This window comes from Phyllobates terribilis, unplaced genomic scaffold (genome assembly GCF_046119375.1).
Source record: "Phyllobates terribilis strain yellow unplaced genomic scaffold, ASM4611937v1 Scaffold_13__5_contigs__length_258822181, whole genome shotgun sequence".
Classification (NCBI taxonomy): domain Eukaryota; kingdom Metazoa; phylum Chordata; class Amphibia; order Anura; family Dendrobatidae; genus Phyllobates; species Phyllobates terribilis.
In genome coordinates this window covers 154,975,383-155,263,740 of record NW_027362773.1, presented here as the reverse complement: position 1 = coordinate 155,263,740, position 288,358 = coordinate 154,975,383, and the positions used below count along the sequence as shown (strand labels likewise).

General features: G+C 46.6%; 2 protein-coding genes across 5 annotated transcripts; one reads left to right on the top strand and one right to left on the bottom strand.

Annotated features, from left to right (window-relative positions):
* Positions 1-82,653: 82,653 nt before the first annotated feature.
* On the bottom strand, positions 82,654-195,761 carry LOC141174121 (uncharacterized). 4 transcript variants are annotated; one of them, XM_073658793.1, is made up of 29 exons: positions 195,547-195,761; positions 190,016-190,076; positions 189,786-189,929; positions 188,615-188,761; positions 186,878-187,000; positions 186,172-186,336; positions 185,333-185,509; positions 184,663-184,785; positions 181,820-181,933; positions 178,870-179,179; positions 177,883-177,908; positions 177,481-177,598; positions 176,265-176,356; positions 175,358-175,508; positions 157,388-157,497; positions 156,461-156,575; positions 154,627-154,757; positions 153,258-153,367; positions 152,356-152,524; positions 150,481-150,585; positions 139,269-149,597; positions 137,885-138,036; positions 137,351-137,495; positions 135,849-136,001; positions 135,482-135,625; positions 87,526-87,623; positions 86,926-87,060; positions 85,452-85,563; positions 82,654-85,108 (listed from the first exon to the last, which is right to left on the bottom strand). In XM_073658793.1, the coding sequence occupies exons 2-29, from the start codon at positions 190,058-190,060 to the stop codon at positions 84,950-84,952; spliced, it is 13,902 nt and encodes a 4,633-aa protein (XP_073514894.1). In that variant the 5' UTR covers positions 190,061-190,076; positions 195,547-195,761; the 3' UTR covers positions 82,654-84,949. The 4 variants fall into 4 exon arrangements, with proteins under 4 accessions (XP_073514894.1, XP_073514891.1, XP_073514895.1 ...); XM_073658790.1 differs by having other exon boundaries at positions 177,799-177,908; positions 195,547-195,760; XM_073658794.1 differs by having other exon boundaries at positions 156,494-156,575; positions 195,547-195,760.
* Positions 195,762-225,455: 29,694 nt separating this feature from the next.
* Positions 225,456-246,957, top strand: LOC141174120 (PIH1 domain-containing protein 1-like). The gene is made up of 11 exons (XM_073658789.1): positions 225,456-225,599; positions 226,483-226,613; positions 226,824-226,890; positions 227,109-227,294; positions 227,629-227,690; positions 227,772-227,853; positions 230,429-230,528; positions 231,082-231,129; positions 231,531-231,621; positions 232,896-233,039; positions 246,774-246,957. Exons 2-11 carry the CDS (start codon positions 226,533-226,535, stop codon positions 246,807-246,809), a joined length of 897 nt encoding a protein of 298 aa, XP_073514890.1. The 5' UTR covers positions 225,456-225,599; positions 226,483-226,532; the 3' UTR covers positions 246,810-246,957.
* Positions 246,958-288,358: the final 41,401 nt, after the last annotated feature.

Genomic DNA, 288,358 nt, shown 5'->3' with positions numbered 1-288,358 from the left:
GCTGCCTGCAACATCCTTCAGCATGACCGGTTTGGCAGTGGGTCAGTAATGGTGTGGGGTGGCATTTCTTTGGCGGGCTGCACAGCCCTCCATGTGCTCGCCAGAGGTAGCCTGACTGCCATTAGGTACCGAGATGAGATCTTCAGACCCCTTGTGAGACCATATTATGGTGCGGTTGGCCCTCAGTTCCTCCTAATGCAGGACAATGCCAGACCTCATGTGGCTGGAGTGTGTCAGCAGTTCATGCAAGATGAAGGCATTGAAGCTATGGACTGGCCGCCCGTTCCCCAGACCTGAATCCGATTGAGCACATCTGGAACATCATGTCTCGCTCCATCCACCAACGTCACGTTGCACCACAGACTGTCCAGGAGTTGGCGGATGCTTTAGTCCAGGTCTGGGAGGAGATCCCACAGGAGACCATCCGCAACCTCATCAGGAGCATGCCCGGGCGTTGTAGGGAGGTCATACAGGCACGTGGAGGCCACAAACAATACTGAGCCTCATCAGGAGAATGCCCAGGCGTTGTAGGGAGGTCATACAGGCACGTGGAGGCCACAAACAATACTGAGCCTCATCAGGAGAATGCCCAGGCGTTGTAGGGAGGTCATACAGGCACGTGGAGGCCACAAACAATACTGAGCCTCATCAGGAGCATGCCCAGGCGTTGTAGGGAGGTCATACAGGCACGTGGAGGCCACACACAATACTGAGCCTCATCAGGAGAATGCCCAGGCGTTGTAGGGAGGTCATACAGGCACGTGGAGGCCACACACAATACTGAGCCTCATCAGGAGCATGCCCAGGAGTTGTAGGGAGGTCATACAGGCACGTGGAGGCCACACACAATACTGAGCCTCATTAGGAGCATGCCCAGGAGTTGTAGGGAGGTCATACAGGCACGTGGAGGCCACACACAATACTGAGCCTCATTTTGACTTGTTTTAAGGACATTACATCAAAGTTGGATCAGCCTGTAGTGTGTTTTTCCACTTTAATTTTGGGGGTGACTCCAAATCCAGGCCTCCATTGGTTAATAAATGTGATTTCCATTGATGATTTTTGTGTGATTTTGTTGTCCGCACATTCAGCTTTGTACAGAACAAAGTTTTCAATGAGAATATTTCATTCCTTCAGATCTAGGATGTGTTATTTGAGTGTTCCCTTTATTTTTTTTGAGCAGTGTATATATATATATATATATATATATATATATATATATATATATATATACTTACATACACACCTTTTATATATATTTATGGATTTCCAAGAACAGTTTTATGCTTTCTTGGACACAGCTACTGTATGTGAGCGCTTTTCTTTTTATGAAAAGTCTGATTTTATTGCTGCCATTTTGGAGTACTTAACTACTTTGTATTCGTTTTTTTTTAGCAATGGTTATTATGAGCAATATCAATTATCTGTCAGCGTACAAAGATGGCAGATCTGGGGGCTTTCATTAGGCTCCATAGAAATCATCTGTACCCAATTATTACGTTGCATGAGGCCCCAAGTGGGTGACGCAACATCTGAAAGATTATATTTCCAGAATCATTGTTATCTCCAAATCTGGCCATTGAGGATGTATGTCATCTTAAATATAACATATCCCTGTGCTATAAATGTACTCTGGTTTGTATACAAGCAGTGTCGATAATGTGCAGCAGATGAGATACAAGACATATTGGCTATCTGCAATTGTGCCGCCCCTGAGGGTTCGGTCGCCACAGAGTTATTGCATCTCATCCAGAGGTGTGGTATCTTACCCTCAGGTAAGGAAGGACCCTAACACTACATCACACCCTAACACCATAACACTACATCACACCCTAACACCATATTTCCGGGGGACAGGGCGAGATTGCTCCTACGGGAGAGCACAGTCCCTGATCCCTGGTTGGAATGGGGAAGAACCACTTAGAGAGGGGGAACTATGTAGTGGATGGGTGGAGGACGTAGATCCTGGGAGCACTGGAGTAGGAGTATAAGTACGGGAGCCATCTTAGATCAAGGGAGTCCCGACAGAGAGTTCCAGTCCAGACGGACTGAGGTGAAGACAGGGAGCAGGGGCTCTGTATGGGCTCTGCTCCACAGGCGGGCCTAGTCAGGAGGCCTGAACCCGAGAGGAGTGGGAGCAGGAAGGCTCCAGGAACAGAAGGGACCCCAGGGGTACGGGCCATGCAGCAAGCCACCCGTACGCCAGCCGCTACTAGAAAGTAGGGGGGTCAGGCCAGAAAAAGAGAACCGGTCCCTCAACTAGCACGGAGCTACAAGGCCCAACTACGAAACCGGAGGCTGCAGCACTTCAAGTACCGCAGGCCACAAGTCCACACCAGTACACTAAGAAGGTAGCCGCATAGGACCCAGGGGACAGAACACACGTCGCCCGCCAAGGCCCGAGGATACTGGATAGAAGTGCCACTGGGTGTGAGGTGCAGGGAGAAGGCCAGAGAAAGGACACACCGAAGGGGGTCCTGTAAAATGCTCCGGAGTTACCTGAGGGTCGTCTGAACCCCTCACTGCGTGAACACAGGACGCCGTGGGCCTTGCACTGGCGCCTGTAACTGGAACTGCTATAATCGTGAGTAAAGACTCTGGGACTGCACAATCTGACTCCGTGTCATTACTGACTACCTGCACCATAACCACCATCATCTATACACGCTGCCCTGAAGCTACACTCTTCCTGTGGGGAGTTACACTACCTTAGCTGCTATACCACCAGATTCAGAGGACTGTTCCGCAGTGGGGGTTCCTATTGACCGCATTCCACAGGTGGCGTAGTCGGACATTAAACACCTTTACACATATACTACCCTTGGTTTGACCGCCCTGGGTCACGGACCGAGTCGCCGCCACGGTGACTACAACCCCCAGCGTCTACAGGTCCGGATCCGGGTACCCCACGGCCCAGGGGGCGCGTCACAATCACCACTAGGGGGAGCTAACAAGGTAGTATGCAGCAAGTTCCTAAGCTCCCCCTACTGGTGACCACAGGCAGTCAGAATTTTATTATGTAACTCTGTGCATATACAGTGGGCTTGGAGCTCTGTATCAGAAGTACAGCTCTGATTGTGATTTCTATAAACATATATTAAATAGAACAACATTTTTTTATTTTTCTTGTTTTTTAAATGATGTGATGATAAAAAAAGGAGATTCGCATTCAATGTTTTCTAGCCCCAATGTAAGACACGGCAGTGTGTGCATTGCACCAGGTATCTTCTCAGCGACTCGCAAACAGCAAACCTGCTATTTATATCTCCATTATAATGAACCCAGCATGCAGAGCGCAATCCTCCTTCCCGAATGTTACTCTCACATATTCCTTCCTGACCGACTTGTCCTCTTTTGTTTAAATATAGCACAACACCTGTTGTCATTACCGTGATACCTAATTATGCTTCAATAGAACTGAAAAATCCAATGATTGTTTCAGATCTTTACTTGGGTAAATATGTTTACCATAGATCAGAAGGATGCACTTTCCGGCAAGGCAATGATAACGACAGGGCAGAGTGAGATTTCCTTGTACATGGGTATAAAAGTCTTCTGTGATGGGTTTTTTTTACCTTGAAAAATGTGCCGAAACGCGTTGGTGTAATAAAACTTTAATTTTATACCATCGAGGATTCTTCATCTCTGCAAATGAAGTCCAGGTACTGTGATCGCTCCACTAAAGTGATTGGATTCGTGGCTCATTTCGCGCAGGTTTGCAACAGGGTTTTTAAAATCATCCAATGCAAATTGAACAAACCATGAATCGTGCGGGTGATTCAGGTCCATCGCTTTGGCGGGACAAAGGGATTAAGATTCTTCTGGGTGACAACTGCAGGTGCGGTAGGAAAGACTGGTTACACCCAGGAAGAGTCTGGTGCTGGCTGTAGACAGTGTGGTGATGCCGATGGGCAGTGCCACAGATGGAAGCAGAGGTAAGCAAATTTAACAAGCAAGTTTGGAGCCAATCAGGGGGAGTGTGGATCTGTCCTATAAGGTTGTACATGAGCGCTGAGTTTCTGTGTAGAGATTAGTCCAGAACCTTATAACTAATAGAAGCAGGCTTGTCCAACTTCTGTAGGGCAGGCGAGAATGAAGACTATAGTGGTGGTATATTGATGTTGGGAGTTATTACAATGGCCTATACAAAACAGGGAAGAGGGTCACTTGCCAGGCAGTGGGTGAGCCTTGAAGAGGAAAGCAATTTGGCTACCTTGCCAAGTGAGGTCTGTGTTACGATACTGGCGTAGTACTGCTGGAATCCAGTGGCCGAAGGAGCACAAGCAGGAACAGCAAGCGGTAGTAGAAGTTCTTGGAGTTAGCAAGGGAGTTGTAGGAAACAATCCGTAGATAGGTGAGAACAGTCTGGGTAAGACAGTCCAGGAGCTGGAGACTGGAACTAGACTAAACAGCTAGACACAATACTCAATCAATGAGTGAGAGATTCATGTGGCTTTAAGTAGGCCCAAACAGGAAACAACATGCATTCCACATGTTCAGAATCAGCCATCTTAGTACAGTGCAATTGCAGAACACAGCAGCAGTCTCCAGCGGTAAGGAGTGGAATTGCATCACAATTATTAAGGTGAACAATAGCAGCCACTAGTGGTCAAACTGTAGAAGGACAACAGGAATCCTGACAGTCGGATGGTGAGCTAATTAAGCAACCACTGGTGGTCTGGGAGCTGATAAAGTCGCCGGTGGAACGGGTTGTCCTACAGCTGTGCGGCACGGTCTACCCTCCAGTGCTTTGTCAGCCTGAGTGGATCGCTCTGGAGAGTCTGCTGGTGCTGTGGAAAATAGTCAGCCCCACGAGGAAACCAGTTTTGAGTTACAGTTTTATGCTTAAACCAGAGGAGCGTGTAGTTTTGTCCTTTTGGGGATTGAGGAACATCTCTGTAAGCCAAGGGTTTGGTAGCAATACAATCCTGGACTGGGTGAAATGGCCAGTGTCAGGGCATGTGCACACCACAGATAAGACTCGTGCCCATGTTATTCTATAAGGCTGTACACATCAGTGACATGTCTGAACGTTGGATCAAAATCGGCAATGCAAGTCTCTGGGTCCGTGGAAAACATCAGACTGCATTCGGGAGACATCAGAGTGTGGTCCAATTTTCACGGACTGCCTGGATGGAGAAGGTGGAGAAACTTTTAGTTTCTTTTCCGTCACCGAGAAAAATTGATCCATCTCTGATCAGCATGATCGGACCGTTTTTCTCGGATGAAGAGAAAATTAGTCGTGTGCACCTAGCCTTAGTGAGAGTCCTTTGCCAAGAAGTACTCTCAGGGATGCCCATTCTAGGAGAAACTTGTCCTCTATTGGGCAGACAGAGTTTTATAGAACTACCTCTTCTGTTATTTTTTTCCCTTTTTTTGCACTATAAGTAAGAATGCGGTGAAAGTTAGTGAAGGATATTTCCATTCATATAGTTTAATATTTTTCAGATTTTTTTTCCTACCATACTGCTCGCTCAAGCATCACTTATGCATCTAATTAATTCATTGAGCTAAGTGGCAATGAGAAATGCTCGGACACAAACAGTTTATTTAATTTGATTATTATCATGGAATTACATATTTTTTGTGTTCCTAGAAGACGTCTTGCTGAAACTCCAGGCCAAGACTCGCTTTTGGGCATCTCTTTGGAAGTGTAAATGAAGTCTATTTTGCAGATTGGGTTAGTAAAAGGTAAATTCTCTCCACTCTGTATCTACATGGATTACAACAGGATCATTTTGTCAAAATGGATTGAATTAAATGCACAAGGCAAAAAAAATAAAAATACCTGAATTTCTTCTAGAAACAGCACCACTCGTTCGGATAGGCTGTGTCTGGTATTGCAGGACATCCCTATTGATTGGCTGCGTACAAAGCTCATGGACAGCACCGACTTTTTTTTCTACTCTAATTTAACCCCTTAAATGTTAGTTGCCTCAATTTCAATTGATGTTGAATGAAAAATTTGAAAAATTTGAAAAATTCCAAACTGTCCAACAGATGGTTTTGAAGCCCCCAAAGTTATGAGGGTCGTGCAGGGACCCTACATGACCCCATAGCAAACTGCAAAATTAACTTCACCTCCACTGAGTTCTTCCAATCATTTTACTGAAAAAAGTTAAAGTCAACTATCCTCATAGTGTATTTTGGGGGCTTAATTCTGCATTTTTCAGACTGACGACCCCAATCCACTGCTCCCTTTGTAGCACCCCGAGGGCTCGGCTGCTACAGGGGTATTGCACCTCGAACCAGAGGTGTGATATTCCACTCCCGGGTAAGGATGGAGTGTGGACCAGGACTCAGTAAGCTGCATGCATCACACACACCCCATTTCCGAGGGACAGCTCAACGGTGCTCCCACTAGACAGAAGTGCAGGCACGACAGCATCTGTTCCTGGCTGGAGTGGGGAGGGGGAGGAAAACCCAGTGGTGTAGGAGCAGATAGGGGTGGGTCTCTGGGCATAGGTAGGAGCCCATTGGTTGCTAGTCACCTGGACTCGGGTGTTAGAAGGAGGTATATAAGGTGGGCACCATCTTAGGACAGAGTTCAGTGCAGTGCAGAGAAGAAGTCAAGAGTGAGAGGAGAAGACAGGAAGCAGAGCCCCTGCATGGGCTCTGCTCCGCAGGCAGGCCTTATCAGGAGGCTGGAGCCTGAGAGAGAGAGAAAGGAGAATGAACAGAAAGGACAGTAAGAAAAGAAGCAAGGAACAGGAACACAGAGAAAGGCCCAGAGACACGAGTGAAGAAGGAACCCTAAGAACCCACGAGATAACGGGTGAAGGGTTGGCAGAGCAGGGTACCAAATTGGTGGAGGCGACTAATCCTCAGCCAAAACCGGAGGTTGTGACCACATCTTGGTGCGACCCCTCACTACATCCACCAGGAAAGCATACCACATAGGGTCAGGGAAACCGGAGAGAGGTTTCACCGACAGAAGGCCCGAGGAAGCTGGACAAAGGTGGGTCACTGGTGGGGACGGCCAGAGAAAGGAAAGGAAGGGAGTCCTGTGCCACGCTCTGGAATTGCCTGGTAGTTGGTCGAGCCCCTTGCCTGGTGGACGCAGCACGGCTTAGGCAGTCACCGCCGGTACCGAGGTGACTAGGACCAGTAAAGAACTGTGAGTAAAGCATTGGAAACTGCAACCACACGTCTCTGTGTTTCATCGCCGCACCAGCACCATTAGTACTGGGACGCTCACACCATCACTACCATCATCTACGCTAGCTGCCCTGAGGCAATACTTCTCCCGTGGGGAGTTATCCCATTCTTGGCTGCGCATATAACATCAGCCTCAGCGGTCTGCAGCGCAGCGGCGGTCCCCACTGACCGCAATCCACGGGTGGCGTAGTCGGACACTTATTACAACACAAATAGACTGCCACTGGTTTGACCACCCTGGGCACGGACCGGGTCAGCGCCACGGAGACTACAACCCCCAGCATCTTACAGAAGGCCCGGCTCCGGGTATCCCCTGCACAGCACAGGCCCAGGGGGCGAGTCAACTTTGGCGTAGTCGGCAGGATTTCGTGCCCGCAACCACCGGGTACTGCGTGCCTGAAAAAGACTTTTGTACATGTACCTTGAAAAGGAGTCTCCCGCCATTTCCCGAAGTTTCCCGCCGTCTGGAGTCGTTTCCCGCCATCCGGAGCCGATTCCCGCCATCAGACGCCATCTTGGACCGTTTCCCGCCATCGGACGCCATCTTGGGTCGTTTCCCGCCGTCTTCCCGCCATCCGCAGTCGTTTTCCCGCCATCGGGCGCCATCTTCGGGACACCGCGCGGGAAGAAGAGGGGCGTGGACGCCGAAAGCGCGCGAGATCCGAAGCTCCGCCCCACGCACCGACGCTGCGTAAGGTCCTGGAAGGGAGAGGGAGCGACGCTGACGTCACAGGAGCGCGACGCAAGGTCCTCAACCCCGACAATCGACTGCGGAGCCGCAGCCTACGGAGAAAGATCATCGCAAGGTAGGCCACGGTCCACCAGGGGGGAGGAGGACACCAGGAACGGAGAGCAAGATGGCGGACCGGCAGCGGACTAAGCTGCCCAGCATCGGTAGTGCCCCAGCCGTCGCGGGCTCCGACCAGCACCAGGAGAAGACGCGTGATGCAGGAGCGGTCGCGGGAGCAGGTAAGAGGAGTCTCCCTGTCCCGGACGCTGCCAGCGTCAGCCTGCTCCCGGGCCCCCTGGTGGAGCCGCCGATTCCGGGCGCTGCAAACACCGACCTGCTCCAGACCCCGCAACAACCCCTGCTGCCGAGCCCTCCAGCCCTGGTCACTGCCGCCACCAGCCCGCGCCCAGGCCCAAAGTCGCACCCTCTGACCCCGGGCGTCATCAACAGCGACCTTCTCCAGGCCCGGTCGCAAGGCCTGCTACACAAGGGCACAAAGGGACTGTATGCCCTCCATGTCCACCGTCTAACAGAGGAGGAACTGCGTAACCGCCCAGACATGGACTACCCTGAGGGCCCGGACAGGTCTGAAGAGTACAAGGAGGAAGCATCAGGAGGACACCGTTACCAGTGAATGGTAAAGTGGAACTGTATATAGTTACCCGTCAGGGTATGAGAACTTGCTGAAACTGTTAAATGATTGAAGTGTGGTCCCCGTTGGGACTAGTGTGGAACTGTTAAAGGACTGTTACCTGTGTGCCCCTAATCCCTAACCAGGCTGAGGACTGTGAGCAGCCATTCCCTTATCCCCACTGGCCGAGGACTGAGAGCGGCCAACCCCTTGTAAATAGTTGCGCTTCTTAAAGCGCCCCCTACTGGTTTTATACAAGAACCGCAACGTCTACCTCAAGGCGGATTAAATGGACTGTTGCACTTAAAAAGAAGATCGAACACCTGGTCACAAGTTGCACAGCGGCCAGAACTCAAGAATATGTTTTGAAAATGTTTTACTTGAAAATGCCTTAATGTGAAAAGTTTATGTGCTGCTAAAATAGTAATGCCAACGTTTTATATAGTGTTTTATAAAAGAGTTCCGGTGGCATTAGCAAAGTGTTTTATAATGTTTATACCAGTAACGTTAAAAAGAAAAGAGTACCTCCCATAAAGGGATGAGTGAAAAGTTAATGTCTTATATACGAATGCATTCTAAAAATTTGTATGTTTTAAATTGTTTTATTCTTTTCCAGCCCGAGGACGTGCTGTGATTTACCAGGGGGGGATGTAGCACACCGAGGGCTCGGCTGCTACAGTGGTATTGCACCTCGAACCAGAGGTGTGATATTCCACTCCCGGGTAAGGATGGTGTGTGGACCGGGACTCGTTTAGCTGCATGCACCACACACACCCCATTTCCGAGGGACAGCTCAACGGTGCTCCCACTAGACAGAAGTGCAGGCACGACAGCATCTGTTCCTGGCTGGAGTGGGGAGGGGGAGGAAAACCCAGTGGTGTAGGAGCAGATAGGGGTGGGTCTCTGGGCATAGGTAGGAGCCCATTGGTTGCTAGTCACCTGGGCTCGGGTGTTAGAAGGAGGTATATAAGGTGGGCACCATCTTAGGACAGAGTTCAGTGCAGTGCAGAGAAGAAGTCAAGAGTGAGAGGAGAAGACAGGAAGGAAGCAGAGCCCCTGCATGGGCTCTGCTCCGCAGGCAGGCCTTGTCAGGAGGCCGGAGCCTGAGAGAGAGAAGAAGGAGAAGGAACAGAAAGGACAGTAAGAAAAGAAGCAAGGAACAGGAACACAGAGAAAGGCCCAGAGACACGAGTGAAGAAGGAACCCTAAGAACCCACGAGATAACGGGTGAAGGGTTGGCAGAGCAGGGTACCGGAACCCAAATTGGTGGAGGCGACTAATCCTCAGCCAAAACCGGAGGTTGTGACCACATCTTGGTGCGACCCCTCACTACATCCACCAGGAAAGCATACCACATAGGGTCAGGGAAACCGGAGAGAGGTTTCACCGACAGAAGGCCCGAGGAAGCTGGACAAAGGTGGGTCACTGGTGGGGACGGCCAGAGAAAGGAAAGGAAGGGAGTCCTGTGCCACGCTCTGGAATTGCCTGGGAGTTGGTCGAGCCCCTTGCCTGGTGGACGCAGCACGGCTTGGGCAGTCACCGCCGGTACCGAGGTGACTAGGACCAGTAAAGAACTGTGAGTAAAGCATTGGAAACTGCAACCACACGTCTCTGTGTTTCATCGCCGCACCAGCACCATTAGTACTGGGACGCTCACACCATCACTACCATCATCTACTCTAGCTGCCCTGAGGCAATACTTCTCCCGTGGGGAGTTATCCCATTCTTGGCTGCGCATATAACATCAGCCTCAGCGGTCTGCAGCGCAGCGGCGGTCCCCACTGACCGCAATCCACGGGTGGCGTAGTCGGACACTTATTACAACACAAATAGACTGCCACTGGTTTGACCACCCTGGGCACGGACCGGGTCAGCGCCACGGAGACTACAACCCCCAGCATCTTACAGAAGGCCCGGCTCCGGGTATCCCTTGCACAGCACAGGCCCAGGGGGCGAGTCACCTTCACACAGTCATGGCTGTGATTTATCAAAATTAGTGCAAAGGAGCAGTGAAGTTCAAGACCTATCACCTCTCCAGACATGTCTACTTTAGTAATTGCTTGCAATGACCATTTGATAGCATCTTTTCTCATAACTCTACGTTGTGCCGTTCCTTTGTTACTCCTAGAAATTTAGGAATAAATTGAAAATTGGGTATTACCATTTGGGTTACACAATTTGTTACTGTCAGCTCTGATTGGATGATGTTAGACTTGGTAGGGAAACCTCCAAAAGTTAGTACACTCTTGCCAATTTATTCATTAATTTCAAGGAGGAATAACAGAGGAACGACACAACAGATGATGGTAAGAAAATATGTTATTTAATGAGCTATGCAAGTATATACTAAAACAGCCATGTTGCAGGAGCTGACAGGTCCTGGCTGAAAACCATTACCAAGTGGAGCTACTATAGAACTCAGTGGGAGTAGTAAACATCTGTCTGCAGAGAGCTCCCTCTAGTGGCTGCATACAATGACAGCGTGACCGGAAGCAGCTCAATGATGGGCTTCCTCCCATACTCCATTTGTATCTGTACTAGGTCTTACTTGACAATTACTCCAGGTAAAGGTGAGACCTCTCAGACTCTTTTAAGAGTTGGTAAAACTACTGGGTGCCACCAAAACCACGCGGAAAGCGACTCTTTCAAAAGTTTTTTTTGTAAGGGCCTGGCATTGATATGTATATTCAGAGAGTGGAATGATGGCTCCCATAATAATTGGGAGCATATATTAAGTAAAATATTATGTCTATGGCCACGTTTGCTCCTTGGAGATAGTGTGCCTTGGATAGTGCCTCAGACTTTCCAGAGTCAGCTATGCCCAGGGTTGAGCATGAGTTTTGCATGGGGAAGATATGGACCCCCTATTCCTCTTCTTCCCCCTCCCCTCCTAATGGCATCACCTGTAATATTACTTATTATTATTATATACAGTGATGTATTGGGCTACTAATGGATTCTATACTGTATATCCTTGCAAGAGAATGAACAGTGCTAATTAATAAGTACTCAACATAAGGAAGCCAATAATGGACAATTAGTATGGTAGTTAATGATAGCAAAAATCTTTTGCACATCTGGGTTCATCAATAGTATATTCTCCTTCTTGATTAATTGGCTGCAGTTCGTTAGTGACCCTCCACACAAGACATCATTTACGAAAATTGCAAAAACAGCAGTGAAAGATAGAGTACCTGAATAAAGCTCATCGGCAGCATCGGGCTGTTATTTGTTCACTAAAAGGGTTTCCAAGGTTTTGAAAACTAAAATATATGTTCTAATCGGTACTCACCTGTTCAACCACCTACTGCTCCATTGCTGAGGCTTTGGTGATCCCTCCCAGTCTTTGTATACTTCCCTCAAAACAATATTCAAAAAGCATGTATTATACTATACATGATGTATAGCACATATTGACTAGAGATATACGTACAGTACAGACCAAAAGTTTGGACACACCTTCTCATTTAAAGATTTTTCTGTATTTTCATGACTTTGAATATTGTACATTCACACTGAAGGCATCAAAACTATGAATTACCACATGTGGAATTATATACTTAACAAAAAAGTGTGAAACAACTGAAAATATGTCTTATATTCTAGGTTCTTCACAGTAGCCACCTTTTGCTTTGATAACTGCTTTGCACACTCTTGGCATTCTCTTGATGAGCTTCAAGAGGTAGTCACCGGAAATGTTCTTCCAACAATCTTGAAGGAGTTCCCAGAGATGCTTAGCACTTGTTGGCCCTTTTTCCTTCACTCTGCGGTCCAGCTCACCCCAAACCATCTCGATTGGGTTCAGGTCTGGTGACTTTGGAGGCCAGGTCATCTGGCGTAGCACCCCATCACTCTCCTTCTTGATCAAATAGCCCTTACACAGCCTGGAGGTGTGTTTGGGGTCATTGTCCTGTTGAAAAATAAATGATGGTCCAACTAAACGCAAACCGGATGGAATAGCATGCCCCTGCAAGATGCTGTGGTAGCGATGCTGGTTCAGTATGCCTTCAATTTTGAATACATCCCCAACAGTGTCACCAGCAAAGCCCCCCACACCATCACACCTCCTCCTCCATGCTTCACGGTGGGAACCAGGCATGTAGAGTCCATCCGTTCACCTTTTCTACGTCGCACAAAGACACGGTGGTTGGAACCAAAGATCTCAAATTTGGACTCATCAGACCAAAGCACAGATTTCCACTGGTCTAATGTCCATTCCTTGTGATCTTTAGCCCAAACAAGTCTCTTCTGCTTGTTGCCTGTCCTTAGCAGTGGTTTCCTAGCAGCTATTTCACCATGAAGGCCTGCTGCACAAAGTCTCCTCTTAACAGTTGTTGTAGAGATGTGTCTGCTGCTAGATCTCTGTGTGGCATTGACCTGGTCTCTAATCTGAGCTGCTGTTAACCTGCGATTTCTGAGGCTGGTGACTCGGATAAACTTATCCTCAGAAGCAGAGGTGACTCTTGGTCTTCCTTTCCTGGGGCGGTCCTCATGTGAGCCAGTTTCTTTGTAGCGCTTGATGGTATTTGCAACTGCACTTGGGGACACTTTCAAAGTTTTCCCAATTTTTCGGACTGACTGACCTTCATTTCTTAAAGTAATGATGACCACTCGTTTTTCTTTACTTAGCTGCTTTTTTCTTGCCATAATACAAATTCTAACAGTCTATTCAGTAGTACTATCAGCTGTGTATCCACCAGACTTCTGCACAACACAACTGATGGTCCCAACCCCATTTATAAGGCAAGAAATCCCACTTATTAAACCTGACAGGGCACACCTGTGAAGTGAAGACCATTTCCGGTGACTACCTCTTGAAGCTCATCAAGAGAATGCCAAGAGTGTGCAAAGCAGTCATCAAAGCAAAAGGTGGCTACTTTGAAGAACCTAGAATATAAGACATATTTTCAGTGGTTTCACACTTTTTTGTTAAGTATGTAATTCCACATGTGTTAATTCATAGTTTTGATGCCTTCAGTGTGAATGTACAATTTTTATAGTCATGAAAATACAGAAAAATCTTTAAATGAGAAGGTGTGTCCAAACTTTTGGTCTGTACTGTATGTCAATCAAAATCTCCCCATTTGTAATAAAGTAACCTATGAAACCTACACTACCGCTGAAAAGTTTGGGGTCATTTAGAAATGTCATTATTTTTGAAAGAAAAGCACATTTTTTTTCAATGAAGCTAACATTAAATGAATCAGAAATACACTCTATACATTGTTAATGTGGTAAATGACTATTCTAGCTGCAAACGTCTTGTTTTTATTGCAATATCTACATAGGTGTATAGAGGCCCATTTCCAACAACCACCACTCCAGTGTTTTAATGGTACATTGTGTTGGCTAACTGTGTAAGAAGGCTAATGGATGTTTAGAAAACCCTAGAAAGCCCTTGCACAAGTATGTTAGCCCAGCTGAAAACGGTTTGGCTGATTTGAGAAGCTATATAATTGATTTTCCTTTGAGCTAGTTGAGAATCTGGAGCATTACATTTGTTTGTTCTATGAAACTCTCAAAATGGCCAGAAAAAGAGAACTTTGATGTGAAACTCGACAATCTATTCTTGGTCTTAGAAATGAAGGCTATTCCATGCGAGAAATTGCCAAGAAACTGAAGATTTCCTACAACGGTGTGTACTACTCCCTTCAGAGGAGAGCACAAACAGGCTCTAACCAGAGGAGAAAGAGAAGTGGGAGGCCTCGCTGCACAACTGAGCAACAAGACAAGTACATTAGAGTCTCTAGTGTGAGAAATCGACGCCTCACAGCTCCTCAACTGGCAGCTTCATTAAATAGTACACGCAAAACGCCAGTGTCAACGTCTACAGTGAAGAGGCGACTCCGGGATGCTGGCCTTCAGGGCAAAGTGGCAAAGAAAAAGCCATATCTGAGACTGGCTAATAAAAGGAAAAGATTAATATGGGCAAAAGAACACAGACATTGGACAGAGGAAGATTGGAAAAAAGTTTTATGGACAGACGAATCAAAGTTTGAGGTGTTTGGATAACACAGAAGAACATTTGTGAGATGCAGAACAACTGAAAAGATGCTGGAAGAGTGCCTGACGCCATCTGTCAAGCATGGTGGAGGTAATGTGATGGTCTGGGGTTGCTTTGGTGCTGGTAAAGTCGGAGATTTGTACAAGGTAAATGGGATTTTGAATAAGGAAGGCTATCACTCCATTTTGCAATGCCATTCCAAACCCTGTGGACAGCGCTTGATTGGAGCCAATTTCATTGTACAACAGGACAGTGACCCAAAGCACACCTCCAAATTATGCATGAACTATTTAGGGAAGAAGCAGGCAGCTGGTATTCTATCTGTAATGGAGTGGCCAGCGCAGTCACCAGATCTCAACCCCATTGAGCTGTTGTGGGAGCAACTTGACAGTATGGTACGCAAAAAGTGCCCATCAAGCCAATCCAACTTGTGGAGGGGCTTCAGGAAGCATGGGGGGAAATTTCTCAAGATTACCTCAGCAAATTAACAGCTAGAATGCCAAAGGTCTACAATGCTGTAATTGCTGCAAAGGAAGCATTCTTTGACGAAAGCAAAGTTTGAAGGAGAAAATTATTCTTTCAAATAAAAATCATTATTTCTAACCTTGTCAATGTCTGGACTATATTTTCTATTCATTTTGCAACACATTTGATAAATAACAGTATGAGTTTTCATGGAAAACACAAAATTATCTGGGTGACCACAAACTTTTGAATGGTAGTGTATATTTGGATGCAAGGCAACACTCCCCTTGAGAAAGCCAGAAGTGCGAAACGCGCGTTGGGGCGTATGGTGGTGGCCAGCACTAGAGTGCAAGAACATGGGTAGGTTTATCCTTATATTACTCTCATATTTGTGGCCATGTGGTAGTATTATGCACCACATGGCGGTATCTACTAGTCTCTGATAGTACCAGCACTAGACTATAAGATTACATTTTTTTCCTACTTGGTCAAATGATGATGGAAATTTCTATTTTACCCTCCCCCATGCACAGTATGATCTCCCCACAGTACATTCCTCTATACACAGTATGATGTCCCCACAGTACATTCCCCCATGCACAGTATGATGTCCTCACAATACATTCCCCCATACACAGTATGATGTCCTCACAGTACATTCCCCCATACACAGTATGATGTCCCCACAGTACATTCCCCCCACACACAGTATGATGTCCCCACAGTACATTCCCCACCACACAGTATGATGTCCCCACAGTACATTCCCCTACACAGTATGATGTCCTCACAGTACATTCCCCCCACACACAGTATGATGTCCCCACAGTACATTCCCCCCACACACAGTATGATGTCTCCACAGTACATTCCCCACCACACAGTATGATGTCCCCACAGTACATTCCCCTACACAGTATGATGTCCTCACAGTACATTCCCACCTCACACAATATGATGTCCCCACAGTTCATTCCCCCACACACAGTATAATGTCCCCACAGTACATTCCCCCACACACAGTATGATGTCCCCACAGTACATTCCCCCACACACAGTATGATGTCCCCACAGTACATTCCCCTACACACAGTATGATGTCCCCATAGTACATTCCCCTACACAGTATGATGTCCCCACAGTACATTCCCCCCCACACACAATATGATGTCCCCACAGTACATTCCCCTACACAGCATGATGTCCCCACAGTACATTCCCACCACACACAGTATGATGTCCCCACAGTACATTCCCATCACACACAGTATGATGTCCCCACAGTACATTCCCTCACACACAGTATGATGTCCCCACAGTACATTCCCCCACACACAGTATGATGTCATTACAGTACGTTCCCCACACACAGTATGATGACCCCACAGTACATTCCCCCACACACAGTATGATGCCCCCACACTACATTCCCCCATACACAGTATGATGTCCCCACAGTACATCCCCCCACACAAAGTATGATGTCCCCACAGTACATTCCCATCACACATTATGATGTCCCCACAGTACATTCCCATCTCACACAGTATGATGTCCCCACAGTACATTCCCATCACACACAGTATGAAGTCCCCACAGTACATTCCCATCACACACAGTATGATGTCCCCACAGTACATTTCCCCATACAAAGTATGATGTCATCACAGTACATTGCCCACACACAGTATGATGTCCCCACAGTACATTCCCCACACAGTATGATGTCCCCACAATACATACCCCTGTAACACGGGTACTTTAGATGCAGTGACACAGAAACACAGAGCAGCCAATACAGGGTTAATAAACAAGGGAAGTTTATGATAACAGGGTCAATCTCGACGCAGGGAGTAACAGGGGAAAATATGGGGGAAAACAAGGGAAGTAGGAGGTAAAAGTCTATAACTGACAGTTCACAGTTTAACTAGATGTAGCAGAGTCGAACCGGTTGTAATCGACAGTTTTTACACTTAGCTGACTCTTTTTTTCCACAAGGCAGTTGCCAGCTGATGCCGGTGTTGATTTCTTCAGGCTTCCCCGCCCAAACAATGCTCCGTCTTCTGGCGGCAGCGGGCGGTTTCCAGTTTTACCCGTTGAGCCCCTAGTCCATAACACGGCACCTCACGTGCTCGGCTCCACAGACCCTGTGTCTCTTCCCCCTCTAGTCGACTTGACTCCTCTGGTCCACTGCACTCGGATCTTGCTCCCAGTACTGGAGCCAGGAGCCTGGACCCTCTCACACTGCTCTCCTGAGCGGGACTCTGCTCTCGCTTTCCCGCGCAAAAGTCCTCGTCTCTCCCTCTCTTTAGCCATGCCATCAGTTTTCCGGTCACCTGACCTCCCAGCTCTCACTCTGGACATGCCCCCAGCTTCCCAGTCACCTGACTCCTGTGCTGGAAGTCTGTCTTCCCCCTGCAACCAGAGGCACGGCCCTGGCAGATCCGGATCCCTTGTTCTGAAAGTACTTACACCCCGGTCTTCCCTCTTGCACCCCCATACACAGTATAATGTCTCTGCAGTACATTCCCATCACACACAGTATGATGTTCTCAAAATACATCCCCCCACACACCATATGATGTCCCCACAGTACATTCCCATTGCACACAATATGATGTCATCACAGTACATTCCCCACACACAGTATGATGTCCTCACAGTACATTCCCCACACACAGTATGATGTCCCCACAATACATTCCCCACACACAGTATGATGTCCGCACAGAACATTCCCATTACACACAGTATGATGTCCCCACAGTACATCCCCCCCACAGTATGATGTCCACACAGTACATTCCCCCACACACAGTATGATGTCCCCACAGTACATTCCCCACACACAGTATGATGTTCCCACAGTACATTCCCATTACACACAGTATCATGTCCCCACAGTACATCACCCCCACAGTATGATGTCCACACAGTATATTTGACGCGCCCCCTGGGCCATGTTGTTAGGGATACCCGGAGCCGGATCAGATGGGGGTTGTAGTCTCCGAGTGGCTGTGACCCGGTCCGTGCCCAGGGTGTCAAACTCAGTGTGCGGCAGTCCTTGCAGATGATCTTAGTGTCGACTACGCCACCCGTTGATTTGCGGTCAAAAGGCCGCCGCTGCAGGATGGTCCGCTGAGGCTGGTGGTGTGTGTGCAGCTGTGGTAGTATAACCCCCAACGGGAGGGGTATAGCCTCAGGGGGTCAGACGTGGAGGATGGTGGTTGTGAAGGTGCAGCAAGGAGACTCAGAGTCAGGAGGTGCAGTTCAGGGTTTTTACTTACTGATGTTCTTTTGGTCACTCTGGCCTTGAGTGACCACCCGAGCCGTGCTGCGTCCACCAGGTCCTGGACTCGGCCAACCCCCAGGCAATTCTGGAGCGTGGTCCTGAGCTCCTTTCTGACTCTCCCTTCCTCTGGCCGTTCCCACCAGGGATCCACTTATGTCCGGCTCCCTCGGGTCTCTTGTTGGTCAAGCCTCCTCTGGGCTCCCTGACCCTATGCTCGGTGTGCCTTTCTAGTGGATTTGGTGAGGGTCGTGGCAGATCCTGCCCACAACCTCCGGTTCCTGGCTAAGGTGTGCTTTGGCCTCCGCCAGCTTGGGTTCCGGTACCCTTGTTCGCCAACCCTTCACCCTTTGTCCTTATTCTGGGATCTTGGGGTTCTTTCTTCTTTCCTCTCTGGGTCCTTCTCACTCCTCTCTCTCTCTCTCAGCAGGCTCTGTTCTGGAGCTGGGCCCAGCCGGAGCCACAGCTCCCTGTCAGCCCTCCTGGCTGAACTCCTCTGCTCTGCTCCTCAGGTTAAACTCTCACTGACTGACCCTGTTCTAAGATGGTGCCCACCTTATATACTCCCTCTATGTGTGAGCTCAGGTGACCAGCACCCAATGAGCTCCTACATTTACCCAGACTACTCCCCCTATCTGCCCCTACACTACTGGGATGTTCCACCCCCCTCCCACTCCAGCCAGGGACAGACGCTGTCGTACCTGCACATATACTGGTGGGAGTACCGTAGATCTGTCCCCCGGAAATGGGATGTATGTAGTGCATGCAGCCTACTGAGCTCAGTTCCACACTCCATCCTTACCCGGGAGTGGAATACCACACCTCTGGCTTGAGGTGTAATACCCCTGTAGCAGCCGAGTCCTCAGGGTGCTACATTCCCCCCTGGTAAATCACAGCACGTCCTCGGGCTGTAAAAGAATAAAAACATCACAAACATACAAATTTTTTTTTTAAAACATCATAAACATATAAAACATTATATATATCATCAGCATAAAACTTTTCATATAAAACTTTTCATAGTAAACATTCTTGTTCCTCCGGCCACGGTGCAACTTGTGACCGGGTAAAGTGCAACAGTCTCTTGTAGTAATAACATCAGTTTCCTATAAAACCGGTAGGGGGCACTTTAAGAAGCGCAACTATATACAAGGGAAGGTATGGCCGCTCTCAGTCCTCGGCCAGAGGGGAAAAGGGATGGCTGTTCACAGTCCTCAGCCTGTTAAGGGATATGGGACACACTAGAACAGTTCACTGGTCCCAACGGGGACTACACTTTTGTAGCAACAGTCTCTGTACCCACACGGGTAATTATTTACATGTTCTATTTACAGTTCATCAGTGGCGGTGTGCTCTTGGCTGAGGGTAATCTTTAGACCCGTCCGGGTCCTCTTGATCCTCCTCACCCCGTAGCTCCTTCTCAGTAAGTCTATGCACGTGCAGGGCATACGGACCCTTGGCGCACTGATGCCGGGTGAAGGTGACCTCATCACCCAGGTATAGGTCCCGACCTCTGTGTCCCTCCGGCAGATGGCTTTCAACGTCTCTGCGGGTGACAAAGACGTCGCCGGGGGTCTTGTGGTCCCGGATGAAACCCCACCCGTGCTCCAACTGGAATTTTATTACAGTCCCGGTGGCACGGGGACCGTGGGCTGCACGGGGGTTCCTCCTGGTCCGGCTCTTCTGCTCTGCGCTCTGTATCTGCAGCCGCTGCTCACGGACCCGCCTCTCTCTCCGTTCCCGGTCAAAGACCTCTAACTGCTGCCGGCAGCACTCCGCACGCTCAGCTGCGGCCGCCCGAGTTTCTTGGGTGAACCCCATGAGATCTCCTCCAGTGGGGTCCCACTCAAACTGTGTCTCCTCCAACGAGAGCGGGGTCCTCTTGACGGGCTTCGGAGCCGGAATCAGGGGCTCGCACAGGGGCCTTTCCTTTTGGAGCTCAAGTTGGTAATACTCCGGTGGCCATATAAAGGGCTGCCCATCCGGGCATGTGTGCTGGGCAAATAGATCTTCACCCAGGTGTGGCGCTGTGGACGTTGAGGGCGCTGTTTTGGTGGCGGCGCCCGGGTTCACCAGGCCTTGCGACCAGGCCTGGGGCGCCCTGAATGTAAAGGGCACCGTGAAGACGGCGGCGCCCAGGGTTACTTGGCCCAGTGACCAGGCCGGTGGCTCAGTGGAGGTAGAGGGCGCTGTTGGCACTGCGGCGCCCGGGGGCACTCGGCCTTGCGACCAGGCCGGTGGCGTCTCCTGCTTGGCCGCGCTCTGGATCGAGGCGCGTGACGTCACAGGGGGCGTGGTCGCGGCTCCGGCCGCTTGAGGCCTAGCTTGGAGCGATGACGCAGCGGCTACGGGAACGGTGAGTGGGGCTTCGGGCTCTGCGACGGGGAGCTGGGGCAGGTTTACGGCTTCTGGGCACGGGATATTGTCGTCCCCATTACCTGCCTTCATCTCTTCGGCTCCCTCCGCGGCGTCGTCTCCGGCCGTCGTCCCTCCTTCGCCGTCCTCAGAGGTGGACTTGCTCCTCGCTGCGGGTGGCATGCTTCGCTGGCAGGCTCCAGCCTGCAGGGCCATCTCTCGGGTCCACTCCGCCAGCGTTTCCTGCTGCACCCGGGCCATCCTTCGTGCGAGGCCCTCCAGCGCGGTCTGTGCACGCTCCCGGTCTCGGGGGAGCTGTGCCAGGATCTCCAGCAGGCCTTCTGGAGTGGCGGCCTGCAACAGGCTCCTGACCACAGGGTCGGTGCTGCCTGACTCTCCCTCCATCTCCGGGTGTGTTCTCTCTGGACTCCTCTCCAGACTCCTCATCTCCGGGTGCGCTCTCTCCAGACTCCTCCAGGCTGCACCCATCTTCGCTCTTTTGTTCCGTCTCCGCCCACATTGGGGGTGGTCCTGGGGCAACTTTGTGATTGCCAGTTCCAGGGGCAGTTCCTTCACGCTGATGGACATATCAATCATCACAGTCTCTGCTGGTGGGGGCGGTTTCTACTTTTGGCGCCATTTCCGATCCTGGCCCACGATGGGAGGTGGCCTCTTGCCATCCTCTGGCACGCCCATAATGGCGTCCGCTCTGCCAAGGCGGGAAATCTGAAATGGCGGGAATCTTCTCCCAGTGGCGGGAAACTCTGTGGATGGCGGGAAAAGACTGCAGATGACGGGCAAATGGCGGGAACTGATCCGAGATGGCGTCCGATGGCGGGGACCCTCTGGAATTGGCGGGAGACTTCTTTTTGAGGTAAATGTGAACTTTTCTTCAGGCACGCAGTACCCGATGGTTGCGGGCACGTTATCCTGCCGACTACGCCAAAGTTCACGCGCCCCCTGGGCCATGTTGTTAGGGATACCCGGAGCCGGATCAGATGGGGGTTGTAGTCTCCGAGTGGCTGTGACCCGGTCCGTGCCCAGGGTGTCAAACTCAGTGTGCGGCAGTCCTTGCAGATGTTCTTAGTGTCGACTACGCCACCCGTTGATTTGCGGTCAAAAGGCCGCCGCTGCAGGATGGTCCGCTGAGGCTGGTGGTGTGTGTGCAGCTGTGGTAGTATAACCCCCAACGGGAGGGGTATAGCCTCAGGGGGTCAGACGTGGAGGATGGTGGTTGTGAAGGTGCAGCAAGGAGACTCAGAGTCAGGAGGTGCAGTTCAGGGTTTTTACTTACTGATGTTCTTTTGGTCACTCTGGCCTTGAGTGACCACCCGAGCCGTGCTGCGTCCACCAGGTCCTGGACTCGGCCAACCCCCAGGCAATTCTGGAGCGTGGTCCTGAGCTCCTTTCTGACTCTCCCTTCCTCTGGCCGTTCCCACCAGGGATCCACTTATGTCCAGCTCCCTCGGGTCTCTTGTTGGTCAAGCCTCCTCTGGGCTCCCTGACCCTATGCTCGGTGTGCCTTTCTAGTGGATTTGGTGAGGGTCGTGGCAGATCCTGCCCACAGCCTCCGGTTCCTGGCTAAGGTGTGCTTTGGCCTCCGCCAGCTTGGGTTCCGGTACCCTTGTTCGCCAACCCTTCACCCTTTGTCCTTATTCTGGGATCTTGGGGTTCTTTCTTCTTTCCTCTCTGGGTCCTTCTCACTCCTCTCTCTCTCTCTCAGCAGGCTCTGTTCTGGAGCTGGGCCCAGCCGGAGCCACAGCTCCCTGTCAGCCCTCCTGGCTGAACTCCTCTGCTCTGCTCCTCAGGTTAAACTCTCACTGACTGACCCTGTTCTAAGATGGTGCCCACCTTATATACTCCCTCTATGTGTGAGCTCAGGTGACCAGCACCCAATGAGCTCCTACATTTACCCAGACTACTCCCCCTATCTGCCCCTACACTACTGGGATGTTCCACCCCCCTCCCACTCCAGCCAGGGACAGACGCTGTCGTACCTGCACATATACTGGTGGGAGTACCGTAGATCTGTCCCCCGGAAATGGGATGTATGTAGTGCATGCAGCCTACTGAGCTCAGTTCCACACTCCATCCTTACCCGGGAGTGGAATACCACACCTCTGGCTTGAGGTGTAATACCCCTGTAGCAGCCGAGTCCTCAGGGTGCTACATATTCGCCCCACACAGTATGATGTCATCACAGTACATTCCCCACACACAGTATGATGTCCCCACAGTACATTCCCCACACACAGTATGATGTTCCCACAGTACATTCCCATTACACACAGTATCATGTCCCCACAGTACATCACCCCCACAGTATGATGTCCACACAGTATATTCCCCCCACAGTACATCCCTCCCCCACAAAGTATGATGTTTCCACAGTACATTTGTGGTGCCCCTGAGGGTTCAGTCGCCACAGGGGTACTGCACCTCAGACCGAGGTGTGGTATCTCCTCTCCGAGGTAAGGAAGGAGCACCTCTCGGGACCCCACCACATCACCCAACACTACACCTCTCCCACCTTAGGGGGGCTTATATGCACCAGGGTGCTGCCCCAGCCGGGATAAGAGGAGATGGGGGGGAACCAAAAGATAGAGGGAACCATGTAGTGGGTGAGGGTGGAGGACGCACTTTAGGTTACACCGCCAAATTCATATTTAATAAACAGTCATCTTGGGCTTAAGGTCTTTGATTGTGATCTTCATCACTGAACGTGGCTTTCTGTGTAAACCTGCAGCTGATAGAGGATACAGGGTCCTCGTGCTCCGGCCTTGAGGCGAGGAGCGGGCTAGAGTTAACGGCTGTCTCTACCCGGTCAAGGTCCCTACCCAAGAAGGCCTGGAGGGGAGCAGAGGAGACAAGCTCCACAGGCTAAAGGATCCCAGGGGGATGCAGATGGAGCGGCATACGCCACCTGTCCTCACTATTCTGGCCTAGCCAGAGGAACTCCTGCTGCAAAAGGGGTACCGGCCCCCGATATCTGACTCTGTCACTTCAAGTCTTAGTCAGAGAAGCCCGGAGGCTCAGTGGATCCCACCGGGTAACGGACGGAGCGGAGTCGCCACCCGTACCCTTGTTCTGTGCATAGACCAGAGGGAGGCCCAGCCTTAGTACACGTACCACCTGCGGACAGGAGAGGACCTAGTGGGAAAGTCTAGGAACACTCTGGTGCGGGGGTCCTGATTGTTGCACCCGAACTACCCGGAGTTGCTGAACCCCTTCCTGGTGGCCGCAGCCCGCCGTGAGGAGCAAGGAGAAGCCTTGCAGCTGACACCTAACAACGTGAGTAAAGCTTGGAAGACTGCATCCATTGCCTCCGGTCCCTTATTTCAGCGCGACACCGCACCGCACCACCCACTACGACCTGCCTGATCCGTCTCCTCTGCCCTGAGGCCCTGCTCCGCCTGTGGGGAGTAGTACCATCTTCTGCTGACACCACATCCCGCCTCAGAGGACTGCTGCAGCGCTGGTGGCGAATCACCAGACTCCACAGGTGGCGTAGTCAATACATCCACTCGATTACTACCGTCCCTCCTAGCCCTCCTAGCCCTTATTTTGATGTGACGACCCTGGGCACGGAATGGGTCCAGGCCACGACTGCAACCCCCAACATCTGACCCGGCTCCGAGTACCCTCATCTCTCAGGGCGGGCTAGCGAGTAGCGAAGTAGGTGTCACACATTCCCCCACACACCGTATGATGTCCCCACAGTACATATTCCCCACACAGTATCTTCCACAGTACATTCCCCCCCACCACACACACACACAGTATGGTGTCCCCAAACACATTTTCCCCACACACAGTGTGATTCTTCCACCTTTAGGAATATTTTTTTTAATGCATGTATTTGGGGCTAAAATTATTTTGTAAGTGGTTTTCATTAAAAATGTTGCTGTGTGCCTTCTATAGCCTCTGTGTTGCATTGTCTATTGCTGACTGCAGAATGAGTAAACTGAGCACCTGTCAGTCAGCCTGCTATGGGAGCTTGTAACTCCCTTTTTTTTTCTCAGCTCATTTATGGCCCACAGACAACATTAAAGTTGAATATGCAAATAAATAAAGTGCCTGTAAAAGCTAAGTGGTGCAACGTTTTTTTTTTTTTAAATTCAATTGCAAAAACCATTTTAGCTCCAATTGCATGCATTTAAGAAATAAAAACCTAAAAGAAAAATTGTCCCTAAAGGTGGACAACCTCTTTAAGAAAGGGAAGGCAAATTGTGGGACTTTTGCAATAATCTTGGAACTAGTCAAAAATTGTGTTGACCTTGTTGATAATTATTTTTTCATATTACAGTGGGAAGATTTGGATTTTTATCCTGTGGCGCGTACATGGCCTTATCTTATTGTATTTTTTTTTTTTTTCCATTTCCATCAGTAACAAGTTTCTCTTTAGCGCCGGGATCGATTATCTTAATTTCAAGCTTCATTAAATCTCCAATTTTGCCGAGTGAAAGAGAACAGGTTCGTACGTGGCGAGAATCTCCAGTGTATTCACCTGTTACCGATCAAACCGTTACCTGAATGACATATTTTAGCTGCAGAGTCTCGCGTCACTCACAAGTGAAAATCTAGGATTTGGATTAAAAATGTTACTTATAAAAAAAAAAATATCAACAGTTTAAAGGGGTTGTCTAGCATTTGGAAAACATGTCTGGATACAGCACCACATGTGTCCATAGGTTGTGTCTGGATATTAGGGGTACTGTAGATATGTTTTAATTTTCATAAATCAATAGTTCAGGTGAAAATTAGCTACTTTGCAATATATATTATCAGAAAAATCGGCTTCTTTCTCCTCCTGGACTGATCATTTATTCTCAATTCATGAGTAAAATCTGAATTGAGTCAGATTTTCCCATTACTGATATGGGGATGACAGTTGGTCCTTTTAATATTCTATGGAGAGGGAGGAGCTAGAGGCCGACACAGACATTCTGCGGCAAATTGTTCTAAAACAACAGTTACACGTCTCCATAGAACTCTATGAGCACCAATAGTCATCTCCAGTGAATAGAGACTTTCCCATTACTGAGATAGGAGATGACAGTTAGTGCTCATAATGTCCTATGGAGGAACTGTAACTGTCGCTTCAGGAAAACTTGCAGCAGAATGTTTGTGTCTTTATTGCCATAGTCGTACTGACTTGTTCTCAGGTCATCTTATTTATTTGCAATTTCACTGCAGTTAATATATTTTTTCCCATTTTCCAGTACATTTTGTGGTAAGATGAATGCCATTTAAAACTACAATTCGCCCCACCAAAAAAACCAAAAACAAACAAGCCCTCATATAATTATGTGGATGGAAAAATTAAAAAGTTATGGCTCTGGGAAGAAGAGAAGGAAACTACAAAAGTGAAAAAAAAAAGTGGAAAATCACTCGATTGGGAAGGGGTTAACCATAGGCTTAATTATTTTTCAAAAATGTAAATAACAGTATTAAAAAAGAGGAAAAAATAGAAAATAAAATGACTTTAGGGGTCTCGTTACATGTATACTTTATGGTGCCCAGGCTCAGGGTAGGCATATTTACTCAAAAAAGGAAATTAAAATGTAAATAAAAGTGTCTTCCTAATGGAATATTAATCCTGACGGCGCCCCCTGATGTGTAAACAGAGGAGATACACGACCATCTTGTCACATCTTCTTCATCACGCGCTTTATGTCTGGGTTTCCTCTAAGACGCCCACTTGCTATGAAATGCATGAGAGTCCCAAAAAGCAAACGTTAAGGGTCACTCGGTATCTCCCTCCCGGGGCCCATTAGAGAAGAAGACAGGAATATGTTGTTACACCACAGATTATTCTGTGGATATAGATGACGGGTTGTGTGCAACGGATCAGCGGCAATTTGTGACCCAGTAAAAATAATGCACAGCAGCTGTATACACGAGATAACGCCAGATGCAGAAATTATTGCCGCTAGACAAGGTTGGATTTTAATGCTTGGTGTAATTTCTCATGACATTTTCATTAATAATTTACATATTATTAATTGGTAACTCTTATCCGTATACCCAGTTAAAGGGGTATATAGATATCAAAGAATAATTGCACCCTACTTGAGACACCCTCTGTGGGCCGTTATCGAGAGACACTTAAGAATCTGCTCTTCCATTTATTTGAACATGTGCCGTGTAATACCACATTCTGCCTGTAGTGGTCACTGTAGGTAAATCGTGCGGCTGCTGATCACCATACGGTTTGTCTCATCCCGTTATGCATGGCCCCCTCATCCTGGTGTGTATGGCCCACTTCATCCCTGTATGTACAGTGGTGGCCAAAAGTATTGGCACCCTGCAATTCTGTCAGATAATACTCAGTTTCTTCCTGAAAATGATTGCAATCACAAATTCTTTGGTCTTATTCTCTTCATTTAATTTGCTTGCAAGGAAAAAAAACCAAAGAGAATGAAGCAAAAATCAAATCATTGATCATTTCACACAAAACTCCAAAAATGGGCCAGACAAAAGTATTGGCACCCTCAGCCTAATACTTGGTTGCGCAACCTTTAGCCTAAAATAACTGCGAACAACCGCTTCCGGTAACCATCAATGAGTTTCTTACAATGCTCTGCTGGAATTGTAGACCATTCTTCTTTGGCAAACTGCTCCAGGTCCCTGATATTTGAAGGGTGCCTTCTCCAAACTGCCATTTTGAGATCTCTCCACAGGTGTTCTATGGGATTCAGGTCTGGACTCATTGCTGGCCACCTTAGAAGTCTCCAGTGCTTTCTCTCAAACCATTTTATAGTGCTTTTGGAAGTGTGTTTTGGGTCATTGTCCTGCTGGAAGACCCATGACCTCTGAGGGAGACCCAGCTTTCTCACACTGGGCCCTACATTATGCTGCAAAATTTGTTGGTAGTCTTCAGACTTCATAATGCCATGCACACGGTCAAGCAGTCCAGTGCCAGAGGCAGCAAAGCAACCCCAAAACATCAGGGAACCTCCGCCATGTTTGACTGTAGGGACCGTGTTCTTTTCTTTGAATGCCTCTTTTTTTTCATGTACACTCTATGTTGATGCTTTTTCCCAAAAAGCTCTACTTTTGTCTCATCTGACCAGAGAACATTCTTCCAAAACGTTTTAGGCTTTCTCAGGTAAGTTGTGGCAAACTCCAGCCTGGCTTTTTTATGTCTCGGGGTAAGAAGTGAGGTCTTCCTGGGTATCCTACCATACAGTCCCTTTTCATTCAGACGCCGACGGATAGTACGGGTTGACACTGTTGTACCCTTGGACTGCATGGCAGCTTGAACTTGTTTGGATGTTAGTCGAGGTTCTTTATCCACCATCCACACAATCTTGCGTTGAAATCTCTCATTAATTTTTCTTTTCCGTCCACATCTAGGGAGGTTAGCCACAGTGCCATGGGCTTTACACTTCTTGATGACACTGCGCACGGAAGACACAGGAACATTCAGGTCTTTGGAGATGGACTTGTAGCCTTGAGATTGCTCATGCTTCCTCACAATTTGGTTTCTCAAGTCCTCAGACAGTTCTTTGGTCTTCTTTCTTTTCTCCATGCTCAATGTGGTCACACAAGGACACAGGACAGAGGTTGAGTCAACTTTAATCCATGTTAACTGGCTGCAAGTGTGATTTCGTTATTGCCAACACCTGTTAGGTGCCACAGGTAAGTTACAGGTGCTGTTAATTACACGAATTAGAGAAGCATCACATGATTTTTCAAACAGTGCCAATTGTCCACCCCCTTTTTTAGGTTTGATGTGGAATTATATCCAATTTGGCTTTAGGACAATTCTTTTTGTTTTTTTTCATTGAAGACAAATTAAATGAAGATAATAATACCAAAGAATTTGTGATTACAATCATTTTCAGGAAGAAACTGAGTATTATCTGACAGAATTGCAGGGGTGCCAATACTTTTGGCCACCACTGTATGATCCCCTTCATTTCTGTATGTATGGCCCCCTTCATCCTTGTATGTATGCCCCCCTCCATGCCTCATCCCTGTATGTATGGCCCCCCTCATGGCTCATCCCTGTATGTATGGCCCCCTCATCCTGGTATTCTTGGCATCCATGATCCCCGTCACGCTGCACAGAAAAAAAAGAAACAATCATACTCACCTCCTCTCTCCTACAGCGCTGTCTTCTGCTCTGTGCCGGAATAGTCACTGCTCTCCATGCCGGGACTGCGTGCGTGGGGAGCAATGACCATTCATTCTCCCTAATAGTGCACATGCTGTAGCCTCAGCGCAGCTCCTGCTGCGCTCGCGGTCAGCGTTCCCGCTACTAAAGGCCATGAATATTCACCAATCCCATGGGCGTGGTATGCATGGCACCCCTCATCCCCAATCCTGGCATGCATGGCGCCCCTCATCCCAATCCTGGCATGCATGGCGCCCCTCATACCCAATCCTGGTATGCATGGCCGCCTTAGCCTTATCCTGGTATGCATGGGCTCCTCACCCCCATCCTGGTATACAGTACAGACCAAAAGTTTGGACACACCTTCTCATTTAAAGATTTTTCTGTATTTTCAAGACTATGAAAATTGTACATTCACACTGGAGGCATCAAAACTATGAATTAACACATGTGGAATTATATACTTAACAAAAAAGTGCGAAACAACTGAAAATATGTCTTATATTCTAGGTTCTTCAAAGTAGCCACCTTTTGCTTTGATGACTGCTTTGCACACTCTTGGCATTCTCTTCATGAGCTTCAAGAGGTAGTCACCGGAAACGGTCTTCCAACAAGCTTGAAGGAGTTCCCAGAGATGCTTAGCACTTGTTGGCCCTTTTGCCTTCACTCTGCGGTCCAGCTCACCCCAAACCATCTCGATTGGGTTCAGGTCTGGTGACTGTGGAGGTCAGGTCATCTGGCGTAGCACCCCATCACTCTCGCTCTTGGTCAAATAGCCCTTACACAGCCTTGAGGTGTGTTTGGGGTCATTGTCCTGCTGAAAAATAAATGATGGTCCAACTAAACGCAAACCGAATGGAAAAGCATGCCGCTGCAAGATGCTGTGGTAGCCATGCTGGTTCAGTATGTCTTCAATTTTGAATAAATCCCCAACAGTGTCACCAGCAAAGCACCCCCACACCATCACACCTCCTCCTCCATGCTTCACGGTGGGAACCAGGCATGTAGAGTCCATCCGTTCACCTTTTCTGCGTCGCACAAAGACACGGTGGTTGAAACCAAAGATCTCAAATTTGGACTCATCAGACCAAAGCACAGATTTCCACTGGTCTAATGTCCATTCCTTGTGTTCTTTAGCCCAAACAAGTCTCTTCTGCTTGTTGCCTGTCCTTAGCAGTGGTTTCCTAGCAGCTATTTTACCATGAAGGCCTGCTGCACAAAGTCTCCTCTTAACAGTTGTTATAGAGATGTGTCTGCTGCTAGAACTCTGTGTGGCATTGACCTGGTCTCTAATCTGAGCTGCTGTTAACCTGCGATTTCTGAGGCTGGTTACTCAGATAAACTTATCCTCAGAAGCAGAGGTGACTCTTAGTCTTCCTTTCCTGCGGCAGTCCTCATGTGAGCCAGTTTCTTTGTAGCGCTTGATGGTTTTTGCAACTGCACTTGGGGACACTTTCAAAGTTTGCCCAATTTTTCGGACTGACTGACCTTCATTTCTTAAAGTAATGATGGCCACTCGTTTTTCTTTACTTATCTGCTTTTTTCTTGCCATAATAGAAATTCTAACAGTCTATTCAGTGAGATTATCAGCTGTGTATCCACCTGACTTCTGCACAACACAACTGATGGTTCCAACCTCATTTATAAGGCAAGAAATCCCACTTATTAAATCTGACAGGGCACACCTGTGAAGTGAAAACCATTTCCGGTGACTACCTCTTGAAGCTCATCAAGAGAATGCCAAGAGTGTGCAAAGCAGTCATCAAAGCAAAAGGTGGCTACTTTGAAGAACCTAGAATATAAGACATATTTTCAGTTGTTTCACACTTTTTTGTTAAGTATATAATTCCACATGTGTTAATTCATAGTTTGATGCCTTCAGTGTGAATGTACAATTTTCAAAGTCATGAAAATACAGAAAAATCTTTAAATGAGAAGGTGTGTCCAAACTTTTGGTCTGTACTGTACATGGCACTCTTCATCCCTATCCTGGTATGCATGGTACCCCATCCCTCATCCCTTTCCTGATATGAATGGTACCCCTCATCCTGGTATGGATCGCACCACTCATCCCTATCCTGGTATGCATGGCACCCCATCCCTCATCCTGGTATGCATGGCCCCCCCACACCAGTATCCTGGTATGCATGGTACCCCTCATCCCTATCCTGGTATGCATGGCCCCCTCATCCCCAATCCTGGTATGCATGGCACCCCTCATCTCCAATCCTGGTATGCATGCCTCCTCTCATCCCCAATCCTGGTATGCATGGCCCCTCATCCGAATCCTGGTATGCATGCCCCCCCCACACACACCCCTATCCTGGTATGCATGGTACCCCTCATCCCTATCCTGGTATGCTGGTATGCATGGCACTCCTCATCCCTATCCTGGTATGCATGGCCCCCTCATCCCCAATCCTATGATGCATGGCATCCCTCATCCCCAATCCTGGTATTCATGGCACCCCTTATCCCCAATCCTGGTATGCATGGCACCCCTCATCCCCAATCCTTGTATGCATGGCACCCCTCATCCCCAATCCTGGTATGCATGGCTTCCGTCATCCCCAATCCTGGTATGCATGGCACCCCTCATCCTTATACTGGTATGTAATGGTACCCCTCATCCTGGTATACATGGCACCCCTCATCCCAATTCTGGTATGTATGGCACCCCTCATCCCCCAATCCTGGTATATATGGCCCCCTCATCCCCACTCCTGGTATGCATGGCATCCCTCATCCCCAATCCTGGTATGCATGGCACCCCTCATCCCCAATCCTGGCATGCATGGTACCCCTCATCCCCCAATCCTGGTATGTATGGTACCCCTCATCCCCCAATCCTGGTATGTGTGGCACCCCTCATCCCCCAATCCTGGTATGAATGGCATCCCTCATCCCCCAATCCTGGTATGAATGGCATCCCTCATCCCCCAATCCTGGTATATATGGCCCCCTCATCCCCCAATCCTGGTATGCATGGCACCTATCCTCCCCCAATCCTGGTATGCATGGCACCCCTCACCCCCCAATCCTGGAATGTATGTTACCCCTCATCCCCCAATCCTGGTATGTATGGTACCCCCCTCACCCCCCAATCCTGGTAAGCATGGTACCCCTCATCCCTCAATCCTGGTATGTATGGTACCCCTCATCCCCCAATCCTGGTATGCATGGCATCCCTCATCCCCCAATCCTGGTATGCATGGCACCCCTCACCAAACAATCCTGGTATGTATGTTACCCCTCATCCCCCAATCCTGGTATGTATGGTACCCCCCCTCCCTATCTTGGTATGCATGGCCCCCTCATCCCCAATCCTATGATGCATGGCATCCCTCATCCCCAATCCTGGTATTCATGGCACCGCTCATCCCCAATCCTGGTATGCATGGCACCCCTCATCCCCAATCCTTGTATGCATGGCACCCCTTATCCCCAATCCTGGTATGCATGGCTTCCGTCATCCCCAATCCTGGTATGCATGGCACCCCTCATCCCTATACTGGTATGTAATGGTACCCCTCATCCTGGTATATATGGCACCCCTCATCCCAATTCTGGTATGTATGGCACCCCTCATCCCCCAATCCTGGTATATATGGCCCCCTCATCCCCACTCCTGGTATGCATGGCATCCCTCATCCCCAATCCTGGTATGCATGGCACCTATCCTCCCCCAATCCTGGTATGCATGGCACCCCTCACCCCCCAATCCTGGAATGTATGTTACCCCTCATCCCCCAATCCTGGTATGTATGGTACCCCCCTCACCCCCCAATCCTGGTAAGCATGGTACCCCTCATCCCTCAATCCTGGTATGTATGGTACCCCTCATCCCCCAATCCTGGTATGCATGGCACCCCTCATCCCCCAATCCTGGTATTCATGGCACCCCTCACCAAACAATCCTGGTATGTATGGTACCCCTCATCCCCCAATCCTGGTATGTATGGTACCCCTCACCCCCCAATCCTGGTATGTATGGCCCCCCTCATGCCTTTCACGCTGCACACATACAAAAAAATAAACACTTATACTCACCTTTCTTCCCTGTGCTTCAGCACTGCTGTGTCCTGTCCTGTTGGAGTATGCGAGAGCCCATACCGTGCTGTCCAGCGCCATTTTGCTGAAGACACACTGCAAATGTGTCTTCAGTAAAATGCACCGATTCCGACGCCTCACTCCTCCCCCGGCTTCCGGACCGAACAGAGGCGCCTCGACAACGCTCCTCCCGGACAGGTAATTAAGTAAGTATGGCGCCGGAGATCGCGGTATGCATTCAGTGTCTACGCATACCGCGATCACCGGCGCCATACACACTCCTCTTACCTGTAACGGCTCCATGCGTTCTTCTGTCTGGAGCCAGACAGCGCAGGCATGTCGTACTTGCGCAGTCTATAAAGGCTTCAGACAGAGGTATGCATCTCTGGCTATAATATATATATATATATATATATATATATATATACAGTACAGACCAAAAGTTTGGACACACCTTCTCATTTAAAGATTTTTCTGTATTTTCATGCCTATGAAAATTGTACATTCACACTGAAGGCATCAAAACTATGAATTAACACATGAGGAATTATATACATAACAAAAAAGTGTGAAACAACTGAAAATATGTCTTATATTCTAGGTTCTTCAAAGTAGCCACCTTTTGCTTTGATGACTGCTTTGCACACTCTTGGCATTCTCTTGATGAGCTTCAAGAGGTAGTCACCGGAAATGGTTTTCACTTCACAGGTGTGCCCTGTCAGGTTTAATAAGTGGGATTTCTTGCCTTATAAATGGGGTTGGGACCATCAGTTGTGTTGTGCAGAAGTCAGGTGGATACACAGCTGATAGTACTACTGAATAGACTGTTAGAATTTGTATTATGGCAAGAAAAACGCAGCTAAGTAAAGAAAAATGAGTGGCCATCATTACTTTAAGAAATGAAGGTCAGTCAGTCCGAAAAATTGGGCAAACTTTGAATGTGTCCCCAAGTACAGTTGCAAAAACCATCAAGCGCTACAAAGAAACTGGCTCACATGAGGACCGCCCCAGGAAAGGAAGACCAAGAGTCACCTCTGCTTCTGAGGATAAGTTTATCCGAGTCACCAGCCTCAGAAATCGCAGGTTAACAGCAGCTCAGATTAGAGACCAGGTCAATGCCACACAGAGTTCTAGCAACAGACACATCTCTTCAACAACTGTTAAGAGGAGACTTTGTGCAGCAGGCCTTCATGGTAACATAGCTGCTAGGAAACCACTGCTAAGGACAGGCAACAAGCAGAAGAGACTTGTTTGGGCTAAAGAACACAAGGAATGGACATTAGACCAGTGGAAATCTGTGCTTTGGTCTGATGAGTCCAAATTTGATATCTTTGGTTACAGCCACCGTGTCTTTGTGCGACGCAGAAAAGGTGAACGGATGGATTCTACATGCCTGGTTCCCACCGTGAAGCATGGAGGAGGAGGTGTGATGGTGTGGGGGTGCTTTGCTGGTGACACTGTTGGGAATTTATTCAAAATTGAAGGCATACTGAACCAGCATGGCTACCACAGCATCTTACAGCAGCATGCTATTCCATCCGGTTTGCGTTTAGTTGGACCATCATTTATTTTTCAACAGGACAATGACCCCAAACACACCTCCAGGCTGTGTAAGGGCTATTTGACCAAGAAGGAGATGACCTGGCCTCCACAGTCACCAGACCTGAACCCAATCGAGATGGTTTGGGGTGAGCTGGACCTCAGAGTGAAGGCAAAAGGGCCAACAAGTGCTAAGCATCTCTGGGAACTCCTTCAAGATTGTTGGAAGATCATTTCCAGTGACTATCACTTGAAGCTCATCAAGAGAATGCCAAGAGTGTGCAAAGCAGTCATCAAAGCAAAAGGTGGCTACTTTGAAGAACCTAGAATATAAGACATATTTTCAGTTGTTTCACACTTTTTTGTTAAGTATATAATTCCTCATGTGTTAATTCATAGTTTTGATGCCTTCAGTGTGAATGTACAATTTTCATAGTCTTGAAAATACAGAAAAATCTTTAAATGAGAAGGTGTGTCCAAACTTTTGGTCTGTACTGTATATATACACTGCTCAAAAAAATAAAGGGAACACTGAAATAACACATCCTAGATCTGAATGAATGAAATATTCTCATTGAATACTTTGTTCTGTGCAAAGTTGAATGTGCGGACAACAAAATCACACAAAAATCATCAATGGAAATCACATTTATTAACCAATGGAGGCCTGGATTTGGAGTCAACCCCAAAATTAAAGTGGAAAAACACACTACAGGCTGATCCAACTTTGATGTAATGTCCTTAAAACAAGTCAAAATGAGGCTCAGTCTTGTCTGTGGCCTCCACGTGCCTGTATGACCTCCCTACAACGCCTGGGCATGCTCCTGATGAGGCTGAGTATTGTGTGTGGCCTCCACGTGCCTGTATGACCTCCCTACAATGCCTGGGCATGCTCCTGATGAGGCTGAGTATTGTGTGTGGCCTCCACGTGCCTGTATGACCTCCCTACAACGCCTGGGCATGCTCCTGATGAGGCTCAGTATTGTGTGTGGCCTCCACGTGCCTGTATGACCTCCCTACAACGCCTGGGCATGCTCCTGATGAGGCTCAGTATTGTGTGTGGCCTCCACGTGCCTGTATGACCTCCCTACAACGCCTGGGCATGCTTCTGATGAGGCTGAGTATTGTGTGTGGCCTCCACGTGCCTGTATGACCTCCCTACAACGTCTGGGCATGCTCCTGATGAGGTTGCGGATGGTCTCCTGTGGGATCTCCTCCCAGACCTGGACTAAAGCATCCGCCAACTCCTGGACAGTCTGTGGTGCAACGTGACGTTGGTGGATGGAGCGAGACATGATGTCTGAGATCATGGGCGTACCCAGGATCAAAACTAGGAGGAGACAAGCCATGGTCGTTCAGGTTGTAAAATTTTAAAACCAAAAAGGTGAATGAAATGAAAATTATATGTAATTATAGAAGTGCTTTATTAGTTATTACAATTATTTGCTTGCAAAAAATTTTGATTTTTATTCTAATTACATGTCTTATACTAATATAATTTTTCTTGGGTTTGAAGAAAACTTGTTCAAAACTTTAGTTTCAATCCAGACCTGATTTTCCTTGAAGAATTTCCGATGGACGCTCATCAAACACAATCCAGTCAGTCTGTCCTCTCCCATTGTACTTCTGAGCCAGGTCTTTACCCTTCGAAGGGTACTGAAAGATCGTTCAACAGTAGCTGTGGTGGACAGGAAAGCACTTAAAATGAAGAGTGCGAATGTGGCACCCCAGGGGTCTGGTTTCCACAGTAATGTAATGTTATGTCTGAGAGCAGGTGGGAGGTCCTTTGGTCAGGGATCCTGTGCATGCCACACCTCCTGCCCAGTCTGGGGAGGGGAAGAACTTCCCCTATATAAACCCGGGGCTGAGGCAGGGTTAGGAGTCAAGGAGAGTAGAGACGAGAAACAGTCATAGGAAGAAACAGCAGAAGCTCAGTGGGAGCAATACTACTACGAGTCAGGGGCTGGCAGCTGCAGAGCTCGCCCTGACTGAGAAGCTTTCTTACCGGACCCGGCGTTCGAGGCTGTGGGGACTAACTCTTACCCAGCAGCAGAAGCCGACCGGCAGGGGATTTCAGGTCCTCAGGCCCAGAAACCCGAAGGCAAGGTCACATGCGTGGGACCAGCACCGCCATCGTGGAGCGGAAGCCATTAGAAGGCCCCGAGTCACCGGCCATACGGGTGAGCACCACACGGCACACTCAGGGACGTGGGCTACTTATATCCGCTTCTAGCAAGGTAGCCAGAAGAGTACAGTCAGTTTGGGAGGCCTACAACTCCGCCTGGCCAGGGGAGATCCCATCTGCTCAAGGACTGACCAGGCCCCGTTCGCTAGCAAGTACTCCGGGAGGGTCTATCGTTGTTATCAGTAAAGACCCTGAATTACACCGCACCGTCTCTGAGTGGTTCCTGCTACCCCCATCTTCCACGTCGGCTGCCCTGAGGCCATACCCCTCCCGTTGGGGGTTATACTATCACGCTGCACAATTCTACACCGGCCTCAGCGGTCTGCCCTGCAGCGGCAGCTCCATAGCTGCAAATCAACGGGTGGCGTAGTCGACACTCAAATAACACCTATCAAGACTGCCACACACTGAGTTTGACACCCTGGGCACGGACCGGGTCACCGCCACAAGGACTACTACCCCTATCCAGATCCGGCTCCGGGTTTCCCCTCAACACGGCCCAGGGGGCGCGTCAACTTTTGGCGTAGTCGGCAGGATTTCGTGCCCGCAACCACCGGGTACTGCGTGCCTGAAAAAGAGACTTTCAAACTCACCTGTGGTGAAGATTCCCGCCATCCGGCGCCATTTTCAGCCTTCTTCCCGCCATCTGTGAAGATTCCCGCCATCCGGCGCCATTTTCAGCCTTCTTCCCGCCATCCGTGGAGTTTTCCCGCCGTTGGACGCCATCTTGAGGACGCCGCGCGGGAAGAAGAGGGGCGTGGACTCCGAAAAGCCCGCGAGAACTGAAGCCCCGCCTCACGTCCGGACGTTGCGTAAGGTCCTGGAAGGAGCCCAGCAGACGCCGACGTCACAGGAGCGCGACGGAAGGTCCTCAACCCTGACGATCCACTGCGGAGCCGCGGCCTACGGAAGAGGATCATCGCAAGGTAGGCCACGGTCCACTAGGGGGGAGAAGGATGTCGGATACGGAGGAGAGCTTCACCGCTTCAACCCCCGCCAGCGCCACCGCTGTCGCGGTCATGCCTTTCACCATGCCCTATATCCCGGGGGCAGCCTGGCTACCCCAGTACTCAGGGGAGTCACATACCCTGCAGGACTTTAGAGAAAGGCTGGATAGCCTCTTCCAGGTGTACCCCCTCACAGAAGAGCAAAAAGTGAGCATCCTGGTGGCCCAATTAACCGGAGCAGCCCGAAGGGAGGTAAAGTCCTGGCCACCTGGGGGGAGGACTGTCGCAGGGATACTAACCCGGCTGAGGGACACCTTTGATACCCGCACCTCAGCCGAGATCAAGCTTAGATTCTACGGGTGCAAACAGCGGGCCCATGAGAGTATAAGGGACTATGCCCTGAACCTACAAGAGGCCCTGAGAGCCGTTAAGCAGACCGACCCTGACGGCGTGGGAGACGAGGACAGGCTGTTGACTGAACAATTTATAGAGGGTTTATATTGCAATGCCCACCGAACCCAGTTGCGGGCAATGGCCCTACAGGACCCTCATCTGGGATTTGCACAGTTCAAGGACAGAGCCATCCGGGTGCTCCGAGAACCGGCACCGGATGGCGTTGTGACCCACAGGCGCCCAGCTATCCCTTACCACCAGGAGGCGGCGCCCTTGTCGGCAGGGCCTGTAAGGGCTGATGCGCAGGCTTTGAACAATGACCCGGCTCCAGACCTGCACCATCAGGTCCAAGAGCTAGCTAAAAGCGTTGCTGCGTTAACCCGAACTGTGCAGTCTTTACAGGCTTCCACTCCAGGGAAGATCCAGCTGGCATCCGGACCGGAGAACATCCCGTGGCGTCGACCAAGGAGGACCCCACCGGCCAGAGGAAGACCCAGTGACCGGTACAACGAGGACGGACGACCCATCTGCCGCCGCTGCAATCAACCCGGACATATGGCAAGGTACTGTCCTTTAAACTGGCACAACCTGGGGGTAGAGGGCCAACCCCCAGGAAAAAGATCACCAGGCCCATCGAACTGGCGCGACAAATATGTCGGAGGACGTCCAGTCTTGCCTGTGGTACTGGATGGCATCCCTATGAGTGCCCTACTGGACACCGGGTCACAGGTCACCACCATCCCGTACGTGCTCTTCAAGCAGTACTGGAATGACTCGGATATAACCCGCTACCCTGACGACGACTTGAGTATCATCGCCAGCAATGGTCAGCCCGTGCCACAGATCGGATTTAAAGAGGCGACCATTAAAATTGGTAGAGTCGAACTAGCAGCACAGGGACTGATTATTGTAGACATTGACAAACACGAGAGTCACCCAAAGATAACGCTAGGAACTAATGTAATTGAAAATTGTCTTGCAGAGGTGATTTTCCTTTTACAACAGGTTGCCAAGAACGCCAGCTCCGGCGAGCAGCGGGTGCTCCAGAAAGAGATCCGGGCACTGATGCGACGGCAACAGGTGGAACTCTCCGGCGGTGAGATTGGTAGCGTAAGAATGTGTGACCCTTTTCCTATTGCCATGCCCCCAGAAAGTGAAATGATGATTTGGTGCCTGGCAGCTATTGGTCTGAGAGGTAGGGATTACCAGGCAATGGTAGAACCAGTTTACTCGGACAGTAGGCCCACCATTTTGACAGCACGGGGGGTGGTTGATGTACGCCATGGGAGGGTGCCCGTTCGCATAATAAATATCGGGGAGAGGGAAGTGTACCTGCCCCGGTATGCCACGCTAGCCAAATTATATACCATTAACCAAAATTCTATACAATCTGTGGAACCCTTGCCTCCATCTCACCCGGAGGAAGGTAACGGCTCTAAGAAAAACATGAAGGACTGGTGTCAGCAACTACATCTGGGTACTGACTCCACTCCCGCACACCAGAAACAAGGAGTCTATCGGGTGGTTCAAGAGTACGAGAGAGTGTTCAGTAAACACCCGTTAGACTTCGGGCGAGTCAAGGGGGTAGAACACCACATCCCCACGGGAGACCATCCTCCTATAAAAGAGAGGTATCGACCCGTACCCCCTGCCCACTACCAACACGCCAAGGGGATGCTTAGAGACATGAAGGAGGCTGGGGTGATCAGGGATAGCTGTAGCCCCTGGGCAGCTCCACTAGTCTTAGTCAGAAAAAAAGACAACACCATGAGGATGTGTGTAGATTACCGGAAAATCAACCGTATCACACACAAGGATGCGTACCCCTTACCAAGGATAGAGGAGTCATTGGCTGCTTTAAGATCTGCTAACTTCTTCTCTACCTTGGATCTCACTAGCGGGTACTGGCAGGTTCCTGTAGCAGAGGCGGACCGGGAGAAGACCGCATTCACCACCCCGATGGGACTTAGCGAGTTCCCCTGCATGCCGTTCGGACTCTGCAACGCACCAGGAACCTTCCAACGACTAATGGAGTGTTGTCTGGGCCACAGAAACTTCGAGACGGTCCTGTTGTACCTGGACGATGTCATCGTATATTCCAAGACGTATGAGGACCACCTGAAACACCTGGCGGAAGTGTTCGAAGCTCTGGCGAGTTACGGCCTAAAGGTGAAACCCTCCAAGTGTCACCTCCTGAAACCAAAGGTGCAGTACCTGGGACACGTGGTGAGCGCTGACGGAGTGGCTCCCGACCCTGATAAGATCACCGCAATTAAGGAATGGCCAAGCCCCTCCAGCGTAAAAGAAGTGCGGCAGTTCCTCGGGTTGGTAGGCTACTACCGAAGGTTTATTCCCGGTTTCACCAAAAAGGCAGCACCTATGCAGGACCTCCTGATAGGCCAGTCCCGGAAGGCCAAGAACCAGAAGCCGCCCTTCAAATGGGAGGAGCTGGAAGAAGAGTCCTTCCGCCAGCTGAAGATGGCCCTCACGGGGGACGAAATCCTGGCGTACCCGGATTATAGCCAGCCCTTTATCCTCTACACCGACGCCAGTAACATCGGGCTAGGAGCCGTACTGTCCCAGATCCAGCAGGGGAAGGAACGAGTAATCGCCTACGCCAGCCGAAAGCTGCGACCCACCGAAAGGAACCCCGAGAATTACAGCTCATTTAAGCTGAAGTTCCTGGCCGTAGTATGGGCAGTCACCGAGCGCTTTAAGCATTACCTCGCTTCTTCCCGGTTCACCGTGTACACGGATAACAACCCGTTGACACACCTGGACACGGCAAGACTCGGTGCCCTGGAACAGAGGTGGATGGCCCGTCTGTCCAACTACGAGTTCACAATCAAATACTGGGCCGGACGCTCCAATACCAACGCGGACGCCCTGTCCAGGATGCCCAACCTGCCGGACGAAGGAGAAGATCCGGAGGGACTGGAAGAAGTTGAACTCCCTGCGTTCCACCGTCATGGGACTATCCAGTATTCCCACCGGGTAAGGAGTAAGCAGGCTGCTACGTTGAACCCCTTACCTCACTACAACTGGGCGGAAACGCAAGACAGCGACCCTGCCGTCCGACTGGTGAAGGAGATGCTGACTCGCCCGGAGGCTTGCCTTGAACCAGACGCTCCGGAGGAAGCCAAACAACTATGGGCAGAGAAGAGTCGACTGTTCCTTTACAAGGGGAAGTTGTGCCGCAGAATGGTTAACTCCCGGACGCATGAACTACTCTGGCAAGTAGTGGTGCCACGAAGAGACGCAGCCATGGTGATGGAGGCATACCACGACGGAGCTGGACACTTCGGGTGGAAGAAGCTGGAGTTCCTGCTGCGCGAGCGATTCCACTGGGTAGGCATGAGGGGAACCATTGAGAAGTGGTGCAGAGACTGTGGCCCGTGCAACCTGAGAAGGAAGGACCGTGCCAGCCAGAAGACTCCCCTGCAGTCCATCGTCACCCGGCAACCGTTGGAACTGGTAGCCTTGGATCATGTAAAACTGACCCCAAGCAGAAATAGCTACGTCTACGCGTTAACCATCGTGGATCATTACTCCCGGTTCTTGGTTGTCGTCCCCGTCAAGGACTTAACGGCTCAAACAGCAGCTAGAGCCTTCCAGCAGCACTTCTGCCGTCCACACGGGTACCCGGACCAAGTGCTGACGGACCAGGGACCTGCCTTTGAAGCGGAGGTCTTCCAGGAATTCTGCAATCTGTATGGCTGCCGGAAGATAAGGACGACACCCTACCATCCGCAAACTAATGGACTTTGTGAGAAAATGAACCAGGTGGTAATGGATCTTCTAAAAACGTTGCCCCTGGAAGAACGCAGTCTGTGGCCTGAGAAGTTGCCCGATCTGGTGGACCTATACAACCACATCCCGGTAGGTTCCACCAACTGTACCCCGGCTTACCTAATGAGGGCAAGACCTGGTAAGTTACCTGTTGACCTGGAAATGGGAGTCCTGACACCCGAGGACACTTCACCAGAAGCAGACTGGGACACAGAGAGGCAGCAGCAGTACCGGAGAGTACAGGAGAGCGTGGAGCGAAGTCTCTGTCAGGCTAGGGAAAGACAAAAGAAAACTTACAACCAGTATGCTCCCACTGTTCCCCTGGTACCCGGAGAGCAGGTCTTGAAGAGGAAGAGACGGCTCCACAAGTTGGACGACCAGTGGGAGAAGGACCCGTACACCGTACTGCCCTCAAGCCACGAGAACCCGAAGGTTTGTACCATCAGTAAAGACGGAGGGGAAACCACAGCCATTGTATCCCGGGACCACCTGAAGAAGTGTCCCGAACAACTGAGGAACCCTGAAGAGGAACAAGAAGACCATCGACCCGTAGAGGAAAGGGAAGATATGGTTAGTACTGTGCTCGGGGACTTCCCTCGGTCTTGGACTCAAGTCAATGGTGCAGTTGTGGTACCCGTACTCACCTTCCTCCAACCAGCATCCCAAGCACCTACGGAGCAACAGGTAGAGCTGGAAGAACAGCCGGTCCAGGAGGCAGAAGACCCCACACCAGCAGACCAGGAGGATCAACCCTCTGCTTGCAGTGAGCCTGCCATATCCCTAGTGAGCCAAAGAGCCGGTAGACAGCTGCCCAGTTTACCCTTGACAGCTCCTACACCCTGTAGTTCAGGGCTAGACAGTCAGCTCCGTAGGTCCACTAGGGCCACTAGAGGCCAGTTACCCGCACGTTGGAGGATTTGAAGTGTATAAATTGTTTTATTTATGTTTACCTGTGTATTGTTGCTTGTGTATAATTTTGTGTTTCTAGTTATTTGTAGGAGTCCTTGGTGGATTTACCGGGAATCCCTTGTACATAGTTGGAGCGTAACCCAGGATGGACTAAAGACTGTTAAGGACTCGGGGCAGGACAAACCCCTACCTGGTTACGTCTCCCTGTTTTGGTGAAATGGACACCTTGCTTTTCTTCAAAGACTGCACCCAGTTACGGACATGCCGTGACCACCTTTATGTGTTTCTTCTTATTGTACTGTTATTGTTGTTATATCTTGTTATGTTTTTCTAAAATATGTTTAGTCCCGGAGTACTAAATTTCACTAGGGGGGAATGTGGCACCCCAGGGGTCTGGTTTCCACAGTAATGTAATGTTATGTCTGAGAGCAGGTGGGAGGTCCTTTGGTCAGGGATCCTGTGCATGCCACACCTCCTGCCCAGTCTGGGGAGGGGAAGAACTTCCCCTATATAAACCCGGGGCTGAGGCAGGGTTAGGAGTCAAGGAGAGTAGAGACGAGAAACAGTCATAGGAAGAAACAGCAGAAGCTCAGTGGGAGCAATACTACTACGAGTCAGGGGCTGGCAGCTGCAGAGCTCGCCCTGACTGAGAAGCTTTCTTACCGGACCCGGCGTCCGAGGCTGTGGGGACTAACTCTTACCCAGCAGCAGAAGCCGACCGGCAGGGGATTTCAGGTCCTCAGGCCCAGAAACCCGAAGGCAAGGTCACACGCGTGAGACCAGCACCGCCATCGTGGAGCGGAAGCCATTAGAAGGCCCCGAGTCACCGGCCATACGGGTGAGCACCACACGGCACACTCAGGGACGTGGGCTACTTATATCCGCTTCTAGCAAGGTAGCCAGAAGAGTACAGTCAGTTTGGGAGGCCTACAACTCCGCCTGGCCAGGGGAGATCCCATCTGCTCAAGGACTGACCAGGCCCCGTTCGCTAGCAAGTACTCCGGGAGGGTCTATCGTTGTTATGAGTAAAGACCCTGAATTACACCGCACCGTCTCTGAGTGGTTCCTGCTACCCCCATCTTCCACGTCGGCTGCCCTGAGGCCATACCCCTCCCGTTGGGGGTTATACTATCACGCTGCACAATTCTACACCGGCCTCAGCGGTCTGCCCTGCAGCGGCAGCTCCATAGCTGCAAATCAACGGGTGGCGTAGTCGACACTCAAATAACACCTATCAAGACTGCCACACACTGAGTTTGACACCCTGGGCACGGACCGGGTCACCGCCACAAGGACTACTACCCCTATCCAGATCCGGCTCCGGGTTTCCCCTCAACACGGCCCAGGGGGCGCGTCACGTGCCTTGTTGCAGGGGAAAAAATATTAGTCTCCTCAAAAAGTGCAGCCACTTCAATGTCTTTAACCACCTGTCCATTCTCCAGGTCCGGACCTGTTCCTACTCCCAAGGCCCAGGCCCTTCCAAATTTCAATAATTACACAGTGAGTGAGTGTATTGTGTAATTTACACTGGCTGGCTGCCACAGTCACTGGCAGCCGGCCCACAGTAATAGGACAAGCCCTCCGCTCCGGCGGGATTCTCAGAGACAGGAAACAGTGGAGGCAGGCAGCGTGCTACGTCAGCACGCCTCAGGAGTCAGGACCCTGATCAGGTGACATGCGGCGTGCTGTGTCACTCAGCATGCGTTGAAGGTATTCCCTGCTGGACCCCATGCAGTGACACTGCGCAGTTCCGGCCGCCGGGTGCAGAGCAGAGCAGTCACCTGCGGCCGGCCGCAGAGGGAACTTTCGCTGGCCGCGACCGCCAGTGATCTAAGTGTGTGTGCGGCAGGGCCGGCTCCAGGTTTTTGTGGGGCCCGGGCGAAAGAGTCTCAGTGGGCCCCTTTAACACATACCACGATTCATGATGCACAGATACCGAAGAGAAATATACAGTATATATAGTACAATGCAAAGATTTCACTTCTTACATTACATGAGCGATATCTATTGTAAATTCCACAATAGCTCAGAAACCAGCGAATCGCTCCACACAGTATACTGGTCCCCATAAAATTCACCATACAGGAGACTGGCTCCCATAAAATGCTCCATATAGGATACTGGTCCCCATATAACGCTCCATACAGGATACTGGCTCCCATATAACGCTCCATACAGAATACTGGCTCCCATATAACGCTCCATTCAGGATACTGGCCCCCATATAATGCTCCATACAGAATACTGGCCCCCATGTAACGCTCCATACAGAATACTGGCCCCCATATAACGCTCCATACAGGATACTGGCCCCCATATAATGCTCCATACAGAATACTGGCCCCCATAAAATGCTCCTATGAGAATACTGGCCCCCATATAACGCTCCATACGGAATACTGGCTCCCATATAACACTCTATACAGGATACTGGCCCCCATATAACGCTCCATACGGGATACTGGCCCCCATATAACGCTCCATACAGAATACTGGCCCCCATATAACGCTCCATGCAGGATACTGGCCCCCATATAACGCTCCATGCAGGATACTGGCCCCCATATAACGCTCCATACAGAATACTGGCCCCCATATAACGCTCCATGCAGGCTGTTCCCCCCACATAATGCCCCACGCAGGCTGTTCCCCCCACATAATGCCCCACGCAGGCTGTTCCCCCCACATAATGCCCCATGCAGGCTGTTCCCCCCCATATAGGATGTCGCCCCCCCTTATAATGCCCCATGCAGGATGAAACCCTGCTTCCTTATAATGCCCCATGAGGGATGTCACAAACCCCCTCCCTTATAATGCCCCATGTAGGATGTCACACCCCCCCTCCCTTATAATGCCCCATGCAGGATGTCACACACACCCCCCTCCCTTATAATGCCCCATGCAGGATGTCACACACACCCCCTCCCTTATAATGTCCCATGCAGGATGTCACACACACCCCCTCCCTTATAATGCCCCATGCAGGATGTCACACCCCCCTCCCTTATAATGCCCCATGCAGGATGTCACACCCCCCCTCCCTTATAATGTCCCATGCGGGATGTCACACCACCCCCCCTTATAATGCCCCATGCAGGATGTCACACCCCCCTCCCTTATAATGCCCAATTCAGGATGTCACACCCCCTCACTTATAATGCCCCATGCAGGATGTCACACACACACACACCCCTTATAATGCCCCATGCAGGATGTCACACCCCCCTCCCTTATAATGCCCCATGCAGGATGTCACCCCCCCCTCCCTTATAATGCCCCATGCAGGATGTCACACACACCCCCTCCCTTATAATGCCCCATGCAGGATGTCACCCCCCCTCCCTTATAATGTCCCATGCAGGATGTCACCCCCCCTTATAATGCCCCATGAAGGATGTCACACACACCCCCCTCCCTTATAATGCCCCATGCAGGATGTCACACACCCCCTCCCTTATAATGCCCCATGCAGGATGTCACACACCCCCTCCCTTATACTGCCCCATGCAGGATGCCACACCCCCCTCCCTTATAATGCCCCATGCCTCCATACAATAAAAAAAAAATCAACTACTCACCTCACGTCTCACCTGCTGCCGCTGCACCGGACTCCAGCGTCGCTGGCCTCATCCCGCTCTGCGCTGTGACTGCTCAGGAGAGAGCGCGGTGTAAAGACGTCACCACGCCCTCTGACCTGAGACGGCACAGTGCAGCAGCCACGGAGGATGCAGGAGCTGCTGTGGAGGCACGGGGAGGGGTAAGTATTGTGCCGGGTGCTGGGGCCCTGAGCAAGCGGGGGGAGCAGGCGCTGACACCGCTCTCCTCCGCTCACGGGTCCCATAGCGTGCGGGGTGCCCAGCGGTGAGGCCCCCCCCGCCTGCTCAGGGCCCTGGCATTTGCCCGGGTACGCCGGGTGCTGACGCCGGTCCTGGCGTGCGGCATGCAGCCCTGCATCTAAGGGGGGGGGGCAGCTGCCCCCCCCCCCCCTGCCCCACAGTGGGTACGCCCATGTCTCAGATGTGCTCAATAGGATTCAGGTCTGGGGAACGGGCGGCCAGTCCATAGCTTCAATGCCTTCATCTTGCAGGAACTGCTGACACACTCCAGCCACATGAGGTCTGGCATTGTCCTGCATTAGGAGGAACCCAGGGCCAACCGCACCAGCATATGGTCTCACAAGGGGTCTGAGGATCTCATCTCGGTATCTAATGGCAGTCAGGCTACCTCTGGCGAGCACATGGAGGGCTGTGCGGCCCCCCAAAGAAATGCCACCCCACACCATTACTGACCCACAGCCAAACCGGTCATGATGAAGGATGTTGCAGGCAGCAGATCGCTCTCCACGGCGTCTCCAGACTCTGTCACATGTGCTCAGTGTGAACCTGCTTTCATCTGTGAAGAGCACAGGGCGCCAGTGGCGACTTCGCCAATCCTGGTGTTCTGTGGCAAATGCCAAGCGTCCTGCATGGTGTTGGGCTGTGAACACAACCCCCATCTATGGACGTCGGGCCCTCATACCACCCTCATGGAGTCAGTTTCTAACCATTTGTGCAGACACATGCACATTTGTGGCCTGCTGGAGGTCATTTTGCAGAAACAATTAAACATCAAATAAAAAGTTTATGTGACCTGATCACCCTAAACTATTTTGTTGCCATTAATTTTCTGACCCCTTATTGGCTCAGGAAAAGTTGGCAACAATGTCAAATAAGTTCTAAGAATGAGTTACCTTGTAAGGATATATTCTTCAGCATTACTTATGGGCATAGAGCGGGGGAAGCTCTGGTTGGCAGTAAAGCTGTCTTCTCACTGGCCAGTGTGTACCTGCACGGAGCTCCCTATGAGGCACCATATTGTTAGCAAACAAGGGATGGTCGCATTAGTCTAATCTTCGGCACAGTAAGGGGCACCTGACTCGTGCCAGAGAAGGCATGTTCGGTCATATGAGCTAGCATCGTGAGACTGCGATGGATCCCTCACCCCTTAAGGAACGGTCATTGAATTATAATCTAAATTTAATGATTAAATCTTAATTATGAAGCCCCTGGAACATAAATTTATTATAAGAGTTGAATTAAATATAATGAGGCCGTATTGATCAGCACAACAATCCGGGACAGATCTGCGAGATTATTATATAATGTTATTATGACCAAGTATTAAATAATTAATTGGGTCGTGGATATCCTAAGGAATAGAAGGGTGGATTGTTCATTCCAATAAGCATTGATGACCCTGTAAGTCGGTGTTTGTGTATCTGTACTATACTATACAAAGCGCTAACAGTAAAGCTGCCATGCTACCCTTCACGTCTGTTTCCTCCCAAGCACAACTGCACTTCTGTTCTTGGCATCTTGTTTGATGCCGCTGTTTTCCTGCTGGGATCTCCAATGCTGCTTTATGACTATGGCCCTTTAACTGCTTGAAATTGTTCCAGAAAATGAAATATTTTTCAAAGAAAATTATTGCAGTCACACATGTTTTGTGATACACACGTTTATTTCCTTTCTGTGTATTATTACAATACAAAAAAAAGTAGAGAAAAAAAGGCAAATTGGACATAATGTCACACAAAACTCCAAAAATGGGCCGGACAAAATTGTTAGCATCTTCAACTTAATATTTGGTTGCACGCCCTTTGGAATAAATAACTGCAGTCAATCGCTTCCTATATCCATCAGCTTCTTACTTCTCTCCGCTGGATTCTTGGACTCTTCTTTCAAACTGCTCCAGGTCTCTCATATCTGAAGACGTCTTCTCCCAACAGCAGTTTTAAGATCTCTCCACAGGTGTTCAGTGGGATTTCCATCCAGATTCATTGCTGCCACTTCAGAACTCTCCAGTGCTTTGTTTCTATCCATTTCTGGGGGCTTCTTGAAGTATGTTTGGGGACATTGTCCTGCTGGAAGACCCATGACCTAGGACGCAAGCCCAGCTTTCTGACACTGGGCACTACATTGTCACCCAAAATACTTTGGTAATCTTCAGTTTTCATGATGCCTTGCACACAGTCAAGGCACCCAGTACCAGAGGCAGAAAAACAACCTGAAAACATCTGTGAATCTCCACCATATTTGCCAGTAGGTACCGTGTTCTTTTCTTTGTAGCCCTCATTCTGTTTTTGGTAAACAGTAGAATGATGGGCTTTACCAAAAAGCTCTATTGAGGTCTCATCTGTCCACAAGGTGCTTTCCCAGAAGGATTTTGGCTTACTAACGTACATTTTGGCCAACGGTAGTCTATCTTTTTTATGTTCGTTACAGGCTCCTAGAGGCCTCAAGTCATGTAAAGCTAGAAAAAAGCCTTTCATCAATGAGAAGCAAAGGAGCGCCAGGCTGAAGTTTGCCAAAGACCATAGGGATTGGACCATAGAGGACTGGAGTAAGGTAATCTTCTCTGATGAGTCTAATTTTCAGCTTTGCCCAACACCTGGTCGTCTAATGGTTAGATGGAGACCTGGAGAGGCGTACAAGCCACAGTGTCTGGCACCAACTGTGAAATTTGGTGGAGGATCGGTGATGATCTGGGGATGCTTCAGCAAGGCTGGAATTGGGCAGGTTAATCTTTGCAAGGGATGTATGAATCAGGCCACATACAAGGTTATCCTTGAAAAACACTGGCTTCCTTCTGCTCAGGCAATGTTCCCCAACTCTGAGGACAATACCCCATGCCACACAGCTAGGTCAATCAATGTGTGGATGAAGGAGCACCACATCAAGACCCTGTCATGGCCAGCCCAATCTCCAGACCTGAACCCCATTGAAAACCTCTGGAATGTAATCAAGAGGAAGATGGATAGTCACAAGCCATCAGACAAAGAAGAACTGCTTACATTTTTGTGCCAGGAGTGGCATAAGGTCACCCAAAAGCAGCGTGAAAAACAGGTGGAAAGCAGCCAAGACGCATGAAAGCCGGGATTAACAATCATGGTTATTCCACCAAATATTGATTTCTGAATTCTTCCTGAGTTAAAACATGAGTATTGTTGTTTCTAAATGAATAAGAACTTGTTTTCTTTGCATTATTTGAGGTCTGAAAGCACGGTTTATTTTTTTTATTATTTTGACGATTTCTCATTTGCTGCAAATAAATGCAAAATTTTTGGCTTTGAATTTCGGAGACATGTTGTCAGTAGTTTATAGAATAAAACAACAATGTACATTTTACTCAAAAATATACATACATAAAAAAGAGAAAAATCAGAGAAAATGAAAATTTTGCAGTGGTCTCTTAATTTTTGCCAGAGCTGTATATATTTAGCGGCTAAAAAAAATGCAGAAATTTGTAACAAAAAAATTGGTTTCTGTCACTATTTTCTGAGACCTTTTTTTTACTCTTCTGTCCATAAAGCTGGGTGAGAGCTTGTTTTTTTGCATGGGGCGAGCTGTAGTTTTTATTTTTTTATTGCTATCACTTTGGAGTATCATTGACTTCAGTGTCTTTTTAAAGCTTTTCGGTAACTTTTTCATCTATGGATCTGTGTGTAGACTTGTTTTTTGTTTGTTGAGTAATAGTATTTATTGGTACAGTTTTGGGATGCATGTTTGCTTTTTACTATCATTTTTGGGGGGTAAGTGAGGCAATAAATAGCATTTCTCGACTGTTTTTTTTATAATTTTTGTCATTTACCATGTGGGTTATATCATTTTATATTCGATAGGCTGGACTTTTGGATACACGGCAACATCGAATATGCTTTCTATAAATTTCTTTCTTATTGTATTGAGAAAGGAGTGCTGATTAAATTTTCTATATTTGTATTATTTTTTTTAATGGTTTTTAAGAATTATTTTTTTTTATTCCCCCTAGTGAACTTAAACCTGAAGCTGTTTGATCGCGTATTTGTGGCTCTTCTTCCTCCTCTCTCCAGTAGACAGCTGGGATCTGTTCCCTCCATGGTAGCTTGACTTGAACGAGTTGGATATTAGCAATTTTTCAGATTGAATGATGAGTTTAGGAGGATAAAGTGGCTCATAAGTGGAGAAAGAAGCATATTTCCCTGATAAGATAAATTACAAAATTTCTTATAATTGCTTTGACTATTGATTTTTGTAAAAAATTTTTGAAATTACATTTAAGAGCGATGTATTAGGGACAGATTCACCTTTTAAAGGAACTCCTGTGCATGGATTGCCAAAATACCTGCTAAATTGATTGCATTTTGTTGTTTCTTTAATACCATTTACCCACTTCTAGTATTTTCTGACTCCTAGCTTCTATTGCCTTGAGCTATTTGGACAGAGGTAAAGAATAGCCTTAGGTCTACTCCAAGTTAAGTACAATTTGTTCAGAAATTCCCCATAGGAATGAAACAGAAAAAGGTCAAGATGTATAAGTGAAAAATTCTTATAAGCGATTTATAATTGAAGCTTATTAACAAAAACTGTCACCTCCGTTCTGGACATCATTTATTACATACAGTGCCTTGTGAAAGTATTTGGCCCCCTTGAACTTTTCTACCTTTTGCCACATTTCTGGCTTCAAACATAAAGATATAAAATTCTAATCTTTTTGGGAAGAATCAACAACAAGTGGGACACAATCGTGAAGTGGAACGAAATTTATTGGATATTTTAAACTTTTTCTACCTTTTGAAATGTGGCAAAAGGTACAAAAGTTCAAAGGGGACAAATACTTTCACAAGGCACTGTACAAGGATACTGCTGTATAGTCCCAATTATGGAAGCACTCGGGCATTGCTTTGTAAGAGCTACGTCCAGATCTATAGATTTATGTAAGGCTCAGCATGGAGGAAGATCTTACTATTTGGTCGCTCGGCTTATCTTCTGAAAAATGAAAAATTACATTTTCTGTTTTCAGACCTATATTCATTTGAGCATTAATTTAATGGAAGCCAGTTAAGTTGGCCAACAAAAGGACATAGACCTTAACATAATCTACTGTTGCATTACCCATGATGACACCATTGAATAGGACACGTGTAGTTGGATGGTTACGTTGAGGTCAACGTAGCCCAATGCATAGGAAGAAATCTAGTCAATGCAAGCAGATTGTGGATTAATCCACAGTTGTGTACCCTATGGGGGTAATGTAGAAAGGTTTTACAGACCCCAATGTAGGGTCGGGACAAGAGAGTGTCTATCGCGAGTTCTCTTCACATTTGATGAAAGTCAGCATGTGGCACTATTCTTGACGGAAACCTCAATGGACCTCATTAAAGGTCAATGGGGTCTGTCTGTCACTGTATGGTATGATGGATCCATCACAGGGTTGGGGCTTCTGTTACAAATAGAGGCCATGATGCTAGTGTGACTATAGCCTTGAGTGACAGTATATGACGATTGTATCAGTGATGGATGAACAGAATTTCGGCCATGACCAGTTTAGCGTCATTATTATCCTGTGACAGGATAGGTCTACTAAAAATAATCATTGTGTGGGTATTTGGCCCATAAAAAGATAACTGATACTAGTTCATGATGCCAAACTGCACCACGATGGAGACGGGCTCTGCTTCACATCCATTATAAGTAGAAAAGAGAAGCTTAACTCGATTGCCAGCTTCCCTACTGAGGTCTCTGACTCCCATCAAAGAGGGGTATAAGTCCAACCTTAGTAGGCAGTTTTACACGTCCAGACAGGTAGTTTTCTGACCTAAACTCAAAAGCCTCAGACTACTGCGTTCGGGTCAGAAGACCTGCGGCCGGTCCGGACATGGCGGTTTGTACTCGGACTGTCAAAGTTGTATATGTGAAACCGGCCTTATTCTCAGGCTTCTGCTCGAAAGACTTATCACATCCTTTAGCAGGGTAGTATTTGTGACTATATCCAGGGCCGGCCTTGGGGATGTATGACATGCGCAGTCACTGAATACCTGCCACACGAGGCTTGTGGTCACTACACAACTACATTTTAACGGTATAGCGGTATTATTTATACAGTATGTAGCACTGGTACAAGATTTCTTTATGTATGGGGCTGTTCTCTGGTCACTATATATTGCTGTCATTTGAGAACCACAAAGGTAGTATTTAGTTTTTAGTTGGATTGGCTAAGTAGACGCTGTGCTGTATATTATTTTTGCTGCGCATTATTATTTTGCACATTATAGCATTTTTATTTATTTAACTTTTTATTTTTTACTTGTATAGCGCCGTTCACAGCGTTTTACAAACATCATCATCATCACTGTCCACATCGGGACTCACAATATAAATTCCCTATCAGTATATCTTTGGAGTGTGGGAGGAAATCAGAGAACCCGGAGAAAACCCAAAAAAACACTGGTGGTACCTGAAGGAAATCTACACAAACACTGGTGGTACCTGGAGGAAATCTACACAAACACTGGGAGGTGCCTGGAGGAAATCTACACAAACGCTGGGATGTACCTGGAGGAAATCTACACAAACACTGGGAGATACCTGGAGGAAATCTACCCAAACACTGGGAGATACCTGGAGGAAATCTACCCAAACACTGGAAGGTACCTGGAGGAAATCTACACAAACACTAGGAGGTACCTGGAGGAAACTACACAAACACTGGGAGATATCTGGAGGAAATCTACACAAACACTGGGAGGTACCTGGAGGAAATCTACACAAACACTGGGAGGTACCTGGAGGAAATCTACACAAACACTGGGAGGTGCCTGGAGGAAACCTACACAAACACTGGGAGGTACCTGGAGGAAACCTACACAAACACTGGGAGGTGCCTGGAAGAAACCTACACAAACACTGGGAGGTACCTGGAGGAAATCTACACAAATGCTGGGCGGTACCTGGGGAAACTACTCAAACACTGGGTGGTACCTGGAGGAAACTACACAAACACTGGGAGGTACCTGGAGGAAATCTACACAAACACTGGGCGGTACCTGGAGGAAACTACACAAACACTGGGAGGTACCTGGAGGAAACTACACAAACACTGGGAGGTACCTGGAGGAAACCTACACAAACATTGGGAGGTACCTGGAGGAAACCTACACAAACACTGGAAGACACCTGGAGGAAACCTACACAAACACTGGGAGGTACCTGGAGGAAACCTACACAAACACTGCGAGGTACCTGGAGGAAACCTACACAAACACTGCGAGGTACCTGGAGGAAATCTACACAAACACTGGGAGACACCTGGAGGAAATCTACACAAACACTGGGAGGTACCTGGAGGAAATGTACACAAACACTGGGAGACACCTGGAGGAAACCTACACACACACTGGGAGGTACCTGGAGAAAATCTGCACGAACAGTAGGAGACGCCTGGAGGAAATCTACACCAACACTGGGAGGTGCCTGGAGGAAACCTACACAAACACTGGGAGGTGCCTGGAGGAAACCTACACAAACACTGGGAGGTGCCTGGAGGAAATCTACACAAACACTGGGAGGTACCTGGAGGAAATCTACACAAACACTGGGAGACAACTGGAGGAAACCTACACAAACACTGGGAGGTACCTGGAGAAAATCTGCACGAACAGTAGGAGACGCCTGGAGGAAATCTACACCAACACTGGGAGGTGCCTGGAGGAAACCTACACAAACACTGGGAGGTGCCTGGAGGAAACCTACACAAACACTGGGAGGTACCTGGAGGAAATCTACACAAACACTGGGCGGTACCTGGAGGAAACTACACAAACACTGGGAGGTACCTGGAGGAAACTACACAAACACTGGGAGGTACCTGGAGGAAACCTACACAAACATTGGGAGGTACCTGGAGGAAACCTACACAAACACTGGAAGACACCTGGAGGAAACCTACACAAACACTGGGAGGTACCTGGAGGAAACCTACACAAACACTGCGAGGTACCTGGAGGAAACCTACACAAACACTGGGAGGTACCTGGGGGAAACCCATACCAATACTGGGAGGTAAATGGAGGAAACCCACACAAACACAGGGAGGTGCCTGGATGAAACCCACACCAACAGTGGGAGGTACCTGGAGGAAATCTACACAAACACTAGGAGGTACCTGGAGGAAATCTACACAAACACTGGGCGGTACCTGGAGGAAACTACACAAACACTGGGAGGTACCTGGAGGAAACTACACAAACATTGGGAGGTACCTGGAGGAAACCTACACAAACACTGGGAGATACCTGGAGGAAATCTACACAAACACTGGAAGACACCTGGAGGAAACCTACACAAACACTGGGAGGTGCCTGGAGGAAACCTACACAAACACTGGGAAGTGCCTGGAGGAAACCTACACAAACACTGGGAGGTGCCTGGAGGAAATCTACACAAACACTGGGAGGTACCTGGAGGAAATCTACTCAAACACTGGGCAGTACCTGGAGGTAACTACACAAACACTGGGAGGTACTTGGAGGAAACTACACAAACATTGGGAGGTACCTGGAGGAAACCTACACAAACACTGGGAGATACCTGGAGGAAATCTACACAAACACTGGAAGACACCTGGAGGAAACCTACACAAACACTGGGAGGTGCCTGGAGGAAACCTACACAAACACTGGGAGACACCTGGAGGAAACCCTCACAAACACTGGGAGGTGCCTGGAGGAAATCTACACAAACACTGGGAGGTACCTGGAGGAAATCTACTCAAACACTGGGTGGTACCTGGAGGAAACCCACACCAACAGTGGGAGGTACCTGGAGGAAATCTACACAAACACTAGGAGGTACCTGGAGGAAATCTACACAAACACTGGGCGGTACCTGGAGGAAACTACACAAACACTGGGAGGTACCTGGAGGAAACTACACAAACATTGGGAGATACCTGGAGGAAACCTACACAAACACTGGGAGATACCTGGAGGAAATCTACACAAACACTGGAAGACACCTGGAGGAAACCTACACAAACACTGGGAGGTGCCTGGAGGAAACCTACACAAACACTGGGAAGTGCCTGGAGGAAACCTACACAAACACTGGGAGGTACCTGGGGGAAACCCACACCAATACTGGGAGGTAAATGGAGGAAACCCACACAAACACTGGGAGGTACCTGGAGGAAACCCACACCAACAGTGGGAGGTAAATGGAGGAAATCTACACAAACACTTGGAGGTACCTGGAAAAAACCTACACCAACATTGCTGTTGTTGTGCTTGGTGGGGTTTAAACCCACGACCCCAGTGCTGCAAATGGTCTATTGGTTACTATGGCCAATGAAGATCACTATTATTTGGCCACCGTATTGTATGATACTCATAACTTGTCACCATATGTAATGGTTATTTGTGCACTACAACAGGGGAGCGCAGACGTGGCTGATCCTGAAAGAGTGTACAGTGGGGGAAATAAGTATTTGATCCAAAAAAATAAGTATTTGACAAAAAACGTCTGACTGCTGGGCTTGCCAACAAGGGTTTTGCCACCAAGTATTAAGTGTTGTTTGCCAGAGGGATCAAATACTTATTTCTTCCTGCAAAATGCCAAAAAATGTATCTAATTTATACAATGTGATTTTCTTGATTTTTGGGGGGGATATTCTATCTCTCAATGTTAAAATTAACCAAACCTTAAAATTATAGACTGTGCATGTCTTTGTCAGTGGGCAAACTTACAAAAACAGCAAGGGATCAAATACTTCCTTCCCCCACTGTATATGCAATATACAGTGTAAGCCGAGCATTCTGCCTCTGTTACTCTAGGAGGCTTTTTCCCCTACTGTTAGATCAGATCTCACCAAGCATCTATAAATTCTCCATATTCAGATAAACACCCTATAAAAACCGCGCCAAATAATAAAAAAAAAAGAAGCTTGACAGCTCCCAATGAAAGTGATTGACGGGACGCGAGGTTCCTTCTATCAACTCAGTGGGCGGATAGAGAGCAGGAAGAGAGCGATAACAAGCGGCGTCCCTCCTCCTTTAATCACAGGTAATTTCAGGGTCTCTGTTTGAAGGAGACCTGCCAGCCCTACAGTGATTGAGATAGGAATCTGCGCGCCGGGCTCTCAGAATAGCGGATGAACAATAACGTCTGAACTGAAGGAATAAAACATGAGATTTCACTGTCAGGGATCTCAGCAGCAGAACACAAATCCCTTTCATCATTCCTGTCCACACCGCTGCTCCACATGTATCTTCCACATACATTCACGTCTGAATAAGAATAATGCGAGGTTCATCCGCCTCGCAGCTCAGACACCATTAATTTTATGCAAAGGATGTTATAGTGCACAGTGGTAGAATAAGACTTAATATAATATGAAGTACCGCGGCACAGACAATTGTTTTCTTTTCTTATTTTTCTTTTTTTTCTTTTTCCTTCCTTTTCCTTTCTGCTGATTTATTTATTTTTTCTCTTTTTTCCTTTCTTTTTTTCCTCTTTTATACCCATCTCACATATTGCTGTTTTTTAATTTTATTTTTTAATTTTTCTTCAATTTTTGTATTGTTCCTTGGTAACATATTATGTCTACAGCATAAGGAGAAAGGGTTACCAGCTTCATGAAGAGTTCAAAAATTAGGTTTCTTTATTGTGAAAAAAAGCTCTTTAAAAACAGATTCCATAGTCACATAGTGTAGCCAGGGCAACGCGTTTCGAACGCTAAAGATGCGGTATGGGTATGCCATTTGCAAGCCAGTCTTGACAAAGAACGCATCTTTAGCATTCGAAACGCGTTGCCCTGGCTACACTATGTGACTATGGAATCTGTTTTTAAAGAGCTTTTTTTCACAATAAAGAAACCTAATTTTTGAACTCTTCATGAAGCTGGTAATCCTTTCTCCTTATGCTGTGGAACTACTGCGAATGGTTCATCGCACCTATGCTTCAGGACGTCATTGCTCAGGTGAGCTGGTGTTACCTTATTACTACTCAACATATTATGTCTACCCTTATTCATTTGACTCGCCCCCTGGGCCGTGGGGCACTCGGATCCGGGCAATAGGGGACTGATGGGGGTAGTAGTGGCAACCCGGTTCCGTGGCTCAGGGTGGTCAGGCCAGTGGTAGTCTGCTATGTGCTGTTGATAACGTCCGACTACGCCACCCGTGGATTTGCGGTCATTAGGAACCGCCGCTGCTGGGCAGACCGCTGGGGCTGATGGTGTATGCAGCTGAGGTGGTGTGACTCCCCACGGAAGAGTGCAACCCCAGGGCAGTGTAGTGGATGGTGGGAGTGATGGTGGTGAGAGTCCCAGTGCTGATAGTGCTGGAGGAGCAAGGAGCACACAGACAACAGATTGCAGTCCAGGGTCTTTACTAGAGCAGGTAAACTGACCCACAAACAGTCCCGTCTAGGAGGGGACCTGGATGTCTGAGAGCAATTGGGAAATTGGCCCTGGTCAGGGTGAGGGTGTAGGCCTACCGTGCTTTCTGCGCTCCTTCTGGCTATCTCCTCCTGGTAGGGTAACAGCCCACGGTCCGAGCTCACCGTGTATTCACGCCTGTATGGCCTGCGACATGGGTTCCTTTCTGCTCCCAGCCTTGTACGGCTTTACTGGTCCCTTCGGTTGTGGCAGAGCCTCCAGGCTTCTTAGACCAAGGAACATACAGTCCCCTGCGGACTGGTTCTCTGCTGCAGGACGTGGAATCCTCACAGCCTCAGACACCAAAGTCTGGTAAAATGGAGTTCTTTGTCTGCCAAGACAGGCTCACTTCGCCTCTTGTCTCTGGCTTGTGGCTCTTCTACTGCCACACTTCCTCTTAGGTGCAATACAGCTGTCCCTCTCTGCTCTGGAACAACTCTCTATCCAGAGACAGGTCGTCCAGTTCTCCCTAACCCTGCCCCCAGTTCCAGCTTTTATAGGGGCAGCCTGCTCCCCCTACTGGCCTGAGACAGGAGGCATTGCATGCTAATGTTCCCCTGACTAGAGAACCTCCCCCTTGCTCTCAGCCACAGCTTTATTATATTTGTGGCATCCAGGCCAGGGTGACACACATTTATGTCTCACCCTTAGTTCATTGCTATCACTATTTCTCATATGTGTTCCTATGACCACTTTCATATTATTTTTTGGGCTAATGTGGATACATTTATGAATTAGTTTATGTCTGCTTGTATTCATGTCCTAATTATTTATATATTTGTGAACGCCCCTTCTTGTATATTGCATGCAATTTTATTTTCAATTCTGATTACATTGTATGCTACATGTATCAAACCACGTTTGTTGACATTTATTTTTCTACGTATATCATTTTTTGCAGGCTGTGATCAAAGTCTGAAGACCGAAATGTTGGCCTGAATTCTGTACAGACACATTTGCTGCATTAAAAATACATTTTTTTCACTTGTAAAAAAAATTGTCTGTGGTGTGACCTTCATATTATATTAGTTTTATGCAGTGATGACGTGTAAAAGGAGGAGATGTGCGGAAAATGTTCTGTTAGTATCCAACCTGAAGAAAGAATGGACAACGTGATGTCAGAGATAAGCCTAGTTATCAACCTATGTAGGTTTGAGTGGGAACAAAATCTGTATCCTAATTCATCCTAAATTTGTTAGATGGGGCTGAGGTCCGGGATCTGTCATGTTCTCCTCCCATGTCTGTATGGAGCTTGTGCGCTGGGCTCAGTCATGGGGGACAGATAAGGGTCTTCCCCAAACTGTTCCCACAAAGCTGAAGCTACAATTGTCCACAATGTCTTGTGGTGAAGATGAAGATTTCCCATCACTGGAGCTGAGGGTCCGCGGCCGCCCCCTGATAACAGCCCATAGCATTATCCTCCTCCACCATCTGTACAGGGGGCACAATGCAATCAGGGGGTAACGTCCTCCTGAAATCACCAAACCCAGACTCCTCCATCAGACGCAGATAGAGAAGTGCGATCCATCACTGCACAGGACACGTCTCCTCCACAGTCCAGTGCTGGCGGCTTTACACCGCTCCATCCGACGCTCCGCATTGTGCTTGGTGATGTACGGCTGCAGGCAGCTGCTCAGCCATGAATCTCCTGGTGGGGGCGCAGTGTTTGTGCTGATACCAGAGGACAATTATCGATCATCTTTAGCTTAGATTTATCTGTATTCCAAAGAAGAAAACGGGATGAAAAATCATATGTCTTATCTCTGTAATCAAAGTAATTGCTCATTAGATAGAATAAGGGTACGTGCACATCACATCTTTTTCAGTTTGATTCCACCTGAAATCCAATAAGTGTAAAAAAAAAAAAAAGAATGAATATATACACTTCTATGTCGAAAACTTGCTATTCATGTGTTCAGTCTTTTTGAGTTTCTTTTACCAAAGTGACCTGACCATTATATATACAGTAAAAAAGGAAAAGACGCCAGCAGAATACCGGCCTCAGAAAAAGAACAAAAAGACGCCAAAGAAGACTCTTCAGGAAAAACATCGCCGGCATTTCATTTTTCCTGAAGTGTCTAAAAGTCGCCAAGTGCACGTACCCCAATGCAAAGCACCGAGTGCAAACACACATCCTATGTAAGCAATTAAATACGGGATCGATGGCCAAAAAGTATGAAAACTATAAATGATTTTATTTATTTACATATATGCAAACAGATTACAAACATAGGAATCGCAAAAAAAGAAACCGTGGAAGACGATATACCGGTATGTAATTTGGTAAGAAGCAACTGAACATGTATATTAGATGCTATAAAAATTATATGAGTAACTTGTAGAAACTATCGACCCACAAAAGGTAGAATGAAGTGATAATAAAAAATGTACAAAATGTATCAAATTGTAACAATCACACATTAACTATGATGAAACAGGAAATAAAAGATGCAAGTGGAATAAGGAGGAATCACAAAGTCAGCAAGGCAGTAAATATAGAAAAATATTGTCTCTATCTATCTGTCTATTGAGCCACTCCATTGATTTTTATCTCTTATCGATCTTTATTGCACAAAGAGAACATGAGTATAGCTTGCGATTGGACTGAGTTTTGGTTATGGGAATGATTTCTCACATACATTTTATGTCTATTGAGAATATTCTCTGTCAATCCATAAATGCTGTAATTTAGTCTTTACAGTTTACTGAATATCAAATGTTGGGTTTTATTGACTTTTTATTCTCATCATTTGTTTAGATTTTATGCGAAGAGTGTAATAAAAAGGTAATAAAAAGTTATTGCAGAAGTACAAAAAAACACAACTTTAGAAAAAGTCATAAAGTTAGAAAAAAAATTAAAACTGTATGTTCAGCTGAGCAGAAGCATTCAACAATCCATTCATAATGTCCCTTAGAAAGTATTAAATAGTTTGCCCCTTTGGACCTCATGTATCAAAGCTGTTAATAGAGAACAAAATCTCTATTTTCCATATTATGTTGGAAAAAATTAGACCGGGATGTGACTGGTTGCGCTGAGCGGTTTCACAACCTGAGGCACAAAACTTTTGTCCTTTTGGAGACTACAAATGTGAATCAATTTAAAGTATTTTTCACTAACATCCGTGGAATATATGAATATAAATCTTCCGGCCGTGTAAGGTCTCTTGTACTGTGCAGCAGAATATATCATCTACGCATTTTTTACTTTGCTCCAGGAGAGATTTTGTTTCTTATTTGTTAGTTTTTGCTGCATAGAAGAAAATTCTGCCCCCGAAACGTGGCCGCTATGAAAACCTCTGGCATTTAAAAAGGGATTGTCCAAGTAGTAGACCATCCCTTTAAATATTTCAAGAATGGCTAAAAATTTGTAATAAGGAGTAAATTGAAAAATTTCACAATTTTTTCAATAACCATTTATGAAGATTGGAACAACCCTTTATTGTCTACGGTGGCTATGCCAAAGCTCTTGGGCATCAATGCAAAATCCTTATCCAATCTCTGCCTCCAACCATCACTTTCCAATAATTGTGCTGCAAAAAAGGTTCATTGACCCCTGCAGGCACCAGGAAAGCACTGCTCATATTGGCTGGTTCTACGGCCACTAAATATTTGTACTTTCAGACATAAAAAAAAAAAAATGAAACCTCTTCCAAATGCAATATTTATACTTCTTGTAAGTACCATGTGCAGGGACGTCGCGCTTTAACAACCTGTAAATTATAAATGAGGACACGCGCTATTTGTGAGCAGTGAATAAATAATAATGGGAAGTAAAAGCGCCCAAATCTCCTCATGTTGTGATCTCACTGACTACTGAACGATCGCGTCCTCTCCATCATATGTCACCGTCACGTTGGTGTCACTGAGCCTAAAAACCACGAACCGCGATTCTGTATCTCTTCTATCATTAAAAGATGAACGTTGCCGATTATAGTTCTAATTCATTTTTCGGGGGTCTGTTGGTAGCCTAGACCCTGTAAAACTACTGACAGGGTTGAATAAGAGGGCTGTGAGCGATGCCAGTGCCAACTGCTGAGGGTAACCCATTAAATGTCACTGTCAATCACCATCGTGCCCATCGCAGTCACCTACCCAGCAATGTGATCGCAGAGTGCCGGTGGGCCACCATGCTAATATTGTGGCTTCTAAAAAGTTTTAGATCTCATTGGAACTGTGGACATTTTCTATATTGTTATATTTTTTTTTTCGAATTCAATATATTTTTGGATTTGCAAAATGTATAATAATCAATAATTAATGTTTAATTAATGTTTAATAAAACAGATTGAATATAAAAAGTTTTAATGTAGAAAAGGCAGGGGAAGGGGGAGGGAGAGTCAGCTCACCAAGTTCTGATGTACCTTGCTTCAATAGGAGTCACAGCACGGAGCCCCCCTGGTCCGGGTCGTGTTCATACAGGAAAAGGAAGGAGGATTTCTCCAGCAATGCAGGTAAGTATAAAAGATATTCTTTATTAGTCCATATTTAAAAACCAATAAACACTAGCAAACCAGGCAGTGGCCACTATCAGGATCGACGCGTTTCGGCTATGGAAGTCATGATTAGATTATGACTAAGGCTTCTATAGCCGAAACGCGTCGATGCTGATAGTGGCCACTGCCTGGTTTGCTAGTGTTTATTGGTTTTTAAATATGGACTAATAAAGAATATCTTTTATACTTAGCTGCATCGCTAGAGAAATCCTCCTTCCTTTTCCTGTATAAAAAGTTTTCTCCACCCAAAGAATAGCCCGTAAAATTATTATATAGAACCAAAAGGAGTTTCTTGAAAACCACCTCTGAGGATATATAGCAAAGATTAATGCGTAAATTTCATTAGAGGGGTAGATGAAAGAACAGCAACATAGGGCCAAAAGTATAATAATAATAAAGTTTATTACATCAATTATAATAACAACAATTAGTACCGTACAGATAAGGTAGGAAAGAAGTGCGGCTAAAAATATACATAGGAAGGGTAGATTATATTCTCCCTAGGATAAAAGGCATGAAAAGTCCCCTATAACTATGCTCCTAATTGCTAATGATCACCCTATATAACCTAGGAGGATATCTTGACATTAGACATATGCATGGCTCACCGTAGTATATAAAGATAAAGGCAGCAGGGCATGCAACAGCAATGTCAAGATACATATAATGAATGACCTAAGGAATTTCATTGATATAAATTGCATGCATAATATTCTGCAATATAATTAAATAGTATATTGAGTTCAAATCAGTGCAGCAGAATATGCAGGAACAACATCAAAGCACATATCTAGAATATGCAGAAAATCATCGAGGCTCATACTTACCACAATAAACACTATATAAAGATGGTGCTAGAGGTAACACTAAAAATAAAGATCAAAAATAAAGAGCACAGTTAAGAGGAGCACAGAAGGGGCGCATAGGCGCCTCGACGCGCGTTTCACCACACTGGACTTTGTCAGGAGAAGTGGTTAAGAATTAGGCTGTGTGCCCATGATGTGGATTTAATGCGTTTCAAGGGCGCCATTTCCACCGCGAAAATGCATTAAAAACGCTTGTTAAGTTGTCTGCCATGTTTTCCAATGATAATCCGCATGTGTTGAGCACATGCTGCGGAAATTTACGCTGCGGATTATCATTGCGGAAAAATCTGCAGCACAACCATTAATTTTGCAGAATCGCGGCGAAATGGCCACCATTGACTTGCTTTGGACCGCATAACATCCGCATGACTACACGTACACATGCGGATATTATGCGATTCAATGCGCGGATGGTACCCAGTCTGGAGAAGAGGAGAGTCTCCTCCAGACCCGGGTATCATAGTACCTGTAGTTAAAAAACAATTAAAATAAAAAAAAACAAAACATATACTCACCTTCTGATGGCCCCCTGTCTGCTTCCGGCAGCGCTGCTGGCTCTTTGGCTGCTCGCGGTGGTGTAAAAGGACCTTCCATGATGTCATTTAGTCATGTGACAGGTCACGCAACCGCTGATGTCGGCTGACGCGTGACCTGTCACATGACTAAATGATGTCATGGAAGGTCCTTTTTAGAGCACCGCGAGCCACCGAAGACACCGGACGCATCGGAGAAGGAGACCGGGGGCCATCGGAAGGTGAGTATAATGTTTTTTTTTCAGCATTTTTATTCTTTTTTTTTTTTTTTTTTTTTTTTTTTTTACTATAGATGCTGCATTTGCTGCATCGTAACTTGGTCACACAACATAAATCCATGCCGGTTCCATGGATTTATATAATGTGACCAAGTTGTCAAGAGCACTTTTCCAAGTGATGCTAAAATCGCTTGGAAAAGCGCTTGATAACCCGCATGCGAAATCGCATGTTCAAAACGCTTCACAAACGCTTCTACGAGTTTTTTCTGCCAGGGAGATGCATAAATGCTGAGTTAGAGTAATTGGGAGTCTGGGCAAATCGGCGCGCTCCCTGTCATGATGCTCCCCAGTTAGGATGCTGGTCGGCTGTGCATGATGGGAGAGAGGACAACCCTTTATTGTCTATGGTGGCTATTTCAAGTGGTAAAACAAGTATGAAAAATTTCAGAAGTTTTCTTGAAAAGAAAAAATTCCTCTGAGACTTGTAGTATTTTAGTTTTTTTCATAAATTGAGCTTTGTGCAGATTAGCTTTTTTGTGTGGCGAGCTGATGGTTATATTGATACCAATTTGGGGTATACATGATATTTTGTTCACTTTTTATTACAAATATTACTATTTTTCTATTTTGGATTTTTTCTCATTGCAGCTTTTACCTTATAGGTTAAAGGGTTGTCCACTACTCGGACAATCTCTTTTCAATCCTCATGTTTCCCCCTTGTAAAATAATAACATTTATACTCACCTCAGGTGCTGGCGCCGTTCCAGCGGTGTCATCACTCGCTCTCCCAGGGATCTTGTAGCATTGTTATGTCACGCAATCCCTGCTGCCAATCAGCGCTGGCTTCACTCACCCCTCCATCGGACAAATCACATACATCCAAAGGAAGTCAAAACTGCTGCTCTATTGTCCAAGCAGTGCACAACCCCTTTAATTGATTTTATATTTCGGTGGATCGGACTTTTATAGACTCAGCGATGCCAAATTTATTTATTTTTTTTATATTTTAATTTCTTTATTTTTAATGGGATGGGGAGAGGAGATGATTCAACTTTGTAATTTTTTTCTATATTCTTTTAACTTTTTTTTTAAATTATTATTTTTACTTAGTCCCCTTAGGGGACCTGAATCTGCTTAAATCATATACTGCAATACAACAGTCTGAGTTGATTACTTTTTGCTCAGATAACATCAATTCTTTTGGTCAATTGCTTGCCTAGTCTAAGCTTTATTTTTCTTATTTTTCATTTTTCATAATTTGTGGTGGCACTGTTGGAGAAAGAGTATGGTGCTCAGCTATTTCCAGCAGTTCCATGGAGAATGAGCGGAGTGGCGCATGAGTATGTTCTCTGCAGTCTCAGCCACCCTAAGGGTCCGTGTTCTAGAACCCCCAAGTGTGAATGTGTCATTGTGTTTCAAGACCCTTAATCGATTCCATGTTGGAATTCTGGGACCCCGCTTGTATCCAGGACCCCACGGTTTATGCACCTTTGTCCCATCTAATGATAATCATCCAACATTTGCTCATTGGAAGACAAATATCCGCATTTGGTAAAACTTGAACATCCAACTTCTCTTTGCAAGTTCCAAGAAATGTTTCTAAATGTTAAGTTTCACTGAGAAAAACAAGTGTGACTGGTAAGTGGTAGATTTGATCGGTGATTTGTCCGCGGTGCAGGAACAGCGTCCAGAGCTCGTATCCCGCTGCTTATGGGATTGTACCGGGCAGGAGCCATTGATTCCTCCTCTGCGGCTGCTTTGTAGAATGTCATGAGTTCAATATCCATTACTCGGAGAGGGGAAGGGAGTGCAGGGCAGTGACTTCAGAAACCTTCCCTAAAACTCCTTGCAGTAGCAAGCAACAAACTTATGTAGCCCAAATTTTTTAACCCTTTCCTTATTGCATCCATTTATCGCGCTTTTCTTTTTTCCTCTCCTCCTTCAAAGCTTTTTTATTCCCATCCACATTGCCATACGAGGGCTTGCTTTATGCAGAATGAGCCGTAGGGTGGAAGGAACCTATTCATTTTACCATGTAACGTATTGAAAAAGAGTGAAAAAAAACTCCCAGTGGGTGAAATGGTAAAAAAAAATTAAATTCTGTCACTGTTTCTTGCGTTTCGTTTTTACGGCATTCATTCACTTGACCTGTCAAATGGATTCTACAAATCAGTAGATTTAATGGAACACCAAATAGATTTTTTGCATATATTTTTCTTAAATTGAAAAGATAAAACAATTTCGGTTTGTGCCGTCATTTTATGAGACCCGTGACTTTGTTTTGTTTTTTTTATCTATGTGATGGGTTGTTGTCCTTTTTAACGTTACCAATTTGGATGCAAAGCACATGCTGATCGCTTTTTATTGCATTTCTTGGGGGAAGTGCTGTGACTGAAAAAAACAGCAATTCTGGAATTCAGATTTTTTTTTTTTTGCTTTTCTTAAAGGGATTGTCCACTTTCAGGAAAATGGGCCCCAAACTGTTTAAAATACATAAAATAGCATACTCAGCAGGTATTCGCTCTCCCTGGGCCATTGCCCGCTCCAGTCCTGGTGTTTTGGCTGCAGCTGTGACGTCATGTCACCAGTGGGCTTCACCCTTCTAGCCCGTCACTGAGCTCAGCAGTGCGGGCCGTCATCCTCAGTGCTCAGTGACTGGGGATGGGATAATTAATTTTATCTTTGTATAGATCAGACTTTTACAGTACAGTAAATACCAAATATGTGATTTTTTATTTATTTATTTTTGGTTAAGGATAAGGGGGATGATTTAATTTTTTTGTTTTTCATACATTTTTTTTTTTCATTTTTTACTTATTTCTTTAGTCTTTGAAGGGGACTTGAGCCTGCGATCGTTTGATCGATTGTATTATACACTGCATCACTTTAGCATTGCATTATATAGTGCAAATAGTGATTTCCTATGAGATCGATCTCCTGCGTCGCAGGTCGTTAAGGGATTAAAAAGCTTCTTTCCCATTTACCTGGAGGATGATTGCAGCACCAATGATATCAATAACAGTTGCAATTAGAGACCCTTTTACAGTAACTGTCCGCTTTTTATCATATTTCGGTCCAACTCTCTATGCCGATTAGTTACATAGAATATTTTCATAGGGAGTCGGACTTTGGTTTTCTTGTACACAGCTACAAATTCTCTGCGTCTCCTAACACAGCCGTATAGAAAAGTAATATATGTAGTCTCCACTAGAGGGAGCCATGGAGCTTCCTGAATACTGTATTGTATATTGGGAAAAAAAATCAATTTTTTTCATTGTCACATTTCAGAAACCACAAAGTTTTATTTTGCTTTTATGTACTATTTTTGGGTAGATATAAGTTTTTGATTTAGTTTTATTTTTCTTTTGCAAGGGGATGCAAACCTCCACCCACCAACATTTTGGTTTATAATTAGGCACGAAACATGCAAGTTCGGCTCGAAAGTTGGCCGGATCACTTGTTCTGGCCATCTTCTGTGTCCCTGCCAAATACCTTAGATACTGCGATCACTATTGACTGCAGCATGTTAGGGGTTAAAGCATCGGAGCAATAACCTGGGCATCAGGACTAAGCAGTGCACAACTCTGCAATCTTCAGATGCCACAACTTTTTACCGCTCTGCTTCAGAAGAAGAAATACAACGTGTTTTGCAGCCACATTAATCCATATCGCGGTTATTAAATCGTACGGAGTCGGCTCCCCCTAGTGGCGACTGCTGACAGCCGGGATTTGGAACTTCATAAAAGCCTCTGGCTGCCGTCTGGCTGCTATCGCTTTACACACCGTTTACTTAACTTTATTCTCAAAAATGAATTTCAGGCTTCTATGGTGGATAGATGCTGCCGTATCCATCCAGAGTATCGGAAGTGTAAGTCATGAGCGTTTACGCCTGACGATGGCCCAAAACGCAGCGTGCACTTAGTTTTACTCCTCCTGAGTTTAGAAATCGGGTCCCAGAGTTATGATTTCCCCCGTGAGTTTATAGCAGTTAGTGAGGATTTTCTTTTTATGGACCTTTTATCTGATCGTCCAGGGGTCTACATTTACAATAAGTGCCACATAAAGATGACAGCCTGTCCTTAGGATCAGGACGATGGGGGTGATGACTCTCGACTGGGTCTGGTATCACAGCTCAGTCCTATGTGAATGCTGCTGAACTGTAATACCTGGCACAACTATGAGAAAGCACAGAGCTCTGCCTGGTAGACAATAAAGGGGATGTGATGCTGGCCGGAGCACAAATTGCCATGTACACAAATTGGAGACGTGACCTCTACTGTGCAGCTCTGTGCCCTTGTTCACATCATGGACGGGTGCATCATCTATGACTAGAGATGGGCGAACCCGAAGGTGCAAGTTCGGAGTTTGTACCGGACAGTTACTGTCCGGTGCTAAACGCCGAACACAGTCTTTCATCGGAAGTCCGTTGCAATGTTCGGCGTTCCGGGGTAAGTCCGTTGCAAAGAGAGATTTTTTTTTTTTAGCTCCAGAGTTCTCGTCCCCATTGTATTCAAAGGGGTTGTGGTTGAAATTCGGGTACTGTTCTGATACCCGAACCGAATTTTGGAATAAAGTTCGGGTCAGGTACCAGAACCCAAACTTCCACCTGTCTGTTTATCTCTATCTATGACCTACATGGCACAAATGAAATGGAGAACACTTAGTGCAAGCTGCAATTTTTCTTTTTTCACACCAAGCAGCCATTTGTGTAAATTTGCTCATGTGCACTAGCACATTGACTTATATTGGACACAATCACAGCAGACTGACCATATATAAGGATCATATACTGACACATATGGCCATTGTCATAGAAGACAAAGAAAGGCTTAGGTGTAATGTATAGACGTTCTATACTGGGATCTCGGGGAGCAGATCATGCAGGGCCGAGCGTTGCTGCCATATTTACGTGCTCAGTCTTGTAGGTGGTGTAGAGAGTAGGATTTTTGTAAAAACTCACATCACAAAAGCTTCTGGTGACCCGGGAATAATTTATATTTTTGATACGTCTGAACACTTTTAAGGACTTTACTTAATTTTAGGGATCGGGAGATGCCGACCAAGAAAACGCTTCTGCAAACCGAGGCAAAATTCTGGTGCTGCGGAAACGAGTGGAGGAATTGGAGTCACAGTTAGCACTTAAGAATGGAGAACTCAAGAAAAAGGTACCATGAAATAATGCGAGGTCGTAGGGGTCAGCTGAGGTTAACGAAGGAACATAAGCCGAGTACTTTGTAGTAATCAGCAAAGGATTTTGGACCCATTAGAACAGCAAGAAATGTCCTTTTAGGTCAGGTATAAAAAGAATGGCATCAAACAAAGGAAAAGTCACCAGAAACTACAGAAAGATCTACTGCATTGTGCTTTCTTCTACGTCTTCCAGCAGCTGCTGGGGAAATGTCTGCACTTATTAAAGGGTTAAAGATGGAAAAGCGGTGCTCTGCTGCTTTCTAATGAAAAAGCCTTACACTTCCCAAGGACTTGCTTAATAATTCAGGCGCTGGGGGGTGAGAAGGACGAGCAACATATGCCGGTAATTGTAGTAAGAAATTGTTTAATCTTTCATGATCGATACTTGGGCTTCCCCTGTGGTGTTAAAAGGAGAACGCAGCGCAGGAAGATGTAGCAGAGCTAATGGTGTAACATCGTTCCCATCTGAGATATTCCATACTGACATCATCATAAACTCATTGTGCCTCCTATTCTGTGTGATTACAGATGTGTCTGCAGCACTAGTCTGCACTGATGAGACAAAGGCAGAATATAACTGACCAGTCACACAGAAGGGAAAGTACATGATGAGTGAAGAGATACATTGTGACATTTACTCCATAAGCAACAATTTATTATTATCTATTATATACACAACGCTGAGCCATCCAACTATGCTCCAGAGCTGCACTCACTATTCTGCTGGTGCAGTCACTGTGTACATACATTACATTACTGATCCTGAGTTACATCCTGTATTATACTCCAGAGCTGCACTCACTATTCTGCTGGTGCAGTCACTGTGTACATACATTACATTACTGATCCTGAGTTACCTCCTGTATTATTCTCCAGAGCTGCACTCACTATTCTGCTGGTGCAGTCACTGTGTACATACATTACATTACTGATCCTGAGTTACATCCTGTATTATACTCCAGAGCTGCACTCACTATTCTGCTGGTGCAGTCACTGTGTACATACATTACATTACTGATCCTGAGTTACCTCCTGTATTATTCTCCAGAGCTGCACTCACTATTCTGCTGGTGCAGTCACTGTGTACATACATTACATTACATTACTGATCCTGAGTTACATCCTGTATTATACTCCAGAGCTGCACTCACTATTCTGCTGGTGTAGTCACTGTGTACATACATTACATTACTGATCCTGAGTTACATCCTGTATTATACTCCAGAACAGCACTCACTATTCTGCTGGTGCAGTCACTGTGTGCATACATTACATTACTGATCCTGAGTTACATCCTGTATTATACTCCAGAACAGCACTCACTATTCTGCTGGTGCAGTCACTGTGCACATACATTATATTACTGATCCTGAGTTACATCCTGTATTATACTCCAGAGCAGCACTCACTATTCTGCTGGTGCAGTCACTATCTACATACATTACATTACTGATCCTGAGTTACATCCTGTATTCTACTCCAGAGCTGCACTCACTATTCTGCTAGTACAGTCACTGTGTACATACATTACATTACTGATCCTGAGTTACATCCTGTATTATACTCCAGAGCTGCTCTCACCTTCTGCTGGTGCAGTCACTGTGTACATACATGACATTACTGATCCTGAGTTACCTCCTGTATTATACTCCAGAGCAGCACTCACTATTCTGCTGGTGCAGTCACTGTGTACATACATTACATTACTGATCCTGAGTTACATCCTGTATTATACTCCAGAGCTGCACTCACTATTCTGCTGGTGCAGTCACTGTGTACATACATTACATCACTGATCCTGAGTTACATCCCGTATTATCCTCCAGAGCTGCACCCACTATTCTGCTGGTGCAGTCACTGTGTACATACATTACATTACTGATCCTGAGTTACATCCTGTATTATACTGCAGAGCTGCACTCACTATTCTGCTGGTGCAGTCACTGTGTACATACATTACATTACTGATCCTGAGTTACATCCTGTATTCTACTCCAGAGCTGCACTCACTATTCTGCTGGTGCAGTCACTGTGCACATACATTACATTACTGATCCTGAGTTACATCCTGTATTATACTCCAGAGCTGCACTCACTATTCTACTGGTGCAGTCACTGTGTACATACATTACATTACTGATCCTGTACTGATCCTGAGTTACATCCTGTATTCTACTCCAGAGCTGCACTCACTATTCTGCTGGTGCAGTCACTGTGTACATACATTACATTACTGATCCTGAGTTACATCCGGTATTATACTCCAGAGCTGCACTCACTATTCTGCTGGTGCAGTCACTATCTACATACATTACCTTACTGATCCTGAGTTACATCCTGTATTCTACTCCAGAGCTGCACTCACTATTCTGCTGGTGCAGTCACTGTGTACATACATTACATTACTGATCCTGAGTTACATCCTGTATTATACCCCAGAGCTGTACTCACTATTCTGCTGGTGCAGTCACTGTGTACATACATTACATTACTGATCCTGAGTTACCTCCTGTATTATACTCCAGAGCAGCACTCACTATTCTGCTGGTGCAGTCACTGTGTACATACATTACATTACTGATCCTGAGTTACATCCTGTATTATACTCCAGAGCTGCACTCACTATTCTGCTGGTGCAGTCACTGTGTACATACATTACATCACTGATCCTGAGTTACATCCCGTATTATCCTCCAGAGCTGCACCCACTATTCTGCTATTGCAGTCACTGTGTACATACATTACATTACTGATCCTGAGTTACATCCTGTATTATACTGCAGAGCTGCACTCACTATTCTGCTGGTGCAGTCACTGTGTACATACATTACATTACTGATCCTGAGTTACCTCCTGTATTATTCTCCAGAGCTGCACTCACTATTCTGCTGGTGCAGTCACTGTGTACATACATTACATTACATTACTGATCCTGAGTTACATCCTGTATTATACTCCAGAGCTGCACTCACTATTCTGCTGGTGTAGTCACTGTGTACATACATTACATTACTGATCCTGAGTTACATCCTGTATTCTACTCCAGAGCTGCACTCACTATTCTGCTAGTACAGTCACTGTGTACATACATTACATTACTGATCCTGAGTTACCTCCTGTATTATACTCCAGAGCTGCACTCACTATTCTGCTGGTGCAGTCACTGTGTACATACATTACATTACTGATCCTGAGTTACATCCGGTATTATACTCCAGAGCTGCACTCACTATTCTGCTGGTGCAGTCACTATCTACATACATTACATTACTGATCCTGAGTTACATCCTGTATTATACTCCAGAGCTGCACTCACTATTCTGCTGGTGCAGTCACTGTGTACATACATGACATTACTGATCCTGAGTTACCTCCTGTATTATACTCCAGAGCAGCACTCACTATTCTGCTGGTGCAGTCACTGTGTACATACATTACATTACTGATCCTGAGTTACATCCTGTATTATACTCCAGAGCTGCACTCACTATTCTGCTGGTGCAGTCACTGTGTACATGCATTACATCACTGATCCTGAGTTACATCCCGTATTATCCTCCAGAGCTGCACCCACTATTCTGCTGGTGCAGTCACTGTGTACATACATTACTGATCCTGAGTTACATCCTGTATTATACTGCAGAGCTGCACTCACTATTCTGCTGGTGCAGTCACTGTGTACATACATTACATTACTGATCCTGAGTTACGTCCTGTATTCTACTCCAGAGCTGCACTCACTATTCTGCTGGTGCAGTCACTGTGCACATACATTACATTACTGATCCTGAGTTACATCCTGTATTATACTCCAGAGCTGCACTCACTATTCTGCTGGTGCAGTCACTGTGTACATACATTACATTACTGATCCTGTACTGATCCTGAGTTACATCCTGTATTCTACTCCAGAGCTGCACTCACTATTCTGCTAGTACAGTCACTGTGTACATACATTACATTACTGATCCTGAGTTACCTCCTGTATTATACTCCAGAGCTGCACTCACTATTCTGCTGGTGCAGTCACTGTGTACATACATTACATTACTGATCCTGAGTTACATCCTGTATTATACCCCAGAGCTGTACTCACTATTCTGCTGGTGCAGTCACTGTGTACATACATTACATTACTGATCCTGAGTTACATCCTGTATTATACTCCAGAGCAGCACTCACTGTGTACATACATGACATTACTGATCCTGAGTTACCTCCTGTATTATACTCCAGAGCAGCACTCACTATTCTGCTGGTGCAGTCACTGTGTACATACATTACATTACTGATCCTGAGTTACATCCTGTATTATACTCCAGAGCTGCACCCACTATTCTGCTGGTGCAGTCACTGTGTACATACATTACATTACTGATCCGGAGTTACATCCTGTATTATACTGCAGAGCTGCACTCACTATTCTGCTGGTGCAGTCACTGTGTACATACATTACATCACTGATCCTGAGTTACCTCCTGTATTATTCTCCAGAGCTGCACTCACTATTCTGCTGGTGCAGTCACTGTGTACATACATTACATTACATTACTGATCCTGAGTTACATCCTGTATTATACTCCAGAGCTGCACTCACTATTCTGCTGGTGTAGTCACTGTGTACATACATTACATTACTGATCCTGAGTTACATCCTGTATTATACTCCAGAGCAGCACTCACTATTCTGCTGGTGCAGTCACTGTGTACATACATTACATTACTGATCCTGAGTTACATCCGGTATTATACTCCAGAGCTGCACTCACTATTCTGCTGGTGCAGTCACTATCTACATACATTACATTACTGATCCTGAGTTACATCCTGTATTATACTCCAGAGCTGCTCTCACCTTCTGCTGGTGCAGTCACTGTGTACATACATGACATTACTGACCCTGAGTTACCTCCTGTATTATACTCCAGAGCAGCACTCACTATTCTGCTGGTGCAGTCACTGTGTACATACATTACATTACTGATCCTGAGTTACATCCTGTATTATACTCCAGAGCTGCACTCACTATTCTGCTGGTGCAGTCACTGTGTACATACATTACATCACTGATCCTGAGTTACATCCCGTATTATCCTCCAGAGCTGCACCCACTATTCTGCTGGTGCAGTCACTGTGTACATACATTACTGATCCTGAGTTACATCCTGTATTATACTGCAGAGCTGCACTCACTATTCTGCTGGTGCAGTCACTGTGTACATACATTACATTACTGATCCTGAGTTACGTCCTGTATTCTACTCCAGAGCTGCACTCACTATTCTGCTGGTGCAGTCACTGTGCACATACATTACATTACTGATCCTGAGTTACATCCTGTATTATACTCCAGAGCTGCACTCACTATTCTGCTGGTGCAGTCACTGTGTACATACATTACATTACTGATCCTGTACTGATCCTGAGTTACATCCTGTATTCTACTCCAGAGCTGCACTCACTATTCTGCTAGTACAGTCACTGTGTACATACATTACATTACTGATCCTGAGTTACCTCCTGTATTATACTCCAGAGCTGCACTCACTATTCTGCTGGTGCAGTCACTGTGTACATACATTACATTACTGATCCTGAGTTACATCCTGTATTATACCCCAGAGCTGTACTCACTATTCTGCTGGTGCAGTCACTGTGTACATACATTACATTACTGATCCTGAGTTACATCCTGTATTATACTCCAGAGCAGCACTCACTATTCTGCTGGTGCAGTCACTGTGTACATACATGACATTACTGATCCTGAGTTACCTCCTGTATTATACTCCAGAGCAGCACTCACTATTCTGCTGGTGCAGTCACTGTGTACATACATTACATTACTGATCCTGAGTTACATCCTGTATTATACTCCAGAGCTGCACTCACTATTCTGCTGGTGCAGTCACTGTGTACATACATTACATCACTGATCCTGAGTTACATCCCGTATTATCCTCCAGAGCTACACCCACTATTCTGCTGGTGCAGTCACTGTGTACATACATTACATTACTGATCCGGAGTTACATCCTGTATTATACTGCAGAGCTGCACTCACTATTCTGCTGGTGCAGTCACTGTGTACATACATTACATCACTGATCCTGAGTTACCTCCTGTATTATTCTCCAGAGCTGCACTCACTATTCTGCTGGTGCAGTCACTGTGTACATACATTACATTACATTACTGATCCTGAGTTACATCCTGTATTATACTCCAGAGCTGCACTCACTATTCTGCTGGTGTAGTCACTGTGTACATACATTACATTACTGATCCTGAGTTACATCCTGTATTATACTGCAGAGCTGCACTCACTATTCTGCTGGTGCAGTCACTGTGTACATACATTACATTACTGATCCTGAGTTACCTCCTGTATTATTCTCCAGAGCTGCACTCACTATTCTGCTGGTGCAGTCACTGTGTACATACATTACATTACATTACTGATCCTGAGTTACATCCTGTATTATACTCCAGAGCTGCACTCACTATTCTGCTGGTGTAGTCACTGCGTACATACATTACATTACTGATCCTGAGTTACATCCTGTATTCTACTCCAGAGCTGCACTCACTATTCTGCTAGTACAGTCACTGTGTACATACATTACATTACTGATCCTGAGTTACCTCCTGTATTATTCTCCAGAGCTGCACTCACTATTCTGCTGGTGCAGTCACTGTGTACATACATTACATTACATTACTGATCCTGAGTTACATCCTGTATTCTACTCCAGAGCTGCACTCACTATTCTGCTGGTGCAGTCACTGTGTACATACATTACATTACTGATCCTGAGTTACATCCGGTATTATACTCCAGAGCTGCACTCACTATTCTGCTGGTGCAGTCACTATCTACATACATTACCTTACTGATCCTGAGTTACATCCTGTATTCTACTCCAGAGCTGCACTCACTATTCTGCTGGTGCAGTCACTGTGTACATACATTACATTACTGATCCTGAGTTACATCCTGTATTATACCCCAGAGCTGTACTCACTATTCTGCTGGTGCAGTCACTGTGTAGATACATTACATTACTGATCCTGAGTTACCTCCTGTATTATACTCCAGAGCTGCACTCACTATTCTGCTGGTGCAGTCACTGTGTACATACATGACATTACTGATCCTGAGTTACCTCCTGTATTATACTCCAGAGCTGCACTCACTATTCTGCTGGTGCAGTCACTGTGTACATACATTACATTACTGATCCTGAGTTACATCCTGTATTATACCCCAGAGCTGCACTCACTATTCTGCTGGTGCAGTCACTGTGTACATACATTACATTACTGATCCTGAGTTACATCCTGTATTATACTCCAGAGCTGCACTCACTATTCTGCTGGTGCAGTCACTGTGTACATACATTACATTACTAATCCTGAGTTACATCCTGCATTACACTCCAGAGCTGCACTCACTATTCTGCCGAGTCGACAGTAGACAGCCCATAAATATAATGTGACTTTAACCAGAGTGACCGCCTGCACATAGGATTTCAGCAATGCTGTAGAGGACACATCTGCACCAACTTTCATGGAAGTGTGCAGTGGAGGAGAATACTCGGCCTTCGCCGTCTGGACATCGGATGGATGCCGGCTACCCAGCAGCGCGGTACAATGTCATTGAGCTGTAAACATTAGGGGAGAATTAAGAATTCACGGCATTGAGAAACTGACTCCCCTCATTACACTCAGCATATTGGGTAGGACCGGCTGTCACTTTTGCAGATGGCGGCGACACTTGCTGCCAGTATTCACACAAGGCAGTAATTTGCAAATGTTTTCGAGGAGTCTGTCCAGGTGGAAGCTCCAACCTGATGCACTGTGCGACCCTTTGTGAGACAATGGAAAAAGTCTGCTTTATTCCAGAGACTATTGGTTGCGATTGGTATTGCAGCACAGGTAAATTAAATTTGAATATGCTGCAATACCAACAACAGCCTGTGGACATAAGTGGCGCTCTTTCCAGACTTGGTGAAGCACCCAATGCTCTTACATGGTGCAATATATGGCAGATTTTGTATTCTTCCATGGCTACTTTTTTTGCAGCAAAGTGCGATTCCTGCTTCATCGTGCACAGCCGCTGTCTCTGTTATCAGCTGAACGGTTAATGCCCGTAGAGGAGAGACATTTTCAGTCTCTAATTGGCGCCTGTGAACCCTGTGACCAGGCGCAGACTGTTTCTCGTTGATCGTGTCATCATTTGACATTTTCCAATTGGAGAAATCTGATAATTCTGCGTTTAGACAATTGGTTTCATGTCAGTGGAAATTTCAAAGGCCGAGAAATGAATAGGTCGCAGCGCGGCGCCACCTTGTGCATATTAATGGCGTGTGATTCTATCATGGGATGTGATAAAAAATGCACCGGAGAATTTACAGCCCAGCCATTAAAATGGTAAAAAGGAATGATAGGTGACAAAATGTACGATCGCTGAGGGTCCGGCCGCTGGGACCCCCACTAATCACAATAACAATGGTCCCAAAGTTCCCTGTGTGAATGAAGCCGCACTGAGCATGTGCAACCACTGCTCCATTCACTGTACATAGTACTGGTTGCACATGCTCACTACAAATTCACACAGGGATCAGGGGTGGTCTAAGCACCCAGACCACCGGTGATCATTTAGCATTTATCCTGTGGTAGGTGATACATGTTTTTTTAAGGGACAATCCCTTTAAGGATCTTGAGCAGTGTGGCCCCTTCAAACCATTTTGGCTTCAAAAGGTGATTTAGACCATTTTCTGCCCCACACTACAGGCAGCTCGGGATTTGGAATCTGGTGTGGAGATCATGGATCCTCACTAATTATTAATTGACAGATCTAGATCTACTTACGGTCAGTGAATGGAAATTATTTTGCCTACGTTGTGAGCACAGGAATAAGTTACAGGATAGAAGCCCCAGCGGAAAATCTGTAAAGGGTCCACCAACCTACCATGTGCCATTTATAACATTGGTGCTTTTCCCCTTAAATGGAGTGTTGCTTTAACAAAAAAAAAAGCTTTGCATAATAGGAGAAATTGATTTCTTTCTCCATTTATGAGCCACTTCTTCTGCTCCCCCTGAATTCATCACTGGAGAGAGGAACAGGAAAAAAAAAAAAAGCATACTGCTGCTTTGTAGTAAGTGTTTTGTCTCACCCAAGTACAGGATTCACAGCTACACAGCTGATGCCTGTGCAGACTTTATCCTGAGAGTTTGTAACAATGTATCAGTGCAAGGATACTGCTGCTTTCTAGTAAGTGTTTTGTCTCACCCAAGTACTGGATTCACAGCTACACAGCTGATGCCTGTGCAGACTTTATCCTGAGAGTTTGTAACAATGTATCAGTGCAAGGATACTGCTGCTTTCTAGTAAGTGTTTTGTCTCACTCAAGTACAGGATTCACAGCTACACAGCTGATGCCTGTGCAGACTTTATCCTGAGAGTTTGTAACAATGTATCAGTGCAAGGAATCGTCTGTACACTAAACTCCACAGCACAAATTTGTCTCCCGTGCTGGGCTTCAGGATGACAGCGCTTACCTACACTGATACTTTGTTTCCAGTAGTGATAATTTGATGTATTGTATCTGCAGCTTATTTTCAGGTTGAAAAATCTGCTGAGAATTACAGCGAGGTCTGCAGTGGTGAAATTTACACTGAATTGTGCAGAAATGCTGCAGGTTTTAGCGCATATCTCATTGCAAAGGGTGAAATCTGCAACATATATTGACATACCGCAGATGTCAAATCCACAGCTCTCTGCTATTGTATTATACAGTCCAGAAAATCCCGTGCACATACAACTCATGTGAACATACCCTTAAAATGCAAAATAAATAATTAGATGGTAATTGGATAAATTGTGGCAAATCCTTAGCAGTTAGAAGTGCCTGGTCAGGACAGGTTTTCTGTACATCAATGCAAATATTAATTTTAAAAGGCCACAAAGGGTGAGACCAGTGCATACAGCTCCCATTAAATAAAACTTGTCTGCAGTGAGCTCCCCCTAGTGGTGGCTGTAGGCCGACATAACTTCATCACTAATCATAGAATCATAGAATCATAGAATGGTAGAGTTGGAAGGGACCTCCTGGGTCATCTGGTCCAACCCCCTGCTCAAAGCAGGATTCACTAGATCATCTCAGACAGATGTCTGTCCAGCCTCTGTTTGAAGACGTCCATTGAAGGGGAACTCACCACCTCTCGTGGCAGCCTGTTCCACTCATTAATCACCCTGTCAAAAAGTTTTTTCTAATATCTAATCTGTGTCTCCTCCCATTTAGTTTCATCCCATTGCTTCTAGTCTTTCCTTGTGCAAATGAGAATAAAGATGATCCTTCTACAATGTGACAGCCCTTGACATATTTGTAGACAGCTATTAAGTCTCCTCTCAGTCTTCTTTTTTGCAAGCTAAACATTCCCAAATCCTGCAACCGTTCCTCATAGGACATGGTTTGCAGACCAGTCACCATTCTGGTCGCTCTTCTCTGAACTTGCTCCAGTTTGTCTATGTCTTTTTTAAAATGTGGTGCCCAAAACTGTACACAGTATTCCAGATGAGGTCTGACCAAAGAGGAGTAAAGACCGATAATGACTTCACGTGATCTAGACTGTATGCTTCTGTTAATACATCCCAGAATTGTATTTGCCTTTTTTGCTGCTGCATCACACTGTTGACTCATGTTCAGTCTATGATCTATTAGTATACCTAAGTCTTTTTCACATGTACTGTTGCTTAGCTCTATTCCTCCCATTCTGTATATGCTTTTTTCATTTTTATTGCCCAGATGTAGTACTTTGCATTTTTCCCTGTTAAAAACCATTCTGTTGGTTGCTGCCCACTGCTCCAGTTTATTTAGGTCTTTTTGAATCACAGCGCAGCTTTCTTTTTACCATAGCAGTTTTAAGAAATGAAAGCTGAACTCTGGTTACTTTGAGGGAGAAGTGCAGATTTTCCTCCAGTTTTGGTAAATGGGCCTGACTTTACTTCTGGGTTAGATTTCAGCTGTCGCACATTTTACTTGTATATACAGATCATACATATTAATACCGGGATGGAAAAATGATTCCGAAACCAGAATAAATGAATGAAAATATCCTTCTGCAGCAAAGCCGATGCTTTATGGAGCTGGAGACATTGCTCGTGAATATGGCAGAGCCACATAATGCATCACATTGGACAACATGGTCGCGGCTATAGGGACCCGCGCTGCGATGCCGCTCCACAAGGCTCCTTGGTTTTGCTGTTGCATATATGTATTTGCTTTGTTCCAGCCCTCCGGATCCACACCTGCCTTTTTCAGGTTTGCAGTCTTGGATCTGATTGGTTCTCATTGTGAATAAGAGCTTCTCTAAGCCCGAAACGCGTTGTCCATTTTTGCATGTTATGATTTTGCCAATATAGACGGGAAGAAAGTTGCAAGTGCTGCATTATTTGTTCTTGGATTATCTTTTGCTGTGGACACGCAATGACCGTGCACCGAGCAATATCGTCTGGACCATGTGAGAAGTTATTCCTTCTGATTGTTATTTTTCCATGTGAATAGGACACCTTTCTATAGGATGTCCCCCCATTCACCCCCTTAGCTTCTGAGCTGGGACTGTCATGTGTTAAGGTCAAGTTTAGGGTAACCTTCAGACCCCCTATTTATGCTTCTATACCCCCCATTTTTACAAAATAGGTGTACTTCACATTATTGGTCAGAATAAGACCCACTCTAGGGTGTAGATGGGCCACCGAAATACCAGAAGGTGCAGTAACTTAGGTCCAATCCTATCATCAGCCATTGATATTAGTGGTTTCTCCTCGTGTGGCACAGGGGCTTTTCCAGTTGTGACGGTCACTAACCTGCTGCACCTTAGGGTGGGGGGGCTAGGCTTTAAGTGGTCCAGCTCCTTTAAAACATATTCAGAACCAGTCATTTGCCCTGGTGGGCTCACTGCATTCCAGTTCAAAACCAGCTTTGGGGAAGTTAAAGGGGGCCTATCACTTGCCATGAATATGTAATTTTTTCACATGCTGTAAATGTCGCTGTTCTCCTGAATCCAGCGATGTTTCTCTTTTTTTCCTGCGCCGCTCAGTTCCTGAGATATGGCCACCTCTTTCCTGTATGTAAATCTAGTCTTCTCAGTGAAGGGGGTGTGGCCTCAGCTCTTTGTGGGAGTTATTTTTATAACCACGCCCACTTTTTTTTAAAAAAAGACTAGATTTATATACTAGGAAGAAGGGGTCATATCTCTGGAACAGAAAGGCACAGAGACAAAAGAAAAACACTGCCGGATTCAGGAGAACAGCGGCATTTATACACACACATGCAAAACTCATAGGACAAGTCCTATTTAAAAAAGGTTTTCCCAAGACTGAGAGTTATTGCCTATTCATAGAGGAGGCGATAACTTACTGACCACTAGGATACCCAGTCATCCCATGATTGGCTCTGCAAAGTCCCTAGTAAAAGGAGGTTGAGCCTGCACATTTAGACTTCATTTCCCACCTGGAATCCAGGGAGTTCTTTACTCCCACCAGAGATCAGTAAATTATCCCCCCATCTTGTCAATAGGGGTTAACTTTCAATTCAGGGAATATCCCTTTAAAGACAAAGTCCAACCGAAACTAAGAAGTATGGGCTGTTGGGAACAGAAAAAAAAATGTGATCAGTGAGCTCAGGGATCAGATACCTCCTATGGTTTTTGCACATAGACCCCTCTAAAGCCTAAATGGAGACCGGCTGCCCGCCCCCCAAAGGGTTAAAACACATCAGCTGTCGGTGAGATCCAGATTTTAGTCTGCACCTGTCACAGCCCTCCAGGCCCCGTTCATTACACATCATGACAATATGCCTTATGTGCTTTCCAAAATACACCCCATTGGAGACAATAAATGGAGGCATCAGGGGATCCACAGGACAAAGTGTACATTCTTAAAGGGGTTGTCCAGATTCTGATCCTGTGACAGCCTTATGTAACCCGTGTATGGAACTGGAGATCAACAGCGCCGTACAGGGTAGTGGCCGTTCTCGGTACTGCAGCTCAGCTCCTATTGAAGTGAATATGATCTGAGCTGCAGTACTGAGACTGGCCACAACACAATGAACGGCGCTGTAGTTTTCTGGCTCAGATGGATATGCTCAGAATGGATTTTTAAAGGGATTGTCTCCATTTCCTGAATGTGTTACAATTGCCAAGGGCTTGTAAAAATAAGTAATGTTGTAATTTAACTTTTTTTATTAAAAGTCTCCATACTTAAGATCGGTGGGGTTTTTAATCCTAGGTTACCGGCCACCGCTGCAGTCTATCATAGACAATGAGTGTAAACTTGCAAGCTCTTTGTCATGCAGCTTGTAAGCGCTGCTCTCGTCAGGAGGGCGACAGGGGAACGGTGCGTTCCTGAAGAAGGACAGCTCCCTTTAGACATGCATACACTGACAGCTAGCAGAGATGCTGACAAAGGTGATGATCGGACATGCCTTTGATTTCCCACGTGGCGCGCCGTATGCAGACGTCCCCCGGCCCGGCACAAGCAGACGCCCCAGTCCTGTATTGCATTCATTTATTGCACTTCATAGCTTCCACACACCAAGAAGCGGAGAACAAATCCAAAAAAACCCAATAACATCTCCCTAGAAAAGAAATCCCCGATTTACAGCAATTCAAGTCTTCAGTGTGAATAGATCATCTGGGAGCAGCGCGTTATATACAGTGAGGACTTTATCTTCTTGTAGCAAATATATCTTATATACTTATTTTACAGGAGGAACCAAAATATACAGTAAAGGCTGCAGCCAGCAGTGAGGGGTCTATGGATATGTACACAACAGTGGCCAGTGCAGGTTCAGCAGCAATATAATAAGGGGGAGCACAGGAGAATATGGGGTCACGGCCGCGGTGCCCCCTCTTACCCTGTACAGAGACGTCCGTAGTGTGTGCTCCTCCGCAGGGACCTCCCGTGCCGGAAGCCTCCTATAGGAACACCGCAGGCAAAACAGAGACGCCGCGTCCTGACCGAAGCAGCGGTGCATAGATCCCAGTGGGGCTCGTTTAGGCGGAGTGCTCCTTTAAAGGGTTATTCCCATCTCTGCCTTTTATATCCAAGAAAAGAAAAACTGCATCTAAGTCCCGGCCACCAGACGAGGGTCAACGATAACGGATGAGAGCGGCTGCGCCGTTTACATGGCCCCCATTCATTTCTATGGGATTTTTGCAAACAGCGCGGCTGTTTTACAAGCCCCTCCACTGGTGACCGGGACCTAATAGCAGTTTTTCCAACCTTGCCATAAAAGGCATAACTTTTAAACAAGTTATCCACTTTTAGGGACTTTTGTCACTTAAATGCATGTATCTGGGGGCCTAAAAAAAAAAAAAAAAAAAAAAAAATACAATTGGGTTTTATTAAAAATTTCACACCGTTTGCCTTCTATAACCTCTGCGCTGCACTGTATCCATGGCTGCGGAATGAGTAAACTGAGATTAGTTATTGAGCTCACTCACTGATTGATTCTCCGTTAACTCATTCTGCAGCCAGCGATACAGTGCAGCGCAGAAGTTATAGAAGGCAAATTTCTTACAAAACCCGATTGCAAAAGTGATTTTCAGCTCCAAATACATGTGGATAAAAATTGTCACCAAAAGGTGAACAACCCGTTAATTGTATAATATTATTAAAGAAAAAGGGGTCTTTTTTTATCTCTAAAAAAAAACAGCACCAACCTGAGCATGGTTGAATTTGGTATTGAAGATAAGCCCAATTCAAGTGAGAGCTGCTGGGGTGCAATACCAAACGCAGCCATTTGACAGGAGTGGCGCTATATCTAGGATAGAAAAAAAGAAAGAAAAGGAAGCAGATCCCATACAGCTCCATAAACCGTTCGTAGTTAGGTTTCCTGGATCTGTGTCCAACTCATCGTAGTGTCAGATTATTATTTTTGGTATATATATATTACATATATCGGCTCACATATGTTCACGCTGGTAAAAAAAGAGAGTGCGAAGTGTCTGCAGGTAACATGGCGGTGTCAACTGCCACCCTCAGCTCATCCTATGGGAAACTCCTAACGGACAGAGGATGCTAGGACCAATCCAGTGTAGTTCCATGTTTGCTTTCAGCTTTACCAGTGTTGCATATCTGGGTACCCTGCGTGTTTCGGGTTACTTTACCGGGTGTCAGTAGTGAGAGGCGATACATAGATTTATGTGCTATATGCACGGGATGGGAAACTCCTAACGGATAGAGGATGCTAGGACCCATCCAGTGTAGTTCCATGTTTGCTTTCAGCTTTACCAGTGTTGCATATCTGGGTACCCTGCGTGTTTCGGGTTACTTTACCGGGTGTCAGTAGTGAGAGGCGATACATAGATTTATGTGCTATATGCACGGGATGGGAAACTCCTAACGGATAGAGGATGCTAGGACCCATCCAGTGTAGTTCCATGTTTGCTTTCAGCTTTACCAGTGTCGCATATCTGCGTACCCTGCGCGTTTCGGGTTACTTTACCGGGCGTCAGTAGTGAGAGGCAATACATAGATGTGCTATATGCACGGGAGGCATTGGACATTCTTCAATCCCGATGAACTGGTCTGGGCAAGTGTATTTCTATGGTTTGGTTTGCAAGGATCGTTTGGACCTCACTTTACGACTTGCTGAACAACGATCGGGCAGATCTAGCGGTCTCCACCGCCCACTTGCTCCTCGCTGCTTTCAGCTAGTTCCAGGAGAGAATATGCAAAACTCTCCTGGTGATATCGACCTGCTTCTTTTCTAATGCCCCAAAGGGAGAAAAGTATAACAACGGTTAACTGAAAAAGAACATTGCTAAGAGTCGCCCCCTGCGCTATAGTGCCCCGCTCAGGCACATTAGGACCAGGACATGCAGTCCGATCAGGTAAGTGAGGAACACGTAGCGGGATTTCGATCTGGAGGTCAGCAGCTTCGAGCAATAAAGACTTCGGCCGTGCAGCCATCTCCGTACCGACACGTTGCAGCTCTTCATCTGCAAGAAAAGTTAGAAAAAAAGTTTTGTTTTTATGCTGTGATGGTTTAAAGGGGATCTCTGAGGACGTTGCATCGGCAGATGCCGGCCAGGATGTAAGCATGATCGGCAGGTATCATGCACGCGTGCTGGCAGGGATCCGCTACCGCAATGTCATTGGCACCGCAGGCCGCGCTCCATACTGCAAAACAAGCGCAGCTCCACATCCTCTGGAGGGACTAAAAGTTATGTAAAGTAATAAAAAGGAGAAAAATAAAAAACAAAAACAGGCTCCGAGTGGCAAAACCCAGCCCCATAAGGTGGACCCCATCCTGAGGATGTTTGCCCCTGGGCAGACACTTACTGTTCGCAGAGCCACGTTCTGAGTGGGATCGATGATTAAGGCTTCCCGTTCGTCGTCTGACTCCATCTGGAGAGAGAACTCGTAGTCTCTGGAAGACGAATTTGTTTCGAGTCTAAAACAGACAGACAAAACACATTTGTAATGAGGACGGCTCTGCCAGGTTTGGGTAATTAGGTGACATTTGCAAACATATTACACAAGCAGCGATGAGACGGAGCAGAATGTAAGAACAGAGAGAAAAGGAGATGAGACCAGTGAAGGTCATTTTGCTGGACTATATAGTGAAAGTGACCATCGTGGGGAGCAAATTAAATCCTCAGGGGTTTTCTTGCCATCGGCCTCATCTTCAGCTTCATACAGACTGCCGGAATGTTGAAGGATTTATAGGGCAAACAGGAATATTCTGCCATAAGGAAAAGCATTTCAATTTGTGAGGAGAGTTCCAAGTAATGCTCCATTTGTTTTTGATGCTCCATTTGGATCTTAAAAACAAACGCAAAATCAAACTGCTTTGCAAAGAGTCCTGATTAATAATGGACTGAATGTAGCCAGACTCTATGTGTCTTGGGGCCGGGGAAAGCGCGGCGTCACGGGGCCGGGGAAAGCGCGGCGTCACGGGGCCGGGGAAAGAGCGGCGTCACGGGGCCGGGGAAAGAGCGGCGTCACGGGGCCGGGGAAAGCGTGGCGCCTTCGGACACAACAGCTGTGGCAAGGCTAGTTTGCTCGATGTAGCTGCTACATTGCAATAAAAGTGAATGGCGTCGACTTGCAACCCAGAAGGTACTGCGATCACAACAAGAAAGTCGCAAGAAGTCCAACCACGTCAGACTTGTTTGTCACAGTACCATTCACAAGTATTGAGCTGCAATGTACCAGCTCCTCTGCTGATCAGTAGGCCCCCGCAGTGTCATGTGTGCATTGTACCGACAACGTTGCACTAATCAGAATAAGCAGCGGTGATGCCAACAGACAGATGGACCTTTGCAGGGTTCACCGGCACAGGAGCTGTACACACACATCAGTAGTAGATATTTAAACAATACTATGGAGGAACATTGATCCATTTCATACAAATTGGAGTAAGATGCGCCAAATTTATTAAGGAGAACACACTTCTTAAAAACGTTAGTGCATTGCTCAGCTACCTGTGGAACATGAAATCCACGCAAGCTGCGATCTGGACTATACTTCAGCTGCACTCCGGTTACTTGGTGCACATTATAGTTGATGTGACAGGTGATGAATCTTGTTAAGCAAAGCACATTTTGTAGAAAACTTCCATGCCCAACGCAAAAGGGCAAAAAGTTGCAGAATTTCTGCGCAGATACCCATTATGACAAAAATTTTGCACGCTTTCTGAAAACTGATGTAGAGGAATAAAAAATTTCTCATGTGCAAGAGTTGCACTAGAGCAAAAGTATATATACATGCATGAGTATCAACTACCAGAAATGTATTAATAAAGAACCCGGACCTCTTATTCTGCTTTTCGGTGAGATGCAGCGCCTCCTCCGCAGCTTCCCTCTGCGCCTTTTCCTCCGTCAGCCGGTCGGACAGCGCGGACAGCTCTTGTTGTGTAGCATCATGGCGGAGTTCAGCCTCTGCAAGCCTAAGTATAAAGAAAAGGACAAGTAAGAGCTGTAGGTCCCGGTAAGATTCCCAGTGTATTGGTCACCTGTAGTGACTGTATGGGACAGCAGCGCACGTCGGCCATTGTTACCCGAGATTCAGTACTATCTGGTTTGGAAATCCTATCGGTGTCTCTGGCACTTGTCAGAGCAAGACGACCGCCTGCAAATGTCACCGTGCATCACCCAGCAGGACACGGCCATTATGTGCTGCCTTCGCTGCTCTATCAAACCCCCGATTCCCCCTCTACAGCACATGGAGAGTGAAGATCTATCTCCCGAGGGAAGAAGGATCTCACCCGGCTCCTCCGTTTCGTCTGAATGGTGCTACAGGAACCAGGAGGCTTCTGACAGGACATCACTTTTCTCAAGGACAGGCAGAGAGATTGCTATGTCTTTATATAATAGAAAGTGTCTCCGGAGAGCAGGCGAGAACATTAACAAACCTTCTCCTCAGGTCGGCCAGTTCAGCATTGTCTATTTCCACCCGAACGTTGGCCCGCTCCTGGGGCGCTCCGGGGGGGACCTCCGTCAGGATGTCATTCTGCGGGAAACAGCTGATAGTTAGTGATTCTGGAGAGAAAGGGGCCAAGGCGGCTGGAAATCAATAGACCGTTCTTGTGCATTTATCTATAACGCAGCAGAAAAAGTAATTCAATATAGCAGGGGACACTACAAGTCCTAGCATGGCTGGACAGCCACAGGGGCATGCGGAGAGTTGTAGTTCCACAACAGATTAAGTGCAGAGGGTTACTGACTCCTGAAATACACCAATTCCTATATCACGTTAAAGAAGCCACCCAAAAATATAACAGCTTTGGGTTGGTTCACATCTGCATCCTGCGTCATAAATTCCAAATTTTGAAAGCAAAAAGGTGCCATTTTGCCAGTGAAAAAGATGGCTGCCTTGGCAGAAGCAAGCAGGGTCCTCCGCGCTCTCGGGGTGCCCATCAAGCAATGGATGCAGCACTGAGTTGTGGCTTATGTTAGGTTATATGCACGTTGTGGCTGTGCCCTACAGAAGTCACAGTCTGGATGGAGCCCTGGGCACATTGTGGGCTGTATGGTTTTTTTGCAATATGATTTACTGCTTTTTTTAATGTAGTGGATCCAAATGAATCAAAACAAAATTAAATTAAAGTCCAACACTTTATGATCAAAGAACGTTCCACGGCAAGAAAGTTCCTGGATTCATGAGGGATCACAAGGTGCATAGATGATGACGGCGATTATAGATTGTCACGGGTATGTCAGAAGTGGCAGACAGTCACCCTGCAGTTGGTTGCAGGAGATCTCTTTGTTTGGCATTACATACACCTTCTTAGAAGATGTCTCTCTAGGACCCAGCGACTACCTTCCTCTTTGATAATTAACACCCTGGCCTGGGTGTATAAATACCTGCTGTTTGCTAGAGGGAGGTGCCGGCGATATTCACATGACCCCTTTTGAAGGCTTGAGCAAGAGCAGTACTTCTTCCTCTCTGGAGCTAAGAGGACGTGTATTCATCTCTCTGAAGTCGACTAAAGCTAAGCTATCTTCCCTTGTTTGCTCCCCTTGTTGTCTTTAGTTGTCAGCGGGGATCGACCAGCACTTATCCCCTCCCTTCCTTAGCCAGGGCAAAACGCCAGAGAAAGACAGGGCGGGGTTCCTGTGCGGCGATTGGTGCGGAACCAATATAGGGACGTTAGGGGAGAAAGGGTGATATACGGTCAGCCTAAGAGGTCTCCACTACCCCCTTTCCCTAGAGTCTGGGCCCCCTTTTCCCCCCTTCCCTTCATGTTGCACTTAGTCTTTCCTACACCTTGAGTGACATTATCGCCGGCCGTGCACATTTTGAAAAGAAAAACAAAACAAAAAAAACCTGACACTTTGGTTGTTTTTTTGTGTGTGTTTTGTGGGCGTGGACTTTTTTTTTTTTTTTCCTTTCTCCCTTGGTGTGGATTCAGTTGCAGAGCGGCTGCGCAGTCTGTCTCTGGAGGTGAATGACCTCCGCTGTGAGGTTCAGCAACAGCATCAGCGGCTACAGGTCGCTAATGTGGGGGTCTCTGCAGGTAGACCTGCCCAGCCTCAACATAAGGTTGCCCTCCCAGACAGGTTTTCAGGAGGTAGGGACAAGTTTTTTGTATTCAAGGAGGCCTGCAAACTGTATTTTAAACTTCGTCCTTACTCCTCCGGAAATGAGGAGCAATGGGTTGGAATTGTGATCTCCCTACTGCAGGGAGATCCTCAATCGTGGGGGTTTTCTTTACTGCAGGATCCTGTTTGTCTTCAGTCTGTGGAGGGGTTTTTCGGGGCTCTGGCCCTCATCTATGATGACCCTGACCGAGTCGCCTTGGCTGAGTCTAGCCTACGTCGCCTTCAGCAGGGGAATCGGTCAGTGGAGACGTACAGTTCGGAATTCCGTAGATGGGCAACGGTTTCTAAATGTAATGACTCAGCCCTTAGAAACCAATTTTGTGAGAGTCTTTCTGAAAGATGCCTTGGCAGTATATGAAACCCCTCAGTCCTTGGAGGCTGCCATGTCGTTGGCCATACGTCTTGATAGACGCCTTCGGGATAGACGGGTGAGACCACCTTCTCCGGGGTCTTCTTGTTGGGGTTATGTACCTCTGCCGGGGGAGCGGTCTGGTGGTGAACCAGTACGGGGGGAGGTGGAGGAACCTATGCAGTTAGGGGATCATACATTTCCCCGGAGATTCGCAAGAAAAAAGGTGTATGTTTTTTTTGTGGGAAAAAGGGACATTTTGTTGGGACCTGTCCTTCAATTCCTAAACAAAAGGAGACTAGATTAACTCTTGGTAGTCTGGAGTTGGCTAAACAAGGGATGCGTTTGTTGCCAACCTGCAGTCCCCAGTTTGTCCTGAAAGCAGATGTGGTGCTAGAGAGCAAAACTGAGAAAATTTCTGTGTTTGTTGACAGTGGAGTTGGAGTCAACATGGTTGATGCTGAGTTTGTGAAAACTTATGGTCTTGCTTGCTGTACTTTAGCTAAACATATTTCCATCTTCGCCATTGACTCGGCGCCACTTGCACAGAAAGCATTTACTCAGATTGTACATAATGTAAAACTGAGGGTGGGGTCGGTTCATTGTGAAATAATCCCTTGCTATGTCCTGGACAATCTTCCCACACCTATTGTTTTGGGTATTCCTTGGCTTGTTAACCGGTTCCCGACCGCCCACTGTAGATAAACGTCGGCGCTTGCCGGGCTCTGTGCAGCGCCGACGTTTAAAAACGGTGGGTGGTCTCGCAGTGCTCAGGACCCCCAGGGTCCAGCAAGCGCTGCGATTCCGGTGCAGAGCGTTAGCTCTGACAGGGAACATCATCGGGACCTGATTAGATCAGGTCCCAGTGATGTTAACCCTTAGCTGTCTTCTATATGCTGTGATCTATAGTGATCGCGGCATATAGGAGACAGCAGGAGGAGAGGGGGTCGTCAACTTACCTCTCCGAAGACCTCCGAGTCCTTCCAGGACCTGGGGTTGCTATGGCAGCTGGAGGTCACATGACCGCCTCCAGCTCTGCCATATATGGTGTCCTGCCTGGCTCAGCTGCAGCTGTAGCCAGACAGGAGACTCTGACTGAAACAGTCAGGGAAGATCTCATGTAATGTAATATATGTCTATTACATTACATGAGATCAGAGATCAGAAAAATAAAAATTAATGTCCCATACAGGGACTAAGAAAAAATGTGAAAAAAAGTTAAAAAAAAGTTTTTAAACTATTAATAAAAAAAATCACAAAATAAATAAAAATAAATAAATAAAATATTAAACCAATAAATCCGTATATTTTTACAAAACCAAAAAAAGTACCCATATTTGGTATCGCCGCGTCCGAAACAACCCGAGCTATAAAACTGTCACACTAATTAACTCCTTCTGTGCACACCGTAATAAAAATAAATAAAAAACGGAGCAAAAAAATATGCTTTTTCATCATATTGCCAAACAAAAAGTGGAAAAAAATGCGATCAAAAAACAAAATAGAAATAAAAATGGTACCACTGAAAACGTCATCTTGTTACGCAAAAAAAAAGCCGCCATACAGCTCCATCAGCCGAAAAATAAAAAAGTTATAGCGCTCAGAATAAAGCAATGCAAAAAATATATTTTTTTCTATAAAATAGTTTTATTGTGTAAAAGCGCCAAAACATAAAAAAAATACAGTAAGTGTAGTATCGCTGTAAACGCACTGACCCGAAGAATAACGCTGCCTGATCACTTTTACCACACGCAGAACGGCATAAAAAAAAAAACTCAAAAAACAATTCCTGAATTGTTTGTTTTTGTTAATTTTACCTCCCAAAAAACGGAATAGAAAGCGATCAAAAAATGTCACGTCCCCAAAAATGGTACCAATAAAAATGTCAACTCGTCCCGCAAAAAACAAGCCGTCACATGACTCTGTCGGCCGAAATATGGAAAAATTATAGCTCTCAAAATATGGTGATGCAAAAACTAGATTTTGCAAAAAAAGCGTCTTTTAGTGTGTGACAGCTGTCAGTCATAAAAACCCGATATCAATCTGGTATCTCTGTAATCGCACCGACCCGAAGAATAAAGTAATCTAATCAGTTATATCACACTAGGAACGGCGTAAAAAATAAATAAAACCAATTCTTCACCTGCCACTGATTTGTTTATTATGTCCCCAAAGATCGCAGTAAGGCTCTGCTCACATTTATCCTGTGCTCTGCGCTGAGCACTTACACCAGAGTTTCCGTGTAAATCTCTGAAATACATGATTCAGCCGGAACCCATGATGGAAGATTCCCTGTAATGAGACAGATATAGGCCACTGTGGATGCCGTCTAGCCTGGGATCCCACGGTGTCATTTGTTTTAGGCGTGCATAAAAGTGCGGTTGGCCACAGTTTTGTGCACTTCTGAAAAAAATGACACCGCTAAACAGAGGCCAGACGGAGTCCAGAGTAACTCTGCTGCCTCATTACAGTGAATGGATCCCGCAGGGGTTTCATCTGAATTACATCACTTGGAAATTTAGATGGAAACCCCGATGTAAGTGCTCAGCCTAGAGCGCCGGATAAATGTTACGTAAAATGTTCCCAATAAAAGCGTCAACTCAGTCCTCAAAAAAAGCTAGTCCCCACTCAGGTCCGTCATCTGTTAAAAATATAAGGGACTTCCAAGTTACTGGTAGCAGAAAGGCTCTGCAAAAGCAAAATGACCTTTGCCCCCCAAAAGAAATTCAGAAAATGTTGTGCTCCCAAATCCAAATGCCTATTCTACAATAATTTGTTCTCCAATTGTCAAATAGCACTCCGTCCCACCCAGATCTCACCGTATGGCTAAGCGGTACGATACAGCCACATATGGGGTATTGACACTTTTAGAAGAAATTGTGTGACACATTTCGGCACCATTTTTACCCATTGCCCTGTGTGAAAATGTAAAATCTGAGGGTAAAACATTTTTTTGTGGTAAAAATATAATTATGCTTTTTTCACTGCCCAATGGTATAAATTTAAAAATTAAAAAATACTCACTACTTCCCTAGATGAATTCCTTGAGAGGTGTAGTTTACAAAATGGGGTCACTTGTGGGGGTTTCTGCTGTTTTGGCATGTCAGCGACTCTTCAAATGTGACATGGTGTCTGCTGCCTATCCCAGCCAACATAGCGCTCCTTTCTCTTCCGAACCCTGCCGTACACCAAAGCAGTGGTTTTCCCCCACATATGGGGTATCGGCGTACTCAGGAGAAATTGTACAACAAATTTCATGGTGCAATTTCTCCGGTTATCCTTATGATAATGCAAAATTAGGGGATGAAAAACATTTTTTATGGGAAAAATGTGAAAATTTTATTTTCACGGCTCAATATTATAAACTTCTGTGAAGCAGCTGGGGGTGCGAGGTGCTCACCACACATCTAGATAAGTTCCCTAAGGGGTCTAGTTTCCAAAATGGTGGCACTTGTGGGGGGTTTCCGCTGTTTAGACACATTAGGGGCTCCACAAATGTGACATGGCGTCCGCTAATTATTCAAACAAATTTTACATTGAAAAAGTCAAATGGCGCTCCTTCCCTTTCAAACCCTGCCGTGCGCCCAAACAGTGGTTTTCCCTCACATATGGGGTATCGGCGTGTTCAGGAGAAATTGCACAACAAACTTCATGGTGCAATTTATCCTATTACCCTTATGATAATACAAAATTAGAGAATGAAAAAGATTTTTTGTGGGAAAAATGTGAAAATTTTATTTTCACGGCTCAATATTATAAACTTCTGTGAAGCAGCTGGGGGTGCGAGGTGCTCACCACACATCTAGATAAGTTCCCTAAGGGGTCTAGTTTCCAAAATGGTGGCACTTGTGGGGGGTTTCCACTGTTTAGTCACATTAGGGGCTCCCCAAATGCGACATGGCGTCTGCTAATTATTCAAACAAATTTTACATTCAAAAAGTCAAATGGCGCTCCTTCCCTTTCAAACCCTGCCATGCGCCCAAACAGTAATTTGCCTCCACATATGGGGTATCAGCATGTTCAGGAGAAATTGCACAACAAATTTCATGGTGCAATTTATCCTATTACCCTTATGATAATGCAAAATTAAGGGATGAAAAACGGTTTTGTGGGAAAAATGTGAAAATTTTATTTTTACAGCTCAATATTATAAACTTCTGTGAAGCACCTTGGGGTTCAAGGTGCTCACCACATATCTAGATAAGTTCCCTAAGGGGTCTAGTTTCCAAAATGGTGTCACTTGTGGGGGGTTTCCACTGTTTAGGCACATCAGGAGCTCTCCAAACGCAACATGGCGTCTGCTAATTATTCAGACAAATTTTACATTCAAAAAGTCTAATGGCGCTCCTTCCCTTCCGAACCCTGCCGTGCGCCCAAACAGTGGTTTTCCCTCACATATGGGGTATCAGCACACTCAAGAGAAATTGCACAAAAAAATTTGGGGTCCATTTTTTCCTGTTACCCCTGTGAAAATAAAAAAAATTGGGTCTAAAGTAACATTTTTGTGAAAAAAGTTAAATGTTAATTTTTTTTTTCCACATTCCAAAAATTCCTGTGAAGCACCTGAAGGGTTAATAAAGTTCTTGAATGTGGTTTTGAGCACCTTGAGGGGTGCAGTTTTTAGAATGGTGTCACTTTTGGGTATTTTCTGTCATAAAGACCCCTCAAAGTGACTTCAAATATGATGTGGTCCCTAAAAAAATGTTTTTGTAAATTTTGTTGGAAAAATGAGAAAGCGCTGGTCAACTTTTAACCCTTATAGCTCCCTAACAAAAAAAAATTTTGGTTCCAAAATTGTGCTGATGTAAAGTAGACATGTGGGAAATGTTATTTATTAACTATTTTGTGTGACATATCTCTCTGATTTAAGGGCATGAAAATTCAAAGTTTGAAAATTGCAAAATTTTCTAAATTTTCACCAAATTTCCGATTTTTTCACAAATAAACGCAAGTTATATGGAAGAAATTTTACCACTATCATGAAGTACAATATGTCATGAAAAAACAGTCTCAGAATCAGGGGAATACGTTGAAGCGTTCCAGAGTAATTACTTCATAAAGTGACAGTGGTCAGAATTGAAAAAATTGGCCTGGTCACGAAGGCAAAAACAGGCTCTGGCGCGAAGTGGTTAAACATAATCCATTGGTGGATTGGCAAACCAGGGAGATTATTGAATGGGGAGATTACTGCCATGAGAACTGTTTGGATATTTCCCTTGCTACTGTCTCTACGGAAATATTACCTGCTTCTCTGTCTGGTTTTGAGGACGTTTTTTCTGAGGGGGTGTCAGGAATTGCCTCCTCACTGTGCTTATGACTGTCCTATTAACCTGACCCCCGGAGCTAAACTACCGAAGTCCAGACTGTATAATCTTTCTGGCCCTGAGAGACAAGCCATGAAGGATTTCATTGTGGAAAGTCTGGAGAAGGGACATATCAGACCCTCATCTTCACCTGTGGCAGCAGGGTTCTTCTTTGTGAAGAAAAAAGATGGCGGTCTACGTCCATGTTTAGATTTCCGGGAATTAAATCAAATTACTATCCGAGATCCATACCCTCTTCCTCTGATTCCTGATTTGTTCAGCCAGGTTGTGGGAGCTAAGGTATTCTCCAAGTTCGATGTAGGGGGGCCTACAACCGGATTAGAATCAGAGAAGGGGACGAATAGAAAACAGTGTTCAATACCCCGGAAGGACATTTCGAGAGTCTGGTTATGCCTTTTGGTTTGACCAACGAACCTGCGGTATTCCAGCATTTCATAAATTATATTTTCCATCATTTGGTGGGGAGGTTTGTGGTGGTCTATCTGTACGATATTTTGGTTTACTCACCTGATTTTGAGACACATCGGGGGCATGTTAAGCAGGTGCTCCAGATATTATGGGATAACAAACTGTATGACAAACTGGAAAAATGTGTTTTTGCCGTTCAGGAAGTGCAGCTTTTGGGGTACTTGTTGTCATCTTCGGGTTTTCGGATGGATCCGGAGAAGATCCGTGCAGTCCTTGATTGGGACCGTCCCGAGAACCTGAAGGCTCAACAACGTTTTCTGGGCTTTACTAATTTTTAACGGAAATTCATCTAAAATTACTCAGTAATTGTGAAACCCCTCACTGACATGACTAAGAGGGGGTCTGATTTTTCCAAATGGTCGGAGCCCTGCCTCCAGGCTTTTTTTTCCTCCAGGCTTTTTCTTCCTTAAAGAATTATTTTGCCACTGCACCTATACTCAGTCAACCCGATGTTTCCCAGCCCTTTATTGTGGAAGTTGATGTGTCGATGTGGGGGTTGGGGCTGTGTTGTCTCAGGGTCCATCCCCTGGTAAATGGTGTCCATGCGCCTTCTTTTCTAAAAAATTATCTTCGGCCAAGAGAAATTATGACGTGGGTAATAGGGAACTCTTGGCGATCAAATTGGCGTTCGAAGAATGGCGACATTGGTTGGAGGGGGCTGGCCATCCTATTACTGTCATTTCTCCAGTCAGTTAAACGTCTCAACCCTAGGCAAGCCAGATGGTCCCTGTTTTTTACTAGGTTCAATTTTGTTGTCACTTTTCGTCCAGGGGTCAAAAATGTCAAGGCTGATGCTTTGTCCCGGAGCTTCCCAGGTGGCGGTGACCATGAGAACCCTGCCCTGATATTACAGAAAGGGGTAGTCATTTTGGCATTATATCCTGAACTGGAGGGTGAGGTGTTGGGAGGCCCCAGCCTCCTGCCCTCCAGGAAGGTTATTTGTACCATCCAATCTGCACCGCAAGGTTATTAAAGAACATCATAACTGTGTGCTTGCTGGTCATCCAGGTGGTAAGGCAACCGCGGACCTCCTCTCTCGTCGTTTTTGGTGGCTTTGGTTGCATCGGGATGTGATTGAACATGTAGCTGCTTGTAGTATTTGCGCGCATTCTAAGGTTTCGCATACCTGTCCATCTGGTACTCTTCTTTCGCTACCTTTCCTGAGTAGGCCATGGAAACTTGTCCATGGATTTTATTACTGACCTACCGGTTTCTGAAGGCAAAAGCGTGGTTTTGGTGGTTGTAGATAGGGTCAGTAAAATGGTTCACTTCGTCGCATTGCCTGCGCTTCCAAATGCCAAGACACTTGCTCGGGTGTTTATAAATGAGATTGTGAAGCTTCATAGGGTTCCCTCCGATGTGGTGTCAGATCGGGGGACCCAGTTTGTTTCCAAGTTCTGGAAAGCGTTCTGTTCTCAACTGGGGGTGCCGCTGTCCTTTTCCTCTGCCTTCCACCCTCAGTCGAATGGTCAGACCGAGTGCGTCAATCAGAATTTGGAGACCTATGTCAGGTGTTTCGTCTCCGAAAATCAGGAGGATTGGGCATCCTACTTACCGCTGGCAGAATTTGCCATTAATAATCATCGTCAGGAATCCACTGGCAGGTCACCGTTCTTCGGTGCATACGGTTATCGCCCACAGTTTGGTACCTTTAGTGAGGGAGGAGCTTCAGGAGTTCCTGAGGAGGAACGGTTTGCTTCGTCGCTCTCCTCGGTGTGGTGGGGGGTTCTGAGTAATTTAAAGATCATGAGAGACAGGTATAAACGTATGACTGACAGAAAACGCTTGCCAGGTCAGGACCTGAATGTGAGTGACTTTGTGTGGTTGTCTACCAAGAATATAAGATTGAAAGTTCCTTCTTGGAAGCTGGGACCTAGGTTTATTGGACCCTATAAAATAACCGCCGTCATTAACCCAGCAGCATTCCGTCTTGAACTTCCTCAGGCCCTTAAGGTCCACAACGTGTTCCACAGGTCCTTACTCAAGAAGTATGTGAAACCTCTTGAGCCCTCACCTCTACTGCTGCCCCCAGTAATGGTTGATGGTAATCTGGAGTTCCATATTTCGAGGATTGTAGATTCTCGTCTCCAACGTCGTTCTCTACAATACTTGGTGCACTGGAAGGGTTATGGTCCAAAGGAGAGGATGTGGGTTTCAGCGTCAGAGGTGAACGCTCCCAGGTTGGTTCGTTCATTCCACACCTCTTATCCTGAGAAACCCGGTCCTGAGTGTCCAGAGGTTATATGCACGTTGTGGCTGTGCCCTACAGAAGTCACAGTCTGGATGGAGCCCTGGGCACATTGTGGGCTGTATGTTTTTTTTGCAATATGATTTACTGCTTTTTTTAATGTAGTGGATCCAAATGAATCAAAACAAAATTAAATTAAAGTCCAACACTTTATGATCAAAGAACGTTCCACGGCAAGAAAGTTCCTGGATTCATGAGGGATCACAAGGTGCATAGATGATGACGGCGATTATAGATTGTCACGGGTATGTCAGAAGTGGCAGACAGTCACCCTGCAGTTGGTTGCAGGAGATCTCTTTGTTTGGCATTACATACACCTTCTTAGAAGATGTCTCTCTAGGACCCAGCGACTACCTTCCTCTTTGATAATTAACACCCTGGCCTGGGTGTATAAATACCTGCTGTTTGCTAGAGGGAGGTGCCGGCGATATTCACATGACCCCTTTTGAAGGCTTGAGCAAGAGCAGTACTTCTTCCTCTCTGGAGCTAAGAGGACGTGTATTCATCTCTCTGAAGTCGACTAAAGCTAAGCTATCTTCCCTTGTTTGCTCCCCTTGTTGTCTTTAGTTGTCAGCGGGGATCGACCAGCACTTATCCCCTCCCTTCCTTAGCCAGGGCAAAACGCCAGAGAAAGACAGGGCGGGGTTCCTGTGCGGCGATTGGTGCGGAACCAATATAGGGACGTTAGGGGAGAAAGGGTGATATACGGTCAGCCTAAGAGGTCTCCACTACCCCCTTTCCCTAGAGTCTGGGCCCCCTTTTCCCCCCTTCCCTTCATGTTGCACTTAGTCTTTCCTACACCTTGAGTGACATTATCGCCGGCCGTGCACATTTTGAAAAGAAAAACAAAACAAAAAAAAACCTGACACTTTGGTTGTTTTTTTGTGTGTGTTTTGTGGGCGTGGACTTTTTTTTTTTTTTTTTTCCTTTCTCCCTTGGTGTGGATTCAGTTGCAGAGCGGCTGCGCAGTCTGTCTCTGGAGGTGAATGACCTCCGCTGTGAGGTTCAGCAACAGCATCAGCGGCTACAGGTCGCTAATGTGGGGGTCTCTGCAGGTAGACCTGCCCAGCCTGAACATAAGGTTGCCCTCCCAGACAGGTTTTCAGGAGGTAGGGACAAGTTTTTTGTATTCAAGGAGGCCTGCAAACTGTATTTTAAACTTCGTCCTTACTCCTCCGGAAATGAGGAGCAATGGGTTGGAATTGGGATCTCCCTACTGCAGGGAGATCCTCAATCGTGGGGGTTTTCTTTACTGCAGGATCCTGTTTGTCTTCAGTCTGTGGAGGGGTTTTTCGGGGCTCTGGCCCTCATCTATGATGACCCTGACCGAGTCGCCTTGGCTGAGTCTAGCCTACGTCGCCTTCAGCAGGGGAATCGGTCAGTGGAGACGTACAGTTCGGAATTCCGTAGATGGGCAACGGTTTCTAAATGTAATGACTCAGCCCTTAGAAACCAATTTTGTGAGAGTCTTTCTGAAAGATGCCTTGGCAGTATATGAAACCCCTCAGTCCTTGGAGGCTGCCATGTCGTTGGCCATACGTCTTGATAGACGCCTTCGGGATAGACGGGTGAGACCACCTTCTCCGGGGTCTTCTTGTTGGGGTTATGTACCTCTGCCGGGGGAGCGGTCTGGTGGTGAACCAGTACGGGGGGAGGTGGAGGAACCTATGCAGTTAGGGGATCATACATTTCCCCGGAGATTCGCAAGAAAAAAGGTGTATGTTTTTTTTGTGGGAAAAAGGGACATTTTGTTGGGACCTGTCCTTCAATTCCTAAACAAAAGGAGACTAGATTAACTCTTGGTAGTCTGGAGTTGGCTAAACAAGGGATGCGTTTGTTGCCAACCTGCAGTCCCCAGTTTGTCCTGAAAGCAGATGTGGTGCTAGAGAGCAAAACTGAGAAAATTTCTGTGTTTGTTGACAGTGGAGTTGGAGTCAACATGGTTGATGCTGAGTTTGTGAAAACTTATGGTCTTGCTTGCTGTACTTTAGCTAAACATATTTCCATCTTCGCCATTGACTCGGCGCCACTTGCACAGAAAGCATTTACTCAGATTGTACATAATGTAAAACTGAGGGTGGGGTCGGTTCATTGTGAAATAATCCCTTGCTATGTCCTGGACAATCTTCCCACACCTATTGTTTTGGGTATTCCTTGGCTTGTTAACCGGTTCCCGACCGCCCACTGTAGATAAACGTCGGCGCTTGCCGGGCTCTGTGCAGCGCCGACGTTTAAAAACGGTGGGTGGTCTTGCAGTGCTCAGGACCCCCAGGGTCCAGCAAGCGCTGCGATTCCGGTGCAGAGCGTTAGCTCTGACAGGGAACATCATCGGGACCTGATTAGATCAGGTCCCAGTGATGTTAACCCTTAGCTGTCTTCTATATGCTGTGATCTATAGTGATCGCGGCATATAGGAGACAGCAGGAGGAGAGGGGGTCGTCAACTTACCTCTCCGAAGACCTCCGAGTCCTTCCAGGACCTGGGGTTGCTATGGCAGCTGGAGGTCACATGACCGCCTCCAGCTCTGCCATATATGGTGTCCTGCCTGGCTCAGCTGCAGCTGTAGCCAGACAGGAGACTCTGACTGAAACAGTCAGGGAAGATCTCATGTAATGTAATATATGTCTATTACATTACATGAGATCAGAGATCAGAAAAATAAAAATTAATGTCCCATACAGGGACTAAGAAAAAATGTGAAAAAAAGTAAAAAAAAAGTTTTTAAACTATTAATAAAAAAAATCACAAAATAAATAAAAATAAATAAATAAAATATTAAACCAATAAATCCGTATATTTTTACAAAACCAAAAAAAGTACCCATATTTGGTATCGCCGCGTCCGAAACAACCCGAGCTATAAAACTGTCACACTAATTAACTCCTTCTGTGCACACCGTAATAAAAATAAATAAAAAACGGAGCAAAAAAATATGCTTTTTCATCATATTGCCAAACAAAAAGTGGAAAAAAATGCGATCAAAAAACAAAATAGAAATAAAAATGGTACCACTGAAAACGTCATCTTGTTACGCAAAAAAAAAGCCGCCATACAGCTCCATCAGCCGAAAAATAAAAAAGTTATAGCGCTCAGAATAAAGCAATGCAAAAAAAATATTTTTTTCTATAAAATAGTTTTATTGTGTAAAAGCGCCAAAACATAAAAAAAATACAGTAAGTGTAGTATCGCTGTAAACGTACTGACCCGAAGAATAACGCTGCCTGATCACTTTTACCACACGCAGAACGGCATAAAAAAAAAAACTCAAAAAACAATTCCTGAATTGTTTGTTTTTGTTAATTTTACCTCCCAAAAAACGGAATAGAAAGCGATCAAAAAATGTCACGTCCCCAAAAATGGTACCAATAAAAATGTCAACTCGTCCCGCAAAAAACAAGCCGTCACATGACTCTGTCGGCCGAAATATGGAAAAATTATAGCTCTCAAAATATGGTGATGCAAAAACTAGATTTTGCAAAAAAAGCGTCTTTTAGTGTGTGACAGCTGTCAGTCATAAAAACCCGATATCAATCTGGTATCTCTGTAATCGCACCGACCCGAAGAATAAAGTAATCTAATCAGTTATATCACACTAGGAACGGCGTAAAAAATAAATAAAACCAATTCTTCACCTGCCACTGATTTGTTTATTATGTCCCCAAAGATCGCAGTAAGGCTCTGCTCACATTTATCCTGTGCTCTGCGCTGAGCACTTACACCAGAGTTTCCGTGTAAATCTCTGAAATACATGATTCAGCCGGAACCCATGATGGAAGATTCCCTGTAATGAGACAGATATAGGCCACTGTGGATGCCGTCTAGCCTGGGATCCCACGGTGTCATTTGTTTTAGGCGTGCATAAAAGTGCGGTTGGCCACAGTTTTGTGCACTTCTGAAAAAAATGACACCGCTAAACAGAGGACAGACGGAGTCCAGAGTAACTCTGCTGCCTCATTACAGTGAATGGATCCCGCAGGGGTTTCATCTGAATTACATCACTTGGAAATTTAGATGGAAACCCCGATGTAAGTGCTCAGCCTAGAGCGCCGGATAAATGTTACGTAAAATGTTCCCAATAAAAGCGTCAACTCAGTCCTCAAATAAAGCTAGTCCCCTCTCAGGTCCGTCATCTGTTAAAAATATAAGGGACTTCCAAGTTACTGGTAGCAGAAAGGCTCTGGAAAAGCAAAATGACCTTTGCCCCCCAAAAGAAATTCAGAAAATGTTGTGCTCCCAAATCCAAATGCCTATTCTACAATAATTTGTTCTCCAATTGTCAAATAGCGCTCCGTCCCCCCCAGATCTCACCGTATGGCTAAGCGGTACGATACAGCCACATATGGGGTATTGACACTTTTAGAAGAAATTGTGTGACACATTTCGGCACCATTTTTACCCATTGCCCTGTGTGAAAATGTAAAATCTGAGGGTAAAACATTTTTTTGTGGTAAAAATATAATTATGTTTTCTTCACTGCCCAATGGTATAAATTTAAAAATTAAAAAATACTCACTACTTCCCTAGATGAATTCCTTGAGAGGTGTAGTTTACAAAATGGGGTCACTTGTGGGGGTTTCTGCTGTTCTGGCATGTCAGCGACTCTTCAAATGTGACATGGCGTCTGTGCCTATCCCAGCCAACATAGCGCTCCTTTCTCTTCCGAACCCTGCCGTACACCAAAGCAGTGGTTTTCCCCCACATATGGGGTATCGGCGTACTCAGGAGAAATTGTACAACAAATTTCATGGTGCAATTTCTCCGGTTATCCTTATGATAATGCAAAATTAGGGGATGAAAAACATTTTTTATGGGAAAAATGTGAAAATTTTATTTTCACGGCTCAATATTATAAACTTCTGTGAAGCAGCTGGGGGTGCGAGGTGCTCACCACACATCTAGATAAGTTCCCTAAGGGGTCTAGTTTCCAAAATGGTGGCACTTGTGGGGGGTTTCCACTGTTTAGTCACATTAGGGGCTCCCCAAATGCGACATGGCGTCTGCTAATTATTCAAACAAATTTTACATTCAAAAAGTCAAATAGCGCTCCTTCCCTTTCAAACCCTGCCATGCGCCCAAACAGTAATTTGCCTCCACATATGGGGTATCAGCATGTTCAGGAGAAATTGCACAACAAATTTCATGGTGCAATTTATCCTATTACCCTTATGATAATGCAAAATTAAGGGATGAAAAACGGTTTTGTGGGAAAAATGTGAAAATTTTATTTTTACAGCTCAATATTATAAACTTCTGTGAAGCACCTGGGGGTTCAAGGTGCTCACCACACATCTAGATAAGTTCCCTAAGGGGTCTAGTTTCCAAAATGGTGTCACTTGTGGGGGGTTTCCACTGTTTAGGCACATCAGGAGCTCTCCAAACGCAACATGGCGTCTGCTAATTATTCAGACAAATTTTACATTCAAAAAGTCTAATGGCGCTCCTTCCCTTCCGAACCCTGCCGTGCGCCCAAACAGTGGTTTTCCCTCACATATGGGGTATCAGCACACTCAAGAGAAATTGCACAAAAAAATTTGGGGTCCATTTTTTCCTGTTACCCCTGTGAAAATAAAAAAAATTGGGTCTAAAGTAACATTTTTGTGAAAAAAGTTAAATGTTAATTTTTTTTTTCCACATTCCAAAAATTCCTGTGAAGCACCTGAAGGGTTAATAAAGTTCTTGAATGTGGTTTTGAGCACCTTGAGGGGTGCAGTTTTTAGAATGGTGTCACTTTTGGGTATTTTCTGTCATAAAGACCCCTCAAAGTGACTTCAAATATGATGTGGTCCCTAAAAAAATGTTTTTGTAAATTTTGTTGGAAAAATGAGAAAGCGCTGGTCAACTTTTAACCCTTATAGCTCCCTAACAAAAAAAAATTTTGGTTCCAAAATTGTGCTGATGTAAAGTAGACATGTGGGAAATGTTATTTATTAACTATTTTGTGTGACATATCTCTCTGATTTAAGGGCATGAAAATTCAAAGTTTGAAAATTGCAAAATTTTCTAAATTTTCACCAAATTTCCGATTTTTTCACAAATAAACGCAAGTTATATGGAAGAAATTTTACCACTATCATGAAGTACAATATGTCATGAAAAAACAGTCTCAGAATCAGGGGAATACGTTGAAGCGTTCCAGAGTAATTACTTCATAAAGTGACAGTGGTCAGAATTGAAAAAATTGGCCCGGTCACGAAGGCAAAAACAGGCTCTGGCGCGAAGTGGTTAAACATAATCCGTTGGTGGATTGGCAAACCAGGGAGATTATTGAATGGGGAGATTACTGCCATGAGAACTGTTTGGATATTTCCCTTGCTACTGTCTCTACGGAAATATTACCTGCTTCTCTGTCTGGTTTTGAGGACGTTTTTTCTGAGGGGGTGTCAGGAATTGCCTCCTCACTGTGCTTATGACTGTCCTATTAACCTGACCCCCGGAGCTAAACTACCGAAGTCCAGACTGTATAATCTTTCTGGCCCTGAGAGACAAGCCATGAAGGATTTCATTGTGGAAAGTCTGGAGAAGGGACATATCAGACCCTCATCTTCACCTGTGGCAGCAGGGTTCTTCTTTGTGAAGAAAAAAGATGGCGGTCTACGTCCATGTTTAGATTTCCGGGAATTAAATCAAATTACTATCCGAGATCCATACCCTCTTCCTCTGATTCCTGATTTGTTCAGCCAGGTTGTGGGAGCTAAGGTATTCTCCAAGTTCGATGTAGGGGGGCCTACAACCGGATTAGAATCAGAGAAGGGGACGAATAGAAAACAGTGTTCAATACCCCGGAAGGACATTTCGAGAGTCTGGTTATGCCTTTTGGTTTGACCAACGAACCTGAGGTATTCCAGCATTTCATAAATTATATTTTCCATCATTTGGTGGGGAGGTTTGTGGTGGTCTATCTGTACGATATTTTGGTTTACTCACCTGATTTTGAGACACATCGGGGGCATGTTAAGCAGGTGCTCCAGATATTATGGGATAACAAACTGTATGACAAACTGGAAAAATGTGTTTTTGCCGTTCAGGAAGTGCAGCTTTTGGGGTACTTGTTGTCATCTTCGGGTTTTCGGATGGATCCGGAGAAGATCCGTGCAGTCCTTGATTGGGACCGTCCCGAGAACCTGAAGGCTCAACAACGTTTTCTGGGCTTTACTAATTTTTAACGGAAATTCATCTAAAATTACTCAGTAATTGTGAAACCCCTCACTGACATGACTAAGAGGGGGTCTGATTTTTCCAAATGGTCGGAGCCCTGCCTCCAGGCTTTTTTTTCCTCCAGGCTTTTTCTTCCTTAAAGAATTATTTTGCCACTGCACCTATACTCAGTCAACCCGATGTTTCCCAGCCCTTTATTGTGGAAGTTGATGTGTCGATGTGGGGGTTGGGGCTGTGTTGTCTCAGGGTCCATCCCCTGGTAAATGGTGTCCATGCGCCTTCTTTTCTAAAAAATTATCTTCGGCCAAGAGAAATTATGACGTGGGTAATAGGGAACTCTTGGCGATCAAATTGGCGTTCGAAGAATGGCGACATTGGTTGGAGGGGGCTGGCCATCCTATTACTGTCATTTCTCCAGTCAGTTAAACGTCTCAACCCTAGGCAAGCCAGATGGTCCCTGTTTTTTACTAGGTTCAATTTTGTTGTCACTTTTCGTCCAGGGGTCAAAAATGTCAAGGCTGATGCTTTGTCCCGGAGCTTCCCAGGTGGCGGTGACCATGAGAACCCTGCCCTGATATTACAGAAAGGGGTAGTCATTTTGGCATTATATCCTGAACTGGAGGGTGAGGTGTTGGGAGGCCCCAGCCTCCTGCCCTCCAGGAAGGTTATTTGTACCATCCAATCTGCACCGCAAGGTTATTAAAGAACATCATAACTGTGTGCTTGCTGGTCATCCAGGTGGTAAGGCAACCGCGGACCTCCTCTCTCGTCGTTTTTGGTGGCTTTGGTTGCATCGGGATGTGATTGAACATGTAGCTGCTTGTAGTATTTGCGCGCATTCTAAGGTTTCGCATACCTGTCCATCTGGTACTCTTCTTTCGCTACCTTTCCTGAGTAGGCCATGGAAACTTGTCCATGGATTTTATTACTGACCTACCGGTTTCTGAAGGCAAAAGCGTGGTTTTGGTGGTTGTAGATAGGGTCAGTAAAATGGTTCACTTCGTCGCATTGCCTGCGCTTCCAAATGCCAAGACACTTGCTCGGGTGTTTATAAATGAGATTGTGAAGCTTCATAGGGTTCCCTCCGATGTGGTGTCAGATCGGGGGACCCAGTTTGTTTCCAAGTTCTGGAAAGCGTTCTGTTCTCAACTGGGGGTGCCGCTGTCCTTTTCCTCTGCCTTCCACCCTCAGTCGAATGGTCAGACCGAGTGCGTCAATCAGAATTTGGAGACCTATGTCAGGTGTTTCGTCTCCGAAAATCAGGAGGATTGGGCATCCTACTTACCGCTGGCAGAATTTGCCATTAATAATCATCGTCAGGAATCCACTGGCAGGTCACCGTTCTTCGGTGCATACGGTTATCGCCCACAGTTTGGTACCTTTAGTGAGGGAGGAGCTTCAGGAGTTCCTGAGGAGGAACGGTTTGCTTCGTCGCTCTCCTCGGTGTGGTGGGGGGTTCTGAGTAATTTAAAGATCATGAGAGACAGGTATAAACGTATGACTGACAGAAAACGCTTGCCAGGTCAGGACCTGAATGTGAGTGACTTTGTGTGGTTGTCTACCAAGAATATAAGATTGAAAGTTCCTTCTTGGAAGCTGGGACCTAGGTTTATTGGACCCTATAAAATAACCGCCGTCATTAACCCAGCAGCATTCCGTCTTGAACTTCCTCAGGCCCTTAAGGTCCACAACGTGTTCCACAGGTCCTTACTCAAGAAGTATGTGAAACCTCTTGAGCCCTCACCTCTACTGCTGCCCCCAGTAATGGTTGATGGTAATCTGGAGTTCCATATTTCGAGGATTGTAGATTCTCGTCTCCAACGTCGTTCTCTACAATACTTGGTGCACTGGAAGGGTTATGGTCCAAAGGAGAGGATGTGGGTTTCAGCGTCAGAGGTGAACGCTCCCAGGTTGGTTCGTTCATTCCACACCTCTTATCCTGAGAAACCCGGTCCTGAGTGTCCAGAGGTTATATGCACGTTGTGGCTGTGCCCTACAGAAGTCACAGTCTGGATGGAGCCCTGGGCACATTGTGGGCTGTATGTTTTTTTTGCAATATGATTTACTGCTTTTTTTAATGTAGTGGATCCAAATGAATCAAAACAAAATTAAATTAAAGTCCAACACTTTATGATCAAAGAACGTTCCACGGCAAGAAAGTTCCTGGATTCATGAGGGATCACAAGGTGCATAGATGATGACGGCGATTATAGATTGTCACGGGTATGTCAGAAGTGGCAGACAGTCACCCTGCAGTTGGTTGCAGGAGATCTCTTTGTTTGGCATTACATACACCTTCTTAGAAGATGTCTCTCTAGGACCCAGCGACTACCTTCCTCTTTGATAATTAACACCCTGGCCTGGGTGTATAAATACCTGCTGTTTGCTAGAGGGAGGTGCCGGCGATATTCACATGACCCCTTTTGAAGGCTTGAGCAAGAGCAGTACTTCTTCCTCTCTGGAGCTAAGAGGACGTGTATTCATCTCTCTGAAGTCGACTAAAGCTAAGCTATCTTCCCTTGTTTGCTCCCCTTGTTGTCTTTAGTTGTCAGCGGGGATCGACCAGCACTTATCCCCTCCCTTCCTTAGCCAGGGCAAAACGCCAGAGAAAGACAGGGCGGGGTTCCTGTGCGGCGATTGGTGCGGAACCAATATAGGGACGTTAGGGGAGAAAGGGTGATATACGGTCAGCCTAAGAGGTCTCCACTACCCCCTTTCCCTAGAGTCTGGGCCCCCTTTTCCCCCCTTCCCTTCATGTTGCACTTAGTCTTTCCTACACCTTGAGTGACATTATCGCCGGCCGTGCACATTTTGAAAAGAAAAACAAAACAAAAAAAAACCTGACACTTTGGTTGTTTTTTTGTGTGTGTTTTGTGGGCGTGGACTTTTTTTTTTTTTTTTTTTCCTTTCTCCCTTGGTGTGGATTCAGTTGCAGAGCGGCTGCGCAGTCTGTCTCTGGAGGTGAATGACCTCCGCTGTGAGGTTCAGCAACAGCATCAGCGGCTACAGGTCGCTAATGTGGGGGTCTCTGCAGGTAGACCTGCCCAGCCTGAACATAAGGTTGCCCTCCCAGACAGGTTTTCAGGAGGTAGGGACAAGTTTTTTGTATTCAAGGAGGCCTGCAAACTGTATTTTAAACTTCGTCCTTACTCCTCCGGAAATGAGGAGCAATGGGTTGGAATTGGGATCTCCCTACTGCAGGGAGATCCTCAATCGTGGGGGTTTTCTTTACTGCAGGATCCTGTTTGTCTTCAGTCTGTGGAGGGGTTTTTCGGGGCTCTGGCCCTCATCTATGATGACCCTGACCGAGTCGCCTTGGCTGAGTCTAGCCTACGTCGCCTTCAGCAGGGGAATCGGTCAGTGGAGACGTACAGTTCGGAATTCCGTAGATGGGCAACGGTTTCTAAATGTAATGACTCAGCCCTTAGAAACCAATTTTGTGAGAGTCTTTCTGAAAGATGCCTTGGCAGTATATGAAACCCCTCAGTCCTTGGAGGCTGCCATGTCGTTGGCCATACGTCTTGATAGACGCCTTCGGGATAGACGGGTGAGACCACCTTCTCCGGGGTCTTCTTGTTGGGGTTATGTACCTCTGCCGGGGGAGCGGTCTGGTGGTGAACCAGTACGGGGGGAGGTGGAGGAACCTATGCAGTTAGGGGATCATACATTTCCCCGGAGATTCGCAAGAAAAAAGGTGTATGTTTTTTTTGTGGGAAAAAGGGACATTTTGTTGGGACCTGTCCTTCAATTCCTAAACAAAAGGAGACTAGATTAACTCTTGGTAGTCTGGAGTTGGCTAAACAAGGGATGCGTTTGTTGCCAACCTGCAGTCCCCAGTTTGTCCTGAAAGCAGATGTGGTGCTAGAGAGCAAAACTGAGAAAATTTCTGTGTTTGTTGACAGTGGAGTTGGAGTCAACATGGTTGATGCTGAGTTTGTGAAAACTTATGGTCTTGCTTGCTGTACTTTAGCTAAACATATTTCCATCTTCGCCATTGACTCGGCGCCACTTGCACAGAAAGCATTTACTCAGATTGTACATAATGTAAAACTGAGGGTGGGGTCGGTTCATTGTGAAATAATCCCTTGCTATGTCCTGGACAATCTTCCCACACCTATTGTTTTGGGTATTCCTTGGCTTGTTAACCGGTTCCCGACCGCCCACTGTAGATAAACGTCGGCGCTTGCCGGGCTCTGTGCAGCGCCGACGTTTAAAAACGGTGGGTGGTCTTGCAGTGCTCAGGACCCCCAGGGTCCAGCAAGCGCTGCGATTCCGGTGCAGAGCGTTAGCTCTGACAGGGAACATCATCGGGACCTGATTAGATCAGGTCCCAGTGATGTTAACCCTTAGCTGTCTTCTATATGCTGTGATCTATAGTGATCGCGGCATATAGGAGACAGCAGGAGGAGAGGGGGTCGTCAACTTACCTCTCCGAAGACCTCCGAGTCCTTCCAGGACCTGGGGTTGCTATGGCAGCTGGAGGTCACATGACCGCCTCCAGCTCTGCCATATATGGTGTCCTGCCTGGCTCAGCTGCAGCTGTAGCCAGACAGGAGACTCTGACTGAAACAGTCAGGGAAGATCTCATGTAATGTAATATATGTCTATTACATTACATGAGATCAGAGATCAGAAAAATAAAAATTAATGTCCCATACAGGGACTAAGAAAAAATGTGAAAAAAAGTAAAAAAAAAGTTTTTAAACTATTAATAAAAAAAATCACAAAATAAATAAAAATAAATAAATAAAATATTAAACCAATAAATCCGTATATTTTTACAAAACCAAAAAAAGTACCCATATTTGGTATCGCCGCGTCCGAAACAACCCGAGCTATAAAACTGTCACACTAATTAACTCCTTCTGTGCACACCGTAATAAAAATAAATAAAAAACGGAGCAAAAAAATATGCTTTTTCATCATATTGCCAAACAAAAAGTGGAAAAAAATGCGATCAAAAAACAAAATAGAAATAAAAATGGTACCACTGAAAACGTCATCTTGTTACGCAAAAAAAAAGCCGCCATACAGCTCCATCAGCCGAAAAATAAAAAAGTTATAGCGCTCAGAATAAAGCAATGCAAAAAAAATATTTTTTTCTATAAAATAGTTTTATTGTGTAAAAGCGCCAAAACATAAAAAAAATACAGTAAGTGTAGTATCGCTGTAAACGTACTGACCCGAAGAATAACGCTGCCTGATCACTTTTACCACACGCAGAACGGCATAAAAAAAAAAACTCAAAAAACAATTCCTGAATTGTTTGTTTTTGTTAATTTTACCTCCCAAAAAACGGAATAGAAAGCGATCAAAAAATGTCACGTCCCCAAAAATGGTACCAATAAAAATGTCAACTCGTCCCGCAAAAAACAAGCCGTCACATGACTCTGTCGGCCGAAATATGGAAAAATTATAGCTCTCAAAATATGGTGATGCAAAAACTAGATTTTGCAAAAAAAGCGTCTTTTAGTGTGTGACAGCTGTCAGTCATAAAAACCCGATATCAATCTGGTATCTCTGTAATCGCACCGACCCGAAGAATAAAGTAATCTAATCAGTTATATCACACTAGGAACGGCGTAAAAAATAAATAAAACCAATTCTTCACCTGCCACTGATTTGTTTATTATGTCCCCAAAGATCGCAGTAAGGCTCTGCTCACATTTATCCTGTGCTCTGCGCTGAGCACTTACACCAGAGTTTCCGTGTAAATCTCTGAAATACATGATTCAGCCGGAACCCATGATGGAAGATTCCCTGTAATGAGACAGATATAGGCCACTGTGGATGCCGTCTAGCCTGGGATCCCACGGTGTCATTTGTTTTAGGCGTGCATAAAAGTGCGGTTGGCCACAGTTTTGTGCACTTCTGAAAAAAATGACACCGCTAAACAGAGGACAGACGGAGTCCAGAGTAACTCTGCTGCCTCATTACAGTGAATGGATCCCGCAGGGGTTTCATCTGAATTACATCACTTGGAAATTTAGATGGAAACCCCGATGTAAGTGCTCAGCCTAGAGCGCCGGATAAATGTTACGTAAAATGTTCCCAATAAAAGCGTCAACTCAGTCCTCAAAAAAAGCTAGTCCCCACTCAGGTCCGTCATCTGTTAAAAATATAAGGGACTTCCAAGTTACTGGTAGCAGAAAGGCTCTGGAAAAGCAAAATGACCTTTGCCCCCCAAAAGAAATTCAGAAAATGTTGTGCTCCCAAATCCAAATGCCTATTCTACAATAATTTGTTCTCCAATTGTCAAATAGCGCTCCGTCCCCCCCAGATCTCACCGTATGGCTAAGCGGTACGATACAGCCACATATGGGGTATTGACACTTTTAGAAGAAATTGTGTGACACATTTCGGCACCATTTTTACCCATTGCCCTGTGTGAAAATGTAAAATCTGAGGGTAAAACATTTTTTTGTGGTAAAAATATAATTATGCTTTTTTCACTGCCCAATGGTATAAATTTAAAAATTAAAAAATACTCACTACTTCCCTAGATGAATTCCTTGAGAGGTGTAGTTTACAAAATGGGGTCACTTGTGGGGGTTTCTGCTGTTCTGGCATGTCAGCGACTCTTCAAATGTGACATGGCGTCTGTGCCTATCCCAGCCAACATAGCGCTCCTTTCTCTTCTGAACCCTGCCGTACACCAAAGCAGTGGTTTTCCCCCACATATGGGGTATCGGCGTACTCAGGAGAAATTGTACAACAAATTTCATGGTGCAATTTCTCCGGTTATCCTTATGATAATGCAAAATTAGGGGATGAAAAACATTTTTTATGGGAAAAATGTGAAAATTTTATTTTCACGGCTCAATATTATAAACTTCTGTGAAGCAGCTGGGGGTGCGAGGTGCTCACCACACATCTAGATAAGTTCCCTAAGGGGTCTAGTTTCCAAAATGGTGGCACTTGTGGGGGGTTTCCACTGTTTAGTCACATTAGGGGCTCCCCAAATGCGACATGGCGTCTGCTAATTATTCAAACAAATTTTACATTCAAAAAGTCAAATAGCGCTCCTTCCCTTTCAAACCCTGCCATGCGCCCAAACAGTAATTTGCCTCCACATATGGGGTATCAGCATGTTCAGGAGAAATTGCACAACAAATTTCATGGTGCAATTTATCCTATTACCCTTATGATAATGCAAAATTAAGGGATGAAAAACGGTTTTGTGGGAAAAATGTGAAAATTTTATTTTTACAGCTCAATATTATAAACTTCTGTGAAGCACCTTGGGGTTCAAGGTGCTCACCACACATCTAGATAAGTTCCCTAAGGGGTCTAGTTTCCAAAATGGTGTCACTTGTGGGGGGTTTCCACTGTTTAGGCACATCAGGAGCTCTCCAAACGCAACATGGCGTCTGCTAATTATTCAGACAAATTTTACATTCAAAAAGTCTAATGGCGCTCCTTCCCTTCCGAACCCTGCCGTGCGCCCAAACAGTGGTTTTCCCTCACATATGGGGTATCAGCACACTCAAGAGAAATTGCACAAAAAAATTTGGGGTCCATTTTTTCCTGTTACCCCTGTGAAAATAAAAAAAATTGGGTCTAAAGTAACATTTTTGTGAAAAAAGTTAAATGTTAATTTTTTTTTTCCACATTCCAAAAATTCCTGTGAAGCACCTGAAGGGTTAATAAAGTTCTTGAATGTGGTTTTGAGCACCTTGAGGGGTGCAGTTTTTAGAATGGTGTCACTTTTGGGTATTTTCTGTCATAAAGACCCCTCAAAGTGACTTCAAATATGATGTGGTCCCTAAAAAAATGTTTTTGTAAATTTTGTTGGAAAAATGAGAAAGCGCTGGTCAACTTTTAACCCTTATAGCTCCCTAACAAAAAAAAATTTTGGTTCCAAAATTGTGCTGATGTAAAGTAGACATGTGGGAAATGTTATTTATTAACTATTTTGTGTGACATATCTCTCTGATTTAAGGGCATGAAAATTCAAAGTTTGAAAATTGCAAAATTTTCTAAATTTTCACCAAATTTCCGATTTTTTCACAAATAAACGCAAGTTATATGGAAGAAATTTTACCACTATCATGAAGTACAATATGTCATGAAAAAACAGTCTCAGAATCAGGGGAATACGTTGAAGCGTTCCAGAGTAATTACTTCATAAAGTGACAGTGGTCAGAATTGAAAAAATTGGCCCGGTCACGAAGGCAAAAACAGGCTCTGGCGCGAAGTGGTTAAACATAATCCGTTGGTGGATTGGCAAACCAGGGAGATTATTGAATGGGGAGATTACTGCCATGAGAACTGTTTGGATATTTCCCTTGCTACTGTCTCTACGGAAATATTACCTGCTTCTCTGTCTGGTTTTGAGGACGTTTTTTCTGAGGGGGTGTCAGGAATTGCCTCCTCACTGTGCTTATGACTGTCCTATTAACCTGACCCCCGGAGCTAAACTACCGAAGTCCAGACTGTATAATCTTTCTGGCCCTGAGAGACAAGCCATGAAGGATTTCATTGTGGAAAGTCTGGAGAAGGGACATATCAGACCCTCATCTTCACCTGTGGCAGCAGGGTTCTTCTTTGTGAAGAAAAAAGATGGCGGTCTACGTCCATGTTTAGATTTCCGGGAATTAAATCAAATTACTATCCGAGATCCATACCCTCTTCCTCTGATTCCTGATTTGTTCAGCCAGGTTGTGGGAGCTAAGGTATTCTCCAAGTTCGATGTAGGGGGGCCTACAACCGGATTAGAATCAGAGAAGGGGACGAATAGAAAACAGTGTTCAATACCCCGGAAGGACATTTCGAGAGTCTGGTTATGCCTTTTGGTTTGACCAACGAACCTGAGGTATTCCAGCATTTCATAAATTATATTTTCCATCATTTGGTGGGGAGGTTTGTGGTGGTCTATCTGTACGATATTTTGGTTTACTCACCTGATTTTGAGACACATCGGGGGCATGTTAAGCAGGTGCTCCAGATATTATGGGATAACAAACTGTATGACAAACTGGAAAAATGTGTTTTTGCCGTTCAGGAAGTGCAGCTTTTGGGGTACTTGTTGTCATCTTCGGGTTTTCGGATGGATCCGGAGAAGATCCGTGCAGTCCTTGATTGGGACCGTCCCGAGAACCTGAAGGCTCAACAACGTTTTCTGGGCTTTACTAATTTTTAACGGAAATTCATCTAAAATTACTCAGTAATTGTGAAACCCCTCACTGACATGACTAAGAGGGGGTCTGATTTTTCCAAATGGTCGGAGCCCTGCCTCCAGGCTTTTTTTTCCTCCAGGCTTTTTCTTCCTTAAAGAATTATTTTGCCACTGCACCTATACTCAGTCAACCCGATGTTTCCCAGCCCTTTATTGTGGAAGTTGATGTGTCGATGTGGGGGTTGGGGCTGTGTTGTCTCAGGGTCCATCCCCTGGTAAATGGTGTCCATGCGCCTTCTTTTCTAAAAAATTATCTTCGGCCAAGAGAAATTATGACGTGGGTAATAGGGAACTCTTGGCGATCAAATTGGCGTTCGAAGAATGGCGACATTGGTTGGAGGGGGCTGGCCATCCTATTACTGTCATTTCTCCAGTCAGTTAAACGTCTCAACCCTAGGCAAGCCAGATGGTCCCTGTTTTTTACTAGGTTCAATTTTGTTGTCACTTTTCGTCCAGGGGTCAAAAATGTCAAGGCTGATGCTTTGTCCCGGAGCTTCCCAGGTGGCGGTGACCATGAGAACCCTGCCCTGATATTACAGAAAGGGGTAGTCATTTTGGCATTATATCCTGAACTGGAGGGTGAGGTGTTGGGAGGCCCCAGCCTCCTGCCCTCCAGGAAGGTTATTTGTACCATCCAATCTGCACCGCAAGGTTATTAAAGAACATCATAACTGTGTGCTTGCTGGTCATCCAGGTGGTAAGGCAACCGCGGACCTCCTCTCTCGTCGTTTTTGGTGGCTTTGGTTGCATCGGGATGTGATTGAACATGTAGCTGCTTGTAGTATTTGCGCGCATTCTAAGGTTTCGCATACCTGTCCATCTGGTACTCTTCTTTCGCTACCTTTCCTGAGTAGGCCATGGAAACTTGTCCATGGATTTTATTACTGACCTACCGGTTTCTGAAGGCAAAAGCGTGGTTTTGGTGGTTGTAGATAGGGTCAGTAAAATGGTTCACTTCGTCGCATTGCCTGCGCTTCCAAATGCCAAGACACTTGCTCGGGTGTTTATAAATGAGATTGTGAAGCTTCATAGGGTTCCCTCCGATGTGGTGTCAGATCGGGGGACCCAGTTTGTTTCCAAGTTCTGGAAAGCGTTCTGTTCTCAACTGGGGGTGCCGCTGTCCTTTTCCTCTGCCTTCCACCCTCAGTCGAATGGTCAGACCGAGTGCGTCAATCAGAATTTGGAGACCTATGTCAGGTGTTTCGTCTCCGAAAATCAGGAGGATTGGGCATCCTACTTACCGCTGGCAGAATTTGCCATTAATAATCATCGTCAGGAATCCACTGGCAGGTCACCGTTCTTCGGTGCATACGGTTATCGCCCACAGTTTGGTACCTTTAGTGAGGGAGGAGCTTCAGGAGTTCCTGAGGAGGAACGGTTTGCTTCGTCGCTCTCCTCGGTGTGGTGGGGGGTTCTGAGTAATTTAAAGATCATGAGAGACAGGTATAAACGTATGACTGACAGAAAACGCTTGCCAGGTCAGGACCTGAATGTGAGTGACTTTGTGTGGTTGTCTACCAAGAATATAAGATTGAAAGTTCCTTCTTGGAAGCTGGGACCTAGGTTTATTGGACCCTATAAAATAACCGCCGTCATTAACCCAGCAGCATTCCGTCTTGAACTTCCTCAGGCCCTTAAGGTCCACAACGTGTTCCACAGGTCCTTACTCAAGAAGTATGTGAAACCTCTTGAGCCCTCACCTCTACTGCTGCCCCCAGTAATGGTTGATGGTAATCTGGAGTTCCATATTTCGAGGATTGTAGATTCTCGTCTCCAACGTCGTTCTCTACAATACTTGGTGCACTGGAAGGGTTATGGTCCAAAGGAGAGGATGTGGGTTTCAGCGTCAGAGGTGAACGCTCCCAGGTTGGTTCGTTCATTCCACACCTCTTATCCTGAGAAACCCGGTCCTGAGTGTCCAGAGGTTATATGCACGTTGTGGCTGTGCCCTACAGAAGTCACAGTCTGGATGGAGCCCTGGGCACATTGTGGGCTGTATGTTTTTTTTGCAATATGATTTACTGCTTTTTTTAATGTAGTGGATCCAAATGAATCAAAACAAAATTAAATTAAAGTCCAACACTTTATGATCAAAGAACGTTCCACGGCAAGAAAGTTCCTGGATTCATGAGGGATCACAAGGTGCATAGATGATGACGGCGATTATAGATTGTCACGGGTATGTCAGAAGTGGCAGACAGTCACCCTGCAGTTGGTTGCAGGAGATCTCTTTGTTTGGCATTACATACACCTTCTTAGAAGATGTCTCTCTAGGACCCAGCGACTACCTTCCTCTTTGATAATTAACACCCTGGCCTGGGTGTATAAATACCTGCTGTTTGCTAGAGGGAGGTGCCGGCGATATTCACATGACCCCTTTTGAAGGCTTGAGCAAGAGCAGTACTTCTTCCTCTCTGGAGCTAAGAGGACGTGTATTCATCTCTCTGAAGTTGACTAAAGCTAAGCTATCTTCCCTTGTTTGCTCCCCTTGTTGTCTTTAGTTGTCAGCGGGGATCGACCAGCACTTATCCCCTCCCTTCCTTAGCCAGGGCAAAACGCCAGAGAAAGACAGGGCGGGGTTCCTGTGCGGCGATTGGTGCGGAACCAATATAGGGACGTTAGGGGAGAAAGGGTGATATACGGTCAGCCTAAGAGGTCTCCACTACCCCCTTTCCCTAGAGTCTGGGCCCCCTTTTCCCCCCTTCCCTTCATGTTGCACTTAGTCTTTCCTACACCTTGAGTGACATTATCGCCGGCCGTGCACATTTTGAAAAGAAAAACAAAACAAAAAAAAACCTGACACTTTGGTTGTTTTTTTGTGTGTGTTTTGTGGGCGTGGACTTTTTTTTTTTTTTTTTTTCCTTTCTCCCTTGGTGTGGATTCAGTTGCAGAGCGGCTGCGCAGTCTGTCTCTGGAGGTGAATGACCTCCGCTGTGAGGTTCAGCAACAGCATCAGCGGCTACAGGTCGCTAATGTGGGGGTCTCTGCAGGTAGACCTGCCCAGCCTGAACATAAGGTTGCCCTCCCAGACAGGTTTTCAGGAGGTAGGGACAAGTTTTTTGTATTCAAGGAGGCCTGCAAACTGTATTTTAAACTTCGTCCTTACTCCTCCGGAAATGAGGAGCAATGGGTTGGAATTGGGATCTCCCTACTGCAGGGAGATCCTCAATCGTGGGGGTTTTCTTTACTGCAGGATCCTGTTTGTCTTCAGTCTGTGGAGGGGTTTTTCGGGGCTCTGGCCCTCATCTATGATGACCCTGACCGAGTCGCCTTGGCTGAGTCTAGCCTACGTCGCCTTCAGCAGGGGAATCGGTCAGTGGAGACGTACAGTTCGGAATTCCGTAGATGGGCAACGGTTTCTAAATGTAATGACTCAGCCCTTAGAAACCAATTTTGTGAGAGTCTTTCTGAAAGATGCCTTGGCAGTATATGAAACCCCTCAGTCCTTGGAGGCTGCCATGTCGTTGGCCATACGTCTTGATAGACGCCTTCGGGATAGACGGGTGAGACCACCTTCTCCGGGGTCTTCTTGTTGGGGTTATGTACCTCTGCCGGGGGAGCGGTCTGGTGGTGAACCAGTACGGGGGGAGGTGGAGGAACCTATGCAGTTAGGGGATCATACATTTCCCCGGAGATTCGCAAGAAAAAAGGTGTATGTTTTTTTTGTGGGAAAAAGGGACATTTTGTTGGGACCTGTCCTTCAATTCCTAAACAAAAGGAGACTAGATTAACTCTTGGTAGTCTGGAGTTGGCTAAACAAGGGATGCGTTTGTTGCCAACCTGCAGTCCCCAGTTTGTCCTGAAAGCAGATGTGGTGCTAGAGAGCAAAACTGAGAAAATTTCTGTGTTTGTTGACAGTGGAGTTGGAGTCAACATGGTTGATGCTGAGTTTGTGAAAACTTATGGTCTTGCTTGCTGTACTTTAGCTAAACATATTTCCATCTTCGCCATTGACTCGGCGCCACTTGCACAGAAAGCATTTACTCAGATTGTACATAATGTAAAACTGAGGGTGGGGTCGGTTCATTGTGAAATAATCCCTTGCTATGTCCTGGACAATCTTCCCACACCTATTGTTTTGGGTATTCCTTGGCTTGTTAACCGGTTCCCGACCGCCCACTGTAGATAAACGTCGGCGCTTGCCGGGCTCTGTGCAGCGCCGACGTTTAAAAACGGTGGGTGGTCTTGCAGTGCTCAGGACCCCCAGGGTCCAGCAAGCGCTGCGATTCCGGTGCAGAGCGTTAGCTCTGACAGGGAACATCATCGGGACCTGATTAGATCAGGTCCCAGTGATGTTAACCCTTAGCTGTCTTCTATATGCTGTGATCTATAGTGATCGCGGCATATAGGAGACAGCAGGAGGAGAGGGGGTCGTCAACTTACCTCTCCGAAGACCTCCGAGTCCTTCCAGGACCTGGGGTTGCTATGGCAGCTGGAGGTCACATGACCGCCTCCAGCTCTGCCATATATGGTGTCCTGCCTGGCTCAGCTGCAGCTGTAGCCAGACAGGAGACTCTGACTGAAACAGTCAGGGAAGATCTCATGTAATGTAATATATGTCTATTACATTACATGAGATCAGAGATCAGAAAAATAAAAATTAATGTCCCATACAGGGACTAAGAAAAAATGTGAAAAAAAGTAAAAAAAAAGTTTTTAAACTATTAATAAAAAAAATCACAAAATAAATAAAAATAAATAAATAAAATATTAAACCAATAAATCCGTATATTTTTACAAAACCAAAAAAAGTACCCATATTTGGTATCGCCGCGTCCGAAACAACCCGAGCTATAAAACTGTCACACTAATTAACTCCTTCTGTGCACACCGTAATAAAAATAAATAAAAAACGGAGCAAAAAAATATGCTTTTTCATCATATTGCCAAACAAAAAGTGGAAAAAAATGCGATCAAAAAACAAAATAGAAATAAAAATGGTACCACTGAAAACGTCATCTTGTTACGCAAAAAAAAAGCCGCCATACAGCTCCATCAGCCGAAAAATAAAAAAGTTATAGCGCTCAGAATAAAGCAATGCAAAAAAAATATTTTTTTCTATAAAATAGTTTTATTGTGTAAAAGCGCCAAAACATAAAAAAAATACAGTAAGTGTAGTATCGCTGTAAACGTACTGACCCGAAGAATAACGCTGCCTGATCACTTTTACCACACGCAGAACGGCATAAAAAAAAAAACTCAAAAAACAATTCCTGAATTGTTTGTTTTTGTTAATTTTACCTCCCAAAAAACGGAATAGAAAGCGATCAAAAAATGTCACGTCCCCAAAAATGGTACCAATAAAAATGTCAACTCGTCCCGCAAAAAACAAGCCGTCACATGACTCTGTCGGCCGAAATATGGAAAAATTATAGCTCTCAAAATATGGTGATGCAAAAACTAGATTTTGCAAAAAAAGCGTCTTTTAGTGTGTGACAGCTGTCAGTCATAAAAACCCGATATCAATCTGGTATCTCTGTAATCGCACCGACCCGAAGAATAAAGTAATCTAATCAGTTATATCACACTAGGAACGGCGTAAAAAATAAATAAAACCAATTCTTCACCTGCCACTGATTTGTTTATTATGTCCCCAAAGATCGCAGTAAGGCTCTGCTCACATTTATCCTGTGCTCTGCGCTGAGCACTTACACCAGAGTTTCCGTGTAAATCTCTGAAATACATGATTCAGCCGGAACCCATGATGGAAGATTCCCTGTAATGAGACAGATATAGGCCACTGTGGATGCCGTCTAGCCTGGGATCCCACGGTGTCATTTGTTTTAGGCGTGCATAAAAGTGCGGTTGGCCACAGTTTTGTGCACTTCTGAAAAAAATGACACCGCTAAACAGAGGACAGACGGAGTCCAGAGTAACTCTGCTGCCTCATTACAGTGAATGGATCCCGCAGGGGTTTCATCTGAATTACATCACTTGGAAATTTAGATGGAAACCCCGATGTAAGTGCTCAGCCTAGAGCGCCGGATAAATGTTACGTAAAATGTTCCCAATAAAAGCGTCAACTCAGTCCTCAAATAAAGCTAGTCCCCTCTCAGGTCCGTCATCTGTTAAAAATATAAGGGACTTCCAAGTTACTGGTAGCAGAAAGGCTCTGGAAAAGCAAAATGACCTTTGCCCCCCAAAAGAAATTCAGAAAATGTTGTGCTCCCAAATCCAAATGCCTATTCTACAATAATTTGTTCTCCAATTGTCAAATAGCGCTCCGTCCCCCCCAGATCTCACCGTATGGCTAAGCGGTACGATACAGCCACATATGGGGTATTGACACTTTTAGAAGAAATTGTGTGACACATTTCGGCACCATTTTTACCCATTGCCCTGTGTGAAAATGTAAAATCTGAGGGTAAAACATTTTTTTGTGGTAAAAATATAATTATGCTTTTTTCACTGCCCAATGGTATAAATTTAAAAATTAAAAAATACTCACTACTTCCCTAGATGAATTCCTTGAGAGGTGTAGTTTACAAAATGGGGTCACTTGTGGGGGTTTCTGCTGTTCTGGCATGTCAGCGACTCTTCAAATGTGACATGGCGTCTGTGCCTATCCCAGCCAACATAGCGCTCCTTTCTCTTCCGAACCCTGCCGTACACCAAAGCAGTGGTTTTCCCCCACATATGGGGTATCGGCGTACTCAGGAGAAATTGTACAACAAATTTCATGGTGCAATTTCTCCGGTTATCCTTATGATAATGCAAAATTAGGGGATGAAAAACATTTTTTATGGGAAAAATGTGAAAATTTTATTTTCACGGCTCAATATTATAAACTTCTGTGAAGCAGCTGGGGGTGCGAGGTGCTCACCACACATCTAGATAAGTTCCCTAAGGGGTCTAGTTTCCAAAATGGTGGCACTTGTGGGGGGTTTCCACTGTTTAGTCACATTAGGGGCTCCCCAAATGCGACATGGCGTCTGCTAATTATTCAAACAAATTTTACATTCAAAAAGTCAAATAGCGCTCCTTCCCTTTCAAACCCTGCCATGCGCCCAAACAGTAATTTGCCTCCACATATGGGGTATCAGCATGTTCAGGAGAAATTGCACAACAAATTTCATGGTGCAATTTATCCTATTACCCTTATGATAATGCAAAATTAAGGGATGAAAAACGGTTTTGTGGGAAAAATGTGAAAATTTTATTTTTACAGCTCAATATTATAAACTTCTGTGAAGCACCTTGGGGTTCAAGGTGCTCACCACACATCTAGATAAGTTCCCTAAGGGGTCTAGTTTCCAAAATGGTGTCACTTGTGGGGGGTTTCCACTGTTTAGGCACATCAGGAGCTCTCCAAACGCAACATGGCGTCTGCTAATTATTCAGACAAATTTTACATTCAAAAAGTCTAATGGCGCTCCTTCCCTTCCGAACCCTGCCGTGCGCCCAAACAGTGGTTTTCCCTCACATATGGGGTATCAGCACACTCAAGAGAAATTGCACAAAAAAATTTGGGGTCCATTTTTTCCTGTTACCCCTGTGAAAATAAAAAAAATTGGGTCTAAAGTAACATTTTTGTGAAAAAAGTTAAATGTTAATTTTTTTTTTCCACATTCCAAAAATTCCTGTGAAGCACCTGAAGGGTTAATAAAGTTCTTGAATGTGGTTTTGAGCACCTTGAGGGGTGCAGTTTTTAGAATGGTGTCACTTTTGGGTATTTTCTGTCATAAAGACCCCTCAAAGTGACTTCAAATATGATGTGGTCCCTAAAAAAATGTTTTTGTAAATTTTGTTGGAAAAATGAGAAAGCGCTGGTCAACTTTTAACCCTTATAGCTCCCTAACAAAAAAAAATTTTGGTTCCAAAATTGTGCTGATGTAAAGTAGACATGTGGGAAATGTTATTTATTAACTATTTTGTGTGACATATCTCTCTGATTTAAGGGCATGAAAATTCAAAGTTTGAAAATTGCAAAATTTTCTAAATTTTCACCAAATTTCCGATTTTTTCACAAATAAACGCAAGTTATATGGAAGAAATTTTACCACTATCATGAAGTACAATATGTCATGAAAAAACAGTCTCAGAATCAGGGGAATACGTTGAAGCGTTCCAGAGTAATTACTTCATAAAGTGACAGTGGTCAGAATTGAAAAAATTGGCCCGGTCACGAAGGCAAAAACAGGCTCTGGCGCGAAGTGGTTAAACATAATCCGTTGGTGGATTGGCAAACCAGGGAGATTATTGAATGGGGAGATTACTGCCATGAGAACTGTTTGGATATTTCCCTTGCTACTGTCTCTACGGAAATATTACCTGCTTCTCTGTCTGGTTTTGAGGACGTTTTTTCTGAGGGGGTGTCAGGAATTGCCTCCTCACTGTGCTTATGACTGTCCTATTAACCTGACCCCCGGAGCTAAACTACCGAAGTCCAGACTGTATAATCTTTCTGGCCCTGAGAGACAAGCCATGAAGGATTTCATTGTGGAAAGTCTGGAGAAGGGACATATCAGACCCTCATCTTCACCTGTGGCAGCAGGGTTCTTCTTTGTGAAGAAAAAAGATGGCGGTCTACGTCCATGTTTAGATTTCCGGGAATTAAATCAAATTACTATCCGAGATCCATACCCTCTTCCTCTGATTCCTGATTTGTTCAGCCAGGTTGTGGGAGCTAAGGTATTCTCCAAGTTCGATGTAGGGGGGCCTACAACCGGATTAGAATCAGAGAAGGGGACGAATAGAAAACAGTGTTCAATACCCCGGAAGGACATTTCGAGAGTCTGGTTATGCCTTTTGGTTTGACCAACGAACCTGAGGTATTCCAGCATTTCATAAATTATATTTTCCATCATTTGGTGGGGAGGTTTGTGGTGGTCTATCTGTACGATATTTTGGTTTACTCACCTGATTTTGAGACACATCGGGGGCATGTTAAGCAGGTGCTCCAGATATTATGGGATAACAAACTGTATGACAAACTGGAAAAATGTGTTTTTGCCGTTCAGGAAGTGCAGCTTTTGGGGTACTTGTTGTCATCTTCGGGTTTTCGGATGGATCCGGAGAAGATCCGTGCAGTCCTTGATTGGGACCGTCCCGAGAACCTGAAGGCTCAACAACGTTTTCTGGGCTTTACTAATTTTTAACGGAAATTCATCTAAAATTACTCAGTAATTGTGAAACCCCTCACTGACATGACTAAGAGGGGGTCTGATTTTTCCAAATGGTCGGAGCCCTGCCTCCAGGCTTTTTTTTCCTCCAGGCTTTTTCTTCCTTAAAGAATTATTTTGCCACTGCACCTATACTCAGTCAACCCGATGTTTCCCAGCCCTTTATTGTGGAAGTTGATGTGTCGATGTGGGGGTTGGGGCTGTGTTGTCTCAGGGTCCATCCCCTGGTAAATGGTGTCCATGCGCCTTCTTTTCTAAAAAATTATCTTCGGCCAAGAGAAATTATGACGTGGGTAATAGGGAACTCTTGGCGATCAAATTGGCGTTCGAAGAATGGCGACATTGGTTGGAGGGGGCTGGCCATCCTATTACTGTCATTTCTCCAGTCAGTTAAACGTCTCAACCCTAGGCAAGCCAGATGGTCCCTGTTTTTTACTAGGTTCAATTTTGTTGTCACTTTTCGTCCAGGGGTCAAAAATGTCAAGGCTGATGCTTTGTCCCGGAGCTTCCCAGGTGGCGGTGACCATGAGAACCCTGCCCTGATATTACAGAAAGGGGTAGTCATTTTGGCATTATATCCTGAACTGGAGGGTGAGGTGTTGGGAGGCCCCAGCCTCCTGCCCTCCAGGAAGGTTATTTGTACCATCCAATCTGCACCGCAAGGTTATTAAAGAACATCATAACTGTGTGCTTGCTGGTCATCCAGGTGGTAAGGCAACCGCGGACCTCCTCTCTCGTCGTTTTTGGTGGCTTTGGTTGCATCGGGATGTGATTGAACATGTAGCTGCTTGTAGTATTTGCGCGCATTCTAAGGTTTCGCATACCTGTCCATCTGGTACTCTTCTTTCGCTACCTTTCCTGAGTAGGCCATGGAAACTTGTCCATGGATTTTATTACTGACCTACCGGTTTCTGAAGGCAAAAGCGTGGTTTTGGTGGTTGTAGATAGGGTCAGTAAAATGGTTCACTTCGTCGCATTGCCTGCGCTTCCAAATGCCAAGACACTTGCTCGGGTGTTTATAAATGAGATTGTGAAGCTTCATAGGGTTCCCTCCGATGTGGTGTCAGATCGGGGGACCCAGTTTGTTTCCAAGTTCTGGAAAGCGTTCTGTTCTCAACTGGGGGTGCCGCTGTCCTTTTCCTCTGCCTTCCACCCTCAGTCGAATGGTCAGACCGAGTGCGTCAATCAGAATTTGGAGACCTATGTCAGGTGTTTCGTCTCCGAAAATCAGGAGGATTGGGCATCCTACTTACCGCTGGCAGAATTTGCCATTAATAATCATCGTCAGGAATCCACTGGCAGGTCACCGTTCTTCGGTGCATACGGTTATCGCCCACAGTTTGGTACCTTTAGTGAGGGAGGAGCTTCAGGAGTTCCTGAGGAGGAACGGTTTGCTTCGTCGCTCTCCTCGGTGTGGTGGGGGGTTCTGAGTAATTTAAAGATCATGAGAGACAGGTATAAACGTATGACTGACAGAAAACGCTTGCCAGGTCAGGACCTGAATGTGAGTGACTTTGTGTGGTTGTCTACCAAGAATATAAGATTGAAAGTTCCTTCTTGGAAGCTGGGACCTAGGTTTATTGGACCCTATAAAATAACCGCCGTCATTAACCCAGCAGCATTCCGTCTTGAACTTCCTCAGGCCCTTAAGGTCCACAACGTGTTCCACAGGTCCTTACTCAAGAAGTATGTGAAACCTCTTGAGCCCTCACCTCTACTGCTGCCCCCAGTAATGGTTGATGGTAATCTGGAGTTCCATATTTCGAGGATTGTAGATTCTCGTCTCCAACGTCGTTCTCTACAATACTTGGTGCACTGGAAGGGTTATGGTCCAAAGGAGAGGATGTGGGTTTCAGCGTCAGAGGTGAACGCTCCCAGGTTGGTTCGTTCATTCCACACCTCTTATCCTGAGAAACCCGGTCCTGAGTGTCCAGAGGTTATATGCACGTTGTGGCTGTGCCCTACAGAAGTCACAGTCTGGATGGAGCCCTGGGCACATTGTGGGCTGTATGTTTTTTTTGCAATATGATTTACTGCTTTTTTTAATGTAGTGGATCCAAATGAATCAAAACAAAATTAAATTAAAGTCCAACACTTTATGATCAAAGAACGTTCCACGGCAAGAAAGTTCCTGGATTCATGAGGGATCACAAGGTGCATAGATGATGACGGCGATTATAGATTGTCACGGGTATGTCAGAAGTGGCAGACAGTCACCCTGCAGTTGGTTGCAGGAGATCTCTTTGTTTGGCATTACATACACCTTCTTAGAAGATGTCTCTCTAGGACCCAGCGACTACCTTCCTCTTTGATAATTAACACCCTGGCCTGGGTGTATAAATACCTGCTGTTTGCTAGAGGGAGGTGCCGGCGATATTCACATGACCCCTTTTGAAGGCTTGAGCAAGAGCAGTACTTCTTCCTCTCTGGAGCTAAGAGGACGTGTATTCATCTCTCTGAAGTCGACTAAAGCTAAGCTATCTTCCCTTGTTTGCTCCCCTTGTTGTCTTTAGTTGTCAGCGGGGATCGACCAGCACTTATCCCCTCCCTTCCTTAGCCAGGGCAAAACGCCAGAGAAAGACAGGGCGGGGTTCCTGTGCGGCGATTGGTGCGGAACCAATATAGGGACGTTAGGGGAGAAAGGGTGATATACGGTCAGCCTAAGAGGTCTCCACTACCCCCTTTCCCTAGAGTCTGGGCCCCCTTTTCCCCCCTTCCCTTCATGTTGCACTTAGTCTTTCCTACACCTTGAGTGACATTATCGCCGGCCGTGCACATTTTGAAAAGAAAAACAAAACAAAAAAAAACCTGACACTTTGGTTGTTTTTTTGTGTGTGTTTTGTGGGCGTGGACTTTTTTTTTTTTTTTTTTTCCTTTCTCCCTTGGTGTGGATTCAGTTGCAGAGCGGCTGCGCAGTCTGTCTCTGGAGGTGAATGACCTCCGCTGTGAGGTTCAGCAACAGCATCAGCGGCTACAGGTCGCTAATGTGGGGGTCTCTGCAGGTAGACCTGCCCAGCCTGAACATAAGGTTGCCCTCCCAGACAGGTTTTCAGGAGGTAGGGACAAGTTTTTTGTATTCAAGGAGGCCTGCAAACTGTATTTTAAACTTCGTCCTTACTCCTCCGGAAATGAGGAGCAATGGGTTGGAATTGGGATCTCCCTACTGCAGGGAGATCCTCAATCGTGGGGGTTTTCTTTACTGCAGGATCCTGTTTGTCTTCAGTCTGTGGAGGGGTTTTTCGGGGCTCTGGCCCTCATCTATGATGACCCTGACCGAGTCGCCTTGGCTGAGTCTAGCCTACGTCGCCTTCAGCAGGGGAATCGGTCAGTGGAGACGTACAGTTCGGAATTCCGTAGATGGGCAACGGTTTCTAAATGTAATGACTCAGCCCTTAGAAACCAATTTTGTGAGAGTCTTTCTGAAAGATGCTTTGGCAGTATATGAAACCCCTCAGTCCTTGGAGGCTGCCATGTCGTTGGCCATACGTCTTGATAGACGCCTTCGGGATAGACGGGTGAGACCACCTTCTCCGGGGTCTTCTTGTTGGGGTTATGTACCTCTGCCGGGGGAGCGGTCTGGTGGTGAACCAGTACGGGGGGAGGTGGAGGAACCTATGCAGTTAGGGGATCATACATTTCCCCGGAGATTCGCAAGAAAAAAGGTGTATGTTTTTTTTGTGGGAAAAAGGGACATTTTGTTGGGACCTGTCCTTCAATTCCTAAACAAAAGGAGACTAGATTAACTCTTGGTAGTCTGGAGTTGGCTAAACAAGGGATGCGTTTGTTGCCAACCTGCAGTCCCCAGTTTGTCCTGAAAGCAGATGTGGTGCTAGAGAGCAAAACTGAGAAAATTTCTGTGTTTGTTGACAGTGGAGTTGGAGTCAACATGGTTGATGCTGAGTTTGTGAAAACTTATGGTCTTGCTTGCTGTACTTTAGCTAAACATATTTCCATCTTCGCCATTGACTCGGCGCCACTTGCACAGAAAAAGCATTTACTCAGATTGTACATAATGTAAAACTGAGGGTGGGGTCGGTTCATTGTGAAATAATCCCTTGCTATGTCCTGGACAATCTTCCCACACCTATTGTTTTGGGTATTCCTTGGCTTGTTAACCGGTTCCCGACCGCCCACTGTAGATAAACGTCGGCGCTTGCCGGGCTCTGTGCAGCGCCGACGTTTAAAAACGGTGGGTGGTCTCGCAGTGCTCAGGACCCCCAGGGTCCAGCAAGCGCTGCGATTCCGGTGCAGAGCGTTAGCTCTGACAGGGAACATCATCGGGACCTGATTAGATCAGGTCCCAGTGATGTTAACCCTTAGCTGTCTTCTATATGCTGTGATCTATAGTGATCGCGGCATATAGGAGACAGCAGGAGGAGAGGGGGTCGTCAACTTACCTCTCCGAAGACCTCCGAGTCCTTCCAGGACCTGGGGTTGCTATGGCAGCTGGAGGTCACATGACCGCCTCCAGCTCTGCCATATATGGTGTCCTGCCTGGCTCAGCTGCAGCTGTAGCCAGACAGGAGACTCTGACTGAAACAGTCAGGGAAGATCTCATGTAATGTAATATATGTCTATTACATTACATGAGATCAGAGATCAGAAAAATAAAAATTAATGTCCCATACAGGGACTAAGAAAAAATGTGAAAAAAAGTAAAAAAAAAGTTTTTAAACTATTAATAAAAAAAATCACAAAATAAATAAAAATAAATAAATAAAATATTAAACCAATAAATCCGTATATTTTTACAAAACCAAAAAAAGTACCCATATTTGGTATCGCCGCGTCCGAAACAACCCGAGCTATAAAACTGTCACACTAATTAACTCCTTCTGTGCACACCGTAATAAAAATAAATAAAAAACGGAGCAAAAAAATATGCTTTTTCATCATATTGCCAAACAAAAAGTGGAAAAAAATGCGATCAAAAAACAAAATAGAAATAAAAATGGTACCAATGAAAACGTCATCTTGTTACGCAAAAAAAAAGCCGCCATACAGCTCCATCAGCCGAAAAATAAAAAAGTTATAGCGCTCAGAATAAAGCAATGCAAAAAAAATATTTTTTTCTATAAAATAGTTTTATTGTGTAAAAGCGCCAAAACATAAAAAAAATACAGTAAGTGTAGTATCGCTGTAAACGTACTGACCCGAAGAATAACGCTGCCTGATCACTTTTACCACACGCAGAACGGCATAAAAAAAAAAACTCAAAAAACAATTCCTGAATTGTTTGTTTTTGTTAATTTTACCTCCCAAAAAACGGAATAGAAAGCGATCAAAAAATGTCACGTACCCAAAAATGGTACCAATAAAAATGTCAACTCGTCCCGCAAAAAACAAGCCGTCACATGACTCTGTCGGCCGAAATATGGAAAAATTATAGCTCTCAAAATATGGTGATGCAAAAACTAGATTTTGCAAAAAAAGCGTCTTTTAGTGTGTGACAGCTGTCAGTCATAAAAACCCGATATCAATCTGGTATCTCTGTAATCGCACCGACCCGAAGAATAAAGTAATCTAATCAGTTATATCACACTAGGAACGGCGTAAAAAATAAATAAAACCAATTCTTCACCTGCCACTGATTTGTTTATTATGTCCCCAAAGATCGCAGTAAGGCTCTGCTCACATTTATCCTGTGCTCTGCGCTGAGCGCTTACACCAGAGTTTCCGTGTAAATCTCTGAAATACATGATTCAGCCGGAACCCATGATGGAAGATTCCCTGTAATGAGACAGATATAGGCCACTGTGGATGCCGTCTAGCCTGGGATCCCACGGTGTCATTTGTTTTAGGCGTGCATAAAAGTGCGGTTGGCCACAGTTTTGTGCACTTCTGAAAAAAATGACACCGCTAAACAGAGGCCAGACGGAGTCCAGAGTAACTCTGCTGCCTCATTACAGTGAATGGATCCCGCAGGGGTTTCATCTGAATTACATCACTTGGAAATTTAGATGGAAACCCCGATGTAAGTGCTCAGCCTAGAGCGCCGGATAAATGTTACGTAAAATGTTCCCAATAAAAGCTTCAACTCAGTCCTCAAAAAAAGCTAGTCCCCACTCAGGTCCGTCATCTGTTAAAAATATAAGGGACTTCCAAGTTACTGGTAGCAGAAAGGCTCTGGAAAAGCAAAATGACCTTTGCCCCCCAAAAGAAATTCAGAAAATGTTGTGCTCCCAAATCCAAATGCCTATTCTACAATAATTTGTTCTCCAATTGTCAAATAGCGCTCCGTCCCCCCCAGATCTCACCGTATGGCTAAGCGGTACGATACAGCCACATATGGGGTATTGACACTTTTAGAAGAAATTGTGTGACACATTTCGGCACCATTTTTACCCATTGCCCTGTGTGAAAATGTAAAATCTGAGGGTAAAACATTTTTTTGTGGTAAAAATATAATTATGCTTTTTTCACTGCCCAATGGTATAAATTTAAAAATTAAAAAATACTCACTACTTCCCTAGATGAATTCCTTGAGAGGTGTAGTTTACAAAATGGGGTCACTTGTGGGGGTTTCTGCTGTTTTGGCATGTCAGCGACTCTTCAAATGTGACATGGTGTCTGCTGCCTATCCCAGCCAACATAGCGCTCCTTTCTCTTCCGAACCCTGCCGTACACCAAAGCAGTGGTTTTCCCCCACATATGGGGTATCGGCGTACTCAGGAGAAATTGTACAACAAATTTCATGGTGCAATTTCTCCGGTTATCCTTATGATAATGCAAAATTAGGGGATGAAAAACATTTTTTATGGGAAAAATGTGAAAATTTTATTTTCACGGCTCAATATTATAAACTTCTGTGAAGCAGCTGGGGGTGCGAGGTGCTCACCACACATCTAGATAAGTTCCCTAAGGGGTCTAGTTTCCAAAATGGTGGCACTTGTGGGGGGTTTCCGCTGTTTAGACACATTAGGGGCTCCACAAATGTGACATGGCGTCCGCTAATTATTCAAACAAATTTTACATTGAAAAAGTCAAATGGCGCTCCTTCCCTTTCAAACCCTGCCGTGCGCCCAAACAGTGGTTTTCCCTCACATATGGGGTATCGGCGTGTTCAGGAGAAATTGCACAACAAACTTCATGGTGCAATTTATCCTATTACCCTTATGATAATGCAAAATTAAGGGATGAAAAACGGTTTTGTGGGAAAAATGTGAAAATTTTATTTTCACGGCTCAATATTATAAACTTCTGTGAAGCAGCTGGGGGTGCGAGGTGCTCACCACACATCTAGATAAGTTCCCTAAGGGGTCTAGTTTCCAAAATGGTGGCACTTGTGGGGGGTTTCCACTGTTTAGTCACATTAGGGGCTCCCCAAATGCGACATGGCGTCTGCTAATTATTCAAACAAATTTTACATTCAAAAAGTCAAATAGCGCTCCTTCCCTTTCAAACCCTGCCATGCGCCCAAACAGTAATTTGCCTCCACATATGGGGTATCAGCATGTTCAGGAGAAATTGCACAACAAATTTCATGGTGCAATTTATCCTATTACCCTTATGATAATGCAAAATTAAGGGATGAAAAACGGTTTTGTGGGAAAAATGTGAAAATTTTATTTTTACAGCTCAATATTATAAACTTCTGTGAAGCACCTGGGGGTTCAAGGTGCTCACCACATATCTAGATAAGTTCCCTAAGGGGTCTAGTTTCCAAAATGGTGTCACTTGTGGGGGGTTTCCACTGTTTAGGCACATCAGGAGCTCTCCAAACGCAACATGGCGTCTGCTAATTATTCAGACAAATTTTACATTCAAAAAGTCTAATGGCGCTCCTTCCCTTCCGAACCCTGCAGTGCGCCCAAACAGTGGTTTTCCCTCACATATGGGGTATCAGCACACTCAAGAGAAATTGCACAAAAAAATTTGGGGTCCATTTTTTCCTGTTACCCCTGTGAAAATAAAAAAAAATTGGGTCTAAAGTAACATTTTTGTGAAAAAAGTTAAATGTTAATTTTTTTTTTCCACATTCCAAAAATTCCTGTGAAGCACCTGAAGGGTTAATAAAGTTCTTGAATGTGGTTTTGAGCACCTTGAGGGGTGCAGTTTTTAGAATGGTGTCACTTTTGGGTATTTTCTGTCATAAAGACCCCTCAAAGTGACTTCAAATATGATGTGGTCCCTAAAAAAATGTTTTTGTAAATTTTGTTGGAAAAATGAGAAAGCGCTGGTCAACTTTTAACCCTTATAGCTCCCTAACAAAAAAAAATTTTGGTTCCAAAATTGTGCTGATGTAAAGTAGACATGTGGGAAATGTTATTTATTAACTATTTTGTGTGACATATCTCTCTGATTTAAGGGCATGAAAATTCAAAGTTTGAAAATTGCAAAATTTTCTAAATTTTCACCAAATTTCCGATTTTTTCACAAATAAACGCAAGTTATATGGAAGAAATTTTACCACTATCATGAAGTACAATATGTCATGAAAAAACAGTCTCAGAATCAGGGGAATACGTTGAAGCGTTCCAGAGTAATTACTTCATAAAGTGACAGTGGTCAGAATTGAAAAAATTGGCCCGGTCACGAAGGCGAAAACAGGCTCTGGCGCGAAGTGGTTAAACATAATCCGTTGGTGGATTGGCAAACCAGGGAGATTATTGAATGGGGAGATTACTGCCATGAGAACTGTTTGGATATTTCCCTTGCTACTGTCTCTACGGAAATATTACCTGCTTCTCTGTCTGGTTTTGAGGACGTTTTTTCTGAGGGGGTGTCAGGAATTGCCTCCTCACTGTGCTTATGACTGTCCTATTAACCTGACCCCCGGAGCTAAACTACCGAAGTCCAGACTGTATAATCTTTCTGGCCCTGAGAGACAAGCCATGAAGGATTTCATTGTGGAAAGTCTGGAGAAGGGACATATCAGACCCTCATCTTCACCTGTGGCAGCAGGGTTCTTCTTTGTGAAGAAAAAAGATGGCGGTCTACGTCCATGTTTAGATTTCCGGGAATTAAATCAAATTACTATCCGAGATCCATACCCTCTTCCTCTGATTCCTGATTTGTTCAGCCAGGTTGTGGGAGCTAAGGTATTCTCCAAGTTCGATGTAGGGGGGCCTACAACCGGATTAGAATCAGAGAAGGGGACGAATAGAAAACAGTGTTCAATACCCCGGAAGGACATTTCGAGAGTCTGGTTATGCCTTTTGGTTTGACCAACGAACCTGAGGTATTCCAGCATTTCATAAATTATATTTTCCATCATTTGGTGGGGAGGTTTGTGGTGGTCTATCTGTACGATATTTTGGTTTACTCACCTGATTTTGAGACACATCGGGGGCATGTTAAGCAGGTGCTCCAGATATTATGGGATAACAAACTGTATGACAAACTGGAAAAATGTGTTTTTGCCGTTCAGGAAGTGCAGCTTTTGGGGTACTTGTTGTCATCTTCGGGTTTTCGGATGGATCCGGAGAAGATCCGTGCAGTCCTTGATTGGGACCGTCCCGAGAACCTGAAGGCTCAACAACGTTTTCTGGGCTTTACTAATTTTTAACGGAAATTCATCTAAAATTACTCAGTAATTGTGAAACCCCTCACTGACATGACTAAGAGGGGGTCTGATTTTTCCAAATGGTCGGAGCCCTGCCTCCAGGCTTTTTTTTCCTCCAGGCTTTTTCTTCCTTAAAGAATTATTTTGCCACTGCACCTATACTCAGTCAACCCGATGTTTCCCAGCCCTTTATTGTGGAAGTTGATGTGTCGATGTGGGGGTTGGGGCTGTGTTGTCTCAGGGTCCATCCCCTGGTAAATGGTGTCCATGCGCCTTCTTTTCTAAAAAATTATCTTCGGCCAAGAGAAATTATGACGTGGGTAATAGGGAACTCTTGGCGATCAAATTGGCGTTCGAAGAATGGCGACATTGGTTGGAGGGGGCTGGCCATCCTATTACTGTCATTTCTCCAGTCAGTTAAACGTCTCAACCCTAGGCAAGCCAGATGGTCCCTGTTTTTTACTAGGTTCAATTTTGTTGTCACTTTTCGTCCAGGGGTCAAAAATGTCAAGGCTGATGCTTTGTCCCGGAGCTTCCCAGGTGGCGGTGACCATGAGAACCCTGCCCTGATATTACAGAAAGGGGTAGTCATTTTGGCATTATATCCTGAACTGGAGGGTGAGGTGTTGGGAGGCCCCAGCCTCCTGCCCTCCAGGAAGGTTATTTGTACCATCCAATCTGCACCGCAAGGTTATTAAAGAACATCATAACTGTGTGCTTGCTGGTCATCCAGGTGGTAAGGCAACCGCGGACCTCCTCTCTCGTCGTTTTTGGTGGCTTTGGTTGCATCGGGATGTGATTGAACATGTAGCTGCTTGTAGTATTTGCGCGCATTCTAAGGTTTCGCATACCTGTCCATCTGGTACTCTTCTTTCGCTACCTTTCCTGAGTAGGCCATGGAAACTTGTCCATGGATTTTATTACTGACCTACCGGTTTCTGAAGGCAAAAGCGTGGTTTTGGTGGTTGTAGATAGGGTCAGTAAAATGGTTCACTTCGTCGCATTGCCTGCGCTTCCAAATGCCAAGACACTTGCTCGGGTGTTTATAAATGAGATTGTGAAGCTTCATAGGGTTCCCTCCGATGTGGTGTCAGATCGGGGGACCCAGTTTGTTTCCAAGTTCTGGAAAGCGTTCTGTTCTCAACTGGGGGTGCCGCTGTCCTTTTCCTCTGCCTTCCACCCTCAGTCGAATGGTCAGACCGAGTGCGTCAATCAGAATTTGGAGACCTATGTCAGGTGTTTCGTCTCCGAAAATCAGGAGGATTGGGCATCCTACTTACCGCTGGCAGAATTTGCCATTAATAATCATCGTCAGGAATCCACTGGCAGGTCACCGTTCTTCGGTGCATACGGTTATCGCCCACAGTTTGGTACCTTTAGTGAGGGAGGAGCTTCAGGAGTTCCTGAGGAGGAACGGTTTGCTTCGTCGCTCTCCTCGGTGTGGTGGGGGTTCTGAGTAATTTAAAGATCATGGGAGACAGGTATAAACGTATGACTGACAGAAAACGCTTGCCAGGTCAGGACCTGAATGTGAGTGACTTTGTGTGGTTGTCTACCAAGAATATAAGATTGAAAGTTCCTTCTTGGAAGCTGGGACCTAGGTTTATTGGACCCTATAAAATAACCGCCGTCATTAACCCAGCAGCATTCCGTCTTGAACTTCCTCAGGCCCTTAAGGTCCACAACGTGTTCCACAGGTCCTTACTCAAGAAGTATGTGAAACCTCTTGATCCCTCACCTCTACTGCTGCCCCCAGTAATGGTTGATGGTAATCTGGAGTTCCATATTTCGAGGATTGTAGATTCTCGTCTCCAACGTCGTTCTCTACAATACTTGGTGCACTGGAAGGGTTATGGTCCAAAGGAGAGGATGTGGGTTTCAGCGTCAGAGGTGAACGCTCCCAGGTTGGTTCGTTCATTCCACACCTCTTATCCTGAGAAACCCGGTCCTGAGTGTCCAGAGGCCACTCGTAGAGGGGGTTACTGTCATGGGTGTGTTAGAAGTGACAGACAGTCGCCCTGCAGTTGGTTGCAGGAAATCTCTTTGTTTGGCATTACAGACACCTTCGTAGAAGCTGTCTCTCAAGGACCCAGTGGCTACCTGCCTCGTTGCTAACTAACACCCTGGCCTGGGTGTATAAATACCTTCTGTTTGCTAGAGGGAGGTGCCGGCTATACTCACATGAACCCTTGCGAAGTCTTGAGCAAGAACAGTACTTCTTCCTCTCTGGAGCAAAGAGGACGTGTGTTCATCTTTCTGAAGTTGGCTAAAGCTAAGCTAAGCTATCTTCCCTTGTTTGTTCCCCCTTATTGTCTTTAGTTGTCAGTGGGGATCGACAAGCGCTCATCTTCTCCCTTCCTTAGCCAGGGCAAAACGCCAGGGAAAGACAGGGCGAATTTCCTGTGCGGTGATTGGTGCGGAACCAATATAGGGACGTTAGGAGAGACAGGGTGATATACGGTCAGCCTAGGAGGTCTCCACTACCCCCTTTCCCTAGAGTCTGGATCCCTTTCCTTCGTGTTGCACTTAGTCTTTCCTACACCTTGCGAGACATTGATGCACTCATATTAGAGCGCAGCCAAAGTATAACCATGTCACAAAGGGACAGCATATTGCTAGTGACCCTCATCAATCCTGAGAATGAAGAAGCCGCTGGCTGACTGGTGCTGCACTGCAGCTCCCTGCACTGGTGCTGGCCGGTAGTGTCGGACTGCAGGAAAAATTAGAGCGCAGGATCAGGACTGGTGGCGAACCCAGAGGTCGGATCTCCACCATACATAAAGCCTAAAACACTGACACCCCTGAAGGTGTGATCCCCAAAAAGATGCACATAATGAATTTGCAGATTTTCCATTTTCTGATCTCCATTTGTGTATACAGCTTTGCACAAGAACAGACCCAGTCATTAAGACCTCACCTGGTTTGTGACCTGCAGGTCTCTCTGCAGCTTGTAATATTGATTTTGCAGGTCCGTGTATCTCATCTGAGTATCTCTCAGTCCCTGTGATACGCCCTTGAGCTGAGCAGACAAAACCGCATTCACCTCCATAGATTCCATCGCCTAAAAGGGAAAGGAGAATGGATGTCACTTACCGTACAGCAAGCCATAAAGGAAGACACCTGCTGATAAGAGAGAACAATGGCTCCGCGCTGTTATCTAGCGGCTGTTAATGGATCCTTAGGTTCTTTATGGAGGACAGGCAGCACGTAACACATATGGGGCATGAATCTTGCCATTACCGGGGTTGTAAATACCAGGAGGCCGATGTGTCGCGCACGCTCACCTTAGTGTTCAGCTGCTGTATTATCATGTCTCTCTGCTGTATTTCATGGAGGTATCTCTGGATTTCATTCCTTGTCTGTTCCTTATCATCTCCCGACAGATTTCTTTTCTCCGTGGCTACAGGACTCCCGACCAGCGCCATCCTCTCCACTCCCTGACGAGCAATAATAAAGATATAATCTACTGAAAACTGGGGGGAAAAAAATTCCAAGCGAGGTGAAATGGTGAAAAATTACAATGCCATTTTTTTCTGTTAATTGCGCTTTGTGTTAGGGGGTTTTTTTTTTTTTTGAGGGGGGACAAGCTGGTGCTTTTAATGATACCATTTTGGGTTGCATTTAACGTTTTGCTCACTTTTTTATTACATTTTTTTTTTTTTTTGCAGAGGAGTTGCAACCAAAAAAAATAGAAATTCTGCCATTTCGATTTTCACCGTGAAAAGGTTAACTAAAATTATATTTTAATAGATTGTGTGGAAATACCAAATTGATTTTATTTATTTTTTTCATTTTTAAACCATCTTTAATTTTTATTGGGGATCAAATGAGGTGATGAATATTTAATGTTTTATTTAAAAGTAATATTTTTTTTTAAACTTTTTTTTTTTTTTTTTTTTTTTTTAATATAGTTGTCTGATAATACAATTATATTGCAGTATATAGAGAAAATCCTAGTTTCTTATGAAGTGGCTCGGCTTCACAGCAGTTTCAACATGGCAGGTCCCCCAGCTGCTATGGCACTCTGTACATGCCGAGATTGACAGCGGCATTTAACAAGTTATAAGCAGTCTGCAATTACATCCGTATGTTTTAAATGCCGATGTCAGACATGGACGGCGGCATTTAAGGGGTTAACAGCACCGAACGGACCTCAGCCAACGCCTTAGCCCGTGCCATACTCCAGCACCCGACATGCCACGTATAGGTACATAAATAACACATTTTCCCCATAGTATTGCTGCAGGGTCAATTGTTTGCAACTTCCCCCATGTTGCAGAATGAGGCGTGCATTGCTCACTGCAAACTGTTATGGTCCCAAATTAAGAAAAAAAAAAAATCACAGAATGGTTCCTCGGCGCCTCTCACTTCATATTTTGCAGATGTCAGCGTCACCAGTTCTTCTGCATGGCCGGCAGGTGTCATTGCTGATGATGGGACAAGGGCTCAATACCCGTTGAGAGTGCAGGAGACCTGCGGATGCCGCATCAAAAGAGTCTCCCACCACCGGATGCAGAAGTGAGAAATGCTGGACAAACATCACAAGGTGTTTGATTTTAAGCACAAAGTATATATTGATCTCTACACATGCAGCTCATCTTAATTCTGCATGAACTGGATGTAGCATCTTACCTTGTGCAAAGCACAAAGAGGGCAGAACATGGCAAAGAGTTCCTGTCCTGTCCGCCCCTCGGGCTCTGCACTAGGCCCAACGGTATATCACGTTTGCCAAGCTTTCCCAAAACCCCCCAAAAAAACCTATCGCTGAATTGTATAGTTACATTACCTTCTCTGCATACAATGCGCCCCTCTGTTTTGCAGGTTCCTGGATTTTCTGCATCTCTCCGATCTGTGGGTCTTTCTCTGCAGCGATTGCGCTGAACTGCTGACGAGCAGCTTGCAATTCGGCCACCAGAACATTTTTTTCGGATCTTGGAAGTAGAAAGCGGGAAAAAAAAAAAAACAAGAAAAGAAATAAAGTCTGAAAGAATGTAATCAGTTTCCTTTTGAAAGGTGAATTCAGGTAACCACAAGTTTCAGAGGTGAAAGTGAAGCTTACACTTAGCCAAAAAACACATCACCCCACACCTACAGAGACCAGGAACCCGGAAGAGATGGTCTTTATATCCTGCTAGTGGTCCGCACACGAGTCACTGGGAGAAATGACCCAAGGGTGGAAACGTCTGCAAACCAAATTGATCAGACATTCCTGGGATAAGGAGAGGTACTCCTTGCACTTTTCATAGTATTAATGGTGCTAATGATGTGTCGTTGTGTCTACATCTAGCTGTAGCAGAATATTGGCATATCAATACCGTACCTCAGCTCAGAAAGCTCATACTGGTGGCCAGTGATCTCCTTCTCCAGTTTCTCCTGCAAAGATTTGGCTTCTAGCAAAAGTTTCTCCAAATCCTGAATCCTCGTCCTAAGTTTTAGTGATTCCGAAGCCGAATTGCTGATCAGTTCTGTTACCTAGCAAGAAAGAAAAAGAGAAGTAAATAGAAAATCCTCATTTTCTGCTCCTAATAAACATGCAAAGAGTCAGTACAAACCAAGATAAGTGCTACCAGACAGGACTATGTCCACTGACCAGAAAACCTCCTGTCCTCAGGGGCAGTTTCTTAAAAAAAAAATAATTATTCTTTACTCACCCTCCCTAGGTCTCGCTCTAGGTCTTCAGCATTATTCCCGGTATCTGTTATGGTTTGCAGCGCTGACGTCACTTTGATATCGCTACAGACAATAACTGAACTTGACGGCTCTGCTCGGCTAGACAACAAGAGACGCTCAGATTGACTGATTTGCTAAATCAATGTCGATGTGACGTCAGCGCTGCAGACAACTGCGGACACTGGAAGCAGCGGTGGAGACTTGGAGCTGGACCCGGGGAGGAGGAGTAAAGAACAGTTTTTTTTAGTTTACACTTCAGCCGGGGAAGAGTCATTTTCTGAAAACCTCTTTAAAGGTTGACCAATATTGGTTATTAGTAGTGTTGAGCGAGTATGTTCTGTTAACCCTTTCGCCGAGTATGCTCGGGCCGAGCTCCGAGTATTATAGCTGCTCGGTGATAAGGTTGAATCGCTCCCGTGTGCATGATTTGTGACTGTTTGACAGTTTTATTACATGTGAATGTCTATTTCTTACACATTCCTCACATGTAATAAAGCTGTCAAACAGTTGCAAATCATGCACACGGGAGCGATTCAACCATATCACCGAGCAGCTGTAACTACTCGGTGCTCGGCCCAAGCATACTCGGACAGAACATACTCGCTCAACACTAGTTATTAGGATTGTTCCACAAGAAAGTGTTTTACTCACATTATTGTATATTAGTTTCTTATTAGGATCATTTCTTTGCGCAGAGTTTACAGCTGCCCACACAAGTTAGATAGAAGTCAGCCAATAAGGTCAATTTTGGACGTTTCACCCACTCTTCACTTGAAACAATGGCTGCCAAAAAGGTCTTGGATCATGCTGGATTTTTAGGAAATACGGTAGGCCACAGCTCTATTAAGAAGCCTACGTCCCTGACATGCCGGCTGTTGAAACTCAGATGGTTTTATCGTTGGTGGCTGATGTTAATCTAACGTGTAGGGCCTGCTTTAATCATGCACTTTCGGCATGCAACATTTCATCCAAAGCTGTTACAAGTGCAATAAATACATAAAACACGTATAATCACGGCCAGCAATAAAACATACCTGTGATAATTTATCTGGCTGCGTGAAACTCATGTTAAGCTCATGCTCTGTGATCACCTTTTTAACATAAGCACCACCTTGCACAGACTTTTCAACTATAGTTCCTTCCTTGAGCATCTGGAGTAATCGCTCTCGATCGTGCTGTAAGCTTGCCATCGCTTTGGAAAAAGCATCCATCTGTTGAGCATAGGTGGCGCACTCAGAGGAGAGGCTGGTGACCTCCAAACCTTTATTCGTTAAGGAATTGCACAAAGAGTCTATTACAGCCGTCAGCTGGTCCATAGTAATCTGGTCTTCAATGGTGAGAAGATGTTCTGTAAGGAGGTTGTTACTTTTGAGAATACCATAGATCTGAGATTTGAAGCTACGTAGATGACTTTCAAGATCGTCTCCTCGGATCTTCTCAGTTTTCAGCTCAGATGCGTAACGCCATTGCAGTTCTTTAAAATCGTCAATCAAGGAATCTCGATTATCCTGTAAGGCTGCCATTGCTTTTCCGAAAGATTCATTTTGAGATTTCAACTGTTTATTCTCATGGAAAAGTCCCCAATAAGCTTCTTCAGCGTTTTCTTCTAATTTTTCACTAGCCAACTGATGGCTATTTTGTTCTAGAAGATCCATGAAATCATCATCAGATTTCTCCTGATTGTCCTGATCCTTCTTTTTTCTGGATTCATCGAGTATCTTTTCTTTGTTGATAGAAGCAATAAGACCTTCTTGATCTTTAACTTTTGATATTAATTTCTGATTCTCCACTTCTAAGGCTCCAGCAGAATTTTGCAGGATCTCATTGGCGCTTTGCATTTCTCTACACTCCTTCTCAAGATCACATTTTTCTTGCTCAAGGTTTTTAATCAGCTCTAGCTTTTGTTTCAGAAGTTCCTTTAATTGTTCGTCTTTCAGAGACAACACTTGGTTCAGATCTTCCCTATATCGGATGAGTTGTGCTCCCAACATGGCATTTTCAGCATTAAGGTCATCGAGTTTATTTAAAGCATTCCTAAGTTCTTCTTTAAGGCTACCATTCTCATCAGCAGCAGAGGCGATGATGTTGTCTTTTTGGCTTAGGACCCGTTCATTGCGTTGATTGATTATTTGTAATTCTGAACTAAGTTGATCTCGATCAGTTTGTAGTGAGGACATTGATTTCCTAAAGGCCTCAATTTCACTAGATAGCAAAGCTTTGTCACTTACTGCTTTATCATACTTCACTTTAAGACTTTGATTTTCTCCCTCAAGCCTTCTAGATTCCAAATCTGACTTTGTCTTTTCAGCTTCAACAGAAGACAAATGATGTTCGTAATCTTCCACTTGTTTCCGATACTGACTTTGGATTTGCTCCAAGTAGTTGGATATCTCTCCATCTTTGGAGGAGATTAACATAGAGATCTCCTTATCTTTATTGTCAATGATTTCTTTCATGTGCCGAGACATAGTGACCTGTTTCTGTATATCGATTCTAACTTTTTCACTCTCTAATTTAAGCAGTTGTATCTCCTGCTCATTTTCTGTTATTATGTCCTTTAGTGCCCTCAACTCTACATCTGTAGAGATCTCCTGGGGTGACCTCTTTTCTGATTCTACATCCTGTAGGACTATTTCTTTGGGTTGATAACGTGGCTCAGTTCCTTTAACATTGTTTTTTGTAATACCATTTCTTCCATTCATATGTTGTGAGGAATTATTAGTCGACTCTTCATCTACTAAGCTATCGGAGGACGGCAAATACTTTTTATCTACCGGCTTCTTGCCCTTTAGGTCTGCAGTTTCCCTGAGCTGAACTGATGCGTTCTCAAGATCTTTGTTAAGCTTTTCATTTTGGCCATTTGATTCCTTCAAAGCTCCCTCAAGATCTAATATGAGCTCTTGAAATCTTATAGAATCACGTTGAAGCTGATTGATCTCCTGTTGCTTCTCTTTGAGAAGTTCCTGTAACTCTTTGGATTTGGTTTTGGTTCCTCTGTTATCATCTTGAGCATATTTAATCTTTTCTTCGAGATCTTGTAGAACCTTTAATTGGTGTTCTTCCTTTTCCCGCATAATATTGTTTTTCTCGGCTCTGAGAAACTCTACCTGCTGACTTAGAGTATTGGTTTGAGCCTGGAGTGACTTAAATTTGTTGGAGAGCAAGCTGTTGTTTTTCCCAACTCTAAGTAATTCCATCTCTAAATTCTCCCTCTCATTTTTCACTTTACAAAATTGTTCCTGTATATTTTCTACCTCCTCTAGAAGAAGGGCCTTGTCATCCTCCAAAATTTTCACTTTCTCATCCAAGTTCATCTTATCTACTTCCATGCTACTCATGTCACCCTCTAATTTCAGAACAACGTTTTTTTCCTGTTTCAGTAATTGGTCAGAGCTGTTCAATTTCTCTAGGATATTAAGTCTTTCTATTTCATTCTTTTCCAAACTATCCTCTGTATCTTGAACCTTAGTTTCCAACTTTGCAACCGTTTTGGACAGGATCTCATTTTCACAACAGAGGGTAGAGATTTTAACTTCCATATCAGATTTATACATGCTCATGTCCATCTGCAACTTATCCAGTGCAGTTTTAATGACAGAAATACTAGTATTTTCTTTTTCTTTATTATCTAGAGAGGTCTTCAAGTTCTCACCAATTTCTCTTAAATGTTTATTTTCTTCTAAAAGCTTCCCGTTTTCTTGGGCTATTTCATCAAAGAGTGACAATTTCTCGGCTGAATCCATAAGCCACTTGGTTTCTAATTTTAATTTCTTTATTTCAGTCTCTTTGGATTCCAGTGTTGTTCTAAGTTTGTCCATCTCCACGTCGCTATCCTCGATTTGCTTCGTCAAGCCTTGATTTCCAGTCTGAAGGTCGTGATATTTCATTACAATGTCACTTTTTTCTTTCTTTGTTATTTCTATGACATGTCGCATCTTATCAATTTCATCACTAACGTTTTCGTACGCTTGAAGAAGGGACTCGTACTCTTTATTTAATTCACCATGTTTAGCTTTCCATCCGGTCAATTCAACTGTCTGGGAATCTTTTAAGGAATTCAACTGGAAAGAAAACGCTTCTTTTTCTTGGACAATAGATTCCATTGTAGATTTCAGGCTTTCACAAGCTGCCGAAAGATTTTCATTGACTAGTAAAAGGCGTTCTTTCTCAGACAGGAGATCGTTATTCTTCTCCATCAGTAATGAAATCTCAGACAGTTGGGTTTCCCGAATTTCCGAAAGTGAAAGTTTCATGTCTTCTGTTTCCAAAGTTAAAGATTCAATATTTTGTTTCAGTGTTTTGTTTTCCTTAAGTAAATCTTTACGTGACACCAAAGCCGCCTGCAGCTTTCTCTGAAGTTGCTCTCTAGAGCGGTTTTCTTCTGAAACTTTCCTCGCGTGATCTTCATTGAGCTGTTCAATTACTTTGCTGGTGCCCATAAGCTGCTCCTGAAGATCCTCAATCATGGTCTGCTTCTTAGAACAAGTTCTACACATTGGTGGACGATCACAACTTATATCATGAAGATTATCCAAGGCTGATTTTGTTTGGGGAACCACTTGGTTAATACCAGGGCTGTGTAAAGGCTGCGTACTTGATTGTACCAACAATACGTCATCTTTTTTGGAGTCTCTTAACTTTGTTCTAAAAGCTGATAACTCAATTTCCGCTTCTTCTAATTTTGACATGGATTCTTCGAGCTTGTCTTTGATCTGCTTATAATCACCCTTCAGTCTATTAGATTCTTCTTGATATTCTTTCAATTGGCCACGGATTCTTTCCGTGACTTCTTCATGGATTTTTACGTTTAAGTTAAGAGAATCTTTAGTTTCATCAATTTCTTTATCTTTTTCGAATACTTCAAGAACTTTTAGCTCAAAGCTATGCTTCAGTTTGGAAATTTCTGACTGACTGACCTGGCAAGTTTCTAAGCATGACTCTTTATCGCTGGTCAGTTGTTCAATGGTTGCCTGCTTACTTTCAATCATTGTTCGAGCTACTTCTATGTCTTTCTGCAGCAAAGTAATCTCATTTTCACAGTGTTCTAACTCTGCCGATTTAGAAGCCACTACGCGATTTAGAGAGTGTATCTGCTCTTCAAATTGCTGAATATCCCCAGCCAGTTTTTGTATTTCTGCTTTTAATAATTGCATTTCACTCAACAACTGCGTGTGTTCGGAATTTACTCTCAGCAACTCTGCTTCCTTGTCACGGATACTGTTGGTCAAGTCGAATGGTATTTTTTCACGCTCCTTCAATTCTTGTAGCTTTTGTGAAATATCTTCCATCCTCTTTTTATGGTCTTCTATTTCAAGCTCCTTATCATTCAGCTCAGATTCTTTTCGGAAAAGCAATTCCTGTTGTGCTTGGACTTGCTGTTGCAGAGTTTGCACTTGTTCTTTTTGTTGCTCACACTCTGAAAACTTTGCATCATATGAACGCTGTAAGTCCGACTGTGCTTTCTGTAGCAGCTCAAACTCTTTAATGCTTTTACTAAGACTTTGTAAAAGACCACCGTGTTTCTCTTTACTCTCAGAACTTCCTTGGCTGCATAAAAGCGATGCGTGGACATTATTATGAACAATGGAATTTTCCACGTGTGAAAATGAAGCCTCAGGGAAAGTCGAATCTAGATCGACGGTCGACATCTCTACAGACGACATTGGAGAGCTTGTCTGACCTTGTACTTTCTCAAGGCACATTTTCAGGTTCTCAAGACTTTCTAACAGGTGCACATTTTCTTCTTCTACGCTTTTTAATTTCTCCTTGAGAGCATTTTTCGTCTGATGTAGATTTTGTTCTTTTTCCTGAATGGTTCTTAAATATTCCTGGCACATGTTGTCTTTCTCGGAGAGGTTTTGCTGCAGTTCGGTGACGTTATTCTGGATCTCCACCAAGTGCTGTTCCTTTTCAGTGAGAGCGCTGTAAAGTTCACTTATTTTTGCATCCTTCTCCAGCAATTCTTGCTTAGCGAGCTGTACATAAGACTGCAGATCTTCATTCTCCATCCTAAGAGATTGTAATTTGCCATTCAAATCTTCTACGGTTCTTCCAAGTTCGGAGGATTTTAGCTCTTCTCCTCTTAATTCTTCTTGCTTATTTTGTTCAAGTTTTTCAATCTTTTGCATTAAATCTTTCCGTATAACTAAAGCGGCCTGAAGTTTCCTCTTCAAGTTCTCCCTTTCTTTGCTGAATTTCTCCGATTGGAGATCTTTCTCATTGATCAACTTGCCTAAATAGATTTCCTTATCAATTAGTATCTGTTCTGACGACTGTAATTTTTTCTCGCATGCCTCAACTTTCTCAGATAATTCAGATATTTGTAATAGACAAGAACTTTTATCAGACTGTAAACTCTTAAGCTCCATGCTCAAGCCATTCTTTTCTTCAGACACTTTAACCATTTCGCTTGACACAGATTCCATAACCTGCATCAGAGAAGCATCTTTTTCTTTTACTTGATCACCGAGTGTGGATATTAATTCCTTCTGCTGACTTAACTGTACGTTAAGTTCTTGGACAAGAGAATCCTTCTTCTTAACGTCTTCTAAAAGCTGCCCAATTTTTGTTCTTTCTTCATTCAACAATGTATGGATTTTTTGCAGTTCTTCATTAGATACCATTATTTCTTCTTGAAGAACATGTAGCCGACTGTTCAACTCTACAATAACATTTTCTTTTTCTTGTAAGATCCTTTGGACACTGGAAGCGTTAGCTTCAGCGGTTTTAAGTTCTTCTATTAATGATTCATTATCTAGCTTTTGTTCTTTAACCTTCTGTAACTCTTCAAGAAGAAGGTCTTTCTCTTTCTCAAACGAGAGAACAGACTGAGCCTTCTGCTCAATTTCTCTGTCTTTTCCCTGAAGTACTTCCTTTAACTCTCCTACTTTCGACTTGTAGTCTGACACATTACAAAGCATCGAGGAAAACTTTTCTAACTTGCTTCTATACTCATGCTCAAATTCATCAGATTCTGAGAAATTCCCATCGCACAAAGCACATAACCGCTTATCAACAAAATGCAAGTCTTTAAGCAAACTCTGTAGCATCTCCTCCTTCCCTTTAATCTCATTGCCTAAACTGTCATTCTGTTCTCTAAGTTTCCCATTTTCCTCATTCACTTGTGTAACCTCTTTTTCTGATTGTTGCTGCAGTTCACTAAGATTGAGCTTTAGATTTTCTAGATTTACTTTCAAAGCATAGCTGTCCTCAGCTTGAGCACTAACCTGCTTCTGAAGATCAGTATTTTCGGCTTTCAACACATTCAGGCTTTCTCCACCGGAGGAAATACGTGCTTCTGCTTCTTGTACTTGACGCTGAAGATTTCCTATAACCGTGTTTTTGTCGATTAACTCATTCCGAAACGTGGCTAAGGAGGCGTCTCTATCTAACTGTAATGATTGCAAAAACTTTTCTAGTTGCAATTTTTCTTGAACTGCAGACTCTAATTGCTGGCATATCTGTTGTTTGTCATTCGCGGAAGTTTGCTGCTCTTGCCATAAACTTGCATTTAAATTGTCCATGTCTTGCTTCAGATTTTCAATACATTGACCTTGTGAAGAACATCTATCCTCTAGGGTCTGAACGAGTGCTTTAGTCTCTTCTCTTTCCCTTGTCAGTGCTTGCAGTTGGGTAGAAGTTTCTTGGTACTCTCCCTTTACGGACTTTAATTCAATTCTTAAATCTTCCTCTGCCCTCTGATGTCGGGAAATTATATCATCTTTGAATTTCAAAGCCTCCGATATATTTTTGACATTAGAACTACCTTCGTCTAATTCTTCGCGTAAAAGATTAACCTCGCTGGCAAAAGCCTGAATGTTGCTTTCCAACATTTGAAGCTTAGCATCCTTTTCGCCTGCGGAGCCTAGAAGTTTGGAAATCTCGACTTCCTTACGGCTGTTCGACTTTGACAGCTCCTGGTTTTGCTCATACAGGGAGGCATACTTCTCCTGTAGATTTTGCACAGCATTTACTTTTTCAGAGACAGATTGCTCGAGGGCTATAACTTTAAGACCAAATTCATCCACAGTTGTTTGAAGAGCGGAACTAAAATTTCTGTGTTGCTCCAATTCAGCATTTTGGGCTTCCTCCGTTCTACAACGTGAACTTTCTTGCTCTTCCAAAGAAGCCGTCAATTTGTTAATATCAGCGAGTTGCTTTGTATTAGTTTCCTCTAAACTAGTTACCTGTATTATTAACACACTGCACTGCTCTTCCTTGTTTAACAATTTCCCATTTAATTCCTCAACTTCCAAAATAGAATTCTTAATGGTCAGATCTTTATCCGATATGGTGGCCTTATATTGGGCATTATCATGCAGCAATGATTCAATGGTCCTCTTCTGCTCTTCCAAAGACTCTTGAAGTTCAGATAACTGGGCCTTGAGATTTGCATAGCCGTCATCCTTCTCCTTCAGACATTCGTCTTTTGTCGCTAAAAACCCATTCAGTTCTTCTACATTGTCCATCAGCTTTTTGATCTGAGCGTGAAGATCAGAAATGATCTCCACATGCTCTACCAATTGAGTTTTTAATAACTCCGCTTCCTCGCTCTTATTTTTTAATAACTGCATCTGTTGACTCAGTTTCTGCAATTCCAGTTCTCGATCTTCAAGCCTTTGACCCTGTTGAGCGCAGTCCGATATCGAGCTTTGCAGTTTGTTTTGAAGGGCGGAGATAGTCTGCAAATATTGACCTTCACCTTCTAATTTTTTTTCCGTTTGTTCGATAAGTTGCTCTTTTTGGAGGAGAAGAGCGTCCCTTTCTTCAACGCTACGTAGCAGATCCTGTTTCTCTACTTGCAGTAGATCAATCTGATCCTTCAAAGACAAAATAGTATGGCCCTGTTGCGATGAATGAGAGCTGAGAGCGTTGACTTCTTCTGACTTATTGGACAATGTGGTTTTAAGCAGTTCAAGGTCAGAATTTAGTTTCTCTTTTTCTGTTGTTAACATATTTACCTGCTGATTCAGTTTCTGCAGTTCCTGTTCTTGGTCTTCAAGTCTTTGCCGCCGTTGAGCACAGTCCGAGACGGAGCTTTGCAGTTCGTTTTGAAGGGCGGAAATAGTCTGCCCTTCACCTTCTAATTTCTTTTCCGTTTGTTCGAGACGTTCCTCTTTTTGGAGGAGAAGAGCGTCCCTTTCTTCAACGCTACGTAGCAGATCCAGTTTCTCTACTTGCAGTAGATCAATCTGATCCTTCAAAGACAAAATAGTATGGCCCTGTTGCGATGAATGAGAGCTGAGAACGTTGACTTCTTCAGACTTACTGGACAAAGTGGTTTTAAGCAGTTCAAGGTCAGAATTTAGTTGGTCTTTTTCTGCTGCTAACATATTTAACTGCTGATTTAAGGCGTCTACCGCTGACTGACTTTGCATGACTTGTGACTGAAGCGCGTTCTGCTGAGTTTCTAAATTTGATATCGACAACAAGCAGGACTCTCTTTCGTGAGTTAACCTTTCAATTTCCTTGCTACCAACTTCTACTTCCACCCTAATTTTTGTATTTTCCTCTATTTTACTATCAAAATCCTGCTGCAGCTTGGCGAGAGCTGTATTTAATCTTTCTACCTTCTCAGTGACTTTTACATTGATCTCTCTAAGCGCCTGCTCTTCACCGTGTAGCTTATCTAAGTTCTTTCTCATATCCTCAACCTGAGTAGACTGCTCAGTAAGGAGGGACTCTTTCTCCACCAACACCAATGTCTTACTCTCTACCATTTGTCTTAACTCTTCCACTTTTTTTTGCAACGTGACATTTTTTTTCTCATTTTGTTTTAACTTTTTACACTTCGTATCGTAGTCGGAAGTTTTGGATTTTAGATCCTCGTTTTTCTGTTGCTCAACGATCCTGGATTCTTTCAAATCCTGTTCTAGAGACTGAATCCGAGTCTGCAATTTATGAACGACTTCTTGCTCTTCGCGCAAATCATTCTCTAATTTGAGACACTCCTTAGCCTTCTCTACTAACTGAGCGTTGGTAGTATTCATATTCTGCACACCTTGAGCAGAAATTAACTCCATTTCCTTCTGAAGATCCTCCTTCTCACGTAAGAGACTTGATGTTCTGTTCTGAAGATCTGACAGCTCCAGTTCTTTCTCCGTCACCTTTTTCTGGATATCTTGCAGCGACTGGGTCATAACAGATATTTCAGATTCTTTTTGGCCAACTTGAGCCTGCAAATTTTCCATTTCATTGGAAAATTGTCTATTTTGATCCTCCAAGTTATGAACTTTTCTTTCAAGTTCTTCAACAGAATTCATCGCTGACTTCAGAGAAGTCTCTTTATCTGCTAGTGAGCTCCCCAAGTCTTTGGTTTGCGCACTAAGTGCTTCTATTTCAGAATGCAGTTTATTTATCATCTCTGTTTTCATGTCCATCTCCTTTTGAAATTCTTCATTCTTTTCTTGCAGCGTTTTTACCAACCCCTCCTTACTCTGTGTCAGCGTTGTAAGATTTTCCTGCAAAGACGACAATTCTTCCTGCTTACTGCTCAGCTCTTCATCCAGTTTACCGGATCGATTCTCGTGCTCCGACAGCCGTTTTGATAATTCTTTCATTTCTTCGTCTTTTTTTGCCAACTCGGAAACTAATTTGTTGTATTGTTCTTTTCCTGTTTTCAGCTCATTTTGAAAACTCTGTTCTTGAGCGCCCTTTTCTTCCAACAATAAAGAAAGCCTTTCTTTTTCTAAATGATCTGCTTCAAACTGTAATTTTAAGCTCTCTACTTCTTTTCTGTACTTCTTTTCCGTCTCATCGACTTGTGTAACAGATGCGTTCATCTGTTCTTTAAGAGACGCAATCTGTGCCGAACATTCAGTAAGGTGATTATGGTGAGTTACTGCCTGTGCTTGGATCTCCAGACGAAGGTTTTTGATTATTATTCCGTTCTCATTTATCTGTCTAATTAGCTCTTCTGTTTCTTTAACTTTACTCTCATTTTCATGTTTTGCTTTACTTAACTCTGACTCCGTTTCGCTCAGTTGCTCAGACAGAGATGATATCTTAGAGACGCCTTCCTGGACATCCAAAGATTGCGTTTCTCTCAAATGGTGAAGTTCTCTTTCCATTTTTACAAGCGCGTGGGACATCTCGCTCATCTGCTCCTCTTTAAATTCAATGGTCTCCTTAAAGATGGTAACCTGCTCAGAGTATTCGCTCAGGCTTGCCGAGAGAGAGGACATTTCTCTGTCCTTTTCTTGCAAGATCTCCTTGAGAACGTCTATTTCCCTCTCGCATCTCTGCAAGTCGTGAAGAAGTTGCGATTGCTTTTCTAGATGACTTGTGTTAAGTCGATCCAGTTCATCATTCGTCTGATCGAGGTCAACTTGGAGCTTTTCCAAAGACGAATCTTGTGCCAATACCTGTAGGCGATAAAAGTACATACACAGTAAGATTGCATTACGAGCATGCAACATATATTATTCCATCTCTGTTCTGTCCACCCTTAAGAAAGAAAATAATTAAAAAGATCACAGTCTTGTCTACATGGGTTAAAAGGCATAGTGCATAATTAAATGTACTAACTGCAAAACTTTTCTATCGATGTAATCAATTTAGCCTTTACTAAAACTTTAATGGCAGAAACTGAGTTTCTTTTTTTTGTAAATTTACATCCTCCAAAACTACAACTCCCAGTATGGCTTTGATAATATATTGGGAGTGGCAAAAAACATTGAGATTATATGTCTTCTATGGCACACTTACGCAGCGAGTCTTTACAAGGACATTGTTACGTTAGTGAATTGCTAGAGCAGTTGTACATCTGCTCCAGATATTTTAGGTCCCCTCGGAGGCCTAATTCCAATATTTCAGGCTTAGATACGTCCAGGTAACCTTGTAATGGTTTAGCATCTTCAGATATAATTGTATTATGGGCTGTCATCGCTGCTAAATAATAAAATATCCTCCTGGATGAATGACGCACGTACCGGTAGCTCGTCCTCAGAGGTCACGACGTACACAAAATATTCTAGAAAAAGACAGAGCTGATGCCAAAAACGTCATAGGAAACTGAATATTTCCAACCATTCAAAAGCCTCAAAGCCCGCGAAATAATGCTTCTGCCATCGAGACTTCCATAGGTCCATGATATATGCAGCCCGAACTAGTATGTATCGTATGTATGAGCAATGGAAAGGACTGGGTCCAACACAATTTTTTTCCAATGATCACCCATATCATGCTTATAACGTCTTCACTCATCGAACCATAATCAGCGGTTTCTTTACCCGAACGTTTACTTACCCTGTCTTTAAATGCAGACACCTTCTCCGTGAGCTCCGCATTGGTCATTTTTAATGCAGAGTTCTCCAATTCAGATGCCTGCTGCCTCCTTGTGACTTCGTTAAGCTACGGATAAAAAAAAAAAAATAAAAAAGGAAAAAAAACATTAAAATCAGTTTATGAAGCTATAAAACTTCGCCATAGGAAATAATTACAAGCGATGTCGCAGTGCCGTCGCTACGATTCCAGCTTTAGGAGACACATGCCGCCGTGTAGCCCTAGCTTTAGGCTGTGTTTCATCAATGAAAAAAATGGACAAGTTCTACTTTTCTATTGAGTCAGCTTTGGGTTTGTGTGTAGCCCATTGACATGTAAAGATTTATATATATATATATATTCAGTATGTTAGTGGTTTCAGACCTTCTGTTATGCAGTTTGCAGACTGATCCAAGTTTTAGATTTTTTTCTTGTGGGAGTGTTTCTCCCAGTAATACAGGCTGGATGTGAGGTCTGTGTGTCTCTCCCAGTAATATAGGCGGGATGTGAGGTCTGCGCGTCTCTCTCAGTAAAATAGGCTGGATGTAAGGTCTGTGAGTCTCTCCCAGAAATATAGGCTGGATGTGAGGTCTGTGTGTCTGTCTCCACAGTAATGTAGGCTGGATGTAAGGTCCGTGTGCCTGTCTCAGTAATATAGGCAGGATGTGAGTTCTGTATATCCTCCCAGTAATACAGGCTGGATGTGAGGTCTGTGTGTCTCTCCCAGTAATTTGGGCTGGATGTGAGCTCTGTGTATCTCTCCCAGTAATATAGGCTGGATATGAGGTCTGTAAGTCTCTCCCAGAAATATAGGCTGGATGTGATGTCTGTGTGTCTGTCTTCACAGTAATGTAGGCTGGATGTAAGGTCAGTGTGCCTGTCTCAGTAATACAGGCTGGGTGTGTGGTCCGTGCGTCCTTCCCAGTAATGTAGGCTGAATGTGAGCACTGTATGTCTATTACCATAATACAGACTGGATGTGAGGTCTGAGTGCCACTTCCTAGTAATACAGGTTGAATGTTAAGTCTGTGTGCCCCTCCCCTGTAATACAGGCTGGATGTGAGATCTGTGTGTCTCTCCCAGTCATACAGGCTGGATGTGAGTTCTGTGTCTCCCTCCCAGTAATACAGGCTGGATGTGAGTTCTGTGTCTCCCTCCCAGTAGTACAGGCGGAATGTGAGTTCTGTGTTTCCCTCCCAGTAATACAGGCTCAAGGTGAGGTTTGTCTCCCTGAGTAATACAGGCTGGATGTGCAGTCTGTCTTTCGCTCCCAGTAATACAGGCTGGATGTGACATCTGTGTGTATTCAAAGTACTCTTGCCTTCACTAGCTCATGTATCAGGACAGCTTTTATCCTGCCCTTATTTCCTCTTCATGTGCTTCTCTCCATACTCACAGCCTATTTTCTTTGCCCTGCCTGAGACTCTAGATGCTTCCTTCCCTGTCCACTCTGTGAACAATCTATTTACAATCGCCTCCTTGCTGTTATTTCGAACACTGGGAGAGGAGTTGGTGGGGAGGCAAAGAACAGTCAGAACTAGGTTCAGGAACTATGATGGATTTGTATCAGTTTTCCAAAGGACAGTCAGCAGCAAAACAGTACAAAACTTTTAATGTCAACTATTTGGAAAGTTGCTTGATTCTGCATTTAGTAAGCAAATGAACAATAAACAAAAAACTAGGTGCAAAGTGGAATCAATAAATGTCGGAGTTTTATTTCCCTCTTCTGATTCATCCATACAATGGCGGAATGCCTGAACTAATCAGTGGTAGTGAGTATCTAAATTGACTGAAAATGCCGATTTTTGGTGAGTAACGTACGTCGGGCCTATTCTGTGCCGAGCTGGACGATTGACTGACCTGATGTTCATACTGATCCAGCCTTTCCAGCAGCTCTTTGTTCACGGCCTCCTTCTCCTGCAGCGTTCTGGAGATCCTGCTCAGCGTATTCAGCTTCTCGGTTACCTCCAGGATAGTTTGCTCCTTTTCAACAATCGCATTTTCTAGAAATGCATTCCTGTTCGTCAAGCTGCAAAAACATTAATAGGAAGAGTCAGTGCGCGATATAGAAAGAAAAGAATGTGCCACAATTAATTAGTATAAAAAAAATAAATCAATGCAACTATTATAATATATCCTTAGAATATTCTATGGATGAGCCATACGCACAGAAACCAGATGCCTCCAAGTCTTTCTGAGACACCGCGATCCTGGAAAACTGATCATTGCTTATATTCTACTTTAACTATTATGGATGAGCGTTATTTATTTTTTTTTTTGTTTGGTTCTGTGTAGAAAATCAATGGCTATCCTTTAAGTGGCAAGTCAGATCCCTCTCTCAAATTCATAGGGATCCCCCATATTCGTATTTCTTTTAATCTCTTATTTTTATCTATCCCTTTTTAATTGTACCTTTTATTCTAAATACATTTTTCCTTTTATTCTAATCACCTCCGAAGACCGGATCTTTGCTAGAAAATATAGATTTTTGGGTACTCACCGTAAAATCTGTTTCTCGTTATTCTTCATTGGAGGACACTGCACCATTGCTTCTGTGTCCCCCAATGAAGTGACTGAGAAATGTAGATTTTTGGTACTCACCATAAAACCCGAGTCTCGTTAGTCTTCATTAGGGGACACAGAAACCATGGTGCTGTGTCCCCCCCCCCCCCCAATGACACGACCAAAAAATACAGATTTTCTATATCAACGTCTACCTTACAACAATCTACGACTGCCTTTTAAAACTCGGGAGACAATACCCTTTTAGTTGATCATTCAAGGTAGAAATGAGGTCATGGTGTTTCTCAGTCTCTTGGCTCTGCTGCTGACGAATCTGGGCCAACTGGGTCTGGAAGCGCTCGTTTTCGCTCTGCAACAAAGGATTCGTAGGAAAGAGACAGTTTAGAAATCAACACATCACCGACTTGTGCACCGTAGAAAATTGCGAGAGTCCGTGATAAAATGGCGTCCCATCAAATCTGTCACCTCCGTGAAACCAAAACCAAATTGCGACTGTGAAATTGAGAAGAAGAATTGCGAAGTTGTGGCTATCTGCAGCCGCCAACTATATGCCTTATTATGGTCTATTAAAACTAATGCAAGATCGGTATCCTCCTTGTAAGAAGCTGCGGGCAAAATGTGCGTTGGGGCTTGAACGAAGTATCTTTCTGATCGGTGGTGGTCCGGCAGAATACACGAGCCATAGATCTAGTGCCGCAGAGGGAGGAAACGGAGCGCCAATCCATATGATTGAATAGGTTTTCCAGCACAACCGGCGGTCGCTGCTGTGAACGGGAAACATTGGAGAGGATTGCAAGACAACGGCCTCTTCACTCTCAAGATCATATCGTAGTGGTAGGACATTGCTTCAGGAGATGGCTAAACCCTTTAATAAGTAGGTTGCATATATCCATGAGACACCCGGCACCTCCACCCATTAATAGGTCCTACAGCGGCCGAATGTACACTGTGTATAGAACCAGGATAGCACGGCTCCATACACCATGTAGTGGCAGTTATTGGTACTGCAGCTCAGGTCACATTCACTTCAATAGGAGACGAGTTGCAGTATCTGAGAACGGACACTGCACAGTATTCGCCTCTGCATGCTGTGTACTTCGAATGGCTCCAGCAGATTAATGGGGGGGTGCAGGGTCCCTTCTGATCTGATACTGATTAGCCATCAATAGCGTAGCCCTCATCAACCACGGTAAAAACAGATCTGCTGACAACCAAGCTCCGTTTTACTGTATTATATATGTTAGAAGCACCTCAAACACAACGGTAAGGGAACAGCCACACAAAAGCAGTGTTAAGACCCCCAGTTCACACACCTCACACGTAAGTGACCGTACCCAGCCCCACACACCTGGGGAAAGGACGGAGTCTCTTCATCTACATCAAAAGTTACCTGTGTTAAAAGGCTACAAGTTACAAGACCCGACAAGGAAGCAGATGCAACATCTTCAGCTACAGATAGATCATCATATTTAATCTTTTTTTTTTTTTTTTTTTTTTTTATTTCCCTCTACAAATGCTCATTAAATTGTGATTTAGATCTGGAGCAGACCCATTCATCGTTAATATGCCGCACGCCCCTTGTGTCCTGCACCGGTGGCCGAGACTAACCTGCAAGGATTCAATGCGGAGCTGGAGCTGTAAGCGGTCCTCCAGCTCCTGACACCGCTCTTCTAGGGTCATAATCTGCTCCTGCAGCTGATTCCTTTCCATCTCCAGCTCTTCCACGACGGCTCGTAATCCTAAGTGTAGAATACACAGCATATCAGACGGGCCGGCTATGGACGTGTATATCAACCATACCTCATTACAATTAATATCTTAAACTTTACAGCAAAGAGCAATCAGGCAATGAAGGGGGTCAAGAAAGTTGACAAAGTTTTAGAACTTGCAGAAAAGTGCAGAGAACTTCCTGCAAGAAAATCCTAAATAAGATGCTAGTATGCACCTTGCAGGTGATGGATTAGACGTTGGATGGCAGATGATTTTCTTATAAATGGAATAGCAATAAGGACTATTTAGGTACTTGAATGGGGCCGAGCTCCAGCGCTGCTTTCTGTTGCCCTCCGACGCATTAGTTTGCTATTTTTAATGACTACAATGCTGACGAGACCCATTCACGTCCACAATTTTTGCTTTTTTTGGGGGGGGGTGGGTGGGGTGAGACACCTGAAAGACAACCATTTTTGGCCGCCTAATAGCTCAAAAGGACTTTCCAAAGTCCCGAAAGACTAAGCAATAAAGGCTGTCACTCGAGTTTCTCCCGAAAGGACAGACTGCATTGCGACTAATATAAGAAGTGGATGATGACTTCTGCCGTTTGATGATACTCGGTGTAATGGCGCGATGGCAAAAGAAAGTAAAGAGTCAGCGAGTGCAGTCATGGGCAATCCATCATGCAATATTTGTGCTGAGCAAAGAGAGTCCCAGACGGTCATACAGGGAGAATTACGTGACGGCCATTCATCTGAATGTCCATCGGTATATGAACCAGCTGGGAGCGCCACAATGGGCTACTTTGGCTACTAGCTCCATGATGTCCATTTATATCCTAATGGTGCATATAGATGACATAAGCCCTTAAAGGGGTTTTTCCAGGTTTAGAATAGTGATGTCTATGGCATCAATATTACATGGCTGGGGGTCTGACTCTCAGCACCTCTTCAAATCAGCTGTCTAAAGGGGCAATGCAAGTGCTGCAGCCTCTGCAGGCACACTTCATGCCGTGGTGCTAGATATTGCAGAATCAGACTATTCACGTCCATGTTGCACTGACACTACTGATTACATGGCGGGCAGGTAGACAATAAAAAGGGGTCTTCCAGCTCCGCTCACTTCTGCATCGGGAGGTGCAGGTATGCTGATACCCACAGGATCGCACGTGCAAGTGGCCAATATTGTGCACATATCGCATTCATTACAATAGGACAGACGCACAATATCTGCCGCATCGGACACTGGCAAATATCGGCAGACGGTGTGTCACCCTCCCCTGCTGACGCACGGTGCCGGAATAACCATTTAACAGGCCGTGACGCTCGGACGTCCCTTCAAACGGATCCCCACCGATCGGACATTGATGACCCATCCTCTCAATGGTTCATCAATATCTGGATCCTGGAAAAACCTCTTTTAAAAGAAAATTTAGGAAAATAACACATAAAAGCTAGAGACATAATACCAAAACGATGCACAGAACCCAAGAGCCAAACTAGGCAGTTCATCCAGCTTGCACATGCCTCGAAAAAAAAAAAAAAAGGGATTAAAACAATGACATAAAACTCGTGTTAGGAACCAACCACGGAGCTCAAAGTAAAAAAAACGAATAATGGTGGCACAATAAAAAAAAAAAGGAAATAAAACGGTGATGCAGTGCATGCTCCACCCCTTGTCTGGCGGGCGGCTCAGACACAGGGGGTCAATAAACTGTCTAGTGGGGTCACACCTGAGTTTGAAGAACCGTATTCAGGCCACCAACCTCCCATGTTCTCGCCCTCTACTATTTCGCTGCTTTCCGTCGCTAGGTTTTGCTCTTCGAAGTTCTTGAAGCTAAATTCATCCTGAAGGAAATAGAAAACGTTCGATCAGGCGACTGTCATGGACGACTTAGCTTGGCATACTATAGGGTGACGCAAATTTAAAGGGGCTGGCGTAAAAGAAAAAAAAATGGAACTTTGCCTACGCAACGCAGGTCTCAGCACCCCCATTACTTTTGCATTTCGAAATCGGGCATGACGGGAGCCCGACCTTGGCACTGCTGGACTCCTTTGTGTCATGCCCCTCCCATCTGGCTATTTTAGCAGCATATATCTTAAGGTCTCCATTCATATTAAAATAATCTGAATCCACCACATAGTGGACAGGAAAGCCGACCCAAGTGTACGGGGGCATCCTGACTATTTCCCCGACAGAAGAGATCAGAGGAGAGAAGGATTGGGCACGCTGAATTGCAACTCAGACCACACAGCGTCCTCTGTATCAGCACCGCCAACGTCATATTCCCTATCCCCCCCATTAGGGCAGTGACTAAAGGAACCGAGATAAAGGGAAGAGTCACCCGGTCGTATAACTCGGAAGAGGATCGCAATGAAATGCTTGGACTGGCTGGCGGCTCTCCTCACCCGAGCCTGACAGCTGCATAGAAATAAATGCTGTCACGCTTGGGTGGGTAGAGCCGACGGCCAGTCCAGGCATTGTGTTGCGATTCTCGTCCAAGTTATACAGCCGGGTGACTATTTCCAAACTGGAAAAATGGCGTAATAATTCACAATTGTGAGATCTTGCAATCAGTAGAGAAATATGATGCTCCATTAGCCATAAAATATGTACCCCCCCACTTCCTTGAATGACCTGCAGGGTTGTGGACGCTCACCTGTATTTTGGTGGATCCTCTGCTGCCTTTCCTCCGAGCCGTCCTCAGTTTCCCCAGTCCCGGAGCTGCGCTCAGCTCTTCCTCCAGTTCCACCTGCCCTGAGTCCATGGCTGGATCGGAGCAGCCAGGAAAGAACCAGTCATCCTCAATCAGTTTTGTGCCACAGGAGAGCAGTTTACAACAAAAGCTACACATTCACCCTGTAAGCCCCCCAAAATCCCACCCATATCTACTGGAAAAAAAACAAAACTCGTAAAGAGTTAACGTGGACATAGAGTTCCCAAAACTGAAAACTTAAGGGTTTGTGTTATGAAGTGTTACAACGTGCAAGTAAAAAGGCCTCCGGCAATTTAGAGGGACATACACGGGAAGAGATGAATGCAGATGATTATGTACATAAAAGCATCGGAGTTTAGTGCGGAAAACAAAGAAGTCACAGAAACACGATGCGTCAAACTGGGGAATCACTAATGACAATCTGATTCTATTGTGACCGATATGTAATTGGATCACGTAACATCAGACATGACGGGTACGAGATCGAGAATTGTGCACTTGTAACCAGGACATTCCCATCGGTTTTGCCATCTGACACAATGTTCAGGTGATTCAGTGAGAAATTGTTATCATGCAAAGAGGAAAGAGAAATTATATATAAAGCAGAAGTGACCAACAGAGTTCAGATAAAGCGACTGCTATAGATATCTGGTGCTCACTCACTATCCTGTACTGATCCTGAGTTACATCCTGTATTATACTCCAGAGCTGCACTCACTATTCTGCTGGTGCAGTCACTATGTACATACATTACATTACTGATCCTGAGTTACATCCTGTATTATACTCCAGAGCTGCACTCATTATTCTGCTGGTGAAGTCACTGTGTACATACATTACATTACTGATCCTGAGTTATATCCTGTATTATACTCCAGAGCTGCACTCATTATTCTGCTTGTGCAGTCACTGTGTACATACATTACATTACTGATCCTGAGTTACATCCTGTATTATACTCCAGAGCTGCACTCACTATTCTGCTGGTGCAGTCACTGTGTACATACATTACATTACTGATCCTGTACTGATCCTGAGTTACATCCTGTATTATACTCCAGAGCTGCACTCACTATTCTGCTGGTGCAGTCACTGTGTACATACATTACATTACTGATCCTGTACTGATCCTGAGTTACCTCCTGTATTATACTCCAGAGCTGCACTCACTATTCTGCTGGTGCAGTCACTGTGTACATACATTACATTACTGACCCTGAGTTACAACCTGTATTATACTCCAGAGCTGCACTCACTATTCTGCTGGTGAAGTCACTGTACACAAACATTACTGATCCTGAGTTACATACTGTATTATACTCCAGAGCTGCACTCACTATTCTGCTGGTGAAGTCACTGTACACAAACATTACTGATCCTGAGTTACATCCTGTATTATACTCCAGAGCTGCACTCACTATTCTGCTGGTGCAGTCACTGTGCACATACATTACATTACTGATCCTGAGTTACATCCTGTATTATACTCCAGAGCTGCACTCACTATTCTGCTGGTGAAGTCACTGTACACAAACATTACTGATCCTGAGTTACATCCTGTATTATACTCCAGAGCTGCACTCACTATTCCGCTGGTAAAGTCACTGTGCACATACATTACATTACTGATCTTGTACTGATCCTGAGTTACCTCCTGCATTATACTCCAGAGCTGCACTCACTATTCTGCTGGTGCAGTCACTGTGTACATACATTACATTACTGATCCTGAGTTACATACTGTATTATACTCCAGAGCTACACTCACTATTCTGCTGGTGAAGTCACTGTACACAAACATTACTGATCCTGAGTTACATCCTGTATTATACTCCAGAGCTGCACTCACTATTCTGCTGGTGCAGTCACTGTGCACAAACATTACTGATCCTGAGTTACATCCTGTATTATACTCCAGAGCTGCACTCACTATTCTGCTGGTGCAGTCACTGTGCACAAACATTACTGATCCTGAGTTACATCCTGTATTATACTCCAGAGCTGCACACCCTATTCTGCTGGTGCAGTCACTGTGCACATACATTACATTACTGATCTTGTACTGATCCTGAGTTACCTCCTGCATTATACTCCAGAGCTGCACTCACTATTCTGCTGGTGCAGTCACTGTGCACATACATTACTGATTCTGTATGATCCTGAGTTACAACCTGTATTATACTCCAGAGCTGCACTCACTATTCTGCTGGTGCAGTCACTGTGTACATACATTACATTACTGATCCTGAGTTACATCCTGTATTATACTCCAGAGCTGCACTCACTATTCTGCTGGTGCAGTCACTGTGTACATACATTACATTACTGATCCTGAGTTACATCCTGTATTATACTCCAGAGCTGCACTCACTATTCTGCTGGTGCAGTCACTGTGTACATACATTACATTACTGATCCTGAGTTACATCCTGTATTATACTCCAGAGCTGCACTCACTATTCTGCTGGTGCAGTCACTGTGTACATACATTACATTACTGATCCTGAGTTACATCCTGTATTATACTCCAGAGCTGCACTCACTATTCTGCTGGTGCAGTCACTGTGTACATATATTACATTACTGATCCTGAGTTACCTCCTGTATTATACTCCAGAGCTGCACTCACTATTCTGCAGGTGCAGTCACTGTGTACAATGTGACAGAGTCACTGGTGTAATATACAAGGGGATGTATGTTTCACTCAGGTTGTTCTCCTGTGTGAACTGAAACCTACTAAATTTCTGCCAGCATGTTGTATGCTGGGGGTTAACTCTCTTAAAGGGTATGGTTTTATAAGAATGGCAAAGAGGGTGGGAGGCCATTCCCCTACCTCCCCTCAGGGTGTGGCTGAGCAAGGTTTAAATGCTCAGTCCTGTTTTTTTTCTGTGGCTGGTGAGTCTGGAGAGACAAGTCTCCAGGCTGTGTAACTTCAGCTCAGAGAGGTTTTGAAGGTGCTGCAAACTGGTGCAGGGCGAACCCGCACCCATATGGACTGTGTTACCATTTGTCTTTTGTTTTTCCTATATGCCAGCAAGGCTGAGTTTATTTTTGTTGAAGTCTGCAGTGCTTTATGCCATTATAATAAACCTGCAGACGAAACCGTTCCTGCGTCTACTTCCGACTGCAGCCGAGTGAGTCGTCTTACCACAGTTGGTGTGAGAGTGCGAGCAAGATTCCAAGCACACGTGGTACCTGCCACAGTGATGGGTCGATGTCCTGGGTAAAGGCCGCCAGCCAGAGATGTCTGGCAATATGGGGGAGCTCCTCAAGCACTTGTTTCAGAGCCAACAACAGCAACATCTACAGCACTTGCAGAGCCAGAAGAGCCTACAACAGCAGCTTCTACACCAGCAAGGAGAGCAGCAGTTGCAGAGCCAGCAAGCACAGCAAGAGACCAATAAACTCCTCATGCAGCAGATCCAACAGCAGCAACGGCAGATGGACCTCCTAGCAGGGGAGATCCGCAGCAGGGAAACTGCCCCTCCCCCAAGTCCAGGTGATGTGTCATACGTCCGAAAGGCGGTAAGGCATGCGTTACAAAAGATGACCCCGGGGGATGATGTTGAGGCATTTCTGACTGTGTTCGAAAGGGTAGCAGAGCGAGAAAAACTGCCGCCGGATCAGTGGGTGGAGGTGCTGGCCCCCTATTTAACGGGTGAACGCCAAAAGACCTACTATGACCTGGCCCTACAGGATGCACAGGAGTATGCCAAGTTAAAGACACAGATACTGGCACGCTCGGGAGTGACTACGTCTGTCAGAGCACAAAGGGTCCACCACTGGGCGCATGCTGGCGACAAACCCCCTCGCTCGCAGATGTTTGACTTGCTACATTTAGTCCATAAATGGCTGCAGCCAGAGTCTTCTTCTCCTGCCCAGATGGCTGAACGAGTAGTGATGGACGGGTTCATCCATTCCCTACCCAGGCCAGTGCAGACCTGGGCTGCCCAGGGCGACCGTCGGAACGTGGACTACCTCGTGGGCCTGGTAGAGAGGTACCAAGTGGTCAAAAAATCCCTTGGGAAACGGACATAGTCAATTCCCCGTACTGGAGTACCCAAAGAGGGGTGGGTTCCCCACGTAAGGAGTCTAGAGTCACAAACGGGGGTCGTCCCAAACCCACTGAGGGCCCTGCAAGGACTGCTGTGAGGGATGTGGTATGTTGGCGGTGTCATAATCCTGGACACATAGCTGCCCGTTGTCATATGTCCCCTAAACCAGTGGACTGCAGCCTGGGACAGCATTGTTCCTATTATGCCTATCCGGCCTGTAGCGTGGAGGGTCAACCTGGTGAGGGGCCGCAGGGTTTGCTGTGTCCGTTAATGGGGTGATGGTGCTTGGACTGTTGGATTCAGGGAGTCCGGGGGCAGACACCAGGTACCCACACTTCGCAGTTCAGGGTGAGTTATTGTATCGGGTGACCAAACCAAGAGGTGATGAGATAGTGGAGCAGCTATTAGTTCCAGGGCCATACCGATAGAGGATATTAGATATGGCCCATTCGCATGTTCTGGGGGGACACCTGGGGGTCGAGAAGACTCAGGAGAGGATATTGAGGAGGTTTTATTGGCCAGGGTGTTACAGGGAGATCCTGAACTATTGTAGGTCCTGCCTTACCTGCCAGATAACCGCCCACTCGTCCCACTTCCGTAGTCCTTTAAAACCCCTATCTGTGATAGAAATCCCCTTTGGGAGGATTGCCATGGACCTAGTGGGGCCATTAGTAATATCGGCCCGGGGCCACCAATACATCCTGGTGGTCATGGACTATGCGACCAGGTACCCGGAAGAGGTACCACTGGGGAACTTGTTGAGTAGGAGCATAGCCTGGGAACTTGTCCATATATTTGCCAGGACCGGACTGCCGAAGGAGATACTAACGGACCAAGGAACCCCGTTCATGAGCAAGGTAATGAAGGCACTGTGTAAAGTCCTTCAGATTACCCAGCTGCGAACCTCCGTCTACCATCCACAGACAGACGGCCTGGTGGAGCGCTTTAATAAAACCTTAAAAGCGATGCTCAAAAAGGTCATAGAGAAGGATGGTCGTGAATGGGACTACCTGCTACCATTCCTGCTCTTCTCGGTAAGAGAGGTCCCACAAGCCTCTACGGGTTTCTCCCCGTTTGAGCCATTGTATGGACGACATCCGCATGGGCTCCTGGATATTGCCAAGGAAACCTGGGAAGCCGAGGTTACGCCCCACCGGAGCATCATACAGCATGTCGCCCAGAGGCAGGAGAGAATGGTGAAAGTGATGCCTATCGTGAAGGTGCATCTCCTCCAGGCACAAGAGGCCCAGGCAAGGGCGTATAACCGGTCAGCGAGGCTGAGACAGTTCCAGCCTGGAGATCGCGTTCTGGTGCTTATTCCCACCGTCGAGAGCAAGTTCCTGGCCAAGTGGCAGGGTCCATACGAGGTGGTGGAGAAACTCAGCGAAGTGAACTACAAACTTCACCAGCCTGGCCGAAGAAAGCCGCACCAAGTATAAGAAGTGAACTTGCTCAAGCCGTGGCGAGATCGGAAAACGCTGGGGGCTTCTTGTTTGGGAGCTAGTCCGAAAGCCAAAGTTGAGGACGTCAAGATAGCAGAGACTCTATCGCCGGCACAGAAACAACAATGTAGAGAGCTGCTGCAATGGAACTGTGACCTGTTCTCGGAGTTGCTGGGGCATACGCAGGTGGTCAAGCATGACGTGCTGACGGAAGCGCATATTTGGGTAAACCTTAATCCCTATGGGACTCCTGAAGCCCACCGTGAGGTAATCTCTGCTGAGGTGAAGAGGATGCTGGACCTCGGCATGATAGAGGAATCAAAGAGCGGATGGTCAAGTCCCATCGTTCTCGTGCCGAAGCACGACGGGGAGCGGAGATTTTGTAATGACTACCGCAGGCTGAATGAGGTATCTAAGTGTAACGCATACCCGATGCCCCGTGTCGATGAACTCATCGAGAGGCTTGGACCTGCGAGGTATTTTACCACCCTCGACTTGACAAAGGGCTACTGGCAGATCCCCATGTCCCAGAGGGCCAAGGTGAAAACGGCTTTCTCAACACCTGATGGGTGCTTCCAGTACACCCGAATGCCTTTCGGACTGCAGGGAGCACCAGCCACCTTCCAGAGGGCCATGGATCGGATCCTCGGCCCACATAAGAAGTATGCCACAGCCAACCTTGATGACATTGTCGTCTTTAGCCCAGACTTGGCTAGTCATCTGCCGAAGGTACAGGCGGTTCTGGATGCTCTAAGGAAGGCAGGATTTACGATAAATCAGTGAAAATGTGCCATTGGAAAGGAGGCCAAGTACTTAGGCTACATCATCGGGAGAGGCGAAATTAGGCCACAGGTCAATAAGATCGAGGCAATTCAGGACTGGCCGCAATCGCTCTCCAAGAAGCAGGTGATAGCGTTTCTTGGAATAGTGGGATATCACCGGCGGTTTACCCCAAATTTTGCCATGACTGCAGCACCACTGACGGACCTTTTGAAAGGAACAAAATCAACGATGGCGAAATGGACGGTTGAAACTGAGATGGCATTCCAACAGCTGAAGCTGGCACTCTGTAAGCAGCCGGTCCTGGTCGCACCAGACTTTACTAAAGAGTTTGTGCTCCAGACAGATGCATCAGAAGTTGGCCTAGGAGTTGTGCTGTCGCAGGAGATAAATGGGGAAGAGCATCCCATCCTGTATATGAACCGGAAGCTCTCGTCCTGCGAGAATAATTATGCCATTGTGGAGAACGAATGCTTAGCCATAAAATGGGCCATAGACACGCTAAGGTATTACCTACTTGGTCGAAAGTTGAAATTGGTGTCAGACTATGCCCCTTTGAGATGGTTGAAGGAAAAGAAGGGTAAGAATGCCCGAGTAACTAGGTGGTTCTTAGGTCTCCAAGACTTTAATTTTCAAGTGGAGCATAGACCCGGGAAGTTTCACGCTAATGCTGATGCCCTCTCCAGAATTCCGTGCTTGGTGTCTGAAGATGCCCAAACCCCCAGCTTTGGGCAGAGGGTGGGAATATGTGACAGAGTCAGTGGTGTGATATATGAGGGGAGATATGTGTCACTCCGGTTGCTCTCCAGTGTGAACTGAGATCTACTGAATTTCTGCCAGCATGTTACATGCTGGGGGTTAACTCTCTTAAAGGGTGTGGTTTTATGGGAATGGCAAAGAGGGTGGGAGGCCATTCCCCTACCTCCCCTCAGGGTGTGGCTGAGCAAGGTTTAAATGCTCAGTCCTGGTTTTTTTTTCTGTGGCTGGTGAGTCTGGAGAGACAAGTCTCCAGGCTGTGTAACTTCAGCTCAGAGAGGTTTTGAAGGTGCTGCAAACTGGTGCAGGGCGAACCCGCACCCATATGGACTGTGTTACCATTTGTCTTTTGTTTTACCTTTATGGCAGCAAGGCTGAGTTTATTTTTGCTGAAGTCTGCAGTGCTTTATGCCATTTTAATACACCTGCAGACGAAACCGTTCCTGTGTCTACTTCCGACTGCAGCCGAGTGAGTCGTCCTGCTACAACATACATTACATTTATGATCCTGTACTGATCCTGAGTTACATCCTGTATTATACTCCAGAGCTGCACTCATTATTCTGCTTGGGCAGTCATTGTGTACATACGTTACATTACTGATCCTGTGCTGATCCTGAGTTACATCCTGTATTATACTCCAGAGCTGCACTCACTATTCTGCTGGTGCAGTCACTGTGGACATACATTACATTACTGATCCTGAGTTACATCCTGTATTATACTCCAGAGCTGCACTCACTATTCTGCTGGTGCAGTCACTGTGTACCTACATTACATTACTGATCCTGAGTTACTGTAGCATCGGCGTCTCTGCCCCGTTCTAGGCAGAGACGCCGTCCCTCTCACCTCCCCGCTCCTGGCGCGGCGTCCTCCAGCGCTTCTCTCCCCGCTGCTTCCGGCACGCGCTCCTTCCCCGGCAGTGTGCTTAGGGCGCGCGCGCACGCGCTCCCCCTCTCTTAAAGGGACCGCGCGCGCCGTCCTAAGGAGTCCCCGGCCAATTGCCGGAGGACCTCCCATATAAAAGGCACCTCCTCCAAAATGGAGGTGCCCGAGCAATGTTGTAGCACTGTTCACTACTCTGCTTCAGCCCTCAGGTCCCGTTGCCAGTTACCTGCCAGATTCCTGCCAGTCTGCTGTCTAATTCCTGCCTGTTATCCTGCTACCTGCCTGCTAGCCTGAGGTCCGACGGTCTGCCTTCCAACTTCTGTCAGTCTGTCTAAGGACCAGCCTGCCCGCTCACCTGGGAGCGCACATCTTCTACCTGCCTGCTTGCCTGAGGTCCGACGGTCTGCCTTCCAACTCCTGTCAGTCTGTCTAAGGACCAGCTTGCCCGCTCACCTGGGAGCGCTCATCTGCTACCTGTCTGTTGGTCTTCCTGGAGGCTCCGCCGTCACATGCTGTGACCACCCGATTATCCAGAGACTCTTGCCTGCTCACCTGGGAGCTCACGTCTATCATCTGCCGCCACAGGTCGTACCAATCCTTTACCCAGAGACTGCCCCGGTCACTTGCCGTGACCTCCTGCCCGTTCATCCAGAGACTGCCCCGGTCACTTGCTGTGACCTCCTGCCCGTTCATCCAGAGACTGCCCCGGTCACTTGCCGTGACCTCCTGCCCGTTCATCCAGAGACTGCCCCGGTCACTTGCCGTGACCTCCTGTCCGTTCATTCAGAGACTGTCCCAGTCACCTGCTGTGACTGCCTGCCCGTCTACCCTGGTCGCCACCCGCTCCCTTACAAGGACCGCCCCCTTGTATAGTAGCTCAGAGGTTCCGCCTCCCAGACCCGTTACAGTTTGCTCGGGCCATGGAACCCGGTGGCACCCAAGCTCCCTCGCTCTCGGACCTGTGTCATGAACTGTCCCGTCAGAGGTCCCAACAGGAGTCCATCCTGGGTCACCTGCGGAATGTCAATTCTCGCCTGGACACTCTGACTGCTCTGCCTGCAACCACCGCCAGTGCCATGACTCGCAATCCGGCAGCTCCACTGCCCACTAATAACATGGTATCCTACCCCGGACCCCGGCTTTCTGCACCTCCTCGTTTCGGAGGCGACTCCGCCCAGGCTCGGGGCTTCATAAATCAGTGCACCCTGCACTTTGAACTCCTGTCTCACCAGTTTAACTCCGACCGGGCCAAAATTGCCTTCATCATGTCCCATCTCACCGGAGAGGCCCTGGCCTGGCTAAATCCTCTATGGGAGAGAGGCGACCCCCTGGTGTCCGACTTGCCTGCCTTTCTCACGGCTTTCCGGAAAGTCTTCGACGAACCCGGACGGAAGACCTCATCCGCATCATCTCTGCTACGCCTCCGTCAGGGAAGTCTCACCGTGGGCCAATATGCCATACGGTTCCGTACCCTTGCCTCGGAGCTGGCCTGGGATAATGACGCTCTGGTTTCCGTCTTCTGGGAGGGTCTGTCCGGCCGTATTAAAGATGAACTTGCCGGTCGGGACAGTCCTACCACTCTCGATGACCTAATAACTCTTGCCACCCGGATTGACCTGCGGTTCCAGGAGCGTGCCAAAGAGGTCACCCGTGAGAGGAGGTTTCCACGTCTAGCTCCTACTTTTCAGAAACCCGTCACTCCCTCCGTCTCTCCTCAGCTACACTCTCTTGAGCCTATGCAGGTCGACCAGACCAAGATGGTCGGTTCTCGCCAAGAATCTCGCCGAGCCGAGGGAAGCTGTTTCTATTGTGGCAGTATGAAGCACTTCATCCGTTCCTGCCCGGAAAAGCCGGGAAACGCCAGTGTCTAGGACCACTCGGAGAGGTCGTCCTAGACAAAAGTAAGCCCTCTCCGTCTCTGACCTTACCGGTCTCTATTGCTTGGGGAGAAAACCGTCTCTTTGAACTCGCTCATCTGGATTCTGGAGCTGCTGGAAACCTCATCTCCCAGTCTCTGGTAGAGCGATACCATATTCCCACCAAGTCCCTGGCTGAACCATTGTCAGTCGCCTCCGTGGATGGAAGACTTCTCTCGGAGACCACCCTGCTCGTCACCGAACCCATAACCCTGCAGGTGGGAATGCTGCACTCTGAGGAGATCTCATTCCATGTGCTGTCCGGACTTTCTCACTCCCTGTTGCTAGGTCTACCTTGGCTCCAGACACATGAACCCGTATTGAACTGGCGGTCCGGTGAAGTACTCCGATAGGGTCCTGACTGCCATAGGACCTGCCTGGTCCCGGTCCGTCCACTTCGCCCTCAGCCTACTCCAGCTAACTTACCTGGTCTCCCGGCTCCCTACTGGCCCTATGCGGACGTCTTCGGTAAGAAGGAAGCTGAGACGTTGCCACCCCATAGGCCATACGATTGCCCGATCGACCTGGTACCTGGCACCACTCCTCCCCGTGGGCGTATCTACCCGTTGTCTGCAGCCGAGACCCGAGCCATGTCTGAGTACATTGAAGAGAATCTGGCTAGGGGATTTATCCGAAAATCTACCTCCCCGGCTGGAGCCGGATTCTTCTTTGTCAAAAAGAAAGACGGCTCGCTACGTCCCTGTATTGACTACAGAGGACTCAATCTCATCACGGTAAAAAACAAATATCCCCTGCCACTCATCTCCGAATTGTTTGACCGTCTCAAGGGCGCCAGGATCTTCTCCAAGCTGGATCTACGAGGAGCGTATAATCTGGTCCGTATCCGTCAAGGAGACGAGTGGAAGACGGCATTCAATACCCGGGACGGTCACTACGAGTACCTTGTGATGCCCTTCGGTCTCTGTAATGCTCCCGCGGTCTTTCAGGAACTAGTCAACGACATCTTCCGTGACCTCCTGTACTCCTGCGTAGTGGTATACCTGGACGATATCTTGGTCTTCTCTCCGGATCTCCCCACACACCGGAGGGATGTTCGTCAGGTCCTGCTTAGGCTTCGGCAGAACCACCTTTACGCCAAATACGAGAAGTGCCTCTTCGATCAGACCTCCCTTCCGTTCTTGGGCTATGTCATCTCCCAAACAGGTCTGCAAATGGATCCCGAGAAGCTCTCTTCCGTTCTAAAATGGCCTCGTCCTGAAGGTTTGAAGGCGATACAGCGATTCCTGGGCTTCGCTAATTATTATCGTCTTTTCATCCCACACTTCTCGTCTCGGACTGCTCCCATATCTGCACTTACCCGTAAGGGGGCTAACCCCAGGACATGGTCGCCTGAAGCCGAGGAGGCCTTCCTTTCCCTAAAGAAAGCCTTCGCCTCTGCTCCCGTCCTGCACCGTCCGGACTGTAATAAACAATTCTACCTGGAGGTTGATGCCTCCTCCTCCGGAGCCGGAGCGGTGCTCACCCAGAAGTCTTCTACCGGGAGAATGGTAACGTGCGGCTTCTTCTCCAAAATCTTCTCCTCGTCGGAGCGCAACTACTCCATTGGAGACCGGAAATTGCTAGCCATCAAATTGGCACTGGGAGAGTGGCGCTATCTGCTTGAAGGGGCTCTCTACCCGGTAATTATCTACACGGATCACAAAAACCTGGCATATCTCCAAAATGCCCAGAGACTCAATCCTCGCCAGGCCCGGTGGTCGTTGTTTTTTGCCCGCTTCGACTTCATTCTTCATTTCCGTCCGGCGGACAAGAACGTCAAAGCTGATGCCTTGTCCCGGTCCTTCCTGTCCTCCGATCAAGAGGAGGAACCTACGCACATCATCGACTCCTCCAAGGTGATGAATGTGGCCCCCTTGGATCTGACTCGTCTTCCACCCGGTAAGACGTTCGTAGCTGTGCCAGATCGGGAGAGGGTTCTTCGCTGGGGACATTCTTCTAAACTAGCTGGCCATGCTGGCCAAAAGAAGACCTTCCAACTTATTACCCGGCATTACTGGTGGCCTACCCTGCGTAAGGACGTGGTAGACTTCGTCGCGGCCTGTTCATCCTGTGCCCGTAACAAAGTTCCCCGACATCTACCTGCCGGCCATCTCCTGCCCCTTCCCGTACCTGCTGCTCCTTGGCAACACATCGCTATGGACTTTATCACCGACCTTCCAGTTTCTGCCGGTTGTACTGTCATTTGGGTTGTCGCTGACCGTTTTTCTAAGATGGCCCACTTCATTCCCCTGCCTGGTCTTCCGTCTGCACCCGAGCTGGCTAAAGACTTTATCCGCCACATCTTCCGTCTCCATGGTCTGCCCCTCCACATCGTGTCGGATCGTGGGGTTCAGTTCACCTCTCGCTTCTGGAGAGCCACATGTAAGCTGCTGGACATTACCCTGGATTTCTCCTCCGCTTACCACCCTCAGTCCAATGGTCAAGTGGAGCGGATCAATCAGATCTTGTCCAGCTACCTCCGGCACTTCGTTGATGCTCACCACTCGGACTGGGTGGATCTCTTACCATGGGCCGAGTTCTCTTATAACAACCATGAGAGCGAGTCCTCTTCCAAATCCCCGTTCTTTATAGTCGGTGGCCAACATCCCCGGATTCCACTTCCTGTCTCCGTTTCTGTGGACAACCCTGCTGCGGAGTCTCTTGTCAGCGAATTTTCTACTATTTGGGAGAGCACCAGGTCCGCTCTTCTTCTCTCCTCTGAGCGGATGAAGAGATATGCTGATAAGAGACGTCTGGATCCGCCCCAATTCCGTCCGGGAGACAAGGTTTGGCTCTCATCCAAACATGTGCGGCTCAAAGTACCCTCCTACAAGTTGGGTCCTCGATTCATCGGCCCCTTCGAAGTCCTCAGGCAAATTAACCCTGTGGCCTACAAATTAAAACTCCCGGCCACCCTACGGATCCCCAACTCCTTCCACGTATCTCTCCTCAAACCCGTTGTCTTTAACTTTTTTTCCAAAAATCCAGGTGCCCCTCCTGCTCCGGTTTCCGCTGATGACATCTTTGAGGTAGAGAGTATTCTGGCCTCCAAGAGGGTAAGAGGAAAAACCTTTTTTCTGGTAGATTGGAAGGGGTTTGGTCCTGAGGAGAGAACTTGGGAACCCAGGGAGAACATCAACGCCCCGCTTCTCCTTGAGAAATTTCTTTCTGACCAAAAAAAGAGGGGGCCTAAAGGGGGGGGGGGTACTGTAGCATCGGCGTCTCTGCCCCGTTCTAGGCAGAGACGCCGTCCCTCTCACCTCCCCGCTCCTGGCGCGGCGTCCTCCAGCGCTTCTCTCCCCGCTGCTTCCGGCACGCGCTCCTTCCCCGGCAGTGTGCTTAGGGCGCACGCGCGCGCGCTCCCCCTCTCTTAAAGGGACCGCGCGCGCCGTCCTAAGGAGTCCCCGGCCAATTGCCGGAGGACCTCCCATATAAAAGGCACCTCCTCCAAAATAGAGGTGCCCGAGCAATGTTGTAGCACTGTTCACTACTCTGCTTCAGCCCTCAGGTCCCGTTGCCAGTTACCTGCCAGATACCTGCCAGATTCCTGCCAGTCTGCTGTCTAATTCCTGCCTGTTATCCTGCTACCTGCCTGCTAGCCTGAGGTCCGACGGTCTGCCTTCCAACTTCTGTCAGTCTGTCTAAGGACCAGCCTGCCCGCTCACCTGGGAGCGCTCATCTGCTGCCTGTCTGCCAGCCTACCAGGAGGCTCTGCCGTCACGTGCTGTGACCACCCGCCTGTCCAGAGACTCTTGCCCGCTCACCTGGGAGCGCTCATCTGCTACCTGTCTGTTGGTCTTCCTGGAGGCTCCGCCGTCACATGCTGTGACCACCCGATTATCCAGAGACTCTCGCCTGCTCACCTGGGAGCTCACGTCTATCATCTGCCGCCACAGATCGTACCAATCCTTTACCCAGAGACTGCCCCGGTCACTTGCCGTGACCTCCTGCCCGTTCATCCAGAGACTGCCCCGGTCACTTGCTGTGACCTCCTGCCCGTTCATCCAGAGACTGCCCCGGTCACTTGCCGTGACCTCCTGCCCGTTCATTCAGAGACTGTCCCAGTCACCTGCTGTGACTGCCTGCCCGTCTACCCTGGTCGCCACCCGCTCCCTTACAAGGACCGCCCCTTTGTATAGTAGCTCAGAGGTTCCGCCTCCCAGACCCGTTACAGTTACATCCTGTATTATACTCCAGAGCTGCACTCACTATTCTGCTGGTGCAGTCACTGTGTACATACATTACATTACTGATCCTGAGTTACATCCTGTATTATACCCCAGAGCTGCACTCACTATTCTGCTGGTGCAGTCACTGTGTACATACATTACATTACTGATCCTGAGTTACATCCTGTATTATATCCCAGAGCTGCACTCACTATTCTGCTGGTGCAGTCACTGTGTACATACATTACATTACTGATCCTGTACTGATCCTGAGTTACATCCTGTATTATACTCCAGAGCTGCACTCACTATTCTGCTGGTGGAGTCACTGTGTACATACATTACATTACTGATCCTGAGTTACATCCTGTATTATACTCCAGAGCTGCACTCACTATTCTGCTGGTGGAGTCACTGTGTATATACATTACATTACTGATCCTGAGTTACATCCTGTATTATACTCCAGAGCTGCACTCACTATTCTGCTGGTGCAGTCACTGTGTACATACATTACATTACTGATCCTGAGTTACACCCTGTATTATACCCCAGAGCTGCACTCACTATTCTACTGGTGCAGTCACTGTGTACATACATTACATTACTGATCCTGTACTGATCCTGAGTTACATCCTGTATTATACTCCAGAGCTGCACTCACTATTCTGCTGGTGGAGTCACTGTGTACATACATTACATTACTGATCCTGAGTTACATCCTGTATTATACTCCAGAGCTGCACTCAGTATTCTGCTGGTGCAGTCACTGTGTACATACATTACATTACTGATCCTGAGTTACATCCTGTATTATACTCCAGAGCTGCACTCACTATTCTGCTGGTGCAGTCATTGAAGGCACTGTGATCTTTGTATCATAAATCTGAACTCAGAAGTTTCACTTTTGCTTAAAAAAAAGAAAGTATCAGTCTGCAGCCCAATCTCTATAGAAAGCCCCGGAGGCCGTTGCAGATAATTACATGGTAGGTGCAGCGCCCACTAGTGGCTTACAGTTTCTATTACTTTTTATTAAGTTAGAAAATCAATTTAATGTTTGCAGCAATACGGATTGTGTGTGTCCCCTGCCTGCAGAAAACTATTGTGTAGGTACCGATGATGTCACTAAGGTGCGTGTTATAGGGGGGTCTGACACAAGACTTGCCCTTTAAATCTGGAAAAAAAAAACAATGGGACTAAAATTCTGCAATAATCAATTTCCCACCATATCGGAAAGTTGTATCTAGGATGCCCATGGCCTATCTAGTGGGAGAATTAAGCCCCTCGCTAATTGAGATGTGGCCAAGCACATGAATAGGGGGTCCCAAAAACGTCAGAACATCGCAACTAATGGTGAAACATTGAGATATTAGCTCGTGAAGCCACAAATCGTCATATTGCATTAATAATGACAATATGTCAACACAGCCAAGGGCAAAAGGAGCTGCACCAAAAGGTGAGCTGCAGCCCCTTGGGTTAAGGGGCGATCCCACACCCGCCCCCTACACCCGGGCTAGTCCAAATTTAAAAGGTTTTATCTGTGGGCAGATTCCCTCTAAAATACAGTGACATCATCGGTTCCTTGTGACATCATAAGGGACAATCTCCAATATTTGTTCAGCCCATGAAAAGGCTTCATTTCCCCCCCACCAAAAGATCTGCAGACCATCCCAGCAGACTGAGCCCAAGCGCAGAAGAGGAGGATGAGTTGGTTAAATCAGAATTAGAGCAAAAAAAAAGAAAATTTATAAAAATTATAAAAACAGCATAAAACGGGTTATGATGTTATTAAAAAAAAGAAAAAAAGAAATGGAAACCATAGTGTAAACTAAACACAGCCGGCGCCGTACTGCTGACTGTTTCCACCGCAAGATAAGGCTCCGGGAGGAACGAGGCAGCGGTACGACCCCGGCCGTCACAGAGGAACCTGCATGCACAAAACTGATGGGAAACTATGTTCTTGGCGGCTGATCGAATCGCAGGATGAGGTGGAGGAGTGAAGGAAGGGGGCGCTGAGCGCGGCAGCTCATCCCATGGCGGAAAAGAGAAAAACAGAAAATGGAGTCATGCCAGGTCCACATCAACGAGCCTGCGCCGATCGCTGCGAGGGCGAGGAGCGTTCAATGTGGGTTTTTTTGCCATTTTGGGTGCCAAAAATTAAAGGGACTGTTTAAAAGTAGAAAAAAACATGTCTGCCCTCGACCAAAAACAGCACCGAGTTGTGTCCGTACTGCGGCGCAGCAAATTGTGCTACAAAACCAGGCACAACCTGTACATAGGGGGCGCTGTTTTTGGAAGAAGGCTGCAATGTTACACTAATCCCAGACAATCCATTTAAGGCATTATGGCATAACAGAAATGTGCTTTGAAGAAAATCAAACCGGTGGAGGTCCGACTCCCAGCATCCCAAAGGTCTGCTGCTGTCTGAAGGGGCCATAGTGCTCCAGAGAGTGCAGACCCCCCTGATGGTTTACCAAGCACAGCGCCATACATTCAGTACTGGCCGTTCATGGTATTACAGCTATGTCACAAATACTTAAAGGGGTTTTTCCAAGAAAGTGGTAGCACTCATGTAAAATAACAAAACCGGATAGTAATCACACTCGCCGAGTCTAGCGCCGGCTCTCCATACAGGCTCTGGCCTTTGTGTTTTGGCTGCAGTGGTGTCCAACACCACTGCAAGCAGTCACTGAGCACCAATGTAGATGGTACAAGCCGCTGAGATCACTGATTGGCTGCAGCAGCACGCTAGACGCTTGGATCACAGATTGGCTTCGGCGGTTTATTGCGCTGTCAATGTGAGGTCACTATTGCAGCCAAAACACAGACACAGAAGCAACACTGAAGATCAGGCACTGGACCAGGGGAGGGTGAGCACAGTATGTTTTTGTCATTTTAGATGAGTGCTATCGTTTGGGGACAACATTTTTTAAAGTGGAAAACCCCCTTCAGACAGACTCTGGTTCAGAGACCCCTAAAAATATCCATGTGCAAGTGTAAAATTCTCCTATTACCTGTAAAGATTTTATTGTTCCATGCGAGGAGACTGATAATCACCAAGTAAAGAGTAACATCCCCCGTAGTGGATGTTACTGTGACACCGTCCCACCGATTAGACCACGTGAAGTCCCGACCACCAAGGTTCATTTGTGCGTGGAAATGATTCCAGACGATAAAAGACAATGCCACTCAGCGACAGATCACATGTAAAGCAGTGTGAACAGGTGCAAAAAAATGATCTCCGAACTCAGACAGGGACAGGGGACTCCATCAGGGGTTGTGGTGGTAATAATCAGAGGATTAGCAGCAGCGGTGGCCGGCTCGCTCTACAGTAAAACCAACCTCCATGAATTTGGTTGCTCAAATGCAGAAGGCGAGTAAGAGTCTAAGGCTCAGTTCAGACAATGCAATTTGTGGACTTGCTCCGTGCACACCTTCCTTTGTCAAGGAGGGTTCTGCTATTTGGAAGTATTAGCCTGGTCTGTAAACCGGACACGACAAGTGTGGAAAATAACCCGTGTGTCCTGGCATATAACCCAACATTGTTCTGAAAATACGAATAATCCTGGTAATCCTCTGCATAGGTAGGCTATAATTGTGGTTACCAGCAGCCACCACTTGACGGAGCTTGGTGCATACAGTTCTATCATTACACTCAATGGCTGAACTGTCTACAGTGAGCGAGAGCGCCCCCAGCATACAATTTTAGATTAGAAAAAAATGCAAAATGCTGTTCAAGCGTTGACATCGTCTTTACATATCAGCCAGGTTTTCCTTCACAGCCAGTTGTAGATGGTTACCTCCTCTCTACAATTACCCGACTGGAAAACTTAAGAAAAAAACTGGATACCCAGCGCTGAGCCGACCGGGGGTAAAGTAATCAGACAATGGTGATGGGAGGATTTACCTTCTCTTTCCTCTTCGATCTGCGCCATTCTTAAGACCATAACCGATGTGTCTTCTCTTTCGTGGTCCGTAGTCATGTCAGTCTCTGGGCTCATCTCGTTCCATTCCAGGAGGGGGTTCTGCAGCTCGTCCACGCTGCCGGACTCGCTGGTCTGAAACCAATGCACAAAAGGTCACTTATGGGCATCGTAACAGTTTGCTAAGCAGGTGGGTACTCCCTGTAAGGCTTCTTAACAATTTTTTCACCGCTGCCCTACGTCAGTTTAGGCAAATACAGTCGGACCCATTTACTTTAGTGGAAATGTGCTGCAGGTTCCTTGCACAGTGGGTGGGCAAAGGAGGTGACTGCGGGGAAAGACGGTAAGGCTGTGTGCACACGTTGCAGATTTGGTTCGCTTTTGCTATTCAGATTTGCTAGCAAAACCTGATGCCAGTAAAGTGAATGAGAAACCTGAAGTGTCATGCACACGTTAAGTATTATTGACTTGTAGAATTGGCGCAGAAAAAAAATCTGCAGCGTGTCAATTCTCTGTGCGTTTTTGCCTGTGTTTTTCACCCATTGAATGCACTGAAAAAAACGCTGCAAAAACGCAACATTTTTGAAGCTGCATTTTTCTTGCCGAGAGATGCAGAAATGGTGTAGAAATTTCTGCACATAAAATACTCAATGTGTGCATGTAACCTAAAGGGCGACAGCGCTGATTAAGCTCATCACCGTGATAGTCTGACTGGTGGGACCCAGAATGAATGACATAACGGGGATTCTGTGAACTCCATTACCTCCCACAGCCAGGAAGAGCTGACGTCACCAGTCCCACTCACCCACCGATGAGGACCTGTGCAGAGCCGGACTACCCCTTTAATAGTTTGGGCACCTTTACGCAGTACATTGCACGTGTGTCGTTCACCTGTGAATCCGCTCTTTTTGCCACCTGCTCCAGATCCGCCTGCAGTATCCGCTGCTGTTCTTCGTACACCACGAGCTTCGTCAGCAGATGTTCTGCGGTTGAGAAAAGAAAAAAACATCACAATGTCATTGAGGATATGATGACTTATAGACATTCGCACCTTTGAGATTTTCTTTTTTTTTTATCTTGCACATTCAGCACATTTACAGAATTGCTGTACTTTGAACTAATTTTCAATGTCACTGTTGTCCTACATCACTGACCTCCAGTAAACTAAAGAGTGACATTTGTCTTTTGCAGAAAATATAGGAATCGGCCAGCACTACCTATAGTGCTAAATGAATGAGCAAGTGCAAGAACGCACAGACATGTATGTACATCACATGGATGGCAGACAGGCTCACGGGTTCTGAACAAAATGTGCACAAAAAAATATATAAATACGCACACAAACGCACGTACACGATAGTATTGCTGCCACAGCCTGCTTGTTTGTCGGGTGCAAGGAATTTTAAGCAGACCTAAAAAAAAAAAAAATCATTGTTCTCGGCAGCACATTGACCTTAGTAAACAGGACAAGTGCTGCCGATAACATGATATTCTATGGGGGCAGCACGATCGTAGTAAAAATCTGTCTGCGTGCACAGAATTGTGTTCAGTACATGACCACATGCTAATTTGCGTACATGTAGCCGATTGACAGTAGTTTACAGGGGTTGTTCACCTTTGGAACCAAATTTTTTTTTTTCCTACTTAAATGCCTACATTTTTGGCTAAAAATATTTTTGTTATTGGGTTTTATTAAAAAATGTTGCAGGCTTTGCCTTCTATGGCCTCTAGACTCCCTGATGGCCGCAGAATGAGCTAACTGAGAAACCATCAGTGAGTTCATTTTGATGATCTGAAAGGGAGTTTGTAACTCTTGACTTTTCTGAGCTCTTCTTGGCTGATCATCAAAGTTGAATGTGCCTGTAAAAGCAAAATTTTAAAAGCAACCCAATTGCAAAAATGATTTTTAGCCCTAAATACATGCGTTTGGGGCTAAGAGTCGTCTTAGGTGTACCGAGGATTGCACAAAGGCATATTATATAGCAGATTTTGCATTGTGGGCAACAAGACGACTTGTCTTCGGGGCAGTTTTTGATGATCGAGGCCCTATTAAACGTCAGTAATAATGCTGCAATATGTAATCGTGAGACAATTAGTGGGCTTTTACCATTAATAGACTGCAAATCTGCGACGGATTGCAGCTTCGCCTCCAACGCTTTCTTCTCCTCCTCCAGCTCGTCGATGCGCACGGCTAATGTGGACAACTCCTGGTTCTTTGTTTCAGACTATGAAAGAAAAGGATGAAAAAAAAAAATTAGAGAGGAAAAAAGATAAAGTAGGAATCTCTGATCTCAGAGAGACGGGGAGAACGGACAGTCGCAGACACAGAAATGAGAGGACAGTCATTAGGTAGATTGTGAGAATCAGGCAGGTGGGAAATAAGAGAAAAGATGGAGGACAGGCCAAACGAGAGCGGTACTTGTACAATTTTTAGTTCTTCTTCCAACTGCCTGATTCTGGATTTGGACCATGCCTTCATTTTAAGGAATTTTGCATCGGATCTACTTGCCTCTTCTGTTTTCAACTTTACTTCATCTGAAAAGAAAAACAAAAAAAGAATAAATTATAAGCAAAAAAAAAATTAAAGTTAATAGCAAAGTGCCTCCCCCCTTGCTGGGAAACCTGTTCAATTTCCCTGCAGCGCCTCCACAGGACAAACTAAGCATTGCACAGTGTCTAATAATACATATAGTTTGCGCAAAATAGGACAGGACGGGTCCTCCAGAGAGAGACGCTATTTGAAACCACTCACCTCTCAGACCAAAAGATGACGATCCTGATCAGAGGACCCCCTACATTATAGCGGTTGTCCAAGAGTATATTTATAAATGGATCAAAAATAATAAAACTTTTGCGTAGTTCAGGATCCTCACAGATCCAGCGTAGGCCGCTCTGGGGGTCTCTGACGGCTAAGGAAAAAGGGTCTTTTCCCGTTCGCAGGTCTTAGCACCGATGTAGCCGATAATGGACTGCATGACTAGAAGGTGTCATTCGGAGACCAGAAAAGCACCACTAGTCACCTGACCGCTGCAGCTAATTACAGGCTGCAGCGGTGCTGGGACTTGGGAACGGAGAGCACTCCACTTCCGGGGTCGGCAGAAATCTCCATGTGATGCCTGCACTGATCCACGGCTCAGCGGCGTCAGAAACTGACACGCAAGTGCCGGCTGTGTTATACAGCAGGCACCTGCCTCTATCAGCGGAGACCCGAGCCGGCTTTTAATTAAAAAACAAATAAATAAAAAACCCTAAAAGCAGAAAATTAAAACTAATCCTGCAAAAATATAAAACCTCAAACGGCTATGTGGATAAAAAAAAAAAAGATGTGGTGCTTAGAAGAAAAGCAAAAAAATAAAAATTGTCTATGTCAGAAAGGGGTTAACCATGGATGTTATGGGTAATTTTCAAGCAAGACAGGGATTTCGGGAGCAGGGAGTTTACTTTTGTCACTTTTCTGAATGCCAGAAATGTTGCCACTACGTGATTTTACTTTTACCTTGTAGTATGGTAACTGCAGAGTTTGCGCTGGTGCCGGTCCCTTCCCAGGCGTCTCCGGGGCTCGCCAGGCCTTGGAGCTGGTTCTGCAGTTGCTGTATAGTCTGACATTTCTCCTGCATTTCCCCATCGTGCTTCGCTATGATTTCTTGCAGAGCCGTGCTGTGCCGCAGGCCGAGCGCTTGCGTTTCAGTCTCATGTTTCTCCATCATGTCTTTCAGTTGCGCTCTCATTACATGCTTCTCCGCATCCAGCTTCGATTGCAAGTTCTGCTTTTCAGACTGGAGAAACCTGCACGTCTCAGACATTTCCTGAAAAAGAAAAAAAAAATTTAAAGGGATTGCCCAAACTCAAGAAATGTCAGATTGGGCCATCTCCGTTGGTCCCCTAAACCAGAGGTCCCCAACCGCCGGTCCGCGGACCAGGACCGGGCCGTTGGGGTTTTTCAGCCGGTCCGCGGGGAGAGGGGGCCCCTCCAGCCTCCAGCAGGGCCGCCATCAGGGCATGACTGCCCTGACTCCAGTATGGGGCCCGGCCGGTAGGAGCCCCCTCGGAGCCCCCCTCTTGTGTGTCTCTCTCCTCATGGGGCCCCCGGCCGCATGCTAAGCGCCGGGTCCGGGACATCTTAGCGCTGCGCTGCTGCGGCAGCACCTTCAGGATTCCCCTGACTTCCGGTCATGTGACGGCGCCGTCACATGGCCGGAAGTCAGGAGAACCTGGTGTCAGCGATTTGGACGAGCGCCAGGATTCTGCAGGGATCGCATGGGGGTAAGTATAACAAGTTTTATTTTTTTTTAAATACAATTAACTAGGAGTGGGGGGAATGGGAGATGCACATGGGGGGAGGGGAGAGATGAGAGATGCACATGGGGGAGGGGAGAGATGAGAGATCCACATGGGGGGGAGGGGAGAGATGAGAGATGCACATGGGAGGGAGGGGAGAGATGAGAGATGCACGGGGGGGTGAGAGATGCACGGGGGGGGGATGAGAGATGCACGGGGGGGTGAGAGATGCACGGGGGGTGGATGAGAGATGCACGGGGGGGGTGAGAGATGCACGGGGGGGGATGAGAGATGCACGGGGGGGGGATGAGAGATGCACGGGGGGGTGAGAGATGCACGGGGGGTGGATGAGAGATGCACTGGGGGGGATGAGAGATGCACATGGGGGGGATGAGAGATGCACATGGGGGGGATGAGAGATGCACATGGGGGGGATGAGAGATGCACATGGGGGGGATGAGAGATGCACATGGGGGGGATGAGAGATGCACATGGGGGGGATGAGAGATGCACGGGGGGGATGAGAGATGCACGGGGGGGATGAGAGATGCACGGGGGGGATGAGAGATGCACGGGGGGGATGAGAGATGCACGGGGGGGGGTGAGAGATGCACGGGGGGGTGAGAGATGCACGGGGGGGGTGAGAGATGCACGGGGGGGGTGAGAGATGCACGGGGGTGGGTGAGAGATGCACGGGGGTGGATGAGAGATGCACGGGGGGGTGAGAGATGCACGGGTGGTGGATGAGAGATGCACGGGGGGTGGATGAGAGATGCACGGGGGGGTGAGAGATGCACGGGGGGGTGAGAGATGCATGGGGGGGATGAGAGATGCATGGAGGGGATGAGAGATGCACGAGGGGATGAGAGATGCACGGGGGGGTGAGAGATGCACGGAGGGGGATGAGAGATGCACGGAGGGGATGAGAGATGCACGGGGGGTGGATGAGAGATGCACGGGGGGTGGATGAGAGATGCACGGAGGGTGGATGAGAGATGCACGGGGGGTGGATGAGAGATGCACGGAGGGGGATGAGAGATGCACATGGGGGGGATGAGAGATGCACATGGGGGGGATGAGAGATGCACGGGGGGGATGAGAGATGCACGGAGGGGGATGAGAGATGCACGGAGGGGGATGAGAGATGCACGGAGGGGGATGAGAGATGCACGGGGGTGAGCTGCACATGGGGGGGTGAGAGATGCACATGGGGGGGTTATGTTTACATAACTTTGTTGCCTTATGAAGGGCGGGGGGGGCCCCCAAAAATTTCTTGCACAGGGGCCCACTACAGTCTGTGTCCGCCCCTGGGATGAAGTAAATGCAGCTGAACAGCAGCTGTCAGGACAGCTGCCCTGTCCTGCTGCAGGGCGTGATGGGGCCTCAGTGATGCGGCTCCTGGCACAGCACATTATGTGGGGCTCCTGGCATAGCTCCTGGCGGGGACCTGGTCTACACTATATGATAAGTATGCACTAAACTCCAAATCCCTCCATTAGCCCGCCCCCATATGACCAAAGCCCCGCCCACCCCACCCCCTCCTTGCTGGGCCATGGAAAAATGATCTTGCTTCAAGCCGGTCCCTGGTGCAAAAAAGGTTGGGGACCACTGCCCTAAACAATCAATGAGACATTTCGGAGACAACAGCCGGATCCCCAACAACAACCTATTATGTGGATAGATGATAATTCGCTTAGTTGGAACAACCCCTTTAAATACTTAGCAGACAGAAACTGTCCCATAAACATTAATTTATAGAACGGGTAATAAATGTATGATTTATGGTGATCAGACCAATGCAAATCTCACCAATCCCTAAAAATTGGGGTATCACTACTGGTACATTCATCATCTGTAGGATTGATCGTCCTACACAGGGAACTTTGCACCCCCAAATCTCCACATCAATGGGAGTGTTCAGCAGCCGGACCCCCATTGATCAAACATTTATCATTCACGAGATCCAACACATTTAATTTTTTATTGTTCTAATGTAAAAAAAAAAAAAAACTAATGAAGTAACTTTCCAAAATAAAAATCTCCAGTTTTGGGTTTACAGCTCCTATGAAAATTGATGTGTTTGAAAAACAACAAAACAGTCGTGAATATGGGGTGTGTCAACCCTCTAAAACTCTCTTGCTGGAACTAATTTGCGACCAATGACTTACGGAGATCTGCCGATCTTTATTATCCAGCTCCTTCTGTAAAACATCGATCACTTGATTCTTTCCGGATAACACCTCTTCGTCCTCGTGAAGTTTCTGCTTCAGGGCCTTGAGGAGCTGAAGACACAGACAGATGGTGAATAATTTGTGTATAATGTCATATTCCTCACGTCTTCTAGCAGCCTGTATCTACACTTTTCTTGTCCTTCCCCTTTAAATATACATCTAGTGCAAAACAGCAACTAATAAGACAGTGAGGAGAGGGAGGAGGGGGATGCAGCTGAAGACCCTCAGTGTTTTAGTAAAACAGGATGACGGGTGGAAAGAAGCAGGAGGGTAATATTTGATCGATCACAGCAGGAGAGAAAATGCATGTCTTCAGAAATTGGCAAAGGAAAAGACGGGAGGTTCGGCTCAACATTTCTGGCTGCAATGCACATGGTGCGGTGACAAAAAAGTGCAGTACTGGCGTTTCTTTTTTCCCCCTCTTTATTTTATTTACCATATAAATTTAATATTTTAGAAGATTGGGCTTTCACAGATGGCAAACCAAATATGCTTTTTCATTTCATTATTATTAATAAGGGAAAAAGTTATTTAAATTTATATATATATATATATATATATATATATACATACACACACACTGTGTTCCAAATTATTATGCAAATAATATTTTCTCAGATTTTCCCAAATTACCTATATGAATTGCAGTCATTGTAATTTTCCAGTCCTATAACTATTCGAGTACAATTGAAAGGTTTTTGTATAAACTGCCTATGATAACAGGATATTTTTAAAAAGATAAAAAACTCAAAATGCATGTTCCAAATTATTATGCAAAGCAGAGTTTTCAACCTTTTCATTTTAATAAAGAACAAAAAATGGTCATTTGTGAAATTATAAGCATTAGCAGGTTATTACACACTGAAATCAAACAGTTTTCAACTCAAAAGTTTATTCTAGGTGATGTTACATTTGCACATAGGACCCCTTGTTCGAAAGGAGCATCTGAACTCTCTCGTCCATTGAATTTGTCAGGTTTTGGATGGTTTCTGCTTTAATTGTTTTGCATGAGGACAGAATACCCTCCCAGAGCTGTTGCTTAGATGTGAACTGCCTCCCGCCATCATAGACACTCCTTTTGATGAAGCTCCAGAGGTTCTCAATGGGGTTGAGGTCAGGGGAGCATGGGGGTCACACCATAAGTTTGTCCCCTTTTATGCCCATATCAGCCAGAGATGCAGATGTTTTATGTGCAGCATGAGATGGTGCATTATCATGCAGAAAAATGATCTTGCTGTGAAATACACGGTTCTTCTTCTTGAACCATGGCAGGAAGTGCTGTTTGAGAAACTCCACATACATTATGGAGTTCATCTTTACCCCTTCAGGGATCCTAAAGGGGCCGACAATCTCTCTCCCCATGATTCCAGCCCAAAACATTACTCCACCTCCTCCTTGTTGGCGCTGTAGCCATGTTTGCATGGGGTGTCCATCAACCAGCCATCCTCCACTCCATCCATCTGGACCATCGAGCGTTGCACGGCACTCATCCGTGAACAAAACTGTTTTGAAATCAGTCTTCATGTAATGTTTGGCCCACTGGAGCCGTTTCTGCTTGTGTGAAGTGGATAGAGGAGGTCGACAGGATGGCGCATGCACAGCTGCAAACCTCTGAAGGACCCTGCATCTTGTTGTTCGGGGGACGTTGGAGGCACCAGCAGCTTCAAAAACTTGTCTGCTGCTATGACAAGGCTTTTTTGCCACTGCTCTTTTAACCTGACGTAATTGCCTGTAGGAAAGAGTCCTCAATTTGCCCTTATCAGCACGCACACGTGTGTACTGTGAATCAGCTACATACTTCTTGATTGCCAAGACACTTCATCCTGATCATCGCACAATGTTGATTGTAGTCATGCCTTGACCTAAACACTCCACAATTTGTTGCTTCTCAGCAGCCGACACATCCTTTTTCTTTCCCATTTTGGCAGAAAATGTAGGCTGCTTAATAATGTGAGAGAGCCTTCTTAAGTAGTCTTGCCTTTCATTGGACACACCTGCCAAACTAATTAGCACAGGTGTCTGCAATTGCTTACAGTGATATAAAGAGCCCTGACACACATCACCATCAATGAGTTTAACTGACAAACAAACAAATTCTTCCCTTATCACTCCTAAACACTTTTTGCATAATAATTTGGAACACAGTGTGTGTATATGTGTGTGTGTGTATGTGTATGTGTATGTGTATGATATATATATATATATATATATTTTTTTTTTTTTTTTTTTTTTTTTTCCAAAGCTTTTTCAATTTATTTTTTATAGCCCCCTCAAGTGACTTATACCTGATCAATTGTTTCATATAATGCAATACCGATGTAATTCTATGAAGACTGCTGGCTGCCACGATGACCCATCTCTACCCTGCGATCGCGTCACGAAGGGACCCAGCGCACGTGTCAGGCAGCAATCGCGCTATTTAAATGCAGCTGTCAGTGATTGACAGCAGGATTTAAATGGTTAAACATCAGCCACTGAAGCAAGCTCCTGTTGCTGCCGTTACATGAAGATGCCGGCTGTGTAAAACAGCTGTCATCTCCCAGTTATGCAGTAGGATCTGCTCCTGAGCCCGCTCCGTACACCGGCAGATGACGTACTATTACGCCACATGTCGGGAAGGGGTTATAAAATGACTTATACAATTGCTACTTGCAATAGGAAGGGAACTTTAAGAAGAGGCTATATGCAAAGGTTTGTTTTTAACAAGGGGCCCTACTAGAATATAACCTTGCACTGAGAAAAGTTTAGAGAAAAGTTTGCTTGCCGTTCTCTCAACTTACCTGATGAAGTTCAGCAGAGGAATCTGACTTGGCTGCAATTTTAAACAGCTCCTGGTCATGCTTCTCCGACAGCAATTTCATCTCTTTGTCCTTTTCCAAAATTATATTCTGATAAACCCGGATCTGGAAAAAGTGTCATCCTGAGTTAATAGAGAGGTCTGTCATTTATACATGAGTGCATCACTCATCTGGAGGATCCAACACCCCCCAACACTTTATGTGCTTCCTATTGATTATACATGGCAGCATGCAATGCTTCATTTCTCCTGCGGTGGACGCTGCATTGAGATGCAGATTGCTGGTGATTACTGAAGTTTTTAGCAGCAGGACACCACATGATCAGATAATGAGGTACTATCTATAGGATAAGGGTCCCTGTCTTGAACAGCAGTGAATCGAGAGGTGGTCCCATATCTACAGATCTATGGACGTTCTGAAAAATAACGCCACCTCTGTGTTCATGGAGGCCCAAGTATTTTCTAAGATATGCTATAAATGTCCAAGATGGAGATACCCCTTTAAATTGCAGTCATCCAGCTTTGTGGAACAGAATGCACAGACCTGTGGGGTGATTTATATGTACGGTATAATATACAGAAAGCCTCCTATACAGGTGAAGACATGAACAGACCGAGCACGTACAGGCGCCAGCCTGGGAAAGAAGACTCACATTTTCGGTGTACATGGCCTCCTTCTCCTGGAAACGCGTCTTCTCTTTGTTCAGGAAGGCTTTCAGGCTCTCGGTTTGCTCATGGAGGAGGCTGTACTTCTCCTCACTTTCTTCAACTTTCCTGGTCAGATTCTGGATTAAAACCTGCAGGTCCTGGGCTGAATCATTTGGGGTCGTCTAGGACAAATGACGGAATTAATAACCGCATAGGATAATTATAAAGCACATACGGTATACAGATAAATATAATGCCTGCTGTAAGGGGGTAGCCTCCGCCACACACACGATCACCCCCGCAATCACGTACATGAATGTATGAATGTGATATTGCGTTAAGGGGATTATGCAACTCTCCACCCCGGGACTAAAAAGTGGCAATATCCCGAGAATGGGGTCTTGGATGGATCGGAGATGCACATGCTCGGCCTCTGCTCCATTCATTGTCTATGGGACCGCTGGATATGGCGGAGAGCTGTACTCGACTTGCCACATAAACCAGAGGATTAATGATCGATGTGCTGTGCATGCTGAGACCCCCACATATCAAGAGAACAGGGGGCTCAAAGTGCCCGATGTAAATGGCAAGATATTGAACTGGTGTGCCCTTCACTCCTATAGACGGTGAACGGAGCTGGCCTTTTCATGTAATCAGTGGGGGTCCCAATGTTCAGACCCCCAGAAATCATACAGTGATCACCTACCCTGTTGAAACGATAGGACATATATGTTATTCATGGGATTCCCTAATAGTGCCGAGACCACCAATCAGAAGAGAATTTTACAATCATGTATATCATTTTGCAGATCATATATCTTATATTAGCAGATCCCGGTGATACCTTCGCCTCCGGTGCAGCACTGGTGGCCTCTACTGGGGCGTTTGATGCGGTAGCCATTTGCAGATCTTTAATATAAGCCTCTTTCTTAGCCAGCTTCTCTTCTTTTTCTGCAAGCATGACGTCCAGTTCGGAGCCGCGCAGTCGCTGAGCCTCCAGATCCACCTCCTGGAAAAAAACAAGGAGCTGGATGAGCTCAGAAAGGAGACCGAGTGGTGGAGGATACAGGACAAGGAGACCCCTGTAGACTGCGTTCACTTGTGCCAGACTGTCCCGTATGATTGGGGTCTGTACATATCCCATGCAGGGGCTGCAGAAACAACCCCAGTCATACAAAGTTGCTGCAGCGTATGAATGAGATTTTGTGACATTTTATACCCAACGCTGCAACCGAAACCTGCAGAGTAATTTGTCCCGTGGGAATGTGCTTTAAAGCATATGGCTGTAGACAGAAGTTATTCCATAGATTAACAGCAAGCAGAGGTATTGGCCTAGAGAGAAGCTAAAACATTAGAAAGTTGCAGAAAGTGACCCCTCTGCAGAGGTTCAGCGTTAGCATTTCTCATCTCATTCCATTCAAACAATGGGGCTCTTATAGCTGCGGAGTCTGGGATTATCCCTGGGGATTACTGCAGAGTACAAAGTACTCGGCTTATGTTCCTTCGTTAACCTCAGCTGACCCCTACGACCTCGCATTATTTCATGGTACCTTTTTCTTGAGTTCTCCATTCTTAAGTGCTAACTGTGACTCCAATTCCTCCACTCGTTTCCGCAGCACCAGAATTTTGCCTCGGTTTGCAGAAGCGTTTTCTTGGTCGGCATCTCCCGATCCCTAAAATTAAGTAAAGTCCTTAAAAGTGTTCAGACGTATCAAAAATATAAATTATTCCCGGGTCACCAGAAGCTTTTGTGATGTGAGTTTTTACAAAAATCCTACTCTCTACACCACCTACAAGACTGAGCACGTAAATATGGCAGCAACGCTCGGCCCTGCATGATCTGCTCCCCGAGATCCCAGTATAGAACGTCTATACATTACACCTAAGCCTTTCTTTGTCTTCTATGACAATGGCCATATGTGTCAGTATATGATCCTTATATATGGTCAGTCTGCTGTGATTGTGTCCAATATAAGTCAATGTGCTAGTGCACATGAGCAAATTTACACAAATGGCTGCTTGGTGTGAAAAAAGAAAAATTGCAGCTTGCACTAAGTGTTCTCCATTTCATTTGTGCCATGTAGGTCATAGATAGAGATAAACAGACAGGTGGAAGTTTGGGTTCTGGTACCTGACCCGAACTTTATTCCAAAATTCGGTTCGGGTATCAGAACAGTACCCGAACTTCAACCACAACCCCTTTGAAAACAATGGGGACCCGAACTCTGGAGCTAAAAAAAAAAAATCTCTCTTTGTCTCTCTTTGCAACGGACTTACCCCGGAACGCCGAACATTGCAACGGACTTCCGATGAAAGACTGTGTTCGGCGTTTAGCACCGGACAGTAACTGTCCGGTACAAACTCCGAACTTGCACCTTCGGGTTCGCCCATCTCTAGTCATAGATGATGCACCCGTCCATGATGTGAACAAGGGCACAGAGCTGCACAGTAGAGGTCACGTCTCCAATTTGTGTACATGGCAATTTGTGCTCCGGCCAGCATCACATCCCCTTTATTGTCTACCAGGCAGAGCTCTGTGCTTTCTCATAGTTGTGCCAGGTATTACAGTTCAGCAGCATTCACATAGGACTGAGCTGTGATACCAGACCCAGTCGAGAGTCATCACCCCCATCGTCCTGATCCTAAGGACAGGCTGTCATCTTTATGTGGCACTTATTGTAAATGTAGACCCCTGGACGATCAGATAAAAGGTCCATAAAAAGAAAATCCTCACTAACTGCTATAAACTCACGGGGGAAATCATAACTCTGGGACCCGATTTCTAAACTCAGGAGGAGTAAAACTAAGTGCACGCTGCGTTTTGGGCCATCGTCAGGCGTAAACGCTCATGACTTACACTTCCGATACTCTGGATGGATACGGCAGCATCTATCCACCATAGAAGCCTGAAATTCATTTTTTGAGAATAAAGTTAAGTAAAAGGTGTGTAAAGCGATAGCAGCCAGACGGAGGCCAAAAAAAAACCACACTTTTGGCATTCGACTGGTGAATGGAGACCCATGAGATCGTTACAAGCACCCGACATTAACAAGTGTATAACTATGGAGGAAATAAAAAACTAAGTGATCCGAAGAGCTGCCAATGAATCCACAGAATAAAACCTCACCGCGCACCGACAGTCGGACGGGACAGTTGTGCTACTTCCAGCAATTCAGCTTTTCCTTCTCGTCCACCAGGTCACGCAGGCAACTCCCCGACTCCTTCAAGCCTCCAACCCAACATTGCAAATAATGAAACGGCATTAAGAGCCCGGAGCAAACATTTACCTTCCGGCTCTCGGATTTCTTGACTTGAGCACCGGATGACGGTAACTGCTTCTTCAGCTCCTCCAGCTGAGACGTCAGTGATGCAATCTTGGCCTTGTTTTGCAGCTTTGCTTTAGAGATCTTGGATTCCGAAGATTCTTTTTCTTCCTGCGACGGCACAAGGAATCAGTCAATGCAAAAAGCGCAAGAAATGCACGCATTCAGCCGATGTTACACATCAGAAAAAGCTTACAAAGAGGAAAAAGGCGTAAGAGGGGGCAGCAGACTGAGCTTTACAAGCTGTACATGCCACATGGACTGGAGGACTATCGTCATCGTGCGTCCTCCAGACGCGATTAAAGGGGTTTTCAGAAAACCTTTGCTCCATGGCAAATGTTTTATTTAAAGAAATTGAGCCTTACTTACCCTCCCAGGGTTCAGCTCTGAGTCTCTACCACTGGCCCTGGTGTCACGTCGACAGTGCTGCAGCCAATCAGTGAGCTCAGCGGCTCTGCCCAAGTTGAGGGCATTTCCTGCTCAAAGATGCTGAGCTTAGTGATTGGCTGCAGCGCCTTGTTGTAGTAGCAATAACAAACACCGGAAGCAGCTGCAGAGACTGCAGCTGGACCTGGACAGGGTGATTAAAGAACGTTGTTTTTTTGTTTTGTTTAAGTGCTTTACTCACTATGTCCAGGTCCAGTTGGAGTCTTTGCCGCTGCTCCCGTCGTCTATTATCGCCTACAGCGCTGATATCACATCAACGACGCTGCAGCCAATCACTAAGCTCTGCATCTTTGAGCGGCAAATGGCCTCAACTTGGGCAGAGCTGGTGAGCTCACTGATCGGCTGCAGCGCTGTTGACGTGACACCAGAAGAAGCGGCAGAGACTCAGATGGACCTGGAAAGGGTGATTAAAGCACTTTGATTTTTTTAATTCAAAGTGCAGTCAGGGGACAAGAGTTTTCCAAAATAGGAAAACACCTTTAGTAGAGAGGAACATAATAACAGGTGGGCAAAGCCAAAGTAAGGAGGAGAGATGACTCAATAATACTTCCAAATTGCTCCACTTCTCTTTGGGTCATGCAATGCTACCAACTCCGAACGTCCACACAATGCAGCGGGCTCAGACGTTCCACCCAAATACCCTTTATTTGCAATGTGCAGCCCCTTCTATAAGACCCTGCATACAGACCTTGAGGTCTTGATCTTTCTTGCGCAGTTCGTTGTCCTTCTCTCTGATCAGATCCTTCAGCTGCGCCACCAGCTGCTGAGTGTGCGCCAGCTGCTCCGTCAGGTCTGCCAGCGACATGGTGCCAGCTCGCTGGTCTGCAGGCAACTGCGGAGACAAATCCGGATCACGTTATTCCGATAGGAAGCGGACATCGGATACAGGGTGAAATAATACAGATTATCAGGACTTACCGCGCCCGACGACGGGGAATCGTCCCCAGAATACCAGTTCCACATGGTGTCAGACGGGCAGCTGTAAAGGAAGAGGAGCGCACGTCAGGTTACATGTCAGCTTGTATCTGGCTATGGGTATGGGGGTGTCCGGACTGTCCCCCGAAGCGGAGGTCGCACTGTGGGACCAGGAGGCATCTCCAAGAGCCGGAAGATGAGCGGCTGTCAGAGATGTTCGGCAGCAGCGCGTCTCCTCCCCTAGAGAACACCTTCATGGGAAGATGCTGTCGGGCGTGCGAGCGTTCACACCGACACCCATCTGATGGTGTACCCAGCTCTGATTCATGGAGGATATTCCAGGCGTTCACGTGATCGGCTGCAGTCTGTCTGCCATGTGGCACCGCTGGGACTTGTGCCAGATCGTTCACAGTAATCTCAACTACATTCCCTCTTACTTTCCAGTCGCCCTTCACATCCCCAAAATACAGAACCGTGTATTTCTCCTTCTCTTAGCAGAGCCACCACTTACCCCACTAGTCACAGCAAAGTCGCCCCTTTCCCTACTAGTCACAGCAAAGTCGCCCCTTTCCCCACTAGTCACAGCAAAGTCGCCCCTTTCCCCACTAGTCACGGCAGAGTCGTCCCTTTCCCCACTAGTCACGGCAGAGTCGTCCCTTTCCCCACTAGTCACGGCAGAGTCGTCCCTTTCCCCACTAGTCACGGCAGAGTCGCCCCTTTCCCTACTAGTCACGGCAAAGTCGCCCCTTTCCCCACTAGTCACAGCAGAGTCGCCCCTTTCCCCACTAGTCACGGCAGAGTCGTCCCTTTCCCCACTAGTCACAGCAAAGTCGCCCCTTTCCCCACTAGTCACAGCAAAGTCGCCCCTTTCCCCACTAGTCACAGCAAAGTCGCCCCTTTCCCCACTAGTCACAGCAGAGTCGCCCCTTTCCCCACTAGTCACAGCAAAGTCGCCCCTTTCCCTACTAGTCACAGCAAAGTCGCCCCTTTCCCCACTAGTCACGGCAGAGTCGCCCCTTTCCCCACTAGTCACGGCAGAGTCGCCCCTTTCCCCACTAGTCACGGCAGAGTCGCCCCTTTCCCCACTAGTCACGGCAGAGTCGCCCCTTTCCTCACTAGTCACGGCAGAGTCGTCCCTTTCTCCACTAGTCACGGCAGAGTCGTCCCTTTCTCCACTAGTCACGGCAGAGTCGTCCCTTTCTCCACTAGTCACGGCAGAGTCGTCCCTTTCTCCACTAGTCACGGTAGAGTCGTCCCTTTCTCCACTAGTCACGGCAGAGTCGTCCCTTTCTCCACTAGTCACGGTAGAGTCGTCCCTTTCTCCACTAGTCACGGCAGAGTAGTCCCTTTCCCCACTAGTCACGGTAGAGTCGTCCCTTTCCCCACTAGTCATGGCAGAGTCGTCCCTTTCTCCACTAGTCACGGCAGAGTAGTCCCTTTCCCCACTAGTCACGGCAGAGTAGTCCCTTTCCCCACTAGTCACGGCAGAGTAGTCTTTTTCCCCACTAGTCAAGGCAGAGTCGCCCCTTTCCCCACTAGTCACAGCAGAGCCTCACAATTTGTCACCTGTGTACAGGATAGGTGAGGACCAGTGATAAATGTCTGATTGCTCGAGTTGCCGCCCGATGATCATGAGAACAAGAGTCCATCGTCCCAGCATCTGCGTGGCTTGGTGTCTATGGTATGTGGTGCTGGCGGGGATAGCCGAGTGCTCTGCATCAATCCCATAGATTATAAACAGCACAGCATCGCGCATACGCAGCTGCGGCTCGTGATCGTGGGGGTCTCAGTGGTGGCACCCCGGCACTTATCACCTGTCCTAATCATAACCTATTACTCAGGGTACAACCTTTTAAAGAGGATATCCGGTGCTGTCCGGAGCCGCTCGCCTCCACTGCCGATGACGTTAAGACCCGCACAGCTGGCGAGAGGCGAGCACGATCTACAGGGGACGCGCAGAACACTGACCCATCGGGCGTCTCGGCAGGTGTCCTGGCCGTAATGTCATCTGTGCAAAAACTCTAAATTCCCTAATAGATTAATTATTATATTATTATTTAACCCTGACAAGCCCTTTACACACAATATTAGACCACGGATATATGAAACGCCTTTCCACCTGTCCTTGACCTCGGCTCCGAGACATTCATAAGTTGTGACAAGAACAAGAGGCCGACACGGCGTTTACAGCCATAAAGTGATATCATCCCCGTCATCACAGGACAGGAAGGAATGTGTGCAGAAAATCCCTTTAAGAAAGTTACCAGACCGGTTGTGTCAGGGATCTGCGGGAAGCCGCCCTACAATCTCCAGGATGCTAATGTCTGCAATCTCTGCACTATCATAACATCAATAACTGCAGGAGACGCAGAGTCAGCCGCACACAGGAGCAGAGGAGGACGGGCAGCGCCGGCGGCGTGCATGCTCAGGGGGAAAAGGCAGCGACCGCGGCGTGCATGCTCAGGGGGAAAAGGCAGCGACCGCGGCGTGCATGCTCAGGGGGAAAAGGCAGCGACCGCGGCGTGCATGCTCAGGGGGGAAAGGCAGCGACCGCGGCGTGCATGCTCAGGGGGGAAAGGCAGCGACCGCGGCGTGCATGCTCCGGGGGGAAAAGGCAGCGACCGCGGCGTGCATGCTCAGGGGGGAAAAGGCAGCGACCGCGGCGTGCATGCTCAGGGGGGAAAAGGCAGCGACCGCGGCGTGCATGCTCAGGGGGGAAAGGCAGCGACCGCGGCGTGCATGCTCCGGGGGGAAAAGGCAGCGACCGCGGCGTGCATGCTCCGGGGGGAAAAGGCAGCGACCGCGGCGTGCATGCTCCGGGGGGAAAGGCAGCGACCCCGGCGTGCATGCTCCGGGGGGAAAGGCAGCGACCGCGGCGTGCATGCTCCGGGGGGAAAGGCAGCGACCGCGGCGTGCATGCTCCGGGGGGAAAGGCAGCGACCGCGGCGTGCATGCTCCGGGGGGAAAGGCAGCGACCGCGGCGTGCATGCTCCGGGGGGAAAGGCAGCGACCGCGGCGTGCATGCTCCGGGGGGAAAGGCAGCGACCGCGGCGTGCATGCTCCGGGGGGAAAGGCAGCGACCGCGGCGTGCATGCTCCGGGGGGAAAGGCAGCGACCGCGGCGTGCATGCTCCGGGGGGAAAGGCAGCGACCGCGGCGTGCATGCTCCGGGGGGAAAGGCAGCGACCGCGGCGTGCATGCTCCGGGGGGAAAGGCAGCGACCGCGGCGTGCATGCTCCGGGGGGAAAGGCAGCGACCGCGGCGTGCATGCTCCGGGGGGAAAGGCAGCGACCGCGGCGTGCATGCTCCGGGGGGAAAGGCAGCGACCGCGGCGTGCATGCTCCGGGGGGAAAGGCAGCGACCGCGGCGTGCATGCTCCGGGGGGAAAGGCAGCGACCGCGGCGTGCATGCTCCGGGGGGAAAGGCAGCGACCGCGGCGTGCATGCTCCGGGGGGAAAGGCAGCGACCGCGGCGTGCATGCTCCGGGGGGAAAGGCAGCGACCGCGGCGTGCATGCTCCGGGGGGAAAGGCAGCGACCGCGGCGTGCATGCTCCGGGGGGAAAGGCAGCGACCGCGGCGTGCATGCTCCGGGGGGAAAGGCAGCGACCGCGGCGTGCATGCTCCGGGGGGAAAGGCAGCGACCGCAGCGTGCATGCTCCGGGGGAAAAAGCAGCGACCGCGGCGTGTATGCTCCGGGGGAAAAAGCAGCGACCGCGGCGTGCATGCTCCGGGGGAAAAGGCAGCGACTGCGGCGTGCATGCTCCGGGGGAAAAGGCAGCGACCGCGGCGTGCATGCTCCGGGGAAAAGCAGCGACCGTGGCGTGCATGCTCCGGGGGAAAAGGCAGCGACCGTGGCGTGCACGTTCTGGGGGAAAAGGCAGCGACCGTGGCGTGCATGTTCTGGGGGAAAAAGCAGCGCCTGCAAGAGCCTTGTGCACCTTATAAAATGGCGGAGCCATCAATCAAGGCGAAGGACGTGGAACACTTCCTACGAGATTTGCAAGGAGCCGATGGTGATACCAGTCTTGTCAATCACTTCAATGGTGCACAGAGGGGGCGTCATTACAAGATGGGGGGAGGGGCAGGACTAGTCCAGGAGATTCGGGACTAGTCCTGAGTCAATGCATAGAATAAAACTTGATTTTAGGTTTTCGAATTTGTTTTAATATATATATTTTTTATATTTCAACAACTTTAACGCTCTTGTTAATCATGTACATAGGGGGGGGTCCTTACAAGATGGGAGGGCAGGACTAGTCCAGGGGATTCAAGACTAGTCCAGAGACAATGCATAGAATAAAACTTGATTTTAAGTTTTCTCATTTGTTTTACTATTTTATTTTTCTATTTTGATAACTTTTTACATATTTTTTAGTCACCGCAATTGTTCGATTGCTAGCACAATGTACAGAAATACAATGTACGAGGACCAAGATGGAGGGTCTGAGTGACCCCCCCAGATTATCAGGGTAACTAACTGGCGTAAAGTGACTGTGTCACGATGGAGGAACCAGAGACGGACAGCGGGATCTAACTGGTTAATCATCGCTGCTGTCGGTGGTGGGCGCTGACTGTATATCACAGCCGGCATTCTCCATATAAGAAGTGTCTAAAGCATTTGGGGAAGGGTTTAACGGGTCCAACACAGATTTGGTTTTATGCAATGCAAAGGGTGAAATCCACATCAAATCTGCACCCTAAAAAACTGTCCATGTGAACGAACCCTTAGAGGGACGGCGATACCACCAGGTGCTGGCGTAAAGCCACACGGCCCCATCCCCGGACACTCATCTCTCCCCCGCCGTGACAGCTGAATGGAGCCGTGTGGGACGCGGATTATTCTGCAGCTGCCGGGAGGAGGAACAACAAGGGGAGAGCGAGCTGGAAATAGCCTGTGCTAAAGGAGTAAGACTCATCATGGCAGCCGGCGATCCTCCGCCACATCCAGGGAAATTACACCAAGTCCGATAATCCAGAATATCGATAATCCGGCACTGCCGATACTACGGAATCTGATCCAAACTCATCACATTCATGCCAGGTTAACCCCTTCGTGACGACCGCCAAATACTAGACATAGCCGGCACCCGAGTAACTAACCAGCGCAGACAGTTTAACCTCTTAAATGCTGCTGTAAAACGCGACAGCATCACTTAAAAGGCTTTTCTCCAAAAGCATAACAAAGAAAATATAAATGGAAAAAACAGAATCGCCTTTTATTATAAATTTACTTATTTAGTCACATACAGATGATTAAAGGGGAAAAAAAATGCTCTTCTGAGGTAACTTGTCAGAGAACAAAAAAAAACTACAAGTCACAGCATGCATGCCTCAGAACAGTTTCAATGGCAAGGAATCATGGGATTTGTAGTTTGACAACAGTGGATGGACCACTGCAAGTGACCTATTAAGAGGGGGGGGGTGTAAACGTCAGGGGGAGGGGAGGAAGAGAACACGTCACACCTCCCACCCCCTAAAAGGCCAACAGCACCTGTATAAGAGGAGCAGATTAATGGCCGCTCCCGCCTTCCTCACCTTCAGGCCTAGGATCTCACGGTGTAGCCATGACAAGGGCTCCCCGGCTCTCAGCTCCCATCACACACACTCGTTCTCTCCCAGCTGCAGCTACGCTCCGGCGGCCATCTTGGAATAGGATAAGCTCCAGCACAGCTGAGTGGAGACGTCACACGTCGGTGCCCGCCCACTTTTGTTGGTTGCCATAGAGTGTGCTGGCTGCCAGAAACCAACATGGCGGCGATAGAATACCTTAGTTGCTATGGTGATAAATTCTGATGATGCAAAGAGCGAACTCTATAACACAATCATCAAAATGTATCTAATATTCCAGAAAAGGAAGAGACTGGGACGTTTTATTGTTTTTTGAGGTGTTTTTTTTTATGTATTTTAATCACATTTTATGTTAATGCTTATGTTTTTGCATCATAACTTTTTAACCCTTTCACCCTGTGCAATTTTTTTTTTGTACAGCCTTTTTTTCTACGTTGTTATTTGAAGGAAACAATAATAGTAAAAAAAAAAAAAAAACACTAACGAAAAGGAAAGAAAAAAAAAAAAAGTGACGCGTTTCAGTCGCGCTCCTGCGCGTCACTTTTTCTTTCCTTTTTGGTGTTTTTTTCAGGTGTGCTGTGCAGTTATAATATGGACTAAATAAAATCTACTTTTTTAACTAAAAGAGCCGCAACAAAACCCGTCTGTCAATTTATTGTTCTTTGAAACCAAATCACATTTTATTTATTTGGACAGAAAAGTGTCTCGGTGGTCAGCCCTGCACGGTGGCTCGGTGGTCTGCACAGTATGTTGTCTCAGTGGTCTGCACAGTATGGTGTCTCGGTGGTCAGCCCTGCACGGTGGCTCGGTGGTCTGCACAGTATGTTGTCTCAGTGGTCTGCACAGTATGTTGTCTCGGTGGTCAGCCCTGGACGGTGGCTCGGTGGTCAGCCCTGGACGGTGGCTCAGTGGTCAGCCCTGGACGGTGGCTCGGTGGTCAGCCCTGGACGGTGGCTCGGTGGTCAGCACTCTCCAGTAGCTCAGTGTTTAGCATTGTTGCTTTGCAGCACTGGGGTCCTGGATTCAAATCCCACCAAGGACGACATCTGCAAGGAGTTTGTATCTTATCCCGGTGTTTGTGTGGGTTTCTTCCGGGTTCTCCGCTTTCCTCCCACACTCCTAAGACTGCTAGGGAATGTAGATTGTGACAGCGATGATAATTTTTGTAAAGTCCTGTGGAATTAATGGAGCTATATAAGCAATGCATAATAAAGTACATAAAATAATATATATATATTTTTTTTTCCCTAGTTTCCTTGAGCAGTTTACATTTCCCAACACTAGGTGGAGCAATACTACCACAAACTGTCTGGTTTCTGCACAGTCTAGTCCTAAATTAGCAACAGTCGGGAATGTTCACACTGTGGTTTTTCAGCAGGATTCTGCTCCGAAATCCACATCAAAAACTGCATCAAATATTCGTTTAATCGGTAAATGCGCCCATCGCGCACTGGGGTGCCATTGTGTTTGCGCCCATGGTGCACTGGGGTGCCATTGTGTTTGGTCTCATCGTGCGCTGGCGTGCCATTGTGTTTGTGCCCATGGTGCACTGGGGTGCCACTGTGTTCTATATATAAAAGAAGCAAAACATCAAATCTTAAAGTGTTTCTTCTTGGGAAAAAAACACTTTGGATCTGACTTTATCAATTGAAGCAAAAAAAAAAAAGGAGAATAATAATGGCAGGTCAGTTTTAGCATTCAGTGAACATGGTAAAAAAAAAAAACAAACAACAACTGTGGTATTGCACTTTTTTTGCAATTTCACCGCACTTGGAATTTTTTTTCCCGTTTTCCAGTACACTATATGGTAAAACCAGTAATGTCGTTCAAAAGTACAGTTTGTCTAAAAAAAAAAAAAGCCCTCACACGGCCATATTGACCGGAAATAAAAAAAAGGCTATGGCTCTGGGAAGAAGGGGGAGCAAAAAAACGAAAACGCAAAAACGGAAAATGTTCCGGTCATTAAGGGATTAAAGTCATCGGGGTGCACAGCTGCCATCGAAAGGCCACCTGAGCCAGTGAGGAACCCTTTCCAAACGACCGCAACGGCAAAAATGCAAGTAAGTTATTTAACTTAATGGGTGCAGAAAATCTGCAACATCAAAAACTCCCCAAAAGGTCATTATGGGCACACAGCCTTAGACAAAACTAACGCGGCTCTCTGTTAGGAAGGACATCCAAAGGAGAAAGTTAAAAGTGAACAAATGAAGCGTATGAAAAAGGAGCCGCTATCTAACCATCTGCTAATTCCCCAGACAGTTTAGCACAAACAACTTGCATATGCTTCACAACTGACGTCAAGTGCATCCAACACCTGTAAACTTTGGCACAAGAAATCCTTCCTGAAATCCCTGTCTGGTTACGCTCCTGACTGTGGGACCATTTTTTCCAGCTTCCCCGGAGTTATCGCCTTTGAGAACCACATCTCTCGTTGACACAACGGCAGCAGATGCCTTTCTGTAAACCCCTGATAACGGGATGTGATCCTGCACAACAGGAGCATTCGTGGCGATAACTGCAACTATTTATCACTGACACCGACTCTTGTTTTATGCAAAACAACACGGAATTAAAACGGAGCATCATGGAGTGGAAACAGAATTTTTTTTTATTTTTTGTGGGTGCAAAACGGACGATGACGTGAATAAAGCGAAAGAGGTTGGGTGAGGGTTGAGAAACGTCAAATAAGGAAAAGTCCAAAGTGTAAGAGGTAAATATGATGCTCCAGAAAGTGAAATCTACCAGCTGAGAGCCGCCATAGATTTCAGCTGCAAGGTGCCTCAGTTTTTTGGCATAATATAATACATTAAATCTATTTTGTGACACCTGGCAATGTCTTTTTTTATTATGCCCACGGCCCCCACACATTTGTTTGGAAAAGTGACAAGGCCAGCAACAAAATGCAAAAGGGTGCAACATTTCTGTTCATAGAGTGGAAAACTGATACAAAGGATATTAATTCCGCACGTGGACCCTCGGTGATTAATGATTGCTCCAAAGTCAGATCCAAATGGGGTTGTCTTCTGCTGGACCTTTGCATCACCGCCTGAGACCCCCCCGTACAAGGGCCAATCCATCCCTGAATGCAGGAATAATATGGTGCACATTTGGATTGCATTTCTCATGACGATTATCTATTACTGCGTTGGAGACGTAGGCTCTGTTCACATGTACAATAATCATCCAGCAGCAATCCGTTGACAAAAAAAGTTGTATAGACACAACTTTTTTGTCCGGCTGATGAAAAAAAAACTTTTTTTTTTTACATGAAAGTCTATGGAAAACGGATCAGTTATTTCGCCATTCGTTTTTTTGCTTACTGTATCAGTTTCATATGGAAGAAAACAGATGAATATTTAGCAGATCCCTTTTCCATAGATTTCAATGTTTAAAAACAAATGGATCCAACTAAAAGTTTTTTTTGTTTTTTTTTCAGCCAGATAAAAACACATTGTGTCTGTGCAACTTTTTTTGCCAATGGATTGCTGCTGGATCCATTGTAACGGATGATTTACTGGACATGTGAACGGAGCCTTACCTTGCAGCTCAATGGAAATTCATCGGTAGTAAAAAGACATTCTCAGACAGTAGACAAGACGATGGGTAATGATAATGAGCAAGAGACTTTGGGCAAAGACACCAACTAATAGTCAAAATGCATTGCTGATAGTTCTATAAACTCATTAAAAGGTCGTTTACAAAATAATAATGACAGAATAAAAAAAATTATAATTGTTTTTTTTAACCACTAAAACCTAAATAAACCAAAAAATTATCTGTTTGTAATTACATAATCATACTGACCTTTTGAATCCTGTCTTCGGGTCATTTTTAGCATACAATGAACACAGCAAAAATAATAAAAACAGAAAAAAAAACAATTGAGGAATTGATTTTGGTTTTCACCATTTCACTGCCTTTAAGGAATTTTCCATTGAAAACTATTGTAAAAGTAGAGACGTCAATCCGCGAGATTATATCATTTCATCAGACTGTCTGCAGAGTGAAAATGGGAAGGAAGAGACCACCGCTACTCGTCATGGGCCCACTTTTGTTATTTTTATTATTTTGACTTATATATTAAAGCGGCCAGATACACCGTCGCGTAGGGCACCCATCATCACCAGCGTGGACTGCTAAATCCTCAGCGACCACCTTTCCCCATAAAATAAAATAATCTCTTTTTTATAATGGCAGGAGCGATCTTCCTTTATGTCTTAGAATATCCAGGCTTCTGAAGATGGGTGCGCATGAGCATCAGTATTTGAAGACAGAAGACATAAAACGGTGTCTTAATTAAAAGTTTTATAAAAGTCACATGAATCAAGTCACATTGTGATTACAGCTCTATTTGCTATGGGGGGAACTCGTGTTGTGTCGGCCTAACCCGGTCCATGGGGAATTATGGGAATGAAATGTGAACAAATTCTCAGGATGTCACTCGGTGGAGCGGTCTGAATGCCGTCACACACATTAGATTTCGGCAGCACTTGGTGACCATTTAATGGTAAAGAGTTAGCAGAACTGTCTTTGCTGCACCCAACAATCACAGCGCAGCTTGCTTTTGACCAGGACTGTTTAAAAAATGAAAACTGGGCTGTGATTGCTCCTAGGGGTAACAAGAACAGTTTTTTTCCCATTAGACAGTTCTGATAAATGAGGTCCGATGTGTGGGAGGAAGGATCAGGCATGTTGCATTTCAACATGCCCAATCCCGTTGTTCTTAAGGGAGACAAGCTGCCGCCATAGGTTTCTGGCAGCTGAACCCAGTAAGAAGGTAGGCAGGAATAGCGACAGCTATTGAAAGGGGACAGTTGCCTTGAGGCCTTATTCAGATGTCCATAAGTAGCTGCATTTTAGCATCTTTTGGGGATTCAAGACCCTTACCTCCATTGTTTCAAGTGAACTTAGCTAGCGTAATTTGGTAATCTAATATCCTTGTCCTGATTCTCATACTTTGTTACTTGCAAACCTCTCTTTTTGAGTGGGTGGTTCCACTACATTAGCATTCTGCCAGCACTATAGGCACTAAAACCTTTTTCCTTCACGTCTCAGCATGCATTGTGTTATGATCTGCAACATGTACTAAGGAAAGAAGGGGAAAAGCTGTCCCTACAGTAAGACTAAGCAGAATCCCTACGATGTAGCAAGCTGCCTGTTCCTTGCGAACAGACCTGCCTTAGTCCTCGGCTAGTCTGAACGAAGACCTATAGAATAAAGGAAGGAGTCCCTAAAAGAACTAAGGACTGGAACAAAAATGGGACACCTCTTGAACAGAGAAAGTTGTTGCAGAACACAAAAAGACAAACTGCCAAAAAGGTACTAGAGGTCCCAGAAGGACCAAGCGAACTGACAGAGAAAGGCACCAAAGCACCTGGCTAGAAAGACAGTCAAACAACACTGAAGTCCAGCACAGCCAAAAGGGCGGAGCTGGAATATAAAGGCAGGTGGTCACGTGACCGCAAAACACAAGATGGAAAAAACAAACAGGAGGGTTCTAACACATTGCGCCTGTCGTTGTCCAATGACCTGTCAGACCTGAACTGAAAGCCTGCCTCTCTAATGCTTGTATGCAGCTTGACAGACAGGATAGCAGCGGTAGAGAGACAAAAACCCGCCGCCACTTCTTGTAGAGAGACAAATACCTTCCCCCACTTACTGTAGAGAGGCAAAGACCCAACTCCACTTACTGTAGAGAGACAAAGACCTGCCTACACTTACTGTAGAGAGACAAAGACCTGCCCCCACTTACTGTAGAGAGACAAAGACCTGCCCCCACTTACTATAGAGACAAAGACCCGCCCCCACTTACTGTAGAGACATAGACCCGCCCCCACTTACTGTAGAGACAAAGACCCGTCCCCACTTACTGTAGAGAGACAAACACCCGCCTCCACTTACTGTAGAGAGACAAAGACCCGCCCCCACTTACTGTAGAGAGACAAACACCTGCCCCCACTTACTGTAGAGAGACAAAGACCCACCCCCACTTACTGTAGAGAGACAAAGACCCACCCCCACTTACTATAGAGAGAAAAAGACCTGCCCCCACTTACTGTAGAGAGACAAAGACCCACCTCCACTTACTGTAGAGAGACAAACACCCGCCTCCACTTACTGTAGAGAGACAAAGACCCGCCCCCACTTAATGTAGAGAGACAAAGACCCACCCCCACTTACTGTAGAGACAAAGACCCACCTCCACTTACTGTAGAGAGACAAAGACCTGCCCCCACTTACTGTAGAGAGACAAAGACCCGCCCCCACTTACTGTAGAGGGACAAAGACCCCTATCCACTTACTGTAGAGAGACAAAGACCCGCCCCCACTTACTGTAGAGGGACAAAGACCCGCCCCCACTTACTGTAGAGGGACAAAGACCCGCCCCCACTTACTGTAGACAGACAAAGACCCGCCCCCACTTACTGTAGAGGGACAAAGACCCGCATCCACTTACTGTAGAGGGACAAAGACCCGTCCCACTTACTGTAGAGGGACAAAGACCCGCATCCACTTACTGTAGAGAGACAAAGACCCGCCCCCACTTACTGTAGAGAGACAAAGACCCGACCCCCACTTACTGTAGAGGGACAAAGACCCGCCCCCACTTACTGTAGAAGGACAAAGACCCACCTCACTTACTGTAGAGATACAAAGACCCGCCCCCACTTACTGTAGAGACAAAGACCCGCCTCCACTTACTGTAGCAAAACAAACACCCGCCTCCACTTACTGTAGAGAGACAAAGACCTGCCCCCACTTACTGTAGAGAGACAAAGACCCGCCCCCACTTACTGTAGAGAGACAAAGACCCACCCCCACTTACTTTAGAGACAAAGACCCACCTACACTTACTGTAGAGAGACAAAGACCCGCCCCCACTTACTGTAGAGAGACAAAGACCCGCCCCCACTGACTGTAGAGAGACAAAGACCCGCCCCCACTTACTGTAGAGAGACAAAGACCCGACCCCACTTACTGTAGAGGGACAAAGACCTGCATCCACTTACTGGAGAGTGACAAAGACCCACCCCCACTTACTGTAGAGAGACAAAGACCCGCCCCCACTTACTGTAGAGGGACAAAGACCCGCATCCACTTACTGTAGAGGGACAAAGACCCGTCCCACTTACTGTAGAGGGACAAAAACCCGCATCCACTTACTGTAGAGAGACAAAGACCCGCCCCCACTTACTGTAGAGAGACAAAGACCCGACCCCCACTTACTGTAGAGGGACAAAGACCCGCCCCCACTTACTGTAGAGGGACAAAGACCCACCTCACTTACTGTAGAGATACAAAGACCCGCCCCCACTTACTGTAGAGACAAAGACCCGCCTCCACTTACTGTAGCAAAACAAACACCCGCCTCCACTTACTGTAGAGAGACAAAGACCTGCCCCCACTTACTGTAGAGAGACAAAGACCCGCCCCCACTTACTGTAGAGAGACAAAGACCCACCCCCACTTACTTTAGAGACAAAGACCCACCTACACTTACTGTAGAGAGACAAAGACCCGCCCCCACTTACTGTAGAGAGACAAAGACCCGCCCCCACTGACTGTAGAGAGACAAAGACCCGCCCCCACTTACTGTAGAGAGACAAAGACCCGACCCCACTTACTGTAGAGGGACAAAGACCTGCATCCACTTACTGGAGAGTGACAAAGACCCACCCCCACTTACTGCAGAGAGACAAAGACCCGCCCCCACTTACTGTAGAGGGACAAAGACCCGCATCCACTTACTGTAGAGACAAAGACCCGCCCCCACTTACTGTAGAGGGACAAAGACCCGCCCCCACATACTGTAGAGAGACAAAGACCCACCCCCACTTACTGTAGAGGGACAAAGACCCACCTCACTTACTGTAGAGATACAAAGACCCGCCCCCACTTACTGTAGAGAAACAAAGACCAGCCCCCACTTACTGTAGAGGGACAAATACCCGCCCCCACTTACTGTAGAGAGACAAAGACCCACCCCCACGTACTGTAGAGAGACAAAGACCCGCCCCCACTTACTGTAGAGGGACAAACACCCACCCCCAGTTACTGTAGATGGAAAAACACCCGCCTCCACTTACTGTAGAGGGACAAACACCCACCCCCACTTACTGTAGAGGGACAGACACCCGCCCCCACTTACTGTAGAGGGACAAACACCCGCCCCCACTTACTGTAGAGGGATAAAGACCCGCCCCCCACTTACTGTAGAGAGACAAAGACCCGCCCCCACTTACTGTAGAGAGACAAAGACCCGCCCCCACTTACTGTAGAGGGACAAAGACCCACCCCCACTTACTGTAGAGGGACAAAGACCCACCCCCACGTACTGTAGAGACAAAGACCTGCCCCCACTTCCTGTTGAGGGACAAAGACCCACCCCCACTTACTGTAGAGGGACAAAGACCCACCCCCACGTACTGTAGAGACAAAGACCCGCCCCCACTTCCTGTTGAGGGACAAAGACCCGCCTCCACTTACTGTAGAGGGACAAAGACCCACCCCCACTTACTGTAGAGACAAAGACCCACCCCACTTACTGTAAAGAGACAAAGACCCGCCCCACTTACTGTAGAGGGACAAAGACCCGCCTCCACTTACTGTAGAGGGACAAAGACCCGCCTCCGCTTACTGTAGAGAGACAAAGACCCGCCCCCCACTTACTGTAGAGAGACAAAGACCCGCCCCCACTTACTGTAGAGGGACAAAGACCCGCCTCCACTTACTGTAGAGGGACAAAGACCCGCCCCCACTTACTGTAGAGGGACAAGGGACAAAGACCCGTTCCCACTTACTGTAGAGGGACAAAGACTCGTCCCCACTTACTGTAGAGAGACAAAGACCCGTCCCCACTTACTGTAGAGGGACAAAGACCCATCCCCTCTTACTATAGAGAGATAAAGACCCGCCCCCACTTACTGTAGAGGGATAAAGACCCGCCCCCACTTACTGTAGAGGGATAACGACCCGCCCCCACTTACTGTAGAGGAACAAAGACCCGCCCCCACTTACTGTAGAGGGACAAAGACCCGCCCCCACTTACTGTAGAGAGACAAAGACCCATCCCCACTTACTGTAGAGGGACAAAGACCCGTCCCCACTTACTATAGAGAGATAAAGACCCGCCCCCACTTACTGTAGAGGGATAAAGACCCGCCCCCACTTACCATAGAGGGACAAAGACCCACCCCCACTTACTGTAGAGGGACAAAGACCCACCCCCACTTCCTGTACAGACATAGACCCGCCCCCACTTCCTGTACAGACATAGACCTGCCCCCACTTCCTGTAGAGGGACAAAGACTCGCCCCCACTTACTGTAGAGGGATAAAGACCCGCCCCCACTTACTGTAGAGGGATAACGACCCGCCCCCACTTACTGTAGAGGGACAAAGACCCGCCCCCACTTACTGTAGAGGGACAAAGACCCGCCCCCACTTACTGTAGAGAGACAAAGACCCATCCCCACTTACTGTAGAGGGACAAAGACCCGTCCCCACTTACTATAGAGAGATAAAGACCCGCCCCCACTTACTGTAGAGGGATAAAGACCCGCCCCCACTTACTGTAGAGGGACAAAGACCCGCCCCCACTTACTGTAGAGGGACAAAGACCCGCCCCCACTTACCATAGAGGGACAAAGACCCACCCCCACTTACTGTAGAGGGACAAAGACCCACCCCCACTTCCTGTACAGACATAGACCCGCCCCCACTTCCTGTACAGACATAGACCTGCCCCCACTTCCTGTAGCGGGACAAAGACTCGCCCCCACTTACTGTAGAGGGACAAAGACCCACCCCCACTTCCTGTAGAGAAGCATATGTGGCACCCCAGGGGTCTGGTTTCCACAGTAACAAGCAATGTTATGTCTGAGAGCAGGTGGGAGGTCTCTTGGTCAGGGATCCTGTGCATGCCACACCTCCTGCCCAGTCCTGGGAGGGGAAGAACTTCCCCTATATAAACCTAGGGCTGAGGCAGGGTTAGTGAGTAGAGAAGAAGTAGAGACAGAGAAGCAGATATAGGAAAAGAACATCAGGAGCTCTGTGGGAGCAGTACTACAAGGAGTCAGGGGCTGGCAGCTGCAGAGCTCGCCCTGACTGGAAAGTTATCACCGGACCCGGAGTCCGAGGCTGTGGGGACTAACTCCTATCCAGCAGCAGAAACCGACCGGCAGGGGATTGCAGGTCCTCTGGCCCAGAAACCCGAAGGCACGGTCACACGCGTGGGACCAGCACCGCCGTCGTGGAGCGGAAGCTACTAGAAGGCCCCGAGTCACCGGCCATACGGGTGAGCACCACACGGTACACTCAGGGACGTGGGCTACTTATACCCGCCTCTAGCAAGGTAGCCGGAAGAGTATCGTTAGTTTGGGAGGCCTACAACTCCGCCTGGCCAGGGGAGATCCCATCTGCTCAAGGACTTACCAGGCCCCAATCGCTAGCCAGTACTCCGGGAGGGTCTATCTTTGTCACCAGTAAAGACCCTGAACTACACCGTACCGTCTCCGAGTGGTTCCTGCTACCCCCATCATCCACGTCGGCTGCCCTGAGGCCATACCCCTCCCGTTGGGGGTTATACTATCACGCTGCACAATCCTACCACCGGCCTCAGCGGTCTGCCCTGTAGCGGCAGCTCCTTAGCTGTACTCAACGGGTGGCGTAGTCGTCCAACATCTACCGCTAATACAGCGCCACTTAGTCTGACTCCCTGGGCACGGACCGGATCACCGCCACGAGACTACAACCCTCAAGAGATCCGGCTCCGGGTAAGCTCCCGCGTGCGCAACGCAGCGCGACACAGGCCCAGGGGCGCGTCAACTTTTGGCGTAGTCGGCAGGATTCCGTGCCCGCAACCACCGGGTACTGCGTGCCTGGAAAAAAAAAAAAGACTTTTAAACTTACCATCGGTGAAGATTCCCGCCATCCGGCACCATCTTCAGCCTTCTTCCCGCCATCGGTGAAGATTCCCGCCATCCGGCGCCATTTTCAGCCTTCTTCCCGCCTTCCGTGGAGTTTTCCCGCCGTTGGACGCCATCTTGAAGACGCCGCGCGGGAAGAAGAGGGGCGTGGACTCCGAAAGCGCGCGAGAACTGAAGCCCCGCCTCACATCCGGACGTTGCGTAAGGTCCTGGAAGGAGCCCAGCAGACGCCGACGTCACAGGAGCGCGACGGAAGGTCCTCAACCCTGACGATCCACTGCGGAGCCGCGGCCTACGGAAGAGGATCATCGCAAGGTAGGCCACGGTCCACTAGGGGGGAGAAGGATGTCGGATACGGAGGAGAGCTTCACCGCTTCAACCCCCGCCAGCGCCACCGCTGTTGCGGTCATGCCTTTCACCATGCCCTATATCCCGGGGGCAGCCTGGCTACCCCAGTACTCAGGGGAGTCACATATCCTGCATGACTTTAGAGAAAAGCTGGATAGCCTCTTCCAGGTGTACCCCCTCACAGAGGAGCAAAAAGTGAGCATCCTGGTGGCCCAATTAACCGGGGCAGCCCAAAGGGAGGTAAAGTCCTGGCCACCTGGGGGGAGGACTGTCGCAGGGATACTAACCCGGCTGAGGGACACCTTTGATACCCGCACCTCAGCCGAGATCAAGCTTACATTCTAAGGGTGCAAACAGCGGGCACATGAGAGTATAAGGGACTATGCCCTGAACCTACAAGAGGCCCTGAGAGCCATTAAGCAGACCGACCCTGACGGCGTGGGAGACGAGGACAGGCTGTTGACTGAACAATTTATAGAGGGTTTATATTGCAATGCCCACCGAACCCAGTTGCGGGCAATGGCCTTACAGGACCCTCATCTGGGATTTGCACAGTTCAAGGACAGAGCCATCCGGGTGCTTCGAGAACCGGCACCAGGTGGCATTGTGACCCCCAGACGCCCCACTGCCACTTACCACCAGGAGGCGGCGCCCTTGTCGGCAGGGCCTGTGGGGGCTGATGCGCAGGCTTTGAACAATGACCCGGCTCCAGACCTGCACCATCAGGTCCAAGAGCTAGCTAAAAGCGTTGCTGCGCTAACCCGAACTGTGCAGTCTTTACAGGTTTCCACTCCAGGGAAGATCCAGCTGGCATCCGGACCGGAGGACATCCCGTGGCGTCGACCAAGGAGGACCCCACCGGCCAGAGGAAGACCCAGCGACCGATACAACGAGGACGGACGACCCATCTGCCGCCGCTGCAATCAACCCGGACATATGGCAAGGTACTGTCCTTTAAACTGGCACAACCTGGGGTAGAGGGCCAACCCCCAGGAAAAAGATCACCAGGCCCATCGAACTGGCGCGACAAATATGTGGGAGGACGTCCAGTCTTACCCGTGGTACTGGATGGCATTCCTATGAGTGCCCTACTGGACACCGGGTCACAGGTCACCACCATCCCGTACGTGCTCTTCAAGCAGTACTGGAATGACTCGGATATCACCCGCTACCCTGACGACGACTTGAGTATCATCGCCAGCAATGGTCAGCCCGTGCCACAGATTGGATTTAAAGAGGTGACCATTAAAATCGGTAGAGTCGAACTGGCAGCACAGGGACTGATCATTGTAGACATTGACAAACACGAGAGTCACCCAAAGATAACTCTAGGAACTAATGTAATTGTCTTGCAGAGGTGATTTTCCTTTTACAGCAGGTTGCCAAGAACACCAGCTCCGGCCAGCAGCGAGTGCTCCAGAAAGAGATCCGGGCACTGATGCGACGGCAACAGCTAGAACTCTCCGGTGGTGAGATTGGTAGCGTGCGAATGTGTGACCCTTTCCCTATTGCCATGCCCCCGAAAAGTGAAATGATGATTTGGTGCCGGGCAGCTATTGGTCTGAGAGGTAGAGATTACCAGGCAATGGTAGAACCAGTTTACTCAGACAGTAGGCCCACCATTTTGACAGCACGGGGGGTGGTCAATGTACGCCATGGGAGGGTGCCCGTTCGCATAATCAATATCGGGAAGAGGGAAGTGTACCTGCCCCGGTATGCCACGGACCGGATCACCGTCACGAGACTACAACCCTCAAGAGATCCGGCTCCGGGTAAGCTCCCGCGTGCGCAACGCAGCGCGACACAGGCCCAGGGGCGCGTCACATAGACCCACCCCCACTTCCTGTAAAGACAACTGCACTTCCTGTAGAGACATAGACCCACCCCCACTTCCTGGAGAGACAACTGCACTTTCTGTAGAGAGACATTGGCCCGCCTCCACAATGCTGGGGTCCTGGGTTCAAATCCCACAAAGGACAACATCTGCAAGGAATTTGTATGTTCTCCCTATGTTTGCGTGGGTTTCCTCCGCGTTCTCCGGTTTCCTCCTGCACTCCAAAGACTAATAGAGAGTTTATAATATTTGAGGTGGGAATACTCTTTGAAAGTCATTCATGCCAACTCTGTCTTTTTGTTGAGGCTCTTGGAAAAAAAAAGGGAGACCCCTCCGACCCTCTACAGATTTGTGAAATCTGCCAAGTATTGCAAAAGCCTCCTAAACCCTCGCAGACGTCAGCATTTTTGAATGGTTCCCTCTGATTTATGGTGAGATTCCGTTTTCTAAATGGGGTGGAGAGGAGAAAAAGCTAAAGGTGCTGGACTGGTTTGTCTTGTGAAAAGGGGACATGACAAAAGATTTGGGGTCTCTTTTTTGAATCACTAAGCAGGAATGTGTTTTTATGGCGCTAGGTGAGGACAATAGCAAATCCTTATGGACTTTAGTCAAGGAAAATCATACTCATGTCTTTTATCAGCTCTGACTCATGAGGTGCAATGACTGCAAACATAGGCAGATTATAATGAGGGCAATCTGGGCTACCGCCCAGGGCTCCAGGGGGCCCATTGCCAGATTGCCCTCATTATAATATGTGCGGCGCTGCAGCACATACCGGCAGTCAGAGGCGGGGGGCCCCTGGACCGCTCCCCCAGCAGTGGAGCACTGCCGCTGCTTCTTCTTTGGCCTGGCCAGCACTGCACCTGTTAACTTCCCTGTGTGCTGGCCCAGCCGCGTCACAGCTAGGAGACACGGCCCTGTGCGCGGTCGTGTCTGCTAGTGTGACATCACGCAGTGCGCTCCCGGCACTGCTACTTACCACCGGAGAGGAGCTGGACGACGGGAGCCGGGGGATGGTGAGTGAGTGAGTGTGTGTGTGTAGGCGGATATCATTGTGTGATGTCTGTTTATATGTATTTTTGTGTTTCAAATGTGTTTATGCGTGTATGTATGTATATGTTTGTGTGTGTGTGCGTGACTGCGTGCGGCCTCCCGCTGTCTCTGGGGGGGGCGCCGTGCAGCCTCCCGCTGTGTATAGATGGAACCATGCGGCCCCCTGCTGTGTATAGATGGTGCCGTGCGGCCCCCTGCTGTGTATAGATGGTGCCGTGCGACCTCCTGCTGTGTATAGATGGCGCCGTGCGGCCCCCTGCTGTGTATAGATGGCGCCGTGCGGCCTCCCGCTGTGTATAGATGGCACTGTGCGGCCTCCCGATGTGTATAGATGTGTACGTGCGGCCTCCTGCTGTGTATAGATGGCTACGTGCGGCCTTCTGCTGTGTATAGATGGCTACGTGCGGCCTCCTGCTGTGTATAGATGGCTACGTGCGGCCTCCCGCTATGTATAGATGGCTATGTGTGGCCTCCTGCTGTGTATAGATGGCACCGTGCGGCCTCCCGCTGTGTATAGATGGCTACGTGCGGCCTCCTGCTGTGTATAGATGGCTACGTGCGGCCTCCTGCTGTGTATGGGAGGATTGTGGCAGCTCATATTGTGTGTAGGGTCTCATACTGTATATAGGGGATGTCAGCATACTTAATTGTGCTCAATATTAAGTCATACAATTAATGTAAAAATTTTTTTTATTATAATTAATATATTAATATTGTGCCAAATTAATTTCACGTGAACTTTCACATGATCTATCACAGGGGATCATGTGACATGTCACGTGATACATCAGGTGTTTGTGGGGGGGGCCACGCCTTCTAAACTGCCTGGGACCCTTGCTACTCTTAATCCACCCTAGTTTGGAGTTGATTTTTTGTGGTCCTCAAACAATCAACTTTATTCTGGCTGATTCACCATCGAGCCGTCTAGTTTGGAGTTGATTTTTTGTGGTCCTCATTTTATCAGCTCCACTCTAGACGGCTCACTACTGAAGTGACTGGATCGGGGGGATAATTTGTGGTCCTCATTCCAGCATCTCCCCTCTAGCTGATCACTGGTGAGGTGACTGGATCAGAGTTGATCTTTTGATGATCTCTCTGCAGCTTCTCCATTCTAGACAGTTCAGTTTCTACACTGACGTTCCTCAAAAAATCACCTCCAAAGTCCAGAATGGAGCAGATTCCGGATCCTCACAGCCTGCAATGTAGTGGAATTGGAATGTGCACACATTGTAGATATAGATCAGCTTTATAATTGTAATGATTTCATGTTTTTATTTTTTAGGTCTTTGCTCAAACTGTTATATTTATTACGTATTTCCAAAGGGCAAAATTTTATTTTTTTCATGATTAATCAAACTTGCATTTTATTATCGCTTTTTGAAATATACATAATCACACACAGCGCTGATAGTTCAGTTTTGCCAGAATTTGACTTTTACTGTATTTCCACCAGTCCCAGCCACAGCACCGACATTTCTGAACAGTGGATGGAGCTAGACAACATTTATGTGATCATTTTTGCCACTTTTGTGATGTAAATTATGATAATGTCCACCCGCTCTTCAAAATGCTGGTGCTGACCAGGACTGGTGGACAGACAAGAAAAGTAAAATTTTGTCAAACATGAACAATCAGAGCTTTGTGTAAGTTTTTAAACTATGAAAAGTGATAATATATAAAAAAAGACAAATTTTTTAATTTAACGAAAAAAAAAGTGGCTTTCTACCTCTCACCTTTTATTAATACTGGCATGCAAAATTTCTTTCTTCATGAATTGCGGCTGTAATCTTGTATAATGTCTGCCAAGAAATAATAAAATACTCTGCCGCAACTCCAATCTATATGTCTCAGTACAGAGATGACAAGATTGAGCTGCTGCACTGAGGTCCATGATTTGTGGGCACAATGTACTGTGTATAAGGACGTCCACTGTACAGAAACTCCATTCTACAACCCCTGGCAAAAATTATGGAATCACCGGGCTCAGAGGATGTTCATTCAGTTGTTTAATGTTGTTGAAAAAAAGCAGATCACAGACATGGCACAAAACTAAAGTCATTTGATATAGCAACTTTAGGGCTTTAAGAAACACTAAAAGAAATCAAGATAAAAAATGTGGTACTCAGTAAGGGTAATTTTTTTCAGACCAAGCAGAGGGAAAAAATTATGGAATCACTCAATTCTGAGGAAAAAATTATGGAATCACCCTGTAAATTTTCATTTCCAAAACTAACACCTGCATCAAATTAGATCTGCTCGTTAGTCTGCATCTAAAAAGGAGTGATCACACCTTGGAGAGCTGTTGCACCAAGTGGACTGACATGAATCATGGCTCCAACACAAGAGATGTTAATTGAAACAAAGGAGAGGATTATCAAACTCTTAAAAGAAGGTAAATCGTCACGCAATGTTGCAAAAGATGTTGGTTGTTAACAGTCAGCTGTGTCTAAAATCTGAACCAAATACAAACAACATGGAAAGGTTGTTAAAGGCAAACAAACCGGTAGACCAAGGAAGACATCAAAGCGTCAAGACCGGAAACTTAAAGCAATATGTCTCCAAAACAGGAAATGCACAACAAAACAAATGAGGAACGAATGGGAGGAAACTGGAGTCAATGTCTGTGACCGAACTGTAAGAAACCGCCTAAAGGAAATGGGATTTACATACAGAAAAGCTAAACATAAGCCATCATTAACACCTAAACAGAAAAAAAAAAGGTTACAATGGGCTAAGGAAAAGCAATCGTGGACTGTGGATGACTGGATGAAAGTCATATTCAGTGATGAATCGCGAATCTGCATTGGGCAAGGTGATGATGCTGGAACTTTTGTTTGGTGCCGTTCCTATGAGGTTTATAAAGATGACTGCATGAAGAGAACATGTAAATTTCCACAGTCATTGATGATATGGGGCTGCATGTCAGGTAAAGGCACTGAGGAGATGGCTGTCATTACATCTTCAATACATGCCCAAGTTCACATTGATATTTTGGACAGTTTTCTTATTCCATCAATTGAAAGGATGTTTGCGGATGATGACATCATTTTTCAAGATGATAATGCATCCTGCCATAGAGCAAAAACTGTGAAAACATTCTATGAAAGAAGACACATAAGGTCAATGTCATGGCCTGCAAATAGTCCGGATCTCAATCCAATTGAAAATCTTTGGTGGAAGTTGAAGAAAATGGTCCATGACAAGGCTCCAACCTGCAAAGCTGATCTGGTAACAGCAATCAGAGAAAGTTGGAGCCGGATTGATGACGAGTACTGTTTGTCACTCATTAAGTCCATGCCTCAGAGACTGCAAGCTGTTATTACAGCCAGAGGTGGTGCAACAAAATACTAGTGATGTATTGGCGTGTTCTTTTGTGTGTTTGTTTTTCATGATTCCATAATTTTTTCCTCAGAATTGAGTGATTCCATAATTTTTTCCCTCTGCTTGGTCTGAAAAAAAATTACCCTTACTGAGTACCACATTTTTAATCTTGATTTCTTTTAGTGTTTCTTAAAGCCCTAAAGTTGCCATTTGAAATGACTTTAGTTTTGTGCCATGTCTGTGATCTGCTTTTTTTCAACAACATTAAACAACTGAATGAACATCCTCTGAGCCCAGTCATTCCATATTTTTTGCCAGGGGTTGTATACACCTTTTGATCACTAGTTTCTAATATTTTTTGCAGATTTATTTATTTTCTGTTATGGGGTATAATAATTTTATAGCTTGGGTCATTATAGATGACCGATAACAAGTGTGCACTTTGTTGGCTTTATTTTAGTTTATTTATAAAAAAAAAAAACATTTTTATTGGCACTAAAATATTTAAGCCAATAATTAGAATTTTTTTTTGTTTTCTTTTACATTTTAGCCCCTTTTTGTAATCCGATCTATTAGCGCCATGTAGTAATTTTGGCCAATATCTTGTAGTAATGTCCCCATCATGGTCCCTATCTTGTGCTTATGTCCCCCATCTTGTTTTATTGTCCCCCATCATGGCCATCTTGTAGAAATATCCTCCTACCTGGTCCCGTTCTTGTAGCAATCTCACCATTCGGCTCCCTATCTCATAGTAACGTGTCCCTTCCTGGTCCCCTTTTTGGAGTAAGGTCTCTTTGCAGTAATGTCAGGATCCTGATCCTCATCTTCTAGTACTGTTCCCATCCCGGTGCCCTGCGGACATTAGCTGCTGGCCTGTGATTGACCCACAGTTGGCATTGGTAGAGCTGAGCAAAGAGCTTGTCTGTGCACGGCGCCTGCAATATGTTCCACTGAAAAAGTGCTGACGTGCCACAATCCTCCAGGTGTATGGTGCCTGCGGCCTGCATGAAGCAGCCCCTGTGGTCAAATGTTTGAGACCCCCGCTCGAGTCTATAAAGCTATAGCTGGCAATCAAAATACAGGGTGCCATGATACACTGAGGGGCTGCGATTGGTTTGATTAGTTATTCTGTGATGACAGAGTCTCTTTACCCCCTGAGTGATTTCAGACCAATCACCTATTTTGGGTCAACTTGATATTTGAAATTTTTTCTCAACATTATATTTCAGTTATATCTTCAAGCAGATCAGGGGGTGTTCATATCCTGAAACTAGCATAAGCTGCCCCCAAAAAACCTCACTGTCTTCACCGAGGGGTGCGCAGTTCAGGCATAAGAAACGTATACACAGTCCATAATATGGATATCCATGGAAAACAGAGGGCTTGTAGTGATCGATGGGTTATTGCATCGTGGGGTGTCTAGGTTCCGCTTGAAAGTATAATGACATTCACAAATGAAAAAGATATCATACAAGGTTTACTTAAATCTTGCAAATGAGAAAACAGGTGTACTGGTGTGATAATTCTAATAATACAGGTGCATCTCACTAAATTAGAATATCATCAAAAAGTGAATTTATTTCTGTTCTTCAATACAAAAAGTGAAACTCATATATTATATAGAGTCATTACACACAGAGGGATCTATTATATAGAGTCATTACACGCAGAGCGATCTATTATATAGAGTCATTACACACAGAGGGATCTATTATATAGAGTCATTACACACAGAGGGATCTATTATATAGAGTCATTGCACACAGAGGGATCTATTATATAGAGTCATTGCACACAGAGGGATCTATTATATAGAGTCATTACACACAGAGGGATCTATTATATAGAGTCATTGCACACAGAGGGATCTATTATATAGAGTCATTACACACAGAGGGATCTATTATATAGAGTCATTACACACAGAGGGATCTATTATATACAGTCATTATACACAGAGTGATCTATTATATAGAGTCATTACACACAGAGGGATCTATTATATAGAGTCATTACACACAGAGGGATCTATTATATAGAGTCATTACACACAGAGGGATCTATTATATAGAGTCATTATACACAGAGTGATCTATTATATAGAGTCATTACCCACAGAGGGATCTATTATATAGAGTCATTGCACACAGAGGGATCTATTATATAGAGTCATTACACGCAGAGGGATCTATTATATAGAGTCATTACCCACAGAGGGATCTATTATATAGAGTCATTGCACACAGAGGGATCTATTATATAGAGTCATTACACACAGAGGGATCTATTATATAGAGTCATTACACACAGAGGGATCTATTATATAGAGTCATTGCACACAGAGGGATCTATTATATAGAGTCATTACACACAGAGGGATCTATTATATAGAGTCATTACACACAGAGGGATCTATTATATACAGTCATTATACACAGAGTGATCTATTATATAGAGTCATTACACACAGAGGGATCTATTATATAGAGTCATTACACACAGAGGGATCTATTATATAGAGTCATTACACACAGAGGGATCTATTATATAGAGTCATTATACACAGAGTGATCTATTATATAGAGTCATTACACACAGAGGGATCTATTATATAGAGTCATTACACGCAGAGGGATCTATTATATAGAGTCATTACACACAGAGGGATCTATTATATAGAGTCACAGACCTGCATCAACTCAGCTTAAACAGAACAAAACCCATAGGACCCTATTCATCAGTTTTTAGTCCAGAATTCTGTTATAAAATGCTCAATCGTATAATTTGGATGCAACTGAAGACTATGTAAAAGCGTTGCAACTTTTTGCTTTCTAATGGCATTTTTATGGGTAAGTGGGCCGGGTTGTGATGACTGCTGTTTGGCAACTTCATCATGAGCAGCGGTGGTCGCTACAAATCCTACTCCAGTAAGTGGCATAGCATGGAGGCGCTGTCCAGCCATCAGACGCTTCTGATGAATATGTCTCTTAATGAATCAGGAGCTGCGTCCTTCACCCCCGCCCTCTCATCAAGACATTAATCAGGTGCAGAGTTCTTTAAGGTGACAATGCAGCAATTTAGCTCGAGGAGTTAATATTTTGTATGCATTTATGTACATAAGTGACATAGCCGAGTGCTGTGATGGCCTATTATTATTAGCCCCATACAGAATCCATGAATGGACGGACAGACCTGTGCTATGCATACGTGAAAATTACTTTATTAAACATGGACATAGTCTTTCCTAAGTAACATTGGGGTCCCTGGTGGTCCTAACCTCAGCAACTTATGTTTTATTCAATATGACTGTAACAGTGTGTCCCTCCCCAGCCTGTGTTCATGTACTCTGTGTAATGTAACCTGCTTTAGTGTAAGGGGTGAAAGGCTATGTGCCCACCATGCAGAAATGCTCAGTTTCTGCATTTCCCTGACAGAAAAAACGCATGCGGATTGTGCATGCGGATTGTACATGCGGATTGTGCATGCGTTTTTCCTGCCAGGGACATGCGGATGTGTAGCGTTCTTCACATGCATTTTCGCATGCGGGTTGACAAGCGATTTTAGCATCACTTGGAAAGTGCTGGAGAACTTGGTCACACTATATAAATCTAGCAAACAGCATGGATTTATATAGTGTGACCGTAAAGAATGGTAAAAAATAAATCTATACTTACCTTCTGATGGCCCCCGCTGTCTTGCTTCGCTCCGTCTTGGCTTGCCGGCAGCTCGCGGTACACTACACTGAAGGACCTGCCGTCACATGACTGACGTCAGCGCAGGTCCTTGAGTCCACAGCGCGCTGCTGGCAAGTGAAGTAAAGGACACCGCGGGCCATCAGAAGGTAAGTATAATATTTATTTTATTCATTTTTTCACAGGTTCTATGGTACCTGGGTCCGGAGGGTCTCCTCTTTTCCAGACCCGGGTACCATCCGCACATAGAAACGCATATTATCCGTGTGTGGAAATGTGCTGACACGGATAATATGCGTTTCAATGCATGTCTATGGCGGCAATTACGCTGCGTGTCCGCAAAATTAATGGACATGCTGAGTATTTTTCCGGAATGATAATCTGCAGCGGAAATTTCCGCAGCATGTGCACAGCACGGATTATCATTGGGGACCATGGCAGGCCTTCTACCATGTGTTTTTTTAGCATTTCTGCAGCGTTTTTGCCGGTGTGGAAACACTTAAACGCATCGTGGGCACATAGCCTAACAGAGTGTCCCTCCCCCGGCCTGTGTTCATGGACTGCAATGTAATCAGGCCTAGGTCAACATCTCTTGCTGCATCTAGTGGGTGTGAACCCTTCCCCCATCCAGGGGCTGATCCCAGTAGACAGAACAATAGACTCATGTTTGGCCCAGTCAGTTGCGTGGTGCCTCCCAACGCTGGAGGGTCTCAGGCTGCGGCCAGATCCTCGTGGCGTGTGTGGATTGATAGAAGCTGCCACGTGGGATTGTGTTGTGTCCCTCATCTGCTGGATCCAGTGAACTCATCCAAGGACTATTTCTATATTTTCCCTGGCGGGAGGCGCCCCCGGACTGGTTTCTGCTGTTATATAGCAAAAACGAAACAAATACAGAGTATATGGCAAAGAATCCAAAAACTTTATTGCAAACAATATACAGAAAAGACATACATGATTAAAAAGGACGACACACAGACAACCAAACTGGGTGACACATATACAACATAATAACAGATGTTACATATCTATTGGGACAAAGTGCAAGAAGTGCTCGTATTCAAGTCATTTATGCACTGGTACAAAATTATGGCATATTTCATCACTATTGGTATGTACCATGTGCCATATGGCCTATAGTGCCCTATGAAAAAATTATTATATTGCACTCTTACCCATAATAGATGAGGTGTCAGCACCCAGAATAAACAAAGACCCCAATGCGTGTTTCGCGTGGTATACCCTATTGCTTCCTAGGGAGGATTGTTTAATAGGACCTTCCATGTCTGTTTAACCACTTCGCGCCAGAGCCTGTTTTCGCCTTCGTGACCAAGCCAACTTTTCCAATTCTGACCACTGTCATTTTATGAAGTAATTACTCTGGAACGCTTCAACGGATCCCCCTGATTCTGAGATTGTTTTTGCATGACATATTGTACTTCATGATAGTGGTAAAATTTCTTCGATATCACTTGAGTTTATTTGTGAAAAAAAATCTGAAATTTGGTGAAAATTTAGAAAATTTTGCAATTTTCAAACTTTGAATTTTCATGCCCTTAAATCAGAGAGATATGTCACACAAAATAGTTAATAAATAACATTTCCCACATGTCTACTTTACATCAGCACAATTTTGGAACCAAAATTTTTTTTTGTTAGGGAGCTATAAGGGTTAAAAGTTGACCAGCGATTTCTCATTTTTCCAACAAAATTTACAAAAAAATTTTTTTAGGGACCACATCATATTTGAAGTCACTTTGAGGGGTCTTTATGACAGAAAATACCCAAAAGTGACACCATTCTAACAACTGCACCCCTCAAGGTGCTCAAAACCACATTCAAGAACTTTATTAACCCTTCACGTGCTTCACAGGAAGTTTTGGAATGTGGAAGAAAACAATGAACATTTAACTTTTTTCACAAAAATGTTACTTTAGACCCAATTTTTTTATTTTCACAGGGGTAACAGGAAAAAATGGACCCCAAATTTTTTGGTGCAATTTCTCTTGAGCGTGCTGATACCCCATATGTGAGGGAAAACCACTGTTTGGGCGCACGGCAGGGTTCGGAAGGGAAGGAGCGCCATTAGACTTTTGAATGTAAAATTTGTCTGAATAATTAGCAGACACCATGTTTCATGTGGAGAGCTCCTGATGTGCCTAAACAGTGGAAACCCCCCACAAGTGACACCATTTTGGAAACTAGACCCCTTAGGGAACTTATCTAGATGTGTGGTGAGCACCTTGAACCCCAAGGTGCTTCACAGAAGTTTATAATATTGAGCTGTAAAAATAAAAATTTCACATTTTTCCCACAAAACCGTTTTTCATCCCTTAATTTTGCATTATCATAAGGGTAATAGGATAAATTGCACCATGAAATTTGTTGTGCAATTTCTCCTGAACACGCCGATACCCCATATGTGGAGGCAAATTACTGTTTGGGCGCACGGCAGGGTTCGGAAGGGAAGGAGCGCCATTTGACTTTTTGAATGTAAAATTTGTTTGAATAATTAGCGGACACCATGTCACATTTGGGGAGCCCCTGATGTGCCTAAACAGTGGAAACCCCCCACAAGTGCCACCATTCTGGAAACTAGACCCCTTAGGGAACTTATCTAGATGTGTGGTGAGCACCTTGCACCCCCAGCTGCTTCACAGAAGTTTATAATATTGAGCCGTAAAAATAAAATTTTCACATTTTTCCCATAAAAAATGTTTTTCATTCCCTAATTTTGCATTATCATAAGGGTAACAGGATAAATTGCACCATGAAATTTGTTGTACAATTTCTCCTGAGTACGCCGATACCCCATATGTGGGGGAAAACCACTGCTTTGGTGTACGGCAGGGTTCGGAAGAGAAAGGAGCGCTATGTTGGCTGGGATAGGTTGCAGACACCATGTCACATTTGAAGAGTCGCTGACATGCCGAAACAGCAGAAACCCCCACAAGTGACCCCATTTTGTAAACTACACCTCTCAATGAATTCATCTAGGGAAGTTGTGAGTATTTTTTAATTTTTAAATTTATACCATTGGGCAGTGAAAAAAGCATAATTATATTTTTACCACAAAAAAATGTTTTACCCTCAGATTTTACATTTTCACACAGGGCAATGGGTAAAAATGGTGCCGAAATGTGTCACTCAATTTCTTCTAAAAGTGGCAATACCCCATATGTGGCTGTATCGTACCACTCAGCCATACGGCGAGATCTGGGAGGGACGGAGTGCTATTTGACAATTGGAGAACAAATTATTGTAGAATAGGCATTTGGATTTGGGAGCACAAAATTTTCTGAATTTCTTTTGGGGAGCAAGGGCCATTTCGCTTTTCCAGAGCCTTTCTGCTACCAGTAACTTGGAAGTCCCTTATATTTTTAACAGATGACGGACCTGAGTGGGGACTAGCTTTTTTTGAGGACTGAGTTGACGCTTTTATTGGGAACATTTTACGTAACATTTATCCGGCGCTCTAGGCTGAGCACTTACATCGGGGTTTCCATCTAAATTTCCAAGTGATGTAATTCAGATGAAACCCCTGCGGGATCCATTCACTGTAATGAGGCAGCAGAGTTACTCTGGACTCCGTCTGGCCTCTGTTTAGCGGTGTCCTTTTTTTCAGAAGTGCACAAAACTGTGGCCAACCGCACTTTTATGCACGCCTAAAACAAATTACACCGTGGGATCCCAGGCTAGACGGCGTCCACAGTGGCCTATATCTGCCTCATTACAGGGAATCTTCCGTCATGGGTTCCGTCTGAATCACGTATTTCAGAGATTTACACGGAAACTCTGGTGTAAGTGCTCAGCGCAGAGCGCAGGATAAATGTGAGCAGAGCCTTACTGCGATCTTTCGGAGACTTAATAAACAAATCAGTACCAGGTGAAGAATTGGTTTTATTTATTTTTTACGCCGTTCCTCATGCGGTATAAGTGATGAGATTACTTTATTCTTCGGGTCGGTGCGATTACAGAGATACCAGATTTATATCGGGTTTTTATGACTGACAGCTGTCACACACTAAAAGACGCTTTTTTTTGCAAAATCTAGTTTTTGCATCACCATATTTTGAGAGCTATAATTTTTCCATATTTCGGCCGACAGTCATGTGACGGCTTGTTTTTTGCGGGACGAGTTGACATTTTTATTGGTACCATTTTTGGGTACGTGACATTTTTTGATCGCTTTCTATTCCGTTTTTTGGGAGGTAAAATTAACAAAAACCAACAATTCAGGAATTCTTTTTTGAGGGTTTTTTTTATGCCGTTCTGCGTGTAGTAAAAGTGATCAGGCAGCGTTATTCTTCAGGTCAGTACATTTACGGCGATACTACACTTACTGTATTTTTTTTTATGTTTTGGCGCTGTTACACAATAAAACAATTTTATAGAAAAAAATATTTTTTTTGCATTGCTTTATTCTGAGCGCTATAACTTTTTTATTTTTCGGCTGATGGAGCTGTATGGTGGCTTTTTTTTTGTGGAACAAGATGACGTTTTCAGCAGTACCATTTTTATTTCTATTTTGTTTTTTGATCGCATTTTTTTCCACTTTTTGTTTGGCGATATGATGAAAAAGCATATTTTTTTGCTCCGTTTTTTATTTATTTTTATTACGGTGTGCACAGAAGGAGTTAATTAGTGTGACAGTTTTATAGCTCGGGTTGTTTCGGACGCGGAGATACCAAATATGTGTACTTTTTTTGGTTTTGTAAAAATATACGGATTTATTGGTTTAATATTTTATTTATTTATTTTTATTTATTTTGTGATTTTTTTTTTAATAGTTTAAAAACTTTTTTTTTACATTTTTACTTAGTCCCTGTATGGGACATTAATTTTTATTTTTCGGATCACTGATCTCATGTAATGTAATAGACATATATTACATTACATGAGATCTTCACTGACTGTGTCACAGTCAGTCTCCTGCCTGGCTTCAGCTGCAGGCTGACCCTGGCAGGACACCATATATGGCAGAGCTGGAGGCGGTCATGTGATCTCCAGCTGCCATAGCAACCCAAGGTCCTGGAAGGTATCAGGGGTCGTCGGAGAGGTAAGTAAGACGACCCCCTCTCCTCCTTCTATCTTCTACATGCCGCGATCACTATAGATCGCGGCATATAGAACATAGCAAAGGGTTATCATCACTGGGACCTGATCCAATCAGGTCCCGATGATGTTCCCTGTCAGAGCTAACGCTCTGCACCGGAGTCGCAGCGCTTGCAGGACCCTGGGGGTCCTGAGCGCTGCGAGACCACCCACCGTTTTTAAACGTCGGCGCTGCACAGAGCCCAGGCAGCGCCGACGTTTATCTACAGTGGGCGGTCGGGAACCGGTTAAATATACTTTAGGGCCTGCGGTCACGTGACTGGAACAGACCAGTCATCTCCTGGACCATCAGCGCATGCGCGCTGAACCGCCCGAGCCAGATGCGTCATGCACGGCCATCAAGGTGAACCACGCATGACAGGGAACCATGACACGTTGCCATGGCCCCCCAACATGTGCAGACACCATGCAGATGCCGTGCATGACGCAGAGGCAAGGGGAGGCACAGCACCCACGCGCTCGCCAAAGAGAACAACACAGCAATGCATTAAGACAAGTATAGTAACGAAACTACTTAATAATGCAAAAATGTGTTAGAGTAAGCAGTATCATTTTCCTATAATTGCAACACGATTCTGTCAGTACGAAAATCTATTTTCTTGGTCCAATTTAATTGTTGCTCATAGTATCCTCATATTAACCATATGTAGGTGATCCATATAGATGGTGCATATAGACTATGGATGGAGAAAGTTACAAATGACAAAGAAAACAAATTAAAATCAACACATACAATTGTATAAAAATACCACAAAGATTATATCTATTAAAGAAATGGGGTGAAGCTCAGGGCCTCATTAAGGCCATTTGGCGTCATTGTTCCCAGTTCCACTATCCATTTGGTTTCCCTTTGAGCCAGAAGTTTTTTTACGTTTCCACCCCTAATGCCACTATGGATGACATTGATACCACATACCATAAATGTTTTAGGATTTCTCCCATGACAGATTTTAAAATGACGTGCTATCGTCTTTAAGGAGGTTGTGTCAGCCACCATCCTCATACCCCATGCCCCCTCACACCAGCCCCCCTGGATGCCCCTCTGCCCAGCCCATGCCCGCCTCACACCAGCCACGCAGCCTCCCTGGATGCCCCTCTACCCGGCCCATGCCCACCTTACACCAGCCACTCAGCCCCCCTGCATGCCCCTCTACCCGGCCCATGCCCGCCTCACACCAGCCACGCAGCCCCCCTGGATGCCCCTCTACCCGGCCCATGCCCGCCTCACACCAGCCACACAGCCCCCCTGGATGCCCCTCTACCCGGCCCATGCCCGCCTCACACCAGCCACGCAGCCCTCCTGGATGCTCCTCTACCCGGCCCATGCCCGCCTCACAACAGCCACGCAGCCCCCCTGCATGCCCCTCTACCCGGCCCATGCCCGCCTCACACCAGCCACGCAGCCCCCCTGGATGCCCCTCTACCTGGCCCATGCCCGCCTCACACCAGCCACGCAGCCCCCCTGGATGCCCCTCTACCCGGCCCATGCCCGCCTCACACCAGCCACTCAGCCCCCCTGCATGCCCCTCTACCCGGCCCATGCCCGCCTCACACCAGCCACTCAGCCCCCTGGATGCCCCTCTACCCGGCCCATGCCCGCCTCACACCAGCCACGCAGCCCCCCTGGATGCCCCTCTACCCAGCCCATGCCCGCCTCACACCATCCACTCAGCCCCCCTGCATGCCCCTCTACCCGGCCCATGCCCGCTTCACACCAGCCACTCAGCCCACCTGCATGCCCCTCTACCCGGCCCATGCCCACCTCACACCAGCCACGCGGCCCCCCTGGATGCCCCTCTACCCGGCCCATGCCCACCTCACACCAGCCACGTGGCCCCCCTGGATGCCCCTCTACCCGGCCCATGCCCGCCTCACACCAGCCACACGGCCCCCCTGGATGCCGCTCTACCCAGCCCATGCCCCCCTCACACCAGCCACACAGCCCCCCTGGATGCCCCTCTACCCAGCCCATGCTCCCCTCACACCAGCCACGCAGCCCCCCTGGATGCCCCTCTACATACCCCATGCCCCCCCTCACACCAGCCACGCAGCCCCCCTGGATGCCCCTCTACATACCCCATGCCCCTCACACCAGCCGCCTGGATGCCCCTCTACCCAGCCCATGCCCACCTCACACCAGCCACACGGCCCCCCTGGATGCCCCTCTACCCAGCCCATGCCTCCTCACACCAGCCATGCAGCCCCCCTGGATGCCCCTCTACCCAGCCTATGCCCCCTCACACCAGCCACGCAGCCCTCCTGGATGCTCCTCTACCCGGCCCATGCCCGCCTCACAACAGCCACGCAGCCCCCCTGCATGCCCCTCTACCCGGCCCATGCCCGCCTCACACCAGCCACGCAGCCCCCCTGGATGCCCCTCTACCTGGCCCATGCCCGCCTCACACCAGCCACGCAGCCCCCCTGGATGCCCCTCTACCCGGCCCATGCCCGCCTCACACCAGCCACTCAGCCCCCCTGCATGCCCCTCTACCCGGCCCATGCCCGCCTCACACCAGCCACTCAGCCCCCTGGATGCCCCTCTACCCGGCCCATGCCCGCCTCACACCAGCCACGCAGCCCCCCTGGATGCCCCTCTACCCAGCCCATGCCCGCCTCACACCATCCACTCAGCCCCCCTGCATGCCCCTCTACCCGGCCCATGCCCGCTTCACACCAGCCACTCAGCCCACCTGCATGCCCCTCTACCCGGCCCATGCCCACCTCACACCAGCCACGCGGCCCCCCTGGATGCCCCTCTACCCGGCCCATGCCCACCTCACACCAGCCACGTGGCCCCCCTGGATGCCCCTCTACCCGGCCCATGCCCGCCTCACACCAGCCACACGGCCCCCCTGGATGCCGCTCTACCCAGCCCATGCCCCCCTCACACCAGCCACACAGCCCCCCTGGATGCCCCTCTACCCAGCCCATGCTCCCCTCACACCAGCCACGCAGCCCCCCTGGATGCCCCTCTACATACCCCATGCCCCCCCTCACACCAGCCACGCAGCCCCCCTGGATGCCCCTCTACATACCCCATGCCCCTCACACCAGCCGCCTGGATGCCCCTCTACCCAGCCCATGCCCACCTCACACCAGCCACACGGCCCCCCTGGATGCCCCTCTACCCAGCCCATGCCTCCTCACACCAGCCATGCAGCCCCCCTGGATGCCCCTCTACCCAGCCTACCCCCTGGAGGCCTCTACAACATTTATTCACATAGTCAGCTCTCCCCCCCTCAGTCCACTCCGGATCAGCATCAGTCCTCACAGCAGAACGCTGAACACGAGCTCCTCAGCAGAGCCAGAGCCAGGGACAGGTTGTTACACAGCTCAGTACAGGACCCTCAGCAGAGTCCTGGAGTCCTCTCCACAGCACAACTGAGGGGCAACTACAGGGGCAACTACAGGGGCAACTACAGGGGCAACTACAGGGGCAACTACAGGGGCAACTACAGGGGCAACTACAGGGGCAACTACAGGGGCAACTACAGGGGCTCCTCATCACCAGTCCTCCTGTCCCCGCACAACCTACACACTGCTGCGGCTGCACAGCTAATATCCGCTGGACTGAGAAGGCCCCGCCCCTTCCGGTGACGTCATGGATCCATGAAATCACTCCTCCCCCTCAAGAAATCAACTCCAATCTAGACGCTGCCCTGTTGCTGAGGCTGGTGACGCTGTAGCTGGGTGATTGCAGTCAGAGTAGTGGTGTTTGGCGTCTGTACTACAGGTAAGAAGATGGGAATGTGCCAAGGTGATTACTACATTCAGGACAATAAGTAGCTAGCTGTAGGTGTGCAGAATCCCACTCCCAATATTGTCAGGGTCCCGCACCCCCTCATGTCGTCGGCTGTCGGGCTCCCGCACCCCCTCGTGTCGTCAGCTGTCAGGCTCCCGCACCCCCTCGTGTCGTCAGCTGTCGGGCTCCCGCACCCCCTCGTGTCGTCAGCTGTCGGGCTCCCGCACCCCCTCGTGTCGTCGGCTGTCAGGCTTCCGCACCCCCTCGTGTCGTCAGCTGTCAGGCTCCCGCACCCCCTCGTGTCGTCGGCTGTCAGGCTCCCGCACCCCCTCGTGTCGTCGGCTGTCGGGCTCCCGCTCTCCCTCGTGTCGTGGGCTGTCGGGCTCCCGCACCCCCTCGTGTCGTGGGCTGTCAGGCTCCCGCACCCCCTCGTGTCGTCGGCTGTCGGGCTCCCGCACCCCCTCGTGTCGTCGGCTGTCGGGCTCCCGCGCCCCCTCGTGTCGTCGGCTGTCGGGCTCCCGCACCCCCTCGTGTCGTGGGCTGTCGGGCTCCCGCGCCCCCTCGTGTCGTGGGCTGTCGGGCTCCCGCACCCCCTCGTGTCGTCGGCTGTCGGGCTCCCGCACCCCCTCGTGTCGTCGGCTGTCGGGCTCCCGCACCCCCTCGTGTCGTCAGCTGTCGGGCTCCCTCGCCCCCTCGTGTCGTCGGCTGTCGGGCTCCCGCGCCCCCTCGTGTCGTCGGCTGTCGGGCTCCCGCACCCCCTCGTGTCGTCGGCTGTCGGGCTCCCGCGCCCCCTCGTGTCGTCAGCTGTCGAGCTCCCGCACTCTCCCCTTGTCGTTGTCTGTGGAGAAGATTAATACATATTTTCATTTTTCAGGTTTTCTCTTATAAAACAAGATCCCTGAGCTTCTGTCTTTGACCGAAAAAATGGCGTCTGACAAGTCGCTGCTGTCTGCAGAAATGAACACAAGCATGGAGGAAGCGCTGTATGAACAGATGCTGATGAAGGTACGAAAGATGAATTGGAGAGGCCAGCAATCACCGGGTGAATGTCTCCTCCGTCAGCCGCCGGGGGCGCGGCAGTCTCCAACATTTACTTAATGTGTATTGTTGGCTTTAGACCCCTCACAGTTGTACTATTTTGGTGCAGGAAAAATCAGTTTGCAGAACCATCCTGTTCATGTTACTCACTGATTCTCACTTGTTGCCTCATTTCAGGCCAAACAGGAGATACAGAGCAGAATACCGAACTTACCAGAAAGCAGACAGATCAGACCCCAGCCGGGTGAGATGGGCGTCCTCTGATTATTATCCAGATTACTTTGTGCATATTATGTGACAGATACCGCAGTGGGGTCTTATTGACTGCAACGGTCACATGATGCAACCAATGGGGGGGGTCACATCGTTTTTTCTTATGCAGTTGATTACATATAAATGCTGCTTGGCTTTTGCCGATTTTATTGTGTTTTTGTTCACTTTTTGTTTTTATTTCTGTGTTAGGTTTCTGCATTAAAACTCGCACATCCAAAAACACCAAAATCTTTATTAACATCTGCAAGTCGAACCAGATCCCAGCGCCCCCAGACCTGACGGAGCAGGAGTTAGTCAGCATCCTGGAATCTGATGATCCCTCCGGCTATCGAGTCCCCATGAGCCTTGGAGAGCCCCACGTTGAAGTTGATAATAGTACGTTGTTTTTTTTTTTTTAATACAGCGCATCTCTTTTTAAAGGGGTAGTCCAGAGATATCTTTAAAGGGGTTAAAATAGCAAGTATTACAACTTACTAATCTTCAATGGTCAAAGGTGCCATCTCCACAGGTTCTGGTAGGTCCACTTCAGTTTGACATCTTGTTGTTGACTTTTGAACTTTTTTGGTTTAGATTTGGGACTTAAAGGGATTGTCCGCTACTTGGATTCCCCTTTAAGAACTTATACCACTTATTCATAGCAGCCCTACTAAGGTCAATGGGTGAGTCGGCACCACAAAGTATCTAAGTCCTGGTGCACTTTGTCCTACAGGTGGAGGCGGCTGCACGGCGTACGACATAGTGATTAATGGCACCTTCTTTGAGAAAATTAAGGTAACTGCAATTGCATATTTCGACATACGAGCTGTCTGCTCTCCTTTGTGTCACCTCCTTACTTTGTATTTTTTTTATTAGAATAATGAGCTTTTCAGGGAATTTTTTATCACCGTGGCCATGGAGGGACTGGAGAACAAGTACGAAATGGAGCTGTCAAGAGGTAACGACCGCATCACTGATATTTTCCTTGATTTTTCCATCGACCACACAAGGACTTGTTCTTTCGTGGAGCAAGTTTACCATATAATATATTGAAAACTTTTATGTACCAACCTGTTGTGTGGCACCGTATCAAATGCCTTTGAAAAGTCCAGATAGACAACATCCACTAAGTTTCCCTGGTCCAACCTAGAACTTACCTCCCCATAGAATCTTTTCAGATTAGTTTGCAAGACAGATCCCTCATAATCATATGTTTAGGTTATTCTTATTGAGGTGCTCCAGGTTAGTATCTCTTAGAAAACCCTCAAAGATGTTGCCCACAGTACAAGTTAAACTTACCGGCCTATAAATTCCAGGCTCAGATGTTATCCCCTTCTTGAATATTGGTACCACATTTGCTATGTGGGTGTAACGCTGGTGGATATGGACCCACTGCCCCACTGGAGGGTTGTGACTAGGTGTCTACTGGGTCTCTACTAGAACCTCTGGTGGTGAGGATAGACTGGGCTGCCGGTAGACACCATGTACCACTTCAGGGCAGTCCCTGGGACTGCAGCAGCATTCCAGAGGTACCAGACACAGGAGAGCGAAGACAAGGACTAGGTCAGACATTCTGAGATCGGGGCAGGCAGCACAGGTTCAAGATAGAGAAAAATGGCAAGGGGGACAGGGGTTTTTGATACCAGAAAACTCCATTAACGCTTGCAACCTCTGTTGCTTGACTGCAACTCAGTCAAATCAGTCAGTAAGAATTTAGGGCACTTCCATGGCGATATTTTGCATCAGTATTTGTTAGCAGACGCTAGGAGTGGATACAAAACAGAAGAGGTGAAAATGTTTCAGTTACTATTTTTCACTGTGTTTGTTCCCCTCTGGTTTTCAGCTTACAAATACTGATGTAAATTAGTGCCCAAAATACTCACTGTGTGAATGAGGCGAGGAAGCTGCTTGTAGTACTGTAATAGAAGTCCTTATTCTGAGGATGAGTGCTGTAATTCTTGTCTTCTCTGCTCCATCAAACTCCCCAGAGCAGGGGCAAGCCCTGGGGCAAAACTGCTGGCGGCAGATGTCCAGACGTATGACTCAGTGAAGTGTGATGGACCCCCAACTCCCAAATAAAATGAATCAGACACATACAAAATAAACACAAAAAGCATTGCAATTAGGTGTCAAACGTTCTCAACTTTATTTAAATTTACATGACACCGAAAATGGCACAACCCTCGACTCACGAAGAGTCACCCTCCAGCGCTCAGGAGAGGAAAACCCCCTGTGGAGGAAACCTCTAGGGAACCATGGCTGGCGGGCTGCCCGTCCCTTGGACTTAGAGAGTTAGTGCCAATATATGACGGAGTTTTAGAATTTGTACATATTTACAGAGAACGACATAACAAATATAGACTATTAATGTGATAACCTGGATGTGGGAGAGATTTGGCTGCGATATCTGTCACCACATTTATTGCTGGAACGAATTTAGTTGATCTGATTTCCCAGGTGGATCTACCACTTCTCCCTTACAGATCCAGCTCCTCCGTCTCTCAAGAAGTTGGGTACTTGGTTACAGGGGTTGCTCATTATGGATAACCCCTAATAGGATGAGTATCCCCCCCCCCCTCCCAATTTAAGTCAAGGATCCATCCATGAACTCCCAAAGAAGAGCAGCTCTTTGTACATAGTAACAGAAGGGGATCCTGTTTTGGGGACCCCCCCTCTGTTACCTTCCCTTCCCCCCGGGGTGTCTAAGAAGACAACCCCTTTCCCTGCTAGAACCTCCAAATTACACCAACGTTGGCACATTACGTGGGGTGGTCAAGCTCAAGGTCCTCAGGCGCATCATCAGTAATGGCGCTGATCGTGGCAGCGCGGCATTCTTTTATGGAATCTTCTTTATGACACTTGTTTATGCCCTCACAATAGTTGTCATGGTTACTACAAGGGCTATTACTGATGCAGGATCCAAGTATTAACCCTTTCATCATTGGTATTTCACTTCATTATGGAGGCAAATAACTGCACTTGTTACCAAGCAAGAGTCTTATCATTACGGCTTCCCTTAGGCACCATAAGAAATACAGATTATAGAACATACGTACAAGTGTTTCAGGAGTGTTTTGCACTTTTTAGATCCATAGATTGGGTTCATGACTAGCAAAATCCCCTTGATATTGCGTTTTTTGAGATTTTTTTGTTTCCCGTTCTTTTAGAAACGCTGCAAAAATACTGAAAGAATAGACATGAAACTGCTTCAAATCTGCAAGGATTCACTTTTCCTGGTACTATCAAACATAGCATTTTTGGGAACTTGGAGCTCTATATTACAAATATGTCCGTCCCTCCAGTTGAAAGAAATTAACATTTTCCTGGAGGGAAGTTTATATTTTACATTATTAGTTTTTGTCTATCGATGATAAAGTGCAGTTTGCAGCAATTTTTATTGTGACATATACCCAAATCATTCACGAAAATATTTCACATTCAACGAGCGTCGGGCGGGCCTGTGTGCTCTCACATGCCAGGGCTGAGTTTCAGTTCCAGTCCGACCCTGTTAATCATCTATGGTTTCCCTTCAGAGTGGAAAATGCTGAAAAATCGGAAGTTCCTGGGATCCATTTTTGAACAGAATATCAGAACCAAATCAAAACCGATGATTCAGGAAATGGACATAATGGGGTAAGTCCCAATTCTAAGGTATAAGTCTATGGCATACAGTCTGTAAAAGACGACAGAGTAGGCTGCTGTTGAGCATCGGCGGCTTCTCTGATGTTCCTCGCTCATCCATACAGTACATGGTCGGCCATTCAATTGATTGGATGTCTTATAATACCACATTTCCCCTAGGGACACAAAGTAAGACGAGCGCCACTCCTCCCGGTGATAGGTTATACCCAACAGATGGGGCAGCGCCACTCCTCGTGGTGATGGGTTACACCCAACAGATGGGGGAGCGCCACTCCTCGTGGTGATGGGTTACACCCAACAGATGGGGGAGCGCCACTCCTCGTGGTGATGGGTTACACCTAACAGATGGGGGAGCTCCACTCCTCGTGATGATGGGTTACACCCAACAGATGGGGGAGCGCCACTCCTCGAGGTGATGGGTTATACCCAACAGATGGGGGAAGTTGCAGAATGGCTTGTTATGGTGCAAGAACAATGTGGACATTGTTTTATTTTTTTTTGTTTTAACTCTTATGCCTTTATGTTCTTTATTTTTTTCCTACAGACCCTCCCAGCTAACTCCAAGCAAGTCCCTCATCTCAGAAGTTGAAAGGTTTGGGTTACTTTGAGGTTTAATGCATGCATTTACTTTTTTTAGAATCCCATCTTACAAAAGATATAGGATATCCAACTTCTTGGACTCCAAGAATAAGGGGGCTGCAGCCTGGAAGTAACCCCGCTGCCCTTTTTAAAGAATATGCTGGTGTGGGGCAGCTACCCGGATTTTCACTGTGCAGGAGAACTGCAGCTAAGCCCATTCACTTTGCTGGATCTATGCTGTCTTTCCGCTGCACAGTGGAGGCCATGATGCCAATGTGAAGGGAATGACTGTGAAAGGGGCTGTTCCTCATTACCAGCATCAGTGCCACTTTATTACATTAGAGATTGACCCCAACAGATCATAAATTGATGGTGTACCCTTGCAATATACTGCTTCCTTCCTTTTTTTATCAGTTCACCCGTGAAACCAGATTACATGATTGTGGCGGAACCTCCTGTAGGACACCCAAGTTTTCTGGTGGCTGAAATCTCTTTACCTAAAGTGGTGAGACCCTCAGATGTGGTTTAGGATTGTGACCTTTTTGCATTTCATGTGATTTCCAATAGTCTTCCCTTGTTAAAAGTCTGTGCCAACCTCGTGCTACCGGTCCTCCTCTGCCAACTTTTATCATCACAGCTTTGATGTGTCCACAGTAGCCAATTGCTGGCAGCTGTGACACATTTGCTTGATGATGATGATATAATTTTTTTTTCATACAATGGTGGGTTGTTTGCAAGCTGTTGGAATGGGAAAGAAGATCTCTGTAAACGACTCTGTCAGCAGAGAACGACTGTTCAAACCAAGCACAGACGCCCGGTGCTTCACGGCGGGACCAGTCATTTATATAAGCCTCCCCCCCTGCTTGTTTCCCCTCCATCTCCACCATCACCTCTTCTTTGACAGTTCTGGCTTCATAGATCCAGAGAGGAGATAGAGGGAAAACAAGCTGGTGGGAAGATGTATATATTATTATTATTATTATTTAATTCTATAGTGCCATTGATTCCATGGTGCTGGTGCATATAAATGATGTTATAATGATGATATAAATGATGAAAGAGGCTTGTTGCAATAGTGTAGAACACGCCGCTCTTTATTTTTTCTATATTAATGCGACATTTGGAGGAATCGCACAGAAAATGCTTTAAATGTATTTATTTTTTAATTTGATTTTTCTCATGTCCATGATTCACATTGCGTTAAATGAGGCATAATGAAGATTAAGAATGTTTCAGCTAATGTAGCCTTCATCAGACAGGATAATGTAGCTTAAGGGGACCCACTTGGTTAAATATAGGGGTCAGTTCTGGTCTTCCCAAAAAGCAGATTAAGTAGTCACCACACGGGAATCTGGTGATTACTGGGTTTGCTTTTGGGGACCCCAGATTTCTTCATATAACCGATTGGGCCTTCTGCCTAATGAAGGCTACATTATCTGAAATTCTGGTACCATTCATTATGCCTCACTTAAAGGGGTTGTCTGGCACTTTAATATTGATGACCTATCCTAAGGATATTCCATTAGTATTAAAGTGGTGGACAACCCCTTTTAATGCAGTGTGAATCCTAAAAAATATTTTTCAGCATTTTCTGTGAGCAGTTCCTCCACGTGTCAGATTTAATGTATGAGACGTCTGGAGCTACATAATAACTTCTAGTTGGCCACGTATCAAGATAAAAGTTTAGATTTTTGTGCACTTGTTGGTTACAACTTTCTTTCCCGTACAAAAGCATTCAGCGACATAAGCGTCGTTACCACTCTGGTCTTCTCTTTACAGTCTTCTGCTAGATCTCTTGTGTTGGACTTGGGTGAAGACAGAATAGTCTTAGTCGGACGTCCCGATTTGTATCATCTAGACGTCTTCATTCCTTACAATATCATCCAAGAACAAAGTGGAGCTCAGTTCAACAAGGACAGTAAGGTGAGACAATAAAGCAAAGTTGGACATGTCTTATAGCCCATTCTGAAATCTCCTTCTTAAAGAGGTTCTCTGAGAAAATGTATAAAATACAATTTTAAAAAATGTATACATTTATTTAGCAAAAATAAATTGTTTTAATTAGGGGATAATTCTATGTGAATACTTTTATGCCCAAAAATGGCAAAAGTATTCTCGGAGTGATACCTTTATTGGCTAACCAGAAAAAAAAAATATATGTATGCAAGCTTTCAGAGCACAGAGGCTCCGTCTTCAGGCAATATTACAAATGAATTCATAACATTTGTAATCCTGCCTGAAGAAGGAGCCTGCGTGCCCTGTAAGTTTGCATATATAAGGAGATTTTTGTGTACTCACCGTAAAATCTCTTTCTCTTAGCTTTTAATTGGGGGACACAGGACCTTGGGTGTTATGCTGCTGTCCACTAGGAGGCGACACTAGGCTTAATCTGAAAAAGATTAACGGTGGCTCCTCCTCTGCAGTATACAGCCCCTGACGGCGTCAGCCATGTTCAGTTTTATGCAAAAGCAGTAGGAGGAACGTAACATGGATAACATAATCATGCCTATAAGAAGGCAACTATGTACGAGCTCAAGAAAAACACCAATATGAGAACTCAACGTAACAACGGCCCGACACGAGCAACAGGGTGGGAGCTGTGTCCCCCAATTAGAGGCTAAGAGAAAGATTTTACGGTGAGTACACAAAAATCTCCTTTACTCTGTCGCCTCATTGGGGGACACAGGACCTTGGGACGTCCCAAAGCAGTCCCTGGGTGAGAAGCAATGGACGAATATTGTGTAGACAGGCCCCTATAATTGGGGCACTGCTGCCTGCAGGATACGTCTACCCAGGCTCGCATCTGCCGAGGATTGGGTATGAACCCTGTAGTGCTTGGTAAACTTGTGTAGACTAGTCCGGGTGGCTGCCTTACACACTTGTTGCGCCAAAGCCTGGTGCCGAATTTCCCAGGATGCCCCTACCGCACGTGTAGAGTGTGCCTTAATACCTGCTGGAAGAGGATAATTTTTGAGGCGGTAGGCCTCTTGTATGGTTGATCCACCTAGCAAGGGTAGCTTTGGAAGCTGGCAGCCCCTTGCGGCCGCCTTCCAGAAGAATGAAAAGAGAATCAGACTTCCGGAAGGACGCAGTCCTAGACACATAGATACGTAATGCCCTGACAAGGTCAAGCGTATGCAGAACCTTTTCCACTCTATGAACCGGGGCCGGACAGAGGGATGGCAGTGAAATTTCCTCATTGAGGTGGAAGTCGGACACAACCTTCGGAAGGAAGGATGGAACCGTACGTAGAACTACCTTGTCCTGGTAAAAAGCCAGGAAGGGTTGTCTGCAGGAGAGTGCTGTCAGTTCAGACACCCTGCATAGCGAGGTGATTGCCACTAGGAAAACCACCTTCTGGGATAGAAGGCGGAGTGAGACTTCCCTAAGGGGGTTCAAAAGGTGTTTCCTGCAATGCTGTCAGCACAAGGTTGAGATCCCACATCTCTAGTGGTCGTCTGTAGGGGGGAACCAATCGGGAAACCCCCTGAAGAAATGTCTTTACTTGCGACTTGTTAGCAATGCGCGTCTGAAAAAGCACAGAGAGAGCTGACACCTGGCTCTTAAGAGAGCCCAGAGACAGTTTGGCCTCCAGACCTGATTGGAGAAAACCAAGTACCCTGGGGAGGGAATAAGGGAAAGGGGTCTGGTCACGAGAGACGCACCAGGTAAAGAAAGCTTTCCAAGTATGGTAATAGATCTTCGCAGAGTTTGGCTTCCGTGCTCTGATCATGGTTTCAATGATGTCAGGCGAGAACCCTGACTTGGTTAAAACCCAGGTCTCAATGGCCATGCCGTCAAATTGAGGGCCCCTGAGTTCTGGTGGTAGAACGGGCCCTGTGACAGAAGATCCTGGCGGTCGGGGAGACGCCAGGGGACGTCTGCTGTGTAAGCTGCACGATGTCGGCGTACCACGTACGTCTGGGCCAGTCTGGTGCGATGAGGATGGTTGGAACTCCCTCTTGCTTGATTTTCCTCACCACTCTGGATATGAGGGGAAGAGGTGGAAAGATGTACAGAAGCTGAAACTGAGTCCAGTCCTGAACTAGGGCGTCCGCTCCCAGCGACCGCGAGTCATGTGTTCTGGCCATGAAGTTGGGGACTTTGGCATTGAAGTGGGATGCCATTAGGTCCACGTCCGGAGTCCCCCAGCGATGGCAGATCTGTTGAAAAACTTCGGGATGGAGAGACCACTCCCCCGAGTCCATTCCCTGCCGGCTAAGGAAGTCTGCTTCCCAGTTGTCTACCCCCGGGATGTGGACCGCAGAGAGAACCGAACCTGTGTCTTCCGCCCAGTGGAGAATGTGTGTCACCTCTCGCATCGCCTGGGCACTGCGGGTCCCCCCTTGGTGATTTACGTATGCCACAGCCGTGGCATTGTCTGACTGTACTCTGATGTGAGAGGCTGTCAGTAAATGATGGAAGGCTCTCAATGCCAGGAGAATGGCACGAATTTCCAAGATGTTGATGGGCATGGTCGCTTCTGTTGGGGACCACTTGCCCTGTGCTCTGTGGTGCAGGTGTAGCGAACCCCAACCCGTCAGGGTCGCATCGGTGGTCAGAACCTTCCTTTGACTCGTGACAAAGGATTTCCCCTTTGTTAGCGAGGTTGGTTTGAGCCACCAGTGCAGGGATCTCTTGGTTGACGACGTCAACTGAAACTCCCTGTCGAGGGAAAAAGGATTCCTGTCCCATGACTTGAGGATGGCTAGTTGGAGAGGCCTGAGGTGAAGCTGGGCAAATGGGACCGCTTCTATTGCCGCCACCATTCTGCCAAGGACTCTCATGGCAAACGGGAGAGACCGAGGGGGTTTGCGAAGTAGGGTGCGGACTCCTATTCGGAGAGGCAGTGTTTTGTCCTTGAGGAGGAGTACTAGACAGTTGAGGGTGTTGAATAACATTCCCAAAAAGGTCAGAGATTGACTCGGAGTTGGTGATGACTTTTTTAAGTTGACTAACCATCCCAAATGACTCAGAATGTCGATTGTGATCGAGACGCTGATTTCGCAGTCCTTGAAGGTGGGAGCCTTGATGAGGAGATCGTCCAGATATGGAACAACTATTATGCCTCTGGAGTGCAGGATGTCCATGGTGACTGCCATGACCTTGGTGAACACTCTGGGAGCCATGGCAAGTCCGAACGGGAGAGCCGCGAACTGGTAGTGTTCCTGGTCAATTGCGAACCTGAGAAATCTCTGATGAGCCAGTGCAATTGGTATATGTAGGTATGCGTCTTGAATGGCTATGGAGGCGAGAAATTCTCCCTTCTCCATGGACGCAATGATGGACCGAAGGGACTCCATGCGAAAGTGACGTACCCGTACATATTTGTTGAGCTGTTTTAGATCCAATATGGGCCGTACGCTGCCTCCTTTTTTGCGGACTACGAATAGATTTGAGCAGAACCCTTGGAAGCGCTCGGCCGTGGGGACAGTTACTATGACACCTGCTTGGAGAAGTAATGAAACCGCGTGGTGGAAGGCACGAGCCTTGGCTGGCGGTTTTGGGGGAACAGACAGGAAGAATCTGTTTGGCGGGTTGGAAGTGAACTCTATCTTGTATCCTGAAGACACTAGTTCCCTGACCCACCTGTCTTCTGTAATAGGCAGCCAGAGCTGGTGAAAGAGCAAAAGACTGCCGCCTACAGGTGGGGTGTCTTCCAGAGTTCGTGAGTCATGATGAGGAGGAAGTGCGAGACTTTCCTCCCTTAAATTTTGACTGGCCTGCCTTTGATTGCCAGATCTTGTCCGACTTTTGCGTCGACCTCGAGTTGTCCCTGCGTGGAGCGCGGCTGTTATTCTGTGCTGGTCGCGAGACGGATCAGCCGGAAGAGTTCCGAAAGGATCGGTAACGTGCCTGATTGCGCTTTTTGTAAGTGTGTTTGGGCTTCAGTTGTGGGAGAGAGGTACTTTTACCCCCGGTGGCGTTGGATATCATAGTATCCAACTGTTCACCGAAAAGCCGACCACAGAGGTACGGGAGGTGAGTGAGGGACTTCTTTGAAGCTGCATCTGCTTTCCATTCCCGCAGCCAGAGTGTTACGGATCCAAGTGGTGGAACCTCTGTGCCGCGGTGCAAGGAGGGACCCAGAGGGGTATAACTAAGTATCAACTCAGACCGACCCTGGTCGTACGGCGGCTAACGACTCCGTGACCAGGGCAGAGGGACCAGGTGCTACTCTGGGGACGACCTTGCAAGAGAGCAGGTGGCTCCCATGGGTCAGCAGACTGGGACTGACCGGTATAGCGGATGGACACAACCAGCAGGCAGAAGTCTCTAGGTTAGCAGACGGGTAGTCGCGGCAAGTGACAGCAGGAGCCTCCAGGTAGGCTATCAGGTGGTCACGGCAAGTGACGGCCAAGCAGGCAGAAGTCTCTAGGTTAGCAGGCGGGTGGTCACGGCACGTGACGGTAGAGCAGGCTGAAGTCTCTAGGTTAGCAGACGGGTGGTCACGGCACGTGACGGCAGAGCAGGCTGAAGTCTCTAGGTTAGCAGACAGGTAGTCACGGCAAGTGACGGCAGAGTCTCCAGGTAGGCTAGCAGGTAACAGGCAGGTAACAGGCGAGTGCTCCCAGGTGAGCGGGCTAGCAGGCACGGCAGGTAGCAGGCAGGTAACTGGCAGGTGCTTCCTGGTAAGCAGGCGGACTTGCCCATAGACAGACTGGCGGATTGAACGGAAGGCAGACTGTCGGGCTGGAGAGTAGTCAGACTGGCGGACTGGAACAGTAGTCAGGCTGGCAACTGGACCTGAGGGCAGAAGCAGAGGTAAGTATGCTGTGCAACAACTTTGCTCGGGCACCTCCATTTTGGAGAAGGTGCCTTATATATGGGAGGTCCTCCGGCTATTGGCCGGGGACTCCTTAGGACGGCGCGCGCGGTCCCTTTAAGAGAGGGGGAGCGCGCGCGCCCTAAGCACAGTGCCCGGGAAGCTGCGCGCGCTGGCAGCAGCAGGAAGAGGAGCGCAGGAGGACGCCGCACGGGGAGGTGAGAGGGACGGCGTCTCTGCCTAGCAGGGGGCAGAGACGCCGATGCTACAGTACCCCGCCCACCCTTTACGCCCCCTCTTTTTTAGGCCAGAAAGAAATTTTTCAAGGAGAAGCGGGGCATGGATGTTCTCCCTGGGTTCCCAAGTTCTCTCCTCTGGGCCAAGCCCCTTCCAATCCACCAGAAAAAAGTTTTTTCCTCTTACCCTTTTGGTGGCCAGAATATTCTCTACCTCAAAAACATCCTCAGCGGAAACCGGAGCAGGGGGAGTACCTGGATTATTGGAAAAAGAATTAAAGACAACTGGTTTGAGGAGAGATACGTGGAAGGAGTTGGGAATCCGTAAGGTGGCCGGGAGTTTTAACTTGTAGGCCACTGGATTGATCTGTTTAAGGACTTCAAATGGACCAATGAACCGAGGACCCAACTTGTAGGAGGGTATTTTGAGCCGAACATGTTTGGAGGAGAGCCAAACCTTGTCTCCTGGATGGAATTGAGGCGGATCCAGACGTCTCTTGTTAGCATGTCTCTTCATCCGCTCGGAGGGCTGAAGAAGTGCGGACCTAGTATTCTCCCAAATGGTGGAAAATTCGCTGACCAGAGACTCCGCGGCAGGGTTGTCCACAGAAGCGGAGACGGGAAACGGAATCCGGGGATGTTGACCATAGACTATAAAGAACGGAGACTTGGAAGACGATTCGCTCTCATGGTTGTTGTAGGAGAATTCGGCCCATGGCAGGAGATCCACCCCATCAGTATGGTGAGCGTTAACAAAGTGCCGGAGGTAGCTGGTAAGGATCTGGTTGATCCGCTCCACTTGACCATTGGACTGTGGATGGTAAGCAGAGGAGAAATCCAGGGTGACATCCAGCAGCTTACACGTAGCTCTCCAGAAACGTGAGGTGAACTGAACCCCTCGATCTGACACGATGTGGAGGGGTAGGCCATGGAGACGGAAGATGTGAAGGAAGAAGTCCTTAGCTAGCTCTGATGCAGACGGGAGACCAGGCAGAGCGATGAAGTGGGCCATTTTAGAGAAGCGGTCGGCGACCACCCAAATGACTGTACAACCGGCAGAGACAGGGAGATCTGTAATAAAGTCCATAGCAATGTATTGCCACGGGGCATCAGGTACGGGAAGAGGCAGGAGATGACCAGCTGGTAGATGTCTGGGAACTTTGTTGCGGGCACAGGACGAACAGGCTGAGACGAAGTCTACCACATCCTTGCGCAGGGTAGGCCACCAGTAATGCCGGGTGATGAGCAGGAAGGTCTTCTTTTGGCCAGCATGGCTGGCTAATTTAGATGAATGACCCCAGCGAAGAGCCTTCTCACGATCTGGTACTGCTACAAACGTTTTACCGGGTGGAAGACGAGTCAGATCCAAGGGGGCCACATTCATCACTTTGGAGGGGTCGATGATGTGCATAGGCTCCTCCTCTTGATCGGAGGACAGGAAGGATCGGGACAAGGCGTCGGCTTTGACATTTTTGTCCGCCGGGCGGAAATGTAGGACGAAGTCGAAGCGGGCGAAGAACAAAGACCACCGGGCCTGACGCGGATTGAGTCTTTGGCCATTTTGGAGATATGCCAGATTTTTGTGATCCGTAAAGATGATCACCGGGTATAGAGCCCCCTCAAGCAGGTAGCGCCACTCCTCCAGCGCCAATTTAACGGCTAACAATTCTCTGTCTCCAATGGAAGAGTTGTGCTCAGACGAGGAGAAGAGTTTGGAGAAGAAGCCGCAGGTTACCATTCTCCCGGATGAAGACTTTTGGGTGAGTACCGCTCTGGCTCCGGAGGAGGAAGCATCAACCTCCAGGTAGAATTGTTTGTTGCAGTCCGGACAGTGCAGTACCGGGGAAGAGGAAGAGACTTACTTTAAGGAGAGGAAGGCCTCCTCGCCTTCGGGCGACCATACCTTAGTATTTGCTCCCTTACGGGTGAGCGCAGATATGGAAGCAGTCCGGGAAGAGAAGTGCGTAATGAAGAGACGATAGTAGTTGGCGAAGCCCAGGAACCGCTGAATCGCCTTCAACCCCTCCGGACGGAGCCACTTAAGGACAGCAGAGAGTTTCTCGGGATCCATTCGTAACCTGTCTGGGAGATAACGTAGCCCAGGAATGGAAGAGACGTCTGCTCGAAGAGGCACTTCTCGTATTTTGCATAGAGGTGATTCTGCCTGAGCCTAAGCAGGACCTGACGAACATCCCTCCGGTGTGTGTGAAGATCCAGAGAGAAGACCAAGATATCGTCCAGGTATACCACCACACAGGAGTAAAGAAGATCACGGAAGATGTCGTTGACCAATTCTTGGAAGACAGCGGGAGCATTGCAGAGACCGAAGGGCATCACATAGTCACCGTCCCGGGTATTGAATGCCTTCTTACACTCATCTCCTTGACGGATTCGGACCAGGTTATACGCTCCAAGTAGATCCAGCTTGGAAAAGATGCTGGCGCCCTTAAGGCGATCAAACAACTCGGAGATGAGCAGCAGGGGGTATTTGTTTTTTACCGTGATCTGATAGAGGACTCAATAATCAATACAGGGGCGTAGCGAGCCATCCTTCTTCTTGACAAAGAAGAATCCGGCTCCAGCCGGGGAGGTAGATTTCCGGATAAATCCCCTAGCCAGATTCTCCTCAATGTACTCAGACATGGCCCGGGTTTCGGCCGCCGACAACGGGTAAATACGCCCACGGGGTGTAGTGGCGCCAGGTACCAGGTCGATCGGGCAATCATATGGCTTTTGAGGTGGCAGTGTCTCTGCTTCCTTTTTACCGAAGACATTCGCATAGGACCAGTAAGGAGCCGGTAGACCGGGTAAATTAGCTGGGGTAAGTGGAGGACGAGTCGGGCGAACCGGAATAAGGCAGGTCCTATGGCAGTCCTGCCCCCACCGGAGTACTTCACCGGATTGCCAGTTCAGCACAGGTTCATGTATCTGGAGCCAGGGCAGACCTAGCAATAGGGAGTGAGAGAGTCCGGACAGCACATGGAAGGAGATTTTCCCAGAGTGCAGCATTCCCACCTGCAGGGTTAGGGGCTCAGTGACGAGCAGGATGGTCACCGGAAGGAGTCTTCCATCCACGGAGGCGACGGACAATGGGTCAGCCAGAGGTTTGGTGGGAATTCGGTATCTCTCTACCAGGGACTGGGAAATGAGGTTTCCAGCAGCTCCAGAATCCAGATGAGCAATTTCAAAGAGACGGTTCTCTCCCCAGGAGATAGAGACAGACAAAGTCAGGGATGGAGAGGGCTTACTATTGCCTAGGATGACCTCTCCGAACGGTCCTAGACACGGAAGTTTCCCGGCCTCTCCGGGCAGGGACGGATCAGGTGCTCTTTACTGCCACAATAGAAACAGCTCCCCTCGGCTCGACGTGACTCTTGGCGAGATTTGACCATCTTGGTCTGGTCGATCTGCATGGGTTCGGGCGAGTGCGCCCGGGGAGTCACTGGTTGAGAGGCAGGTCTCTGGAAAGTAGGAGCAAGGCGGGGGAATTTTCTCTCCCGGGTGGTCTCTTTGGTGCGTTCTTGGAACCGGATGTCAATCCGGGTAGCGAGTGAGACCAGGTCATCCAGGGTGGTAGGAAAGTCCCGACCGGCTAACTCGTCCTTAATCCGACTGGAAAGACCCTCCCAGAAGACGGACCCCAGAGCCTCGTTATCCCAGGCAAGCTCAGAAGCGAGGGTACGGAACCGTATGGCATATTGGCCCACTGTGAGACTCTCTTGGCGGAGACGTAGCAGAGAGGAGGCTGAAGAGGATTTTCGTCCTGGTACATCGAAGACTTTCCGGAAAGCAGCGAGGAAAGACGATAGGTCGGACACCAGGGGAACCCCTCTCTCCCCCAGGGGATTTAGCCATGCCAGTGCTTCCCCAGTGAGATGGGTCATGATGAATGCCACCTTGGCCCGGTCGGAGATGAACTGATGTGCCAAGAGTTCAAAGTGCAGGGTGCACTGGTTTATGAAACCCCAAGCTAAGGCGGGGTTGCCAGCAAAACGTGCAGGCGCCGAGAGCCGGGGTCCATAGCCGGACGCCATAATAGGACTAGGTTGTGGTGCCGCGGAAGTAGGCGCTGCCTGACCAGAGAAGGACACAGACGGATCGGACAATGCACCTAGGCGAGAGTTAACAGACCGCAGGTAGGACAAGACCGACTCCTGTTGAGCCCTCTGACGTAAGACCTCCTGGTGCAGGTCGGAGATTGCGGGGGTCTGGGGGCCACCGGGTTCCATGGCCCGAGCAAACTGTTTACGGATACGGGTGGTGGAACCCCTGTGAAGCGGTGCGAGGAGGGACCCAGAGGGGCGTAACTAAGTATCAACTCAGACCTACCCTGGTCGTACTGCGGCTGACGACTGCGTGACCAGGGAGGGACCAAGCAGAGGGACCAGGTGCTACTCTGGGGACGACCTTGTAAGAGAGCAGGTGGCTCCCACGGGTCAGCAGACTGGGACTGACCGGTATAGCGGATGGGCACAACCAGTGGGCAGAAGTCTCTAGGTTAGCAGACTGGTAGTCACGGCAAGTGACAGCTGGAGCCTCCAGGTAGGCTATCAGGTGGTTACGGCAAGTGACGGCCAAGCAGGCAGAAGTCTCTAGGTTAGCAGGCGGGTGGTCACGGCACGTGACGGCAGAGCAGGCTGAAGTCTCTAGGTTAGCAGACGGGTGGTCACGGCACGTGACGGCAGAGCAGGCTGAAGTCTCTAGGTTAGCAGACAGGTAGTCACGGCAAGTGACGCAGAGTCTCCAGGTAGGCTAGCAGGTAACAGGCAGGTAACAGGCGAGTGCTTCCAGGTGAGCGGGCTAGCAGGCACGGCAGGTAGCAGGCTGGTAACTGGCAGGTGCTTCCTGGTAAGCAGGCGGACTTGCCCATAGACAGACTGGCGGGTTGAACGGAAGGCAGACTGTCGGGCTGGAGAGTAGTCAGACTGGTGGACTGAAACGGTAGTCAGGCTGGCAACTGGACCTGAGGGCTGAAGCAGAGGTAAGTATGCTGTGCAACAACTTTTCTCGGGCACCTCCATTTTGAAGGAGGTGCCTTATATATGGGAGGTCCTATGGCTATTGACCGGGGACTCCTTAGGATGGCGCGCGCGGCCCCTTTAAGAGAGAGGGAGCGCGCGCGCCCTAAGCACAGTGCCCGGGAAGCTGTGCGCGCCGGCAGCAGCAGGAAGAGGAGCGCAGGAAGACGCCGCGCGGGGTGCGGGGAGGTGAGAGGGACGGCGTCCTTGCCTATCAGGGGGCAGAGACGCCGATGCTACACAGAGGATACGCCGAATCGTGATGGCGTTTGAAGCTATCCCGGCTGACCCCTTGCAGAATCCAGAGCTGCATGCAGCATGTAATCTGCCACGACTGCTATTTGGGCCGCTTGGTCCGACAGTTCAGGGGTAGGTGTTTGTAGGCCAGTTTGTAAATTTTGGGCCCAGGCCAGGATTGCCTTGGCAGCCCAAAAAAACTGAGGCGAACGCGGGAGCCAGGGAGGCCCCTGCAGCCTCGAAAATTGAACGAGCCATGCGTTCCACCTGCCGGTCTGCTGTGTCCCTGAGGGTTGAGCTATCTGGCAGAGAAAGGAGTGTCTGTGCTGCTAGTCTGGAGACTGGAGGATCCACTTCAGGTGGATCTGACCACTTTTGGGTGACCTCCTGTCGAAAGGGGTACCGCGCCTCCAGATTTTTCTCAGGTTGTGAGAACTGCTTTTTAAGGATCGCATTAAACTCTGGGTGGTCAAAGAAGACCTTAGGCTGTTTCAGGACTCCAAAGGAAATTTTATGTCCTCGTGTCTCCAGGGGTGGATCGGAGATGTCCAGCACCCGATGGATAGATGAGATTAAATCATCAACTAGCACTGTATTGCCCGGGGGAATAGGAATCAGGGACCCTTCGGTTTCCTTGTCTGAGTCGGAATCACAGATTTCTTCCGAATCCTGTATTTCGCTAAGGCGACTCCTGCTGGGAGAACCGGAGCGGAGACCTTCTCTGGTCAGGGATGGCTGTGGGGATCTGCGTTGTCTGTCCCTGTCAGGGGACGGTCTAGATGAGCTGTGAGTACGGTGTCTCACACTGGAAGGGGACGACCTTGTGGTATGGGATGACGCAGATGAACGAGACCTGTGGGTCCGCTTGCATCCTGATCTAGACGTGGATGTGCTTCATGTCCCTGAGTGGAACTCTCCCTTTGAGTAGTATTCATAGCTGTGGGGATCTGCGTTGTCTGTCCCTGTCAGGGGACGGTCTAGATGAGCTGTGAGTACGGTGTCTCACACTGGAAGGGGACGACCTTGTGGTATGGGATGACGCAGATGAACGAGACCTGTGGGTCCGCTTGCATCCTGATCTAGACGTGGATGTGCCATCATGTCCCTGAGTGGAACTCTCCCTTTGAGTAGTATTCATAGCTGTGGGGATCTGCGTTGTCTGTCCCTGTCAGGGAACGGTCTAGATGAGCTGTGAGTACGGTGTCTCACACTGGAAGGGGACGACCGTGTGGTATGGAATGACGCAGATGAACGAGACCTGTGGGTCTGCTTGCGTCCTGATCTAGACGTGGATGTGCCCATGCCATCATGTCCCTGAGTGGAACTCTCCCTTTGAGTAGTATTCATAGCCGAGATATGAGTCTGCAGAGCCTGAAGCAATGTGGATGTGAGGTTATCTATAGACTGCGTCATAGATTGCGACATCTGAGTGACCCATTCCGGTGTGGTATTAGGCACCGAAGTATTGGCAAGGGCTTCATGGGGCTCTGGCACAGCAGTTTGCATGCAGTCCTGACAATACGGATACGTGCTGCCACTAGGGAGAGTACTACTGCAGGCTGAACAGAGTACATAATAGCAGTCCTGCCTGGTTCTCTTGGACTTTGAGCCCGGCATAGTATCCAGAAGTGGCTATGCAGAGGGGCCAGCGATGCAGAGTGGCTATGCAGAGGGGGCCAGCAATGCAGAGAAAGTTATAGACTTCACAGCCGAGTCGAGACTCTAGCTGTGATTTTATCCCACCTTAGTGTGCTGTAGTACAGTGCCGGTAAAATCCAAGATCCTGTGCCCCCCGGAGACCAGCTGGCGACCGGTATGTGAAGCGTTAACTTCCTTCCGTTCTCCCTCTGCTGGTTAATAGCCGCAGGAGTGTGGAGAAGAAGGGGGGCGGAGCGCTGGAAAGGCGGCAGTATTGCTAGAAAGCGCGCCCTTTCAGTTCGTCTTCGCCCCCTGTATGACACTGTGTAGTGTCATATTGGTCATCTGGGGGGCGGAGAGTGGGCGGCGGCTTCGGCCAGGCCGGAGCCGCGGTGTAAATTTAGAATGTATGCCCAAAAGGGCTCCAGGCCGGCGTGGTAGTCCGAGGGGGTACCGGATCTGAATCGGACCCCCCCCCTGTTTTTAATGGCAGGAAAGGCGGTGGGATACTATATTAAAAGGGAGCCCTTAAAGGGTTCCTCTGAGGCACCGTAGCGCTGGTGCCGGCAGAGAGACAGAGCTGAAGCCAGCCTGCGTCTCTGTGTGCCCTTCTGCCAGCACTGTTCCCCGGTCCATCAGGAGTCTGCAGCGGAGCTGAGATTCCTGAACGTTGGTGCAGAGCGACAGCTACTGGGAGCTGTATATTGCTGTCTGCACAAATCCTACCTGCGGTGTCTCAACCTAATGCCCCCATGAGGGGGATTAGGGAGGGTGCTGCCATCACAGTCAGGAGGCTGTAATCCTCCCTCGACCTCAACCCAAGACCAAAAGGAATTGGGGAAGGAGGAAGGGTCTCAACTTCGAACCAACACCCGAGGGGCTGGGGAAGGAGCGACATGGTAAAGAGACGTCTCGACTTCAACTGTGCACCCCTAGAAGGGGGCAGAGGAAGGAGCCATGCCGGGGGTCTCGCCAGAGACCCACTTACCTTCATCTGCAACTCCGTGGAAAAAGAAAAAATCCGAAAAAAATGGAGTAAAAATCTTTAGGTGTGCCTCCTTGCGACACTAAGCAAAAAACTGAACATGGCTGACGCCGTCAGGGGGTGTATACTGCAGAGGAGGAGCCACCGTTAATCTTTTTCAGATTAAGCCTAGTGTCGCCTCCTAGTGGACAGCAGCATAACACCCAAGGTCCTGTGTCCCCCAATGAGGCGACAGAGTAATATATTTTTTTCTGGTTAGCCAATAAAGGTATCACTCCGAGAATACTTTTTCCATTTTTGGGCATAAAAGTATTTACATCAAATTTTCTGGCTAACACGGTACCACAATATAAATTTGTACTGTACATCACAATTAGGGGATAATAATTGCGTATGGACATAATGGCCAACGATGTCATCAGCCATCCATCCTAGATGGGTGAAGGTAAACTGTTTGAGACGGACATCTCTGACCTACCTGTCGGAATCAAGAACGTGCATCTATGTCATCGATTGACTGACTGATCACGTCCATGAGTCAACATGCTGTAAACCTGTCATGATGAGTGAGCAGATAGATAAGTTCCTGTCAGGGTGAGGGGCAGCATCCTATCACAACATATAGTTGCCCAGAGACATCTGAATGCATCGGCTTTCCTTTATGCCATTCATCAAACATGTCGTATATTTTGTGTATAGCGAGTCACAAGCCTCGCACTGCTCTGCGTCTTATCATTTGGTTCTATGAGCTGCAGTAAAACGTGACGTATATTCCAGGTGCTGACTATCACAATGCCGGTCCAGCCAGCATAGCGGTGGGCTCAGAAGATCAGCTTTGGAAAACGTTCCTCTTATATAGATCTAGTGGATCCTACTTACATTCGCTGCTGTTTACATTGAATGGTTACAATTCTATTTAGACTTCAATATGACTCCAGAATAAAAATTTTTGTCTTTCTTATACTTGCCGTATATTTTTCCCAAGGAGGGGGTTTAGGTATTGTGCTTTTTTTTTTCTTTTTTTTTTTTTTTTATTTCTACTGTAATATTTCATAATATCTGTGAATAAGTCTTGAAAATAATTTGCATTGAAAAGGTTGAGATCCTCTAAATCTCCAGGGATTTTTAGGAATTAAAAATCTACAGCAGTAAATCTGCAGCAGAATTTAAATTTTGCACCATGTCTGGATTTAGTAGCAGCTGCCCCTTTAAATGGAATATATCAGCAGGTTTTTGCTACCCCATTTTAGAGCAGCATAATCCGAGGCCCTGATTCCAACTAACTGGGCTGCTTGGTGTTATTTTGATAAAATTACAGTTTTTTTTTTCTCATGCAGATCTCTGAATGCTGAGCTCTGTATAATAACCCCACCCACACCACTGATTGGCAGCTTTCTGTGTACACTGTATATAAACTGCCAATCAGTGGTGGGGGGCGTGGTTGGACTACCTGGCAGCAGGTTTACTAGTCCTCTAGTGATAATCTTCTGCTGATAAAAGTGTGATTTTTATTAAAACTACAACAAGCAGCCCTGTAAGTGAGACGTCCCTAGAATCAGGGTCTTTGTCTCTACATCATGCTGCTCTCAACAACAACCAATATATAGTACATCCGACAAGGGGTCAATGTGTTAAAAAATATAACAATTTGGGTACATGGCGGCAAAAGAAAAGAGCACACACACATATATATAGTAATACCATATAATAGTGAGGAGGTATAATGTAAATATATGAATTGCAGAGACACCAGGGCTGGATAGTAGTAGCTCCAATTGTGCTAATGCATACTGATAGTATATCCTAGGTCACATAGTAAAAGGATATGATCCCAAATAATAAAAGCCAATATAGGCATTCCCAAGATAATGACCTTTTGGTATATGCATATATCAAGGGATGTATTATATCCAAGTAGGTTAATTCCCAAGTAACAATAATGTTGTATTGGATTCATTCATACCTGGTATATATTGTCTGCACGTCTTGCAATAGCTCTGGGCTCGGTGGTCCTACTCCTAGTGTGGCGCTCCCCCCATCATGCTGCTCTCAGAATAGCCGAGAAAAACCTGCTGACAGATTCCCTTTTACAAATAGCTGAAATGGCTCCTAGATACCAGAGAAGGAAAACGTTATGAAAACGGTTTTGTTTCCTAAATTGAAAAAGCAAATTAAACACCAGTGGATAATGTGGTGTGTGAAACCGTCCATTGGATTGCTGTTTCGGGTGGGCTCAGGAGCAGAGCCCCCATCCTACACAGCCGACATCTTGCTGTAACAGCAGCGGCGGCCAGAGCGGTGCGTCAATCAGTGCTGTTTTACCATTTATATGCCGTCAATCACCGATGGCAAGTTAAATAGCGCAATCGCCGGTACGCTATGCAATGTTGCTAGAATTTTTTTTTTTTACTTTTCCATTTCCTTGAATTACTTGTTGTGGTTTGCGGATCCATTGACCAGCAAAGTGGAAGGGCTGCAGCCGATCATTCATGTCCGTAGCAGATACACATTTCCATGTGTAAAGAGGCCCTTATAGAAATCAATCAATAGAACGTATACCTGGATATCCAGGTTTATCCTTTGCATACATTTAAAGTCATGGCATATTACTAGGATGTCATTCTTGGGGGTCTGACAGCCTAATTTAGAAAGAAGTGGATGCATTATTTTCCCCTCACCCATGACAGCACAGCTTGAGATAGGGGTCCGCCCCACCAAGGACAGGAAACCGTCTGAAATAAAAGGGCGGTACCTCTCCCTCGCTTCAGTGGGTTTGAATACTATAGCCCCCCACGGACTCAATGATCATAACAGCTTTGTGCCTTTCCTCTGAATTTCCTCGTACCTTCATGGAGGTTCTTTCCACCTTTTGGCCCGAGTCCTATGTCTTGCTGGTTTTATTTTATTCCATTTTTATTTCTTTTTTAATTTCCCCCCTTTTTTTGTTGTATGTTGTTGTTTTATTTTGGGGTTTTGGGATTCCTAGGCCTCTCTGCGATGGATACTATATGCCGGCTGTTTGATTAGCCTATATGCATCTTTGTGCTGTTTTTACTGTTCTGTGTGTGTCTTTTGGCTGTCTATTGCACTACGTCGTGTTGCATTAGTTCATTTATGCACATAACATGTTTCTTGACATGGGTATATATGTATAGCACATGTCACTTTTAGTACATGAGGGACTCTTTAATAATCTATTGATGTATAGTCTTTTAGTATCATGGAGTGGTGTTGCATATGCATTTTTTGCACATACCTTTTGCATATGTCACTTTATGTGCATAATTGTTTTAATATTAACATGTTAATATTCATAACACATGGTACCTTTAGTACACTTTTTTATATATTATTATTATTTTTTGCACATGTCACTTTGTGTTTATACACATAACTAATATGAATATGCTAACATTCATAGCACGTTACCTTTAGTAGTCAATTTTATATAGTTTTTTTTATGACATACGTATCTTGGTGCACGTGTCACCTTATGGATTGATTGTTAAGTCACTTAATGCATATGGGGCATTGTCAATACATTTTTATTTGCTTTTTTACTATTATGGACTTGTATTATATATGTGTCGATATGCACATGTCACTCTAAGTTTATATTGTTTCGTATACACTTGTACTTATATTTCTTATGGACTTGTATTATATATGTGTCCATATGCACATGTCACTTTAAGGTTCTATCGTTTTGTATACACCTGCACATATATTTATTATATATATATATTTTTTTAATTTTTTATTTCTTTATTTATTATTTTTTCTATCACACATATTCACAACTATAGCACATATCACTTTGTGTTGATATTTATTTTTATAGCACATATCACTTTGTGTTGATATTTATTTTTATAGCACATGGCACTTTATTTATCATTATATTTTTTATTAATTGTATTGTATTTGTGTTTGCAATGTTCACTTCACGTTGGTGGTGTCTTCTTGTCATAATAATAAAAGAATATTTGTTCTTTTTTCTTCTTTTTTCTTTTCTGTGATGCCCATCTTATTTCATTCATTCTTTCACTCCACTCATATATACTTTTTTTTCCTGTTTATTTCTACATTCACTAATTATCTGTATCGTGATATATTCGTTCTGGATCACTATTCTCTATGTGTCTTTGGGAATCCTGCCTGCCTTGGTTAGAATGGCGGTTACTGCGCATGCGCTGAATAGGATAAAACACGAATCATATGATTCAGTCCTGATCATGTGACCACTTGTGTCACATGACGGGAAGAAACCTCTCCCCCTTTTTTTCTATTGTGCTTGAACCCGGAAGTTCCAGGGCACGATGTACGCTACGGAGACAACGCTACTTTGCGGTAGTGAGACAACACACAGGTACTCACAGCAACAGTAATTACGGGTTAGATAGCGGTTGACTATGACGACGCAGGTGTATGTAATGACGAATTGGAACGGCATTGGCCAGGGATCCCTATATATACTTACCCACTCCAGCATCCCATCACCCCTGGACGAAGCATTTCCTGTGCGAAACGCGCGTCGGGTGCGTGGTGGGTGCCTGGACCTCTGACCTGAGCTCATTTTTAACTATGGTTATATCTCAGTTTTGTTTACACTCCCTTTGGGCATTGATATATTTGTATATGTGATTGTAATGGACCAACAGAGGTTATTTGCTAATTATTAATTTACATATTTATGGTCTGTTATTATTCTCCGTGACAAGTATATATATATTTTTTTTCTCTGTTGCTCGAGGTATTTAATATTGTGTTTTGTATTGATTATCAATGATATATTAATGCTAGCTATCTGGATGTCACAGTTGTTAGCTTATACACATTATGGGTCCAGGCATCCCACCACTTTTTTCATCTGTGGTGTGCCTTGTTTTTATAATTATTGTATGTATTTTTTAATATGCATTTCATTAAAGTATTGGCATTTTTCAACTTTGGGTCTTATAGTTGTTTCTTTGCCTTTATTAATTTTGGTGTATTATTTGAGGTATAAGTCATGGCATATTACTACGATGTCATTCTTGGGGGTCTGACAGCATAATTTAGAAAGAAGTGGATGCATTATTTTCCCCTCACCCATGACAGCACAGCTTGAGATAGGGGTCCGCCCCACCAAGGACAGGAAACCGTCTGAAATAAAAGGGCGGTACCTCTCCCTCGCTTCAGTTGGTTTGCTGTCCTTGATGGGAACCTGTTTGAAGAAAGGTGTCTTCTTACCTGGGCCCGTTCCGGTGTGGAAGAGCGGGCACCTGCCTGTGCACCGGGTTCCGGGTCCCAGAAGCGCCGTCCGCGGTTCCCTGGAGCCGTGTCCGAGCGGGCGCAGGCGGTGAGGAGGGCTCTGGCTCCCCGCAGACCGCTGCGCTGTCCTCTCCCTGCCGCAGGCTCCTGGCTGGTCACACGCCGGGAGCAGCGTCTTCCGGGTATGACGCGCCTGACGTCACGGCGCGGTGCACGCTGGGAGAGGCGTGCCCGATGACGTTGGGGGCGGCACCCGGAACCAAGATGGCGGCGCCCTGTAAACGCTTGCCGGCCGTTTTTTTTTCAAAGATCGGCCGGTGGGTGTCAGGAGGGGGGAGGACACATGGACCGGAGGAAGTCCGGATGTGCCCTATTTAAGGTGGGGGGCTCCTGACAAGGGCTGCTTATACTCAAGCTCGGGTGTAGCAGCTATGGAAGACCAGGACAGCCAGTAGCAGCAGCAGCTGACCCCTCCACCGCATCAACGCCAGCGGAAGAAGCAGTCGGACACCTCACACACGGACGGCCGCTCCAGTAACCGCAGCGCAGCAGGAGGAGTAAGGTGTCGGAGGCTTCAGGGCCATCCAGAAGGGATTCGTCTTATGTCCCGCCACAGCCTCCAAATCCGGTACCCTTTTGTGACTTCAGGGGTGAGTGATCTTCGTGAATGTCACTTAATAGTAATGGAAAGTTATTATGTGCTTCATTCCTTAGGAACCTAAGAAGAGTAGCGCCAAAAAGAAGCACAGGGTTTGCGCCTTATGCCAGGCCCCCCTTTCCATAGATTGGCAGAAACAGCTTTGTGCAAGCTGTATTAACCAAACGATAGCGGAGAGCACCCCGGATTTCGCTTCTAATTTGAGGTCCATAATCCGTTCAGAGGTGCAGGATTCCCTGAAAGGCTTACTAAAGAGGAAAAAGAGATCCCATAAAGATATCTCCTCCGACTATGATTTATCCTCCCAGTCAGAGGATCTATGCCTCAGTGATTCGGCATCCTCCTCTTCATCAGACAGTGGTAGGCCCTGTTTCCCTATTGAGGATACTGACAAGTCGGTCAGAGCGGTCAGATCTACCATGGGGTTGAGGGAGGAGAAGGCAGCCAGGTCCCTGGAAGATATTATGTTCGCAGGCCTGGAGGAAAGAAAGAGACTCTCCTTTCCAGTGAATCCCCAAATTCAGACCCTTATAGACCGTGAATGGAGGAAGCCGGAGAAATCAGGAGTATTGCCCTCATCCTCTAAAAGGAGGTACCCCTTCGAGGATAGTGTCTCTGAGTCCTGGGACAAAATTCCTAAAGTTGACGTGTCTGTCGCCCGATCATCCAAAAGATTGTCCCTACCCCTGGAAGATTTGGGCAGTCTAAAGGATGCTCTGGATAAGAAGGCAGATTCCTTCCTGCTTCACACCTGGGAAGCAGCAGCAGGGGACCTGAAGCCAGCGGTAGCAGGCACTTGTGTCGCTAGGTCACTTATGGTGTGGCTTCAGCAATTAGGAGACCAGCTAAAGGATAAAAAGATGTCCAGAGATAAAATCCTCTCCAATCTGCCTTTGCTACAAGCAGCATCTGCTTTTTTGGCCGACTCCTCGGCGGATTCAGTTAAACTCGCTGCCAGGTCTGCTAATTTGTCTAATGCTGCCTGATGAACCCTGTGGCTCAAGGGTTGCCCGAGAGACCTACAATCTAAGCATAAGCTTTGTTCTCTTCCTTGTGATGGTAAACTTTTGTTTGGACAAAAACTGGACTAGCTTTTGGAGAAGACTGGCGACAGAAAGAGAGGTTTCCCAGGGTTCACGGGGAAACAAAAAGGTCCTATTTTCGGAGGAAGAGATTTAACCGCGGTCGCCCTCCGGGATAAAGGAAAAGATGGGAGCTCAGATCTAAAAAGGACTCTGGTTACATGTTTGGAGGACCATCCTCCAGTTCCAAAAAATCTCCCCAATGACGCGAGGCTAGAGGTCGGGGGACGGCTTTCCCATTTTATCCCAGCTTGGGAAGCCATCACTTCAAATCCCTGGGTGTTGGATATCATAAAGAACGGCCTAAAGATACGCTTCTGTCAGGTCCCTCACCGAACCTTCATGATCACCTCCAGGAGGAAGGCGAAAAACCATTATGAGGAATGGGCCAATTGTCCTCATATTAGGGGGAAAAATTCCTGACCCCAAATATGGCGATCAGATTAAATCCCAGGATCAAAAGCCGAACTATGTGCCGAAAATAAATTACTGTGTGTATGTGCCTATCATGTAGTGTAGGTTCTATACTGATCATGTAGTGTAGGTTCTATACTGATCATGTAGTGTAGGTTCTATACTGATCATGTAGTGTAGGTTCTATACTGATCATGTATTGTAGGTTCTATACTGATCATGTAGTGTAGGTTCTCTATTGATCATGTAGTGTGGGTGATGTGATGTGTGATGGGTGCGGTACTTACCAGTCCGGTGCTAAGGTGAGTTCAGGGGTAATGGCCGCTCTGTACATTCTGTTGCCACAGGACTATTGTTCCTGAACTCACCAGATGGAAACTTAGCACAGGCCACTCCTGGGGTAGAAGATCTTCGGGCTGGAGGGATGTCAGATGCCAGCCCAGGGTTGGAGGAGGCCAAATCAAGAGTCTGGGGCAGCAAAACAATGGCAGTGGTCCAGCATGAAGATGGAATAGAGAGAGTTGATGTTGACAGGCAGCCGAGGTGACGTACAGCAGCAGAGACGAGGTACGGGTCAGGAGGCATGGACTTCTGGGCAGTTGGCATGGGCTCATCCTGCAAGACACAAGGGGAAGACATAAAATCTTCTGTCTACTGCATCTTCTGTTATTAGGGGAATGGTCTTTATAATGAACCATTCCGCTATGTAACATCAGATACAATGTACTGATATAATAGGTGTCTTGTGTGGACCGCGGTCACTCACCAGATGGTCATGGATTCTTTCACAGTCCAGATCTTTTCATCCACCTAAGAAAAAGAGAGACATAAAGTCATTACCGGAAAGTGAAAAAATACAAGATGGATGATGACAATTACCACAATGTGAGAACACCTGATGGGAGTTATCCCCAGAGGAGGAGATACTTACTGGGCCCAACTTGGTGACACGTACGTAAATCCGGCCACAGGGTGAAGGACTGTATGCTACGGCCACTGCAGATGGTGGTTCTCCAGAACAGGCCTGAATGGTGTAAATGGTGGCACTGCTCTCCTTTCCTCCAGTTCCCCCCCAGCCGATGGTGGTAAAGAATGGATGCTGTCGGAAGTTCCCGCTCACACCCAGGCGTGTCTGAGGGTCTTTGCGCAGCAGCTTCTTGATGAGATGTTTCACGTCGGCATCAAGCCAAGATGGAAATTTTGGCTTGTCGTTGATGATAGCTTTGAAAGCCATTTGCTTGACGGGGATCGTCCTGCTGCCATCCTGGACACCACGATCCCCAGGCTCCACCAGTCCACTGCTGCGCCGTATCGTTTCCTACGAAACACCTCAGGGGCCATGTAGTGGAAAGTGCCCGTCACTCCAGAGATGTTTTTGGAGGATGTTACGCCATCTTGGGCAAGCCCAAGGTCGATGATACAGATGTGGCCATCTGCATCCAGCATGATGTTATCCGGCTTTATGTCTCTGCAAAGAAAGAAGAAAACCAATTAAGAAATCTGTCCATTGATAACAAGAAATGGAAAATGGGTCACTACAAGATCAGGTAGAATAAGGGACAGGACACCAGCAAAGCTGGGGTCCATATCTCCAGAATGTAAATGGGACAGAGAGAAGGAGGAAAGTACTGCTTACCGGTGGACGATGTTGTGTCCGTGGAGGAACTGGAGGCCACATACAATCTCTGCTGTGTAGAATCTGGTGAAGAGCACAGAGTGTAGTATCAATGTCATCAAACCCTTCTCTAGCAATCCCCAAATACCCTGGTACCCCACCTCCTGCATCTAGCACCCTAAATATATGCCCTGCCAGTGCTCCCTTAGTTGCACCCTGACCTCAGGTTTTTTTTTCCATCTCCTTAGCTCTCTTGTAGGCACATTCTCCGCTTTCTCACCTCACATTGCCGATGTTCAGGCAGCCGCACATCCTGATCAAGTCCTCCAGGCTGCCACCGGACAGATACTCAGTGATGAAGAAGGCCCTGTGCTGAGACTGGTGTGCGGCATAGAGGTGGCATAGGAATGGGCAGTCTCTGGCTGCCAGGAGTATCCGCCGCTCTCTCTTGATGGTATCCTCATTGTCCTCTTTTTTGGTGATCATTTTTACGGCCACATTGATGTTACGGCCGGGGACTGATGCCAGGACCACCTGAGAAAGACAAATGGAGAATACTTAGAAGGTGTCTGCAGGGGGTGGAAGGGATGTGGATTTTATAGTACACAAGGCACATGAGAAAACTGAGTGGTCGCTCAATCTGCTGGTGATCAGGACCGGAAGGACAAATCTATCTGTCAGCATAATGTACTGCCTGATCCATGGATGGGCTATGGAGAGGTGTTAAAAAATAATCATCATTTTAATTTTCATTTCATAAATCAATAATACACATGAAAACAAGCAATTTTGTAATAAATATTTTCAGAGAAATCTGCTTTTTTCTCTGCTAGGACAGATTCTCAGTTTTCAAAATTCTCTATTTCCTCGTAAAATCAATATTCAATGAAGGCAGATTGAGATTACTGAGAGGAGATGACAGTTGGTGCTGATAATATGCTATGTAAGCGGGAGGAGGGAGGAGTACTGCATTTAGCTCTTCCCTCTCTCCCTTCTACATAGAGTACTATCAGCACCAACGGTCATGCTTTGAGTTGGCATTAGTGTGGTAGAAATATCCTTGTCTATCTAGATTTAATAAAAACACAGTGACCAATGTATGTACAATATGGCCGCCTGATAGGAGCCGATATAAACGATGGCATGTAAAAAAAAACAATGTCCCCCCGCCCCCTACAGCTGTGACCCCCCAGATGTGGGACTTACTTTGCCAAAGGCGCCCCTACCCAAGACCTGGTAGATGTTGAAGCGGCTGATGTTAAGCCTAGCATAGGGGCTGGATGATCCAGGGTCTCCGCTGCATCCAGGTGTTGGCTCCTCCAATCCGTTGTTGACTCCTCTACGCTTCTTCATTATCTTCTTGAATCCAGTGATATCACTGTCATCTTCTCTCTTCCTCTTGTCTTCTCTATTCTTCTCCTTGCTCTGCTCTCCATGTCTAGTAGACGCCATTAGCATAAATTTCTTCCAGACCGCAAACTTCCGTCCGATCGCTTGAGCCGACAGTAGAAAGTAAACGGCAGTTGGTCGTGTGCAGGTGATGTCAGAGGTGACGGAACCTCAGGTGGCTCCTGCCAGGCAGCGGCTCATGGCCTGCTCTGCCTTATACACTGATGTGGGCATCATGGGTGACAGTTTAGAGTCCAGAGGAATGGCACAGAACTTCATGGCGACAGTTAGTGATTTTTTTAAATCTATTCCCATATACATCAGGAATAAAAAAAAAAAACATACAAAAATTAATACTATTAATTTACTAGCTCTTCCTCTTACCAATGTAATCTTCCTATATTCCAGAATTTTTTTCTTCTTTTCCTGTCATTGTAAGATGCTACTTTTCATACAGTGTCATGTAAAAGTTTGGGCACCCCTGGTCAAATTTACTGTTATTGTGAAAAGTTAAGCAAGTAAAAGATGAAATGATCTCTAAAAGGCCGAAAGTTAAAGATGACAAATTTCCTTTGTATTTTAGGCAAAAAATATATATATTTTAATCTTTTACATTTTAAAAAATTACAAGAAGGAAAATGGGCCAATGGAAAAGTTTGGCCACCCTGCATAGTTATTACATAGTAGCGCCCCCTTGTGAAAGTATCAGCTTGTAAATGCTTTTTGTAGCCAGCCTAGAGTCTTTCAATTTTTGTTTGAGGGATTTTCATCCATTCTTGCTTGGAAAATTCTTCCAGTTCTGTGAGATTCCTGGGTCATCTTGCATGCATTGCTATTTTGAGGTCTAGCCACAGATTTTCAATGATGTTCAGATCAGGGGACTGTGAGGGTCATTGGAAAAACCTTCAGTTTGCGTCTTTTGAGGTCGTCTATTGTGGATTTTGCTGTCTGTTTAGGATTATTATCCATTTGTAGAAGTCATCTTCTTTTCAACTTCCTTTTTTTACAGATGGTGTTATGTTTGCCTCAAGAATTTGTTGAAATTTCATTGAATTCATTCTTCCCTCTACCTGTGAAATGTTCCCCGTGCCATTGGTTGCAACACAACCCCAAAGCATGATTGATCCACCCCCATGCTTAATGGTTGGCAAGATGTTCTTTTCCTGAAATTCTGTGCCCTTTATTCGCCACACATACCTTTGATCATTGTGGCCAAAGAGTTCTATTTTAACCTCTTCGGTCCACAGGACTTGTTTCCAAAATGCATCACACTTGTTTAGATGTTCTTTTGCATACTTTTGCATACTGACTTTTATTGTGAGGACACAGAAGAGGTTTTCTTCTGATGACTCTTCCATGAAGGCCATATTTGTGCAGGTGTCTCTAAACAAAAGAACAATGTACCACAACTCCAGAGTCTGCTAAATCTTTCTGAAGGTCTTTTGCAGTCAAGTGGGGGTTCTGATTTGCCTCTCTAGCAATCCTACGAGCAACTCTCACTGAAATTTTGCTTGGTCTTCCAGACCTTATCTTGACCTCCACTGTTCCTGGTAACTGCCATTTCTTAATTACATTTCGAACTGAGGAAAGGGCAACTTGAAAATGTATTGCTATCTTCTTATAGCCTTCTACTGCTTTGTGGGCCTCCACTATTTTCATTTTTAGAGTGCTAGACAGCTGCTTAGAAGAACCCACGGCTGCTGTTTTTTGGCACAAGGTTAGAGGAGGCTGGGTTTTATAAAGCTGGGAAATTTGCATCACCTGACCTTTCCTAACGATGATAGTGAACAAGCCATAACCCTAACAGGCCAATTAAGGTCTGAAACCTTTGTCAAAGTTATCTGAGCACACAGATCTCCAAGGGTGCCCAAACTTTTGCATCAACACATATGTATATAGCCAAAGATGCAAAGGAAATGTGTCATCTTTAACTTTAGTTTTTTTTTAGACCATTTCATCTTCAACTTACTTAACTATTAGACAATTTTTATTTTTGATGATTAATTTAATTAAACAACTGCAGGGCTGTTGGTCAGTGCAAAAGGTTACTAAATCTAAAACCTGAATATTTAAGAATGTAAAAGTGAGGTTTTTGTCTTAGGAGAATAACAATGTGTGCAGAATTATTGGGCAACTAAATAAAAATATATATTTTCCATCTCATTTTTTTTTCATCTGTTAAAGTAAGAATAATAACCAAACAACTCAAAATGTACAACATATATTTGACATTTCAAAAATGATATCAGTAACCTATATAGTAATATAGATGTCCTTCTTTGCAATAAGAGCCATAAGATCCGTCCTTGGAGTCAGTCAGTTTCTTAATCTGTTGCCGATCAACTTCATGGGCGGCACCAACCTCCCAGACACTTATAAAACAGGGGAGAGTTTTTCCTTCCTGTACATCTCCCATTTCAGAAGGACCCACAAGTTCTCAATAGGGTTTAGGTCAGGTGAAGAAGGGGCCGTGTCATTATTCTTCAAGGCATTTAGTGGCACCAAGCAAAGGAGACTTCAGTGCTGTGATGGAGCATTGACCTGTAGAAGAATTATGATTTTCTTGAAAGATGCAGACTTTTTCCTGTACCACTGCTTGAAGAAAGTGTCTTCTAAAAACTGAGAGATTATTTTGAGTCTATCTTCTACCTGGAAAGGTTTAACTAGCTCCTCTTTAATAATACCAGCCCAGATCAGTGCCCACCTCCTCCTCGCTGGCACCTGAGTTAAAGTGGAGGTCTGTGTCCGTTATTAATCCAGCCATGGGTTCATCCATCTGGTCCATCAAGAGTCACTCTCATCTCATTAGTCCATAAAACCTTTGAACAATCCGTCTTCAGATATTTCTCGGCCCAGTCTTGATGTTTCCCTTTCTGTGTCTTGTTCAGTGGTGGTCGGGTTTCAGCTTCCTTACCTCGGCCGTGTCTCTAAACACTGAGCACTTTGTACTTCTGGGCCTTCAGGAGACTGCAGATCTGGAATATGACAGCACTGGAGGATAATGGGGCCCTGGACGATTCACGTTTGATTCTTCTCAAATCTTTAACAGTTAATGTGAGTCTTTTTTTCTCAACATCTTTTTTGTGATCCTGTCAACTATTTGCACCAAAACCTTTGCTGGTTCTGTGATCGCGCCCCAATATCTTAGCAATTTCAGGAGTGCTGCATCCTCTGTAAGTCTCTTTTTTGGCCATTTTTGTCTGAGGAAAACAAGCGCCTAATAATTCTTCACACCTTGGTAAAGAGCCTCACATCCTTAGTCCGAACCCCACTCATTACACAAATACACATCACCTGAGCAATAGTTCTTCTTATTTTGGTGCAGGGTAAACCTGTATTTATTACCATTTTTTGGATGTTTCTTCTAAATATTCCAATACTTGCAAATGTTCCTATCGGAGAGAGGCTTCCTGATCATTCCTTGCAAATGGCATCATGAGATGTTGCTACAAGAGCTTGGTATGTAATTTGTGAATTAATAGTTCACATCTATCAATCTTTGTATGGTCACCTTCATCCCTCCTAGGAAACAGATAGAACAGTGAGTGAATGACCAAACACCATTGATCCTTTCCCACCATTGGATGTAGTGGTGACATATGTTGGGAGCGGGCTCAGGAGCTGAACCTGCTCCGTACTCTGCAGGTGTCGTCTGTGTTATACAGTCAGCGCCTGTGCGAAGAGCAGCAATCAGAGCTAGCTTAGATTGCTGCTGATTTAACCATCTAAATGCCGCTGGCACTCTCACACAGCTAAAATATAACTTTCATGGCGCTATCACTTTTGCACCCCAGCCCAAATGATCACAGGCTCAGGTACTGAGGGGGCAATGAAAATAACGTAAATTTAATAAAAAGTGTAAGAAAAATCCTAAAGACCAATTTTTTTATACATTTTTTTTTATTATCATGTCCCAAAAAGAAGCAAAATCAAAATCTAAGGCTACTCGACCCATACATAAAATTTTAGAATTGACGTTTTTTTGTCTCCACCCCAAAAAAAGTGATCAAGAGGGTGTGAAACTACAGGAGTGCACAAGAAAATAAGTGGTCACATGGCTCTGACGGAAAAAAAAAAAAAAAAAGAAATTTCAACACAAACCAATTAATTTTACAAAGTTCTAATTTTTTCTTATTTTTCCAGTAAAATCCTTACAGTATTGGTGTAATCGTACTGACCTGGACAAACATATTGTCGGGTCATTATTACACACAATAAACGCCGCAAAAACTAAACTCGAAATGCAGTCATGAATTTGCTTAATGACCATCAATACGCATTGTAATGGCAGCCGTAAAGGGGCCCTATTCCAAACTACCGTTTTAAAACAGCAATGAGGACAATCCGGCTGACAGCTGTATATGACAGCAGACACCCTGCGGCATCGGCCACGACCGGTTTTGGAACTAACCGGGGCCGATTGAAGCAGAGTCTAACGGGCTGAGTCAGTGAGACACTGACAGGTCTCAGGCCCTGCAGTACACGAGTATCACAATGTATGAGACCAGTGATCAAAGTACAAAATATACATGTCCCACAGTGGGACTAAGTGAAAAAGTAAAAAAAAAGTTAAATAAAATGCAGAAAAAATAAAAAAAACACACAAAAGAGATCACACAAATTACAAAATTCATTTTCACTACTAGAAACGCAGCCTTTGTGTTAAAACGAAAATAAACAATTGGCGTACACATAATTGGCATCACCGCGTCCGGAACGACCCGAATTTTAAAACTGTCACATTATTTATTCTATACGGAGAATACTGTAAAAAAAGAATAATAAAAAACACGCCAAAAATGTCACGTTTTTATCATACTGACAAAAAGTTGAATAAAAAGCGATAAAAAAGTCATATCTATAATATAGCCGGGGATGCGTACCTCTGTCTGAAGCCTCGATAGACTGCACATGCGTGACGCGCAGTCTGGCTCCAGAGAGAAGCAGGCATCCAGCCGTTACAGGTAAGAGGAGTGTATGGCGCCGGAGATCGCGGTATGTGTAGACACTGAACGCATACTGCGATCTCCGGCGCCATACTTACATACTTACCTGACCGGAAGGAGCGTTGCCGCGGCGCCTCTCTTCGCCGGAGACCGGGGCAGGAGTGAAGGCGTCGGACCGGCGCATGCGCATTGCGCTATCCGGCGCCATTTTACTGAAGACACATTTGTAGTGTCTTCAGCAAAATGGCGCCGCACAGCGCAGTGCTCCTGCGCCGCACTCCTCCCCCGGCCTCCGGCAGAAGAGGACGCAGCAGCGCTGGAGTACAGAGAAGAAAGGTGAGTATAACTGTTTATTTTTTTTGTATGTGTGTACAGTGTGAAAGGGGTGAGGGGGCCACACATACCAGGATTGTGGGGTGAGGGGACCATGCATATATCAGGATTGGGGGGTGAGGGGTACCACACATACCAGGATTGGGGGTGAGGGGTACCACGCATACCAGGATTGGGGGGTGAGGGGTACCACACATACCAGGATTGGGGGTGAAGGGTACCACGCATACCAGGATTGGGGGGTGAGGGGACCATGCCTACCAGGATTGAGGGTGAGGGGTGCCACGCATATCGGGATTGGGGATGAGGAGTGCCACGCATACCGGGATTGGGGATGAGGGGTGCCACGCATACCAGGATTGGGGGGTGAGGGGTGCCACGCATACCAGGATTGGGGGGTGAGGGGTGCCATGCATACCAGGATTGGGGGGTGAGGGGTGCCATGCATACCAGGATTGGGGGGTGAGGGGTAACACGCATACCAGGATTGGGGGGTGAGGGGTGCCACGCACACCAGGATTGGGAGGTGAGGGGTGCTATGCATACCAGGATTGGGGGGTGAGGGGTAACACGCATACCAGGATTGGGGGGTGAGGGGACCATGCATACCAGGATTGAGGGTGAGGGGTGCCACGCATACCGGGATTGGGGATGAGGAGTGCCACGCATACCGGGATTGGGGATGAGGGGTGCCATGCATACAAGGATTGGGGATGAGGGGTGCCACGCATACCGGGCTTGGGGATGAGGGGTGCCACACATACAAGGATTGGGGATGAGGGGTGCCACGCATGCCGGGATTGGGGATGAGGGGTGCCACGCATGCCGGGATTAGGGATGAGGGGTGCCACGCATGCCGGGATTGGGGATCAGGGGTGCCACGCATGACGTGATTGGGGATGAGGAAGGAAGTGCCATGCATACCGGGATGAGGGATGGGGTACCATGCATACCAGGATGAGGGATACCATACACACCAGGATAGTGATGAGGGGTGCCATACATACCAGGATAGGGATGAGGGGTGCCAAGCATAACAGGATTGGGGGTGAGGGGTGCCACGCATACCGGGATTGGGCATGAGGAGTCCCCACCACGCATGTTTCACAGTTGTTAGACACCCAAAATAAAAACATGCGGGGATTGCTAGTGTATGGCAGGCAATCCTCGCATGATTTTTTTTGGCTGTATAACAGCCGCGAAAAATGCGGGGTGGGGACTCGATCATGTCACTCGACAACCCGTGATACTTTGTGCATACCCGAGCACCCAATGCAAACTCAAGTAGCGAGCACTTGCGCTCAACATTAGTCGCCATATCGTCATCATTTTTTTTCCTTTACTTTTGAAAAAATCCCAACCCCAACACAACCGTAACACAACCCTAACCCCAATCCTAATACAACCCTAACCATAACACAACCCTAATCCTAACCGTAACCTTAATCCTAACCCTAAACAACCCTAACTCTAACAAAACCCTAACCCTAACACAACCCTATTTTTAACACAACCCTAACACAACCCTAACCCCAACACAACCCTAACCCCAACACAACCCTAACCCTAACACAGCGTAACCTTAATCCTAACCCTAACACAACCCTAATCCTAACCCTAACACAACCCTAACCTTATCCCGAGGGATCCATTCACTATAATGAGGCAGCAGAGTTACTCTGAACTCCGTCTGGCCTCTGTTTAGCGGTGTCCTTTTTTTCAGAGGTTCACGAAACTGTTGCCGACGGCACTTTTATGCATGCCTAATAAATGTTATGATCTGCAACATGTACTAAGGAAAGATAGGGGAAAGCTGTCCCTACAGTAAGACTAAGCTGAATCCCTACGATGTAGCGGGCTGCCTGTTCTTAGCGAACAGACCCACCTTAGTCCTCGGCTAGTCTGAACGAAGACCTATAGCATTAAGGGAGGGGTCCCTAAAAGAACTAAGGACTGGAACAAAAATGGGACACCTCCTAAACAGAGAAGTTGTTGCAGAACACAAAAAGACAAACTGACAAAAAGTACTAGAGGTCCCAGAAGGACCAAGCGAACTGACAGAGAAAGGCACCGAAGCACCTGGCTAGAGAAACAGTCAAACATTGAAGTCCAGCACAGCCAGGAGGGCGGAGCTGGAACATAAAGGCAGATGGTCACATGACCGCAAAACACAAGATGGAAAAAACAAACAGGAGGGTTCTAACAGTACCCCCTCTTTTATGAGGATCCTCCGGATCCTCCAGGCCCAGGCCTATCAGGAAACCTCCTGTGGAAAGCTTTCACAAGCCTTGGAGCAGAGACATCATCCGTCCTTACCCAGGAGTTGTCTTCGGGACCGAAACACTTCCAGGAGACAAGATACTATAATCTCCATCTATGCCATCTAGAATTCAAGATACGAGAAATTTCATATTCGCTGTCTTCCACCACAGGAGGAACTGTGACAGTGGCGTCCCTATCAGATACGTCAGCCTTTTTTAACAAGGAAACATGAAACACAGGATTAATCTTCCAGGAAGTAGGGACATCCAACCTAACAGCAGACGGGTTAACAACCTGAAACACTTTAAATGGACCCACAAACTTAGGACCCAGTTTTTTTGAGGGAATCCTCAACCGCAGGTTCTTCGAGGACAACCAAACCATGTCACCCACTGAAAACAAAACCTCCTTATGTTTCCTGTCAAAATACTTCTTGAACTTCTTGTTAGCCTCTTGAAGGTTGCAACGTACATTAGTCCAAACTCTCTCCAAATCACCGGAAAAATTCTCCTCCTCCGGCACCGCCGACCCCAATTTGGAGAACGAACCAAAAGACGGATGTCTCCCAGTAAAACAAAAAAAGGAGAACACCCAGCAGAGGAGGATGTATGATTGTTAAGAGCAAATTCTGCGAGAGGCAGAAACTCAGACCACACCTCTTGATTTTCCGCCACTAAACAATGCAAAAACTGTTCAACATCCTGGTTTTTTCTTTCAGTCTGTCCATTAGACTCAGGTTGATAACCAGACGAAAATGGACTCCCAACCTGTCACAAAAAGCACGCCAAAAGCGAGCCACAAACTGAGGTTCTCTATCAGAAACAATATCCGTGGGAACGCCATGGAGCTTGACAATCTCCTTAACAAACGCCTTAGCGAGTGTCTTGGCGCAGGGCAACTTAATGAATGGAACCAAATGACACATCTTACTAAAACGGTCCACGACCACCCTGATGACAGTAAAACCCTCGGACACAGGAAGATCAGTAATAAAATCCATTGTCAGATGCGTCCAAGGCGCACTAGGAACCTCCAGAGGGCAAAGCAACCCCGCAGCAGGAGTATGTGAAGCCTTTGACCTAGCACACACAGTACACTGACGCACCCACTTGATGACTTCCCTCTGCCATCGAGGCCACCAAAAACTGCGACTGATAAGTCTATTAGTCTCCGAAATTCCTGGATGATCTGCCAACCGAGACTCCTGACACTCCACAAACAAATCTCTCCTAAAGTCTCTAGGCATGAACAACCTCCCATGGGGAGTGTTAAATGGAGCATCATCTTGAGCTTTCAGAATCCCATTCTCCAAAACGGAGTCCAATGCCGCCACCACAACTCCTTTTTGTAAAATGCTCTCCTCCTCCTCGGCACCGACCGTAGGAGAGAAGCTGCGAGATAAAGCATCGGCTTTAACATTCTTAGTACCAGGGATATAGGTAACAGAAAAATGAAACCGAGAAAAAAAAAGTGCCCACCTAGCCTGACGGGCATTCAAGCACATGGCAGCATCCAGATACATCAAATTCTTATGATCTGTAAAAACCTGAAAAGGAAATCTAGCGCCTTCCAAAAAATGACGCCAATGTTCAAACGCGAGTTTAATAGCCAGCAACTCCCGATTTGCAACATCATAATTCAATTCGGTTTCCGAATTTTTTTTCGAAAAGAATGCACAAGGATGTACTCCACCCTTGTTCTCCTGAGACAAAACTGCTCTGACCCCCACCGATGAAGCATCGACCTCGACCAAAAAAGGCTTGGTCTCATCAGGCTGCATAAGGATAGGGGCAGAACTGAACCGCTCTTTGAGATACTCAAACGCTTCAATGGCCTCAGTAGTCCACTGGGCCGTATTCGCACCTTTCCTGGTGAGATCGGTTAGAGGTTTAATAATTACAGAAAAATTCTTAATGAATTTCCTGTAATAATTGGCAAAACCCAAAAATCTCTGTATAGATTTCAAACCAATAGGCCTAGGCCATTCCTGTGCAGCCTGAACCTTCACCGGGTCCATCTCAAAGCCCTCGCTGGAGACAATGTAGCCCAAAAAATTAATTTTCTGCACAGCGAACTCACATTTCTCCAGCTTAGCAAAGAGTGAATTATCACTCAATAACTGCAAAACTTCACGTACACTCTGCCAATGGGACTCTAGATCTGGTGAGTAAAACAAAATGTCATCCAAATACACAACCACATTCTTACCAATCAAAGGTCTCAGGATGTCATTAATAAGGTTCTGAAAAAATGCAGGTGCATTGGTAAGACCATCACCAGATTCTCAAAATGACCTACCGGAGTGTTATAAACAGTTTTCCATTCATCACCCTCCTTCACTCGCAACAAATTGTATGCCCCCCGGAGATCAATTTTAGAGAACCACTTGGCCCCCACTAACTGGTTATACAAGTCAGGAATTAACGGCAATAGGTAGGAATTGCGTACGGTAATCTTATTAATTTCACGAAAATCCAGACATGGACGTAAACCCCCATCCTTTTTTTTAACAAAGAAAAATCCAACTGCTACAGGCGACTTAGAAGGTCTAATGTGACCAGCAGCCAGGCTAGTCTGTATGTACTCCTCCAAGGCTTTTCTTTCAGGGATAGTCAGATTAAACAAGCGACTCTTGGGAAGAGTAGCTCCCGGAATAAACTCAATGGCGCAATCATAATCCCTATGAGGAGGTAAAACTTGCGACTCCTCCTCCGAAAAAAACCTCCAAAAATCTTGAATAGGTACAGGTAATTCCCCTTTTTCCACAGCCGCAATGCGACCATTACAACATGTATCATAGCACTTCGGACTCCAAGACTTAATCACATTAGTAGACCAGTCCAGGAAAGGATTGTGCAGTTTTAACCAAGGCAATCCTAGAATAACCGGAGAGGGTAAATTATCTAAAACAACCAAGTCCAAAATTTCTTGGTGAACTCCATTGATAGTGAGGGGAAATGCAGCAACATTTCAAGGGAGTGTTATCAATAGCAATCACAGAAATAGGTGATGACAAAGGTTTGGATTTCAATTTAAGGTTTTCCAAAAACCCTTTATCAATCACATTAAGTGTTGAACCACAATCCACAAATACCTGAAATTCAATCAAATCTCCCTGCAAAGTAGTACTCCCAGAAAGAAATACTCCTGCAGAGCGTAAACAAGCTATACGGGCGTAACTGACCTTTTTTTTTTTCTTTACTTAAACGACGCTCACAGTACTTAATCAAATGGTCAGCTTTACCACAATAAAGACTCAATCGCTCGGCGAACCTCCGGTCTCTTTCTTGAGAGCAGAGTGACATCGCCCCAACCTCCATCGGTTCTCCGCTGTCTGAGCAGATTTTCTGGGGACTAGGAACTGACATTACAGGAGTCTTTACCTCATTAAGCCTGCACCTCAGTCTCCTATCCACACGAACAGCTAACTGCTTGGCATCCTGCAGAGTCTCAGGTGCAGGGAATGCAATTAGCAGATCCTTAACCCTTTCACTCAGACCAGCAAGAAATAAACATCTCAGCGCAGGATCATTCCATTTAACTTCTGAGGCCCATCTCCTGAAGTGTGTGCAATAATTTTCAACATCACCTGACCCCTGATTCAAACGCCTGAGTTCTGCTTCAGCAGATGAGATTCGATCAGGATCGTCATATAATTGCCCCATAGCAGAAAAAAATTCTTCAACAGACCTTAAACATGGATCATTAGGTTGGAGAGAAAAGGCCCACCCTTGTGGTTCATTGCGCAAAAGTGACATAATAAATCCAATGCGCTGTGATTCATTCCCAGAGGACCTTGGTCTCAAACGAAAATATAACAAGCAAGCATTTTTAAAGGAAAAAAAATCTTGCTGTTTACCATAAAAAAACATCAGGCAGTCCTACCTTGGGTTCCACAAAATGCGCTCCAGAACAGCTACTCACGTGTTGCTGAAGCTCGGCCACCTCCAGAGACAATCCCTGCAAGTGTTGAGCCAAATCCTGGACGGAAACCATACTGATCCCCGAATTTCTTTCCTTTTAGTTTCTTTTTTTGGGCTGGACTTACTGTTATGATCTGCAACATGTACTAAGGAAAGATAGGGAAAAGCTGTCACTACTGTAAGACTAAGCTGAATCCCTACGATGTAGCGGGCTGCCTGTTCCTAGCGAACAGACCCGCCTTAGTCCTCGGCTAGTCTGAACGAAGACCTATAGCATTAAGGGAGGGGTCCCTAAAAGAACTAAGGACTGGAACAAAAATGGGACACCTCCTAAACAGAGAAGTTGTTGCAGAACACAAAAAGAGAAACTGACAAAATGTACTAGAGGTCCCAGAAGGACTAAGCGAACTGACAGAGAAAGGCACCGAAGCACCTGGCTAGAGAGACAGTCAAACATTGAAGTCCAGCACAGCCAGGAGGGCGGAGCTGGAATATAAAGGCAGATGGTCACGTGACCGCGAAACACAAGATGGAAAAAGCAAACAGGAGGGTTCTAATAATAAAAAGACAGACACCGTGGGATCACAGGCTAGACGGCGTCCACGGTGCCTCCATCTGCCTAATTACAGGCAATCTTCCGCCAAGGGTTCCACCTGAATCAGGTATTTCAGAGATTTAAACGGAAACCCCGGTGAAAGCGCTCAGCGCAGAGCGCAGGATAAATGTGACCTGAGCCATACTGCGATCTTTGGGAGGCAGAATGAACAAATCAGCAGCAGGTTTTATTTATTATTGGTTTTAGTCATTTTTTACGCTGTTCCTCGTGCAGTGATTAGATGACTTTATTCTTGGGTGGTGTGATTACAGCGATACCAGGTTTATATCGGGGCTGCTGTCACACACTAAAAAATGCTTTTTTCTTTGCAGACTAGATTTTGCATCGCCATATTTTGAGAGCTATAATCTTTCCATATTTTGTTCGGCAGAGTCATGTAAGGGCTTGTTTTCAGGAATTGTTTTTTTTTTATGCCGTTCCACGTGTGGTATATGTATGGGTACAATATACATAAGGTAATTTTTTTTCATTATCTTTTTAAAAAAAAATATTTTTACAACTTTTTTTTTACTTTTTTTCACTTTTTTACTTAGTCCCACTATGAGACTTTCACTTTCTGCAGTCTGATCGCAGTTATAATGTATAGCAGTACAGGATCATTACTATACATTACAACCTGTCAGTGCTGCAGACACAAGTTAGTTTAACCATGCACTGTGCATGATCAAACTAACTTGCTGGTGCCTGGTGACCCGTATGTCGTCATTACGAAAGCGGGTCACCATGGTAAAGATTGGGACCCCGCGCTGGTGGCACGGGTTCTCCGATCCAGGAGCAGAGGGGTTTTTGTCCTTGCTTGCTCACTAAATGCTGCGATCGCAGCATTTAGGGAGTTAAAGTGCCAGGAGTGGTGTGGGCACCGCTCCAGGCACTGAGTGCCGGATGTCAGCTGTCAGAATCAGCTGACACCCAGCGGCGATCGCGCCCACCCAGCCTGTGTGCGGGCTGAATAGCCATGTCGTAATAATACATACCTGGTCCATAATGCCCAGGGCACAGGGACGTATTATTACGTGCATCGTCAGAAAGGGGTTAAAGGGGTTGTCCACTACTCGGACTAACCCTCTTGAATCCTTATGTTTTCCCCCAGTAAAATAATAACACTTATAGTCACCTCCGGTGTCAGCGCCGTTCCAGCGGTATTGGCACTGGCTCTCGCAGGGCTCAAAGACTTTGTTGCGATGACTGCGGCCAATAAGCGCTGGCTTCACTCTCACCTACTTTGGACAATTCAAGACATCCAGAGGAAGCAAGAGTATCTATTGCTCTCTCACATCCTCCGAATGTCAATTACGTTCGTAAAAGAGGAGAATGAAGTCAGCGCTAATTGACTGCAGGGATCGCATGACATAACAATGTCATGCAAGGCCTGGGAGAGCCAGTGCCGACACCGCTGGTACAGCGCTGGCACCGGAGGTGAGCATTGGTGTTCTTATGTTACTTGAGAGAAACATGGTGATACAGAAGGGGTTGTACGAGTTGTGGACAACCCCTTTAAGAAGGGACTGGCCTGATGAAGCAACCTTTTTAATATTCTGAATAACTTTGGAGAAATAAGGATTCGAGTCATCTGCAAAAAAATAAGAACACATATTGAGAAATAAAGCGATAAAGAGGTGTTTTATGAGGTCACATAATTGACCATATTCCAGATCCTATAATATACAGTATGTGAGAAGCCTGAGAAAAGACAAGGATGTAATTAAAAGTCATGTTTGTGTTAAGCGAACGGTTTCCTCAAGCCACAAGGACCTCCTAATAGGTGATTGACTGAGCGCCCAAAGGTTCACACAGAAACTAAGCTCCAACAACTCAGCGATACCACATTCTGACAAACGCGCTGAGTTCTTCTAATTGGTGGTCAATTTACTGTCAATTCACTGCAGTAACATTTATGTACTAATCTGTCAGAAAACCATATCGCATGTCACATTTCATTCCTTGACTAAGCCATGACTCTCTTCAGCCGGCTGTGAGGACAGAGGCTATGATTGATGGAGGCCGCACTTATACAGCTGTGAAAATACGCGTGATAAATACCGATGATTGCATTAAAAGTTAGCGGAGCAACAATTGTAATTAGCTTGCTTTAGATCAGGGGTGCACAACATTTTTTGATCCAAGGACTACATTGCTATGCTGAACCAAGAGCCGCACATTTTTTTAAAGGGATAGCTACATGAATACATCAACAGAACCACCATCAGTGCATTAATACATTACTGGAACCAAATTTTTTGTATTTGAGAAGGATTTGGAGAGTTTCTGCTCAGTTTCTGCATCAAAAAATCAGTGTGAACACATGCTAACATAAACTGAGTTTTTTGGAACAGAAACTCGCCAAATCCTCCTCATAATCTCAAATCTCTAAGTTTTGACACTTTTTAAGTATTAATATAGCCATGAAACTACATGTGTACAAGATCAGAACAACTGTCGGTATATGAGTACAGCATCAGAACCACCATCACTACATGAATGCAACATCAGAACTACCATCATTACATGAATACAGCACCAGAACTACCATCAGTACATCAATGCAGCGCCAGAAGCACTGTCAGTACATGAATGCTGCGTCAGAATCAACGTCAGTACAAGAATGCACCACCAGAAACACCATCAGTACATGAATTCAGCACCAAAAACACCATAAGTACATAAATGCAGCACCAGAACCATCGTCAGTACATGAATGTAGTACCAGAACCACCATCAACACATAAATGAAGTGAAAGAAACACTATTATGGTGCCCCTGAGGGTTCAGTCGCCACAGAGGTACTGCACCTCACCCAGAGGTGTGGTGTCTCCCTTCTCTCAGGTAAGATGGGAGTGCTGCACGGAACCCCAAAACACCTGCATCCAACACTACACTGCTCCAGGCCGGCCAGAGGGGCATGACGCAATGTATGTTTCTGCTGAGCCCTGACCCTGGCTGGAGTGGGGGGAACCCAAAGGTAGGGGGAACCAGTAGTGGGTGTGGGTGGAGGAAGTAGTTAGAGGGAGCACTTTAGTAGGAGTATAAAATAGGGAAGCCATCTTAGGCAAGAGAGATTAGTTAAGTGGTCAGTTCTAGGGAGCTGTTCAGAAGAACAGCTCGGGACTGGAGGAACAGTCCAGGAGCAGAGTCTAATTAGGGGATCTGCTCCACAGTTAGGGCCAGGTCAGAAGGCCCCGGAGGGGAGCAAGGAGTAGGCTCCGTTCTACAGAAAGGATCCCAGGGGGTACGGCGTGTGCAGGACGGCACCCGTACGCCCCGCATCTGTCAGAAGACAGAGGGATCGCTGCGGCATTCTAATCCCCCAGGAGGGTCAAGTAGGTCCCAGATCCGACGTACTGGAAGGACTTCAGAGCACCCGAGTGGGATTGAGAGTGGGCAGCGCAGAGCAGGAGGGAGAAGGACCAGAGTAAAGACGGTCAAAATAGAAACACGAGAAAGTGGGGTTCTGCCAGGTACTCCCAAGATGTCTGAGGAAGGACTGAGCCCCTGCCCGGTGGACGTAGCGCGACGAGGGAGGCCTTTACCTGTAAATTGCACCTGTGAAGTGTCTAAAGCAGGGTTCCCCAACTCCAGTCCTCAAGGCCCACCAACAGGTCATGTTTTCAGGATTTCCTTAGTATTGCACAGGTGATAATTACATCACCTGCACAGGCAATAGTTACATCAGCTGTGCAATACTAAGGAAATCCTGAAAACATGACCTGTTGGTGGGCCTTGAGGACTGGAGTTGGGGAACCCTGGTCTAAAGAACTGTGAGTAAAATCTTGGATGACTGCACTGCACTGCCTCTGTCCATTCTACATCGGCACTATCGTTCCCTCTGCACTACAACACCCAGCGTGACCCACTCTCCCTCACTTTACTGCCCTGAGGCCTGCTCCACCTGTGGGGAGCCGTCCCATCATAAGCTGCCCTAACATCTGCCTCAGAGGACTGTTGCAGCGCTGGTGATCCTCACCAGACACCACAGGTGGCGTCACAAACTTTCCCAAATCCCCTATATATATTTTCCCCTTTTGAGTGACTGCCCTGGGCCACGGACCGGGCCAGCCACCGTGATATCCCCTATACAGGCAACCAGAGGCCTGGCTGCCGAGTAACCCATGGCTCTGGGGGCGCGTCACTATCAGTACATGAATGCAGTGCCAGAAACACCGTCAGAACATGAATGTAGTGCCAGAAATACCATCAATACATGAATGCAGTGAAAGAACCTCCATAAGTTCATGAATGCAGCACTAAACTTAGTACAATGATCAAGTGTAATGTCAGGTCAGTCCCATATACATTTGTATTGCATGAACTTACAGTTCCTAGTATGTCCTTAACAATGGTAAGCAGATGCTGGGAGTTGTTGTTACCAGTCATCATCAGACTGCGGACCATACAGGAACCACAGCACCGATGAGACGTAGTCAATATCACAAAAAAAACATTTACATTCAGGCATCTTATAAGTGATATCCTCTCTGATTGGAGTCATTCTCTATGTAGCACAGATGCCATGAGGAGATTTCATGTCCAGGGCTTCTCTCTCCAGACTTGCTTCTTCTCTGTCTTCAGCAGCACATCCCGACACGGTGCCCTTAAAAATAAAAGCATCATTATACTGCTCCATAAATAAAAATATCTCCCATGCTCTGCCTCTGAATAAATAATTGCCCCTCACTGTGCTTTCTGCTCAAAATAACCTCCCCACACACACACACAGCCCTTCTCTGAAATATCCCAACCCCACTGACCCTCTCTATAATACGCCCCACACACTGCCCCTCTCGTTATACTCCCCCAAACTGTTCCTCTATAAAATACCCCCCACACACTCTGCCCTTCTCCAAAATATCTCCCCTTTCTGCCCATCTGTATAATATCTCCAACACACACACCCACTCCAAAATATCCCCCCACTGCCCCTCTGCATAATATCCCCTCACACTGCCCCTCTCCAAAATACCTCCCACAGTGCCCCTCTATATAATATCTCCACCAGATAATATCCCCCACACAACCCATGCCCCTTTCTAACTCACCCCAACCCCACTGCCCCTCGTCATACTATGCCCCCTTTCACAATTGCCCGATAATGTCCACCATAATATCCGAAATTGCCCCATAACGTCCCAAGTTGCCCCATAATGTCCCCCATAATGTCCCGAATTGCCATATTATGTGCCCTAGTAGTAACACAACCATTCCCTCCCCCCAGCCCCTCATCTAAAATAACATGACATTTAATCTTCAGCTCCTCCATGGAGCGCTTGCCAGTGACCGACGTCTCCTCTCTATGTGTGGGAATGGTGCCGGCAGGAGTGTGATGAAGTCACTAGCATGCCAAGTTCATCACACGGCTTCATGTCGTGGCGGGGGCTGACTGGTGCTCCTCTGCCCCAGTCCCGCAGTGTCCCGCATCTGAAAGGCGTGAATACATTTGAATATGGGAAGTAAGAGCCAGCTCCTCATGGACAGATCGGTGGGCAGAACAACATCCTTTGGCGGGCCGTATGTTGTGCAGGCCTGCTTTAAATACAGGAACAGCATTTTGTAAACTACAAGCGACATATTTCTGAAAATTGGTTTTGTACATGTTCCCAAGATGAAGGTTAAGTCTAAATTTGGAAAGAAATTCCAATCATTAAATGAAACATTACTTTAACAAAGGATGGGAGAGGGAACAGGGTTATAGGGTGTCAGCTCTGGGGTCACGGTGGTGGTCAACAGGAGAGGGTGCACCACTGGTTCTAGATGAACTCGTCAAGATTCCAGGTCAAGAGAATGTAGTAAAGTGAGAACTCAGTGTTTACAGTGGATCTGTCATGATAAGGTCAAGCTACATTCTTTTAAGGAGAGGCCATCACTGGTGCAAATCAGGCCAAAGTAATTCGCTTTGGCAGTGCATGTGTGGCGCCCCTGAGGCTTCAGTCGCCACAGGGGTACTGCACCTCAGATAGAGGTGTGGTATCTCCTCTTCCAGGTAAGGATGGAGCATCTCTCAGGACCCCACTTCACCACTCAACACTACACCACTCCTGTCCTGAAGGGGGACTAAATGCACCAGGAGATGGGGGGAACCAAAGATAGGGGGAACCATGTAGTGGGTGAGGGTGGAGGACACACTTTTAGGAAACACTTACTGATTCATATTTAACCTACAACCATCTTAGGTTCAAGGTCTTTGATTGAGGGTCTTCTGTCAGGGTCCAGCAAGAGGCTGTAGCTGGCGGGAGATTCGCGGTCCTTGTACTCTGACCTTGAGACGAGGATCGAGTCAGAGTTAACCACTGTCTCTACCAGGTCAAGGTCCTGTCCTAAGAAGGCCCTGGAGGGGAGCAGAGGAGATAGGCTCCACAGGCAAAAGGATCCCAGGGGGATACGGACGGAGCGGAGTCGCCACCTGTATTCTTTACTCTGGCTTAGCCAGAGGGATTCCTGCTGCAAGAGGGGTAACCGGCCCCCGACATCTGACTTTGTTACTTCACGTCTCAGTCAGAAAAGCCCGGAGGCTTAGTGTATCCCAGAGGGATACGGACGGAGCGGAGTCGCCACCTGTATCTCTTAAACTGCGTTTATCCAGTGGGACCCGGCCTTACACCACGTTCGTACCACACACAATCAAGAAAAGACTTAGTGGGAGAACTTACCAAGGAGAGGAACACACACCAGAGGGGTCTCGACAGGTGCTCCTGATCTACCTGGGAAGTGCTGGACCCCCTTCCCGGTGGCCGCAGTACGCCGTGTGTAGCAGAGAGAAGCTTTGCGGCTGAAAGTTCATCTAAAGTGAGTAAAAACCTGGGATGACTTCACACACCGCCTCAGCCTGTTATGTCCTGCGCGGCACTGCACCCACCATTCCATCTCACACTGCCCTGAGGCCTGCTCCGCCTGTGGGGAGCCGTCCCATCTTAGCTGCCCATAACACCAGCCTCAGTGGACTGTTGCAGCCCTGGTGTCCATCACCGGAAACCACAGGTAGCGTAGTCGAAATACCACTCATCCTTGAAAGCCCATTCTTTTTATGTGACAGCCCTGGGCACGGAACGGGTCGAGGCCACGACTGCATCCCCCGCAACCCCTATACTGACCCGACTCCGAGTAACCGCCCAAGAGCTCAGGGAGGGGAATCTATTTCCCTAGACTCTCCCATAAACAGGAGCACTCACTCCGATCGCTCCTGTGTCCTCTATGAAAGAGACGCTGCCAGACATCTTTGGCGGCAGCAACTTATCTCTTAGAGAACAAAAGTATCTGAAATCGGATATGCCGGATCCTTCTGTCTCCTGACATCATCCATTGGAAGACAGTTGGGAGGCCCTCATACAAATTTGGCTGTTGGCCAAATCTGTCAGTAGTGGCAGGTTTGGCCGACATTAGCCTAATATGTATGGGGTCTATTAGTCGGAAGGAAAACCTAGCTACTACTGTGGGTCCAACCACAAAGAACCCCAACAATGATCTGGGCTAAATAAAAAGGGCCCCTTCAATTTTTACCCAGGCTTGGCAGCACGTCCACATACACTGTTGTGCCTAGTACTGCATATTTGCCGAAAGTCTAGATTTTGGAGGGACAATTACGCAGACCATGACCAAAAGTGGACATTTTAGTTACATTCAGAGGCATTCTTGAGGGTTGTCTCAACATGGTAAATGGGTAAAATTGCGAAGTGATTGTAAAAATAAGCAACTTTACAATTTACTTGTTATTACAAATCCTCTCCGTTCTCAAGAAAGGAAGTATTTTTCATTTAATATTTCATTTAAATTAAATTACATTTATTTATTTACTGCTCATTGACTAGGTTCTTGTCCACTTTTGCAGTCTATCAGTGGTGGTCGATTTCCTTAGCAATGAGTGCAGGACTTGCAGCTTGTAAGAGCTGCTCTGAAGCTTCCCAGATCGATAATGCTGCAAGCCATGAGGCAGAGGAACGGTACTCTCATGAAGGTTACGATTACTGTAATTTTAATGATGGAAAGAATTGCATTGTAGTTCTGCCCCATTCAAGTGTGCTCATATAAAACCCATTTTAGAAGATCCCATGAAGACCCTCAAGAGACAGGGATGATTGCAATTGGCTGTAGTCTAAACGTACAGTACATCCAGCATCAGTAATGAGGACAGGAGCTCAAAAGTTATGGAAGGGTCAGAAAAAGGTTCCTCAGTAGTAATGAGCGAGCACTAAAATGCTCAGGTGCTCGTTGCTTGGGTCGAGCAAATTGGAATGCAACGAGCCCAATGTAAGTCTATGGGAAACTCGAGCATTTTTCCAGCGTCCCCCCCCCCCCCCCGGAAGTCTGCAGGGGGCCAAAAAATTTCTCACATCGATTGGAACAGTGCTCAAATGACATGGGGACAGCATGGGGAAGAGCCCTGGAAGCATTTCTGACTCCCAGGTCACTTCTGTGAACAATGTTGTCAGAGTATTATGCCACTTTTACGGACTCACAATAAACCATACAAAAATTAAACCAAAATGGATTTTCCTGGAAAAAATGTTAAGGAACATCCTTTCCAGTGCAATGACTTCCATATAAGGCAAAATAAATAACCCCCCAAAAAATGCTCCCCCACACCTTGGGCTATGTTCACACATAGCATTTTTGATGCGTTTTTGCACATTTGCATTGCTTTCAATGGTGAAAAATACCTTTACCGGTAAATGTCATTTTAACATTTTACTACCTTACATGTGGTATGTGAGACATGATCAAACACATCCTGTTTCATTTACGAAGGAGGGACTATGAAAGTCACAAAGCCTATTTTTATAGGGCCATCAGGAGGCCCTTACTATTGTTAAAGGGCCAGCAGTTGGCCCTCACTATTGTTAGAGGGCCATTATCTGGCTATGCTTTGTTGTTCTCATTATTAAGGAGCGGGTCTCATATACTGTTATAGCGTATGCAGTGACTTCAAGGCCTGCCCAAAATTTGGAAAAACTCCAATACCCCTTTGAAGAGACATAGAGGGCCTGATTTAAAAAAAAATTCCCATTATTACGTAGCTGGTCTCCTATAGTGTTATAGCGTATGCAGTAACTCTAAGGTCTGTCTAAAATATAGAAAACACCCAATACAACTTTGAAGACATATAGAGGGCCTGATTTAAAAAAATAATTTCCCATTATTAAGGAGCGGGTCTCCTATAGTGTTATAGCGTATGCAGTAACTCTAAGGTCTGTCTAAAATTTGGAAAACCCTCAATAAACCTTTGAAAACACATAGAGGGCCTGATTTAAAAAAAAAAATAATTTCCCATTATTAAGGAGTGGGTCTCCGATACTGTTATTGTATATGCAGTGACTGAAAGGGCTGCCTACATTTTGGAAAAACCCCAATACCAATTTAAAGACACATAAAGGAGGGCCTCATTTAAAAAAAATGTTCCCATTATAAAGGAGCGGTTCTGCTATACAGTTATTGCATATGCAGTGACTGAAAGGGCTGTCTAAATTTTGGAAAAACCCCAATATCAATTTGAAGACACATAGAGAAGGGCCTCAGTTAAAAAAAATGTTCCCATTATAAAGGAGCAGTTCTGCTATACAGTTATTGCATACGCAGTGACTGCAACGGCTGCCTAAATTTTGGAAAAACCCCAATACCAATTTAAAGACTCATTGAGGAGAGCCTCAGTTAAAAAAATGTTCCCATTATTAAGGAGTGGTTCTGCTATACGGTTATTGCGTATGCAGTGACTTAAAGGGCTGCCTAAATTTTGGAAAAACCCCAATACCAATTTGAAGACAAGGGCTGCCAAAAATTAGCATGCACTACAATACCCCTTTGAAGAGACATAGAGGAGGGCCTCAGTAAAAAAAATGTTCCCATTATAAAGGAGCGGGTCTCCTATTCTGTTATTGCATATGCAGTGACTGCAAGGGTTTCCAAAAATTAGGACTCACTCCAATACCCCTTTGCGTTTTGGTAGCGTATATAGCTTCGGGGAAGGGAATGATTACAGAACTAAAGAAACAGAACTATTAAATTTTATGTTTAATCCAAAAGGGAGGCAGTATCAGTAAAAAAAATGTTCCCATTCTAAAGGAGTGGGTCTCCTACACTGGCAATGTCCATGCAGTGACTGCAAGGACTGGCCAAAAATTGGACGCACTCCAATACCCCTTTGAAGAGACATAGAGGAGGTCCTCATTAAAAAAATTGTTACCATTGTTAAGGAATGGGTCTCCTATACTGGTAATGCCCATGCACTAAGTACATGGGCTGAAAAACATTTACCCCTGGGAGGTATACATGCACAGAACATACTGTATAACATACAGAAAGTTAGAGATAGGTCTCTAAAAAAATTTCCTACGGGCATCATAAACACCCTTACAAAAAAATTATGTGGGTGTTGCATCACAGTCACCCTGGTGATATGGTGGTGGAGGATGAGGAGAAGGAGGAGGACAACAGAAAAAATCAGGAAGCGTATACCCATGTTTGGGTGTGAAGAGGTGCATGGGAATAGACCCCCCCAAAAAAGCCACTGGATTTGACTTTATATTCTGCTGCTATCATCCAGTGGTGTTGAGAAATCTTGCCCAATCCAGCGTTTGTTCATTTTTATAAGAGTCAACCTGTCAGCATTTTCAGTTGATAGACGCATGCGCCTATCAGTTATAATGCCCCCGGCGGTACTAAAAACCCGCTCTGACAAAACGTTAGCGGCAGGGCAGGCCAGGACCTCCAAGGCGTAGGGAGCCAGTTCTTGCCACGTGTCCAGCTTGGATACCCAATAATTATAAGGCACAGAGGAATCACGGAGGACGTTGGTATGGTTGGCAAGGTAGTCCTTCAGCATCTTCCAAAACTTTTCCCTCCTTGTCAGAATACCCCGCGCATCAGGGCCTGGGAGCCGGGAGGGTCTGAGAAAACTGTCCCACCACACCTTTGACAGTGTTCCCCTGCATCTGCTGTGTCATATGTGTGTCTCCCTCGCCTGTACTCCTTGGTTGTCAAAGTAACTCTGACCTCTGCCACCAGCGTTTTCAGATGGGAATTTTTTTAATAATTCCGCAACAAGGGCCGTCTGGTACTGCAACATTTTACTAGACCTCTTCACCACAGGAAGGAAAGATAGAAGGTTCTCCTTGTAGCGTGGGTCTAGAAGTGTCACCAACCAGTAATTACTGTTACCAAAAATGCGTACAACGCGAGGGTCTTGGGAAAGGCAGTGGAACATAAAGTCAGCCATGTGTGCCAGTCTGCCACCAGACAAGTCTTCCCTGTCCTGAACAAGAGGACGACTGTCCATGCTCTTCTCCTCATTCTCCCTTTCCTCAGGCCATCCACGCTGAACAGACAGTATGAATGTGGTGTGGGTAGTACCATCTGTAGGGTAGTGTTGTAGTGAGCTGGCAGGCACTGGCTGTTCTGTGATAATTGAAATAGAGCCTGTGACAGAAATGATGACGCAGGATGGTGCTGCCACCTTGTGGCCAGAGGTTGCACCTGCGCAGGGTGTGATGACAGAGAAAAAGACTGAGTCTCCTGTGTCCCGCCCTAGAGAGTCACGTGACCAGAGTGAGAAGCAGGAAAAAGCGCGCGAAGAGTCTGAGAGAGTCTGTGTAAAGAACCAGGACGGTGTGCAGGTCCTCGGGTGTGCCGTAGAGGATACTCTCAACGTGGCTGCTGCTATCTGACATCTTTTCTTCAGAGCTTTCCCCAGCTTCCGCACAGCTGAAGGAAGCTGTTACACTCCCCATTACTGGAGTGTGGACTACACAAGGGAATCCACAGGAGCTGCTATCCGGATCAGAGAGACTGTAAGCGGGACTTCTGGCGAGAGGTAGAAGTATTCCCTCCTTTCAGCGAAATTTGTTGTTCCTGTTTTTTTTCTTCGGCTGGGACGCCTTCCTGCAGAGACAGACAGGCCTGCGACGGGGGACACATCCTTCTGGAGTAAAGGACTGGTAACGTGTGAGTAGGGACAGTGAGGGTCAGCTTATAAGTACACGTTATTGCTGTGAACATTTACGGTTGTCATTTATTGTGTTCTGCTATGTTAAAAAAGTATACAAGTAAAGATACGGTTATCAAGATAGAGTCTGTGTGTGGGGATCTTGCTGGGCCAGATCATGGATACCAACGCGCGGCCTTGCCCGCGGTCACTTCATCTGGCGTAGTCGGCAGGATCTGTGACCAACAAGATTCCCACCCAGGCCACGTGTACAGTAAGAAAGCCCCGCCGGTGTCTATTGTGAATCAGGTCAGGAAATTTGGCGGACGAAACTACCCTGTACCAGAGTGGGCGGAACAAGTCCGGATACTGGGGGAAATGTATAATATTGACCCTAAGACCTTGGCAGAAATGGCAGTACTGACGCTAGAGGGGGAGGCATGGACGACAGTCAGACTGGAGACGGCTAGGGGCCAGCGTTCAGTGGATGATTTGGTGCGGGTGCTGGAGAACACCTATGGGCCGACCACATACCAGGAAACACTGCGACACATGTTCTTTAGACGGACGCAGCTTGAATGGGAGGATATTCCCCAATATGCGAACGCCCTTCAGGTACTCCTTGAACAAGCCTGTGGAAAAGGGGAACAACTAGCTGGTATGGCTCCTCGTGACCTGGTACTGAGAGACCAATTTGTAATAGGACTGAGAGACCAGTATCTTAACCGCACATTACAGGACTTGATCCGGATGATGCCGACTCTTACTTTTGCTGAAGTCAAACAGGAAGCCATAGAACGTTCAAGGGGACCCATCATGGATGTGGGGATTCCAGGTGCTGCGTGCAGATCCATATCTGACATTAAAAATCCGAACAGTGACACGGAAGACCTGAAACAGATGGTAGCAGACTTACAGAAACAGATATTACAGTTAACATTAGACCGACAGGGAGACCTAGTCGTCCCGTGGGACAGTGTTGGTCATGCGGTGATCCTCGCCATAGGGCAAATCGTTGTCCTCAACACTTCCCTCCGCAAAAATCTCCGTCGCACCAACGAACAAACCCTCAGCCGCCCCAGCGAAGGGAATTTCGATCAGACCAGCGAATGGAACCCCAGCCATATCCACAGAGCTACCACGCCGGGCCTCACCACAATGGCCGCCGTTAAACTAGACACCCCTGCAGCTGAGGCTCGCGCAGCAGGGGAAGCCAAGGAGAGGGGTGTGGAAAAACAGAGCCGATGGCGGAGTGCTCTTGCCTCGAGTAGCCCGACACTTGAAGTTGTCCTGGAAGGAATTGCCGTACAGGGACTGATGGACACTGGGTCACAAGTGACCACGATCTCTGAACAGTTTTACGAAAATTACCTCAAACCAAGAACTGCTCGTGACCCAGACACCGCCATTAAGATTATTGCGGCTAATAATCTACCCATTCCAGTGACCGGAGTTGCTTGGATGGACACAAAGGCCTGCAGACAGGACTTAGGGAAACGGGGGATCGTCATCGTCAAGGAAGGTTTCGGCTCCGAGACCCCAGTGATAGTTGGAATGAACATCTTGAAAGACCTGTATCTTATGCTGTTGACAAGAAAAGGACCCAAATACTGGCAGAAAGTCACCAAACATAAGCCGACTCGTCTGGCGTTCCAGCGCGTAATCCGGACCGTTGGACTTCAACAGATGGCAGAGGAACAACTACCCCTAGCCGCCATTACGGTGCCACGCCGTACCCGGATTATTTTGCCCGCTGAAAAAGAGACAGTTATTTCCTTACCCCTTAACACCCACCGACAACTTGAGGGGGTTGAAGTGTTGATCGAGCCGAGGACCCCAAGTGGGGGAAAGCTAAACCCTCTAGTTGCTTGCACTCTAGCTGTCGTGAAGTCCCTGTCAGGCTAAACAACACCGCAGCCGTAGGCCTAGCCCTTGAAGCCGGCACTCAACTTGCCCGGGTATATGCTCTACCCACGGAAGTGAATCCCATTGGACCCCTAGAATTCACCCCGTCTACAGAAGGCGACTGGACCGTAACCGTCTCAGCCATAAACGCTCAAATAGACGATGAAGACATTGGGCGAAAACTACTGGAAAAAGTACAGCTAGACACGTCTCAATACACCAAACAAGAAGTGTCTCAAGTGGAGGAACTCCTGCAGGAACACCAAGACTCCTTTGCAAAGCATGACACAGACTTTGGGTGTACCACCAGTATCCAGCACGAGATACCCACAGGCGATACCCCCCCTATCCGCGAGAGGTACCGGCAGATACCACCTCAACAATACCAGGAAGTGAAAAGCCTATTAGAATCCATGCTACACGCCGGAGTGGTACGTGAAAGCCAGAGCCCGTGGGCTGCACCCGTGGCGATAGTCAAAAAGAAAGATGGTTCCCTGAGATTTTGCGTGGACTACCATAGGCTGAACGCTTGCACTATCCGGGACTCATATCCACTTCCCCGGATCGAAGAGTCACTGACCGCCCTGAAGAAGGCCAAATATTTTTTGTCCTTAGACCTGGCCAGTGGATATTGGCAGGTTCCAATGAGTGAGAAGGACAGGGAAAAGACCGCCTTCATCCTTCCCATGGGCCTGTATGAGTTCGACCGGATGCCGTTCGGTTTGAATAACGCACCGGGGACCTTTCAGAGACTGATGGAACGCTGTCTGGGGGACTTCAACTTTGAGTTTACGCTGATATACCTTGACGACATCGTGGTATACTCCGCCACCTTTGAGGATCATCTTCACAAGCTTGGCCAAGTGTTCCAGCGCTTGAGGGGACACGGCTTGAAGTTGAAGCCCAGCAAGTGCCGTCTGTTCCAGCAGGAAATCGACTACTTGGGTCACCGAATCTCGGCCGAAGGTGTCCAGCCCTCTTCGGAGAAGATAGCAGCCGTTCAAGAGTGGCCGCAGCCAACTACCATCAAAGAAGTCCGGGCTTTTCTGGGACTGGCAGGCTACTACCGTCGGTTTGTCAAGGACTTTGCTCGGCTTGCTGAACCACTGCATGAGGTTCTCCGAGGGACCGCGAACAGTCCCAGAGGACGACGCATCAGTTGGGGGCCTGACCGAGAAAAATCCTTTCAGGCACTTAAGGCTGATCTAACATCACCCCCTGTTCTGGCGTATGCAGATTACACATTACCGTTTCAGTTGCACACCGACGCCAGCCTTCAAGGTCTAGGGGCGGTCCTCTCTCAAGTTCAAGATAATAAAGAACGCGTGATAGCCTATGCCAGTAGGTCTCTCCGTGATACCGAAAAGAATCCCGTCAACTACAGCTCCTTCCGCTTGGAACTCTTGGCTCTGACTTGGGCTATGACGGAGAAATTTGCCGGCTATCTGACAGGAGCGGAGGTGCTAGTCATGACGGACAGCAATCCTCTTGCCCACCTAGAGAATGCCAAACTAGGGGCAATGGAACAGCGCTGGATGGCCAGGCTCTCTAGATTCCAGTACAAAATTAAATACAGAGCGGGGAACGAGAATCAGAATGCTGACAGCCTGTCTAGAGTGACATCATCCCCGCCAGTGGGGGACCAGGATGAAGAGTTGGAGGAAGATGAGATGCCTGACTTTGCCCGGCTCGCAAAGCAAATAGAAGATAGCCGCCAGTATGCGGTAGGAAGGATTGAAGCCGTAGTGGGATCTCCCCTGTCCCAGCAAGAATGGGCCAAGCTTCAAGATCGAGATCCCGAGCACGTCTTACTGAAACAGTATGTGAATAAACAAGAGAAACCGCCCTCCGAAGTGAGAGCCCGACTATCGACCGGAGCCTTGGCTCTGCTTGCCCAATGGGATCGGCTGATCGTGAAAGATGGAGTCCTGTATCGCAGGGCCCTTTTATCCCATATGCTGGAGGAGTGTTTGCAGATTGTCGTCCCGGTGCAGTTGGTCCATGAGATGGTGGGCGAAGCTCACAGGAGGAACGGCCACTTCGGCATAGACAAGACCCTCCGGTGGACCCAGCAGTTCATTTTTTGTCCGGGGCTCCGTAAGCTGGTTGAAAACATCTGTCAAGAATGCCGTACCTGTGAATTACACAAGTCCGCGGAGCAGCTTGCCCCCGTCCAGACTATTAAGACGTCGAGGCCCCTCGAGCTGTTGATGGTGGACTATCTGTTGATCGGAACGGCGAATAGTGGCTACCAGTACTGTCTGGTGATGGTGGACCACTTCACGAAATTTGCCGTCGCTGTTGCTACCAGGGATCAGACTGCCGAATCAGCTGCACAGGCCATCTGTCAGCAATTCGTTCGGGTCTACGGGTGTCCGGAGCGGCTACACTCTGATCAGGGGGCTTGTTTCGAAGGGCGAGTCATTGAAGAACTCCAACGGATGTATGGAATCAAGAAGTCCAGGACCACCCCTTACTATCCACAAGGGAATGGCGCATGTGAACGCTTTAACCGGACCCTCTTACAACTGATCCGGACACTGGCTGAAGACAAAAAGCCCGACTGGCCTCGATTCCTCCCAGAACTGCTGTGGGCCTATAATAATCAAGTCCATTCCGTCACCGGATATACCCCATACACCCTTCTCTTTGGCCGTCCAGGCAAAGGCATCCATGAGTTGCAACTGTCTAGCTCCGAAGAAGATACCTGTGGTACCTATCCTTCCTGGCTACAAACACACCGCCAGAGAATGGAGACTGTCTACCGGCTAGTAGGCCAACAAATCCAGGATCAAGTGCACGCTGACCCACTTCCGGTACAAGAGGACCCACTGAATGTAGGCCAACTGGTCCTAGTCCGTATAAAGAAACCGCAAGGGAAACTCCGGCCCAAGTGGGAGACCGAAGTCTATCGAGTAATTGGACAGCCATACCCCGGTGGCCCCGTCTATCGAGTGCAGGGCGAAGACAGCGGCAGCATCCGAACTTTGCACCGTAATATGTTGCGCCCCTGCCGTTCCCAGCCTGACTCCCCTACTGTGATACCTAGAGAGATGGATATCACCGGGGATGTAGAGATTGAATGCATGCCTACCCCTGTCCGCCCGACTGACGCACTTGAACCGATTACCTCCTCTACTGACATGTTGACTGGGAAAGAGAGTGGGGTGACTGATCGGAGAGAGGGGATCCAACCCGTTAGGCGGACAACGAGGACCACTGCAGGGGTACCTCCAGGACAGTCCTACAGAGACCAATATGTGTGGCCCTCTTCCCAGCCGCCCCCTGTCACATCCACAGCCATCGCCTGGAGCCGGTCGTTGACAGGGACTGCCAACCTTTGAGTGGGGGGGCGTGTAGTGAGCTGGCAGGCTCTGGCTGTTCTGTGATAATTGAGATAGAGCCTGTGACAGAAATGATTACGCAGGATGGTGTTGCCACCTTGTGGCCAGAGGTCGCACCTGCACAGGGTGTGATGACAGAGAAAAAGACTGAGTCTCCTGTGTCCCGCCCTAGAGAGTCACGTGACCAGAGTGAGAAGCAGGAAAAAGCGCGCGAAGAGTCTGAGAGAGTCTGTGTAAAGAACCAGGACGGTGTGCAGGTCCTCGTGTGTGCCTTAGAGGATACTCTCAACGTGGCTGCTGTTATCTGACATCTTTTCCTCAGAGCTTTCCCCAGCTTCCGCACGGCTGAAGGATTCAGCTGTTACACTCCCCACTACTGGAGTGTGGACTACACAAGGGAATCCACAAGAGCTGCTATCCGGATCAGAGAGACTGTAAGCGGGACCTCTGGCGAGAGGCCGAAGTATTCCTTCCTTCCAGCGAAATTTGTTGTTCCTGTTTTTTTTCTTCGGCTGGGACGCCTTCCTGCAAAGACAGACAGGCCTGCGACGGGGGACACATCCTTCTGGAGTAAAGGACTGGTAACGTGTGAGTAGGGACAGTGAGGGTCAGCTTATAAGTACACGTTATTGCTGTGAACATTTACGGTTGTCATTTATTGTGTTCTGCTATGTTAAAAATGTATACAAGTAAAGATACGGTTATCAAGATAGAGTCTGTGTGTGGGGATCTTGCTGGGCCAGATCATGGATACCAATGCGAGGCCTTGCCCGCGGTCACTTCAGTGTCACTCTCCACAAAATGTCCGAATTATTACCGCAGTAATATGTGATCACGTGTGATGACCACGGTTTTAGGCTGTGGCCTTGTAGTATAGTATTGGTCAGCGACAACGGCATTACTGTGAGGGGCAGACAATCCCTGCATGTTAATTGGCTTTTTAAAGAGCGCCAAACATGCGGAGAGGGGACCCGAGCTCCCGCCCGAGCATCCCGGAAATACTCGAGGAGCACAGAGCATCTTGAGCAGTGAGATGCTCAGGCGAGTACCAAGCAGTGACGAGCACCCTTGCACATCACTGTTCCTTAGGCCAACCCAGGCAATGATTCTGAGGGCCCACCGTCTATCTATATAGAACATGTACACACAATATTATTGCATGGTAATTATTGTTGTAAATGTTGTACGCCAAGACATATCATCAGTGATAAGATACCCCCTAATGAGGTTGTCTTCTGCTAGATATTTTAAAAGTTCTGCTAGATGATCCTCTATGGATCATCCTTGGTGGAACTGCACCTAAGTTACCTGAGCCTGAAACCGCTCCAGCGGTATGTGATCCAGAAACTGCTCCAGCGGTACCTGAACCTGAAACCGCTCCCCCTGAACGTGAACCTGAACCTGCACTTGTGGAACCTGAGCCCGAAACTGCTCCGGCGGCAAGTGAATCAGTGCCTATGCTTATTACCCTGTCCCATTAGTACTAGCACTACTATCCGATCTACCGTTATCCGGTCCCACCTTGGACTCCAAGTCTGTGTCTCCTGTCCTGACCCATGGGGTCAGCTGCCGTGGTACCCGGATCTGTCCTGGAGTAGCAACTGTCGTCCACCTGTGGCCCAAGTCTAACCACACCATCAGGGGCTCTAGTGAAAACCCAGGTGGTTGCCTAGTTATGCCCATCCAGGCTCTCCCCAGCCGATGGTGCTGTGTGTCCACAATCCACATGTGTTACAGTTGTTAAACAATGGAATAGAGGTACAGAGCTTGTTGGTTATACTTCAGGGCTGAGAGGCGCAGTTTAATGACTACACTTTAAAGATGAGATGTAGAACTACATGTTTACACTTTAAGCAGAGGTGCAGACCTTGGCAGTTACACATTAAAGTAGAGGCACAGAGCTTGGTGGTTACCAATAGCAATGTGAGCAGTCTCTAAATATGTCTCCTAGTAATTCACAACAGGCATTTGCCACCAGGAACAGGTATAGCCTAATAGTTTAGAACTTGGCAGTGCTCACTAGGGACAGACCACACTATTGCTCACTGTAATATAATGTTACATAAGTATGTCATTTCTTTGCACTCAATGTCATTCATCAGTATATTTTTTATGAACTTATCTCTCAGGGTATCTCTCACTTGGTAGCTCACCACAGTCCATTGCAGGGCACGCAGGCTGGTACATACACTCACTTGGGTCATCACTTTCACCAGATTGTTTCTTCTTGTACTGATATAGACCTATAAGTCAAACTACACAGATGAAATACAGGGTTATGATAGGTAGGAGTTAGCAGTTGGTGCCCATAAAATTCGATGGTGAACTGTAACTGTTTTTGCAGGAGAACTTGCAGCAGAATGTCTGTGTCTGTCTCCAACTCCTTCCTCCATAGAATCTTGTAGGCACCAACTGTCATCTTCTATCTCAGTAATATGAAAAAAAATCTGTCTACACTGAATACAGATTTGATAGATTTTACACATGAATTGAGAGTAAGAGATCATTCCAGAAGCAGATCGTGTTCATGTGTACGATTGATTTATGAAATCAAAATGAAAACGACTGCTACTCTTTAACCTACTGAGTAAATAGGGGGAGCCTGACCACTATGTGATGAACAACAAAAAAATATGGTGGTTGTTTAAATGGTAGATAGAGGTATCAGAACGCCCCATTAACCTTATTGGTGGGGGTCTTGAAATGGGAAAATGGCAAAC

Bases quoted from the DNA above. Each gene is read 5' to 3' on its own strand.
- LOC141174121 (XM_073658790.1), bottom strand. From the start codon at position 190,060: ATGTGGAACTGGTATTCTGGGGACGATTCCCCGTCGTCGGGCGCG. The intron at 157,498-175,357 runs GTAAATCCTCCC...GCTCCGATCCAG, and splicing joins GATCGAAGAGGAAAGAGAAG to CCATGGACTCAGGGCAGGTG. The intron at 152,525-153,257 runs GTATTGTCTCCC...ATGTTTTTGCAG, and splicing joins TTGAATGATCAACTAAAAGG to CTTGACGAACAGGAATGCAT.
- LOC141174120 (XM_073658789.1), top strand. From the start codon at position 226,533: ATGGCGTCTGACAAGTCGCTGCTGTCTGCAGAAATGAACACAAGCATG. The intron at 231,622-232,895 runs GTGAGACCCTCA...TTCTCTTTACAG, and splicing joins AAATCTCTTTACCTAAAGTG to TCTTCTGCTAGATCTCTTGT. The intron at 233,040-246,773 runs GTGAGACAATAA...CGTATATTCCAG, and splicing joins AGTTCAACAAGGACAGTAAG to GTGCTGACTATCACAATGCC.